We start from the raw sequence: 288358 nt of genomic DNA, 5'->3' as shown, positions 1-288358 counted from the left end.
GTGTGTGTGTGTGTGTGTGTGTGTGTGTGTGTTTGGCTTTTTCCTGCCATGGGGAATTATTACCTCTTCCGCCATTATATAGCATTCATATTGTATACTATTTCATCTGGGTCCGTGTCGATCTGTATGTGGTATGCTGTAGTGTGCCTTTCCCGCAATCTTCTCTCTTTCTTTTTTTCCCTCTCTCTCCTCTCTCACTGTTTTCCCCTCTTTTTTTTCTTTTCCCGATTCCCACACTATTTCGCTCACTTTCCCGCCAGTGTTCCCCGGTTACCCCTCCCCCTCCCCCCTGTCAAGAAGTCGATTCCGCTGTGGAGGCAGCCAAGATTTTCGATGCGGGACAGTGCGGCAAAAATCACTGCTGGTCTGACCTATAGTCCATGCGATTCTCGATAGCAGCTGAGTGCTTTGCTATCTTAGCGATGGTAGTCTCTCCCCGCAAATCCATTCTGTTTCCACAAAGCTCTCCAAACAGCTGATGAATTACGTTGGAATTCTGTGTCGTTAACATGACGGGCGACCCGTCACCCCTGAAGCTTGCGAGATAGAATCCACTAGCATTTCTTCATTTTGGCACACAAAAGTTGTCTACACTTCCCTACCATCTCATACTGTGTGTTGGCAATTGTGATATTCAAACGTGATAACACAAGGTCGATTAGAAAACTCACTGTAAAATACACTGGAAATGGCAACAACAACAAAAAAAGAAACCTCGCCATTTTTTTTCTAACTGCGAATACTATGTGTTGCTTCTGCTTTATCAAGGCCATGAGTGACTCTATTTTCAGAATATTCATCCTCGCTAAGAATTAACTTGACCACATCCCTTGAACGCATCCAATAAAGCCAACTATACGAAATAGACTTATGCAGGACATTATACTAGCTTTCCCTAGGCCGATTGCGTGCATTTATGTCATGTGCGATGGGAGAGGGTCCGAGAATGAACACAATATGATATATCACCCTCAGGCCACTATGTGAAAGGCTATTGCCTTGTCAGGTGACACGGACTCTCTCTTTTTACTTTATTTTCTCTTTCCCTCTCTTTTCTCTCTGTCTGTATCGATTACAGTCCCTTCCTTCGAAAGTCTCCCCACAATCCCACCTCTGGGCGGGACAATATCCCCGGAATCCTCCGAAGCCAGCGAGGCAGTAATGCCAACATTCCTCCCGGACCTATGGAGCAAGTGATGGATGGAGGGGCGGCTGGGAAGGTCTGTCGGACATTCGGAACCTGAGGGTCGCTGTCAGCAGCGTGCGATCCGATCTGATATATCGGCGAATTTTCGGTTGCATTGAATAGCGTGACCGAACTATGCTGTGTTTTGTTTGGTCAGTCATAGAGTTACGTTACAAGACATATGATAGCCCTGCGTTGTAAAGCTAAGCGTAAACTATCAATATTTGTAGGAATATCGCTTGAAAGAGATATGTGAGTCTTTGCTTGCGGCAACAGCAGTCTGCAAAATAAGAAGGAGGTTTGTTCAACCAATGATGAGGTGGAACCTCCTTTAAAACCCAAGAACGAGGCCAAGGAGAATGTGACGCACGATAAGGTCATCACGACCGCTCAATTACCGCCGAAAAGTCTTCATGAAGTGAGGACAGAAAACGAAATGCAAGGAGGAACGGCGTAAGGAGAATTAAGAGGCAAACCTTGCTTCCAACCTCTTTAACCTCGAATGACATCAGCAAAAGGTGCAGCCACACGGATCGTGGTGGGAAAGGGTAGGAAGAAAACCCCTTCCAAATGCCAAGCACTCCTAGGTGCCTCTTTCCCTTAAAAAACAAAACCCAAGAAAGGATGTCTGAGAGGTATCCCACTAGATATCTAAAATCACTGTGCCATATACAGCACCTCCTCACCGGCATTTAGAGCAACCAGCTGCCCCCACTGTAAACTTTATCCTCGCTCCGCCGCTTAAAGATCAATGATGGTCAGGCAGCGATGGACCGCGGATGGTCACGGCTTTGTCCGTTTATCACCGGAGAAGATTAGGCTGAAATCCCGGCTCGATTAAGGGCAAATGCGCTAGTAAGACGTCCTGTCACAAGTCGCTAAGCTGTAGCCAGGGAGATTGGTCTTCACGGGAGCATGCCTTTCTTGCCAGCCACTCCTCAGAGTTACGACTCATCGCAATGCCTACCCGGGCATGTAAAGCTATAAGAAATGGCGTGACGTTAAACAGGATAACCGAGCATGTCAATGATTGGGAAGACAAAATGTCTGCGTACTCCTATGTTTCTTCTTCTCTCTCTCTCTCTCTCTCTCTCTCTCTCTCTCTCTCTCGTCTATCTTTTTTTTCTTTTTGTCGCCAACAGCCCGCACTTCGTGGTAAAAGAACCATCACACTGGTTTATACTGACCAATGTTTACCGCAATGATGTCTCCAACCATATCACATTGTGTTTAGTTGAAGAAATGGACGTTATTTGCTAAAGACATGCAGGGGATTTTCTATATTATGGTCTCTTTCCAAGCAGGCTTCCATTCTCGAAGCATTGCTGGAGAGCACCATACACTTCTTGAAAGTATATGTAGCTTCTATGCATACATTTCTTCAAATTTCACCGGCAATAGACAACGATTTGTTATATTTTGTCCAGAAGGTTTATGAGATGGTTATTGTTTAACCAATTAGGCATAATGGCACATCTTAAATGCATACGCTGCAAGCCGTACGCGAGGTAGATGACGCTGATTCGTTATCTAGACATGCCGTAATCCGTTTCGGTTGGACAGAAACAGATATATTTTTCTCGAATATTAACCCTTTTAGGAAAAAAAGGCCAGTGTTTCTGTTGATTGCATTCATCCCTTGTACTTGGGTTTGTAAGTTTTTGATTTCATGGGGCAATATCCATAAAACTGCTTTGTGGGGTCACTCATTGAGTAAACCCTATACTGAACCAAATACTAAAATGCATTGTGTTTTACAAACGTTCTATTCTAACATTAACAATTAGAGGGTAGTCGTCTGCAGAATTGGACACAAATAAAAAAAAGTCAGTTTACAGTCTTATTGGGTAAAAATTCTTACGGTATAGTACTGGTAGGTTTAACGTATTTACCTATATACCAAAAGAGCTAACAGCACCACGAACAAAGTCAGCGCTTCATGACAAAGTTTAGAGTCTTTCATTGCTCTCCCCTTTCGATTTAAATTTCGTCCGCCGCGCCTACATGCCACTTTGCCCGGGGACAGCCGTCTCACGAAGACCTGAAATTTCGATTTTCCGCTCGGTGAGGCAGAACCCTAACCACTCGGACAGTGACGTGTACTCCTGGATGGAAATTTTCGTCCCTGCTTGAACCGAAACGTCCATCCGAAATCGAAAAAAAAATCCTAAACAGGGTAAACCCCAGGGAAAATAAACATGAAAAAGCAAAACAAAAACAAAAACAGATCTGCTGGAACAGCCGTCCAAAGCACAGGTGACGAAGTTCAAATTTGTCCTTGCCGGCGCATAGGCAAGATGCGAAAGGCCTCAGTCGGAAGGTTACGCCTCGAATAACATTTAAGGGGGTAGTATACTTTTGGTTGAAGTGGGGATTCAGGTTTTAGCTTTTAATGAGATAATTATAAATTTCTTAAATAAAATATAGAATGGCATATGATTCCAAGAGGAATCAAGAGTTTGTTTGGCAAACATCGGTCTTGAAATGGCTAAGATATCCAGAAACAAAAAGTACCTTTTATTAGAACCCATTTGCTTTACTTGTCTTTTTTTGATGTGTCAATCAATTCAAACTGACTTTCATCGAATCAACTCAGAATTCCTCTTCGATTGTTTGCTCTTTTATATTTCATATAAGTGGTTTCTAATTATTGGATGAAAATCAAAAGCTGAAGCCCCTCTCAACTAAAACTATGCAATCTCTTTAAGCTGAAAAACACTCATTTGCCTGACGGGATACAGTAAAATTGGCTGCTAAATCGAGCGAAACTGTATCTAATACTCGAGATTCTACAGTCATTACCCACGGGGATTTATCACGCCACACTAAAGGGGGAAAGTTAGGACAAAATACACAATGACATTAACGTCTTGCACTTTCGCTTGTCTTCCCGAATATACACAATGCAATCTATGCACCGAACCGGATTGATGTTTAGAAAGAGGATATCGTCCATATATACATCATGTGAAATTGTAGAAAATGCTCTTCTGTCGAAGAAAATGAACTCGGTGATGTAATTATGTTAAAAACGGTGTAAGGCAGGCACGGTAAAAAAAAAATGATGTCATTGTCATATAATCTTTGATCCCCAAGGGCAACCGTGTCAAATTATTTGCTGACGTCACAGTCACAACTTTCTTATCTCACTTCGATCTTTTTTGAATGTTTGCCAAAGTGTAATTCTATATTTCGCTGTTGGTTCATGAGTTACACCAACCATATACATGAAACTTTCCATGATGGTTATTCCATACACTGCTGTGATGTGCGTTGCACGAGAAGAAAAGAAGTCGGCTTAAAAGAGCCTATCAGTTATATAATTTATATATATATATATATATATATATATATATATATATATACATATATATATATATATATATATATATATATATATATATATATATATATATATGTATATATCAGGGCTCGACACTAACGGTGGCCCGGGGCCACCAAAAATGAAAGTCGGGCCACCAAATTTCAAAAAAGGGCAAATTTGGTGGCCCGCCTTGGGCCACCACAATTTTTGGAAAAGTGTCATTTATTCATGTTAAGATGTTGCAACCCATGTGCCTGTCAATGAATATTTATACTTAGTCTTACCATTCAGCAGTCAAATTTGTTTAAAGGATGGATGAAAAGGACTGAATGAGTGCCTGAGACTGAGTGTTGCGAGTTTGTTGAGGTTTATTTATGAGTAGATATGTCCACCTTCCAATTCTTACTATGATAAAACTTCAATATTTGACGACTCAAAAAAAAAAATCGAAAGAGAAATCCCAAACAGGGTAAACCCCCCATGAGAGAAAAAACAAAACAAAAACAAAACAAAAAAACAAAAAACAAAACAGACCGGATAGAACAGCCTTCCAAAGCACAGATGACGAAGTTCAAGTTCGTCCTTGCCAGGCAAGGTGCAAAAGGCCTCATTAGGAAGGTTACGCCTGGAACAGCATCTAATATTTATACTTAGTCTTACCATTCAGCAGTCAAATTTGTTTAAAGGATGGATGAAAAGGACTGAATGAGTGCCTGAGACTGAGTGTTGCGAGTTTGTTGAGGTTTATTTATGAGTAGATATGTCCACCTTCCAATTCTTACTATGATAAAACTTCAATATTTGACGACTCAAAAAAAAAAGCAAGCAGGAATTTTAATGTTATTTATTGTTTTTAGGGGGGCCACCAAATTTTTCTCTCGGGCCACCAAAAATTTGAAATTGGTGATTTTGGTGGCCCCATCGGGCCACCAAATAAAAAAGTTAGTGTCGAGCCCTGTATATATATATATATATATATATATATATATATATATATATATGTATATATATATATATATATATATATATATGTATGTATTATATATATATAAATATATACATATGTATATGTATATATATATATATATATCCTAAATATATTGATGAAAAAGAGAAACGAGAAACGAATGACCTACAAATACTGATAGAACTATATTTAAGGGAATACGGACCATGCAAACAAAGAGTAGGTATTTTGTTATGATTTCGACTAAAAAATAAAACCATAGTAAAACCATAATTGAAGAAGTGTTTCATCACGTCTCCTTGTATGTATCAATTTCACATTCAAATAATTCAAGAGGAACACGAGTTGATTTGATAGGCCTATGAGGTGAATTTCCATTTTTTTAAAACAATACAATACATAATTACATCACTTTTCAAGAGGCCTTCGTTTGTAATGCAATATGCATTTTTATCAACCCAACGATTCCATGTATTTCATAGACTGAATTGTCTTGATACTGGCACTTACAAAACATCATGACTGGCCGGGTGCCCACTCAAAACGTTTCAAGGACTGTCACGCACCGTTACATGAAACAATCAAACACGATTCTCTCCTTCAATTACCCTCTGGCTCGGGCATTTTCAATCTCCCCGTCCGCTTGGGGGGAAGTTACATTCACAAAAAGGACCACTCGGGACACGAGACGTGTGCGAAGAAAGACAAAACCCCCGCCATCATCACAAAAACTATCTCCCACCACAAGGGCATGATTATATCAGCCCGTTCTCCACGCTGTAATCATTCGAGAGCATATTGGGAGCTCTCCACAAATACACGGCGTGCACTTTTCCTCCCTTAGTCCCACGTGTGATTCAATTTGCTGGCAATAACATCTGAAAAGTGCTTGTGCCGCTACTGGTTCCCACCATACCATTTGGTTTTTAAATCGGAAGCATTGTAGCGAGATGTCCAAAGAATAAAAGGCCACACTTCTCTCCGTTAAAAAATACAAGAAATCGAGGAGCAGCAGATAGAAAGAATCTGTGATACACATATGCACACACACGCACACACACATACATTGTATATATACATACATCCATATATATTCATATGTGTGTGTGTGTGTATGTGTGTGTGTGTGTGTATGTGTGTGTGTGTTTGTGTGTGTGTGTGTGTGTTTGCATGTATTGGTAGAGTTAGAAAGAGACTGAATTCAAGATGAGATAGATAGATAGATAGATAGATTGATTGATAGATAGATAGAGAGAGTAACATATCTTTTAGCACCAATGGGCCTTTGGCAAAAGTAAGAAACATATAGAAAGCATTAAGAGACAGGAAGAAACAACTGTAGACACAAAAAGTCATTAAGAACAGGGAACTGATAATGACGGCAACACAAATGTGATAATAATGAAAGATTAATGTATAATGTATATCTCAAAGTGTTGACGGCTTGCTGGGCAGAAGACCAAAGACCAGGGATAAATCTTACTTTCTTGGTCTTTCTGTGTTTCTGCTTGATATTTCTATGATTCTTGTTACATCAACAACATCATGTTTGTGTATGAACCACTGTATTCTTAATTATTCTTGATTTATTCAGATTTTCTTTTTACAAAGTATAATCATGATATCCTGCAGTTTTCGAAAAAAAAATCATGTGAAGTCTGACCAAATAGGGATATTGCGACACGTAAAAAGGTGATAATGACTTTTTCAAAGAAAATCTAACGATGTTATTTGATTCTGACATAAACAAGGTTGTTATATAGGGTGAAAAATTTGCTATTCATTGGTATGACCTAGTTTTTAGACACAAAATAACCATGTTAACGAGATTGTGACCATTATATTAGTTGCAAGATCATGTTTTCGAGTTCGCATGCGGCCAACAAATCCAAACTGAGAGCCGCATAGCAGTAATCATCGCATGCAAAGTTCCGATCTACGAGTCGGAGGGCTAACGTGTCAGCTGGGAGCACAATAAATGCAATACGTCCCCTCTTCTTTCCCTTTATTGTCTCCTACGCGGGGTACGAATATTGCATTTTGATTTTTGATACGGTTTCGGCGAGAGACATCATCATAAAACGACTCGTCGCCGAGCCGTTGACAACACGAAACAAACAAAGCGGAGAAATCGTTTGGAAAACGGGAAACATCATTTTACCTTGAAACGTAATTGCCTCTGGAAGAAGCTGGAAATCTCCTGTTGTAACGTGTGTCAATTCTCTTAACCTTTAAGAGCGCCCGCCGCCACCATATTCTCGTCTCTTTAACCCTTTTGTCCCCAAGCTTTACAATTTTTCTATATGTCTTGTTGGGAAACACCTGCCTTCAGCTCAACGTGGCTTAAAAGATGCTTCGCCGGAGAAGTGCATATTGAGAAACTTATTGCAACGGTCCACTTGATAAGCTTTTATTGCGTGCAGTACTCTATGATTTTCTTCGCGCATTTTCCGAAATAGACCAGAATCGGGCACTTTATATACACTCTCCTTTCTTCGACATTTCCGTGGCTATCATCTTGCACCCTTTCGTTTTCGCGAACGGCTGTACGATATTGCTAAAGTATCTAAATTCAAAGAAAAAGAAGACAAAAGCAATTCGGGCATTCATTTTGCAAGCGAAATGAATAAACACCAAATCGCTGCATGCCATGAACCTGTTACCTTTTAGACATGACATTTCATTCGTGAAAATTTTGATGACCCGCTTTTTAATGGAAACTTAAAGGTATTGTTTACCAGTGGGAGCAGTGATTTCAAAAATGTTCAGGATATCACATTTGATGCAAATGTGTAGGTCAGTTGTATCACAAACCATCCTACCATAAAAATTTTGTAATAAAGCCTTTAAAACACAAGGAGATATCATTATTTTCCCCACTTAACCATTACTGTAGACGGTTTAGTCTAGTTTTGAAACATTTTATTGTAGCTATTGTTTACATTTTGTATATCTAACAGTACTAAACATTGACTATACTCATTCAAATTTTTACAATGGTTGTTTCTATCCCTAACACACATTTAAGAACTATTTTGAAGAACTAAAGCTGGGTTTTTGCTTCGTCTGCAAATGGTAGATAATGCTTTTAAATAGCGATGTAACGTCTGTAAAGTCTTTCAATCTCACTAACAGTATGTCTGTAGTTTGTCTCATTCTCCCTGTTTGTCTGTCATTCTGTCTGTCTCTGTCTGTCTGTCTGTCTGTCTCTTTCTCTCTGTCATTGTAAGAAGTAAAAATCAAAACAAAAGGAAGTGGAGCCAGCGGGATCAAACTACGGATCATTCTCCCGATGTTGAGACTATCCATAGAGTAAAGAATATTTGGTTCTGTTAAATTTCAAAATGATTTTGTTGTAATATATTTTTAACATGACTGATCGGTATGAGATAAATGAAGAAAGCTTATCAATTTATCAAGCCCAAGTTCGCTCCAGCCAAAGAAGTTATGGCTCGAGGGCATCCAAGTCTTGAGGTAACCCTGTATCCAACATTAATAACATTTTAGCCTGTGGTCTGTAAACATACGGCAATGAGATACAGAGAAAGAATGGTTATTTTTGTTTCTCCCATACCTACCTTTTCTATAACCGTGCATGTGAAGAAATCAATTTACAAACATGTAATTCAATTGTGAGCTGATTCTGCCTGAAGATGGCTGATAAATCAAGACCTTTAACATGAAGACGAAGAAAAAACCTCAATGAAAGCAACAGTTTTCTTAATCGTGATAGTGTCCGCTTTTTCATGGAACATGGGGACAGAAATAGCATCGCCTTTCATAATGGGCGTAAGACACTGAGAGGGAGAGAGGCATCCACATGGAAGAGTGAAGGGGGGCAAACATTACACCCCTCGGCAGGTGATTGTTGTCTGGTGGTCCTAAGGCAAGTGATGATTCTCACATCGAGCGGGGTGCGCTATTTTGGGGGTTTCGAATTGACTGGCTCTCTCCATTCACGGCTCGAAAACTTGAGACAGCGACCGCCTAAAACCACGACACGTTTGTTATGTTCTATATGCTATTCCACACACATCCGTTAAAAATCATGGCGCCGCGTGTATAGGATAAATAGGGACATTGCGCAGATTCCTGGTTGAGCTCCTAAGATTAGGTGCAAGCCCTACTCTCCGCTAACAAATTGGTTCTGTGAGGCAAAACTTTTACGAAAAGAAAGTGCCACTCTTTCTTCCACTCGCAAGTTTTTCAGAACATGCATATTGCACACCCACGTTTCCATCTACTTTTGTCGATTCCGCCATTTCATGATTGCCAGCTGATATCGAGTTCCCGCTGTATGTATATGCTTGCAAGTGTGATTCTGCGTATGCATGTATGTGTCATAAGTATGTGCCAGCTTCACAGCCTATATGCATAAGATCCGTTATCAAAACGTATGTGTGTGTGTGTGTGTGTGCGTGTGCGTGTATGTGTGCGTTTGCATGTGTGTGTGTGTGTGTGTGTGTGTGTGTTAGTACATGTAATGGATGTACTTATGCATGTATTTGTGCGCGTAGCAGTTTACTACGTTCACATCAGCATTAGATCACCGTTCATTGTGTGACGGCGTCAAGGAGTGTGCCCCTATAGGTCTCGAACCGTTCTGCCTTTGATCCGCTCAAGTCTTACAGTTGGGTTTTGTCACTAATTATCATAACACGATTTGGCAGCTTAGGTTAAGGTTTCAAACTAATGTAGTCTACGTCAATTTAAAGTATATCTTGTTATGTGCCTACTAAAGCTCTCTCATTTCTTTGTGTTGAAATGATATACAATGAAGAAAAGCGTTAAAAAATAAACTCATAAAATTTGTCATAAAGTTTTAAAAAAAGTCTGGAACTTACAAGCCTCGAAGCTTTTTCGCTCATCAGACGTTATAATATGCCACCAATGAATACTAAATAGACAGTTGATGCATTTCCAATTTCCATCGCTAAAATTTGCAGTTTGATTGACCGGTATGGCCTCTTCGCAGCCGTAACCAATTTCGACATAAAGTGCCTTTTTTTTTTTCTTTATCAAGATAACTCCACCTTCCGTCGCTGATATATACTCAAGGATTACACTCATGGTACAAGCCCCCTCCAGCGTAAAATACTCTTAAGTTATTGATTCTTGTGTGCGTGTCCCCGGACTAATCGGCTGGTTGATTGTCATTAAATGACATTTATCGGGTAATTATCACATAGCAGCAATTTCCGGGATACTTTTCCCCGTGGCATCCACCTCACATGCTAGCCTCTTTCAAGCACCGATTCATCTTAAAGTCTAACGCCGATCAATTTTCAGACTCACAACTTTTTAAAGACCCGGTATACGTGGGGATACTATTTATGGAGTTGGAAGGCTGGCCCGGCTGGCCCGGATATATATTCGAGAATCCCCGCAATAAATAGTGTGCATACCTCTATCAATGATTTGTCTGTAAAGTACACACACACACACACACACACACACACACACACAGGCGAAGAATCTCGACTGGGGTCGACAGTTACCGATGAGCTTTCTTTGATGTAAATATTCGCTGACCGGTGCTATAAGTGGTTTTCGAATGTACCCCGGTGAGCAGCGAATCAAATTGGGCTACCCATAATTCCCTATTCTTGCGGGTCTTTAACGTATGCTGCTGAACATACGTTCCTTGTCACTGTTTCGATTCGTTTCTGAGTAGGATATTTTTTCAGCACCAAAAGTAGTGACATTGTGTTGGTTCTTTTGTGCTCTTGCAGTGTTTCTATAACAATCGTATCTACAATGCATTCTATTAAAAAAGAGAGACTGGTTTCACCACTTGACACCACCAAACCTATCAATCTCGTTCTAGAGGAAGAAAAAAAAAGGAAGTAAATTTCATCTCGTTCTTATTCACCGTATGTATTCATCAATCATGCACGGCATTCAACAATCATAGTCGATACTCATTATAAATAGACCACCTCACGTGTTAATCCTGGCATATGATTCTTTTTTATCTTTGTTTTATTGCTCCATGTTTATTTACATTAAACATATTATGATATCTGAAATAATCTTACATGATTTCTCTGAAAGCTACTGCAGACAAACTATGAGATCTTGATGACATTTCTTTTTTTTTTCTAAAATCTTTCTCACTTTCTTATTAACAAACCGATCACTTTGCCATTACTGTTCTGGGGGTAGCTGTAGATTTAAAACGGCTTTTCATTTCCATTTCTAGCCAGCTACACCCCTGAAAATATGAAAGGCAAATAACTAGAGAGTGAGAGAAAGATCACCAGCTATGTAAAGGGAACAAGTGAGAGCCATTATGGGATTAAAACCGTCAAGACACCTCATCTGCTGGCGCGAGAAGAGTTAATTATCCGCGGGGGATTGTCAGCGCGTGAGAGAGATGAGGGATATACCTCTTTCCTATTAACCAATTACCTACATGGACCCATGGGATCCTGTACAGAGTCAATGGGGGATTTCGGAATAGCGTAGAAAATGGATTAAGCTTTACGTACAGACAGGTAAATGCCAATAAAATATCACATCACACATCATGCACATTGTCCAATTAAGAAGAACATCGTGGTTGGATTAGATCAAAACACGTACTATAATCAAACGGGTTTGAACGGGAGATTATACCTGTCGATGAATGATATGCACATCAAAGAAATCCAAACAGGTTCCTTTTTATATGCGTTGCTTTTTCTTTTTCAAAGATAGTATAGGATTCATTCTACTGAATCTGATTCAATAACTTGTGAATAGCTTCCTCAACTCGCTGCCGCTTTAATCCATTCATGTTGTCGTAAAAATGACAAAACCAGTGCGGTGGGGATGGGCAGGTTGTAAAATGTGAGATGATATAATAAATACCTATTGATATCTTATATGATGACGTTTTGGCGTCTCTGTGTCCTCTTTTCTTCTCTGTAGTATACAGGTGATGCTGTAAACATGGTAAAGCACGTTGACTACAATAAATTTGTCACAACTCTCTCAGAAAAAGACCTCAACATAGATAAGCATCAATTTCTTTGACCTGTTGCTGTTGTTGTTTTTCTCTTGAGGATCAATGCCCTCTCCTGAGAATCAAGGAGAGATTAATTTCCGCCAATATTTGTATTTTTCGTGAAACTCCTTTGTAAAGGAATGCATTGTCAATCACGGGAGTATAATGATTTCTAATTCAAATTCATTACGTTCTCCCCATATAGCGGTCCACAACCCCGCTCAGTTACGCCTCTTTGCCCTCGTTTACCCTCCTAACCCACGCACATCACTCGCCATATTCCAGGAAAAAAAAATTACGTGAATAATCTTGAGCGAACCTTAACTATGTCTTCATTTCATTGCCTCATCTCGACTTGACCCGGTTCGCTTACTATGGTATGAGCAAGTTTTAAACCAGTTGCAGTTAATCCAATGCGAAGCGATTCAGAATGCATCGGGTCTTCGGCGTTCCCGCCATTTTCACAGATTCCGTCCGCGCAGACGAGCAGACGCCGTAGACCGAAGGACGCGTTCGGATTGTAAAGTGAAACTCGATTGGGTGCGCGAAGAGTTTAGTCGTTTTAATTGTTTTTAGTCAGGTTCTCAGACAGTCCGGCGATGGAAATGCAATTAGGCTCCGTCTCATTTTTGTACGACCACGTCACGTAGACTCGCTTTGTTTTCTAGGCCAAGTCAGACTTTGGCCTCTTTTCACAGTAGGAAGTTCTCGTCTTTGGAGATCGTATGACGAAACTGGAAAAGCTCTTATTTGCTTGTTTGTTTGTTCCTATTACCAATATACTTTTTGAAGAAGATGCGAAGACTTTAGAGTCTACGTTACGGAAGAATAGATTCTTCTTTTAGAATCACGCAATTTGTAAACTTTAATACTCGCCGACTCCAACCCCCATCCATGTGATTATCATGACACTTAACTGAATTTCGTGACCATGAATAAAATAAATTTCTTCATTAAAGCAACGTTGCAAAAGGTCGATTCTCAATGATAATTTCAGAAGACCTATTGTTTAAACCGCGTATCACTGTAATACCATCGCGCTTTGTTACCAGGGTTGAGGTTTTCCGGGTAAACTCAACGGCGGGTTTCATTTGTGTCACCCTTCGACTGCGAACCATCTACATATTAAAGATTTTTTTCACAATATTAGTCACATTTTATGTATAAACTAACACTTGAACCAAAGGTAATCCTTGATAGCCACAATGTCTAATCGGGACTTGTCAGAACTGACACGTTATAATGAATTTCTTGTGTTGAAACGTATTTAGAAGAGATATCGTAAATCGAAAAACTCATTACTATTAGGTTTACTGCGCATGTTTGTTTGTTTTTTGTTCTTCTTCTTAGATTTCTAAACACTTCTAAAAGCATCGTCGTGTTTTATCCAGGCTAGCTTTTGGGGGTGATGAATATCAAAGCAGGAAAGCATGTTTAATTTTTTTTTACACTTTTGACAGAAATACGTGCATGAATTAATCAACGAGCGATTAACATCCATGCGTAGTATATCCATGCTTACAGTAAGACCGTCATAAATATTTTACTCAGCACTGTTCGGCATTATAGAATTAAAAGGAGAACGTAACCTACGAACAGTCTTAACCAGCTTGTGTGTATCTTTGTTCTTACGGGAAGAACTAAATGTTTCACACCAAAACATCTCTCGACACTGTCATCCCTCATAGGTATATCAAAGTCAGCAACAAGGATATACACATCCTTCCTCTTAATTTCGAAGATGTCCTAAAAATATATCTTGATGTGCATTCTACGAAGAAGAAGCAGGCGTAAGTGTGTCTGCCTAAAGCACTCCTTCAGTACATGTATTACGCGTGAGCTGTGGTGAATAATACGGCTTTGAACTTTAGGACGGTAATGATGGTAATGCTATAATAGCTTTGTTTAATGTAGCACCTTTCCCTGCTCGTCGGGGTTCTCAAAGCTCTTAACAGCATCGCTATTACCCCGATCACTGGATTTCAACCGCACATTAATGGTGCTTCGCTTCACTCTCTTGGGAGATTCTCAGCCAAGTAGGATGCAAATTTCACGGCGCCCAAATGTTTAATCCAGCCAGAATTAAGATTCACCTTCCCAATACGGCACCCATCAATGCAATCGAGAATAACCAGCAGAGATTGTAGTGCAGTGGGTGTCTCTCTTTATGACACACATGATATTGAATTAGGTTTCAAACCTGGTATGTCCCTTTATATCCCTATTCAACACGCTGTAGAAGGGAGTACCTGACACTGCTGAGTTAACAATAATCTGAGAAGCACTGCGGAAAACAGTGTAGAAATATGATGATTATTATTGCATTAGCATTACACTTACCACGTATACCTATCAAGGAGTCTAAAGAAGGACATTCTCTTTCGTTTGTTATTTTTGATTTAGAGATATCTTATATAGGCCTAGAGATAATCGATAGAGATATATTAATAGATTGAATTAAGGCACTGACGTTTACTTTGATTGTTACGACGATCAACTCTATCGTCAACCTATCGTATATGGTATACCTATCAAGGAGTATAAGAAGGACATTCTCATTCATTTGTTATTTTTGATTTAGAGATATCTTATATAGGCCTAGAGATAATCGATAGAGATATATTGATAGATTGAATTAAGGAACTGACGTTTACTTTGATTGTTACGACGATCAACTCTATCGTCAATGGTGCTCATGGACAGAGGACCTGCATATACCATGAAACATTTCATCATCAATACCACAGGCAGCGTGATTCTCTCGAACTCTATTTTGTTTTAAGAAAAATTGATCTCCGTGATTGTTTTTTCTTATCTGAGAAAAGTGGAAATGGGAGCAACAGTACAATTTCTGTTCCCAGTTGACTGTGTGTATAATCTTACCATGCGTGATTATCTCTCGTTTCTTTGAAGTCTAAGATCCCTTGGTAATAGAGTATATCTGGCGACATTTTGGGGGCTTCCCAACAAGCTAGACTCTTAAAGGAACCAAATCGTTAACGAACCATAACCCACAAACCTAAATTTCAAAATGAGATTTGAAACAAGATCATGCCAGAATTACGTTAGCGAACTTATAGACAATCTGAATGAAATAAATCATCGCAAAACAGATGTACAAAAAACAGAGATTTTTTTAAAAATCTTAGATTACAAAATTCTCAATTCATATGATAAGAAAGAGACATGATCTTTTCCTTTCCAAGATGAAAACGTCTTATATTGCATTTTAAAAATTGATATAAACCAGATTTGAAAGTCATTGAAAGTTCGTATACAATACAAGTATTAGTTTAGATACAAGAGAAGATATAGAATGCGACTACACTCCTTTGAAAAGTGAAGATGTAAGATTGTGTGTCCCCGAAGTTGACTGTTGTCCTTTAGGCAACCTTACAACCTCACCCTTGTTCCGTTTTTAAAGCTCTAGGCAGTTCGTTCAATAAATTGACTTGGGCATGTAAACTGTGGGGGCGGGGGCGAAATGTTCGACAATCCTTCCGATCGAACGTCGGACTTTACCGGAACAACACGCCGATCAATCGGACGTGGTTATCGATCCACGATAACATTTATATTGATTGACATTGCAGAAGCTTTTCAAGAACAAGATTTTTATAGCCTTCCAAACAGACGTTTGTTTTCAGAGGCGGCTTATGTCTTGGTGCAAAGAACGAAACACTGTGAGTTGATGAAAAAGAGGCAACAGTAATATAAATCGATAAAGAACCTTGGAAAGAACGAAAAGAAAATGAATTTCTCAGAGAGAAATTTGAGTGAAAATTTTCCAAATTAAGTGACCGAAGATGTATGTCGACAAATGATCTTTCCCCAATAGATTTTGATGATTCATGTACTACAGTAAGCAAAATAATTCTCTGCGGTTGTCCATGGCAATAAGAAATAGAAAAGTATTACATGAACTTGAAGAAAGTGAGTCTGAAAACAGGAAGGGGAGAAAAAAAAGACAAACTAGTAATCTATTGTAGACCAGGATATTTTCTTCGTTAATGTTTTCTCTCTCTCTAAAGTTCGCTCTGTCTTTCTCTCATCTTTCAAGTTAAGATAGGACAAATGTAGAGATGTCGTAGCTGAAAACGAAAGTTTAAATTTCGTACGCTTGACTCTAACTAACGGAAGCAACTGACATCCTGTTTACGTTTTTTTCAGTTGTATTTCAGATTACACATTCGTTGTTTACACCTTGTGTTTGCTTAATGTTTGTTTATCGGTTCGTTTGTTCGTATGTCTATCTAAGTGTAAACATCGATACCCAGGAACATTAGAGAGAGGGGGAAATATGTGTGTGGGTGTTTTTGCGGATAGATAAATGGGCAAATGGATGGATGGATTGAGAGAAGGATAGATAGATAGACTGGTATATAGATAGATAGATAGATAGATAGATAGATAGACAGACTGGTATATAGATAGATAGATAGATAGATAGATAAATAGATAGATAGATAGATAGATAGATAGATAGATAGATAGATAGATAAATAGATAGATATATAGATAGATAGATAGACTGGTATATAGATAGATAGATAGATAGATAGATAGATATACTGGTATATAGATAGATAGATAGATAGATAAATAGATAGATAGATGGGTAGATATATAGGTAGATAGATATATAAATAGATAGATAGATAAATAGATAGACAAATGGGTAGATAGATACCAGTAGATGGATTGAAAATCTGGAAGTTTTTCATAATTGATTACAATTTGATTGACATTGCAGAACTTGACATTTAGACATGTTTGCTGACACTGGTTTCCGTGCATTGGATCTTCAGTCAAACTGTTTGATGATACACATCAGAAGCACTGTTTACAAACAAACCTGTTTGTAATTATCCACATTGCTTATTACTGTAGCCAACCCATCTCAGATAAAAAGAGTTGGGCGGGAAGATGGGTCGATGTTGGATATCGCTCCATTTGATCGGATAAATGCACCCCTGTGGCCTCTGGTGAAAGGATCAACTTCTCCGGATGTGCTCGGTCCATTTTCCTCATCCTCATAATTTGGATTGATGAGCAAAGTCATCACCAAGTTTCCATAGTAATCATAGTATACCTCCTCTGTTTGACGTCAAATCACTTTTCTTAATGTTTCGCTCATCTGCGTCGAAGGATTTAGCTCTCGTCATCTTCAAAATAGCGAGCTTTAGATCTGCGACGCGAACGCTAAGACGACGCTGGCAGCCTCTCGAGTTGAACAACGGAAACAGCTGCTTCGCGCATGTGCAGAACGCTATTTTTAGTCTAATAGCGTCGTCTTCAGTGTTCGCGTCGCAGATCTAACTGATACGAGAAAGAGGACTTTATCTCCTATTATTTATTTTTTTTACTTTGAATGAACAACAATGACATCAGATAGCTGAAAATATAGGATCATGTTGTATATATGAAGAGTTTAAATGCAAAAACAACTATATCCATTTCTATAAAGATTTGAGATATTTCAGACTGATACTTTTGAAAAGCAAATCAAATGATTAAGGTATGTGTGATAATCGCAATTATATCTTCAAAAATATTTCTTGTTTTGCGACGGATGCAAGATCATCGAAAAAAATATAATAGTCTCTATTTAATGATGACCATACTTCAAAACAATTGAAATGAGCGTTTACCTGTTTTGCATTAAAATTCTTCATATTCGATGTATTAAAGCTCATTCGGACACTGGATGTCCATTTGTAGACTTCTATTTCATTGACCTTTCAACAACATGAAGATTTGCTTCAGATTTTTGTCTTGTCTATTAATCTTATATGTATGAAGCTTCAAAAATATACCTTTACACGTTATTCCAGAAGATTTCGACTAATGATAATGGATCTTGCATGCTGTCACCAGATGTGATTAGTATAGCGACCGCGCAAAGCCTTGCGTGCTGCTGTTATTTGGTTATTTGCTATTGTTGCTGTACGCAGTGAAAGGAGGTTGTAAACTGTGAGATGAGTGTCAATCTTTTAATTTTTTTTTAATAATTTAATTCAGATTTTCAATTCAAATAAGATTCTATTTCCAATAGCACATTTTGTTCATACAAGGCCAAGGGAGAAAAGTACAATGTATTACAATATCATAAACTATATAGTATATGATATACATGTGAAACCATAATGTTTAAAATAATTGTGTTATTGGAAAAGAGAGGCTCACGTAAAAGACAAACTTGTAGAAATGTGGGCCACTCAAAAAATCGCACTCGCAAAAAAAAAGAAAATAAACAGGAACAAAAGCACAAAACTCAGGCACAAGACGCTCACAGTAAACAAAAACGTAGGACAAACAACAAGAGACAATGTAAAGGGGAGGTTAGAGGGAGAAGGAAGGGAAGAGAGGGAAGGAAAAGGATGAAAGAAGGAAGGAAGGAAGGAAGGAAAGAAGGAAGGAAAGAATAATGTAATAAACAAAAAATTGTTGCAATCGTTTTATTTTTATTTTTTCTACAATTTTATAATATTATTGTTATTATTGTTGTTGTTGTTGTTGCATTATGATGGAGGTTCATCGAAAAGAAAGCTTACGGAGGTTTTTTTTCCGTAAAAAACTTCCCTCGTGCTTCAAATGAGCTTCGCTGCGATTTTCATTTACCCATCTTATGTATGGAAGACCCTTAGAATACGGAAATTACGGAAAATTTCTGCTCCTTAACGCTTCATGGAAAATTCACGGGAGTCATTACTCCGATAATTACGTTGAAATTGCAAAGTTCCCCTCCCCCTCAACAACTGAATAAAACCGCCTCCTACTAGGACGGTCAGTATACTTTAATGATCATGGGCTGTTGACTCCTAGATTGTCTTTGTTCATGCCGGGACAAATCATTAGCATTCGTAAACACAACAAAGTGGACGTGATTATGTCCTAACGGTCGACAGACGATATATGGGAATTCGCAGAAATTCAATTTTATTTTCCATCGTGTGAATCACTCATTCATTCAATTTTTGTTTTTCTGATTCATCCATTTGTGTTTTTTCCCCATCCATTTACTCATCAATTATACACATTATGCCTTTGACGGACATATCAAAAGCTCGGAAACACTATAATTGCGATCTTAATGAAGCAATCAACAGATTAAGCAATAATTTTTTTCTTTTAATGAGATTAAAAGTTTAGCAATATCTACATCTTAGCATTTTATAAGATGAAAATTATATAGATAATTTATCAGGTGGGTTTTTGCAAGGACTAATCTCTCATATTAAAGCGCGCAGGTTTGAAAACAAATTAATTAATGTCAAAGAAGTACGTATATGATGTAGCATGTTGTTTGGTATTTCATTAAATTCTTGTGCCTGTTGTCAATGATCTTGAGGCAGGATGGTGATTTTACATGAAACAAGCCCAGCAAGTAGGGGAAATCATGTCAGATTGAAATATAAGTCATTTTCTCGATTAGTGCCCAAAAGGACTGCGTATCACACATGGTACTGATTGACCGTAAGCCAGGATGAGATCCAATCTTAAAAAGAAAATTAGCACATTACTTTCTCAAACAATATGGCAATAAGCTGAATCAGGTATAATGATGATAATGAAGAATTTAAAAGGAATACAGATAATAATCATTGAGTAAAGGTGACATTTCTTGCTTTGCCTCCTATATGTCATGAGACTCTTATCTAGCAATATGTTGATAATATTTTTTGCTTTATGCAATACATTAAAAACTTGTCGATAGCTTAAGATATAGTCCCATATCACATTTCTTCTCACGGCTACTTGTGCTTTTATCAGCGAAATCTTATCGTGCCACACGAAGTCAGATTTTACCTCTCAGAATGGCAAACTGCCTCGAAAACTCATTTAATCTCTTTGAAGAATTCATCGACAACTTGATATGCACGCCGTTTGTCCGGAAAAGTATCTTCCATGATTTTGCCGACTCTTGCGACGCGACTTGCGCCATTTGGGAACTTAGTATCATCTCATGTGTAGATTTTGGAGACAAGAGGAAGCACCTCATCCATGGAGGCAGTAACCATGGCAACAAATACACACGGATGCGGGAAACATGACTGCAGGCAATAACGATTATAGCATAAAACATACTTGAATATGGATGAATATGTATTGATATAGTATATGGAGAGAAGATAGCCTTTAAAAACAGACGGAATATATTGTGTAGTTAGATGGACATCCGGAGAGATATAGACAGATTATATAAATTAGATTGCCACGTTAAATGTCAAGTGGACACAAAGATTCAGAAAAAGTAAGTTAATGATGAATTGACGGAACGAAAGATAAAGAAAGATAGGGAGAGTATGGGCTGGAATTATATAGATAGAAAACTTACATCGATTGAGAGAGAGAGAGAGAGAGAGAGAGAGAAAGAGAGAGAGAGAGAGAGAAAGATGTATGTGTGTTGGACGCTACAAACACAAGAGTTATATGAAACCAGTGAATCAATGAAAGTTGACATAAACCCATTCTATCATTGTTGAGAGAAATCGAGAGAGAAAGAGAGAGAGACAGAGAGTGGGGAGAATGGAAGGGTGATTGCGAAAAAGCATCCTTTTAGCAAAGTTGGATGGATCGAATAACACGCACACAACATTTTCCCCGAGGCCTGATAAGGCCTTGCCCTTACCTCCGATAAATGTCATTTCGTCTCGGGCAAAAAAAGAAAAGAAAAGAAAAGAAAAGAAAAGAAAAAAGAAACACAACAGAAAGACAGAGAGACATATGGAGGGGGAATGGGGGGAATGGTCACTTGTGGAGAAACGGCCAATCAAGATAACCGAGTTTGGGTTTGGGCTTGATTTTGTGTTGACATTTTTCCAACACAGTCACTTACTTCAGACAGATATATTAGGCTTTTTTTTCTCCTCGTTAATTCCGTGAGATCAAAATCACAATAACAAAATGCAACGTCTATTCATGGCATAGTATTATTGCAAAATTAGGTAGCAATTTACATACAAGTTACAAACAAATGACAAAACTCCAAAAATAGCACGTATAATAAAAAAAGATGATAAAACTGAAAAAAAAATAAATTCCTACGATTACATAAAGAACTGCTTGTCCGAAGTTAACAGCTAAAGAATATACATATGAATAGAACGGGTCAACTTTTTACCTGTAGTCTTAAATTTTGCCAGAGGAGCGTTGGAACTTATTGTTCTCTAATGTTTGTTAGTCCAACCCACCTTTTTAAAAGTCCTTTTTAAATATTTGTCTGGTTTTAATTCCTTTCTCTTTCCGCTTCTGCAATAACTCTTACTCTCATTCCACTTGCCAAATTTGTCATCAAAACTTGATAATCCATAATATGTATCATCTCTTTCTTGGGGATGCTATCATCATCATTCATTATCGACTCCATGCTGAGTAGCATTTCTTCCTACAAAGTTCTTGCAATATCCTACTTGAAAACTTCATTATTTTCATAGATTTCAGAAAAAACAACTAAAGCGCTGCTTAGAAACAGAATGATTGGAACTAGAGTACTGACATACAAAAGAACGGAACCTAATAATGGTTATCTCATGACTTTGATAATTTGTTCTGATTCTCATGAATGATGAGCGACCGATGGAAATTATTTTCAAGCGGTCTTATTTAATCTTTTTTTTTTAAATGTCGTGGGGCACATAGTGACTGAGATATGAAGAGAGTTTGATTACAAACCGAGTTAACGCCATTATTGTTAATTTGAGATATTTGCAATTAAAGCTGCTAAAAGCAAAAAAAAAAAAAGAAGAAGTTAGGCCTAATAATAAAAGAATATGAGATAATTTTAGTCATAACATAGAGAATATTTTTTCTTGCGTCACAAGTGAGGTATCACTGGACATGTTTCATTTTGCTCTATATTTGACGATAGATCTAATCTGAAATGTTTCAAAATGGTGCTTAACTCGTTTTGCCACCAAACCCTTCATAGATTATACAACCTCTAGCACACATACCCTTACGCGCATGCACACACGGTCACACACACACAACTGCACACGCGCACACACACACACACGCATACACTCTTTCTCTTTCTCTTATGTATACATCACATATACACACGTACACACAGGGGGATTAGCATCTTTCGTTATATTGATCCGCCAGCAGTAAACGAAATGGGTTACTGAATATGGATGGCGAAGGTGATGACATCTTGGCACAATAACGAACAAAATATATTATCAGATTCTTCCAGAAAAGAACAAAAAATAAATGTGCTGGAAGGTTGCATGAGAGAAAATGCCTACAGAGGCAACTGCACTCTGCGGGTTTTTTTTTTTCAGGAACATGAATTCAGGAGTTACATTCTAAAGAAAAACGTGACATCCTTGAAAGCAGATTTGTATGATGCAAGGCGAAGGCGGATATAAACAGAACTATCGAAGCATAGAGAAGATCAACGCAAAACAGAAAGATATATTACAGAGAAAGAGGAAAAATGCAAAGGACAGGGACACGATATACTCACGCAAACACATTATACTGATGAACTCTCTCCCAATACACCAAGGTAAAATCACAAAAAAGAGACAAAGAAGCATATATTAAGATATTTCATTTCATTTCATTTTATTGTTTCTGTATGGTACAAATAATCAACTATGATCACTTTCAGAAATATACACATAGTTCATAATAATTCATGGCTGATTTTGCACATGAAAGGTAAGCAAATCATTGTGACAGAAAACGGAGACATAATAAAAGAAAAAAGTCAAGGTATCATAGAGGAGGATCCCCAGTAAGCCCGAGATTTCGAGAATTATACATTCATATAGGCCTATGTTGAGGAATTCATAGTCCATGTGTGGTACATTAATATATAAAAAAAAAATTGTCAAGTGATTTTGATTCAAGATCACTCGGCAAATGGCAGGGAGCCGGAAAATTTGTGTGCGTTGTTCTTCAAACGTTTGGAAGAACAGCATGATTAATTTCTCGAGTTCTGCTCTATTATCATGTGTGTGTGTGTGTGTGTGTGTGTGTGTGTGTGTGTGTGTACGTGTGTGTCTGTGTGTGTGTGTCATAAAACAACAAAAAGTGTGTGTGCGTATATATATACTTATAAAAAGAGAGAGAAGCACACACAGAGACAGACAGAGAGACAGAAAAGCATATGTTCACGTACACTTTTAAGGAAAAGACACAGAAAGAGAGACACGAATACAGAGACATATACAAGTCGACGAGACACATCAGCATCAGCGACAGGGATCGAGGCATCGTCCATCAGGCTATATCGAAAGATCGCGGCCGGTGGCGTGGGAGGGGGACGATGCCAGGGAATGGTAATCAACGCGACATTCGAGACATGACGGAAGTGCATTTGCACTCCTCCGCTCTGTCTTGCATAAAAAAAACAGAGCTTCCACTCGAGAAGAAACTGCGTCCTGGCCAAGGCACGACATCTTGACTTCTCTCTCGGTCACAAGTCCTTGACTGCAATTGTTCTATCAATATATTTTGTTTGATACGGTGCTCCGAAGCATTGTGTCCGGTTAAGTTTGTTCTGCGTCGTTCAAGATCGCCTTTAATGTAGTCGTTGTGTTTTGTGTGTGTTGCCTCACTCCATAGTACATGGTTACACATAAATGCTGTACCTCGGGAAATTTCGCTGTAACCTTATCATCGTCGAATTTCCTCTGCATTGCAGCTAACAGCGCTTTGTTAGCTTCTTTGATTTCTTGGTCATGATCACAACAATTGCATCTTATCAGTGCCTGACCTTCATCTTTGTTTTGATTTGTATCGCGAAGGAGCAGCACATGATAAATGTTGTGATTCCATTTTTTGTCACTTTTCAATTGGATGACGTAATGGTTAGGAACAACGCGAAAATGAAATTAGAATCATAACATGCTTTTAGAGCATCATTAGCGAGTTTGACCAGGGAAGTGGGACGAGCCCCTCTCGGGTTTGACGTTAGACATCAGTCACCTCGCGCGTCCAAAGTCTCAGTAGCTCCATTGACTGAACATCCTTCAGCTCTGATCTGCAAAAAAAAAAAAAAAAAAAAAAAAAAAAAAAAAAAAAAAAAAAAAAAAAAAGGGGCGGTAGAAAGTCGATAAAAGCGATCTGGAAAAACCGGCGGCTCTGTTACGATTCCGAATCTTTCCGGCACTGCGAGATGACAGAAAATGCTCGGGGGCGAATCCAAAAAAATTGATACGAACGAGCTTTTCGGGTGCGGCCGTGGCAGCGCCACCTTTGCAGTAATGCGACTGCACCTTTTTAGCGGTCGGACGTGAAAGAAGAGGAGGATTATCAAAGACGGGGCAATAGCAAGCCAAGGACATCGTCAGGGAAAAGTGTAGACCGGGATGAAAAGGCGGTAGACGTTGATAGAGAGAGTTTCACGTTGTGTAACAGAAAAAGACGTTTGCACTTGGGTGTAGTGTTACAGAGCCTGAAATCAAAATGAGTTGGCCAGATCGTACTCATCAAGTTAGACTAACATCAACGTGCGAGCTGTTTCTCCTTTTTTTTTTCTTGCTTTTTCTTTACATCCTCAGAAAAACGAAAATGTCCCTATGCACTCTTAAGCCTGATTTCACTAGTTACGTTCAGACGACAAGCCTTAACCACGAGGTGAGGAAACCTCGAGGTTAAGCTTGTAGCTAGGGACCTTGTAGACGCACTCGTAGTTAGCTAACCTCGAGGATAGCTCGATGTTAAGAGCCACGAGATATCTCATGGTTAGCGCTCTAACCTTGAGCCGCGGAGGTCCCACTTATATTTAAGCACCGTGTGGACACAAAAATCAACGTACTCAAGGTGCCTCGAGGTTTCCTAACCTCGAGGTTAAGATTCGTCGTGTGGACGCACGTCGTAGTTAGGGGGCAAGAGCTTAACCTCGAGGTTTCCTAACCTCGAGGTTAGGGCCTGTCGTCTGAACGTAACTACTGCTGACACGGTAAAAAATCCTACCGTAGATAAGGAGAGAAGAGTACACACGGGGACTTAGGGATCTGAATGTCATGGTCTTAACCTTTGGCGTGCTCTAAGCGCTGATCGGCGCAGAAAACTCCATTAAGTTGTACACAGTGTTCAATTTAAAGTCACTCAAAAAGAAGACGAAAAGCACCCAAAAACGACGGACTGCTGGAAATAGTCATATCTCTCCGCTTTAATCTGGGCTGGGGGAACACAGCAACCCTTTGTTTTGATTTGATTTGTTTTGTTTTTGCTCGCTTTTCATGCTGTTTCTGAACTTATGATACCAGGAAACATTGGCATTTTGTTTTTCACACCAATCTAGCTAAAGCGAAAACAAATTTCAGCGATACTTCAAAAGGCAAGAGATTTCCGTTGTCCAGGAAAAAGAGAATATGTCCAGAGTGAGTTTTATTTTCTTACTCAAGCGGTTGCAGTTTCTTCACTGCTAATATACGGACATTTGAGACAGAGACTTTCAGTAGGTATACTTGATTTAATCACATATTCAACGATGATAACTGAGCTTAGTATTTTTTTTTTCTGCGGGAAGAGTGTGTTACGTAATATCACAGATCCTGCTAGTGCGTAGATATTTGTCAAAAAGATTCAGATTTTTATATTATATTATATTATATTAGCATGGTTAACAGCAATGACATGACACTTATCTGTTACTCATAAGAGCCTTGATAACTAAATTATTGCGTCGATAATGAAGATACAAATATCGAGATTTGCATCGCGATCAAGTTCTCGAGATTTTTGCGTGCACGTGGATCAAAAAAACTTTCACTAGATATATAGCACGATCAGCATTGCGATTCCCATCCCAATGTGTGTTTAAACGTGTCTTTACTCGGTAGGGTGCTGAAAGTAGTCTTGCGATTATTTCGACATGATCGCGATCATTTGAGAAATAGCGCGATGATTCGCACCGCGGAGAGTGTGTGAACGCCTGAGCAGAAAGTGTCAAGATTGTTTGTCCCGTCATTCAAAACACACATCATCATGACAGCACACGAACACAAGGGTAAAAGTCTCCAATCCGGGAGATTTCGGGCATGCACAGTATTCCCTACAAAACTATCGCGATCAGCAATTAACAGGATATTTCAGTTCATCTGAACGGGTACAAAATATCTCGGGATATGGATCGCGATCGTTATCTCGCTATTTTGTCTGTGTGAATGGGGCTGATCCTTCGCGTCAGAAATCACAAAATGTCCTTGAGGTGAACCCTCAGTCCGCCCTCTGGGGAATCGCTCTTCGGGGATCACAAGACTCCCGTCAGGTTTCATGCTTTAACGGTGCGCTCGTCATAATCTAACTAGAATGACGTTCAGCATCCTACCGGATACCCATTAACACACCTGGGCGGCCAGGATCGTTAGGGATGAAGCGTCCCGCTTAAAGGGATAGTACAGTTTCGGTTGAGATGGCGCTTCAGGTTTCCAACAATCTTATGATATTTTGTCGAGATAATGAGAAGCCTCTTGGGATACATGAAAGAGCATTTAATTCCAAGAGAAATCTAAAGTTAATTCTGCGAAAATTGGTTTTGAAATGGCTAAGGTATCCAAACCAAAGAAATCACAATAAAAGGTGGGACCCACTTATTCTTTAGGATCGCTTTGTTTTACTTTGTTTTTGGATATCTAAACCATTTCAAAACCAATTTTCATCAGAGAAACTTCGAATTCCTCTCAGAATTGCATGCTCTTTAATATTTGAAACCCTGAAAACTAGATCCCTTTCATATAAGCTGGTATATTGGAATGGTATAGATAATACGAATGTATTGTCCTTGTCATATTTTCCCGGTACACGTGGTTCAATGAACAGTGTCCGGGCACTATAGCATTGGTATTCTATATTTTTTTCCCGACCTGTGTATCTCAAAATAACTACATGTATATTGTTATAGAATAGTATATCATTCACTCATTATTTATCAAGCGATCCACGTCCGACAAGCTTTGCTTTTTAGTGGATCACTATTTTCCATGATCGAATTTATTTTCCGCTCGCCCACGTAGTATTTGTACAGTGTTCCTCTTTATTATTGTACATATATGTTGTTCTATAATTTGTCTCGTATATTACATGAATCTTTTGCAAGCGTTTGAACAATATCATTTAATGACATGTATACATTGTACTATGTTTTTGATTTTCGTTGATTGGAAATAAACTATGATTGAATTGAATTGAATTGAATTGAATTGAATCTATACTTTTCCACAAATTAATACAACTTCTTTATAACGCAGGAGGAAAAATCTCAATTTGCAGTGAATATATTCAGACCCCAACAATTCCAACCGTTATTCTTGGTACAAAAGTGGAGGTTATTTTCGAGTGACATGCTATTAGTTTTCATTTCTTTTTCAAAAAACTTCGAGGCGTTTCACCGTAAAATTTTATACAGGATGTTGGGAGACGTTATTCTTCAACCATGCAAAATTTTGTGACATTTGCAAAATCGATATACGAACTATAGAAATTAAGTACCCGTAGGAAAGGGTCATGTAAAACTGGCAAGACCACAACCTCCAACAAACCAGAAACACAGTCTCTTTGAGGTTTTAATACTTCAAAATATTGTTTGAAAGCCGTAACTGGAAGCAATTATCACATTTCAAGCTGTATCTCGTCTCCCCTTAAGCGTGTAGTAGCGGTTTTCTGTCTATTGTTTTTCAATTGTATTTTGTTCTACAGAAAACTTCCTAATATTTCGATCAGAAACCAGTCAAGAAACCCAACCCTCGCATATCTACCCATGTAAACCTCGTCCCACCTACATGTTTTGCAACCGTATCATTAATTGCATTTTTTGTGTGTGATTAAAGACTTAAGAGTTTCTTTCATAATTTTGCGAGCTTAGGATATTTTTTTTTATGGTGTGTTTGTGTGTTCACATTTTTTTTTTGCCTTAAAAAAAAACACCATCAAGTACCGGAAATATAACAAAACCACCACCTCTCCAATATCCGTCACGCATTTCTAAACTGTTGTGGGGGTTTCCCGCGTCCCAGAGATAATTTGAAAATTAATGCTTAGCTGGGCTGCGATATGCGTCTTACCCAGGAGTACGCTTGTGGATATTGACGACCTTGGTCCAGATTCTGCTGAGATGCTAAGAGGGATATACGAACAAGAGAGAGGTATAAGGGCAGGTAACTATAAGGTAAACAGAATGCACCAAGGAGAGCTAAGAGATTTAGGGAGGAGGGATAGATAGACGGAAGGATACGGAGAGGTTGGGAGGGAGAAAGGTGGAACTTAATGGTGCTTAAGGTAAGAAGGAAGGCAGAGAGAAAAAGAGAGTGGGGTTTACAGTTATACATATGAGCCGAAGTACATACCATTATATACATGTATATATACTCTTCTACCTTCCTGTATGTATAACATATATAATTATATATACATATAATAACAATAACAATATTGATTTATAAAGGCAAAACCTATTTAGGCCTACATGATACGTCTGCGCTGCAAAATCTTCTGGTATAACTTAATGATAATGCAAGTTCAAATGAAAATATATATATATATATATATATATATATATATATATTATATTATATACATAGTGTGTGTGTGTGTATGTATATCATAGATATGAATATAAACGTAAATATGTCAATATATACATAGAGAGAGAGAGGGGGGAATAGAGGTTTTTGGGGAGTAAGAAATAGATAACGAGGGATGTATAAAAAGGGAAGAAATTGAAACATGCTAGACACGTGAAAAATGGAATACTGTATCTCTATTCTTTTTCCAAACAAATCCCATATAATAACCTTCATCTGGTTGTGATGTAATTCACCATGGACCTGTTGCTTCAGTTTATAAATAAATGAATGAATATATATATATATATATATATATATATATATATATAGTGACAACTTTGAGCAAAGAAAATGGGTTTTCATCCCGATGAAAACCCATTTTCTTTGCTCAAAGTTTTCACTATTCATTATTTGTTTCTGGTCAGTTTTCCCTTTCTTGTTTCAATATATGTATATATTATATATATTATATATTATATATATTATATATATATAATATTATATATATATATATATATATATATATATATATGTATTTCATATTCTCTATTTCATCATCCTATCATCATCTCCGATACCAACATTGTCGCCTTTATCGTTTTCTTCCTATCACGTCTGAATCACTCTCACCATTTTTTTCGACACTATGGCCACCGTTCCAACAAGTCATGCTCCCTGCGATAAGACTCATGTTGTTGATGATGGTGATTATGACTATAATGGCAGTAAATGGTAATGATTTGATCAAAGATGATGATGATGATGCCGATGGTATGAATAAAGAAGATAATACCGCTCGTGATAACAGAAACAAAGGCATGGTCTGAAATTGTGACACTGGAGTGCTCTTAAAGATCTAGGGCCTGTTTTATGAAGAGTTATAATTGATTATAAAGTTGATTTCTATGGTAAGTCTACTGCAACCCGTGTGTTAAGGACATCTAAAATCGATTTTATCTTTTGATAAAACAAGGCCCTAGTATCATGAGTATTATGCCATGTCATTGACCTTGATTAGGATTGTCAAACCCAGGTGATCAAATTTACGCGAGATGATAACACGATAATCTTCCAACAAAAGTTTGAAAAGAAAGTATAATCCTCCAGGCGTAAAAGTTAATATCTCCCTACTTTCCTTGGTCAGAAAAGTGTTGGTCAAACAACGTATCTTCCCTAGTGTGAACGATGTGATAATGTGTGAACGCTCTGCCCTCAAAGGCCTGCTGCTCTCGATCAATCACTGCGGTGAACATAAAAATCCATCTGGCCACATTCGGTGTTACACTTTCCAGGAACTCATCAAACTTGCGCATTTAGGAAATTGAAAACGGACTGGTGGAACTCATCGATCAATAACGAATAAGACATATATAAAAAGGAAACCGTTCGATGTCCCTCTGTATAATCCAATTAAATAGTATGTACGTATTCTATTCCATGTTGCTAAAAATGGCATACTTTGGACCACAGAAAACAGTTTATTGTAATTTCAGTTGCCTTATTGTGTATATGCGGTCTGACAGACGTCACGCATACACCCCATTCTAGCCCCCCCCCCCCCCCCCCCCCACCACCACAACATAGAGCCAGCAGGCATTGAATACGGAGACGATGTCGATGACAACAACCAGGTTTTCAGAGGAGCAGGTGCAGTCAAACCTGTCTATAGCGACCATCTGCCGTATGCCACCACTACACACAATTTCCCCCAAGACAAAAAGCCATATTAACGACCCTGTCTATAGCGGTCACCTTCCGACACAGGTCACTTGTTTAGTCTCCCTTTCGGTGGCCGCTGTAGACAGGTTTGACTGTAGTTTGTCTCGCCTGTCGCGTCTGCCTCATCCAGTGGGGCACTGTGGTATAGTGAATAAGACTACTGACTTTCAATCAGAGGTCCTGAGTTCGAATCTCTTCAAGTGCCCATACGTCTTCGGGCAAGATGTTTTTACGCACCATCATGCCCCTTTCGACCCTGGTGTATACAAACAGGTCCCTGGCAACGCTAGATAATGATGACAAGTCGTCTCTCTGGTAGAGTATGCAGTGGCAACGCTGAGAGGGCTACCCTGGATAAAGAAGACGGCATCGTCATTACATGTACATGTATTATTATCAATATTATCATTATCATCATTTGTATCTTCAGCCCTACATTCTGATGGTGACCCTCACTTCACTTCGAGTCTGTTGATTAACGCTCCGTCATTTTCGTCATTTCCTCATACGCGTCATCTCTTACTGTATTCATTACTGCATGCCTTCCAAGGTAACCACGAAGAAACAAACAAACAAAAAGTTCTCGAAAAAATTTGTTAGGCACAACACGTCTTGCGCATGTTGTCCGGTAACATTGGCTTTCGTCTAATTTGTCTGATAGCATGACCAGATCAGATACCGCGACATAAGAGATTGGCAACCCCCGCTGAAGAGTAACAGGTGGGGGTCTCACTAGTGAGAATATTTTGACGGTACCTTCACTCCATTTCGAGATAGGTAAACAGATGTTGCTAAGTATATTGAAAAAGGATATTCTTTTCAGAGAGAGCATCACGACTTCTGCAAACAAATCCCATTTCCCAAAAAGGAAATAGGGGTAGTTTTTCTTTTTCTCGTGTTTTTATTTTTTTTATTTTTCGGTCCTTCGCACGGCCCCCGGGGACTTTCGCTTTCCATTTGGCGTGTCTCTCGGTGAAATGGAAGAATGAGCGACTTGCCTCGCAGGTTGCCCACTCGCGGTCGAAGGAAAAGATGCGCGTATCCCATCTCGCCGTGCACCGGTGTGCCTTTGACGGTCTTTCTCCTCTTTGAGCGAGGGTGTCCTCTTAGGAAATCACGTGATTATTTGAAACATTAGCAGGCATTTTATCATAAAGCCTATTAACAAATTGCCGCTGGAGGCAGGAACGCATAAAACACTTTTTCTCGAGCGAGAGCGTGCGCCCTTTGTTCATACAACATTCAGTTGTCGCGAAGCTATAGCTACACCCGAAGAAACATCTTAATCTTCGATTGGAGTGGGAAAAACAAGCGTGAAGAAGGTTGGATAGAATTCAAGAGGCAACGCCTCGCAAATCGTAAATTGTTCTAGATTTTCCTTTTAAGTCCGCAAAATGCACTCTGAAGCTGGAGTTTGGTTCAGTTGGAGGCCTACCGGAAAACAGAATGATACGCTGCAGCGTAGAAACATTTTGTTCTGTCGGGGCGCGATTTTTTATTTTTTTTGGTGTGACTTCTATCGGCAAAAAGCGTCAAACTACATCCTACAAAAACAACCAAAATATGACCGTGTCACTCTGCCTAAACTGATAAATTCGCAAGGTTAAAACAAAATGATAACTTGGCTGTATGCATGAGATTTTGTCTTTCTCCTTACCTTTCATAAGAAGGGCTTGGTTAAGAATTAATATTTTGATTATTTTGAAAGCAACTTTTTTCGAGGATTATTGAAGAAAATCATTGTAATGGGTAATAAGGCTGCCCCCTTGCGTTTTGCGTTGCAGGTCATGTGCGGTCTTTCGATACGTCTAAGTAATCTCGAGGTGGAAGATAATGGATTTCCATGGTAACGTCAGGAATTAAACATAAGAATGGATATGAATAAAATCTTATATGCAACGTGGTCCTTGCCATGTTTTTTTTTTTTCCTTTTTTTTAATTACTGAAGAACACATGTCGGGGAAAAACAGATCTTAGGTAGCAATAAGAAATACAACAACATAAACAAATAGAATCAATCAGTGAAAACTGGAAGGAAGTTGACGAAATAGTAAAATATTAATGGTCATTTCATTGTCAAAAAGCGGTTTACTAAGATAATTTTTTTCGGACTACAGCACAGCATCCTTGATAATGTGACCTCGACGGCATGTACAATATCACAAGTTTCACACTCTTTCCCCTGCTCCTTTTTTGTTTTTACTTTTTTTGAAGATCAAGATTTAGGGCCTACTTCACAAATACGATTTTCTTTCAAGCTGTGTTTGTGTTGATATTTCACACAAACTCAACAGAAATTCTTTGGAACCGGTTCGTTTGTATTGGCAGCTGCCTTATACTCTTTGAGGTGGCGGTTCTGTGGTCGTCTGAGAAGATACCCAACGAACCTCATGAGTTTCATAAACAAGGCAGCGAAAGCTAAAGAAAATAAAATGAAGCCCGACATAAAAATGCATTTGCTTTTAATTTCATCAAGGTATCTGATGCATATAATGAACAGGTGCAGCAGACAGTGTGTTTCAATATGTTTAATGTATCTTAATCTTTGTTTCGCTTTCGCTTCGTTTTATCTTATTTCATTTTATATCTTTGTCATATACCTCCAAGTCATAGGATTGTCGTTAATTGCGATGATCTCTTTTTCTTCTTCATATTTTTTTCCTCTAGAGCTCAAAATCAGCAGAATTCAGGAGGAAAAAAAAAACCAGCTCAATTCGTTCATATATTAATATGGGGATTAAGAAACTTGAATTCAGACCATGTCCCATGTGCTTTTCCAGGATGCCGTTCATGCACACACGTAATGCTGTATTATAATAGTGCAAACTCACGACATGCATCAGAATGAAAATTCTCTATCGCCCGGCTGGCTATACAGCAGCACGTACTATCTGTGTGCGTGTCCACAGCGTGGCGAGCCATGAATATGACGGACGAAAAATTACTAGGCTCAGTATCATTGTAGGCATTGTTATCATAATGCAGTGTCTTTTCTAACACGTTTTTTTTTTTCTCTCTCTCTGTCTCTCTATCGTTCTCTCTCCGCAGCCTTTGGTTCCAGTTTGGCCACAACGAGCTACTATTTCTCAGACCGGGGATGATGATTTTCCAGACCATTTCGCTTTTCCTCGTCTACTTCAACTGCAGCGCCAACCCCATCGCTCTCTGCTTTCTCAGCCGAACGTACCGCCAGTATTTCGTCCGCTACCTGTGCTGTAAGCACGGCGCTGCTTTCGTCACAGGCAAGAAGGTCACCTTCCCGATGAACCCGAGTCACACCAAGAACTCGGAGATGGACGGATCTATCCGAACGTCTTCGGCGGAGACGAAAACGTGCACCGTTTGATGCCGAAGAGAAACGGAGGCGGCCGAAAGGACTTCGCACTGCTTCTGGTTACCAGGGCGCGCATCGCTACATTCACATTTTACTTGTACCGACATCTCGATTGCCTCTCATCAAAACACTTTGCCAAAGATTATGAATTTCTGTTTGATTTAGTTTCAATTGCTTAGCGTGCAGGCAACTACAGGATTGCAGAAACGAAGACCATTACTTCACATTTTTGATGAACTAACAGCACATTTCTGATGAGAACTCTCGCACACGGTGCTGCCGCGGGCATAGTTTTTTTTTTTCGTTTTGCATTTCAAAGCTTACAGCGACAAACACAGGAAGCTAGAATTCACAAAGTTTTCGAAGTGTGTGTGTGTGTGTGTACGTGTTTGTTTGTGTGTATGTGTGTGTATGTGGTTTTTTTTTTCCATATTTATTTCTTTGTAGCAATATGTTGGCTGGGCTATTAACGAAATGTCTTAAAATTAACGAAAGATTCGGTACTATGTTGATTATACCATTTCTAAGGCTCTTGATTTGCCAATATCAAGTAACAAAAGTTGTAAGCTGTAACTATGTTATAGTTCGGTGTTTTAAAAATATACGCCTATTGTCCAGTTTTTTTTTTTTTTTTTCGAGCGGTAAGTTTCTGGAACGAAAATTGCGATCGCACTGGATAATTATTAGCTCGCTGTAAGAGCTCTTGATGCATCTACATGTAAAACCAGTTGCGTCCAGAAATGGTGCACTTTCTCATCTGAAGCCCATGAACATTTATCTTTAAATGTCAAAAGAACAGAAAAACAACAATTCTCATCGACTGAGTATCGCAGAAAAAAGCACTCCTCTACTGATTGTAACACAGTTTTCTTCGTGCTGCGACAATGAGAATAAATGTACAGGGCACTCCAGTTATAACGAATACGTTTATAACGAAATTCCGGTTACAACGAAGTAAAGATTCCGGCCGCATATTTATCCGCTCTGTTTTTTATTGTTTATTTATATTTCATTTTTTATATATGTTTATTTAATGTGTATAACGACATTTCGATATAACGAAAGAAAACTGCTGGTCCCGAGAACTTCGTTATAACGAGAGTCCACAGTCTGTAGGCCTACGGCTCTGTCACGTTGTGCTTTACAGCACTTGATATTTTGTAGCACCTGACACTTTGTAGCACCTTCCAGCACTTTTGTCCCTTGCCAGGTATCCGTTCCATGCATCTGGGCAATTTCGTGATTCGCACTGGTGCGTCAACATCAACATGACATCGGTTGTAGTTAGTTGTCAACGTTGTTTTTTTTTTTGTGTGTGTGTGTGACTTTGGTCGTGATTGTCACGAAAGGTAGAACTTTCCAAACAAAACGAACTCTCCGTTTTAGAGGGAAGGCGTGTGGTGCGTGTGTGTTATGTGTTTGTATGAAGCACACATCCTGAACGTGTGCAGTTCTGAAAATCTCAACGTGTATGTATGCATGTGTGTGAGTAGGCCCTTCGTATGTGTGCATAGCGAGTGAGTGTCTTGTAACGAGTAAAAGACCAATTTTCGATTATCACAAACACCGATCGCTCCAGCTTGGATCATTGCTAGCTTTCTTTGCCTGAAAGGTCGACCTACAAAAAAAGTCCATAGTTCAGTACTGCACATGGTGTGCTACAAATCCTAAAAACTAGCTTTTCTTGTCGTGGATTTACTTTGAACTTGTAACAATGTTGGTTGTGTTATTGTACATCTTTTCTTTTCTTTTGTTAATCAAAAGTGGTAAAAGTTTAAACAGGTACGTAAAGTATGGATAAGTAACCAGGAATCTAGGTTACTCAGGGTCGATACAAACAACAAAGAGAACAATACTGTTTGATAAGGCTTTTGAACAGTCCTAAATACGGTAGGCTATAAAAGCTGATGTGTCACTTTGACTGACGTGACAATTTTTCATCATCATTATGATTTTTTTTTTGATTTTCAATGATTAGATATCTAGGTCAATATCGCTTGTTTCTGTCAATCTCAAAATCATATAATGATATGAATCCCAAAGAGTTTTCCCCCTCATTGCATAAACGCCAAACCATGCAAAATAACCACGACAACAGCTTGTCCCTATATGCATCGTGGGAGAATTACGAAAATGCCGTTTGGTCCATCGCTATTAAGAAGGTGTTCATTGAATCTGAAAGTCGTGAGTCGTTGATAGTGTATTGATTTGGACGGAGGGCGCTCCCTTAATCACGTTAATCTAATTCAAAGCTCATATTGACCATCATCGTCGAGAGTAGCCGGGGGAACGGGGGGGGGGGGGGGGGGGGGGGAGTCATAAGCTTAAGGACCGTGAAAACTTTTCCTCATAAAACTGTATCGTAATAACAAAGCTTCAAAAACTCTACCTCACTTTTGTTCAATATTCTTACTGGATTGTCCTGAAAAAAAAACACACAGCAAAAACTAAAACTTGGACAATCAAACAACCGAGATGTAATACTTCAGGTTACTTGCAGAAGCCAATCGACTTAATTACACTAACAGACACATGAATATGTGGGATAACGTTAATGCCTTTTCATTTCACTCTCACTATCAATTTCCTGGTTATTATCACTGCCTGGTGTTTATTTATTAAGAGAGCGACATTTCACTTCGTTCAAGCCGCATTTCACTTTCACCTGTAACTCCTTTTTCTCATTCCATGAACTCATGAAACGAATGTGAGATCTTATCATTCATTTGTACAGGTTTCTTTAAAAGAGCATTTGGCCTTTAATGGTGGCGGGGTAGATATTACAGGGCACGTTCCAACTACTCTTAGGGGAATAAAGTAAACGGCCGAGTTCTATACGGTTGTGTATCCCGTGGCTCGGCCGATGTCTACGGCTGAGCTATCCGGTCAAATTACCTCCTCGCCTGGTGCATTAACTCGTAATGAAATGTATGTTAACAAGAAAATGGGAAACTTAACCAATGATGGGTATTATAATGACCAAGTGCTCGAGCTTCCATGAAGCTTACAGTTTCGTAAAAATTCTCCTCGCCTGTGAAACGAAGCATAGAAGCATCTTCTTCATTCTCTCCCTAATAAACAAACCTTGGCCCAGGCGGGTGCAAGGCTTCTATTTTGTCGCCTCTTTTTTGCTGTAGTCCCATCCAATCTAAATTTTGCTAGTTAATTGCAAAGGTCGGTCCCGAGGAATTACTCCAAATTAATGAAGTCGCCCGCGCTTAATGTACGTTGATGTTCCACGAAACAGGGCATCCTGACTGGCTATCTTGCTCACTCCAAAGTTGTGGGGATACATCCTTACACTGGATTACACACTTATTTGCTGCACGTTCTCCCTGCTGAAGATCCGGCACTTTTTTTTTTCTTGATGCCAAGATCGTATGTGGCTCTTTGATGATCCAGTTACCCAAACCTCACGACTTTCTTTTCCCGTCAACTTTGCAATTTGGACAATGAAATGGACGATGTTGACGTGTACTACGGTGGTTTACGTAACTCTCGAAGACAATTCAAAGTTTTATAATTGCAGCTTCTCAGAGTGGATTTTATTTACGCGGGTTTCTCTCGGAGTTTCTCTGACACAGAGCGACTGACAGTGCACGTCTCCTCTGAAAAAAAAAAGAAAAAAAAAAAGATGTGAGCCCACGTTAGATGTACAACGTATGCATGAGATTATTTGATAAAAACATTTGTTTGTTTGTCTGTTTTGTATGTATGTATGTTTGTTTGTTTTTTTCACAAGCAACCCAAAAGGTATCACTTGGGTCGGACTTAAGCTAAGACTGAATGTGATATGAAAGTAGATAATCAAAACATAGAACTTGTGAGGCCATATTGCAGTAGTGTATCTTTATGGGTGGAGTGGCAAGTGTATTTAGATTGCTGTTTTGATGCAACTTTGGAAGGCAACTGTACTTTATTGTCCTTTATCTACTTGTAGTCCCACTAAATCAAACTCTTCCGTGCGTCTCCCAAGAATGTGGTGCAAATTGGACCTACCTAGACCCAGGGCAGATTTAGACCCATTTACACACCCATAAAGGGAACTTGAAGGCCTTCTAGACATATCTGCGAGAACTAAATGTTCGGTCCTCATAAAGATGGAAAAAGGGAGGGACAATATGAAAGCAGTCGGACGTTTAGCTTCTGACAACGCCCATTCTTAGTTCAAACCCTGTCTATCATACTGTTTTTGGAACACAAATCCATGCTGCAATCAATATTATACACTCTAAACACAAAAAGAGTATAGAGTATTCATATGTCGAATGACAGCCGGTGCTAAACTTCATTCTTAAGAAATGGTGATATGGTTTCAAGTAGAATGATTCGCTGAGAGCTATCACGTGACCAGTCTTTTATTCTGCCAAAAGGCCCAAATTACTCTCGGACTATTTCAAAGTTACTACCAGGTGGATATCTGTGGATAGAGTAAAACAAAACGATACTAATGGAAGGTGGGTCCCACCTTTCACTAGGATCGCTTCGTTTTGGATATCTCGGTCATTTCAAAACAAATTTTCATCAAATAAACTTTCAATATTCTTAGAATTATAAGATAGTTCATATTTCATGAGATGTTTCTCATCATTTAAAAAAAAATCATCATAAATGTTGGAAACCTGAAACCCCATCTCAACCGAAACTTTACCATCCCTTTAAGGTCTAGCGACCCCGCTTAAAGTCCTTCAAATCTCCGCCTAGTTGAGTCTCATAGAGACCAGAGTAGATGTCAAATCTTAACTCAGGGTTCAAAAAAGAAAGTATTCTTCTAATGTCGTGTGCATGTGTGTGTGTGTGTGTGTGTGTGTGTGTGTGTGTGCGTGTAGGCGGATTTCGGAGGGGATGGGTTAATGTGATATTTTATCTCATTATTTGATTTTTAGAAATGCAGGATTTCAGCCCCCCATTATCAATTTTTCCCTCTTGTGGGTATTTTTTTTTCTGTTTTTATACACTTGTATCTTATTTTACATGGTTACAGTACCAAAATTCATGATCCCCTCATTGCCACAATTACTTTTATTAGCATCATTTGTTACTGACCATGCTCTACAATCATAAGTTTTACCAGAATCAGCGGCATATTATCACAGCAAGTAGTACTATTACGATTACTATAATTACTACTACTTTGAATGAGACTGTCATTACTACAACTTCTTTTGCTGCTACGAAACTGTTACTATTTCTACTTCGAATAATGCTACTACCATAACTACTACACGGACAACAACAATTTATACCAATAACTGAACTACCATGTATGACTTCTTCATTAATTCTGCTTGACACTTAATACAACTGCTGGTGCTGCTATTACTTCTACTACTACTATTACTACTTTTATTACTACTACTACTACTACTACTACTACTACTATTACTACTACTACTGTACTACCACTTCTCACTACTACGCTACTACTGGTAATGCTATTGCCACAGCTAATATCACTATTACTATACTATTACTATAACTACTGCTGCTGCTACTACTACTACTACCGCTACAACTATTGTACAACTAATAATGATACTATACTAATACTACTTCTAAACGCTAACATCTACTACTACTACTTCTACTGCTACGTTGACTACTACTACTGCTGCTGTTACTACTCCTGCTACTCCTATTACAACAACAACACGAAGAACAACATCAACTACTACTGCTACTACTACTACTACTACTACTACTACTACTGCAGTATACTACTTCTAACTACTGCTACTACTACTACTACTGCTACTACTACTATTACTACCACTATTACTACTACCACCACTACAACTACTGCGATACTGCTCGTTACTGCTAAAACAAAACTGATAATGCTGCTAAATATAATGCCAATGTGTATGATAGTGATTATGGGTTACTCTACAATGTGAACTAAATGTGTCTTGAGTGTGCCCAATTTCACCACAGGTCCAACCAAACACTACCTCTGTTAGACATACATGTCATTGTTGTCTAGAAATTGTTGTTCACACCTTATAGAAAAAGCCATGCTCACTCACCCAGCCTTTGTGCAGTAGACCCCGATTTTTTTAAATTTCTTCTGCTCTCTGTATTAAGTAATAATTTGGAAATAAGGGGATTGTAGATATACATGTATAATACTACCTTAGAGTTACGCCATTTTGCACACGTCGCTTGGTATAAGAGAGTGAATTCGCATGTTGATGAGGAAGAGTGGACGATTTATTTTTTTGTAGTACTCTTGGCCTTTTTGTTCAAGAGAATCCAACAGAATTGTTCTCTAAAGTCAGCAGCTACATTTCGACACTTTTACTCTGAAACACAATGGTTTACCGATGGCTCCTTCATATTTGTCCATCATTGTGCAGTCATTTACAGCAGTGTAGAACATGCCCTAAACATTAAAGAAAGTTATTTTCGTTCAAACATTCAAAATTTTATCTGGACAGACAATCAATCAGTCTGATAATCAGTCAATCAACCAACCAATCAATCAATCAATCTTTCAATCAACCAATTTGATAATTATTTAATCTGATATTCAATGTGATAATCAATCAGTGTATCTAATTGTTATATTAAATCGGTCAGTCTGATAATCAATAAATATATAAATCAACCAACCAGCCATTCAAGCAATCACCCAATCATTGAATAACCAATTTGTTATTTGTTTAATCTGATAGTCAATCAATCGAATATATCAATAAATCAATTAGAATAATGATTCCTTTGTATGTGCATATTCTTCAAGACTGAGACAAGCGCAGTCCCTGATTCATGCAAATACGCGGCCCAATGGAAAATTTCCACAAAACAATGACCTCTACGAGCCTTTTTATCGCTCTAACAATTTGAGATAGAAAGTAATAAAAAAAAAGCTCAAATCCCACAAATCTCCCCACTCTACCCCCCCCCAAAAAAAAAGAAAAGAAAAGAGAGGAAAGGGTATGATATATCAAATTGACATGGCTTTTGGCTGCTGCTGGCGCTGCTTTATCTCTGCTTCGTTAACCTCATCAGGATTAGAAATCTCCTTGCCCCTTTCACTGCGGCCAAGAGTTGAACTTTTTCTCCCCATCAGAGGAAGAGTTATCTCATCAAAGCTCTCATGACGGCACTGACCTCCACTTCTCTTTCTCCGCGCTACCGAGGAGCCCCCGCCGGCTGATTGAGTTTCATCTCACCAAAAATTGACCATTATTGCGGACAAGCGATTATTCATCTCGCTCGTGGCGGGGACTTGAGGGTACAGGCAATCAGGTTCGCAGCACCGACGTAATGACGAATGGATTTCCCGGAAAATAGCAACAGTTCTCTCTGCCATGTTGGCTAACTTTCATTTTTTTCTTCTTTTTATTTGCATTTTGTCCAGTTGCGTTTCGTCGATTCTGTAATTTTTGGGAGTAAGGAAGACTCTTACAAAACAAAACTAGTTCAAAGAAAGATAAAATCCCCAATAGCCGAAGATCCGAGTATTCCAGTAAAGACGTTTATACCTGCTTTTGAACACACCGCGCACACTCGCACTTACTCAAGAACAAGCGCACACACATGAAACAGCTAATGTATACTCCACTTCGAAATGAGATAATACAATGAGTGACAACAACAACAACAACAAATGGCAGCAACTTTAGACTTATATGAAGCTTACATTTTCGCACAATGTGCTATCGATTGTGGCTTAATTTTGAAAGGACGTCGCCCTTTCCACTCACAAAGATTTATTTACGCATTCACGCGAACACACACCTATTATAATCATTCATAGAAACAGTTTACTACCGCAGGCAGTCGAAGAACATTAAAAAAAATGATGTATTGATAGCAGCAAGAATATTGTAGGAAGGATAGTAGAATCGCACTATTATTACTTAACAAGCTTTCCAAGAAACCAATATTATCAATTTGTATTGTAGGGCAATGCATTGGTGTATTTTGCTTCTCGATTTTGTGATCTTCAAGAATCCCATGTCGACCACACATGCTTGCATATTTAACCACGCCTTCTTTTCGCAACCTCCTCGAAAAAAGGAGAAAATAACCAAATAAAAAACAAAAACAAACGCCTACCGACGACAATCAAAACGGAAGACTTAGAATCTGTATAGAAGAAAGACAAAAACAACAATAACCGCAGAAGAGAAAAAAAATAACACGGAACGTTATCTGTAATTTCGTGCATCAACGATATTGACGCTTTACCCGTTACTTGCATATTCACTCCAAGACAACCCCCTCCATTTCCGTTATACCTTGACAAATTACGGGTTTTGAAGCGTATCCAGGGATTTAAAGCGAAGTTATTCTTTATAAGATTTTTACGTGGGCAACAGATTAATGAAACAAAAGTCACTAAAGCAACAAAAGAAACCAGTAATTGTCATCTTGTCACATTGACATTTACATTTTAGACATTATTATTCTAATACACGATAGGACGCATTTAAGTGGACAAAAATTCAAGACCAAGCGCCATTTGTCATACCACTGGGCATCTGACTGAAAAAAAAGCAGAAGTTTTCTGGGAACTTGCCATGGCATGACCCATTTAAATTAGAATGAGTATATCTATCCCCGGGCGGTCCATCTTCCAAAAATCGCATTTAGCAAATGAATACTGTTCTTTAAAACCATTGGTCATCATTACCATTTAAATGACAAAATTGCCTCTTGGTCAAAGTTGGTCGTTTCTTGGTCTTAGTCGTTTGTTGATTTATGCAGCCTGGGGACGTGGGGGGGGGGGTAGAGAATTTGAGGCAGAATGTGTGTTTTTAAATATTTCTTTGTGTTACATATTTTCGTGTGTGCGTGTCCATATAATCTTATAAGTACAGTGAAGCTGTCATTGTGTGTGAAACTAATTTGCTGAAGGTGTGTAGCAGATGATTGGGATCACCCAGACTGCCACACTTGTTTTATTTTCATTATTTAGTATGGTTTCAATGAATGATTTTGGTGTGTTTCCCTGAAGTTTTAAAGCCACTGTTTACCACTTGGAGCATGAAGCGATTGAAATAAAAATGTTCGAGTTATTACATTTGATGCATTATGTACAGTTCAAATATCACAAATTTTCTCAATTTTCCGTAACTGCAAACGTTTTCTTCTGGAAACGATTTTAATTTCTTCTAGAAACAATTGTAATAAAACTATCGTTGAATTTTTGTAAATTTTTACAATGCTTAACATTGATTATACTATTGTAATTAATTTGTTTACATTCTTGGTTGTTTTTATCCCTAACTCACAATTTACAACACTATTTGAAGCACTAAAGCTGTTTTTTTTTTTCAATTGCAGACGGTAAATAGTGGCTTAGATATACAAAGGTATCAGAATGACACGCAAACATAAGGCTTTTGGGACCTAAAGTGTAAAACCCAAAATTTATCTCACATTGATACTGAGAGGTGCTTATCATTCGCCAAGTCTGTAGAGGCATTACTGTATTGTGCAGGCAACTTGTTAACCCTTTCCTTACCAGGGACTTTTCTTTTTAAATCACTGCTCCCAGTGGTAAACAGTGTGCACAAAATTATGGGGTTTTCTGTGTTAAACGACAATCAAAGCACACAAGATGTCAAAAGGTGACACCTTTGAAAGAGAATGCAACCCAGCGTCAACCGAACTTGTAATGGCATCGCTCATTGGGCCGATTATGTTTGTTATACATACAATGTCTACATTTTTTCTCCGTTTAATTGTGGAACACGAGCGTGTTAAAGGTACACTTTCTTTACGTATAATGAACGAAGGCCTGTATGAATGTGCATCTATAGGGGTGTACAGAAAACTAAACTGTGCAGAAGTGCGTTGATTCGTCAGCCTGGTATGATAGGGGACCCAATTCACACCATGTACCGATAACGTCATGCATACCATGTGCCGATTGGGCAATCCACACTCCAATGAATAAACGTATAAATGAGTACGCTATTCCTGGACGGAGATGTAATCACTCGTGAATAGATCAAGTTATTTTAGCAGGGGCGGATCCAGGGAGGAGCGCAACCGGCGCACGCCCCCCCCCCTTTATTTTTTGTTGAAACAAAAGAAATAAAAAGAAAAAAATGGGGGGAGGGGTGCGTGCGCCCCCCCCTTTAATTTTGTAAACACGCCCCCTCTTTACGGAATTCTTGGATCCGCCCCTGTTTTAGTGTCAAGTTGCTTAGCTTAGAGTCTCCTTCAATCACTCATGTCCTGTGGAGAATTTCAAAAAGTTCGAGAGTTTTAACTGCCTTTATTTTTAACAGTCTTTCATCAGTAAAAACGAATGAGGAAAGTCGAAGACTAGAGGATTTATGAAGTTTGTATGTTAACATCTTTGACAATTTTGATTGACTAGCCCAAATCCGTAGGTGAAATATTTTTGCCTCATGTAAATAAGAGTTAATTCATATATATGACATTTTGATGTATAGTGTATTTTGGTGGTGTGGAAATTACATGTTTTATTCGAAATCGTAAATGTACGTGATTTATTGTGCAAATAAGAATAGTAGTGAATTCAGGATTGATACGTAGCAGTATTTGGCACGTAGAGTATAGTTGATAATATGCAATGTCAATGATTCGAAATGGTGTCGTCTAAGATTCTTTTTGATTTCACGGCATATGACTACCAATGCCAATGCTTTATCTTTGTGATTTCGAAATTCACCATTTGTGGTGTGTTAAAGTTCTTATGCGAACCCCTTTATTCAGTTGTATGAAATGAAACTATTTCACCCCGATGGCTGTGCGAGGGCGCTTTTATTGCAATGGCTCTAGTAGGCCCTTTGGAGCTATAGAGACCCGGCTTTCACTTCGAGTTTGTCATCATTAAACAGAATTCACCTGTTGAAATGGTGAAATTTTCAGATTGTTTTTAAAGGTGTTTATAAAGTAAGAAAAACTGTGTACACGATAAGTCTATGTTATCTTAATCCATCGTGGGTCTGCTTATTTGTTCCTCCTTTTTTTTTAAATCAATGTATAAACACTAGAATGTCAATTGCACTTATGTGTTTAGTGTTGGAATGACAGGTGTCAACGCGGGTCACGTGACGCCCACGTGTCACATCTAGAAGATTCCTTCATTCATTTATTTCGAAGAAATCTGTATGGGACTACGCACTGAGTTCGTCGATTCTTTGGTTGTGATCGGTTGTATATTAAAAGAAAGAAAGACAAAGAAAAAAGAAAGAATTATCACGTTAATGATAACTGTGATACTTGCGTTTTTATTTGTGTCTTTGTGACGTATAGAGGCAGTGATTGGAGTAATACCCTGGAACCTCCAAAATATATACTATTCAGTGCAACTCGGGGTTTTGTTGTTGTTGTGGTTGTTGTCTGTGTTTTTCAAAGAGAGTGAAATCAAGCTTATAGATTGTTATCTTTTTATTGTGACGGACATTGAGTAACATTCAATATGGTATCATACACGTAACCTTTTATCTTAAACACACGCATATCAATATAAAAAATATATACATAACATGTATATATACAAGTAAATAATTATATATAATTATAACATATATATATATATATATATATATATATATATATATATATATATATATACATATATATAAAGGCTTAACATTAGCTGCGACCCGGTTGTCCAAGGGCACTAGAAATTGATGTGTGAATGCGTGTGTGTGTTTGTATCTTAGTTATTCATGAAATGTATAGGGACTACACACATCATGATGCCAATAATTACACATCGGGCAAAGATTCGAACTTGGGAGCTCCCGTTCTAATAGTCCACAACTTTATTTTTCTCTCCAGTGCATCGCATTTGCAAATTACGATAAACCAATGAAGGTTAAACGGTCATCGTACAGTATAGTGTAACGGCAGTGGGGACTTAAAATGGTCACTAGATTCGTCGACTGTGACGTCACTTGAGTAGTACTTCTTCTTAGTTTGGGTGCAAGAAATATTACATTTTTCACACGTTGTGTCATTCTAGGCAGCACACTCTCTCTCCTTCACAAAACTACGTTTTCTCATTTTCTTTTCTTTATAAAGAGTAAACTTACGTTCTTTTCTTTTTATAAAGAGTAATATGACACCTGCAATGTGAAAAAGAAATCCTTCAGGTCGTTACAGTTACGAATGATGTCCTTATATTCATACTAACGTAAACATACATTATAGCGTTATTCTTTCTCTGAAATGGGTTAACAAAAATAGCAGTTTGCTCGGTCCGGTTTGGCATTTAAAATAAAAATGAGAATTCTTGGTCGGTTAATGCGCAACCACGAATCGAAGATTTGTGAGGATCAACGGACGGCACATTAAAAGATCCTTTGACATTTAAGTGTGGAGAATTTCTCCATACTTGGATTTTTACATGTTATCCAATATAAAGTAGCCTTTCCTCTTTTCAGATGTATGCTCCCTCACTATGTTCATCCTATATTCATACTATCGTATCAGCTTGCATTATGACGATCATTCCAACACGGATTCTTATGCCTATACCTATTGACCTATACTTAATAAATGCTTAAGATGTCTTAAATGCAAATTGGCATGTTGCTTTTTTTAAATATATATATATATATTTTAAAGATAATCCACAACATAAAAGTTCATCACCCATTATGATGCCAGATTTTTACACTAAATTTTCTCTGGTGTCAGCAACAGAGATGAAATAATTCTAAACAGACGTGGCTCAGTGAAGCTCGAACCTGACATTTACTGTTTAAATGCTGCGTTTACACCATGTTCTCGGCGGTCGCGGCAGCCCCGTTTGCCTGAAACGTAGTATCAGATGAGACATTCTCCTTGTTCCCCTCCCTTGGTATTCTAGTCTTGTTCACCCCAGCCCTTGCTCCGGTGAACATTATTAGACGTTGTACTCATGACGTCTGGTCAGGCTAGACTATCAATCCAAGTTTTGTTACGGCCTATGACGTGCCGTCGGGATTTCGTTGCTTTATAGCACCGGCATTGCTGTGGCATTTTTTTTTCACAGTTTAAAAATCTGACACGGCATCCACGGCAATCACGGCCTGTCACGTTTGCCTATCCTGTCTCACCGCGCTGTCTTACTACGTCCATCCCGTTCTGTCCACGATGGCCTGAAACGTGACAGTGTAAACGCAGCAACATGTGTGTAGAGGGATGAGTGGAATATTTACGTGCGTAAATGTCAGCACGGACAAAAGGAGACCTAGGTGCGCATAAGAATTTGTATCTATACATGCTTAAATGGTACATCGGCAAATCGCCAAATATAGAATTCATATCTTAACACTTTATTACCAAGTGCAAGAGCTGATGTAAGCTTGATGCTATTAATGTGACAAATGGGGATTGGATGGACGTGGAGTGCTTAGCAGAACTCTGGTGATGGAAGACCAAATCAAGAAGTCAATAATGGTTGTGATGAAGAATACAAGGAATAAATCCAACAAACAGCAAAAAACGAAACGAAGCAAGATAAAAACAATAACACAGACAACCCAATGATTAACAACAATCCTCCAAAACCAAGAACAAATCTTTGATAAGAAAATGTTAACAATCCAGAAATCGAGTGAAACAGATGTAACGCTTACAGATACTGAGGTGATGTTGCGGTGAAAAGCAAAATTCATTTAAATTTTGCCAGAGGAATTCTTCTTTCTCTCAAGAAAATCTAATTTTCCTTTAATCGAGATGACCTAGGAAAAAAACAAACAAGCAAACAAACAAAGATGTACTCAGAGTATTCTCGCTTGCTTGGAAATTTACAAGAAAAAAAGAATGAGAAAGAAATTGAAAAGTAATAACATCTTAGCTCGGGAAATATGAACACTTACTTTCGAATTACCAGTGGAAAAACAAATAGATATTTTAAAAAAAAAAACACTTATGCAATAATTGCTGCTAGGAAAAAAATAAACATGTATTAACTTTTCACAATTGCTTATGATCAAGATGCCCGTGTAAATAACATAAAAACCACACACGAACGAACAAACAAACATACAAACAAACAACAAACAAACAAACAAACAAACAAACAAACGGTAGCCGAAGGTTGGCGCCTTTTTACCAAGTCGAGAAGGAAAAAAAAAGACGCCTTCCTTGTTCACCATTAAAAGAAAAAGAACCAACAAACAAACGAAAAGCAGATGTTGTGTTGAATGCTTTTCAACCATATTGCCGAGCGCATCCTTGGGAGATTTTCCCGCGCTTTTTCTTCTCTTCTTGTCTCCTCACAAAAGGATACAATAGGTCTCGCGTCACCCATCCACGTCAAACGTGGCCCAAGGAGCTCAGAGCGAGGGACGAGGGACGGGAGGTTTTGTAAGATGGCGTCCAGGGAACGGACATTTGGGGATTATTCGGAGAAACGAGATCGTTTATATGGAAGGGAAACAGAGGGGTAATCCGAAAGATTGTCAACTGGAAGAAAAAACGCACTGCTGGCACAGAAATAAAGAAGATAGCTAGAGTTTCGCCTTTCCAATTGTTTTGCTGTGGTTCTGTACATTGAAGCACTCTACCAATTCTCAATTTCACTTTCGATTCATTTTTATATTTTCATGAAAATGGCACAGTAAATTACAATACCAAATTATAAAACAAAATTTAGCTGAAACTTCACCTGAATGCACAACGTCAGTCTGTCTCAATACAGAGTATAAATACACAGTTCTGTTTACAGTACAGTAGGTCCCCAAAAAAATTACAACGGGGCCCTCCGCAATGATATCGTTAAAAATGGTGAATCAATCTAAATACAAATTCAGGGTATGAAACTATAATACATTGCCCACATCTTACAGAAAACCCCATTCGATTTACTTCAGTGGTCAAAGAGAAATACGGAATTTTGTAGAGGATGTCGGGAATCTCTTCTGTCCAAGTTCTGTCTATTATTCACACACAAGATCATCGAAATGCTAAACTCGGAAGAATCCGATTCATGACATGCTTTACAACAATCCACATTTCTCTGTGACCGCTTAACTAAATCGAATGGGGATTTCTGCAAAATAGAGCTAAAATGTTATATTTTAAGACCGTGAAGTAGCATTAAAAAAATTTAATCATATTGGGCATTATCAATGCGAAAATCTGATTGTAATTTTTTGGGGGACATACTGCAGTAAGTCGCCCCAAAAATTACAACCAGATTTTTGAATTGATAACACCTATGATCAACCTGTCTAAGTGCTACTTCAGGGTCTTAAAATGTAACATCTTAGCTCTATTTTGCAGAAAACCCCATTCAGTTTGGTTAAGCGGTCACAGAGAAATGTGGATTGTTGTAAAGCATGTCATGAATCGGATTCTTCCAATTTTAGCAATTCGATGATCTTGTGTGTGAACAATAGACAGAACTTGGACAGAAGAGATTCCCGACATCCTCTACAAAATTCCGTATTTCTCTTTGACCACTGAAGCAAATTGAATGGGGTTTTCTGTAAGATGTGGGCAATGAGTTATAGTTTCATACCCTGAATTTGTATTTAGATTGATTCACTATTTTTAAAGATATCATTGCGGAGGGCCCCGTTGTAATTTTTTTGGGGGACATACTGTATAGTGTTGGGTCATGTTTCAAATACATATACGAAAATAGAATGGGGGCTACGCAAAAGCAAACTTGTTCAGTCGCTGGTACTAGGATAAATCAGATATGGGGAAATATTGAACACAGGTATCTTTACAAGAGGAAATCATGAAAAAAGAGAAAAACACTCAAATAAATATTGCTAAAGAAAAGACAGAAAAGTCACGTTAGGCAACAATACCAAATATAGTATAGGTTTTCCCGGCCAATTTCGCACTTGTGTCAGTCCAATTCCTAATTGCTGCATTCAATTTAGCAAAATTTAGCGTAGATGACATGTTCGGTAGTTCAATTTTATGATCTCTCCATTCAAATTCATTTTGGAGCATTCAAATTACCTTTAGCGTCATTCTAATTAACACTTTTTCAATTGAAATTCGTAAAACTAGCACCATTTCGTTATTCGTTCATTCAATTTAGAATGATATAGTCACGTGATCACGGACATGCCACACTCGTTCATTCAAATTCATTTTTGGGCATCCAATTTAACATCTTTTGCAGTCAATTTAGCACGCATGTTTATGCTTTGGTTCTTTCTTTACTTTTTTTTTGTCAACACAGTTACTGTTTTGCAAGCGTCATTACATTTCATATTTTCGTACTTATTTGAAAGATTTTGGCAACAGGTTTTTTTTTTTTCTTCAATGTGCTTAGTGATTCTTCCAGTCCGAAGATTTAGTGCATCATGTGGCCACAACTTATCTGGCCGTTGAGTGCTTTATTCCGAGTGTGTCGGCCAGTTCTAGGAAGTCAAGGTTATGATCATCAAATGTTTCTATAATTCTTTTTCTGTCTTCTTGAGAAATACGTCTGTATCTAATTTGTGCTGTCATGACTGTAAGAAGATGAAGTTAGTATTGGTACATGTAGGCCTAAAATGACATGTATGAAAGAAAAGGGGCGTTACAGAACAACAAACCCGAGTTATGTATGGTAAAAAATATGATACTTTTACTGCTTAACAGTGCGTGGATGAAACAAAAAGTCACATAGAAATACGCGTTTAAATGTTATCACCTTTTCAAAAGAGAAATAACATGACGTTAATTTGAATGAACATGTTAGGAATTTGACTGCCCATACGCGAAATTGAATGACTGAAATACCCCTTTCGGCCAGTGTTGGCGAATTTGAATGACTGAAGAGCACGTGCCAATTTGAATGCTCGTTTTACGAATTCGAATGGCACATGTGCAAATTTCATTGATCGAAATGCTAAATTGAACGACCAACTTGCAATTTTGAATGACAGAATGGGCAGTGACGAGGATTTTCGCTAAATTGAATGAACCTTTTATCAAATGGACTGACAAAAGTGCGAAATTGGCCGGGAAAACCTATATTATACCAGAATAACAGATAAAGGAAACCATTATATACCAGTATAATGATGAATATATATATATATATATATATATATATATATATATATATATATATAAACTTCTCTGTCCACTCAATTTTCAATCCAAGATGAATTCAAATCAAATCAAATCAATTATTTACCACCCATTACTGCCTTCATGTCGTTGTTATTACATAATCAACAACGTCATAATTCGCATCCTCAAGTGTCTCACAGTGGCTATCATAAAATCAAAACAGTAGTGGTTGTTCCAGGGTAAGATCACGCATAAAATGGGTGTGTTGTTGAATATTCATGCACACTGATATAGAATACCAAATTTATAGTTCCTGTTGGATTGACTGTCCAAAATATCTCACTTTCATGATAATGGTATGCATAATCATACGATTTCTGATTTTTTTTTTTTAGAATAGAAAGCAAGTACAGGATTGTACATAAACACTAGTATGCTAAATAACAGGTGAAAAATAAGTACAATGAACTGAATAATCATTTTATAAGAAGATACAGATGACAACTTAAAGAACTATCGCACACACAAACAACAAAACTGCTATATACATGTACTTTTATTTCTTTCTTTATTCATTCATTTATATATTCATATATTTATTTATTTATTTATTTATTTATTTATCTATTTGCACTGTAAGAGGCTGGAGAACTTGAATTGATGAAAAAACCATCTAAGTCTCCACTACTAGTTTTTTTTTTTTTGCTTGTTAATGCTCAGATTAAAGAATTCAATTTAGCACTCATTCACCATAATGACATTATATACGTGTGTTCTCGGAAAGGAATTACTATGAGTTATTCAAACAGGTCGCGAAAGTGGTCTTCATAGCATTGTACAGTGCCTCCTATCGCCATAAAAACACAAATAAAAACAAGAACTCAAACAACCAATAAACAGTCCAGCGACAAAAAAAAAAAAAAAATGCCAGAATAGATAAAACGACATTCTTCACAAACGTTATGAAGCCGTTGTTTGCCTTAGGCTCACAGGACAATGCCAAAAAAAGAAAAGAAAAAAGAAGAAGATATGCATCCATCGGTGTGCTTGTTTTTTAATCAAACTTTGGCCTTGAATCTAAGTAGATAAAATCTGACGGCAAGGGAATAACAGATCCAACGTTTCTCGGCCAAGACTCTTATCCCAGGTCATAATTCTAATCAAACCACCCAAACTTTTCTTTCTCACTTGAATATGAACTCTCTTCCCGAAAATCTCCTTTGTGTTCCATGGACGTTTGCATGCCCAACTCATCAGCAGACGGATTTCTAACTGCGCATATTTCGCTCTATGCTCAACAGCGCTAAAAGAGGTAGATAAAACGTAATAAATTATGTGAAAATACACTGAGAGCGTCAGAGGCAGAAATTTGTCATAAAATGTACATCACAGCAAGATCTGCGATTTTCTCTACGACTTTGTTGTACTACATTTCCAGCATGAACGTTTCTACCTTAAAAAAAAAGTTACGTCGTTTGAAAAAAAACAACAACAACAAGAAACAAACAATGTTTTCCAAAGCGCTCATCCACGCGTTGCCTTCTCGGAGTAATGTAACGCTCACGACTACACCCACAAAACGTTATGTACACACACACACACATACACGCGCACACACATACACGCATACACAAAGTGTTTAATATCTTTGAAGGTGGAAATGATTAAAGTTTTTTCAGCGAATGAATTTGATAAACAAACAACAGGGATTTGTATCATATCGTCGATTTAGAAAGAACATTAGATTAAACAAATTGATAAGAAACCTCTAATTCTTTCTGATTTTTTCTAAGTGGCACATAATACTTTTCAGCACGTAAACATGTGTTTCGTCTTGTGATTCTTTCATGTTAAACATTAAAATTACATGAAATTATAAGTGTAACAATAAGACGAGGAATCCTGTTAATATTTCAATCGAGTATAGCCTGATCTACTATGAATTTTAGGCAAGGAAGACTGTTCACGAAACCAACAAAGGAAACTGCGTCAGAGCTTCCGATTCGTAGAAACCGGCAATTTGGCGGGAAGCGTAATACATAAGTGAAAACAGAGGAGTATAGTATTATAGGAAATCTATTTGCGTGACTCGGTTTTTTGCCATGTTCTCTTATTATCGACTGATATTGATTCTGCTGGATTCCTTGGCGAAAACTAATACTGCAGTGTTCTCAAACTCCATGAAAGTTCGGTCGTTGCTGAACCCAAATTATAAGAAAAAATGACAATGCTTTCAGTAATGAATTATAGGTGCATTATTTGTCCAGAATATCCCATTTAATGTTAGGGCTGTTCAGCGTCACGGCTATTCTCCTGGATCGTGTGGATGGCACTATTGGTACCTTGCGTTACTATAGCAATTATATATATAACTCTCCCTGCGTTCTAAAAGAGGTAAGTTTAGTGTTCTTTCATTATGCTAGAAAAATAAAGACATTTCGAATTCTCTTTCTATTTTCTTTATACTGTTGTTCATAAAGTAAAAGTGACCTTAAAAACAGCAAAATTCTTCTCATCTAGCGATGGCAGCATGCTCCAAACTTTAAAAATTTATAATCATGGATAACTGTAGAACAAAATGAACGTGTTTTCCTGAAACTTTCAGCCGCGTGTTCTGCTACTATCGCTGCATTCACTCAATCCACATGTATATTTTAGTTTCATTCTCCCTTTAAATACCAAAATTTCCTATAGCGATTTCCAGCCGCCAAAAACTGCTTCCGCAGCTGGGGTTGAACGACTTAAGTCTATAAATGCGAGAGTATATACGGCAGAGATCTGGCGAAACCGCCAAGCATTGATTGGCTGCCTCTGTCTGTCGCAGATGTTATACCACAGCGGCAAAAAAAAAGAGGAACAATCAATGTCCGAGGTGCGAAATTCAAGAAGGAAATGGTGAACAGAATATAATAGGATGCATCTTAAATGTGTGATAGCATGTATTTCCAGGGAGTACCATCACTTATTTTTGTTCCCGATTAAGGGTTTAGAGATTATATGTTGTTTACGCAATTTTCTGAATACTTGCTTTGCTCAACCTTACTGTCACTCTCCTTTGGAAATATTTTGAAATTATGCTGTTGAATGTGTTGCCTATGGCAACAATTGGTGCATTATATTTCATGTCATCCATTCATGATTTTATGTTAAGGGTAATTATATTAAATCAAGATCTTAATTTCGATCCTTGTTATTTTGACACAATAATGTATTGACATTTTGTGGGAGGTGCATGCAAACCATTTCGATTTCATACAATTCTAAAATGATATTTTTTTGAAAGCAAATATTTCGAAACTCATAACAGCAACATTACAATAAGAAAACTTTTAACAATGAACAAAGGAAAAGAAAAACGAAAATAAAAATCCAAACAGGCGTCTTCCAGACACGTATATTTCTCTTTCCGTCGCAATTTGGTGATTGTGTATGAAGCGCTCGATTTGCACTCCTTGCACTCTCCCACCGTTAATTGGTCGCCCAAGTTTAGTGGGTGAGTGTGACCACCCGAGGTTGCGAGCGCTGTTTTCCTCTTCTTCACAACACTCTCCTATATCGCAACATGTCCAGTGGCTATTCCGATCGCCGAATAGGATGATCAAATTGTGAAAAGGAAGTACGTATACTTGTTACAGGATGTTTCATTATTCACGCTAACATACAGTCAGAGGTATAGTATGATACCTATCACATTGAATTATCAAATGGAAAAAGATATTGATTATGTGTACTGTGTTAATAACAGGACATCTTGAATACCCATATTGATAAGTTTACTTGTGTTCGGGTTGGGATTGACTGGGGGTGGGGGAAGACAAAAAGGGTGCAAAAAGGGTTCAACCAGGGAGGTGCATCTCACCTCCCTGGTTCAACAAAGGTTAAAATTTCCCTGTTAGCATTATTACGATTTCGAACGTCTTGAAAGTAAATGTTTCGTGGCGATGTTGTCACTTGTAATATTATCGAATTTCATGTATGTAATTATGTAAGTATATGAAAGCTATTAGTCAATATCGAATTATGTACTTGAGTAATTATATTTTTTTTTTTATTTTGGAAATGAAATGAAATGAAATGAAATGAAATGAAAGGAAATGAAATAAGATAAAATAAAATAAAATAAAATAAAATAAAATAAAATAAAATAAAATAAAATAAAATAAAATGAACTAAAATGAAATGGAATGAAATGAAGCTGATCAACAATTATCATACGACTTTTTTATTTCGTTCATATTGTTTGTTCTGTGTTTTCCTATATACATACCCATTTAAGTATTTAAAAAAACCGCTTTTTTATATTCTTCATTTGCTCACTGTATTTTAATCAACCACAAAAACCACTTCGATGAATTAATTACGAGGCAATCAAAACTTCCACGTATACACGTGGGAGGAGGCTGTCTGTTTGTTTGTTGAAAAGATGCGTCGATATTGGCGCGATAATGTGACAGGGTCTTGATTACGTCCAGTGTTCTCGTTTCCGCTGGTTGGCAAAAGGGGAAAGAGCCTCGGGTGATGAAACGGACTCCACGCGGCTGTTATACGTTCGTGGCATCAGAGGAATACGGAATGTGCCTTGTTATTTTAGGCCTTCCCTCCCTGGGGATGTATTATATCGGCCAGCAAACATGTTCTCCCTAAAGTTGATATAACTTATCACTATGTATATAATGTTTTGACATACTTTGAAACCAGACATAACATACGTCATTCTGATCATCAAATCAAACCTATGCAGCAAACATACTTGAGCCACGCAACCTTACAAGTTGATACACTACAACCCGTAAGGTAAAGAATTCTTTAGGATTATTGGTATCATTTATACGCATTAAGATAAACTCAAGAGACACTTAAGCTAGGAAGAAAGATTTGCGGTGACACCATGTGTATGTAGTCCTTAATCGGATCGCTGTTTGGCAGAAGAGCCTAGAAAGAGGAGAAACGAAGAGGGAAGCGACATATGGGGGTTGTGAGGAGGGCAGAAAGTGAAGAGTGGGAGACAGTAATGGGCTAGAGGTTGAAGTTGCACTAGTGGAGACGGTAGAGAAAGGAACACAGAGAGTGGTAAGGAAGAATAGTGTGAGAATCAAGTAGGATGTTCGGACATCGTTAGAAGGGGAAAGATGAAATAGAAGGGAAGAGGAAGAGGAAGGAGTTGAATGTTGGAGAATCATGGAGATAGGGGAGAGCAGTAAAGATTCATGAAACCAAGAGAAGAAAAACGAAGTCGGCGAACAGTGTGGCTATGGAATGCGGAATCAATGGAGAAAGGACGAATAATCCCTCGAAGGAAGGGTAAGTAGAGGAGAGATGAGAATATGTTGATAGAAGGGAATAGAGAGAGAGAGAGAGAGAGGCGGGGGGGGGGGACAAAGAAAAGAAGGTTTCATGAATCTTTACTGCTCTCCCCTATCTCCATGATTCTCCAACATTCAACTCCTTCCTCTTCCTCTTCCCTTCTATTTCATCTTTCCCCTTCTAACGATGTCCGAACATCCTACTTGATTCTCACACTATTCTTCCTTACCACTCTCTGTGTTCCTTTCTCTACCGTCTCCACTAGTGCAACTTCAACCTCTAGCCCATTACTGTCTCCCACTCTTCACTTTCTGCCCTCCTCACAACCCCCATATGTCGCTTCCCTCTTCGTTTCTCCTCTTTCTAGGCTCTTCTGCCAAACAGCGATCCGATTAAGGACTACATACACATGGTGTCACCGCAAATCTTTCTTCCTCATTTACTTCACCATGCAAACCTTCAAACAACACACACTTAAGCTAGTTTCCCTGATATTCTTATTGTTGCTTTTTTGTTTTAGGAAATTACGCAAAAATAATCATGATACCCAAAATCATGGCCTGTAATCCTGTAATCTTTATTAAAGCGAATATCGGTTTATCGATAAACAAAACAACTACAACGATTTACATGACGAAGCGGAGGATGCTGAGTTCATTCCAACTTTTCTCCTTGTTGTTGCTCTCTTTCTTATCTAATTCACTTTGGTCATATTTTCTTTTTCACATAATTCCATCCCGCCCTCCGGCAAAATGCACGGGCAAATGTCGTTCTTGCATTCATACCAGTGGGCAGAATTCATTGTCTAATGGAGCTCTAAGCGGCTGATCCTTGGGGGATTTGTGGCGTTGACGAGTAATGAAGGGATACAGTTTGTTTCTAGCTTTGAAGTGTATATACCTCAGGGCGTGCGGACATCGGTTTACAATGCCATGCGTTAATTGTGGGAGCAACCAACGCAACAGCTCCCATCACAGGTGGATTACAAAACCTCCCTCAACTCATCGAATAACATTTCCCGGTAAGAAGGTCGTCCATCACGTCCGTTATCCACGTAGACGGAGATATAGTATAGAAGAATCGTTAAAACACAGAGGGGGATCTTGAAGGCAAAGTCCTATTTATCTCAACGAACTCAGCATAGATAGTGAGAAAGAGACAGGAAAAATGGATAGACAGGTGATTCAGGATGTATATAATAGTAATAATGATAAGTTATTATGATTGCATTTATATGGCCCTTTATACTGGTGTTTTTAAGCGAGCTGGTGATATTGAAAAAAAAAATAAAACTAAAAGAAAACACAATAAAGGCAATGAAAAACCAAAATAACAGATACAAAATATGAAAAATACATGTGATAGAGTGATAAAATAATTAATAACTGACTGTGTGCGCCTCAAGAAAAATACAACTGAATAAGAAGATGAGTTTTGAGAAGAATTCTGCAGTTTATTATCAATTAATGTTTACATAAATTAACATAAATCAAAAATTTATATAAATTAAAATTCATATAAAAGAAGAAGCAACGAAAATCAAGGAAGACATGACAGAAAGAGAATGATAGTGATCGAGAAATACCAAATAAAGAGAGGTTAAAGAAAAGTACAAATTCACTCGAGTTCATCAATCGCTTATGTGAATTGGGTGTGCCATGTAAGAACCTCGTAAGAATTATACTCATATCGGAGGCACAGAGTGAAAGAAGCAGACAGGCAGATGGAAAAGTATAGGGGACGTCAAGGAAGATTTCAAGGAGGATAATACCGTATGTCCCCCCCCCCCAAAAAAAAAAAAAAAATTACAACGGGACCCTTCGCAATGATATCTTTAAAGATAGTGAATCAATCTAAATACAAATTCAGGGTTTGAAACTATAACTCATTGCTCACATCTTACAGAAAACCCAATTCGATTTACTTCAGTGGTCAAAGAGAAATGACAAGTTTTGCAAAGGATGTTAGAAATCTCTTCCCTCCAAATTCTTTCTATTGTATTCACACACAAGAGCATCGAAGTGCTAAACTTGGAAGAATCAGACTCATGACATGCCTTACAACAATCCACATTTCTCTGTGACCGCTTAACCAAATCGAATGGGGTTTTCTGCAAAATAGAGCTTAGATATTATATTTTAAGACTCTGAAGTAGCATTTAGACAGTTTTATCATATTGGGTGTTATCAATGCGAAAATCTTTTTTTTTTTTTTTTTTTTTTTGGGGGGGGGGGGGGACATACTGTACAGCCACAGTGACCGGGAAAGACAGTGCTCCACTTCATGACGAACTACAAGAAATTTAGAGAGCTCAGCAGACATCAGCCAAGAATCGCCATGAAAAACAAAATTTCCAGCGATCTGTATACGAAAACAACACGTGATGCAAAATGTGTCACTAAAACTATCTATATCTCTATATTTGATATTTGTCTTTGTTATATATATACATATATATATATATATATATATATATATATATATATATATATATGTATATATATATATAATATACATGTATATATAACAACAGATTTCTATCTAAAAAGCGGAGGTGGAAAACTGACCCGAATGAAAATGATACAAGAGCTTCAATACTTCTGTTTGCGTAGGTGTGTAGTTACACAGTGGTGATCAATCGTATTGTGATGGGATGTGTTGGAAATACGAAACTTATTTTCCTTTATTAACAGGATGAATTCTGAGCATCGAATCTAGAATAAATTCGAAACAGCAAGATCACTCAACTGTTTTGTTCCTATCCATCCAAGGTCTCAGTAAAAACCCACCGTCCATATTGTGGTCTTTAAGAGAAAAGAAGTACGAGTTCGATAATTGTATATTATATCGGACGTAATTATCAATATATTTTGCGACATTGCGTATCCAAACAGGCATACTGCTCCGTTAATCACTCTAGAGAATATTACTCCCCTTTGCAGCGGTCGTGAAATGTCAAAGGTCCACTGACAAAAAACAACTAAACAACAAACAAACAAACAAACAAATAAAAAGACCAGCAGAGGACGACTATTGCTTATAGTTACCCATGAAATATGAGGCACATGTGATCCCTTTTCACGAAAGTCTGATGAATTTGCAAGAGGCATTTTTTTTTTTGGGGGGGGGGCGGCTTTCTCATTTTGCACATGTTTGCCAAATTCTCAATGATGCAGTTTTTCAAAATTCTCACAGCATAAATAATTTCCAAAATTATTGCCCCCCCCCCCACAAAAAAGGAAAAAAAACTAGTACAAAAGATATAACGCGTCTGTGTGTGTGTGTGTGTGTGGGGCGGGGGGGGGGGGGGGTGAAGGGGGGGGGGGGGCTGCAGTCCCCCCAGCCCTCCCCCTTTAAGGTTCCGGAGTCCTTGCTCAGAGACAAACTTATTTTTGAGTTGGCATTTTGGAGTTAGTGTCTTTGACGTAATCTTAGTAAGGCGTTGACGGGGCACATTTAGTTTTTGTGGGTGTTTTTTTTTTCGAAAGAAAAGGGGACGTTAAACTTTGTAAGTAACTTTTGCAATGTAGTTTGACTCTACAAGTCAACCTATGCTCCCCTAAATGGGGTTATTGTTAACATCATACCATCATTAGTCCTGGACGTTATTAAGCATGCAGGCTATTGTGTGGAAGGTAACATGTCAAGAAATGATCACGAACACCACTTTCATCGTGTCATGACAAGACGTCGAACAGGGTCTATCGAAGCAGTCATCGTTGTCCACTGAAAAAAAAACCACTTTTTTCTTATGGAATATTCGTATTTTCTTGGCACCTTCACGACGGACACGAAAAAAAAAATCATCATTCATTATCCCATTCGAGTTTTATGCTCAAACTTTCTATATTTCTTTCATGTATAGGCCTACGCTATGTGTATCTTCCTTGTTATTGGATGATACCGAATGATAACGATGACATGATAAAAGCTATTCTAAAATGACGGTAACTATGGTAATGTTGTGATGATTATGACGACAATGATGATGATACCAAGAATAATTGTGATCGATATTAATGAACAGTATGTTACCAAAGACACACATCGCATGACCCGAACTACTCCATTTAGCCATGCATCACCCAATGTGCAGTTCGTGTTGTGTCCTGTTGAGGTGCCACACTCGTACAATGCACCCCGTTTATAACGAGCACGGTTACAACGAAGTTCTCGTTACAGCGAAGTAAAAATTTAGTTCCCAGAATATTGTCATCTTTTTTTATCTTTATATACTTTACTGTTCAGGTTTGACGACATTTTGATATTATGAAGACAAACTGCCCGTCCTGAGGACTTCGTTATAACGGGAGTGGCCTGTGTTTGGCTATAAATGACAAGACAAAGTGATAGCTAACATATAGGGGGTGCAGGGAAAGAATCTTCACCAGCTGGCTAACTCTCTTCTTGTTCAGTACGTACTACATTAACTGTGTACACGCGTTCTATACTCTCAAGTTTTGTTCGATCTGTGCTCGTGCCATAGATTATCCTTTGGTGCATAGAGCCTAATTAATCCTATTTCGTGTGAGAACAAACTAAGCAAGGTTTGATAAGACAAAGCGCTGATTGATCACCTGATCTACGTAGATCGTGGAGAAAACGTCAAGATAAACTCAGTTTAACGAAATAATCAGTCATGAGTTTACAATGCACCCCATTCATCTACGGAAATGGACCAGTTCTAACGGCGACCGCGCAAGGGGGCTGCACCCAACAGCATACCCCCTGAAGCGGACGTTGCAATTCGTGCTTCTTGAGCAAAAGTTCGTCGAGAGACAATGACTTTGCCTGAACAAAAACGCGACGATGAAAATTACCTAGAGTTCCTTATCATTGGATGTCCAAACTGTACACTATTTTGTGTCTAATGTTGCTTTTGAATGTAACTGAGAGCATAGTCGTCTATTCAATATTTTGAGTGCTGAAAATCAGAGCCGGTCGAGAAGAGAAAAATCGACAGAAAATGTCGGTTGCGCACCCCAAGGGGAATATCGTTGGACTATCCCATTCTTAGCACGCGCAGGGAATAGCGTTGGTCCAGCAGTATTAGCCTAGTAAGCCAGTTCCATAATGATCCACTTGCATTCGGTTTTCGCATTGTTTGCGGCACCGAAGCCTAGTTTAACAGCTATCATTTTGTCCTGTTTTTTTCCTCCAATTTTGTCATTTGTCTGTTTTCGCTCTCCAGAAAGACACTAACTGTTCCTTGAGGACATGAGCCTATGCTGCTATGTAACTCCCACACCGCTATGTACGGTCTTACACAGACACGGAACCCACAACCACAACATTCATATCACGTAACATCCATATCAAATAACATATTCATTTCATTCTGTCTGTAATCAAACACGGAATTTGTTACTTTTGCTGGAGAATGAATTAGGTTAATAAAAATGTGTCCTTTCTCCATATTTTGTTACCATCATGTAATAATAGTTATAATATACATTCGTGAGATATACAAAGATAGGGCCCATACCCTTAAAAAATCAAAACATTAACCACTAACGATGAACAACATGGAAATATGTCAAGGATATATAATTGACATTGCTCATGATTTACAAATCGTTGGCAAGAGTATTGCCTACCATCATAGCGTTTCTTGCCATTAATTTTCTCAGAATGTTTCATGCAATAATATAGGGAGCCAAAGATTTCCTATGTAGGAACCACCTGAAGTACAGTGTTCTGTGAGAACACCTTTATTGAAGACTAGGGAGTGACGAACACTACAGTATACAGATACTCAACCCTGAGTGATACACGCCATTAAATCCAAAACAACAGCAACTATAGTACATGTATGCATAATGCAAGACCACCTTTAGATGAACAAATTCCAGCAGTGTAAATTTGTGTGTTGTACGATTATGGACGTCTTGCTACTCTTTTCGTTTAAAGGTAAGATTACTACAACAAAAGGTGTCTACAATTGTGTAGGATATACATGTACATCATACAGCCCCTCCTGAAATGTCGGCAAAGAACACACCATATTATCATAAAGCGTCAGCAATATTCCAAAAATTTATTTTGAAATGGATAAAAGTCCCACGCCACAAAGGATATTCACAGAGAGTTAATCAAACTCTAAAAAAAAAAAAAATCAATTATCACATCTGGATGCATTAAATGCTCTTCATACTATACTAGATTAAAGAATTTCGACTGTGATTCTTACATTGTACATCTTTGTACCTCATGGAAAACCACTAAAATGTAAATCATGGCGGACAGTTGCGTGCAGTTGTACTGCTTAGTTTTCTTAAGAATGCCAGTTAGATAACAGGAAAACCATGCAACAGCTGTAATGATTTCCATCTAGGGTCCACTCGCTTAAAGGAAAAGAAGGCAGTCTGAGGTAAGTGAATCTTATATACCAATATGTGCGCCGATCAAAAAGCAAGGAGTCCGAAAGGACGAAGTACTAGTATTCCGCACGCATGCAATATCAACCCGACCCACATAAGGGCGTAATGCCGTTTGACCCACGCATTCGTCGCCGATAAACTTGACAAATTGATAATAATTGAAAATGACTCCGCCTTTACGTCATTTTCAGATCGCAGATTCGGGACACAAAAGCAAGGAATATTATTATGCAGTCTGCTTCTAACGTGATAGATGTTGTTATAACTTTTCCTGTGTTGCTAATCATGTTGGGTTGACTGCAAGAGGCATGTTATAAAATCATATATTTGAAGCGAGCCACTTGTAGTAAAAATGCTCTAAAAAGGTCAAATTCACATGAAGCAAACACAAACCAATCTCACAGGGGAGTCAAAGATTCATTATTATCGGATAAAAAGAAAGTAAAGTCATTTTAGGGTGTCGCTATGTTTTGCTCTTCATATTGAGGAAGGTTTATAACACGGAGTGGAGTGTCCCTTCAAGTTCCACCAAAATCTAGTTACGTTCACACACTTCACTTCACTGACGTCAAATCATTAAATCCACCTTGACAATACTCACATACACACGGTATCCCCCTCTCTCTCTCAAATAAAACGACACAAGAAGAAGAAAAACACACATACAAACAAAACACACACACATACATGCGCGCACACACACACGCAAACACAAAGCATACACGTTGACGTCCAAGCGCTAGCTCATCCATTCGGCACTTGGTTCAGAAGGACAGTGCTACACTTTCTGTCTGAGATTATGTGACAAGAATATTAAAGGACAAGTTCACCTTTATAGACATGGGTTGAGTGAATGCAGTAATTATATATTAGTAGAACACATCAGTGAGAGTTTGAGGAAAATCGGACAATCCGTTCAAAAGTTATGAATTTTTGAAGTTTCTCCTCACTCAAGGATGGATGAGAAGACTACTATAGTTTGTGATGTCACATGTGTACAACGATATAAAGCAACAATAAAGAAAATTCAACATACAATGTATTTTCACTTTTCTCGCATCACAAAAGAACACTTGACTTCTCTCTTTCAGAAGGCAGGAGGAATAATATTACCCTTAACATATGTCAGTAAAAAGTCGAAGAAATGTGCACTTTATTAAAAAAGTGAAATTTTGTGAAATTCTCTTTTTATTTTCTTTATATCATTTTACGCATATGACATCATACACTGCAGTAAACTTCTCATCCAGCAGTGACTGCGCAGATACTTTAAAAATTCGTAAACTTTTGAACGGATTGTCCAATTTTCCCCAAACTTTCACTGATGTGTTCTACTAATATTGTTGCACTCACTCAATTTACATGAATATGAAGGTGGACTTGTCCTTTAAGATAACTCTCTAAGATGGTGACACGACATAATCTTGCTCCTGCAACAATCGCTCCATACGGTTGTGATAGGGTTTCATATGCTACTTTGATGTGAGGATAAGGATTACGGCTAGGTTTATTGTCTGTGGACTGAATTTATGTTTGGCTGAGCGTGCAGATATTTCATGGAATCAATCGCAGGAGCAAATGTCAAGGAACCCTCTAGATATCAATGGCTTCTGGTATCAATGCCTGTATTTTTTTTTTCAGCAGAAAAGTATAATTCTCCTGAGAATTCGGTTGAAATGCTTGTTTTCTTGCGGCTTTCTTTTGGAATCTTCACGGAATAAATATTTACCATGGAGATCACGTGAAATCCTACTTAATCTATCTTCTGTTTCTTGTCATTCTAACTCTCGTTGAGATATTCTCGAAAAAGAATGAAGAGAAAAAGGAGAGAAAGAAGGAAAAGATAGAACTAGAATGTATATTCTTAAAGACCGCTCGAGAAAGAGGGGAGAACAACAACGAGAGAAGGTTATGAAGATATATGCAGAATCACTCAAACCGATATATTATATATTTGACAAGATGTACGCATATCATTGAGGTTTATATTTCTCCCGATTTATGAGTGCCTATAAACGAAAGGTCACCTGAAAGATTGCTCCACTAAGATGTTTTTTTTTCTTCATTTTTGGAGGATACTGACATATGATTTTCAGCAGTGGATATACGAGGGAGCTGAAATGAAACTTCAATGGACAAGAAGGTTTGATTGGATGAAAATCCGCAACGTTCACTCATAAGTAAAATCCAGTTTTCTGCATTCCACTCTAATTGAATAGGAAGAGTGACGTTGAGTGGCGGACGATTTGATGACAAAACCGATCGAGCTTTAGTTGTCGTTGTAGTATTTTGTGAATATTCTTTCTCTCGTGCATGACCACTATTCACTTCTTTAGTTGCCTCCCTTCTTTCCTACTGGAAAGAAAATAGTGTCCCAGAGTGTGTTCACAGTGTAGTCACAGGGTGTTCATACAATCGACTATGTGACAACGCTCGAATTTCACAGTGTGAACATGATTTCACACTGTGGTGTGGTTTTCAGAGTGTTCACATAGTAATACTTTGTTTCACACTGTAGATTGACGACTCACATTGTGTTCATATTGTTAAAATGCTTGAATTTAACAGAGTGAAGAGATTTCACACTGTGTTCACACTGTGTTCACACTGTGTTTACACTGTGTTTACACTGTGTTCACACTGTGATTCTCACACTGTGAGACACTGTGTTCTTTCCAGTATATGGTTATTTCTACAGGACGATGGATCACGAAAGGGGTTTCCTGTAATACGAAATTGATTTGAATAGCTCTCCTGCAATAATGTGAGAATACTTTGGAACAATGAAATACCTGGATCGTTATGCACTGTTATACGGTATAATCATGTTACATTGTTAGTCCTTTGGACGTGTGTTGCGCCTGTCGGTCTCGCCTGTTGCTTTCCTACAAGAATCAAATGCTTCTGTATACATTGGCATAGCCTGTGTGCAACTCGAAAATAACGTACTGTAATTGTTAGGAAATGAAGTTCAACTGCAGTAAAGATGGCTGAAATGGACGCCATACCTGATTGATAAATGTGCTGTCTTGAAGCGATTCTAGTTTAAAGAACACCTTTTAAAATGAGCTGTTTAACCCCTAAAATGTATGTAATATGAGCTTTAATGATGAATAATTTACTAAAATTCTGTGCAGTTTGCTTCCAATATATTCTTCAATTGTGAATAAAAAAAAAACCAAAGGTCAATTTGCACAAAGCGCATTAATAGCAAGTATTCATTTTCAATAAGACACGCACCAGTGGACCATTGTGTACTAGTATTTGGTACAATCATAGGTTAATTCCAAGAAGACAATGATGGTACATACCCACTTAAAAAAAAAAAATTAAAGTTGACGTTGTCACGGAGCTTATGGTAATCTCTTATCGCTCTGTTGTAGCCGGCTAATGTTTCGCATGTCAAGCGAGTATTTGGAACAGCCATGAAACACTTAAATTTGTCCAATATGGCATAATTTGAAACTTATCCCATGCTTTCGTCACTTCCTCACCGAACTTTTTGTATGGGCGATGTGGTGGGAGTATTATAGATTTATCAGTAGAAGTCAGTCGACATTTGCTCGCTCTCGTTACCTTCTCTCGGGTAAACAACGACCTTGCCCTTAGTCATGTCGTCTGATACTATCATAAGATATACAATAGGAGCAAAGGAAGCCCGCATGACTTTGATAGAAGTCATGAAGAATCGGGGAAAACCCATGTAAGTATTCGAAGCAATTACATACAGGAACAAGAAAACAAAAGCAAGACCTGACCTTAGCAAAGTTTTAGCGATGTACCCGGCGGTAGGAGATGTCCCCTAAAGAGTTTTAGAGAACAATGGAGTGCGCGCTCGTTTAGGCGCGAAATGTAAAGCCTTTTATTCGTGAGTCAGACGATAAGGCAAGGAAACAAAGCTTCAGGCCACGGTACTGTAAATCTCGTGTCTCATAGGCCTCATTTGACACTCTAGCTCTCTCGGCAAAATGGCAGCACCGTCCTGTCCCCATTGTTTGCTGACCGTATAGATCTTAGGATATGAGAACCCATGTAAAGAGATGGCATAACGCCATTATATTAGATAAGGAACGCCTACGAGTGTATTGTGATATTCCTAATTCCAGCCGCATTTCGAAGTAAACACCTTTCGTTCACTGTGATCGCTCACGGTGTCTCCGCGCCGGGCATCACGCTACGCAACCGCTGTCAAAACACCACGAGCCCGCCTGCGGAGAATGTTAAATGGTGTCTTTAGAAGTAACAAACTATTGTGTTCCACTCGTGTTCTCATTCCCTCACTTTCTTTCTTTCTTTCTTACTTTCTTTCTTTCTTTCTTTTTTTTTCTTTTTTTTTTTCTTTCTTTCTTTCTTTCTTTCTTTCTTTCTGTCTCTATGTCTGTATCTTGACTGGGAATACGATCCAGGGAATACGATTAACTCAACTAAAATAATGCTGATTTTTCAACACCCAGTATACTATTCTTCTACGTCATTTAAATTGGCAAATGATTTATTTTTAATTGTAATGTAACAATGTTACATAAAATATTCTCTATTTTTGGGTTATCTGGCGTAGGGCCTATATGTGTACTTTCTTATTGATTGCAAGTTTGTGTATTTGAATATAATAATATGCAGGGTTCCTTGGTAGGGCATTTTTTTTTTAAACCGAAAGGGCTACCCTGCTACCCTGTTGAAATAAATAAACATGACCATAATTCCTGCATGACTCATATGAAAAATCTTCCGACGGAAATTGGACAGATGTCATTAAACACAAAGGCTACTAAATTCATGGCGACTCGTTGTGGTTTACAGAGATCCTTATTATATTCTTCAAAAAATGAAAAAATGAAAAAATAATGTAGTGTGGCCAATGATTATGAGGAGAAGTGCTCTTCTAAAATCTGAATTCAGACGGCCTCTTTTTTCCGCTTTTATCTTCAAACAAACTGTGATGTGCAATTAAAATAAGGACGAAATCATTTATCAAAATAGTTTAGAATACAGCCTATTATAAACATTTACCCACACTGAGTATATCAAATTTTGTCACAGTGCGCAGACCTCTCTATGGGAAAAATATTATGGCGTTTCTGACATTAAAAACAGTCAAAAAACCTCGGAATCAACGATCACTTTCTCCGCTCCGTTTTGATTTGTTAAGACGGTTTCGAAGCAAAAATGTCATAATCTAAGATTTAGTCTGTGCTCGTTACATGATTTGCAACTTGCATATATCCTCTCCGTTCTCCAACAATGGACATTGATATGCCGGTGACTCTCATCACAAATCAGCCAAATCTATGCCTCTCGCAGTATCATCCTCAATTCATCATTCTGATCAATCCACGGAGTATAACGAAAGGCCTCATCTCCGCTTTCCCCCGCTGAGAGTCAGTCCAGTGCAAATTCGCAACGAGCGTCGATGAAGCCTGAAATTTGCCTGATGAATCTAAAATTGTCCGGGAATTCACAGACGCCGTACGAAGTTTTGTATTCTTTCCCTTTCCACCTGAAAACGTACCACTGAAGGCTTTAATACGTACTCATACAGAAAACACACACTCAACTGAACTTTAATTCTGATTTCCCGCACTGATGTGAATAAAATAAACTCGAAATTCAGCAAAACGTCTGTTGGCGAATAAAAATGCGATAAAAACGGCACTCCGGTGAGATCGATTATTGAAGGCTAACATAATACGAATCAAGGCAAAGGAGTTGTTTGCACAATACCTTATTACAAATCAATACAGTATAAATAATGTACGCTTAGTCTATAAAAGTTGCTACCAATTCTAATGTTTTTCTGTAAACATGCTAGACAAAATATGCTAAGGCATACTTACAGACACACACAAACAAGCACATGAACATACTATTTAGGTACGTTCGATTGGTTGATTAGTTTTACTTATTCCAGTTCTCGCAAGTATTCCTTTGCAGTGGCAGTAGAGACGTTGATCAATAATCTTATTTTCAAACCAAACGTGACTGAAAAAAGAAGAACATACCTCTCGAAGACATTCTCATTATTTTATTATATTGTCTTATAACGTATACTGAGATTTCTTTTATCAACTTTGAATGAAAACCTCCATCCAAGGTTGTACAACCTACCAAAACATTCGATATCCCGTGTTATGGAGGGGAGTACAAGAAAATACTTTCAAAGGCAAGGATATATTTTAGACTTTTCGTTTTTTGTATTCTTCCTTTCAGTCACAGACAGGACACAATCACCTATACCCACTGAAAAGGTTACTACTATAAACTCAAATCTAAGGTCAAAATACGGTCCGAGAAACTAACATTATATTAGCAACGCTCGACACATGGCATACAATGGCCTTTCCTCCGCACAGTGGTTTCCTTCAGGTGGCCTAGCACTGCACAGAACTTGGTACAAGATAGCAATGTGAACATTTTCAATTTTGTGCGAAGTTGCCCCCCCCCCCCCCGCGAACTTGGTCAATCAACTGCCGAAGCAAATACGACGCCTACCAGCTTACAGAAAGTCACACGGTGGCGCCCGAACCACACACGAAGGCTAGACGAAGATACGAATCTTTATCATTCTGTTTATTACGATGTTTAACCGAAGGACACACGACGGAATGACGATTGCTAAACGAAGATTTTGCCAACGTTCACGAAGTTGCTGCTGGAGATTGAGAAACTCCGGAGGCGATCATTTACGACTGCTCAAGATGCTTTGACGAATGACCCTATATGTTTACACGAGAGAGCCGAACTTGAACATTTCCTTCATCTTCTGTCCCATCTTTGCTCAATTTCGGGACAAGTGCATGTGACGCCTGCATTCCGCGAGTATACTCACACGAAAGGCTCATTATTGTTAGGCTGTAATCATCGCAATAACCCAGTTAGGGACACAATATTTGGCCATGACTAACAAGCATGAATTGAAAAACAGCTGGCAGATCCCATTTTGTCCCGACAACGCTTTCAGAGAAAATAGTAGCCACTGAACTGCGAGAGCGAATTAATCCGCGCACTGTCTAACCGGCCTCTTGGAGTATAACTCAACACAATTATTAAACGTTTGCAAATCGCTGGAGCAGACGAAGTCAAGAGCCATTTTGGGGCTTGCCGAGAAAATATTTTCGTAGGCCAGCTTTGCGCCATGGTCTTGTTAATCGGAGAAGGAACGGAACTGATCATTCGTAAACTACCTCGCGTGTTACGACGGGAGATGTAAAGAGATGAACAATAGTTTACGAAGCGGCGATACGAACCCTCGTTTTGCAGTTTAAGTATATAAGCTGAAACATGGGCAAACAAAACAGCATTGTAGTTTAATTGGACGATACATGTACAATGACCTGGCAAACGCACATGTTTATTTCATTTACCGGTACATGTTTTAGTAAATAAATCATGCACGTGTTATTTGGAGAGAATATCGTTGTGTAGATTGCGTAGATATGCGATATGCGAGTAATATGAAATCAAACTTGATTCTCAAAACAAAAGTTCGGATCATGAGCAACACGTACGATCTTGGCTCCAATACTCTGTCGCCGATCATAAATCAATACACACCCTAACAGTCATGTCCAACTTTTTTACATTCACAAGATAATCATCAAATAAAAACAACAACAGAAGGGAACAAACAAACAAACAAACAAACAGAAACACAGCATCGATTTAATAATTGTTTTGTTTCTCTCGTGTTTGTATAGAATTTAAACGGAAATTCGTTTCTGTTTTTGTTTGTTTGCTTGTTTGTTTTGTTTTGTTTTTTGCTTTGTCGTCCGAAGTCAATACACAAACACAAATCTAGTTCGAAGTTCGTCCTCTGTTGCCGCCCGTGGAAGTAAGGGCAAAACAATAACGCCTGCGCAGACGAGGATGAAACTGCACTGAAAAAAAATGACTCAAAGGTACAGTATTTTATTCGCTTTAATTGGTATTCCTTTGAGCATGGACCTTGTGCATGTTTTTGTTTTTGTTTCATACTGTCTTTGAAAAAAAGATATCATAAGGCGTCGTGGTCCCATAGGCGGCATTACTCTGCGTGGAAATGTTACGTAGAGATATCAATCTGAATAATCGCATTTGAGCATAATTGGGTATTCGTAATACATTTGTCTTGCTGTCGTTTCTGTTTGTTTTCTATACTGATTATAACATACACACACACACACACACACCCTTATACATATATATATATATATATATATACATGTATATGTTTCTATTAATAGTTTTGATGCAAAACCAGATAAAAGTCATTTTCAAAGTTTCTATTTGAAGTAAGGTCATAATAGAGAAAAATTGAATCTTTTAAGGATACCGAACTCGGTGCATAATGAGAACATTCATTTTTGAAGATATTATTAAAATTGTCACATGCATTCTAATTATTTGATTTGCCTTGTAGAAGATCCAATCTCAGATGTGTGAGGTTGGTACACATGGATTTTTTTTCCCCATCAAATCTCATCATACGGTCATACATAAATTCTACACTCATCGTACATTATAAACAAGTGAAATGGTGCTGAAGGACCGCCTGTCTATCTGTATAGTTCAGCATTTGCAATATTATTCACAAGTCAAGCACGGTCGCAAATTTGCTTCATTGTCCCAATAACAAGAATGATAAGATGACTGCGGGAAGGCAGTTCGGGTCAAAATAAACGTGGCTTCGTGTTGCCGACAGCTCAAGCCCGGAGGCAAAATTCAAACCATGCGATGGAAGAGCCCTTTCTATCTTTACATCTATAATTTTCTCCTCACTCAATACTTTACCTACACTCTAATTAGCAAAGTTCTGCTAAAGCTGACGCAAATAGTACGATATTGGTCAGAATTTATCCTGACAAAAGTTGTAGTCCCAGTGTCCCTGATGTGCAAGTGGACGTATCTTCAGTCTTGAACAGCATTTAATCGAAGTTGCCCCAGGAACATAAACAAAAAACATCAAGACAGTATAGTAAGGTTCGCACTTTGAGAAGAGATTCTTTCAGTTTTCTTTCGAGCGCAAAAAGAAAAGTTCACTTGACTTTAATAAAGCTGCATAACTTGTAAAATGATCGAAAAAAAAATCTCATTTTGAAATTATGTTTACTTCGCTATTTGAAATTTGCGTCACACAAAGATGAATGTAAATAAACTCACAAATTGTACGTGTTTTATGCTCGCTTTCAATAAATGAGAATTGCAACAATTTTTTGATCCGTGTCCTGTTGACGGCCCTGAACTGCCCTCAAATTCATATTTTGTCACGTATTGTCAGTCAAGTTTCCTAACAGCTGGTAGAACGAAAGTTGCCAAATGGATTATGATTATGTTTTCACTCGTTCATAGGTTTGTTAATATAATTGATTTGGGAGGAGCAAGAATTCCGTGCGCGCTACTTCCGCGCACGCATCGGGCGTTTTCTGTTCACTTTATTCGGCTCAGTTGACAGGCGTGCGGATGCAATTGCTGTCTGTTCTCTCTCTCTCTGCACATGTTTGTGTGTGTGTGTGTGTGTGTGTGTGTGTGTGTGTGTGTGTGTGTGTGTGTGTGTGTGTGTGTGTGTGTGTGTGTGACTTATAGAACCTATACGAAAAAGAACGGCGTCTGAGCTGAACAATTGCGGCGCCTGCAGGCGAGGAAGTCTTCTGCTCCAATAGCGATCACGTTCCGTCAACACAGGGCCAAAGTGACTGCGAGAGAACGCAGGTATTGGGTAAGGAGAAGGAGAACGTACGAATAAGGCACCAATTCTGGCCCAAATATTAGTCCTTTTGTAAGGTATCCCGACAACAGATTTGATTAAAACCGCCCAAACGATGTCATGCGCGGAGTCCATTTCACTTGATTATTCTCGATCCTTGTGATTTATTGCTGGAGACGTAAATCATCGGTTCTCCGGTAAATATTTGGAGTGGTGTCGATTTTCTCGCATCATAGAAACGACGTGAGGGACTGCTTGCGTACACCACATCGATCTATGCTTTTTTCACATACCTTTCTTTTATATTCAAATGGAAAAACAGTTTTAATTGGCCAATAGCAATCCAAAATGCCAGTTCCCAATTCCAATTGATGGCTTTATAATCGGTCTGGTAATTTACCCCAGTTTATCCCCCTATTGTGACTGCGAATGGGGTAATACGACTTTTAGTCCTACGGAGGAGCAGCATTTTGATTGACTTCAGATCCCGTCTCCCCTCCCCCATACACACACACACTCTCTCTCTTTCTTTCTTCCGTTGTCTGCGTTTAGAGCTGTCACGTCTGTACCCAGACAACCGGGTTTTTCGGGGAAGTACCATCTTCCGGTAAGTTCCGGGGATGTATAAGCTCCTATCATTCTCCAGTTATGAAGCTCGGCATCCATTCTCTGCCTTTACTTTTGTGTGCCCTGACCCACATGTTGTCACCTGTTCCATGGCATTTGCTCCGGCGACAATTGCTCCCGTGGAATATCTACACGCCAAGCCGAACATAATTTCTACCCACAAACATAACTCTAACCCTAATCTAATTCTCACAGTAAATTAAACCTAAAACCCTTACACTAAGTTCTTGGAGAAAATAAGACCGGAGCAATAATTGTAGCAGGAGCAAATGTCGTGTCACCGTTGTCACCATTTATATCTCTTTTATTTTGTGTTCATAATCACTCTAGATTTTGTTTCTAACGCTTATGATTATTATGTATTCTTTCTTCTTGACCTTGTCAAATAATTGAATATGATAACAATAACAATCCGGAGATAAATGCAGCAATTATTGTGCGGAGGCACAAGAGTATCGCAAAACAAAAGCGCATCACACGCACGCACACACACACATAAACACACACACACACACACACACACACACACACACACACACACACACAGTAAACGCATGCAATTCTTATGAAACTCAAACGAGGGATATAATTACAGCACGTCAATGCTGGCAACACTGTATCAAAACAAAAGCGAAACAACACACATGAAAACCAGATATGAAAACAGTTTGACATCTGCTCTTCGGCAGGACATTTACAATGAATAACGAAAAAGAGCTGAAAAAAAAAAAAAATCCGGCAACCCCGTTTTCTTCAACCACGTGCTCCTCAAATCAATAACAGTTTCAACAGATGGCCGTTTGCCCCTTTTTATTTCGTTCTGATTACGGATGAGACAAATAACTGAGTGACCGCCATGGCGCCACAAAAATAAGAGAAGCTAAAATAAGACAAGATAATGGACAAATCTGATAGTGAATTGGGTCAGACAATGCATGAGGTTTTCAGATTCCCTCCCTCCCTACACGGCGTCACCCCCCCCCCCCCCATCACCCATACGAATACAATTCTTGATCCGCCGTTTGCAATCATCCAAATGCAACAAAGCGAAGTAGTGAAGCCCCGACGAGGGAAGAGGTGAGCAAGTGGGAGAAATGATTTAATAAGAAGTAAGACTAAATTTCCTGTATTTTAAGTGTTTTCCTGTAAACGTGATTTGGGGAAAAATTGCTGAGGTATCTTTTTAAAATCTTTATTATCAAGAAAAGAAATTGCATTAGCAATTGAGGGCATTCTCTATCTAAATCAAATTTCTCAGACACAATGAATCTGCAAAATCATGGACAACGCTATTTTGCCATCTCTCCATACGTGTATCTATATAAATCTCGGATTCCCAGGGGGTAAACAGTTCTTAGGAATGGATGGCCGGGTGATTGCTACCGCTGTCACACCCTAGCTTTGGTCACTGTTTCCATATCTACCGAAGATAATACGTAGTGAGTTATCAGCGTACCTTGATTATCACGCCACACCATACACGGTATTGGACAATTTATACGTTTCGAGGAACATTTCGTTTTAGGTGTTGATGACAATGACCGTTCTTCGGCAGTAGCAGAGAAATAAACTGTTAATTGCATTAGCAGTCCCATTGGTGGCGAGCCAGTTTTGAGGACGAGTTCGTCCACTCTTTCTAATATCAAATATTTCAAATCTGACCGGAAAAAACAGAAGGTCGATGACCAACACTCTCAAAGGTAGAAGCGTATGGTTGCTAATACACGTACCACAAATACTACATTGTACATATGTATTTCAATTTTCAGCTTTTGAAGCCTGGACATTCACAACTAAGAAGCAAGCCCCCCCCCCCCCCCCCCTCCATCCCTCCCGGCCCCACATCCGTTTCAATCTTTCTCTTTTTTTTTGTGACATCTGATTGGTCAATCATTGTCTATTTACACTAAACTGCCATCCAGTCAGGCTGCGAGGGGGTGCAGGATATGATAATATGTGTAGCCAAGAGCTATCATATTAGATACAGTGCACTCCTGTTATAACGAACAAGGTTACAACTACATGTAGATAAAATTCCAGGCTGTAACATTATCTGGCTCTATGTATTTCATTGTTTATTTGTTCGGTTATGATGAAATTTCGATATAAAGAAAGAAAACTGCCGGTCCCAAGGACTTCGTTATAATGGGAGTCCACTGTAGTTACAACGCAGCATTATCACTCCACTATGAACTGGGACGGTCCACACTATACTGCAAGGGGAAAAAAAAATGGTCCTCTCCCCCTTAACTTCTGTAACTTAATTCATTCATTCACACATTTGTCTAGCAACTGATTTACTTCTTCTCTTCCCACACAAACGCACACACATACACAAGCATAATATACAACCACACACACAAACTAGTACACTGAACACTGAATTAAATTGGCAGTGACAAAGACGAGTTAACTTTGGCAACAGTTTTTTTTTAACCAAACTCTTTATGCGGACTTCTTGAATCTTACATTGTCCAGCTGAGAGTATCTCAAATAAATCAATCACAAAATAAATGAACAACATATATAACATAGTTTTTCGATACAAATGTTTAACAAAACATGCTTTGCAAACTGAGCACCACACGAAATACACCATGCCTGTTACTTTGTCAGACAAGATGTTGTATCTCTTTCTGAATAGAACAAGTAAAATGTTTTTTCTCAAAAAAAAAAAAAAAGGTATACAGTAATACCACGTACAGGCAACAACATCTGCAGCCATCTGATAGTCACAAAATGCTCTGTACAGAGGCACTTCCTTCAATCAAACTAGTTTCCAATGATCATATCTCATTCGTGTCTAAATCTTACATTCCTTTCTCACTGATTCTTATTTCAATTCCTTTTAAGTACTTTTTTTAAATTTATGTAAACAACTTTTACACAAATGCAATGAAAGCAGGTAAAATTAGCAGCCACATCCGATTATCCCCTACATAAATTCTGCCAAACTGCAACAGACACCCTCATACGACCCTGGCTTGGGGTCTTACTCTTCAGTTTTTGCGTTATACAAGTTTGTAATCAGAACTTGCCCTCCAAACTCTCAGATGAGCGAGCCGATTTTTCGTTAATTTCAAACGATTACAACGTACAAGAATAGTCAACTCAATGTTACATTGTAAGTTCTGTCAGATATATTGATAATTTTCTGAAGTATTAGATCAGAATCTTCACTGATATCTATAGTTACATGGGATAAGAGGTCCACAATAGCTCAAATGGTATTCTGTGACTACATCATTGGTGTGCAACATTCCTGATCTCAAAACAAACTTCAAAATTGTAGTAGGACCTGTTACTGTAAGTTGACTAAAATAACTTTCCTGGAAACGTGACCTATCGAATCTCTTTGCCCCTTCTCACTATGACTTTCCAACAATTGTAAAAGTGTAACACAGAAATCGAAGTGTAAATGCTTTGCACCAAAAGTGTCCAATAATCAATGAAATCTGCAAGTGAATAATATTTCTTCTTGAAACTGTATAACTCTCCATGGACTGGACTCTTGTTTGAAAAAAAAAGGAAGAAATCACTGGGATTGGTTGAATCACCATAATTCATCAAGAATTATGCTTTACCCCGCTTTATTAAAGCCATAAAATACACACAAAAAAGGGTTAGTTGTGATGCGGATGTATGCCAGTAGAATACACTCAGATTACAATAACCAATGCTACAACCTTTTGTTTGGTATGTAACAAGCATATTATAGCTACATGTATTGAAACAGTAAACTATCATTGTAAACAGTTAAATGGATTACAGTACCCAATGATACAAGCTTGTTTAGTATATAGAAAACATGTTAACCATGTATACAATTTGTTTATTATTTTTGTGATTTTGACACAAGGGCTATCATAGCTGCATTCATGCCTGTCATTTTGATATATTTTTGGGTGTTGTTGGAACTTGTGGTCCAAAAGTGATTTGCGAAATTCACAAAAATCAAACCCTCCCGTTAATAACACCTTATAGAGCAGCTTTTAAAAAACTTAAACTGTGGTCACTGCTAGCACCATGTGGGGTTACAGTTGAGGTGGAGATTTCTCTCGTTAATTTCTATAGGAAGTCAGTGAAAAGGGCTGCAAAATCAGATTGGATACCTGATTGTCTCTATCAGCTCAAACACATTTTCTTCAAGTTTACAGAAACAAACAAGCTACTGGTCCCTGACAAATTGATATTCAAAGACAAGACATAAGTGCAGAAGAGGTGAAGATATTCCTTGTCTTTCAATCATATGAAAACAAAGCATGCTCACAAATAATGAAGAATTCGTACAGATAACCTTGTGAATGTTAGTGGTGAGTGGCAACAATTTAAGATGATGGCTTTTAAAGAAATACCAAAACTCTTCCAAACAAGTCCCAAGTCTTAAATTCTTCACGGCTCATTTCCAAAGTCAGCCTCTCACGGTTTGTCTGCTGCGAGCGCAAACATGTCGAGACCGGGCCAAACATCAATCATACTAAGTAATGCCCTGATCAGCGGCGTATCAGAAGGCGTAAGGCAGAAGGGGCAAGAAGCGAGTCTCGTAATGCGGTTGCAAAGTTGCCGCAGCCAAAGCCCGCTCCATTTCCCAGGGAGATCAAGAGTGGGTCAATGTAACCATTTTTGGCTCTTTAAAAAATTCTGTCGGTCCTGTTCAGAAATTCCCTCTCCTCATCAACAAATGTTTCTTCATTCGTCACAGATTGCCCCACAGCCGCACTCCATAATCCTCCCCTTACTGTCCGTTTTGTGCGCAGAGTCTGTTGAGGAAAACTTATCCAAGGACTGCGAATTGTTGCTTTTTTGACCCCAATCGGCTGCCGGGGAGATACCTGCAAATCAGTAGACGAAAAATGTGACAGGTGACATGTGGGAATTTAAAGGGTAGGTCATGACGCCTATGCGCAAATATTCATAAACGGAACGACATTGAGAAGAAAATCTTTTGCATTTCCTGGAGAAATCTCTGAAGACCAACGGTGTGACATGCAATTATACATTCTCCCTTCCCCTCCTGACTGTTGGCACCAGGATCTACAGTACTGAACATGCCTCGCTAGGAAATGTCATTACTAAATGGGCACGGATCTTGCATTCAAAATGATGCCTTAGGATGGTGTGAGGATTGCTGCCATCTTCGCAGTGAAGATCATCAATGTTAAAGCAGGTTGAACTGTCAATCAAAGAAGATTTTGGGTCAAGGGTGGATTCAGGAATTCCGTAAAAGGGAGGTGCCTTTACGAAATTACAGGGGGGGGGGGGGGCAGGCGCCCCCATTTTTTTTTTTCTTTTGTTTTGTATCTGCCACAGTGGGTGCATATTGTGTGTGCTTGGTTTTGTACCAGTTCAACGGCTGTTCACGAATCACTGTATGAAGCTTAAGTATGGTTTGTGCATGTTGGACTAGACAAATTACAAGTATATAATTATGTAGATCTCATGTAGATCTAGACCTAGTCTTAAACTTGCACAGCAATCTGTCCACTACTATGTACAATGTACATGTCACACATTGACATATTTATATTACACCAAGGTTTCCACAGCTAGCTGGCAAGTACACTTTTGTCTTTAAACTGTTGACGATGGACCGACTTTACTATAATACACATTTCCCATAGACACCTGTCCGAGAATTCTCAGGATTCATCTACAATGGGTTTAAAGACCCGATGTAGTAGGTGGGACCAGTCAAGAACAACAGCAGAATCTAGAGACAAACTCATCAGATTGACATTGTTTGGGGCATTTTCAAAATACCCACTCTAGAGAGTTTGTCTGTCTGCAAAATAACTCAAAAAAGTTGGAAATGCATTTGAATGAAACTTGCTGGAAAAGTTAATAATGACACTAGGAACAGATGACTAACTTTTGGGAGTGATCCAGGATCTTTTATTGATTTTTGAAAGATTTTTGATCTTTTATTTTATACTGTGAGCCACTACATCTAATTACAAAAGCCATGAAAGCAACATTTCCGTCAGTTGATCTATGTTAATGAATACACCAGTATATTTTCATCTTTTGCCATGAAACAAAACTACACATAACAATTTTTCCCCCTGTTGATAGTGCAGACCAAGCACTCTCAGGGTTTTTCACATGCAGCAGAGCAAATCATAATTTCATACTGATACGGCTTATATATTTCTTCTTCGCTCCCAGGAAAAGGAAAACAAATCACAAAACTGGGATGACACCATATCAGCTCTATATTTAGAGATGGAGATATTGCATTGCTCGTGCCATTTCACGATTGCATTACGGGTGAGCTGAAGGACAGACTATGGATTGTAATTAAGGGCTTTCAACCCCTGGTGAAATCCGAGGGCCAGGTGTTTACCACGCCAGTGATATAATCTGATGCTTGCAGTGATATGCTTCATTTAATCTGTGCTTTATTTATAAACATTCCCTTATTGGCAGCAAATGTAATTGCGCATAGCCAGGAATGCGAGAAAGGCATTTTAATATAGTTTTACTGACAGGTTATGAAAGCATCAACTAAAGAGAATCTATTCTTCACTTATTCGTTTCTTTTTTTGTTTTGTTTTGCTTCTTTCTTCTTCTTTTTTTTTGCTAATGACTATCACAGATATTTCTAGTTTGACTATAATCATGCTATATGACTACACTGTAAGAAATATAGTGGAAAGTAGCTAAATTATAATTGCCACCATTACCTTTATAGTTTAAAACCACAAGCATTCACGGCATGAAACTTTTTGTGAATTGGAGCCAACAGCCTTTTTTTGCGACATGAAATGTTCGTGAATTGCCACTGGCATTCAATGCATTGCGTAGACAAAAACTTTTATGAGCATTTTACTTTTGCAAATCTTGGCTCATCACAAAATTCACAACAAGTTTCAGGCACTTTAAACTTTCCCGTTTTACAGTAATTGAAATAGTTGGCAATTCACATCAAGAGTAGGGAGAAAGGAAGAAAAGACAAACGAACGAACAAACAAACAAACAAACAAAATGAATAATGCCTTTGCCTTGTAATTAGTCACAGAGTCTCTGCAGGCAACCAAAAAACAGAAAAGAGTGTAAATTGAGGTGGATTCAAACTTTGCATTGCACCTAGCCAAGAATATCTTTGGAGGTATGTGAAAATGCATTGCTTTTGATGAATTACTTCTGAACCGCACTGTCACATCAAATATATCTCGGATTTTGAGAAGCCTCTGGCGTAGTTGGGTTGTAATGTCACAAGCTCAAAAAATGTTTGATGAGATAGATGTCAATTACATTACTTGGTTTATTCTTTGTGGTGTGCCAATAAATGACATAAAATGAAATGAAGTATATTGTCAGGACAGGTAATCCAACCAAAGTGCTTGAATAATACATGCAATTTCTGCACAGCTATGGGGGAAGAGTGGACATATAGCAAAATACAAACGAGATCTACAGAAAACAATGCTTCCAAGATTTGGCTAGACTACCAAGTAATTTGAGTCATATTACATGATGCTTTTGACATAACATAACATTGACAATGTATCTGATGACTAAATGAGGAAAGCTCATGGAAACATTTCAACATTTCACTGTGATACATGTACATTAAATGAACAAAGTTCATCAGAAACAAGGCCGTGAACTTGCCCTACATCAAGAGATTTACTAAAAACGAAGGAGTGTCTGAGGTACAATGTGATGGGTCACATGGTAGATGGAATACTCACCATCACTCCTCTGTTCCCGACACAGGCGGCGCCATGGAAACCGCCTCCTTGCGTTGGCCGGAGGACACGGTGACCCCACCCCTTGCTGCAGCTTTTCCTGCCCCTGCCTTGGTGGCAGTTTCTTGAAGTTGCACCGCCCTGGCATCGTTCATCGGATCAGCCAAGCCCTCGTCGATGAGGTACTGAGAGACGGGTGTGGCGTCTTCACCTTGGTGGTAGAGACTGATGACTGGGAAGAAACCATCCTCCTGAGGAGAGTTCAAAAGAGGACACCGAATGACGAACTGCTATTTAAACAAAAGGGAAATATCTGAGGAAGATGAAGAATTAGCATACAACAAAAGACCCAGAGGTCTCACGTTCACTTGAGTATCGCAAGTTCACCTTCCATGCATTCTTGCAGGCTTATTAACTCAGTACAACTCTGATATAGCAAACTTGGGGTATAGGGCATCTTTTAGCGCTGAATGATTTCGGTCACTGCGGTCACTTTTTGTCTAGTAAATGCCATGTCAGAAAACAAAATCTGTAATGTAAGTGTGAACAGAGAGAAAACAGCAATCCAAAAGTTATAAATGCATTTTTACAGTTTCGGTGCCATCTTCGCTAGATAAGGAGACTACAACACTTCATTACATCACTGTGGAAGACAATATAAGGAAAAGATATGCAATATTCAACAAATTTTCCCTTTTCTAGGGTAATGAAAGAGTACTTCATCTACCTCTTTCAGAAAGTAGGGGGAATACTATCACCCTTAACAAATGTTAGTAACAAGTTGATGGGCTATGTACTTTTCAAGGAAAATAATATCTTGTGGAATTCAAATATTTTCTTTCTATTGTCCATAATGACATCATTGAGTGTAGTAGTCTCCTTATCCAGCTATGACAGCAGCAAAATCTTAACCATTCATGACTTTTGAACTGATTGTCCGCTTTTCCTTAAACTTTTACTGATGTGTTCTACAAATACTGCTCCTTTCACTCAATCCACATTTATATTTGGGCTTTGGTTTCCATCAAAATATATGCACATCATGGGCAGAAACTTTTCACATCCTAGAGATGGCAAGTCAGGAATAAAATAGTTCGTTTAGAAAAGCATGGCACTCCAGACAAAAACAGCCACTCGAGGACAACTTCAGGAATCGCCTCGAGTTCACATCAAAATGAGCACTCAATCAAAGATGAAAGTTCCCGCCGAGCCATTCTGATGCATGCCGCCTGCGTCACGTGCGCCACTGTCTCTGTTTACAGGAGGCTGATTCTTTTGTTACAGCAAATTCAATTTGCGGTGTTCAACTCCAATTATCAGCAGGTGTCAGTGCGTTCGTACAGTCGAGGTACAACAGCCAATGACAGGAGCTACAAGCTGGTTGCACCAGCCAATGAGTGGCTCCACAAGGGTTCATCGTCAAAGTGGTACAAGCATGTTTACCAGACTGATTCATCACTGATGGTATTCTGAGAAACAAACTTATAGCTGCTGAAAAGGAAGTTCCTGCCAATCCTGACATTATTTGCTTCATAAAGACAAATCTGTTAAGTTTGCATTTTTTTGTTTCTCTCTCACGGTTTCTAAGAAATAAACTCTGGGGGAACATTGGCAAAGTACTACCACAGCATGGATACACTTTTGATTAAAGAAAGTTTGACTGGGTTTAAAGTTTACATATCTGATGGAGTGCCCAAAAGCTGAAGTTATTTCTTGAGCACACTAAGTATTAACTGTACCTCAGAGTTAGTTTAAAGGTTGTTAATAATTATAGTGATGTCAAACATGAGGCTAATATCCTCAACAAACTGATAACATTAAGAAGTTACCAGAACAAGTTTTCAGATATACAAATACATGGAAATTTTCATACATGGTTCAAGTAAAACAAAGAGGCAAGGTACTTGTCAGGATCTTTGTAATCATTGGCAAACACTCAATCTGACCTTTATAGGGGTATTGTGCACACTCAGCCATGAGTTCAAACTTTTGCTTGAAGATTTCTCTGAAAAATATATGATCGTACCTCGGCTCATGGATATTAAGGATGTTTAAAAGTTTCCTTTCATTGATTGGAAAGTCGCTGCCTTTAACAATTCAGGAAATTGATTGATTAAGTATACATGCACACCAGCGGCATTGGGCAAATCTGTATCATTTTCAGTTACAGCAGATGAACATTTCTTGTAAAGAATAGTGTTTTCCCTTTGTTTCATCTCTCTAGGCTGTGTATCACCTGTTACAGTAATTGTCACGATTAGTGCCAACAAAACATTCTGGTTACTGCAACTAATTGTGAATTAGACAGGTGCAAGGTTTCAAATTCTCATTTTCTTGAAAAATTAGCTCTGCAAACATCAAGAAACATGATCAACAACTATCCACACATGTACCATAATGCTGTATCAAGCAATGCTCGGAAGGGATATCTCTGTAGCAACAATGATCATGGCTAAATGAACAAGGCAAGTGCCATAATGTGTCTCGCCCATTCGCGTAAAAAGGGTAAAAATTTATGGCAAAAAAGAAACGTGCCATAAAAATTTAACATTAGGCCCTTAAAGTTTGTTGACCCCTGCCTGTGACCTCTGACCTTGTGGTGACCATCCACTCACCAAGGGACATCTACCATCCAAGTTTGGTCACAAACGGACCTATGGATCAAAAGTTATGACCCATGTATAGAAATGCGCTATAAAAACTTAACATTGGGCTCTAAAAGTTTGTTGACCCCTGCTTGTTACCATTGACCTTGTGGTGACCATCCACTCCCAAAGGGACATCTACCATCCAAGTTTAGTCACAAACAGACCTATGGATCAAAAGCTATGACCCATAATAGAAACGCGCCATAAAAACTTGACATTGGGCTCTAAAATTTCGTTGACCCCTGCTTGTGACCTTTGACCTTGTGGTGATCATCCACTCCCAAAGGGACATTTACCATCCAAGTTTAGTCACAAACGGACCTATGGATCAAAAGTTATGACCCATAATAGAAATGTGCCATAAAAACTTAACATTGGGCTCTAAAAGTTTGTTGACCCTGGCTTGTGACCTTTGACCTTATGGTGATCATCCACTCCCCAAGGGACATCTACCATCCAAGTTTGGTCACAAACGGATCTATGGATCAAAAGTTATGACCCATAATAGAAATGCAGCATAAAAACTTAACATTGGGTTCTAAAAGTTCATTGACCCCTGCCTGTGAGCTTTGACCTTGAGGTGACTTTCATATATAATGGTAAAATGTGAAACTTTGTATGACCCCTCTTCCCTCGAAGTTTGATTGCAATTGAAGCCCAGAGTAGGCCCCCCTAAAGAGTTATTGAAGTTTTTGTAGCGTTACGGACAGACGACGGACGGACGGATGACGGACGGATGACGGACGGACAACGAACGGACAGACGCCACAGGCGATCCCTCAGTCTCCCCTCATCTCCGGTAGGCTTGACAAAAACCAAAAATATTACTACTATAATACTTCTACAAATTTGATTTGAAACGCATTGATAAAAACTGGAGAAGAGGTTCTATCTGCAACACACACCTGTTCCTAATTTGGGGGGGGGGGTGTCATGATGAAATGTTACCATGGCAATGCATTTCAGGTACACTTAAAAATGTGTCCTGAACAACTTTATACCCACTTCACATGTGCCATTATTTCTTCTACACTGCATTAATAGAACCAAGTTTCTGTCTGTCAAGTTTCTACATCTCCCTCTCTATCTCTGCTAAGCTCATACTGTACATATGTCATCAGAACAACACAATTTGCACAGGTATGTATTATCTAAACTTTGGGATATTTTCTTATGATCAAAACTCTAATTATCCACAGAAAGTGTGCACAAATTTGACAAAAAGACTTGAGATCCATCAAGGACATTGCTCATGATGAGTCTACTGCATGTGTCCGATGGGTCATAGCCGAAGTAATATTTGCAAAGTGTACATTTATGCCCTTCAGTATCGGGGGATATCTTAATCTTTGGGTGTTGGTACATGTATATACAACTTCAATAACCACAGTCTCACAAGAACTGAAAAACAAATTTTATCAGTCCATGAAAAAGCATGTTAATCCTCACAATCACAATAATTCAATATCCTGATTCAAACCTTCAAGCAAAAATGGTGATTCATGAAGTGGAATCCATGTAGCTGCATCCAGGAACAAAGGGGAAACTGCATAGATCATACTCATACACACATGATTGTACAGTATACTCACTCGGTCATTCAATAATACTGCCACGTGTGGTTCTAGGAAAATTACCCCCTGGAGAATTACCCAGACCCTTCCCCTGATACCAAACCCTAATTCTTATACTAATCCTGACCCACACCGAAATTCTTACCCTAACCCTAACCCGTACCCTGATCTTCACTCTAACCCTATCACTAAAATGGTAGAGAGGGCAGCAGGGTAATTGATCTGCAGAGTAATTGTCCTGATAAGCACAGATGCATGTTGTATCTGAAAGTGGGCACTTCCAAAACAGAGAGTAATTCTAGAAGGGCACTTTGACATCAATATTTACGAACAAATTTAAATCGTTTGGAAAAAAAAGGCCGTCCGTTCAAATTTGTGAATAATTCATGACGTGAACATTTCCTGCTTTCCAGAAGTTCCTATTCTTGGTGCAATTGACTGTTTGTGAAATCTCACTGGACTCTTTTCTAAGCCTGCCAAGCAACTAACCTCATTCCAAGAAACTATTAGCGGAAAGCGGAAGAAAACAGGAAAGGGGCACACATGTTAAGATCCAGGCCCGGTTTCATAATGCTCTCTTCACAACAATTGCAACCTTGAATTATTCAGCTGATTGCAATTAGCTGCATAGCTCACGCTGCCGGGGACACTGTAATCACTTTGCTGTCGCGGCGACTTCCGGCGCTCCGGCTCTCGTTACAAGGTACGTCCCTTTTCTGACAATACAAGTGGATTCCGCGCATTGCGTTTTGCCGTCACAATGGCAGTTACTGTAATAGCTGAAAAGCTGTCTGCTTCAAAGAGAGCCTTTGCCGGTAAACTTTAACAATTGTAATGCCTAAACAACCAACATATATCCTCTGGATTTCTCGATCCCGCCTCTTCTTTCACTGGGCGTGACAAAAACAAGAGCAAGAAAACAAGCCCCCCCCCCCAAAAAAAAAAAAAAAAGTCTGGGAATGGTCATGGAGCAAACGTTCATGTAGACTGTATGACTGATAACATACCTAAATTTCATGGCAAAATATCAACTACTGTATATTCTACATACTTTGTGGGGGTAGAATTTTTTGTGAATGTCATAAATCACAAATTTGCAAATTGAATGAATTGTGCAAAATTCTTGACTCTGATCCCCACATGAATGAGACATGTATGCTTACAGTGCTTCATCCATCGCTACATTCCATGACAACAAATCAAACCACTTTTGATAAGTCAAGAAGTACCAACTCGCAAAGAATAAGACTTGCTATTAAAATATATGGCATACGTACAGTAAACAGAAACATCATTTCAATGCAGTAAATATTTGCATCATAAGGCAATGGCACTGGTGTTTCTAAATGGAGAGGTACAAAGTAGGGGTGGCATTGGAAAAAATAACCCCTCCCTCAATCTTTGCCATTAGCAAATAAAAACGACAATTCATTCGCTCTTCTGGGTGACTGTCAAAGATGTGTTTCTTTTTCAATCACTGAATTGCATGTTTAATGCAATAGTCGCAGCTAGGTAACAAAATGATGTCTTTATTTGCCCTTGTGGCTGTTTGGTTGTATCCTCATTATTTAAAAGCAGCTTTAAGCACTATAATACACTTTAAATTACAATGCAGTCATACAATGTTGCTGTACTTCTGTGTTCATGATTTTTGTATTTGTTTTGTTTTTGTCTCGTCTGTCCTGTTTTGAGTTACTATATCAATGGCTAATTTTGTTACTTTTGTTATTAACCCGTTCCTTCCGCAATTCTCTAAATACCTTCAATGTCCCCAAACGAGATTCTTTTTGCCCATCGACAGAGAACGGACAAGGTGGTAATCCACCTGAGCGAAAGCAGTGAAGCGGTCCATGTATCCCCTCCCCATGGTCAACTACATGTGCCCTTGAACAATAAAATTACCAATCGGATGCAATGTATGAATAGAGCGTGCAATTATGGGCTCACAGACTCTTTTGTTCTACACAAATCAGGCACCAGAATGCGATGACTGGGGTCAGCAAACACAGATATCCACTGTGATGAGCTTTGATCGCTAATGTACATGTTCATACGACTTTTGTAGCAGAGCAAGGGCAAACTAAATCAGAACAAAGGTAAAAATACTGTGATATACGAATTTTTCCAACAGAAAGAGAACATATTATGCTAATCGAATAAACTCTAACCTTTTTTATCAAACCCATTTTTGGGAACTTTATAACTCAATGAAACATGAATTTAGGCCACGAGAGCAGGCACTCTTGTCTTCATATTGGGAACCCCGTATACCAGGTTCCCGTATATCAGTTTGTGGAGATTGTGAAGACTGAGTAGAGAGGGCAAATCATTGTCACAATTTTATCTTGTTTTGATGCCTACGTGAGAGCTGATACATGATTTTGCATATTTCTGAAATCTGTACATACACCAATTAAAAGGATTTCTATGAATATTTAAAAACACACTTGAACTACTCATATCTATCCAAAATTGATTTTTTTTATTTTTTTTTTATCTGTGTGCACGCAGGCACTTACAAATGTTACAGGAAAAAAACATCAGTGGCAAAAATGCCAAAGGAGCAAAAATGATAGAGGAAAAATTTGCCACAAGAATAAAAAATGACAGAAGTAAAAACTTACTGGGATATCTATATCTCTCCAATTTTACATTTGACATTTTGACCTTTGATATTCTTAAACTTGATGTTTATATTTGTCTCTGACATTTGGACAATTCTACTGTCTGGGTAAATCCTACTTAACAACTTAATCCGCATCTAATGTACAGAAGAAGATATTCAATATCAAGCACTGCTAGAAATTCTGACTTCAAAAGGATGACTTGTTTGAGAAATTATTCATACGTGCAAAATAACGATTCATAAAGCACTGATACACTCCGTCGTCAGCTCTGCAGAGCAAGACATGTGATGGTTGGGTGGCTGTCATTCAAGCCAAACCCCTATCCGTTCGTTCGTTCTTTTTCTCTCTCCCGATCTCTTTCTCCTCCTATCCCTCTATCTTTTTGTCTGTCTGTCCATCTCGCCTCGCCACAAGTCTCCCATAATCCCTTAGAAGCTCGCATCTAGCAATCAGTGGGAGAAACGGTGCAGCCCCATCGGCAAATTCCCAGTATATGCAACTAGTTCTTTACCCTTGGTCTGCCGTCCACATTTGTGGTCTTTTTTCCATTTCCGTCGTGTATGAGCGCTGGGGGAGGGGGGTAGGGGGAAGGAAGTTTTTTTGAGTTCAAACGGTCACTTTGTGAAGAGCCAAAATGCTTCCTTTCTTTCAAAGGAGCTGAGAAAAATATGTAATCATGTGAGGGTGTTTGTCGTTATTTTTGAAGGAGGGCTTCCAAGCCAGGTGACTTTGTGGTCACATGACAAAATGGCCATTTTGAATTCCCCTCAGAATGATGTATATTGGACAGTTCCGTAGATTGCGACTGGAACAATGAAAATTTTTAAAGTTTTCTTGACCTTCCATCCATTCCTACTTTAACTGTTCATTTCTACAATTAAATATCGCATGACTGACAAATCAAGTATCATCTTTTCACCATCCACATACATTTGTTTTTCCCACATGGTTGTAGCCAGGAATGGCGACCTTGTAAACAACTTTGCAGTATTCTCAGGAATGAAATGGCTCATTTTGGGTAAAAAAAGTTTTGTTTGTTTCCTGTAATAGATATGTGCAGCAATATAATTTGGGAAAACAGTATTTTCCATGAAACCTGTGAGTATCTTTTGGGAAAAAAAACCCCAAACAAACCAGTACTAAATACTGCCAAACAATAAAGGTGAAAATTGGTCTGTCTAAACTACCCATAAGGGAAAAGTAAATGAAAGGGAAAGAGTAATATATACCAGTATCAGCAATGAGAAAATAAGAAACAGAATATCACACATTTAGAATGATCCCCGAGGAACATATCCAGTATTCTCAGGAAATCGGTCATTTATATTTTGCTTTGGTTTATTAAGACTTGCAACATTAGAAGGAAGAAAGTGAGGCAGAAACGACATAGTTTCCTTTTCCCCGAAGGAAATTCTGATGTGAAAGCCTTCTCAAATAGGAGTGAGAGGGGCCGGAAAATATCCATTGTGCAATTCTTATCTTGCGGTGAATATCACTGCTCAATTTAAACACTTGCCTCTGGGGCTACTGCACAATTTACATCTGTCAGTCAGCAACTTCTGTTAATGACCTTCCGGAAAACAAAATATATGTGTATATAAACATATATATATTTGTGTGTGTGTGCGTGTGTATTTGTGCTTTTGTTTAAGGCATCGCACAATTTCTGTGAAATCTGCTGAGTGCTGCTTCCACAGGGTATAGGAAGCAGATTTGTGTCCAATGTAAATTTAGCAAGCGAAAAGTGAGGTAGCTTTTTTGTACGTGAGACTCCTATTTGTCGCTCCTCCTGTTAGCTTCTTAAGGAGGGGAGGGGGGAGGTTGGGAGACAATAAGATCCTTTCTCATTATAGGCTCTCACCTCAATTTGAACTGCTTTTTTACAAAACAGGCTAACTGAAGTAATATCAGAAGCTAAGAAATCACCATTTGATATGATGTTGAGAGAATTGGACAGAGAGTTCACTTTTTGTAGTGTCAGTCTGATAATACAAGTATATCGAAGAAAAAAAATATCAGGAACCTACTGTTTTAGAAAGTCATGATTTGATGACTTATTGAGAGAAAACTACATTAGCTGGCCTTTGAACTTCAGCCAGAACTTACACAAAAGTGGAGTGTTGTGTAAGATATGGTCATAATCCCACTGTAAAATCATGCCATTACATGATCATGAATACCCATTTTACAATATTTTTTTTTCCATTAAAGTGCCAAAAATGTTATCTTTCAGAGAGTTGATAGTCGAAATTTGTTGTGAAATGCAGATTGTGTAATTGCATAGTTTTACCTTAAAGTGAAATTTTGAAGATGTTTGGGCAATCGTTTTTTTTTTCTCTCCTCTGTACTGGGAACAGAAAGGACACACACATATGTACTCATGGGACTACACTATGAATGACCACACAATGAGCTTTAGAATTTAACAAGTATGGAGCAGTAATTGAAGGCAAAACATACAGTATCTGAGGCATTTTCATTGTGAAAATTAAAAAAAATTATCTCCCCCACTATAATGCAGGAAAGTACAATATACTTCATACTTCTGAAAATGTCAGCATTAATGATTGTCACTCAAATGAGGTAAAGCTGAACAGAGAGAAAAAAATCTCACAACGATTATCAGGTAATTACCAATGGGACAGGCTTCACGCTTGAATAAGGATTTACTAAGCCATCTTTGACAAACTCTCTCAAATTCAATCAAAGTCCATTACATGAGAGGCTTTAGGTTTAGAGCTTCATGAGCCATCAACGCTTACAATAAAACCCCACTTTCAGCATCTCCCACCTTGACAATGTAGAGCCATAGGCAGCAGAATTCCTAGAAATTTCTCTAATCTTTCTTCTTTTTCTTTCTAAATGTTCTGAGTATATACCAGTCTCAAATGCATCAACAATATGTGAATTTCTCAACCGAGTAATATATGCCATTCTACCACTAAATGTCTAAATGCTTTTAAAAGTGCTCCCTGAACGGGTCCTCTTTTGTGTAGCAGAACTATCACTTCTACCCACATCCCCAGGGAGGATTTGCAGGGAGAGATACTCTCTTAAAGTGGCACTCCAGTCCACATTCCATTATAGTTTGATAAAAGCAAAGTCAAATTAAACAAACAAAATGACACAAGTTTCTTAAATGCCGGATATGAAACCATATATAAACTGCACGGAATTTATAAAGCTACTTGTACATATGTTTTTATAAAAAAGTGAACCAGGTCTCGATCATTGAAGTATCTATGATAAGGAAATGATGTCATCACCACTTCACAAGTCTCTTATACCGACCTACATACAAACAAATCTTTTCTTTTTTTCTGTTCGGAAATTTAATGAAAGCCTACATACAGTCAAACCTGTCTTAGCGACCACCTGTCTATAGCATCCACCTGCTGTGTATATTATGACCACAATTCCCTCTGAGAGAAAAAGCATGTTAAAAAACCTGTCTATAGGGGCGACCTGTCTATAATGGCCACTTTTTTCGTTTCCCTTGGGTGGCCGCTATGGACAGGTTGGACTGTATATCATATCACATAAAGTTGACCGCAAATAATATAAGAAACAACTGTCTTGGGTCTGACTCACAGAGACTAGGTGGGAATACATTTTAAAAATTTAACGAGAAGTGCTTAAAAAGGTGTAAATCCCTCTGATGCCCTTTAGATTTGTGCAACTTATTTCAGTTCTGCGAAAAGAACATTACTCTACTGATCTATTGATGCATGCAATTTAATGGGGATTTTATATTTGGTGAGTAATCAGTCATTTGCAGTCAGCAAAACAAGTCATTTCAAACCAGTAAACAGCATGTGCTCAGAATGTAATTGAGGGCTTAAGGCTAAAGATAAATGGCGTTGTGACAATTGATGATAGTAGTGACAAACAACACTTACTTTGTGGTACGATTTTCTTCAATTTGTCTCCCTCTGTACAAATACAACTTGTAAGATTGCAACTGCTGATTTACATTTTAACAACAACTTAGATCAGGAGCAGCGATCTTACAAATTTTATTTGCATAGAGGGAGATAAAAAGAAGATCATACTACATCTTCACCCCTCTGCTTAACAATCTGTCTTTTAATTTATTCATAATTTACTTTATTTATATGCCATATGCCATTCACAAACGAACCAATTCTTACAAGGATTGCTTTTTTATTGGTTCCACCATATTTCACTGAGACCCCATTTACAGTGCAAGGCTCGGCCGCGGCTGAGCCCACCTTCATTTCAGTGTAAACGCGCAAAAGGCCAAATGCGAGGCCAAAATTGGCCGCGCATTTGGCCACGCTCTGAAGGTGGTGTCGGCCGCGGCCGAGCCCGGCCTTTTCTCAGTGTAAATGCAAACTGGGCCAAATGCGCAGCCACTTTTAGTCTGGCTTCCAAACCCTCTGCCTGTACTATTTCGCTATTCAGGATATTAACCCCCTCAACATCAAAAACTAGTATAGTTTAAGGTGGTTTTGTCCTGCAAAGGATTTTTTCCTTCGACAAAGGCCTTTGCCCGAACAGCGACTTTGTCGCCACGGAATTCAGTTGGCAAAGGGTCTGTAAACTTGACAATACCAAATCGCGTTTGTTTACAAGCAGATCAGCGCCACTACGACAAAATATTGAAAGGTTTGTATCAAAAGCGCGGCCGAGCCCGGCAGTGTAAACGGACAAAGTTGCGGGGCTCGGCCGCGACTCGGCCCAGCCCCGTACTGTAAATGGGGTCATAGTGTATAACAAAAATGAAGCTTTGGTTCTGTCATTTACTCACAGATATCCACGTGTTGTCAATTCACCCTGATATCATTGCATTTAGTTTTGTAGCAACACATCTTTTTATTAATGTTTTAAATTGTAATCGGATGATTTTGATTTTTTTTTAATCTTGTGACATATATTGTATTTGGTTTCATTGTGAAATATGATCAATGACTTCAATTCAATGCTGAGCAAGTGTAATCTATTTTCTTTTCCAAATTGTGACTTCTTAACAATTTCATTAAGTCGTTAAATTCGTGATTATGGAATACAGTAAAGAACAGAAGAATATGCATATGTGCACATCGCACTTATTTTAGGATCAGAGCCAATATTTTTGTGTGTTATTAAATTTGCAAGGAGCACCTGACTTGTGAAATTTACATAAATAAAAACCTAGTAAAATATGTGATGGTTAGTAGAGGCATTTCTAAGTGCATAGCTTCAAAAACTGAAAAATTGCGGAGCTGAAGCCCAGTCAATAATTCAGCATGTTTTCTGCTCTGCAGCCATTCCAGTCATGAATACCAAACAATACAATGAGGGCAGTGTTGAGTTCAGACGTGTGTCGGTCATGCTTCTGCAAAACGGGCCATCCTCATACTTTCATGGAAGGACTGGATGACATCAAGTACAGCATCTTCAAGAGCTTGGTGTGCAGAATCTTCTGGGAGTGCAAAATTCTGTTTCAAAACAATTTTTCCTGGTTTGATCATCCTTTAAAGGGTGTGTACAGTTCTGGTCGAGGTGAGGATTTAGATTCCAACGTTTTGCGAGATGTTCAGAAACCACTCTATAAGATGTCAAAGAGCATGCAATTCTAAAGGGTATCAAAAGTTTATTTGATGAAAATCAGTTTTGAAATGGCTGAGATATCCAAAAACAAGGTGAAACAAATAGATCTTTATAAAGTTATGGCCTGTCGCCTTTTATTATTATCACTTTTTTGGATATTTCAGCCATTTCAAAACCAATTTTCATCAAATAAACGTTGAATCCTTTATAAAATTACATGCTCTTTCATATTTCATAAGAGGCTTCTCATTATCTCACTTAGAAATGTTCAAAACATGAATCACTTACCTCAACTAGTACTGTGCAGTCCCTTTAATCATATTTTTCATCATCTTTAGGCACGACGACGCAGTCATGCACAGCTCACTTGCTGCAGTCATGCTATAGGGTGCACTAATGCAATCAAGAATGGCATGAAACATAGGTGCATACTTATACATACACATTGTAAATGTATGTGAGTGACAACACATGGAATGTCAGAGGACCTGTCAATAGTGGCCACCTCTCTACAATGCCCACTCTTGTCATCTCCCTTGGGTGGCTGCTATAGACAACTTTGACTTTATGGCCTGAATTCACGAAGGTGGTACAAATGAAACCATGGTTTAAACCACGTACAAAAAACATGGAGCGCCCAAGTGTCGCATGGAATATCTTGTTACGAAATCAGTCATTTCGTTTATTTTGTAACGAAATGAACATTTTGTAACTAAATGAACATTTTGTCCACGAAATAATAATTTCGTTAACGAAACGGTCATTTTGATGACGAAATGACCAATTTCGTGGCGCTCCATGGTTTTTGTCCATGGTTTAAACCATGGTTTCATTTGTACCACCTTCGTGAATTTGGGCCTATGTGTGTGTTTGTGTGTGTGCGTTGAGAGAGAGAGAGAGAGAGAGAGAGAGAGAGAGAGAGAGAAGAGATCAGAAGAGAAAGAGAGAAGGAAGACAAAGAAATATCTTGAGGCTGATGACATCAGTTCTTTCTCTCGACACTGACCACAAACTGACAGAGGCTCATATCTCAAGGAAAAGTTTTGCATCACAGACAATTATAGCCCGGAGGACTTCCTTTAATAGTTGATTATTATTTCCTCCTGGCAGTTAGAATACTTGGAGAAACAGTAGCCTTTTGACTTGCGTATTATCTGATGACGACAGAGGTGAGTTGATATCAAGCCGCGTGGGAATCGTGTAACAAACAGAACATCCTCGGCTTCTTGAAAGTGGTACACTGGCCGAATTCTGGTCTTAGGCTTGTCCTATTTCTTGTCATTGTCTTGTGACTCCTCTCCCCCCCCCCCAAAAAAAAAAGATACAAAAAGCCAAAAAAAAAAAAATTGTTGTCCATTTCTGGGAGGCACGACTTTGTCAATTATTGTAGCTTAAACAAACCAACCCACACAGACAAAGAGCAACTTTTAAACAAAGGGAGAAAAAAAAAAAACAAGCCAGAAAACATGGCCAACGTCAAACAATGCACCACAGAGTGGGGCAGCGTGATTGTTTTGATCTCCTCTTGCATCATGGGACTTGACAGTCATCACCGTGGCAACCACAGTCACGTAGGCAGAAGACTATTGAAATGTTTATATATCACAGCCCGGGCCGCAAGATATCAAACCAGAACTATAATTTACATTGTAGCTCTGGAATTATGAAGACCATGGCAAGCAAAAAAAAAAAAGCAGCCAGATACATAACATTTGCTGCAAAAAACAACAACAACAAAAACAAACAACCTGGAAATGAAAGGGACAAAATACCCTTTAAAATATCTCAATATGTGTGACTGACCTCATTTACTGACACATTCAAGTCGTAATTTGAAACCCCGTTTCGTGAAGCTTAAATAATTCACTCAATGCAACTACGATATCATTAAATTATGCTTTGAATACTACAATTATGAGAAAATGTCCTTTTGTTGTGATAAATGATGCTCTTGGGCTGTAACTTCCGATCATAATTCACTCTGTCCAAGCCACGATGCCATTTATTCAAATTGGATTTTAATGTCAGACCACATGCATGTGTTGCTGAGGAAACCACCCATCAAAACTTCTTGATACAGTATAACTCATTTGCATTCTGTGCATCTAAAATTGAACCTGTTGTCTTGCACAGTGTATATTAAACTATATCATAGAAAGGACTGGCCTCGACTAGCCTGCACGCTATTGCCGGTTCTTTTTTTGCCAAAACTGTACTTTTTATTTACTGTTTTGACAATGTTGACGATGTTTGTTTGGTAAAATAAATAGATAAATAAATTCACACATTATGTCACTCTCAACATCCACTGTGTTTAATACAATTGTACTGAAATTTCATAGCACATTAATTTTCAGATTCTAAATCCAAAGATGAAACTAAAAGCTAGTGAAATTTCTATCAATGACATTAAATGCTTGTGTTAAACATAGGAACAGATTCCATGTGTTCACATCTAGCTTAGATAACAGTAATTTTTACAGTTTGTGATGTTACGGCTGTAAATCAAAGCCTATCTGGTAAACCAGCTGATCTCAAAAGCAACATTTACATAAATGGCTATCCCTGTGATGTTAAAGACAATGAAAGCCAATCAAATAATAACTTTGATTACGTGAAGTTCATTTGTAACCAGGAGAAAACAATCAAAATAAATTTGAATTTGATTTGAATGGACTGGTTTTATCAAGTGCTGACAAAAATGTACTGTCACTGAAGAAAGCATAGGTTATGAAAATGACACACAGGTCTGTAACACATTTACTTTTCATATCTAGAAAACCACACACTCTCACTATTTTGGTCCTCGGTTCAAATCACAAGGCATCAGCACAAGCAGTGCCCTAAAGGCAAGGCACCTAATCTAATCTTAATCCTCCTAATCCTCATTGCCCATTTTTGGGGGTGGTCTTTTTTCCTCAAATCCATTGGCCACAAAGAGTTACAAAAAGTGTGTGACAAACAATAATGAGTGTAAATGACTTCTGCTGACATTTCTATCAATGACATTACATGCTTGTGTTAAAAGTGAGAACGTAATTGTTCTGTACATTCACATCTACCTTGGATAACACTGATTTTTACAGTTTGTGATGTTTACAGTTTGTGATGTTTACAGTTTGTGATGTTTGATCATAGCCTGTTGGGTAAACCAGCTGATATCTAAAGCAAACACTAATGGCTACTGTCCCTTTTAAAACAATGAAAGCCAATCGAATGAAAAAGTTCTTTGATAATGTGGAGTTCACTTGTACCAGGAGAAAACGATCAAAATGAATCGAATTTGATTTGAATTGACTGGTTTTATCAAGTGCTGACAAAAACGTACAGTCACTGAAGAAAGCACAATAAGAAGAACACACAGGTCTATAACACACTCATTTTTCATATCTAAATGACCAAACACTCTCACTATTTGGGTCCTCAGTTCAAATCACAAGGCATCAGTACAAGCAGTGCCCTAAAGGCAAGGCACCTAATCTAATCTTAATCCTCCTAATCCTCATTGCCCATTTTTGGGGGTGGTCTTTTTTTCCTCAAATCCATTGGCCACAAAGAGTTACAAAAAGTGTGTGACAAACAATATTGAGTGTGAATAACTCCTGCTGACATTTCTATCAATGACATTACATGCTTATCTTAAATGTGAGGACATATGCTGTATATTCACATCTACCTTGGATAACATTGATTTTTACAGTTTGTGATGTTTAATCATAGCCTGTTTGGTAAACCAACTGATATCTAAAGCAAAATACTAATGGCTACTGTCCCTTTTAAAACAATGAAAGTCAATCAAATAATAAAGTTCTTTGATAATGTGGAGTTCACTTGTACCAGGAGAAAACAATCTATCAAAATAAATCGAATTTGATTTGAATTGACTGGTCTTATCAAGTGCTGACAAAAATGTACTGTCACTGAAGAAAGCACAATATGAAGATGACACACAGGTCAGCGACACACTCATTTTTCACTTCTAAATGACCACAAACTCTCACTATTTGGGTCCCCAGTTCGAGTCCCAAGGCAGCAGCACAAGCAGTGCCCCAAGGCAAGGCACCTAATCCCCGTTGTCCATTCTTTGGGATAGTCTTTTTTCCACAAATCCATCAGCTACAAAAAGTTACAAAAAGTGTGTGATAAACAACATTGAGTGTGAGTGATGCCTGCTAGTATTCTTGGAATGTATGTGGGGACTTTCCCATCTACGTAAATTGCAGAGTTTCCGATGTTATCGACAAGGTCTCAGTGAGACAGTTCCAAGCAGGTGATGTGGTTTCCTGAGCACGATTTTTATCAAAAGCTTTTATTTCCCCTCCAGGTAACCTTGGGTGAACAATAATTCTAGGCAAGAATGCCAAATGGCATTACAAGAACCCACTAACACTCCTTACACTTCTGAGAAATCTCACCAAGCATGTGATCATTTCCTGAGGCTACTTTGAGTGCCTTGGAGCGCTCTTAAGCAAACCAAAGCAAACAGAACTAAAGCGTATTGTACTGAACTGTGCCAGATTTGGAGAGTTCCAGCGCTCTGTTGAGAAAGCGTACCTCTTGAATTGTTTCTAGAGGGGGTAATGCATTTTGTAGCAAGAGGGTCATTCAGCTGGCGCGCTTGAACTTAAGTACTTCAATATGTCCCGAACAAAGAAAGTGAAGTCTTTGCATTATGACATATGGGCATGTTACGCACATTCTTCACATGCGAACTTTTGGCATGCTTTTGGTACCCTTTTGGAGCACATTGGAAAGTCGTCCACTTTTGGCTTGGTACAGTACGGTAGGGTACGCTTTAGGAGTGTTCGAGTGCTCCACTGGTGTAGGTACAGTACGGTAAAAATTGCTGTAGGAGAACGTTTGAACGCACCCTTTAAGAGCTTATCTCATTGGAGGAGACATCCCAGTGACTGCCTCAAATCGTGCGATTCTAAAGAGTGGGAAACGGCTTGCACTCTCACTGAGAAGGCGACTCCAGGGCAACGACCGATATGTCTCCAAACAAGATGACAACTTATTTGCCAAGAAGTTGCGGGAACATCACTGTGATGTCTCCAAAACGTCTTCTCAGTCATGGAGATGTCTCCATATTGTCACTGGTAGGTCGCTATGAGTCTCTGCAAGGTCAAGGAGACGTCTCAGAGATGTTGCAGACTAAAATAGTTTCCACTACTTGGCCACAACTAAGGAGATGTCATAGACATCATAGTGACATCTCCAAGACCAGCTGGATACTTGGAGAGGTCTCCTTAAACACATTCGATTCTCTCGCGACTCCTCAGAAATAAATAAAATGGAATAAACTTCCTCTTCATATTTAGAATGTCTCATCTAATGAATCATTTAAAATCCTTCTCAAAACTTATCTGTTTAATCAGTTATTTTTTTTATGGAGGCGCACACAGTCAGTTTTTAATTATTGTCTCACTGAATCACATGTATTGTTTTTTTTTTTTTCTTCTTCTTCTTTTGGGACTGCAATTTTGGTTTTGCATTGTCCTAATGCTAGTGTTGTTTAGGTTTTAAAAAAAAAAATGAATAGCACCAGTGCACTTAGAAACACCAGTATAAAGTCCCATATACACGCAATTATTATTATTACTTTTATAAGCAATGGCATTTGGATTGATGGGTGCATCTTTGAAATGCTCCTGTGACCATGACCCTGTTGCATGAAAGTCGAGACGAAACATAAGTTGAAAAACCAAACTTAACCCTAACTAGGCCGGGCTATTTAGGTAGATGATAGAGCCGGGGGGGCCTCCCAGGCCCCCCCCCCCCCCCCCGATCTCGGCCGTCGACAGCGCGATTGCGACGTAAATTGGCACACGCATTGCCTATGATGTAATCTAAAGTACCATGAAGTTAATTTTTTTCAAAAATTCTCATTTACACTAAATTATGCTAATTTATGCATAATGATGCATGAAATCAGACAATTTGGTATAAATCATTAAAAAAAGCTCAAAACAGGCACATTTTTGGTGTAAATATACTTTTTAGTGTCCTTAGCAAATGTAAGAGAAAAAAATTGCACAATCAGAAAAAAGTATTTCATTGTTTTTTGAATTTCGTATATACATGTATTTCTTTATTTTTTCGACTTTATGTTTTTCATTGTTTTTTCGATGAAATTTGTCCGTGACATTGTTCCGGACAAGAAAATGTGTCATTAATTGATTTTAATCAATAAACCCCCAAAATAATCATGCTATTATGAAATATGCCTGTAAACACAGTTTGCATTGAAATTGTACACAAATTCACGTTTTTGAGCAATTTTTGGTCTGACATGCACGTGCATATTTATGCGCAACTTCGGAACCGCGCACCCAGGCATCGAAAATTTGGTGTCAAAAGATGCGGGAGACTCAAAATAAAAAAGTCATGAAACGTCGCGGTAATAGCTTCTCGCGATAACGATACATCGCGCGAAACGTCGGGGGGGGGGGGGGAGGGCCTCGGAGGCCCCCCCCCCCCCCCCCCCCCCCGGCCTAGTTAGGGTTAAGTCTGTGAATACTTGATTCTTATTGGCCGATACCTGACCTATGTTTGCTTTTCTGATTAATTTTTGATTGCGTGTTTTTACGCGAAAGGGCCCAGAAAGCACTTCAGCACATATGTCCCAATGCTTGGAATATCTATATAAAAAGTCCTCCACTGGGGATATAATTTCCACGCAAGCTAGTCAAATCTCACTGTGCTGAATTCACTCTGAACTTCTCAACAGATTCTATTCTTACATGTGCATTGTCCAAAAATAGGTGGCTCTTCCTTCATATACAGGGAGAAGGCTTTCACTTTCTGAGCACTACACAGATCACTATCACGGAACTCTGGCAGCCAACGGTAACAATCTTTTTTCTTTCTCTTTTTTTTTTCACCCATGATGTAACGTGGGTTGTTCACCTGTTGTATAAGAAACCCTGACCCCAGCATGTCATGTATATATTGTATGAGTTTTGAGAATCTAAGATGTACGAATCTACGATGGATGTCAACAAAAATATATAGTGGCCATCATTATCTTGCTTGTTGATATACTTATAAATGGCTACTATAAACTACTATTTAAACAGCTAACGCTGATATATCTTCTGCATTAAAGGAAATGGTTGCCATGTTTTTACAATTCTTTAACATCCATCTTACCTCCACACAGGCCACCAGGATCTGATTGGTAACCAGCTCCACTGTGCGTGTGATGGCAGCTGCAGGCCATGCCGTGCCTGGCTGGAGTGGGGTGTCCAAGGGCAGCCTGGCCGGTGCCTTGATCCCTGCCAGACGGCACTTACGGGACTGTGCTTGCAGGTCTAGGAACTTCTGGGGCAGCTGACGGATGCTGCAGACCAAAACACGGTAGAAGAGACAAAGGGTGGTCAGGGACTACTGTAGACACAGAATATTCCTAGGTGTGAAAATTATGTCAAAATTTTGCATTCTGCTGAAGAAGCACATATTGTACATGCTTACTGTAAAAGTGGACTTTTTTTTTGGCACTCATGTGCATCAAATTTCTTCAAGAAGGACATTGCAAAACTACCCTGTCATAATTAATGATTGCGAGCCTCATCTAAACATTCATTTCTAAGCCATGACAAATACTAGTAGTGTTTTCTATCACAGACTTTGACCTTCAATCTTGATCCATCAACATATCTTCAAAGTACATTGTATCTACCTTGAATTTGAGAAGAAACTGCCTAATCATTAAGATCACTTGACTAAGCTGACTTCCCTCTGTCAATTCTCCACTGTTGAATTCTCTCACATGGTCACTGCTCTTGAAGTCTTGACAATATTACCTCACCACCAAAGCCCAATTAGTAAATAATTCTTGTCAAGTCCTGATACTTCATAAATCAAGTTTGGACATACAGAGATGAAAATAGTAGTATACAAATGATGCACAGGATAGAGTGTGTGCGCCTCGTGCATGTCGCACCATTGTCAATACTCTCGAGCGCGCCGCACCTTCACTAACGCCACGAAATAATCCTGTGCATCATTTGTTTTATAAAATGGGTCGAAAACTAACAGCATTATTCACGTACCTTAGTGGGTCAATACCAGTCAGCTACATGTAGCACTCACTCAAAAGTCAAGATGTCCGAAGATGTTCGTCCCAAACATTTACGCACGTTGCACTCGGAAATCCCGCACATAAGGACTGTACGTACGTATAAAAGTATACGTACGCCACGTGTTATGCACAAGAAAGGCCGCCGGCTGTTGTGGCAGCCCGAACTAGAAGTTGTTTACAGGATTGACAGCGCGTATAGTAGCGCGTGACGCACTTGTAACAACTGATTGAGTGCGCACTGCTAGTGTAAACATTGTGACGTACGTCAGGCCCTGGCCGTGCATTTACTAAGAAATTAATGCACGCACACGTGACTCATTTCAGCGCTTCCAATTGGCTACATTCTTGAACCCATTTTATAATACAGTATGTATCCCACAGACACAAACAGGCACACACACACAAAAATACAAACTCATAAAGGTGTCCACACACACACATATGCTGACACACACACACACACACACACAGACAGACAAAAACATATACAGTACTCTCCGCTTAATCGGGTAGTGTCGGGCAGAGCATTTCTTACCCGATTAAGCGGAGTACTTGATAAGCCATTGGGCGTGTTTCTTTGACGTTACAGCTACCACACACTATGCACCTATCTGCACCATATTTCAGCATGCACAGTATGCCACTACAGCTCACAGCTCATTCAAAGTCGCATAGAAGCTTTCGGAGAAACCCCAATATCTCTCAAAATGGTTTCAAGGGAAACAACACACAAACCGACAGAATTATCGAGTCTTACTGAACCTTGTGTATGACGAACTACAAAGGATATCAATACTGTACGAGCTGAAATTTTCGCGGTGGTTTTATTTTCGCGAATTTCGCGAAGCGCCTTTGAACCGCGAAAATAACAACACACGAAAATAGCACTGCGCAAATAGCTAAGTTCAATTAGACCCTCGCAACCGCGAAATTAACAACACGCGAAAATATCCTCCATGTAGCAATTCGCGAAAATATCTGTTAAGCAAAAATTTCAGCTCGTACAGTACTTTGAAAATCGGTATGCCATAATCCATGCCGAGGCACTGCTTGCATGAGTGCAGATTTGCCATTCATGAAAGTATAAAATCTGTTTGTCGGACAGGTCATATCAAATGACATATGTAAATGCACTTTGACTTTGTAAGCTTTGCATGCAGCCATAGTCACCAATAATGGCGATCGTAGGTCCACTTTTCGCAAACATTCCGAACAATGGTTAGAGTCTCAGAGGGACTAGCTCATTCTTCGTTCACATCGAGACCTGGCTAGACACGTATAGTGGTTAGTGTGCTCACTGTGTATGTACATGCAGGTTTGGTAAGAGTACCTGTATACGCCGTTATTTTCGCGTACAGATATTTTCACGAATGACGAGGTCATAGACATTTTCGCGAATTGACGCCGACGCTTACGTTAATGCTCTAACAACAAAGCACAAGGAGACAATTTCGCGTGTTGTTAAATTCGCGATCCAACTGCAATTTGCGAAATTCGCGAAAATTAAACCCTCGCCAAAATAACGGCGTATACAGTAGTATGTGATGCTCACGTAAAGGTTTTTACAGGGCATGTATAAATGTGTCTACTTGTAGTGATACGACAAAGTGATTGCTCTGATGCACACTGAACATGTTTGAACGTAAACCATAGTGCTCCATCCCCTCTAAGAATCTCAAAATTTCTTCAGAATTTACATTTACACACATTGATTTGAATACTTTCTGTGCGAAATAATGTGAATAGATGAGGCTTGTCTGGAAAATTTCTACCCGTTTAAACCGAAATGCTTAAATATGACACACATTGGAACTGTTTGTTCAGTTATAAGCCAGGTACTTGATTATAAAGTGGTACCCAATTATGCGGAGACAACTGTTTACAAGCTTAAATGCAAATACAAGCACAGATACAAATGCAAATACAGACAACAACAAAACACACACACAGAAACAGTAAAAAACAAAGTGAACGACATTAACGGTAAGGTAGAAAACTGGAGACCAATGCTGTGGAAGTCATATGATGCAGTACCCTCATGTTAGCCAAAACTTTGGGATAGATACGGGCCCATGCTCATCACGAGCACTAGAAATCAGTTGTAACTTAGTCAGTGGATCAATCACAAAGATTTTTCTCCGAGGTGTGTGATGATCAATTCCCTTCCAAGGTTTGCTGGCCAACATCAAACACATTGTTCTTGCAAGACACTACTCCTCAGACGAACAGAGAATCAAGCACAATTTGAAGTTTGCTACATCTAGAACTGTAATGTAGCTTTTGAAGATTTTTCTTTTCTTTTTTTTTTGTAACAAACAAACTTCTAATTCCAGAAAATTTTATGTGTGGCTTGTTACGACCAATATCACTCTGAGAATGATCGCACAAAAGAAACAATCAACTGATGTTCAGGCTGTTTATTAACAGTGATATTGTGGGTACAGACTGGTAATCGGCGTCACATCAGTACAATAATGATCACAAGAAACAAATATAAGTCAGTAATGGAATTACTTACGTAGGCATTACACGCAATATATCACTTACATGCATTAAGTAATCCTTTGAAAGTGTCCAAATACGATGTTCAATGCACAAATGAATGATCCGCGATGCACCGATGAATGATTCCTTCGACGTAAATCCAAACGCAGGTTGCGATAATCCTTGGTATTAATCCAGGTATATGTCCATGTGATAGGTCCACGGTATAATGTTCACAGCGAAATGTGCAGAATCCAACGACCACGTCCAGTCGATGCGTTGAAGGATGATTCACTTTATATTGTCCAGCTAGGAATCCAGCCCGTCACAGCTTTGCTGTAGCAATGTCCATTGACATAAAAACATGGAGTCTATCTCCAATGAAGAAATTCTCCGCAGGCAAAACGTCTCCCAGGCCTTATCTCCACAAACATAACAGGTCAGCAGGTAACACAGGACTGACTATAACAAGTCGCTTCAGAGCCAGAAGTGACGTAACTCTCAGAGCAGAGGTGTTGGGTACTCTGCCTACTGCAGAATTTCTCTAGCTTATATACTATCTATTCACCCCTTCTAGCACATTCTATAACTCTCTCCAACCTACTAGCCAGTCTAAGTTCCAGGAAACCTGGATGACTCACTGCCTAACTATGTACAAAACATCACTGCCAAGAATAACTACCAATCACATTGGGCTACAGGGACAGTGCCTCACTCAGCCAAATATGTTAGCACTTCCCAGAACTTTCTGGAATGGGTGAAATCATTCTAGATTGAGTGAGCTATAATGTATTTCCTGTTACATGCATGTACTGTATAGCTACATTGTATACCACCTAGAAAATTCTCCACTTATCTGGTCAGCCTGTATGTACTATATCTATACCATATGGAATGTTCTCCATGAATCTGGTCAACCTGTGTACATACACATTAAAACAGCCATGCATACAGTACATCATACATATGTATATAACTACTAGTGTGTACATTTGTGACACCATCCCCCATGGGAAAAAGAAAGCCTTGCCGTAGCAAGGGTTTCTTTTACCTTCACAATTTCTCATTATTATTTACAATGAATGTGAGGTAAAGTCCAAGTCAAGCAACAATAATCACATACTATCACATGCCTTTTGAATAGCTGCATTAATTCCATGTTCTCTTTTCATGGATACCATTTACAATGATATTGCTTGGATTCTTGGAGCTTATACAATCATATCAAACTGTTTTGCACACATTAATGAATATGCTAAACACATACACTGGAAATGAATTGCGATGAAAACTTTTCACCCTTAAATTCTACTGTGCTATCCTCTACTATGTCACACCAACTGACTTTCTGTCATAGCACTTTCTCAGCATATTGACATGACACATTCTCTGATGCTTGCCTCTATCTGGTGTGCTGATCACATAGTTCACATCACTGAGTTTCTTTTTGACACAGTATGGGCCACTGAACTTGGCTTTCAGTGGTTCACCTTGTATGGGCAGCAGTACAAGAACTTTGTCACCCGGGTTGAAAGTTCGGGCTTTGGCATTTTTGTCTGCCTTTCTCTTCATAGATTCTTGTAACACTTTCAAGTGTTCCCTAGCTACCTCACAAGCCTTTGAAAGCCTTTCACGAAACTTTGACACGTAGTCAAGTAGGTGGACCTCATCATCCTCCGTCATGAATTTCTCTTTGATGAGCTTCAGTGGGCCCCTGACTTCATGACCGTACACCAACTCAAATGGGCTGAAACCCGTCGACTCATTTGGGGAGTCCCTCGTTGCAAACAGCAGGAAAGGGATGCCCTTATCCCAATCCTCGGGATACTCCTCACAAAATGCCCTAATCATTGTCTTTAGGGTCTGGTGGTAGCGCTCCAACGCACCTTGGGATTGGGGATGATCAGCTGACGACTTCAGCTGCTTCACACCCAAATGATACATCACCTCTTGAAATATGCCCGACATGAAATTTGACCCTTGGTCAGACTGCACTTCCTTGGGCAACCCATACCTAGTGAAAAACTGCACTAGAGCATCTACCACAGTCTTAGCAGTGATATTTCTCAATGGGATAGCCTCTGGAAACCGTGTAGACATATCCATGATTGTCAAGAGGTACTTGTGACCCGACCTAGTCCTAGGCAAAGGTCCAACACAGTCGACTAGAACCCGACTGAATGGTTCTTCAAACGCAGGTATCGGAATCAATGGCGCCGGCTTCACTGAATGCTGTGGTTTACCAGCCACCTGACATGTGTGACAAGTCTTGCAAAACTCAGCCACATCCACATTCAACCCTGGCCAATAAAAATGCCTCATGATCCGATCCTTTGTCTTTCTGACGCCTAAATGGCCGCCAACAGGTAACTCGTGAGCAATCCTCAAGATCTCACCGCGGTAACTAGGAGGGACAACAACTTGACGGACCACCGTCCAATCCTCATCAGCTGGCCTATGGGGAGGTCTCCACTTCCTCATCAAAATGCCATCTTTGACATAATAGCACTCAGGGACCTTTTCAGCCTCAGCCTCAGAACACGCCGTCTGAGACAAGCCTTTCAACTCAAAGTCTGCCTGCTGTGCTTCAACCAAGGAAGACTTGCTAAACAGCCCATCACTGTTAGCCTCGGAGCCTAATACAGCAACCCCATCATTCAGATCCTTGAAAAAGGTTTCTGCCAACCAAACACCGGAATTCTCCTCCACATCAACAGAATCCGCATCATCTTGAACAGCTCTACGAGCCTGAGACCTAGTCACAACACAATCTGGGGAAATCCCAGGAAATTCCTCCTGCAACTGCTCAGTTTCAGCAACCACCACTGGTTTATCCGAAACAACTGGAGACGCAACCACCTTGTCCCCAGCCAAGTCATTCCCCAACAAAAAATCAATGCCTGCCATGGGCAACTCAGGAACAACTCCAACAGTAACAGGACCAGAAACTAGGTCACACTTCAAATCCACTCTATACAGTGGCACTGACATATAACTGCCATCAACAGTCTGAATCAAGACTTTTGCATTCACTGCACTATCTGGTGGAAAAGTCATACCACCATCCACCATCAACGACTGAGAGGCCCCCGTATCCCGCAGGATGACCACTGGCTTACCTGCCTCACCAGAAGTACATGGGGTCACCTCACCATCAAACAAAAAGCTACGATAGCTCTCATCCACCTGCTTCAGCCTATCTTTGAATTTGGGAGATTGATTTTCAATGGCCTGTGTTTCACTGAACGGGACACTGTTTTCTGGTAGGACACTTTTTGACATGACAAATCCCAAGTCCTTCTTTGTTTTGTTTTGCAACTTCCAACACTGTGACTTTACATGCCCTGTCTTGTTACAGTGAAAACATTTGATGACATTTGCACTTGTACTGGACCCTTTGTCAGATTGAGGCTTTGGTGCCGATGAAGTTTCAGAACTCGTGCCTTTTTCAGAACCAGCATTCTTTGGATTGCTCGACTGAATTTTGTCTCTCTTGTTTCCAGAGAAATTCCTGAAAGGTGGTCTGTTGTCATTTCTGTGGGTCAGCTCATACTCATCAGCCATCAAGGCTGCTTTATGCAAACTTGTCACTTTGTGATCATCCAAATGTGACCTCACACTGAAAGCAACACTCTTTTTGAATTCTTCCAAGAGAACTACCTCACGTAGGTTATCAAAATCCTGATCCACTTTCAGGGATCTGTACCACCTATCAAACGTCATTTCTTTTTCACGAGCAAACTCAACATGTGTCTGGCCTGGTTTGCGGTACGAATTTCTGAACTTGTGTCTGTACGCCTCTGGCACCAACTCATAAGCATTCAACACTGCCTTCTTGACTGTAGCATAGTCACGTGATTGCTCTTCAGAGAGAGATGAGTACACATCGGCTGCTTTGCCGACAAACACACTTTGAAGGAGCAAGGGCCAAAATTCCTGTGGCCAGTTCAAACTGTTAGCCACCTTCTCAAATGACACAAAATATGCATCAACTCTGTTTTCTTCAAACTTGGGCACCAATCGAATGTTCTTTGCCAAATCAAAATCAGAAGGAGCCCTTTCACGATTTCCAACAGCGTGTGCATGAGTCAATTCCATCTCACGCAATTTCATTTGCTGCTCCATTTCGAATTTCTTCATTTCCATTTCTCTTTGTTTTTCCCTTTCCAGCATTTCCATTTCCCTAGCCCTTTGCTCTCTTTCTGATCTCATCTTCTCTTTCTCTATTTCCAATCTAGCTAGCTCAAGCCGTGTTTGATCTGAAATTTGAGCTCGATCGGAAGTGTCAATTTCTTCTTTGAGCTCCATGTGACCAGCTACTAAGTCAAGAATCTCTGCCTTTCTAGCACCTTGTGGAACATCAACATTTAAATGCTGTGCAACAGCGGTCAAATCACATTTGCGTAACCTTTGCAAATCTTTGAGGGACAAATCTGTCCTCTGAACAAATGCCTGAACATCCATTGTACTGATTGACATTGTCACAATGTATTACACACAATATACAATTGAACAACCAACTCAACTGGTATTATGTCTGTACCAATATTCTGGATTCCGGAATGTTCCAAATTCTAAGTTTTGGCTTAAATTCACTTCTCGGACACAAGCCCCCAATTTTGTTACGACCAATATCACTCTGAGAATGATCGCACAAAAGAAACAATCAACTGATGTTCAGGCTGTTTATTAACAGTGATATTGTGGGTACAGACTGGTAATCGGCGTCACATCAGTACAATAATGATCACAAGAAACAAATATAAGTCAGTAATGGAATTACTTACGTAGGCATTACACGCAATATATCACTTACATGCATTAAGTAATCCTTTGAAAGTGTCCAAATACGATGTTCAATGCACAAATGAATGATCCGCGATGCACCGATGAATGATTCCTTCGACGTAAATCCAAACGCAGGTTGCGATAATCCTTGGTATTAATCCAGGTATATGTCCATGTGATAGGTCCACGGTATAATGTTCACAGCGAAATGTGCAGAATCCAACGACCACGTCCAGTCGATGCGTTGAAGGATGATTCACTTTATATTGTCCAGCTAGGAATCCAGCCCGTCACAGCTTTGCTGTAGCAATGTCCATTGACATAAAAACATGGAGTCTATCTCCAATGAAGAAATTCTCCGCAGGCAAAACGTCTCCCAGGCCTTATCTCCACAAACATAACAGGTCAGCAGGTAACACAGGACTGACTATAACAAGTCGCTTCAGAGCCAGAAGTGACGTAACTCTCAGAGCAGAGGTGTTGGGTACTCTGCCTACTGCAGAATTTCTCTAGCTTATATACTATCTATTCACCCCTTCTAGCACATTCTATAACTCTCTCCAACCTACTAGCCAGTCTAAGTTCCAGGAAACCTGGATGACTCACTGCCTAACTATGTACAAAACATCACTGCCAAGAATAACTACCAATCACATTGGGCTACAGGGACAGTGCCTCACTCAGCCAAATATGTTAGCACTTCCCAGAACTTTCTGGAATGGGTGAAATCATTCTAGATTGAGTGAGCTATAATGTATTTCCTGTTACATGCATGTACTGTATAGCTACATTGTATACCACCTAGAAAATTCTCCACTTATCTGGTCAGCCTGTATGTACTATATCTATACCATATGGAATGTTCTCCATGAATCTGGTCAACCTGTGTACATACACATTAAAACAGCCATGCATACAGTACATCATACATATGTATATAACTACTAGTGTGTACATTTGTGACAGGCTGCAAGCAAAGTAAACAAATCTAGTTGATGACTCTCCAAGTTTCAGCTTGAACACTGAACTTTATTCTTGGTAATATGCGTCTTTGCCAAACACATTGTTGGATGAAAATTGACAGATGCATGGAATTATCATTAATCACATCAACAGAGACAAGTACCGGGTGTAATACATTAATAGTATCTAAAGCTTATTTACCAAGCTTATTGTTTCTTTGCTACCTGATCCAATTCTATCTATTCATTTTTTTTATATTGCAGCAGACATTTCTTTTTTTCTGTGTTGACATTTCTAAGAATAAGACATTATGAGCCATGCATGGATGAAAGTACACGACATACATTTGCACTTGTGGATGAACATATTAAAGCTGAAAATTTATTGGGAAAAAGAAAATCACTGAAATTTTATTGGAAACTTCTGCTGCATCCTATCACTGTAGATGGGACAGTTGTGGGGAAGCAGGGAAGGCTGGTTTGGCAGCAGCTAGACTGGTTTGGCATCGGTCAAACACCATTTGCCTTTACCACCTGTGGCAGGAGTCATACATCAGCCTTAACTCCCTCAACTCCCCTATACAAACACATTTATCAACACCTGCACTCATGTCGGTCCTTCGCGCTGGGAACGAAAGAAAACATAAAGGACGGGGGTAGGGACACCTATACTTCATTAATTGAAAAAACAAACAATACCCGGCAGGTTCTTGATCTAAGGCTACTCCTGCATAAACAACTGGAAATGGATAGTGGGAAGCGGAGGACTTGCCCGGTAGTACGACCAGATTAAGATTGATCATCGATGGTGATGACAGAAAGTAAGAAAGAAAAAAAAAAAAACCGCCAAAATGACGGCACTAAAATGGCCTCTTTCCAAGTTTCAAAACAAACCACAGAAAAGCACTTCATTCACCAGAACTTTTAAAGGGATCGTACAGTTTTGGTTGAGACCTAATTTCAGGTTCTAACATTTTTTGGTGAGATAATGAGAAACTTCTTATGAAATATGAAAGAGCATGTAATTCTATGAGGAATTCAATGTTATTCGATAAAAATTGGTTTTGAAATGGCTGAGATATCCAAAAATGAGCGATTCCAATAAAGTGTGGGACCCACACTTTATTATGATCGCTTTGTTTTAGTTTGTTTTTGGATGTTTGCCTTGTTTTACTTTGTTTTTGGATGTTTCAGTCATTCCAAACCTGATTTTTATCAAATAAACTTTGAACTCCTCTTAAAATGGTATGCTCCGTACCATATCATAAGTGTTTTCTTGATATCTCGCAAAAAGTTAAAAGCCCAATTCTCATCTCCACCAATACTGTACCATCCCTTTCAGTGCGAGTGAAACATTCTGGAGTTGTCTCACTTATAGTATGGCCACTCACAATGACAGTGAAAATCTTATAAAGAAAATGGTGACATTTTTAGTGAAAGCTGCGAGGCACCTGTGCCAAGAGGCACCAAGAATATCACCAGAAAAGGCCCACTGAGGAGAAACGCAACATGACGAGTCACATAAACCTCAGAATTAGAAAAAGGTGGAGTTTTTGCGACAGCAAAGTCCAAGTGCAACTGGCTCAGCAGTCCACTGCCAGCGAGTCTAACTACAGCAGAAGAATAGCACGGCTAGCTATCTGCTTGTGCTGTGTGCCTGGCTAAGCATCACGTGTAATTCAAGTCATGTATTAAGATTATTACATTGTTTCTTGGTTTGTTTGTTTGTTTGTTTTTGTTTTTGTTTTTGTATTTTTGTTTTGTTTTTTTTTTGGGGGGGGGGTATTGTCAATGGATGATATCACAGCAAACTTCATGCCAACATTCTGTGATTCTTTTGTTTTTAGGTTGATATTTTGGGTGCCTCTTAAAACAGATGCTAGGAACAGGTACTGTCCCTTCCATTCCAATTTTGGGATTCTCCACTACCAGTGTTAATGGACCTAGAGTTACACTGAAAGGAATGTGCCATGATTTTCATTGGCCAAATCCCACATACCAACACTATCTATGCTATGGAAAAAAAAACCCCTACCGTACATGAAATAATTTAAAGAATTGACTTTCATATCAAGAAAACATGGAAATTGAAGCAACAAGGGAGAGAAATATAGCTTTAATACCGGTATACTACAGAAAACTATTTTTTAATGGCAATGAATATGCTGTTATTTATTCTCTTTCACTCAAAGCAGAACATTGTGGTGGACCAAAGGCTCAACGTTTACGACACTCAAGTACCAGTAAAGCCTTACAAGGCTTCAAAGGGGAAATCAAGTCCAAAAATAAGTTAGTGTGATAAAAAAGAGGAAAATCTTTCGAGTTCAACAGTAAACATTTGACAGAAATCAGATTAAAAATAAAGAAGTTATGCTAATTTCTGCAAAACAGTTCTTGTACAGTGGATATGAATATGACTATAGTGCAAGTGAGTGAGCTGACCATGTCATAACCTCACAATTTTCCATTGATCATTTACAAAAATGACGAAATTTCAGTGTTTTTGTCATTGAAGTCTGAAACATGATATTCCTGGTTGAATAACTTCAGAATAGTTATCAGTTTTTAGATACACTGTATATCAGGATTTGAGCCTCGGGCATAATTGCGTTTGAATGAAAAGCTGGAAATTTCAAATTTTATGTACAAACTATATGGCAAGTTGTGAGGGGATGACATGCTCACTTTGCCAAGTTCCATACTCATATTGACCGTTCGAGATCTGTTTCCTCAAAAATTAGTGAAACTTCAAAATGTCATAACTTTCTTATTTTTCCCTCGATTTTGATTAAGATTTTTTACTCTTTCTTATCAGACTAACTTATAGTTGGACTGGATTTCCCCTTTAAGTTTGATGGCTTCCTTTCTTATATCAGCAAGCCATTGTGTATGCATTGGGTATTTTACAATAAAATCACTGCTTGCTTGCATCAACTGTAATCATGGAAATTACGTGGTGTGGAAATTTCCATGTATTTTGCTCTCTGCCTGAACTAACAAGAAACCGAGGACCCTTGAATATAATACAACTTCTTTTTTCAAACGCTGAAATATGTATTTATCCAGACATACTCTCTCATCTGTGAAATCGTTAAATTCACTGAAATTGGCAGTGAAATAAATCATGCAAAAGTTTTCACCTTTGAGAGTGGTCCCCATGGCGCATTATGCCTCCCAGTGGAAGTACTGTACTATGCAGCCAAGTCAACTCTGAGAAGCTAAGACCCATAAAATCATAATATTTCAGTCTTTTTTTCCCCCTTCTACTTCTCTGCCGAGGACGTCATGCCAGAATTCAAAATCTGACAGAGTTCTTCTGAACAATTTCATCCAGGAAAGCCTCAACGCGCATGAAATGGTAATGCTGTTCTCTGGATTTTAAGCTCTTTACGGACAGCGTGTGGGTGTAGCAGACCGGTAGCTATACAGCTGCACTCAAGTGGATCTAAAGTGGATGGAGAGGTGGGCTATATTAGGTGATCTTATGTGTTAATAATTAATTCTTTTTAGACGCAAGGGGATTACCAGGGTTCAATTTTGCTTTTCTTATGTACCCATGTCAGTCACCTTGTCAGATCCTCTGCGTTCTAAGCACGAAGAAAAAAATACCACTTCACCGGAAGCGCAATGACAACTCCACTCGAATCAAGAGAATTTTCAGCACCCCTGTCAACTTTGCAATCCTTAGGTAGCCCATTTAGATTTGAAGATGCTTACAAAGCTCACAGCATAGATGCTCACCTCAACACCCACAATCTTTATTTCAAGGAAAGGATAGAAATTATAAAATTTACAACCAAAAATTGAGCATGGAATGGTGCTCAATGACTTGCAACACTATAGCAATGAAAATATAGAAAATGGCTGCAGTAAAGCAAATTTCAGGGCAACCAACAGATGGTAGGATGTAAAGATTCCCTGTTTGTGGTCAGAGACAAGTCTCCATCAATCTTTTTCCTCCTTGATTAATCCTGAGTAGACAGGTGTATCATTCTCTGCCTCTATCTTCTCATCTCTCCTCCTCCTCCTTCTCCTCCTCCTCCTCACTTCCACTACTTCCTCTTCCTCCCATCATCATGCTTCCCCTCTTCCCTCTATCATCTCTCCTTTCTCTCCAAAACCTGTGCACTTAGGCACCATGAATTGTCTGTTGCCTGCTTGCATGCATCACAATATTTATCTACATGTATGATGCACTTCTATTAAAGTTAATCTTCAATCTTTTTGTCATCTTTAACCAGTTGAGGACAAACTGATTTTGTGATAACACATGAACCCCATAGTGGAATTAACTTCAGAACATAATCTGACTGGATTTGGCTCTGTAAACATGAATTTAGATTATTCTAAGCTTTAATATAAAAGAAATTTTCATACCTTCTGAGGTATGCAATAATCTTAAGTTCCTCATTTTCTGTAAATGATGCGGCACGTCCTATTTCCCGTTTAGCTTCTGAACTCAAGGTTCAACACTTTGTTCTATATGTCAAACTTCCGGCATAATCATGGAGCTAAAGTTAGGATGTATTACAAAGATTGCTCTTTCGGAATGCATCTCTCCTTTGTGGGTCACCAGTGAAAGTTATTACCTCCAGTACACTCTTTAACCCTTTGCGCACCTTAAATGTTTCTTAGAACTTTAACCTCTGGTCACTGGAAGAAAGTAGTATGAGTCCCTTATTTTGCTTGGGTTTAGACAAAGTGATGGTTTATCTACAAACTGGGAATAAACTTCAAAAGGGGGTAGAACAGGGATCACAGCATCCAGGAAATGAAACACACAATTTCACACACCCCATCTACCCCCCCTCCCATCAAAACCCCCCCCCCCCCCAACAACAACAACAACAACAACCAACCAACCAACCCAAAAAGCATGTAAGGCAGGCATAGCTAGTGCTGGGATTTTCAAGAGAGGAACTACTGCAGGCTGATCGGGGGTCCAAAGGGTTAGATAGGACATGATTCATGATCCCAATCCAGCCGTGTATATATCAACTTTTTTCTTAGTCCCACACAGAAATGGAAATGACCACAAAGTTAAAACAACTCTCGGCAAATTCCGCCATCCTCAAAGGCAGTATAAACAATTTCATAGGATGGGAGCGCTCACCATCATTCTCTTCTACATCCCCGCCCCGCCCTACACCACACCAAGCGGGGATACCGATGACGATTTCCATACCTTCTGTCAGATACCGGAAAGGGCTATTTATCATCCCTCAGCCGCAAAGTGTCGACCACCGTTTCTTGTGAAAAATCCTTTGCGGCAACGCGAGTCGGTTGCAAGGGCCGAACTTAAAAAACATGCTGGTATTCATTAATGCCCTCCCAACTGTCTGCCTCGACTGTTTACACAAAACGCCCAAATAAGGGGGGATAGTGGAAGTTGGTGTTTACACACATCCCTCTTAACCAGGAAGTAAGAATGATGAGATGGAGGAGGGTGATATGACCGGTCTCCGAGGGCAGGAGGGATTTCTCCGGTCCTCCTGGACAGCTGGCTCCAAGAGTAAACTGACCGCATAACTTTCTGAGAAACCCTTACCACTCCAAAAACAACACGGCAATATTTACCTGTCTCCACGATGAATAATTCATTCAATTTCTCTCTGTAGGCAGAACTATTTGGGAGAAGTTCCCTCATCCATCAGGGCCAGTGGCAATATCCACCTTTGGCAAACCATTATACTTTTCTACCAATCATCACTTTTTGAAGATGGTATTTGGTATCACAACACAAGTGTAATCATCCCTAAACATCTGAATTTATCCAAAAAAAAATCAGACAAACTTTAGAAACGGATAAAAAACCTGTGGCGGTAACTTGCTAAAAATCTTCAGCTAGCTTTTCATGCTGATCTCACTGATTTTCACTTGTGGTACAAGTTCTACACCATGCAGGTGAATGACTCCTTCTAAACTTTACTTAAAAATCCGAACATGAGAGAAGTTGAAAATGTGAAAAAAAAAGAAGTTTGTACATGTTGATCAACAAATGCAGACAACGGACAGTGGCTGATTAATGAGAGAAAGCAATGATAGATGGGCTTGAAAATTATCTCAGCAGCTAATGTGAAATTTCTGCTCAAATGACCTGTAGCCATACTAGTGAAACATTTTAAAAGTGTTACTTAGGGTTACACAACATTGAAAAACTACCCTGTACGCTTGATTTCAATCACAACAACTTAACTTGGATCCAGGTTTACTCCTGTTTATAGGGCTTGAGCAAGATGCCAGAAGTGTTCGACTCCAAACATAGCTTACTAGGCAATATGGCTTGGAAGCATTAAACAAAGAATCTTACAAATCTGTTAGTTGAGTGCACACCGTTAACAAAGTGGCTGTCTAGTTCTGACTTTTATATTCCCTTGCAAATGAAAATAAAAATGTCACATTAAAACAAAGAAAGATGTGGAGTTGTTGGGGAGCAAAAGCGGTTGTTCTTTATGCTCTTCTTGCTACAAAGTATCAACATTCTCATCAAAAGAGTTTGGCCCGCAGATGGATGGTATTCTAATCTGAACATCAGATTTATGGTACCAATATCGTAATTGGCTTGGATATGCTCTAGACATACCCTGCGCATTCTCAACATCCTGACAATAGGCACAGATTTCTTCTTTTCTTTTTTTTTTATTTGGAAAATGCCAAGGGAGCCATGAGTTAAGATGGGTCACTTTTTATAACACTTTTTAAAGAGGCATAGACCCATAAATTAGGGCCTGCAATCTAGACCGAACAAATATTTACACCTGCTTCGGAGACAAAAGCATCACTCTTCCTGATAAAAGAGAAAAGGGGAAAACTGCGGTGCATGTGGTTTATCTCTGCCTCAGAGAATAGTTCCTGTTTTGATAGGAGTCAAAGCATGGATTGTTTACAGTATGTTTCCCCACCAACTTGTCCCCATGAATCGTTCCCAAATATGTGTCACGTCGGAGCACCGAAATGCTCTGGGAATCGGAGATCGCAATCGGGGGGCCATTCACGCTGACAATGAAAGATCGCGACCGAAGAAGAGTCGTGATATGACAGTGAAAGTTGCTAAGCAACTGTGCCTCCAGCCACCAAAATTTTGGACAGAAAGAAATGGGACACCAGTGTGCAATTTTTCTCACTCAGTTTGGAAGTTTGCTGCCACTGTTTGCAGTCGGAACCTTTACAGCGAGAATCTTATGCAAATGACTTTCATTTGATATCTAGATAACACTCACGGCAACATCTATAAAATTACAGCTGGTTAGCTGATGGCCTGATGCTATACCTACCAATCAAAGAACTCTTGATATTACAAATGGCAGACTTGTAGAAAATTATCCATTCTAGTCAATAAAATAGTCCATCTGAATAACAGCATTGGTATATTCTAGGTTATAATTATAGTCATGCTAGAGATAAAATGAGTTATTGTGCTTTTGTGGCAATTTGTAGCTACACGTCATTAGACACCTACGTACTTTTTTCTTATTTTTTCCCTTTTTTCCCTTTTTTTCATACAGAGAGACAGAGAGATTCTAAAGCAATGCCATGAAATCTATTGATTCCTTGGACTGTAAAAGAAATGACATTTGGCACCAGTCCATTTCTATTTTATGGGAAGAGGGAAAAGACAAGGCAAGTGCCAAATTGTGTCTCGCCCATTTGAGTACAAGAAATTAATATTTTTCTAACTCCCAGAAGTTCATTGACCCGCCTATGACCTTTGACCTTGTGGTGACCTTCAACTCTCAAGGGACATTTATCATCCAAGTTTGGTCACAAACGGACAAAGGGATCAAAAGTTATGAGCCATAATCGAAACGCGACATAAAAACTTAATGGGCCCTAAAAATTTGTTGATCCCTCTCTGTGACCGTTGACCTTGTGATGACCTTTAATTCCCCAAGGGACATCTACCGTCCAAGTTTGGTCACAAACGGATATAGGGATCAAAAGTTATGAGCCACAATCGAAACACGCCCTAAAAACTTAACATTGGGCCCTAAAAGTTTGTTGACTCCTGTCTGTGACCTTTGACCTTGTGATGACCTTCACCTCCCCAAGGGACATCTACAATGCAAGTTTGGTCACAAACAAAGGGATCGAAAGTTATGAGCCATAATTAAAACGCACCATAAAAACTTAACATTGGGCCCTAAAAGTTCATTGACCCCTGTCTGTGACCTTTGACCTCGTGGTAACCTTCAACTTCCCAAGGGACATCTACCATCTAAGTTTGGTCACAAACAGATAGATACATCAAAAGTTACGAGCCATAAACGAAACGCGCCCTAAAAACTTAACATTGGGCCTTAAAGTTCATTGACCTCTGCCTGTGACCTTTGACCTTGAGGTGCCCTTCATGTTTGATAAAACGTGTAACCTTGTATAACCACTCTTCCCTCCAAGTTTGATTGAAATTGAAATCCTCAGTAGAGAGCTATTCAAGTTTTTGTAGCGTTACGGACAGACGACGGACGGACGGACGGACAGATGACCGGACAGATGCCGCAGGCAATCCCTTTTAGTCTCCCCACACCTCCGGTGGGCTCGACAAAAATTATAAAGTTTCAATGCCTTGTCACACAAGAGTGAATGCCCAACGAATTTGAAAATTTGAAGATTCAAAATGAGTGTCAAACATAACTTAGGAACTGTTTTAGTGTTTAAAAAAGCGAGGAATGCAAACATATCTTCAAATTTTTGAATTCATTGGGAATTCTTTGGGCACAATATAATTATACAATGACATACTTTGATTACACAATGACAAACAGCGCACCTCTTTTGGATGGCTGAACAAACCTGCCATAACTTTCCTCAAAAATGTTTCCTGCTAACTGAGATATTTCTGTGCATCTCAACGCAAAGTACTGTACATTACATTTTCTCTCTTTTTTTTTTTCAAATTTGTGCTATGATGCTGTCTGAGGTGTTTTCTATCAAATGGATCTTTGCCAGAATCTGGTTGACTATATAATGGGTTTGAACGTTAAGACATGTTTGGGTAGGTGGAGTTTAGCCTGTGATGATGCTTGTATGAACTTTTCTGTCCCACTAAGATGTTGTAATATATGTATAGATATTTTAAAGTACTCTTGCATGTGTGGTATTGTATAGAGAGTTGAGTGTCTGATGCACAAACAATGGAGTTTGCAACACATCTACAATGTATCGTCTGGAACGCCACTTGCAGTTTGCGGTTGGCAACGTGACTTTGTTCAAGGTATATTTCCCTAATGTGATTAGAAGTCCATTTCACAAACGTGATCACTTCAACCATGGAGGTAGAAACCTCCATGCTTAAAACAAAATATTTCAGCTGCGTAAAAGTGGTTTGATATCGGGCAAGATAACCAGGTGGCATGGAAGGATAATATGACAGTGTTGTAACCACAGAGTTTGATGGATGGCTGGGGATACTGACTCTATGTGTGCAGACCTTTATAAGAAAGGTGGGAGCTTCTAGCTCAAGGTAGTACATGTACTGATACAATGATGCGTGGGTGGTGGTGGCAGCAGAGAACGGCCGATGGCTGTATTTGACTTTTTGTTATGCAAGATGTCATGATCCAGCACTGCTCAGAAAAAGCCAGCTCGTAGTATAATGGCTCATGTGCACATTTGGACAAATGACTTCCTTTTTTTTTTCTCTCAGTTGGTTTGAATTACAGGTACTTCACTCAATGTCAAAGCGACACATTGTACCAAACCTTGCGCAACTGAGCAATTTATGATATTCATGTTCAAACAAGGTATGAACCCATGTAAACCAGGTGACTAGAATCAGGGCCGGTGCCACGTTTTTGAAAGTGGGGGCCCAATTTACAATGTACATTTCTGGTGCCACATCTGTGTTTTATTAGCTAAAAAGCCCCTCCCCCAAACAAACACAAAACACACACACACAAACACACACACACACACACAAAAGGCCTTCAGCACAATTTTCTGATGCCACTTCAAGGTTTCATCAACTAACCAGTAAAAAAAAAAAAAAAAGATCTTCAGCAGCTTATCGACATAAAAGCAAAAACAAAACAAAAACAAGGTCTGGTGCCCCTTCTGAGGTATTAAAAAAAAATTGTGTGTACAGTGTAGGGGGGGGGGGGGGGGGGGGCAAGTTGCTACCCCCTATGTGTTACGCGAAAAAAGTTGGAGGGCCCGAAATCAACAATATCTGCTGATCAAACGCTTTACCTCTGAGGGAAGGCAGTGTAAAGGTAGCAGCAATTAGGTGCATTAGCGCCCTCAGCCAGGCGTCTCTTACGCTCTAAATGATCTCATCCGACCAACGAGGGACCCACATCCTTTTTTCTTCTGAAGGTAAACATTCAAAAGGAAGTATAGCGTGCGGGATAGAGATGCGATAGAAAGAATTAGCGTCTCTTCTCTTGTTGCCGTGGGCAACACATGATCACATTGCTGGTCAAGTGTGTTGTCGAATAACCAGACAGCTTACAAAAAAAGTTTAAAACAAAAGTTGCCTTGCAAAGGATAGCCCATCTGTGCAGACCTTAATCTAACGAAACGTTGATGTGCAGAGGTGTGGGCGTGTATCTTTACTTTGACTTTGTATTTTGACTTGCGGGTTTTAAACTCCTACACACACATCTCCGCCAAAGCTTCTGTGGGCAATCAGTTGTGGTTGGATTAATGGCAGAGAGCTTCAGTTATCTGATCAATGTCACAGAATACCTTAAAAACAATCCATCACAACATGATTTCTGGCATTTAATGTGAAATCTTGGTCTAATATAGATGAAAGCACAGCAAAATAAAATATAAGAGATGGATGACAATATTATAAAAAAAGTTCCAAAATTCTGAACACAGAAATAATGGAAAAAAAAATGAAACATGTTTGAAAGTTTGTGGTACAACCCCAAATGTTTTTGCAATTTATTCATTTCTTGAACCAGATTTCATTTGGATGGCTAGATTATCACTTAACCTTTGACTAATGGCCCAAATGTTTACTTACGGAATCATTGTGAAGTCATGCATACATGTATAATATACATGGTTAACAGTAAGATTAGGCACTGAATAGTTTTTCAAGGTATGGAGAAAATAGTGCAATTTCAGAAATTTAGCATAATTTTCATCTGATATTTGACCTTTGACTGTTGACCCCATGACTCAGAACTTCACAGGAAAATTATTGTCAGGCAGAACATGCATTATGATAATACCGAGTTTCATCAAATTAACTTGAAGTGAGGGAAGCTAGATTCTATTCCTATCGTGTGTAACAATATTGTAATGATAGTCTTCTTCGAACAACAAATTCAATTTATCAAATCCATAACACAATATTTTCATGGACTGATACTGTATTTATTTCAGTCATAATATCATTGTCATTGACCGCCAGAATTTCATAAGACAGAATGAAAACTTTTCTTTCATTGGGCCTCATTTTCATCATGCATCATTGTCTAGTTCAATTTCAAAATCACTGAACGTCTCTGAAAGGCTAACCATAAGTAATTTAATCCTAAATTGTTAATGTCTGAACCTAAAATTGGCAACTTGCTGAACTTTTTGATTTTACTATTTAAAACAGTTCTACTGTTTGGTCCTTTTCAAACACTGAGCAATAAATAATGAACCCAATGAGGATGAGCTGATCTTGCTGCAACACGTTTCCCACAGACACCTGCTTGAATACTGTAAAAGTGGATTTTTCATGCTTGGCTGGGTGAGAAGAGTTTTGCATGTTTCAATTTCCGCGGAATCAAGAAACCAAGTACTGGAACATATATGGCAAGCAAAAATATTAGCGTGCTTTTATTTTTCATGCTAGTTTCTGGTTGCGCCAAATGTGCGAATATTTCAACACCGCGAAAATTTCCACTTTTACAGTATACCCGAGACAAATCTTCAGCAGGCTAAAATCGAGGGTTGCCAATTTGATAAATTCTGCAGCAAACCCACGACTTGAAGCATTACATACCTTTAAGAAATGCATTATTACCTTTACAAAGTGTTTTGTGCCATTAACACAGCAAGTACCTCCGACCTATAAATTTGTTTCTCTTATAAGTTCACTTCTATTGATGTCTCCTCCCTTCTCTCATTTCGTCTTGATTGCTCCGCCAATATCTCTGTTGGCTGCCGTCAGTTTAGTACATCGACATTTGACGAGTCTGAGACATTAATGATCAGCAATCATGACATTTATGGAATCTGATCATTAATAACTGCAGGTAAATGTATTTGTTTTGTCTCAAGTATCTTTCACTCCATGCATACCAGACAGTGTCAAAACTCAGGGCTCATCCTATCCTTCATCAAATCACTTCTCAACAGCAACAGTCACACTCAGTCTGGCAAAAGATCGCGATCTTTAAGATCTTGAAGTTTTGCCAGCATGACCACAAACTTCTTTTGAAACTTCCCACTTCATGATTGACTTCCCACTCAAACTAGGTACTGTATACGCTATAATTTTCGCATACATAAATTTTCACGAATTGCCGCTGTCACACATTTTCGCGAGTGGTTAAGTTCGCGATTGGGGGACCAGAGAAAATATGAAGTGGCAAAGAAAGTGTGAATTTTCAACTTACTAGCAAATAAGAATGATACTAGTTATACACTGCATGAAAAAAACTTGTATTACCAAACTCTGCAAACTAGTAAGTTAGAATTCAACATTTTTGAAGTGGTTAAGTCCATCGTGCTAGATTTCTGATGAGTGGTCCCCTTGCGATAATGGATTGGCTCTCTACAGACCGCAGTACAGTATTCGTAAGTAGACGTGGACGAGCGTAAACAAGCTTAGCCAGTATGGTCTGTTCGGTAAGCCGTGACATGGTATACTAGTACTGAAATGTTCTTATCATCAAGGCAAGGGATTCATTTTGGAAGGTAATATTTTCGCGTGTTGTTAATTTCGCGAATAGCTCCCGACTCGCGAAATTCGCGAAAATAAAACCCCCGCGAAATATATAGCGTATACAGTATATTTCTCCGACTCCCGCCAACCTTCTCAATCTTTGGGCAGTGTGAATTTGGTAGCAGCTGAAACTTTGCGAAGTTTGTCAAGTGGCAAGTCCATCATCTGTTTGCAGGCTGTGCTTCCAATGCACGAAGCACGCGATCACTGCGAAGTACAGGTGTGCATTGTTACATCACAATCACCAGCAGTCAGAAGACACGCTCATTCTTCTTCTTTTTTTCGTGTGTGTGTGTACACGTACATACAGTGATCCGAACTCCAAGAATTTTAATAAACATTGAGCAGTTTGGCTTTAAGTGTGGATGGACAAAGCAAACTTCACGAAGACATTGCAATCTTTTGTCAGTGTGACCGCAGCTATCTCATGTCCTGCCAAGAATCAGAATCACAGAACATAAGTCAAAGGACGCAGTCCAAAAATTAAACATCCAAATCAAACGCCCGCATGCAGCACCTTTGATCGACACAGATTTCACCTGCATGAGGTCAGCTGTATTCTACACACTCTGTGATGTCACAGTCATGACTGCAGCTAGACCACTGTGGCTGACCCAAGATGACCGGTGCTAGTGACGAGTGGTTATCAATCAGGCACACTTACACAAATGAATAGAATATTTCAAAGAAACGCTATCAGAATTACCCAAGCACTCTTCACTAATCATTTTGCCCCATCTAAATCTGATATAACTGTGTTAATAATACCAAAGAGAGCTTTTTTCATCTCCCCTTCACACACAAAAAATCACAAATACACACACACACACACACACACAAAACCCCACACACTCATCTTTAAATAATGCTTTGATTTCGGTCACTTCCCTTTCCGTCTGCGCCCCCAATTAATCTCAATCTTTCATATCGCTGCCTTGGTGCCACCATAAATGGCAGCTGACAGAAAGAGTCTGAAATGTCAACCTGTCCTGCCAATGCTTCTGTTCCATTTCCAAGAAGTGCAGACAGGAAGAAATCAGTTTGAGTACTGGCATTAACATGCTTAAAGGGATCGTACAGTTTTGGTTGAGACCTAATTTCAGGTTTCTAACATTTTGGGGTGAGATAATGAGAAACCTCTTATGAAATATGAAAGAGCATGTAATTCTATGAGGAATTCAACCTTTATTTGATGAAAATTGGTTTTGAAATAGCTGAGATATCCAAAAAAGAGCGATTCTAATAAAGTGTGGGACCCACACTTTATTGCGATCGCTTTGTTTTACTTTGTTTTTGGATGTTTCAGTCATTCCAAACCCGATTTTCATCAAATAAACTTTGAATTCCTCTTAAAATGGTATGTTCTGTACTATATCATAAGTGTTTTCTTGGTATCTCGCAAAAAGTTAAAAGCCCAATTCTCATCTTCACCGATACTGTACCATCCCTTTAAGGAACCTCACTGATTCTGTACTTTGTTTTTGTTTTGTTTTTTAAAGTGAAAGCAAACTGACAAATAACAGAGGCAGCGTAGTGTTTATTGTATGTTTACTGCAGAGATGAAACTGACTGTAACCATAAATTGAGATCTTAGCAATGAAGCAACTTTTACTGTGAAGTTTTATTGGCAAATTACATTGTAATTTACTCTTTTCATCCAAGAAGTGGAGTACAATGTAGCTGAGAGGAGTCATGGTACATTTTGCAACAGAGAGCAAACTAAAATGTCACTATGGCGTCTGGTATGGCTCTGCCATAATGCATTGTTCTCCCTATAGGTCTATTGTACCTCTTTACAATGTGTGACTACAGTTTCACATAATTGGCAAAAAACTAACATGACATGTTTGTCACAAATGTGTTGAGTGTTCACTTTCCTTGAACGAGGTTTAATGGGATGAATGACTATATCTTAGGGATTTGAGGAATTTTACTTGTCCATGATGTTTGGCCATTCTATGAATTTAAATGCATTGAGTAATTTTCAAAGTATGGAGGAAAAAGTGTAATTTCACCATTAGAGTAACATTTTTTGCATTTTAGCCTGGCCTTTGACCCTTGACCTTTGACCCCATGACCCTAAATTTCACTTGACCTTTGAGCTCATGGCCAAAGAGAATCACTGTCAGGCAGTACATGCATAAATATGTAGTAAGTTTCATGATGATACCTTGAGCCACTTATGTGCTTTTGAGATATGGAGGAAGAAGTGAAATTATTTAAGCATTTTCACTCGACCTTTGACCTCCTTACAATTTTTAACGTTTGAGTGCATCTACACAGGATGAAACTGCAAGCTAGTCATCAAAGTGTACAAGTTCTTGCTAATCTTTAACCCATTGAGGACGATTTGATTTTGCTACAACAGTGAACACGCATTTCTCATAGATGCTTGCCCGAGTATACTCGGGACTCGTCCTCAACAGGTTAAGATTAGGAACGTCATGTGAACAGGACTTATGGGGGGGGGGGGGAAATAGATGCTACCCAGCATCGGACTCGGGTACATCCAATGCCATGACCGTATCTTGATACTGGTCGAGCTGGGAGTGTATTCCTTGATTGCTGCTTATTGAATCACAATGGCAGGATCCCATACTCTACATTTTCTCTGTCACTTGTCCTTTATAGTAATTAAATGCTACTGCCACTCTCATGTACAGGCCACGTTTGAAAACTAGGTTAAACATCAAGCTGGCTTGCCCCTAAATCTCCATAAAATTTTCTTTCAGTTCAATAAAGAATAACAATTACACTCTACACATCAAATTATGCAGGTGTCGTAGTGCCCCTGTATATTTTTCTTCTCTTTTTTTTTTTACAGGAAGCATAGCATTGATAAGATATCCATTTGCAAATTAAAATTCTTTGAAATTCAACAGTCCCTTTCAAAGTACAATTGAGCTTGAGCTCTGAACCATCAAATGTAGAAATTTTCACAGTTAATTTTTCAGATGGACTTGAAGAGTTTGTCACTGAATATTCCTGCCTTGGTCAAACACTGGCTGCATACACATCCGCGTAGATGTCCACATGTGTCCATTTTTCTCCTTGAAGACTACAAAAGAGTAGTGATGTGAAGTTAATGATTGCCTCGGACAAACCATCCACAAAATGCTCCCCAGGGTAGTTTTTAACCAGAGGGGAGAGATGAAAAAAGACACAACCACGGCAGAACAAGGACCACTTCACACAAGAAAGAAAAGAAAAAGAAAAAGAGCCAGCTGAATTGCCACAGATACACTGGATGACAGTTCTCACTCACAAAAGCTGTATCATTTGCTCCCCAGACTCCGGCAGATTCCCTAAATGTCAATGACATGGGAAGGACGTGCCATCATTACCTTTCGCTCTCGAGGGAGAATGCAATCCCGTGAACCGACAGAAGAGGGGTGGGGGTGGAGGGGGGGGGGGGGGAGGAATGAGACGGGGACAGACTTGACGAATATCTTCTCTACGAACTCATGCCCTCCCTCCTGACTGGGCTGGAGGGGTGAGGAAGGGGGCAATGTCGCTGGCTGACTGGCCAATCGTTCCTCCTCAGCTCACTCCGATTATTCGGGCGCAAAGGCTCAGAATATTGCACGGTGCATTGGACGATATAAAAACTCGCCTGCACCATCGGGACAAGAAGAGTTTGGCCACGAAGGGAGCGAAGTCAAGGCAATCGGGAGAGACTTCCAGAATCCTCACCAGGGGTCTGTTTCATGAAAGTCTTACTAAAGACTTTTTTTTTACTCAAAAGACAAAATTATGAGAGACTTTTTTACTCATAAGACACACTTATGAGACTTTATGAAATGGATTTGAAAGTCTCTCTCTATATAGCTCTAAGTATGAGCAACTTTGGCCATAATGAGATTTATGTATAGACTTTATTCATGTAATGACTTCATGAAACGTCATCAGAGGTCCATTTCTTGAAAGTCATATGAGAGACTTTTTGCTCATTTAAGACAAACTTATGAAAGACTTCATGAGGTGGATTAGAAAAAGTCTTTCATATGAGCGACTTTGGCAATTCTGACATTTATTTTAAGACTTGTACGTGATGACTTCATGAAAATGGCATCAGAGGTCCATTTTATGAGAGTCTTATGAGAGACGTTTTACTCATAAGACACATTCATGAGAGATGTCTTGAAATGGATTTGAAAGTCTCTCTATGTACGAGCAACTTTGGCCATAATGAGATTTATATAAAGACTTTTATGTGATGACTTCATGATATGGATCCCAGATATCCCAGATATCCTACTGATTTGAAAATTTGTTTTATGCTAGCAATGGCTGCTGCCTGATCATCGTTACAATGAAGACTTCTACATGTACGTGGAAGAAAAATAACAAAGGGCATGGATACACTGAATCCAATCATCAAATTGACTGTAGTACAGTGGCCAAGCTTTCATCTGGACTCAGATAAACTGAACATCACCTTCATACCAACATTTAGAAGGGACATTATTTTGATGATTTGCATGGGGATGAATCATTTCTTTTTCATCAGATATTTGTAGAAAATATAAACTCTGTCTGAAAGTTATCGACAGCCTTCAGGAAAAGAATTACAGGAATAATGATAAAAATGAAAATTTGATATAAATATAGCGTTTAAAAAACAGCGAAGACTATGTGGAGGAGAGTTTGCTGAACACCATGTGTACATACATAGTTCTTGCAGACACCATTGCCTTGCAGAAGAAGAGGCTTACAAAGAGGAGGGTTGAGGAGGGTAGCACCATGGGGAGAGTGCTGGGAAGGTGAACAGTACTCTCTAAAAAAAATCGAGTGAAAATATTCACTCCAAAAAGAGTGAATACAAAAAAAGAGTGAATTTAGAGTGAAATTGGAGTGAATTTTGAGTGAAAATGTTCATTTTCACTCGTTTTAGAGCGACCTCAGGGATCACTCCAAAAACTTCGAGTGATCCTTGAGGTCACTCCAAAATGAGTAAAAATGAACATTTTCACTCAAAATTCACTCTAAATTCACTCTTCTTTTAATTCACTCCTTTAAGAGTGAATATTTTCACTCGATTTTTTTAGAGAGTAACAATTGAGGAGCAGCAGTGAGCTGGAATTCTAAGTCACATGAGTGGAGACGGGAAAACAGGGGACAGACTGAGAGAGTTGTGAGGAAGATGAAAGTGAGAATTAGCTTAAAGGTTTGAAAATCGTTGTGGGGAGAAATATAAAATAGAAGGGAGGGGGTGAAGGAGAAGTTGAAGGTTGGAAAAGCATGGAGATAAGAGAGAGAGAAGTGAGGTACGACAGATGTTTGATGAAACAAAGGGGGAGAAACAAAGTTGGTGAGTGATACGGACTATGAAACATGGAATCAATTTGAGAAAAGGAAATAAAACATGAAGGAAAGAGCTAAGTTGAAGAAGAAGAGACTATAGTGTAAGAGAAAGAAAAGAAAATGAGGAACAATAGCTAAGAAAGTGAAAAGGCGGGGGTGAGTGGATGCTAGAAAGGATTGCTGCAGGGGAGAAATCTGTGGGAAAGAGAGAAAGTAATAATTAAAAGTTAAGTCCTGAAAAGGGCACCAGTAGAATAAGAAAATGGGAGAAAATATAGAATTAAACTGAAGTCCTAAAGGGGAATTTTTGAATTTTCATCATTTTTTTTTCCAACAGGGATTATATCTTGACAGTTCTTTTTTCCTGCAGGACTACATGTGGCCACTTGTGGCTTTTTGGTCTGGCCGAGTGTGATTTAAGTTTGTTTTCAGCCTCAAGATTATTACTTCACTATTTGTTAATTCCAAAAAGTCAGTTGAATATAAGATTACAGCAAAAATGGGAATAAGCTCTCATTGCATTACAAGAAATGGTCCATATAATTAGCTTAGGACATTGACAACTGGGTTGTGTTTAGTTTTACTCTCTCAGGGAAACTAAAATGTTTTGTAAATATGTAGCAATGCAGCTGTAGCTGTAGCTGTAGACACGGAGAGATCTATTTATTTATTTACTCATCTAATTATTCATTATTATTCATTTTCTTTCGTTTTACACTGTATTGTTGCATTGGTAGAGTAGAAATTTTTGATTCTCTGTTTTTATATGCAGAGCTTTTGTTCTTTTTCATAAGATTAAGAACAATTATACAAAAGGAAAATTATCACTTCACACACACACACACACAAAATTGTGGTTCTGATCTTGATCTTCTGATCTCCGCCCTAATGACCACAAAGAGTATGCTGAATTTGGTTTCGTTTAATAACCCACCTCCAAGAATTCTTGTCTCGTGTTGTTCTAGAGTTATAGGAATCAAGAAGAAACGATCATCTGCATACCGAAGGCCGGCAGTCAAACCAAACAAATCCAAACTATGATACTCATGTGCACTCATTAACTGCCCACTGTGGACAAAAACGTTGAAAAAGAAAAGATTGCAATTCACGGTGGAATCACACCTTGCTTCATTGCCATTCCAGAAGTGTGTTGTAATCAGTCCAAGGATATTGCCGATTTCGTCTCTCGAGACAATTTCATTATGTAAGATGACTAGACTCTCTGCCGGTGACACTGAGTAAGTTACGGCCACATTAATGACGCCGTGCAGAGTGTCCTGTTACAAATTACGAACCCCTCGCAACATTAAAGGACGGCAGCCGCTATGTAGGGTCGTTGAAGTGAGAATACAGCATTGGAGTCACATCACACAGGTGAAAATATAGACAAAAACATTCCTACAGACCTGTATAACATACAGAGAGAGAGAGAGAGAGTGAGAAAGACCCAAACACAATATGCATATCTTGTATAACATTACAAATTTGTGATAAAATTATAGTTTGGAAAGCTTTAACACAACATCATATAAAGCTCAAATTTCCCAAGGTTTTTTTTTTGGTCATAACTGTACAAAAGAATAATTATGATAAAAAGACAAAATGGTGACGTAAGGCAAGTTGAAAGGTTTACAAGTAAAAACAAAAGCCCAACATAAAAGTGCATTTGAAACTGAGTAAGTCTTTGTGAACAACACTTTGTTGACACAACTTCCTTCTTTTTAAATAAACATACAAATGTGCTGTGGTGACATTAATGTATGTACACAACGTATGTATCTTAATACACCTTACACATGTACAAGCACTCACTGAACCTTTCTCTGCAATTAGTCCATGGAATGTTACATAGTTCTGTACAACTGGTTTGTTTTATCTAAATTTCTTTTATTCTATTCAGTCTACATGTTACCCAAAATAGATGTGGCTTGGTATGAACAGCCATCAAACATATCTCATTTCAGCAAACTCCTCTTTAAAACAAATCACAAATATATACAAAACAAGACAAACAACAACAAACAAGCACACAAAAACACACACACATACAAATATATATACACATACATAATATACAGAAATGCTTTAAAACCATTAATTTGATATCACAATCCCAAAAGCTGTGAACCAAACTCAATATTAATGCGGCACCACAAAGTTCCCAGGGCAAAACACTTTCATTGTCAACGCCGTTCTTTCGCCGGAAATGGACCGGCCAACCACCTGGGAAGCCAAAGAAACAGGCTTGAATCTTAGCAGGAGGCTGTAGCCACGCACACTCCAACCACCAATGGCTGATATCACAGTTTAAAGGACAAATCCACCATCATAAGAATTGAGAGGATGCAGCAATATTAGTAGAACACATCAGTGAAAGTTTGAGGAAATCGGTCGATCCGTTGAAGAGCATGAAATTGGCAACTGACATTAAATACATTGTGTAGACAAAACTTCTGTATGCATTTTACTTTTGCAAATCTTTGCTCCTTGCGAAATTTTCAAAAAGTTTCTGACTGTACAGTATTGCAATAAAAACAAATCTTTGTGTGCATTTTAATTGTGCAAATTTTGTGAGAGCCAAGATTCGCAAAATTAAAATGTACACGAAAGTTCTTGTCTACACTATATGCATTGAATGCCAGCAGCAGTTCACAAAATGTTCATGCCTCAAAAAAAGGTTGTCAGCTCCAATTCATGAAAATTTCATGCTGCAAAAAATAGATTTTTTCACCCCCTCGGCACCACAAGTCACATTTCTCACCCCTATCTTATCAGCTCATAAGTCACCAGTTGGTTTGATCACAAAAATGTCATAGAAATCAGGCTTTTGGTCAGTGATTCCGGAATTACGGCTGTTTCCCCCCACAAATAAAAATCTTCATTGCTAAGCTAATCCAACTCATCAAAGATTTGTATATTATATACTCATATTATATATTTGTATAATATTAAATAGTGTGTATCTCTAACAAAGATTAAAAAACCACACATATCTGAAATGTAATGTTTGGCCTTGAGGCTTGCGACAAGGTGCTGGATGAAAATCTACTGGAAAATTGGACATGTATAACAAATTCTGCTTTAACATTCATTAAACGCAGGGCCAACTCACAAAATTGCATGAAATTGCACTGAACTTCATTTCTTATCCGGACATTAAAATGTCAGAACAGAAAGAGACTTTTAATAAAAAAATGAAGGAATTTGAAAGCCAACGTCCCTTTCAGGCACGTTCTAGCCATTTCCTTCCTCAGTTTCCACTCCTGTTTTTTAGCATTCAACGCTGAACTTTCCATACATGTATCTGAACGTGACCACTCTCTCACTTGGCTTTTAATAGCTGAAGATTATGCATAGCCAGTGACATTTTTGACAGTTGGTCTTGGTACAGTCACATTTCCAAAACAGAGGTCCTATACTCACTGAGTGTGCAGAATATGAAACATTGCACATTCAGATTAAAAACTGTTTCTCAAAGAGATTGAAAATGTTTGCACAAAGGGGAAGGTCATTGACATTTCGGTTGGTACGTGCCATGACACAGGCGATTTCCCCATCTCGTCCATTTTATTTCTCTTCACATGTTTCAAATCTGAATATTTTATAAATGACGGCAGCGTGACTACCTTCCTAATGGACTTGACCGAAAATCAGAAATAAGTGGTGATATCAGGTTTTATACTCTTTTCCTTTTTCACTTGCACTCAAGCAACATATCCAAGATTAATGCATTGTCATATACCAAATGAGGGTGGGGTATAATGGTAGAGAAAGCCATTAGCATTAGGGAAATATCGACTCGATCATGATCATTGCAGGAAGCAATACAGAGACTCAGAGTGTTGAATTCTTTCTGACTGGAAACAATGGGATGGTAAAAGAGGTGATCCTACTTTTTTTTTAAACAACAAATATTTTACAAAAATGAGAAAGACCACTTGAGAAACGGAAGATGCAATCTGAGAAAAATAAAAAGAGAGAAATCCTGCTGTATGGGGCCATCAACTATTTTCTACCAAAAAGAAGGAAAGAAATAGAGGGTGGGAAAGAAAAGAGAGGCAGGGTAAGGGAATGAGTCAGATACATGTTACACACAATCAATATTAAGACAAAGGAGAAACTTTGGAAGGTATCTGGACTTTAACTCTACAAGAACTGCAGAGAATAGAACATCAGCCATCTACAATGTGTATAAACATACACACATACACACAAACACAACACACACACACACACAAACACAAAAACAAAAGCAAACAAACCAAAATTGAGTGGGAGGTAAAAAATGGCAGGGAAACTGTTACATGTTCAAAGAGAAGATGTAGATGATGAAATAAGGTCAAAAGAAAAATCAATTACAGTAAGAGCTTGATATGTCGACAGAATCCAATCACAAAATACACCTGTGAAAATAAGTAATGAGCTTGATGGGCGACAAGGCCACATAATGTAGTATGTGAAACGCAATACACTTTCTTTGCTTGAAGTATAAATGGATTATAACAGGCTTTCCAGTTGATTCCATGTTTATTGACATAAATTTCTCAGTATATACATTAGTCCAATTGGTCATGCCATCATGCCAGTGCTTAAATCTTCCACAGGTGCTGCTGAACCAGTTGAAACAGCCTTGCTATCACTTCATATCAATTCATTTGTCAATCAATCGATCAATCCATCAATCCATCCATCCATCCATCCATCCATCCATCCATCCAGCAATCCACCATCCCTCAATCAATCAATCAATCAATCCATTCATCCATCCATCCATCAATCAATCCAGAAATCCATCATCCACCCACCCATCCATCAATCTATCACTGATGTCAATAAGCTTTCTACTCCCTATAATATATATTCAATTCTTTCCATAATCTTTATTTAGTTGACATTATTAGCCATTTTCAGAAATTGAAAACAAAACAAAAACATTATCATAGGCTCAATCTCACTTTCACTTGTCAGTTATCCATCACAGAACCCTTTCAACAGTCATCTATCAACTCTATGTGCTTCTGTCAATACTGTAATTATGTACATTTTTGTAGTACGCCAATTTTTGCGTATTTCACACTATTTTTGGTAGTGCAAATTCTAAAACCCCAAAAATTGTTTTCAGAATTTTCTCTGCACATTTTGAATGGGCTGACAGTGTGCAGTGCGAAGTCCGGAGCCCACAAATATGTTTTTGAGCGGCTCAGTGTGAAAAATTAATAACGCGAAGATATTGATGTTTACAGTATAGGCCTATCTCTCCTTTAACTTCATTACATTTTTTTCCCAACCATTCCTTCTACCACTCATTCATCACTTCTTCATTCTCTCCATCTAAGAACTCCTCGCAGCTTTCAACTATCCCTTCATCCACCCCTCTTCCATCGTGGCCATTCCAAACTGTTCAGTGAAAATGCCAGACCCACCTGTTGAGTGACAGCCATTCCACCGTTCCGTAGTCCACAAACTGCACGTGACACATGATGATCTCTTTACGGACCACACTGACGATCAGAGCCCGGTACCAACGCTTGTCGGCGCTGTACTGGGCACAGCACGGCATATCTGACAATCAGAGACAGAAATAGATGAAGGTAAAAATCTATCAACCTCTGTGAACATACAAAGTATGTCAAGCAAAGCTTTGAATACTGAATATAGAATTACCAACTTATAGCATTGCATATGTGACCGTGCATCACAAAACGAACAAAAAGTCGCACACACTGATTTTGCGTGAGGACTGAAAATAGGTAAAATGGGTCAACCTAGCCGATCTTGACTTTTTCATATTTTCTGAAAGAGCAAGTCTTCTTCTACATTATGTTAAAATTTGGGATCATAAAATGGTCAGGAAAGTGTGTTTTTTAGCAGTTTATCTCGAACATTTTTGGTAGAATATTGTGATTAGATGTGTCTTTAGAGTCCAATTTCCATTTCTGAGAAACCTTGTACACACTCTTCACTTTCAACTCTTAATAACTTTTGAAAGGATGACGCTATTGCTTTGACAGTTGCCATTAATTATGCACAAAGTATGGTAATAAGGCATGCTTAATTTCAGTTCAATTTGATAATCCCTTCATTGTTGTTACTGCGGTGGTTTACTTCCTGTTTTTTATCCCATTCATCGCACAGGCAGCATGGCTTGGTAAAGATTAAGCGCTTGAATACACACTGTACTTCAGAGCCTCTTTTCTCAGTTCACACTTTTCCTGAGTGTGTTCATGGGAAAGGGCTGATACAAACACTACACTCTACAAAATGACAGTACTTAAAGGATACTGATATTCAAATTATCTTTCTACCCACTGTCAAAAAAGGAAATGGGAATCACTGACAGGGCTGAAAAATTCTGCTGTGTGTTCCTCTTTTATTCTTATATTAATCATTCATGCTAGTATTTTCATAAGCTAGAAGAAGAACTTCTCTGTCACTGAAGACCTGCTCTGATCACACACGGTACAACTGTTTAGTTTACTTGCAGAAAATAACAAAGTTGTGACGTTTATCCCCGATCGGTAATTTGGGAACACAATAAAGAAGAATAAGGTAACTATTTTGGTCTCAAGTTGGACAATTTTTGACATTTCTGTTTTTCAGTAGTGTAGATTTAATGTATTTATAATACCAGTTCCATCATTAGCCATTTTCTATCCTCCAGAAAAAGATTGAAAGTAGAATTCAGAGTTGAATACATTATATTTGATACAAACAAGATGAGGAAGTATGGAGCAAAATTCATCTCATCACTAATTGAATTCTCTGAGTGTTTTTTTTTCCACTTTCAGAGATAAAAAGAGAAAGACAGCGAGCTAGAACGAGAAAAAGAAAGAAGCACCAGCAAAACCTTGACGATACACCGTGTGCACTACTACTAGCTCTCCCTCTCTCTCTCTCTCTCTCCTTCGCTTGCTCTCATACAGTGCATTTCTCATTCCATGATGGATGGAAAGGCAACATCAAAATCACTGTCAGCCCAGCAAAGAGCCCCCCACCCCTCTCCCCCCTCACCCCCCTGAGAGAGATGGGGGAGAAAACCCCTCCCCACTATCCATGCCATCCAACCCTTGCTGGAGGCATGCACCTGTTGCCGTGGCAGCCCTTCTTCCTCTTGCCCTTGGCAGAGGTGATGCATATCGTGGAGCAATTCGAGCGTATTGTGCCTCTCTCCCAGACACAGAGAGCCCATAGTCAGGTCCATTAGCTACTCATAGAGGAGGTAGTGTTGACAGACCAGCTTTCCACACAAAATCTTGAAATTGTCACCTACATGTACGAGCTGAAATTTTTCGCGTTGGTTTTATTTTCGCGAATTTCGCGAATCACCTTTGAACTGCGAAAATAACAGCACGCGAAAATAACAACGCGCAAATAACTACGTTCAGTTAGACCCTCGCAACTGTGAAATTAACAACATGTGAAAATGTCCTCCAAGTAACAATTCGCGAAAATATCTGTACGTGAAAATTTCAGCTCGTACAGTATATATATGTGTATATATTACATATGAAGAAGATATTTGAGATTGAATCTGCTGAAGAAAAAACAAAGGAAATAATTAGAATATACTGTATGTGATGATTTCAATATTTTCAAAAACATTTTGTTGTTGTTGTTGTTGTTATATAGCAGGTGCAGTATCACTGAAAAGATTCTATCTTGCTCTATTTGATGATGACCGGTCTGGTTGTCAGAGGCTTTCTTCCTATCACTACAAAATTAAAGAGCACATGACTGAGACCCTACTTGTACATGTGACCGTGCACCACAAAGAAAAGTCGCACACACTGATTTTCTGCGAGGACTGAAAATAGGTGAAATTAGCCAATCTGGAGTTTTTCATATTTTCTGAAAGAGCAAGTCTTCTTCTACATTACGCTAAGGTATGGGGACATACAAATTTGTAAAACAAGACAGGAAATTGACGTGTTTTTAGCCGGTTTTCTCTAACACTTTTTAGTAGAATAGTGTAATTAGGTGTGTCTTACAGAGTCCCCTTTTTATTTCTTAAAATCCCTGTACATACTCTTCACTTTCAACTCTCATGACTGTAGAAAGGATGATACTACTGCTTTGAAAATTGACAGTAATCATAGACAGAACATGTTAATAAAGCATGCTCAATTTCAGCTTAATCTAATAATCCCTTCATTGTTGTTGCTCCTCTGGCTTACATCGTATTTTTGTCTAATCCATCATACAACTTGCACGGCTTGGTAAAGATCATAAGCACTTGAATAGACACTGTACTTCAGAGTCTCAGTTTTCTGGGTTCACACTTTTCCGGAGTGTGTACTTTCTTTCCAATTTTAGGATAGGTTAGGATAGTCCATTTGAATTGAGTTATACATCACTTTAAAGCTGAAAGACTGCTCTTTCAGAATCTGCTCTTAACTAAAAAATCTATGTCTGGCGACTTTTTGTTGGTTTTGTGATGCAGGGTCACATAATAATCATACAGTATACCTTTTTACTTTAATAGACCAAGAACACTTTGAAAATCAAGTTAAATTGTTTCTGCATTCAAACTCTTTATGATAAGTATATATATATATATATAAGCTTTTAAAACTTATTAGTTTAAATTGTCTCACATGAAAGCTTGACGGCATTTTTTTTGTCTTTTATGAAACAAATATTTCATGAACAAGTGTTTCTGTTTCTCTTTGTGATTAATAAGAGTGGATAATGTGAGACTTCACTAGTAACTCCCCCAATAAAAATAGGAAAAAAAGCAAAGCTGCTTTCATGCCATAGAATAGAGAAGGACTCTACAGCCCTTTTTACACTTGTGTTTCTTAACCCCGTACTTTCTCTGACCCAGGACTATTGCTAGTCCCGTACCAATTTTTTCAGCTTTTTACACTCACCAATTAGTCCCGTACTAAGCTCTTGTCCGGGGCTAAATGGAAAATTGACCTTTTTACACTCGTATTTCTTAGTCCGGTACTTTCCAAACCACATGAATATTCATGATTACGCTCTGTACTGTACACGTACACGCACGCACCGGCAGCACTTGATTACCTCGTTTCTGATTGGTCAGTGAGGGTCGGACTTCGTCTCCGTCGCTTAGCCCAGGATTATTTTTTCGTTCTGTTTACACTCACTTGCTTGGCACCGCAATTGCGGTACTAACCCTGCTATATTGCAGGGCCAGATAGTACGGGATTATCGGTGGGGCTAGCCCACTTTGGCAAAAACAAGTGTAAACAGAAAGTGGGCTAAGGATAGTCCCATACCAACGGTGGAGCTAAGGCCCCCCCTTAGCCCCACCGTTGGTACGGGACTCAGCAAAAATTTACAAGCGTAAAAAGCCCTCGAGAGCGCAGACCTCTGGTATGCAGCTCGTTTCCACCACTGATCTTGTTCTTCCATAGAGATCAGTGATTCCTACCATCCGATGCATGCTGAAAATCGCCCCATTTCTCAATACAGAAGTCTTTTGTTATGTCATCAACTTCCAGCTGCGCGGCGCACCCTCGCCCTAGCTGAAACTAGAGCATGCACTTCAGTGCGTGTATGCAAACCTCAAAAAATGCGCAGCTTGAACTCCCAAGTTCACTGACCCTGCCTGCCCAAAAATATTGGAAATCCTCAATAAAATCCATAAAAATTCCTGAATCACTGCCAAGATTCAATTATCTGTTTCTTGTGCCATTCTAAACCTTTCCTGCAAGTTTCATCCAAATCCTTGAACAACTTTTCGAGTTATTTTGCACACGGACAAACCAACCAACAAATAAACTAATGCTGATGAAAACATAACCTCCTCCCTTGGCGGAGGTAAAAAGGTATTTTGTAATCTCATACAGAAAGTGCCTTTCACAAAAAACATCACTTAGCATGTCTTTGAGGTTTTCCAGCAAGTAAAAGAGTGCAATTTAGTGCTAATACAACCACATCTCTTGATAAACCACAACACCACAATATCAAATCAGAGTGAGTGGGGAAAAGAAAGAATCGAAAATTTCAACATAAAATAGAATGTCAGTGATGGATGAGGTATTAAAAGTACTGTAGATGCATTTACTGAAAAAACAGTAGTTATTCCTTTGTTGCAACACAACCTGTCTACTCCCACAACGGCAGAAGAATAGATGAAAAGGAAAGTTTCAGTAAAGAAATAAAAGGAAATAGGTCTGATGCATTAGATGCCACATATTACCATCCAGGTAAGAAATGACAAAGGAAGCTTTTCAGAGTGTCTCTGAGGTATTATTGTGATTAATGCCACGCCCAATAACAGCTTAAGTTCTGAGAAAACAAAAGCGTGGGGAGGGGGGAGTGTAACATGAAAGAAAAACATATCAGGGGAGCATCATTATGCAGATATCCCCTCAGGCAGACAGCTAAAAGGAAAAGTGTAACTAAATTCCACCGGGCGGAGAAGGACGCTCCCAATTCAACAAGAATTCTTCCTTTTTGTTTGTGTCTTTTTTAATCTTGATCACAAGAGAGTGCTTTCTCCATGCAATTACAAGGAAGACTGAGAGTACTGCACAGGAGGTTTCTGCAGATTAAAAACAGACGCATAGATGTATCCTGTTTACTCACGCAGCTTCGCTGCGACAATAGATCGGTTTACAAATGCATTCAAATTCATGCCTGCTATTGATCCAAATGGCCCTTGATGGCCCATTCATTTTACCTTCTTCGTTCGTGTCTATCTCTACGGCAGAAACTTGCCCCGGATGCATCCGCTGCCATTCAATCGAACAACCCTCCTAAACTTCTTGAGGAAGCCTGTTTTGTTTTCATGGAGGTGTTTTCTGTTTGTTTGTTTTGGTATCCGATTGATTACCGGTGTTAAGGTACACACAGAATATTGAATGCACTTGCTGACTGGCATCATAGGAACAAGCCACATGCATGGACATCTTATAGGAAGTTTCATAAATTGTGGCTATTACCATAATTCAGCAGTTTAATCACATGAATTACTCATGGTGTCTCTGTGGATTGCATGCACACACTTAGTTACCACGGGAAATGGGCAAAATTGGGAGAAACTCGCAGTGGCAACTGCCTTGGAAAACACGCAAAAGATGTAATACATACTATAAATCAAAGTTACTTGTATCTTACCAGTCTAGGAAGAATACATGTATACTCACTTTCTTCATGAATACTGCTCTAGAATCATATTTCGAAAACATACAACACTCCGTCTATTTCAAATGAGTCACGACTGCAGCCATACTGAATATTTTGAATATCTAATGGGGGAATATACATGTATGAAGAGTTTGTTCACAAATAACGATAAGTCCATTTTTAAAGATTTTTAAAGTACAGTCTCTGTCATAAAGTACAAATAATACCTTTTAAATAATATATTGGTCACTACATTTAAAGGTACATTTTTTAAGTTATGGTCAAAAGAAGCAAAAAAAATCTTATTATTCTCTTTATTTTTCTTGACCTTTAATCGCAAATATCTCCACTTGGCAAATATGGACTTATCGGTTTTTGCGAACAAGCTCTTCATATAACTTCAAAATGATCACTACAAAATAGTTATCTAATATGAAACATGAAAGAAGAGAATATATTCCCTGAACATCATCACAGACACTTGTTTCGACTCAATTTCAATTACACAATCACCCTCATTATATTACGTGCCGACAATGGAAGCACAAAATCATAAACAAAATCTAAAAAGCAAGAGAATGTCAAGCAGAGGTGTGAAGGTTGAGATGTGAATTTTCTTCAGTTTGTCTCCCTCTACATATAAAATTTAAAAGATCATAACTGCTGATCTAATATGTCGGGGGGAAAGGAATAACGAGACTCGAGCAGTAGATGACAGGTTTGAGTCCCATGGTGCCTTTTTCTGACATGTTTGTTAAATCATAGATCAGCAGTTGCGATCTTACAAATTTCATTTGTAGAGGGAGACAAATTGAAGAAAATTCACACCTCAACAATCTAAAAATGTGTTATTTTCAGACAAATTTCAGGCAAATTTCCCCACATTCTTTTTTTTTTACTGATTTGTTATAGCACTTTTAATGAATGACATATACTCTTCCTTAATATCTCTTTTTCAGTAACATTATTGATCTTATGAAGAATAACTCATCTGTGTAAAGCGAAAGGACATCATACAATATGGCTGAGAAATAAACTATGAATTTGATACTAAATGGTTTTAATATGAGAGATCGTATCTAATACACATGTTCCCACGCTATATGAACAAAATGAAACAAAAGAACCCCCCCCCCCCCAAAAAAAAAGATTCCGAGGAAACCAGTTGCACATAACAGGATCTGCCAGAGGCAGCTTTTCTGCACTCTTATACATGTATATGTATATTTTTTTCTTTTCTTGTTGAATTGTTAATCTAACACCGACCCTTCCACTCTCGACATGCCAGGTTGGGGTTATAAGATCACTGAACCTACTTGGAACTTGAGCAGGAATCAATGGACCCGGGGGATACTGTTCAAGCAGCAACATTAATTGATGCAAGACCAAGTCATATTAACAGCTCACTATTCTACTTGTACGCGATTATCTCATGAAGTGGGTGCAGAGAGCACCTAACCCGACTTAAAGTGTTCCTCCTGGAGAATATCGGTTATGAAAAATTCACTCCAAGGCCATGAATAATCTATGGGGTATCGGCTGGAAGTTGCAAAATATCCTACGTGTTCCATCGGGGCACATTTCACAAACTTCACAAGAGCGCTGTTGCATTACCCAGGTCCGGTATGCCCGAGGTACCCCGGGTTAACATGACTTTTCATTAATGATTGAACACAAAGCACTGCTAAGGGTGCTGAGAAGAAAAGTGGTTAATCACATGAATAACAGAGATGAATATCGCACACTCCTGGAACAAGAAAAAAGCGGGCGGAGAACAGAGATTGCAAAGAGGGCATGGGAGTCTGAAATTATGAGACATAGGCAGTCAAAGACAGACAGACAGACAGACAGAGAAACAGAGAAGGAGAGACGGACAAATACACTGTATAAGCTGTTATTTTTGCCAGGGTTTAATTTTTGCAAATTTCACAAATCACTGTTGGACCGCGAATTTAACAACGCACGAAAGTGTCGCAATGCGCTGGGATAAGAGTGCACCTGCCATAGCTTCGGTGCCAATTCCCAAAACCAATACAGTTAAACTCGCATAAGTCGATCTTCTCGGGACTGAGCAAAACACATCGACTAAGGCGAGTTTCGACTTGTGCGTAAGTCGAAAAAAATCGACTTAAAGTTACACCACACGTACATATGTATAATGTAAATGTATGTTGTCTACTCTGGAGCCGAGAGCTGGAGCGGTGTGCCCGATATTTGCCCTTCAGCAAGACACTTTATCCACATTGATGCAGGCCAGGGCTCCACACTAACTTTTATTTTGGTGGCCCCAAAATGATTGATTTGTATTTTAGGTGGCCCGAAAAAAAAAACCAAACAAGCAAAACTAAATCGGTCCTACGTTCGGTCCGAAAGTTACCGTTATTTATTTCTGATTGTGAAAGCAATCATCCATCATTTACAAGTATTTTGACACCTTCCGGAGCCAAATGTTACCGTTAATCATTTCAAATGTAAAAACAAGCAACCGACATTCATTCTAGGATCTTACGGAGCTGAATATCATCCTTATTCATTTCCGAACGTGAAAGCAAACATCCGTTTTTTATTTTATCATCTAACTGGGCCGACTGATATTGTTAATCAATTTCCAAATGTAAAAGAAACAATCTGTTACTTATTTTAGCATCGTACGGAGCAGAATATTACCGTTATTCGATCTCCAAATTCAAAAGCAAACACCCGACATCTATTCTATGATCGTAAGGAGCCGAATGTTATTGGTGTCCACTGCCGAAAGTGAAATGAATCATCTGACTATATTTCAGCATCGTAAGGAGACGAATGTTATACTGTTTTTTGATATTCGAACGTCAAGGCAGACATCCGACATTTACTTTACCATCAAACGCAGCTGAATGTTATTGTTATTCATTTTGAAATGTTAAATAGCAAATGTCTGATATTTATTTTAGCATCTTAATTATGGAGCAGAATGTTACTGCTATTCACTTCCGAACGTAAAAGCAATCATCTGACATTTATTTTGGCATCTTCCGGAGCCGAATGTTACATGCTATTTACTTTCGAACGTAAAAGCGAACAGTCGGCATTTATTTCATCATCGTACGGAGTTCAATATTATTGTTATTCATTTCCGAACGTCAAAGGGATCATTCTACATATATTTTAGCATCTTCCGGAGCTGAATGTTATTGCTATTTAGTTTCCAACATTAAAGCAAACATCAGTCATTTATTTTATCATCGGACGGAGTTGAATACTATTGTTATTCATTTCTGAACGTCAAAGCAAATATCAAACATTAACTTTACCATCAAACGCAGCTAAATGTTAACTGTTATTCATTTCGAAATTTAAGAGCAAACATCCGACATTTATTTAGCATCGTATGAGGAAGAATATTACTGCTATTCACTTCTGAACGTAAAAACAATCATCTGACATTTATTTCAGCAATCTTCTGGAGCCGAATGTTATGGCTATTTACTTTCGAAAGTAAAAGCAAACATCCGACATTTATCTCATCGTCGTACGAAGTTCATTATCATTGTTATTCATTTCTGAACGTCAAAGGGATAATTCGACATTTACTTCAGCATCTTCCGGAGCTGAATGTTATTGTTATTTACTTTCGAACGTAAAAGTAAACATCCGGCATTTATTTTATCATCGTATGGAGTTGAATATCATTATTATTCATATCCGAACGTCAAAGCAACCATTCGCCATTTATTTCAGCATGTTCCGGAGCCATATTTTATCCTTATTCATTTCCGAACGCAAAATCAAATATCTGACATTAACTTCAGCCCCGTACGGAACTGAATCTCACCATTATTCATTTCCAAAAGTATAAGCAAACATCCAACATTTATTTTAGCATTAAACGGAGTCGAATATTACCGTTTCATTTCCAAAATTAAAAGAGCAAACATCTGACATCTATTCTAGCATCTTATGGAGCCGATTGATACCGTTGTTCATTTCCAAAACTGAAGGCAAACATCCGGCTTTTTTGGCGGCCCGGCGTGCGTTTTTGGTGACCCCGGTCGCAAATTAACCATTCGCGAAATCGTGATTCGATTCGCGAAAAGACTCCGCTAAATATAAGGCATAGATCACTACACTCGGCAGGGGCTACGCCGTCCTTTCACCAGGTCTCGTTAAAAAACGAAAATCTGGCGTGAGCTCTTGCATTACCTATCGTTAATGTTAGCGAAACATCGTTAATTTGCGCTAGGGATCGTTACTCATCGTTACTACAAACGTTAATTTTCCCGATCGTTAGTTTGCGTTACTAACGATTCAGGTGAAACCGCTTGCGTTAATGAAACGTTAATGTTTATTTACGCAAAGTTTCTTTTGGTATATACTGTATGTAAACTGGCGTCTCGTGATTTTGACAGTGATTTATTACACAATAAAATCTTATTCGACTTAGGCACAGTGAATTCAATGGTTTTTTCGTTAGAGTGTTCTTGGAATTTCATCGACTTAGGCGAGTATTCGACTTACAAAATTCGACTTGTGAGTGAATTAATACACGTTAGTCAATGGGGAAAAATCTGGACTTTTTAAAATCACCGACTTGCGCGATTATTCGACATATGCTATGTCGACTTAGGCGAGTTTAACTGTATCTCACAAAAATGCCTGTGATCACCTCCTTCGCAAAAGTATCTGTATGTGGTAATAACAGCTTATGCAGTAGACAGAATAGATCTATCTATCTAAAGATCATCTCTACTAACGCCCTCTCACCTGTACATCATTTGTATTAACACCACTGTCTTGTCTTATTTGCATATTAACAGCTGAGAACCAGAAGGGTGCTATTGGATTCTAAGATTTTAGCGTAAAATAAAAACAAAACAATCAATTTTCATGAAATATAAGAGTATGATCAAAAGTGGGTAGATTCATAAGCATTGTTTCAAATGTAGGGTAAAAAGCACCCATGTGGTTTTAGTTTTCAATAACTTACTGAAAATGAAAATGAGTTAAAATTAACTCCATCATGTAGAGGAGATCAAGCTCTTCAATATGATACCTATAACTCAATACCCCCCAAAATTGTGGTAACGCCTTTCTGGTTCTCAGCCGACGATATGTGGGTGCGACTGCTATATGAGAAAAATTTTCTAAATCATACGTCAGCTTTTTGTTTTGTGTCTAACCTGGGGGAAATTTCACTGTTTTCTTTGTATTCTCTCTACCAAGTATTCAACTAGAATCAGTTATCACTCAAAACAACACTTAAAAACAACATACATTTATCACAAGGGGAAATGAACATTGCATAGAGCTGTAAAACCAGCAACTTTTGCAAATTTCATGAGGAACCAAGACTCGCAAAAGTGAAATGTACATGAAAATTTTGTCTATATTTTTGGAATATACAGAGAGCACAGCTGATTTGGGTCACAGAAGGACAAAAGATATTATACATGGTAAGGGGAGAGACAAGGAGAGAGAGAGAGAGAGAGAGAGAGAGAGAGAGAGAGATTGTGAGAGAAAGAGAGATGTAGGAGATAAGGAGTAAAAGATGCACTAAACTTATTCTAGTTTGTCAAGGACCTCACTGGTATGACTTATTCAACACTTGAGAGAAGAAAATATCTTCTTTACACTGAGCCTGGGCACACTGTGCATGTCAATTGTACTCAAGGGGCTTTTGACACTGCATGGGTGTCTGAGTTAATATTTGTTATTTCAAGAAATGGCATGTTAAGGATATCAAGATTCCCCAAAGGAGCGATCCATATTACAGGCAGTTCCAGTGCATGAGCAAGTTGTGTGGTACAAGGATTAAAGGGATGGTGTACTTTTTTTTTTTTTTTAGGAGACAGAGGACAAGTACAATTTGTAAAGTTTACTATTAGCATGATTATGTAATGTAGACTTGGTTGAAGATTAGTTCAATACTCAGTAAGGAATACCTGAGGGCTATAGATGTTGTAATACTTTCAAAGTTGTAAAAGACTTGGTTAATTCTATCTGCTGCCCTCTCTAGTTGGAAAATCTACAACACTTTGTGATGTCATAGTGATTAAACAATGTGCAGAAAAGATAGCAGAAGTTGGAGTTACACAAATATTCACCTTTTTTAATACCCGAAGAACACCTGCCATGGAGACCCATACTGTATGACATAGCAAATACCATTCCCAATGCCCTCTGGTCAAGTGCTGAAACTTACATAAAATACTGTTTTTTCCCTCTCTTATGTGCAGTCTTTTTCTTTTAGCTCATCTTCTACTGAAACCTCTCCCCCTCTCTGACCTCCCCCCAGTAACTAAGGCAACTGCAAGCAAAGAGACCATATTATCATCAGTAACTGTATCATCACCTTTGCAAGCATTTGCCACAAATATCAATGCAAATCATTTATGAAATCATCATGACCCCAACTGCAAAAATCAAAATCATTAATTGCTAATGGCATCCATCAGGGGAGGATCCAGGAATTCTGGAAAGGGTGGGGGTGGGAGGGGGCACAAAAAAAAAATGAAGGGGGCACACACTCCCTTTTCATTTTTTCCTTTTTATTTCTTTAATTTTAACAAAAAATAAAGAGGGGGCACGCCCTGTGTGCCCCCCACATGGATCCGCCAGTGTCCATGCTTCTGCATCACCATCATCTCTACAAAGCTCTTCACCAAGGCGACAACCAACACCGTCATCACAATGCTGTAACTATCATCACCAATGAAATCATCAAGCCACCACCTCTGTTCATAACTACCTTTTTTATTGCTTCTTGCTTGACAAATATCATATTATCCTTCAGTTCATTTCTTTGTACAGTACACAATGTGCCTGGTTGATACCGTCTGTTGATACTGTTTCTAGTCATCTGGGGCATCGAGGGGTTGGCATCATTGGCCCATTTTCTGGTGCAGGTATGTGATATTGAGTGACCACTTCACCGGGCAAACCACCCTGCTCTTTGCGATGAATGAATGAAGCAGGATCTCTTACCAGCACGAGTAGTGCCTCCCTCACACATGGGACCTGCATTTAATGTCCCATCAGAGGGACAGAGTGTTTTTGCCTCTTACTAGAGAGGATGACACAGTTACTCACAACATTGCTAAGCTAGACTTGTCAATCAAAGCCAGGTCGACTGATCTTGAGGCAGATGAGAAAACTATTGAGCCACATCACCGCCTTCGCTTGACAACCATAACTGGTATACTTATCACCATAACGCTCACAATCACAATTTACCCTACTTATCATCACTATGCCATTGACACTAAAAAACCCCCATCTATTTACATCAAACAATACATTTATATATGTATATTCCTTCATGAGCATTTATCCTAACATGAGCAGAATCAATATCACTGATATCAGCAACTTCATCCACAAGTTCATCATCTAATCATTCTCGTCATCCCTGCAAAGCATAACTTCATAATAGCCCCACTATCATCACCGACATCACAATAACCACTAAGTTCGTTCATCAAACATCATCACCACAATCATCATTAACATCATCACTTTCTGTGTCATCATTAAACAATTCCTAACCCCAATCTCTCTCCTCCCCTCCCCCACCCTCCCCCTGTCACCAGCAACATAAAAATGATATTGCAGTAAGTATCATCCTAATCATATCTGCACTTTGTCAATCATGACTAATGTCATCATCATCATCATCATCATCATCATCATCATCATCATCATCATCGTCATCATTGATATCATCATCATTGCGGTCGTTGCTATCAAATCACTCCCTTTATCACTGTCCATCCTCCCACTAAACCCCGTCACCTCCCCCTCCCCCACATAAGTCACCAGCAACATTGCAGCAACATTGCAGCAACATCGGCAATCTACACCACAATACCTACCAGGTTGTGGGTTCAGAAGAAACGGCAAGGCAGTGCTGGCGGAGGAGAGCTCTTCGATCTGGGCATTCCACTCGACAAGTTGCCTGGCAGCCATCGCTATGGTTACATCTGGGTCGGCAAGAGAGGCATTAGCATACTGGATGTAGACCTGCAAAAAAAACCCGGTAATATCCACAATGTTGTAAAATGAAAGTCTGTTGGTCTACTGATCTACATTTTCTGAGGACAAGCCACAAAGATATGCATGGCCTTTCTCTTGTGTGTTTTCTTGTGAATTTTTATAGTTAAAAAATATATCATCAGTCTGTGCAAGTACCCGTGTCATCAGTGCAGTTGCACAGACAGCGTACCTACACGAAACACAAAGAAATAATTAAACAGAAATGCTCAGCCATAATTGCTTGTTAAATATCACAAAAGGAAACCAATTCTTGAAGAGTAGAAGACAAGCTTCAGTTCTTACAAAACAGAGACATAGCTTGCTTTATAAAGGGATGACATGGCTTTGGTTGAGATGGGCTTCAGGTTTCCAACTGTTTTGTGAGATTATAAAAAACCTCTTATGAAATATGAAAGAGCATGCAGTTCTAAGGATTCAAAGTTTACTTGATGAAAACTGGTTTTGAAGTGGCTGAGATATCCAGAACAAAGGGATCCTAATGAAAGGTGGGACCCATCTTCTGTTAGGATCGCTTTGTTCTACTTTTGTTTTTGGATTTATATCTCGGCCATTTCAAAACTGATTTTCATTAAATAAATTTTGAATTCCTCTTAGAATTGTATGCTTTGTAAAATTTCATAAGTGTTTTTTTTTAGTATCTTGTAAAAAGTTTACAGCTCAATCATAATCTCAACCAATACTATACCATCCCTTTAAAGGTCTTGCTTACCTTTGGGAACAGTGATTTTAAAGATTTTTAAGATACGACAATTAATACATATTTGAAGGTCTGTTGTACCATAAACATCCTATCATATAAAATTTTCGCGGTAAAGCCTAGAATATAAGGATATATCTGTATTTTTCTCAATAAACCGTTACTGTAGATGGTTTAGTCTGGAAACATTTTTATTATAATTATTTTATTATTTTATTATAATTATTGTTCACATTTTGTATATTTAATAATACTTAACAGGGATTTTACAAATTCAATTTTTTACAGTGGTTGTTTCTATGCCTAACTCACATTTTAGAACTATTTCAAAGCACTAATGCTGGGTTTTTGTTTCATCTGCAAATGGTAAATTATGCCTTTAAGACTTGGCAAAGCATAAAACAGAATACTCAAGAGAATCATACGTGAATGCAGGAGAGAACCCTTTATGTGTCCAAGAACGTAGCTTAACTTGCCAAGCTTTTAAATTCACCCAAAGTTAACCAAATTCCAGCTCAGGCATGAAAATACAAGTGTAAACTAGCCATGACATGAGGCACGCATTACACACTTGGGGAGTTGCAACTGGGTTCTTGTGCAGGGGCTGGCGATATATCGAATTTACGTTGCATGATTGTGTTGAGGGATGTATCATTACAGCACATCCCCCTGTCTACGGACAGCACCAATGTTATCTTTTCTTGGAGTTGGTAGGAAATTTGGAAATGAAAAAGTGAGAAATACGGTTATGAGTAGCGTATCTGTCATACAGCAAAAACAAAGTTAACATTTGCTGGTCGCCTTCACTGCATACTAAATTGTCTTATGATTCGCTGTACTTTAACAGGAGTGTACTGTACTGGTTGAAGTGAGGATTCAGGTTTATAACATTTTTCGGTGAGATGAGAAACCTCTAACGAAATATGAAAGAGCATGTAATTTCAAGAAGGATTCAACATTTATCTGATGAAAATTGGCCTTGAAATGGCTGGGATATCCAAAAAGTGATCCTAATAAAATTGACAGGCCACAACTTACATTAAGATCTCTTTGTTCTCCTTTTGTTTTTAGATATCTCAGTCACTTCAAAACCAATTTTCAACAAATAAACATTTGATTCCCCTTAAAATTGTATGCTCTTTGACATTTCATAGAGTGGTTTCTAAATACCTCCCAAAACCAATTGTCATCAAATAAACTTTTGATTCCCCTTAAAATTGTATGCTCTTTGACATTTCATAGAGTGGTTTCTAAATACCTCCCAAAACGTTACAAGCTGAATCCTCACCTCAACCAATACTGTACAGTCCCTTTAAAATTACTGTATGTCTTTTGTTTCAAATTCATCTTGAAATTTCAGAGAGAGAGAGAAAGTGGCATCTACCTGGTCTGGTTCATCCAGGTGTGTGACAGTCACAAGAAAGTTGACTCCCACATCCGGGAGGATGATGGGTATGTATGGTTGCCCGGCAACGGCCATCATCTGCTCATCCTCCTCCATCTCAGCCACGCCCTGCAGGATGTCCACTGCCCCCGAGATGTCCGGGATTCCGGAAGACCTCTGGAGGGCGTCATCCCCATCCTGATAAAATCGAAGGGGGTGGGGGGGGGGGTGTGTGGAAATAAAGATAGAGTTTGAGGTGAGCCTGACAAGATAATCATTCAGTGGAAGCTACACCCTGTTCAGCCAATCACATGACACGAATTTACACATTGCTGAAAGAATATTTGAATTATTACTTAAATGAGAGAAAGAAGAACGAAAGCCTGACCTATTTTTGGGGATTCCCTTTCTGAACTCAGCAGAAATACATACACATATTAGCACATACAGACAGACATACACACACACACAGAAGCATACATCAGGGATGATGTTGAGATTTGTTGAAAAAATTGTAAATCAAAATTTCCAGGTGATTTAGATACGGAAAAAGCAAAATGTATAGACCTGAGAAAAAGAAAACCTGAAATCAGATTTAAATCTACAGAATATCATGCCTGATACATACATACAAACATATGCCGATACATCCTCCATACATACATTTTCACATAACATTACATACACTCACAATATACAAATACAAGCATATTGTGCACCCTTAATGTCAGGCTCAGAGCATACATAACACACATTATGACAAGATGAAATCAGACATGAAATATTGCAAAATGTCAGACTGAAGTTCACTTTGCTCTGCTCTTATGCCAAGTTTCCTTTAAAGGGGATGGCTAGTAACTGATCAGTGGGAATCAGTGGGAATGCTGGAGGATGATTGTTCCAATCCTTGTGGGATTCATTTCAGAGTACATTATACATCTACTGTTGTGTGAAAATTATTTGCTCCAGAATGGTCTCACATTCAAGTAATGTGCAGTTCGATGTTTCCTGGTTAGCATGCCTGTACAGTGCCGGGGCGATCGTTACTGTACAGGCATGCTAGCCTGGACACATTGAACTGCACATTACTTGAATATGAGACCATTCTGAAGCAAATAATTTTCACAAAACAATAGATGTATAATGTACTCTTAAATGAATCCCACAAGGATTGGAACAATCATCCTCCAGCATTCCCACCGATTCCCACTGATCAGTTACTAGCCATCCCCTTTAAATGATAACATGAAGTGATGTTTTCAGTCGGTCCACACTGATACTGTATTCATGAAAATATTCCCTCAGTGCCATCCAAGCTTGTTATTTATCATTGTGGTCATGTTGACATTTACAACCACAACTTTCATTACGGTGCTAAAATGCACCAGCCCACTCTTCTATTGTACGTGTCATTCACCATCAGACCCAAACTGTGTTACCACACATGACATGCAAATCATTTTCACCACTGATCTTGTTCTTCCATAGAGATATCAGTGATTTCCACCCTTACGTAATTATAGCATTGTGTGCTGAAAGTTGCCTGATTTCCCAATATAGAAGCTTTTGTTACATCATAAACCCGCAGCTGCACGGTGCGCCTTGCCCCAGCAAAAACTAGCGCATGCACTTTAGTGCGCGCAGGCAATCCTCAAATACGCGCAGGCAAACCTCAAATACGCGCAACCTGAACTCCCAAGTTCATTGACCCTACCTGCCATTATATCAAAAATCCTTCATAAATTCCCCCAAAATTCTCGGATCACTACCAAAAGTTAATCGTTTGTTACTTGTGTCATTCTCAACTTTTCCTGCAAGTTTCATCCCAATCCGTTAACTACTTTTTGAGTTATTTTGCACACAGACAAACTAACTAACTAACGAACACACACACAAACCAACGGTAATGAAAACATATTCATAACCTCCTCCCTTGGCGGAGGTAAAAAGACAAAAACTCATCATTGTATTGTCTAGCTGTGCATGGATGGCAGTTATATTTCTTGTGTTACTTTGACTCATGTTAGGCTATTCTAGAAAGTAGGGCAAGAAAATTTTGCCTTACTAAAGCCTCATGGCCCATTGCAGCCAATATCCTGGCTAGGTATATCTGTCACACTCTGGCCCTTCCCTGTGGGAGGAAAATTGTGATTAAAAAAGCTCTTCATCTTTGTTAGGTAAAAGCACATCCACACGATGTTACATGCTCGTGTGCGCAGTCGAAACTGTACCTCACTCATTGCCCGGCTGTAGGCAGGGGTGGACGTGCCGTCTGTGATGGTGCTGGCGTCGTCGGGGCAACCCGCATCGAAATCCTCAAAGTCCGGCTGGAGCTCGGCAAAGCCGTTGTTGAGCAGGACCCTGGTGGCACTCTCCCCAGTGGGCAAGGCTAGCTCAACCTTCAAGGGCTCTCCCTTCACACACATTGCCTGCAGATAGACATCAGCAAAAATAAGAAAGAAGCACACAATTGAGTACATAATGTGTGATAAAAAAGATCTATGTATTTACATTCTTGAGCTGCCTTGGAGAACGCAGAATTCAAATTCTTAACTTGACAGGACATAGTAGAATCAACAGAAAAAATAAAACAGTAGTGATGGCTCATTGCAAATGAAAGATTGAATGTACTCTGTAGACAAGAATAACAACATTGGAGGACAGTGACACATGTCAATTAATCAATCAATCAATCAATCAATCAATCAATCAATCAATCAATCAATCAATCAATCAATCAACCAATCAAGCCATCCATCCATCCATCAAATCCATCAATAAAATAATCAATCAATCAATCAATCAATCAATCGATCAATCAATCAGTTTTTGATCGATCAATCGATCAATCAATTAACTAGATCACCAAAGCGTGAATGAGTGAAGGAATAGTGGTTCCTTTCTTTTTCAATATTTTTGTTCAAGAAAGCAACTCGGCCTAGCACATTTTCTTCAACTTCCAAAAAACTGACTTCACACTACGTAAGTGTTTCAAGAATGGCATCTCTAACTCAAAACACACACAAAGTGTGTGGATGACATTTGTTTCACACAATTCTAGTCTACAATATTTCATAAGAATCCTGCAAAAACTTAAGTATTTCCCTTACACGTGGAAATATTCTGCCCCCCCCCCAATCCTTAGTATAGGACAGAAGTGTTTTGTGTGTGCTTCTTTATTAACCTTGAAAACAGAAGCTGATTACGTCAAACCTAATGTCTTACAAAACAAAGGTACAAATTAGTGTAACTTTTCCTCACATGAAACAATGTCATGATTCGAATGTAAAATCACTGTAACTTCAAAATGATAATGAGGCCTTTGATAACAAGGGAATAATACAACAATGTCCTGAAGGGAATGAATGAGATAATGGCTATTATGAAGTTAATTATGAGGTCCCATCATACAATCAGATTGATGAGAGAAAGACACAAACAAGACATTGAGAGAATGGCAAACAATCTTTAACTAGTTTTTTTTTTCTGTTTTGTTTTGTCTTGTTTTTGTTTCTTGCGGCACAGCATACCTGATGAACAATGAGAAGTAATCACAACCCTGCAATTACTGCTGGATTATGTGGCATCTCCTTGCCAGAGTTGCTAACTATTTTCCGACAACAATGTTCACAGCATTATGGCAAGGCAAAGTTTTTATTACAAACATGGCTGTTATGAAATAATTATGCTATTCACTGCAAAACAATTGGGGGTGCAAATATTCCTTAATGACCCCATATGGGTAAGCATCTCTACTGTTTCATTCAAAAGAAAATGCTATTCAATCAAATGCAGCTATTCTTTAGTGGCACATTTCAAAGCTCATGTGATAGGAAATTACATTTCACTAAGATAAAAGGAGCCAATAGCAGTATACTTGAATCAGGCATGAACAATAGAATATCAAGCATATAATACTTGCAGGAGGGAAAACAAAATGGGGGAAAAAATTGGTACAGCACACTGCTGACTGAAATAAAAGACAAGAGACCCGCGGGTCTAGCGCTCACCTGAGTATCGCAAGTTCACCTTTCACGCAGTCACTAATCTAAATTATTCACAGCTCTACCAAAATTTGACGAGGCATTCTCAAGTGGAAGATGAAAATGTACAATAAGGGCCCAATTTTTTCAAGATTCCTTAATTTGGGGGAATTGGGGCCCCCTGGGGCCCTCTGGGTGGGGCATGGTGCCCAGTTTGATAAATTGAGATCCTGACCACCTAGGGATGCTACCTGCCAAGTTTGACAAAAATCCATCATGAGGTTTTCAGGAAGAAGATGAAAATGTACAATTCAGGCCCCCATTTAGACCCTTCCAACCACCCCCCTCCCCCTACCCCCAAGAGGGGCACCCCTGGATCTCCTATGAACAAACTTGAAACTACAGTCATTAATGTACTCACTCATAGTATTATCTCAGCTCTATAACTTCTGATTCTAGAGAAGATTTTTAAAGATTCCTTCATTTGGGGGGTTTGGGCCCCCTGGGGGCCCCCTGGGCGGGGCATGGTGCCCATTTTAACAAATTGAGATCCTAACCCCCTAGGAATGCTACCTGCCAAGTTTGGTGAAAATGGGTCATGGGGTTCTCAAGAAGAAGATAAAAATGTACAATTTAGGCCCCATTAGGACCCCTCCTCACCCCCACCCCCCCCCCCCCCCCCTGGGTCCCAAGGGGGGCACCCCTGATTCTGCCATGAACAAACTTGAAACTACAGTCATCAATGTGCTAACTCATAGTATTAACCTAGCTCTATCACTTCTGGTTCTAGAGAAGAAGGTTTTTGCGGATTCCTTAATTTTTGGGGGTTTGGGCCCCCTGGGGGCCCCCTGGGTGGGTCATGGTGCCCATTTTAATAAATGGAGTTCCTAACCCCCTAGGGATGCTACCTGCCAAGTTTGGTGAAAATGGGTCATGGAGTTCTCAAGAAGAAGATGAAAATGTACAATTTAGGCCCCATTAGAACCCTTCCCCACCCCCCTCCCCTGGGTCCCAAGGGGGGCACCCCTGATTCTGCCATGAACAAACTTGAAACTACAGTCATCAATGTACTAACTCATAGTATTAACTTCGCTCTATCACTTCTGGTTCTAGAGAAGAAGATTTTTACAGATTCCTTAATTTTGGGGGGTTTGGGCCCCCCTGGGGGCCCCCTGGGTGGGGCATGGTGCCCATTTTAACAAATTGAGTTCCTAACCCCCTAGGGATGCTACCTGCCAAGTTTGATGAAAATCGGTCATGGGGTTTTCAAGAAGAAGATGAAAATGTAAAAAGTTTACGCACGACGCACGACGGACGACGCACGACGGACGACGGACGACGGACGACGGACGACGGACGACGCACGACGCACGACGCACGACGGACGCCGGACGAAGGGCGATCGCAATAGCTCACTTGAGCCTTTGGCTCAGGTGAGCTAAAAATGCAACTTAAAGAGAGAGAAAAAGACATTTGATCTGGGGAGTGTTTCATTAACGTTTGTCAGCACTGACAACTTGAATCACCATAGTAACAGTCAGTGACCAGAGCATCACACCCAATCAAAACCTGGGATTTCGCTGAAATTGGTCAGCACCGACAGTTGTCAGTGCGGACAAGCGCTGATGAAGCACCCCCCAGGTAGGTATATTAAGGATCTCTAGCAAAAGAAACAAACAAAGTGAAAGTGACAAGGTATTTCAATTACAGTGCAGGAATAGACAAGAGCCCATGAAATCAATTGCAGGTCCGGACATTTCTAGCAAAGGAATTAAATCACGGTGTATCTTTACTTCCACTTCAGGTTAGAGAAAAATGTTCTGTCATCTTTAATCAAAATCAATTGTTTGATCTGAATGCCCTTCTAAAACCATATCACTCACTTTACGCTGCATACTACACTACTTCACACAGCTTAAAAACGCCACGACAGTTAAAGGGCATTGGCAGCACATACTACAGTAAATGATAAATGGTCAGCATTATGACAGCAAACTCACTCAGGCTACAGCACTAGCAAACATGAAAAATATAATGCCTTCGGCACCTTTTGGGCTGAGGCATAAAAATACAGATAACATGGTAGTTAAACGTTAGGCAAATATCTACTTTGAAATCAAGAACATTATATAAAATTACATACAACATACAGAGGCACTGAAGTTTCAAATTCTAGCGGTCACACTGGTAAAAGATCGATAAGTTTGGCGGGGGTGGGGGAAATATCCCTAGTTGGAGTGGGAAGTTTTGCGAGAAGTTTGTAGTCACACTGGCAAAACTTTGAGATCTTAAAGACTGTGATCTTAATCTTCTCAATCTTTTGCCAGTGTGAACGCAGCTAATGAGCACAACAGTATGACAAGATTCAGTTTTCAACATTATTTCAACAATTTTATGGAAAGTAAAATATTTTTCTTAATAGACAAGAGTTCAAAATGTTTAATATCTGTAATAGTGATCTTGCAGAGAAGGAGAGAAGACAAAGGGAGAGAAAGAAAGAGAGAGAGAGAGAGAGGAGGGAAGAGAGAGATGGGGATGGAACAAAATCTGACTTGGTCTTACCTTAATGTGAGCAGTACATGTCTGCTCAACAAGCATTTCCAACAGGAATGTTATAGCTTCTGATGGCCAGGTCTTATGGGGAGATTTCTGCAAGGAAAAAAACCACAAAATAAAACAAAACATGTGACAAAAAGTCTTTGTCTTTACCAGCAATGTTTTGTAGCTTTTAATAGGATCTACACACACTCTACATTGACTGAGAAATGAAATTCACACACTGTCTCAGCTTGTCATATACACAGCTATTTTGTATTTCACAGCTTGCACCTGTCAAAAGATGCCACAAAAACTCCTCTTCTCTTAAAAAAAAAAAAAAAAAAAAGCTACGGAAGGAATCAGCTGACTAAGCCAATGAGAAGTTCTAAAAGGGAAAATTCACCCATGTTATTCATATAATGATAGATTACTTGGTGTTCTTACTGTAGTAAAATCTTTATAGTTGATGGATTCCATGAATACTTAAAGCTAAAACACGGTAGTACTTGACAGGACTCAGTGTATCGGAAAGCTCTAACAAGAAACTTGTCTAGCTAGCACAATTTGCTGGGATATCAAGTTTTTGTATCATTTTCAGATCAAAATTTTGAAAAAATAATGAAGTCGGTATATCGACTTCTTTTCCAGGAGAATGCTACTAGTACAGTAATGATTGAACCGTGTCCAAGTGGTATTAATGAATCGCATGGAAAACAAGGTGCCTGCAATTCACTCTTGCCAGGGATGAATACTGTTATGGCAGAATATATTGTAATCAATGTAATCGAATGTAAAATATCATGTAGCAACCATGATCAGGTAAGCTCTGCGACTCAGTACATCTGGCGAAACTTTTTGGTTTTATCATTATTACCCATTATTACCCAAATTGGAATTCTTTCACACATTTCTTTATGTACATAGGCAAACAGAAGTCACACACAATCCTTTCAGGAGGTATCAAACTAGCTGTTCAGAAATACATGTTGTACTTCTATTTGCAAAATTATTCAACAAGTGAGGCTATTTAAGTGATATAAGCCTGGTTTTTTAAAAAAATTGCAAGTTTACACTCTCACAGTGGTAATAAGCTTAACTGGAATAAGTTGACGTTGAGGCACTTTACAGGTTGTATTTCAGCTGCTTAAATCTATCTGTGAACATTTTGCTACTTTGTATGCTTCATCTCTGAAATATAAATTCTAGGAGTAGTACATGAGAAAGATGGCTTATATGATTCAACATTGAATTGAGTGGCACTCGTACGAGCAGACTGTTGACGTCACAGCAATTAATTCCGACCCATCATCTACAGTAGATATGAACATCTTTCAGCTCTGAATGATTATGTCATCTCAGACAAATGAACTTGGGAGTGTTTTGCTGAAGCTTGCTTGCTGTCAAAAGCAATTCGTGGGCAACCTGGGGAAAAATGTTTGGAAGTTTCTTGAAAATTAATGTGAATTTGATGATTTTTTTTTTCAATCATAGACGATAAAGTCTTCTTCTCAAAACTAATGTTTCTTGTCAACATCATTCAAACAAGTCAAGTACAGTGTATGAACTCATAAAGATATATCACATGCCTTAGGCAGTCAACATTGCTCCTTTGGCTACAGCTCCCTCCTGGTTCTCATCACAAAATATCTCACCTGAATCAGTTTCAAAGGTACCTGTACAGTCACCGCCGCTTAATCGGGACAATTTGGGAGCAAGACCTTAGGCAACTCTCCCCATTGAGAGGTCAGAAATTCACATTGTTTTGCAGTGGCCTGAAACTGGGCCTAGGCTTGGCTCACTGTATCACTGGACTATAATTTTTGATAACAATGCTAAAGCTGTGGTTGAATTTGCCTTTGTGTATTTAGTTTCAAGACCTGCTGTACACTGCCTTGTTTTTCTTTCTTGTCTATGATACCTTTGGATATACACTCTATCTTACATCCTCAGAAAAGACAAATTCTATTAAGTGCATTTCTATTTTGCAGAAATGTTTGATGAAACTGTGCACTGTTGGGTCTAGGGCAATTACCCCCTGGGCAATTACCCCGCACCCTTCCCCGACCGTAACCCTAACCCTAATTCTAACTCTGAACCTAATCCTAACCCTAACTGTAACCTTTAACCTAACCCTAACCCTAATCTTTACTTTAACCTTATAACTTACCAGTATTTAGCTGGGGGGGAGGGGGGAGGGTAATTGCCCTCAGGGGGTAATTCCCCTGATATGGTCCTGTTTAATGGCACCTACAATTTTACACAGGTTCGGTATACCTACTCCTCACATTTTAACTCCACTGAATAAAAACTGTGGGTTTGATTCAAATTGTGCTTGTTAATTTGGGCTTGGCAGTCCTATTAAACCTTTCTCGCAGTGGAATTGACATTATCATCTTATGACAATAATTTGTTGGAGTTCTGTACACACATATACACAATCATACAGTCACAAAAATGCACATCGTATGCAAGCACTCGGATGGAACTGTTCAGTAAATATATCACATGGTCGATTCAACAATTAGCAAATTGCTTCAACTAAGAAATCACCCTCCTCTTGCTGCTACCCTATGCAGAAAGTACTTTGACATGTCACATTATCTTTTGAAATGTACTTAGCAGCGGCTGTTAATGGAGAGATTTTAAGAACAGAGCAAGAAAGGTTATTAATGTTTTGAAGGGATAGACGCATAACAAGTGCTTTGTAGGAATTAATATTCATCAGATAATCAACACAAAATCAGATAAGTAGAGGAGTTGTAGGACAAAAACTTGCTTTAACTCAGAGTGTGCCAATCTTTTAATACATCCATTAATTTAATCAATCAGTCAGTCAATCAATTAATCAATCTATCAGTCAAGCAATCTATCTAAGTATCTACAATTGTATCCATCATATCTATTAACCTTATCTATCTACCTGGTAACCTAACTAGATTCATCTTTCTATATCTTTACATCTAGCTGGCTTTGTATTTTTCTACACAGCTTGGTGACATGTATTAAAGATAAGAACAAAAGGACAGAAATACAGATAGACAGACAGTTTAATAAGGAGTAGAAGCTTTGAAAGAGGGTGTGTGGGTATACAGATTGATCATTGACCACAAACGTGGCACTTCACTCAGCTTACAGCATGCTGGACAGTGGGGTTGGGGGTAAGGAAGAAGAATAAAAAGGTGTTTCATAAAACAATCAACGAAAATGTCGTCATTATAACACATGACGAATATGATTTTTTTTTTCTTTTGTGAAAACTGTGAAGAGTGGGTGTTTCACACTATATTGCTGTCAGGAAATAAACAGAAAGGACAAAGGATTGGGGAGGGGAAGGGGGGTGGCAAGAACTGAGACAAGATTCTGAACCCTCTCTGTGCCAGGGACTTAAAGGCATAATCTACCATTTGCAGATGAAACAAAAACCCAGCAGTAGTGCTTCAAAATAGTTATAAAACATGAGTTAGGGATAGAAACAAACAACGTAAACATTTGAACCAGTTTAATCAAATGTTAAGTATTGTTAAATGTACAAAGTGTGAACAATAGTTATAATTAAAATGTTTCCAGACTAAACCATCTACAGTTATGGTTTAATGAGAAAAATAGTGATACATGTATCTCCTTATATTCTAGGCTTTATTGCAAAAATTTTATATGGAAGGATGTTCTGTGATACAACTGACCTGCACATAGGCATCAAAAGTGATATCTTGATATTTTGTAAATCACTGCTCCCAAAGGCAAACTGGAACTTTAAGACAGTGTGTACAATGCCATGGGATTTTCTGTGCCAAAGGCACTCAGAATGCACAAAGGGTTATGCATAGGGCACACTGCGCTCATTTGAGTAGCCAAATTCAGTATTCCAGGCATTTTGAGGTGTACAGAAAATCCACCATTTTTTCTAAGATGTTACACCAAGGCCCTCTCGTATTCAGGGGGCGAACCGAAACAGATGCTGCCCTCCCACCACCGAACTCTCCCCCGAGATGTTGGGGGAGCCACCATTTGGGCTTGTTTGTTGGGTTTGTCTTACATTTAATGTGATTAGGTGACTGCCTCCTGTCAAAGTCACACACACCCACACCCACACACACACACACACACACACACACACACACCCATATTCCTGCAGCTTTGCAAGAACTCTCCTTTTTAATAGTACAATCTGAATTGAAAACTTCCGCGCACCTGTGTACATACACACAGACATGATATTCTCCTGAAGTGGGCACTGAATGAAAGATTTCCCGGCAACCCATGTACGCTTTCCTCTTAGTTTGCACAGAATACAAGATTCCCCAGCACCTGTGTATATAGATACAACATTTTCTACGACTTTCTGCTGCAAGAGAAAGTGAGGGCGGGGGTGGGGGGAGGGGTATTACAAAATTGAAAGTGTACTTGAGTCAGAGTCATTGGCAATTCGCCTATAATATTTTTAAATGGCTATGTTTCGAGGCACATTCATTATTTCTATGATCATGACAGCTTACTTCCTATCATAAAACATCCAGACAAACAAACAAACAAGAAAAAAAAACCAACAAACAAACATGATTGCGAGCAATATCACTGTTCTGAGAAAGACGCTTTGTAACTTTGAAATTACAAAATTCTAACATTTACATGGAACATGCCATGGAAGAAAAAAAAAAGTAACAATTTACTATATTTTATATCTAAATCATTTATTGGATTTCTGTATAAAACCTGATATTGAAATACTTTAAAAATCTTATTTTACCAAAATCTCTTTGTTACTTGTATACTTTCATTTGTGCATTGTATTCTTCAAAAAAAAAAAATGCAAAAATAATGTGAAGTTTAAAAAAAAGGCTCAAAGGTCTTTTTTTACGAGATACCAATTCTCTTTTTTCGGTCCAGGGCTTAATATTGATAATAAGGAGATTTGAAAATTTCACAAAATTCTATTTCTTTTAAAGTACACACTTCCTCGACTTGTCACTGACGTATGTTTAGGGTAATATTATTTCCCCTGCCTTCTGAAAGAGGCAAGTCAAGTGTTCTATTCTTTATGCGAAAAAAGGGAAAATATGTTGCATTTTCTTTATATTTTCTGCAATGTTGTTCTAAACATGTGACATCACAAGGTGTAGTAGTCTTCTCATCCAGCAGTGACTGAGAAGAAACTTCAAAAATTCATAACTTTTGAATGGATTGTCTGATTTTCCTAAAACTCTAACTGATGTATTCTACTAATATTGGTGCACTCACTCAATCTGTATGTACATGTCTATAGAGGTGGAGTTGTCTTTTAAAGATGGGCCATCCCTTTTGCATTCCTTCCCAAATAGCACAGAACATGATATATTCCACCAGAATGACAAGACAATTGTAAAGCTATAACATTTCTGTGATATTTGAAGGTTGTTAGCCGTTACAAATTCAAATAATGTACCAAATGCTCACCATAGCGTATTCTGTGTACGAGGCCAGCTGCATATACTAATCCTCCTGTGGTTGTAATGTGATACTTATACTTCGAACAACAGATATGGATGTTAAAGCTGTCAGAAACAAAGAATTCACTAGCTTCTTTTACTTTGTAATCTATGGCAAATAACAACACACCACTTACATGAACTACATAAGTGCATCACACAGGTCTGTAACTAATCTCCTTGACTAGTAGTTTATATAATTTTTTTGTAATACAAAATAATAATTTGAATCTTAATGGTCAATTTAACTCAACAAATAAAGACCCTTTGGGTTTAAAATTTACAGGAGGTTTCTAAATAGTGTTTTCTTCAATACCTTAGGGGCTTTTTACACTTGCAAATTTTTGCTTAGTCCCGTACCAACAGTGCGGCTAAGGGGGGGGGGGGGGGGGGGGCTTTGGCCCCACCGTTGGTACCAGACTTTCCTTAGCCCACTTTCTGTTTACACTTGTTTTTGCCAAAGTGGGCTAGCCCCACTGATAGTCCGGTACTATCTGGCCCTGCAAAAATAGCAGGGTTAGCACCGCAATTGCGGTGCCAAGCAAGCGAGTATAAACAGAACGAAGAAATAATCCGGGGCTAAGCGACGGAGACGAAGTCCGACCCCCACTGACCAATCAGAAACGAGGTAATCAAGTGCTGCCGGTGCGTGCGTGTACATGTATAGTGCACAGCGTAATAATGAATATTCATGCGGTTTGGAAAGTACCGGACTAAGAAATACGAGTGTAAAAAGGTCAGTTTTCTCCTAAGCCCCGGACAAGAGCTTAGTACGGGACTAACTGGCGAGTGTAAAAAGCTGGCAAAATTGGTACGGGACTAACGATAGTCCTGGGTCAGAGATAGTACGGGGTTAAGAAACACAAGTGTAAAAAGGGCTTTAGTGTTCTCACCAAATTTTCAAAAATTTGCATGCAAAAGGGATGAACTATCTTCCACTTAAAAAACATCTTGTGCATATTTGTGCATATATCTTTTGCCAGGTTTAGCACTTGAATATTAAATCTTTCGGATGAAATAATTAGCTAATGCTTGTTTCTGCAGGTTTAGTAGCATTTTACAATTAAAGAAGTACGATGCTGCACTAATTTTCTTTGCGTGTCCTATATTCTTTGCACACTACACAATTGCTGCCAGAAAAATTGAAGGGGACAGGGAATTGCTGCTGGCCAGGTACATGTACACGTGTATGTTGCGTTTTAGGAATGTTGCATGCCTAAACGCATGTGTTGTCTTTTGTCAAAGCAATTTATTAACACCTACGATAGGGTGCATAACTTCTCGGGGGCAGGGAGCGTGGGTACAAAGGAGAGATTCTTGTTTCTTCTCCTTGTTTAACATCTCCCTGATCTCAGTTTGTCTTTCAGCACAATCTTCTGCTTTTCCCTTCCCCATTTTTCTTTACTCATCCTCATGTTCTATTTTCTAAGCAAATCCTCTCCCCTCCCCCTCTTTCTCCATTTCTTCAAAGGGGTTGTGAATTCCTGGTCACTGACATCATGCTACAGGCAAAGGAGCAACAAACTTGTCCCGCATCTTCCGAATGTCAATAACCACGGAACCAGGTTTAGTCTTCAAATTGCCTTCTTGCGCCACTCCAGGTGTCTGCGAAAAAAAAATAAAAAAATTCGGCGAGGCAGGTTTTTCAGGGGCAGCGATTCCATGCGGTTGAGCACACGGAAAGCCGAGAGCTCCCATGCGGCAGATTCTCGCCACTGATTGGCCGTCGGGTGACGACTGTTTATGCGTCTAATCTAACTCGAGAGACAATGGTGTTCTCAAACTGTAAAGTCTCAAGAGGCTATAGCTGCAGTAGTCAAGACTTTGTAGTGGGGTACAAACCTTCATAAAATTTGGGAGTGTTAGATAAGGGTGGGGAGGGGGTGTGCAGCATTGTTACAATGTATGTACAAACGGCATTAGAAGGGGATACAAGCAAGAAAGAGGAAAAATAAATTATGAAAGAGTATTAAAAGATACAGAATGTTTGATAAATCAAGGGCCCCCATATGCATTACATTGCACAGGATGCATTATGACAGAAAATAAAATACTAATATATTTCAAACAGCATTCTTTCTTTCTCCAATAAGAAAAGCTCATAATATTCAAATTACTATTCTTGTGACTAGTTTTTATTGCAACTGACTGAGAAATTTATGTTGATGTAGCACAATTCATAAATCATTTGCATCCTCAAAATAAAATATGGAGAGCATTTATTTTTCCTAGTTTGATATGGCTATGCAGCTTTAATGAGAGACTAAAAAAGTATTATTTCTGTCAATTTTCAAGCTAACTTTGTAATCAAAATTTTGCAATTCCATCAATTCCAGATGTCTTGCTTGGATTTTGTAAACCTTGCACTTCATTTGATCTTCTTCTACTACAGAAGGTGAAATTGAACATGAAATATTTTCCCTAGCATTTCAACAGCAGCAATACAGCACTGACATCCCAATTCTACCCATTTTTTTTTTTGCTTTTTTTTAAATCTTTGATTTCATTTTATTATAGAGGTCACTCCCTACATTACACTGATATGCACAACAGCAAAATGAGGTGTTTCCACCCTTGTTGTGTTCGCCATTTGGCACAGGTGTCGGGAAACTGATTTTCCACAAATAGAGATTTTTAAACATTTTTATTTCCCCATAATTTTTGTATAAGTATGGTTTTCCTGTTAGACTGAGGCATATTGCTACACCTGAATAAACTTGATAACTTCACAACTACATCAAGTGTGGATTAATTAGTGAATGCTGATGGAATAGCTTGGCAGGGTGAGCTGAGCACCTGGGCACATACATGTATAGGGTCCTGTAGTAAATCTCAATCTGTGTTGCTTCAACCAAATTCTGTCCAAATATCAAAGTTTAAGAGTGTTCAGAAATAACATTTTCATTCTGCCACAAATTTATCTAACAAAAAGACCTGTTGCAACCGTATGCACAATCTTCTGCATGCATGACAATGTCTCAAATTTGTTAACACTGAACTTTTTAGTGGTAGGTGGTTTCATGGGACAGCATGTATCTTTTTTTTTTCTTATTAGTACAGCAAAAAGGAAAGACCTTCTCATTCTCTCAGGACCACACTCACATTCAAGAAAGAATACATGGTGTATCGTTAAACCATCTACCACTAAATGTTCCACTTGCATGGAAACCTTCAAAGAATATAAAATAGAAGTTCTCTTCACTGAACTTTGTGATTGACCGCATCTCCTGCCTCATTTTTTTAAAGGGCATTCATTCCAGATACACTTGGGCCAACTCTGTGCCCTTTGAAGCTTCAAATCTATAATATACTGAAAAATACTGAATCAAAAATCACAAACTTCTGTGATGGTAGGTGGAAAGATTAAAAAAAGAGAGTAAATAATGCATCAGAGTGAGTGAATACACTTTTAATCTGTTGTTCCATCGACTGACTTTTCCCGGCCAAGATTATTCTCTCCAACAATGGGAAAAGGTCTACTCCCTCTTACAAGACCAAATCTGCTCTAAATATTCCATGTTTATTGGGATTTACCCATGAGTCAACTCCCAGTCTACATTGTGTAATTCCTGCAGGGTGTGGAAGGACACTGGAAAGTCGTGGGGGGAGGGGGGGGGGGGGGGGGGGGGGGGAGGGGGGTCTTGTAATGTAAAAGAAAGTTCTCCAACAAGATGAAGGAGGAGGTACATTTGTCATGGGACTTTTGAAACTGTAATTTGGTTTAAAAAAGCAGTCTACCTAATTCTGACATGAAAAATAAAGGTCAGCATTTCTTACAGCGCATTTGATGGACTAACCAACTAGCAAAGACAACACAAAAGCTTGAGGATCACATGAGGTGGCAAGGAAGTCCCCCAAAAGGGCAGCTCCTGTTATGTATCAGGACAAAATAGAACATGTGGGTCACAAGGCTGCAATCCTGCCAGCCTGGGGGCAACCAAAAGTAGATGTCTTGCGAGTTAAAAATCTTCAAGGCACTTGCTGTGCACGGCAACCACTTCCATTCCCACAATGGGGCCGCCGTGATATTGTGAACATACACATCAACAGCAGCAACAACAACAACAAAGTCACTCGGGTTGATCTTCATTAAGGCCTGAAAATGTTTGTCAGTGCCAACAAGAATAATTCTTAACATTTAAGTGTTTTCAAAGATATATTTCTCTCCCCTGCACATAAATCCTAAAAGCCTAGAATCAAGTATCAGCAGTGCTTTGATATTTTTGCACAACCCTATTTTTTTATTTTCTTTTAATGTGTAACTTTGGTTTTCTGTCTACCACCTACAAGGGAAAAAAAAAATCAGTGTGCATGAAAAACAATAAACTGCAGCACTGACATTTTAAAACAATCACTAATGGGATGACTGGTAATTTCTTCACCGCAACCTTTCCGAGAGTTTTAAAAGCTCTAAATTTTCTTGTCCCGGGGGTAGTGGGGAATGAGATCAACAGAACATTAACTACAAAGTTCTTTTTCTTTATCTGCAGATGAACACACACACAAAAAGAATAGAGATGAAGTTGGATATTCAATATGTTATGACACACTTCAGACCAGAAGGAATTGCATGATATAACAAACAATCAAAATTTACTCTTTATGCACCATGGTGCAAACCTCCTGTGTGCCACATTATTCTGCATGAGACAGCAACGTAGTCATGCTTTGGGAAAACATTCTGCTGTTTAAATACATACGTATGTAAGTTTTTACAGATACAAATGCACAAAGTTGCAGATAAAATGCCTAGGTTTGCTTTGATGTCAATTTCCTGACTAATCTATGACTATTTTTCTTTCAAATGACCATAGGCTACATTATTGTAGAGGCATGACTTTTGCACACAGAACAGTGACAGAAGCGTATAGAATTTACTCACAAATCTAGTAGGGAAAACTGCTTGAAAGTCAATCACCACATATAATGCAACGATACGTGACAAGAATGGAATCGCAAGAACGCTTTCATTGTGTACTCTGGCATTTGGCGATTTACCGATCAGTTTGGGCAGGTTTGTGCGTTTGAGCACAATAAACTTGGCACACTGTCGACTGAGTCGGGCATGCAAACATGGCACATAAAGAGTTAATACATGTCTCAACCATGTAGGGTACTTTCTCTTTTCAGAAGAGTCCTGAGCAACCATGTATATTTCAATATTTTCAAAATACAGATTGCGTACAATGATAGATTGTACGCAATCATTGTGAGTCATAGAGTCAATTAATTCTTCATACATTTATAGTATCTTGGTGTATCATAGGCAACTAGCCTAAATTACTTGATTCCGCCAGTTAAAAAGAGGCCAGTTTTGATGAATCATATATCATCTCACTGCGTCAACTCCCATCTCATTTCTTTTTTCCATTTTTTTCCCCAAATCTGATCTCACCTACATTGCAAGTGTGGGCACTCTTTTTTTTTCTCTCTCTCCTTTACGTCCCATCTATTCCAGCATCACCTGGCATTGTTCGTAGAGTAAGTAACTCTGCTGAAGGGTATAGTGCGTATTGGAAGCAGTCTTTCTGTCACACATTGACGCCCCTCAGGCAGAGAATGAGAGTGACAGACATACAGACAAACATACATACATACAGACAGACAGAGAGGGAGAGAAAGCCACACCCCGGGGGTTACCGGTGAAACTTTCACCTGTATCTTCCGCTCATGTTGAGCTAGTCTACCTGGAACATTAGAGCATCATCAATTGATGCTGGAGTGGATTACCGATACACGGTTACGGAAACCCTGCTCCCACAGAGGCAACCTGAAGAACGCATTTTTGCTTTGTTGTTATTGTTTCTTTGCAGTTGTTTTTTGTTGCCTTTTTTGCCTTCATTCTTGTTGTCAAGCAGGGGGAGAGATTAGACGGAGAGATAGAGAAAAGGAGAGATAAAGAAAGAGTGGGAGAGAGTGGGACAGATGCTCATCAGCATGACAAATGTCAGCCTATGAGGATCTGCTGTGGCAACAAACACAGCACGAGAGAGGATGGAATTTAATTCCGCCAAAAATACCCCCTCCCTTGTGGCTCTGGAAAGTGAAGTAATGTGGTACTCCTCACCTCACAACAGGAAGGCCTTGTTACCTACAATGCAGCAATGCCTCAGTGTGTTGCATGATTTACTGGCTTGAGGCATCACACCTCTCTGAAATAGCATTGAATGCCAAAAAAAATCTTAACCTTTTTCAAAATTTGTTCCCCTTCGTTTTGAGAGCCAAGGGCTTTAAAGCCACTATAAAACAAAACACAAACATTCCCCATCAGATGTGAGCCCTCTTGATTTTGTGAAACTTCAATTTATTCTTTAGGCGTAAGTCAGACTGGCAAAAGATCGAGAAGATTAAGTTTGCGATCTTTACGATCTCGAAGTTTTGCCAGTCTAGTGTGACCGCAAACTTCCTGTGAAACTTCCTGTGAAACTTCTCGTGAAACTTCTCACTCCAACTAAGGAAATTTCCCTCACCCCCGACAAACTTCTCGATCTGTTTGTGGGCGGTGTCTCTGAAACGCGAGGCCATTGTCAAGTACAGATGTGCTTTGTTACGTCACAATCACTAGCCATCGGACGGTGCGCCCTTTCTTCTTTCTTGCGCGCGCGTACCACTGACCAAACTTCTTGATCCAAGTTTGGCTGCCGGTGTGACCGCACGACAAAACATCACGAAGACTTCTCGATCTTGAACTTCTCCATCTTTTGCCAGTGTGACCGCACCTTGTCAGCTATTATTTTCACGAATTTCACAAATCACTGTTGGACCTCCAATTTAGCAACATCCGAAAAATGTTGCCATGCCCCAGGGTAATACTGCACTTACAACAGCCCTGAGTAAATTTGCGAAAATAACATCATGCAAAAATATCCATGACGTCCTCATTTGTGAAAATATCTACAGGTGCACAAAAGTAACAGCTTATGTATTTGCTGATTCTCTGAAGTTGAGTTTCTTCAATACTGATAATAACTGATAATACATACAGCACAGCTTCTATAGGAATATAGTCAAAATAAGGGAAAAGGAGAAGCTACATCTATAGCATACAGTTAATGAGATCTAAACTGGAAATCTGACAGTGAAGCATGGATTTAATGCACCATTCACTCTGTTTCCGTACAGTAGTCAACAGGTTAACCTGTTGAGGACGGTCTGATTTTGCTACAACACACATTTCCTATAGACGCTTGCCTGAGTATACTCGGGACTTGTCCTCAACGGGTTAAAGTAACAGGGGAAACAGTTGTAGGCCTATAACATTTTGCAGAAAAAAAAATTGAGTTAGTTTTTAATACAGCACTCCTTGATTTGCTTACTTCATAAGCTCTTTAATTTCCAGGTTTCAAAACAGATTTTAAACATGACACCCTGCTACGCAAAAAAGTGACACAGGGGAATAAGGGGAAAGTTTCTATAGCCTGCATGAAAACATGCCATTTTAACCCTAAAGGGGCCGGGCTTTTTTGGCTATGCTCAGACCGGGGGATGGATTCCGCCCGCCCCCCCCGAGATCTCGGCCATCGGTGGTGCGATCGCGATTAAATTTTGCATGCGCGAGACCCGCGTCATAATCTACAAGATTGTGTCATAAGATTTTTTCAAACAATCAATTTCTAATTTTAATTAATTAATTATGCAAATTAAGTTCAAGATGATATTTTAGCCTAATTAAAAGCAATGAGAATCTAATTTTTGATCTGCAAATCTGTTTTAGCATATTCAACAATTGTACATCACAAAAATTTCCAAAACTCATTTCAATTCTTATGTATTTTATTGTTTTCAGAATGTTTTTTTTTCAATGGAAATTGTCACTGACCACTTTTCTACCATAATTAGCACAAAATTAATCGATGAAAGTGATTAATTGTAAAAATAATCTGGTTTTTATGACTTTCATGACAGAGCACTGTTTTCCATAGGAAATGTACACAAAATCACAAAATTGTGCCCGTTTTGGGGCGACATTCCGTTAGAAAAATGGGCGTGGCTTCACAAAAGTATGCACGGACGTTGCAAATTTGGTTTCAAAAGTTGCGCGAGACTTGAATGAAGAAAGTCAAGAAGCCTCGCGACGAGGCCTTCTCGCGTTACTCGCGTTACAGAATTATAGCGCGAAACGTCGAGGGGGGCATCAATTTAAAGTACATCTGTTCTTTCATTCCTTCAAGGACAAGTTCACCCTCATAAACATAAGGATTGAGAGAATGTAGCAATATTAGGAGAACACGTCAGTGAAAGTTTGAGGAAAATCGGACAATCCGTTCAAAAGTTATGAATTTTTGAAGTTTTTGTGCAGTAACCGCTGGATGAGAAGACTACTGCAGTGTATGAATAACTTAAGATGTCACATGCGTACAACAATATAAGGAAAATATAAAGAGAATTTCACAAAATTCCATCTTTTGAAAAAAGTACACATTCCCCTGACTCGTTACCGACAAATGTTATGGGTAATATTATTCCCCCTGCCTTTTGAAAGAGGCAAGTCAAGTGCTCTTTTATTATGCAAAAAAGTGAAATATTTTGAATTTTCTTTTACATTTTCTCTATATTGTTGTACGCATATGACTCACAAGCTGTAGTAGTCTTCTCCTCCAGCGGTTCCAACACAAAAATTTTTAAAATTCGTAACTTTTGCATCGATTGTCCAATTTTCCTCAAACTTTCACTGATGTGTTCTACTAATATTGTTGCATTTTCTCAATCCTTATATTTATGAAGGTGAACTTGTCCTTTAAAATCAAACCATTTCTTCACCTTAATTATCAGGAGAGTTCTACTATTACAGTAAACTGAAATGTACATTTTTGTGCAGGCTGAAAGGACTTCAGTGGTTTTCATATTTTTCCTTTTCTTTTTTTCTTGTTTTGTTTGATAGTAAAAGGGTTTGGAATAAGGGTAACATTCAACCACTCCTTCCCAAGACAATACCCTACCATATCAAATAAACTGCAAATGAATACTACCTTGAAAATTTGTTAAAATCACCCATCATTCTGAATTCATCAATAAACTGTCCTTGAAATTTGTGCACTTCATGATCAGTTATTTCCTGCCTCCCAGCAGACTTGAGTAGAATATGCTCGTAAATGTCGTACAGGAGGAAAAAGGACTATGGTGCTTTGATTTACACTGAGTGGGTAAACTGTCATTGATTTGAAGCAAACTTTAAAAGTGCATTCGGACCTTCATAGAATGAAGAAAATAACCCAGTGGTGGACAGGGAAGCACACCGGTAACGCGCCCCCTTATTCTATTTTTTTTTTTTTGTTTAAACAAAAGAAATAACAAGAAAAAAATGTGAGGTGCATGCGCCCTCATTTAATTTTGTAAAGCCCCCTTAACGGAATTCCTGGATCAACCCCTGTAACCCCCCCCCCTCAAAAAAAAAAAAAAATGGTATTAGACATGTATTCAAATTCTATGCATTTTCTGTTTAAATAGGTTGCCCTTTGCAACTGCACAGCTTGCCCTACCTAGCAACAACTACATGAAATCCTGCCTCAGAAACTAAATGAAATCCTGCCTTAGAAACATAGGGTGCGTTCGAGTGCTCTAAAGGGAACCAAAGCGAATTGAACCAAAGCGTACCGTACCGAACTGTGCGAGATTTGAAGCGTTCGAGCGCTCTGTCGAGAAAACATACCTCAAAAGAGTTATTTTTAGAAAAGGTCACGCATTTTTGTAGCAAGAATATCATACACCAGGGCCCCGTTGCTAGAAACTTTGCGTTTAAACGCAACTTGCAACTGATTGTCACTGGCCAATCAAAATCATTGTTGCATGCATGTCTTCTTAATAGGGCAGACCCTGAGCCAATCAGAATGGTTGTTTCAATATTAGCAATTATTTGCAATTGATTGCAACTTTCTTGCAACGGGGCCCTGGTGTGTCCCGAACAAAGAAAATGATGTCTTTGCATTGTGACGTATGCGCATGATACGCGCATGCTTTACGACGAACTTTTGGTACGCTTTGGTATGCTTTTGGAGCACATCGGGAAGTGGTCCACTTTTTGCTCGGTACAGTACGGTACGGTACACTTTAGGAGCGTTCGAGCGCTCGTCTGGTGCGGGTATGGTACAGTACAGTTCGCTTTAGGAGAGTGCTCGAACGCACCCTACATGAAATCCTACCTTAGAAACTAAATTGGAGGGAGAAGGTGAATACTGGGCAAGTGGCATGAAAAAAAGTTATGTAGCACCCTGCATGGGGTACTGGCTAATTACGTCTTATACATTCAAATTCACCTGCTTTACATTACTTTGAATGACCTGTACAACAGAAACTACCTTGTAATCTAGTCAGAAAAAAAAAATACAGGAAACAAGGAAACTTTTTTGTAGTAATGTGAACCCCATATCCACCCACGTAATCTTCCCATACACACAGACTTTCTCTGGGTTTCATCCACATTGGCAATGTCTCTGCATCTTGCTAGCAAATCCCGACACCCCGCAGACACCATAAACGCAGGTGAAAACCTCGTTATGAAGAAACGGAATCTTGCGAGTTCAGTTTTCCCTACAACACACATCCACATCAGAGCATCCATACAAAGAGAGAAAAAAAATCTTTTTCAGCTAGCAGGAGCTGTATCAATTCACTGCCGCAAAAGACAGAGTACGGGTGTACGATTACGTGCGGATTCGGGAGAGTGCTGCCGCAATATTTTACCTCTCTTTGTCCCGTGTCAGGGCCAAAACAAGCGGCAGACTTAATCAATCACTGCCTTGACACATGGGGTTACATGTGATGATCAGAGCTGCAGAGAGTGATTTCAAATTTCTCTTCACGCTTTCGCGACAGATAACCGCCATCTGATTTCCAGTGGGATTCCTTGGTTATGCCCGACATCAACCCCCCTTCCCCATCCCCCCAACCACCAACGCACACCTCGACCCCAACAAAATTCACACTTTCTGTTTGCACCATACTTAAGTGTAGTGAAACAAAGACTGCATTGGACGATTTTGCCATTTCCTTTTTGAAGCAGCCAGCTCAGAGAAGAGTAACCGGCCTAGAGTGTTTGTATTGTCCGACCCTGTCTGCATCTGATTGTTTTTTAAAGGCTGCCAAGCTTTCACACTATCCTTTCCTAACTTCTTGCAGTTGGTACATGCTCTCTCGGAAAAGTCATTGTGATTAATCTTACCCACAGGTGTCATATTACAATTAATTAATGCTACATATTGAAGTCTGGCATTGCATACTATGTATGAGGGAAAAGGGGGTCAACTTTTAGCCTTCTGACTTCACAATGAATGATAGCTTTCCAGCTAAAGGTCTTTGCAGCAAGTGTTGATGTTGATATTGCAAGCAACACATTTTAATCGTCATGACACATCATCACTCCTTTTAGACTAAAGAGTTCTCAAATGGATGTAAGGTATAGATTTGAGAGTTTTTCATAAGTCTGAACGGATGTATATTATTAAGACGTATTCACATCTGAATGCTCTCATAGCCTTACGTCTTACAGGTAGGCAGGACTTTTTCTTGAACTCCTGCATATGCCATACATTTAGCGAGTCTAAATTAATGCGAATTGGGACTTCCCCACAATTTCACGAGTGGTTAAATTCGCGATTGTGGAGTTTAGTATCGAACACAGAAATGTATGTGTGCAAATCACATTCATGTTAGGATCGGAGCCAATACTTTTGCATGTCTTTAATTTGCCAATAGCACCTGACTCACGAAATTCACACACACAAAAAATAAAAACAGTGCAAAATATTCGGCGTATACAGTACCCAAGGATTCCAACATAGCATATGGATACGTGATGTATGAATATGAGACTTTTTCATATGTCTGGATGGATGTTTATCATTAACCCATTAAGAAAGGACTAATTTTGCTACAACACACATTTCCCACAGATACTTGCTCGAGTATACTGGGACTTGTCCTCAACAGGTTCAGACATATATTCGTGTCTGAATGCTCTCACAGCCATATGTCTTATAGGTACCAAATGGGACTGTATCGCAAACTATCAAATGAATTCAATGCAATGCAAACACTAAAATGTGCAAAGTCCTGCAAAAATTATGTAATGCGCAAGGGAGAGGCTCATACATATATTCATGAACTTCATATGAAACATGACAGTATGCAAGGTTTGATGCCGCCATATGACTTTTATATAACAGGACATTGTGTTTGCAGGACTGCACACCAACCCATTTTCTCTACTGGTCAAGCCTGTCTGTTGGACCAGTACGTACCCAGTTTTTCCATTTTTGACTGGTCCATTCCTGAAAAAGTTACTGGTCTCACAGTGATTTTTTACTGCTCTGGGATGGTTGGACCAGTGCCAATGTGCAGTGTTGGCATCTATATGGTTTCCATGTCAAATGTCATATCTATGTGTTGTACGACAACATAATGATATGGTGTGTCTGAAAGGGTTATAAGATATGCAACAGCATACAGTAGAATGTGATGAGAACCTAAGCAGTACAATGAAGTTACAAATCATTCAAATGCAAACTACACTCAAACAAACAACCATCAATTTATAATCACTACAACATTGAATAATTAGTGCTTACTAATACATCAATGAAAGGCAATTGTTAATCAGTTGGAACCAAACATTTACTCGGCCTATTTCCCAGAGGATCTCATCTTGAGCTCTTTGATCTTCTTTTCAAGGAAACATGTTTCATGCCTGCATAATTATGTTGTTAAGTTGGGTAAGTCTCAGACTTGCTTTCTGGTTGTTGGAAACTCTTTGTCATTATGTATAATCATAACAAATGAAGTAAATTGGTAAACTGATCGTTTTTGACAGTGACCAATCAGCTAAGTTAATGTAATTTTTCAATTTGTAATTCTTGCTTGAATGCTTCAACCACCAATAGATGAATTCAGAGCACTGTAACTTATGGCGGCCATAATTGAGGGGTTCCAAAAAAGAGCAAAAGTACTATCAATAGGTTCAAATGCAATGAGCCAGGTGCATTGCTGTCGGTGTATAAATTACCATTTGCAAGGCATATTTGAAGTGACCTAGTTAGAAATTACCATAAAAAACAGTACCCAAACTGAATTGGTCTACACGACAACCCCCCCTAAAACAACAACAACAACAACAACAACAAGGAAAAGTAGAAATTACGCAGTGCGTAATATATGTCCCCGCAGGAAGTAGCATTTTGTAGCAAAATGTACAATATAGGTCAAAAATCAAGGTCAAAGGTCAAAATTCTGTGTAGAAGTTTTGAAGCCCTCACCTAGTGCCACCACATAAAGCAAACGGAATCGAAATCGGGTTAGATATGGCGAAGGAGTAGCATTTTGTAGCAAAATGTATAAGGTCACAAAATCAAGGTCTAAGGTCAAAGAAGTCAAAGGTCAAAGTTCTGTGTTGAAGTTTTGAAGCCCTCACCTAGTACCATCACATAAAGCAAACGGAATCAAAATCGGGTTAGAAATGGCGAAGGAGTAGCATTTTGTAGCCAATGTACAATATAGTACAAAAATCAAGGTCAAAGGTCAAAGAAGTCAAAGGTCAATATTCTGTGTAGAGGTTTTGAAGCCCTCACCTAGTGCCATCACTTAAAGCAAACGGAATGGAAATTGGGTTAGAAATGGCGAAGGAGTAGCATTTTGTAGCAAAATGTACAATACAGGTCAAAAATCAAGGTCAAAGGTCAAAGAAGTCAAAGGTCAAAATTCTGTGGAGAAGTTTTGAAGCCCTCACCTAGTGCCATCACATAAAGCAAACGGAATCAAAATCGGGTTAGAAATGGCGAAGGAGTAGCATTTTGTAGCAAAATGTACAATATAGGTCAAAGGTCAAGGTCAAAGGTCACAACTGAAATTCTGTGTAGAAGTTCCAAAGCTCCCATGTAGTGCTATCATATAAAGCAAACAGAATCAAAATTGGCTCATAAATGACAGAGAAGTAGCAAATTGAAGATTTTGATCACACACGGACGCACGGACACATGGACACACGCACGGACGCACGGACACACACACATACGGAGCCCGTTTCATAGCCCCCTGCTCGAACTCGTTCGGCGGGGACAACAACAACATCAACAACAACAACAATAACAACAACAACAAGATGAACAAAAGTATCAGTTAGTTCTATAACAGATCTTTTTATCAATCATCACCTGTTTACAAATGTATTTCATAAGATCTTAACAAATACATTCAAGGGGAGGGTGACAATTGATTTTAAAAAAATCAATCACAGCACATCTTCACCTCTCTGCATAATTGATATTTAATATATTTCTATCATCAGTTTGTTGAGGGCAAACAGGACTAATAACACTCCCAGCAGCAGACATTCAATAATAGATTTATGATTACAGACTTAGTACATAAATACTCACAATTCTGAATTTCAATGTACAGAATCTTAAGAATTATGTGAGGAATCCTACAAGAAGAATGAGTGCAGACTGCAAAATTGAAACACAGACTGTAAAATCACTGTGTGGGTAAGTAAAAGAAAAACTGCCTTGAGGCTTGAGCAAGTTTACCAGACATACTACCTGGAACTAACACCTAGAGAACTTTCTAGGCTTTTTGAGACTATGTAGTTCTAATTCTGGGAATTGAGATGGTGCTAAAACTACATGAATCTGCATTAATCTGCATAAAGAAGATCCTCCTACTTAAAGGGGATGGCTGGTAACTGATCAGTGGGAATCAGTGGGAATGCTTGGGGATGGTTGTTTCAATCCTTGTGGGATTCTTTCAAGAGTACTTTATATATCTATTGTTGTGTGAAAATTATTTGCTTCAGAATAGTCTCATATTCAAGTAATGTGCAGTTTCATGTTTCCAGGTTAGCATGCCTGTACAGTGACAGGGCAATTACAGGCTTCTGTGATGTATAACAGATGGAAATCAATCTTCACAAAGCTGGTTTATATTTGCATATTCGCACCGCTACCATTATCGCAACATCCCATGCACAATCAGTCCGTCCTCAACGGGTTAAGAGACTGTTTAGAGTCCCCTCATCTAGCATGAGTCTAGCACAACTCTTGAAAGTTGAGTTTGACTCAAGGTAGGCAGTCTAGTGCTATCTTTAACTAGGTCACCCCAGACTCACCCCAAACGCTTTGTGCCACGAACGTTTTAGAGTCCCCGTCGTCTTGGGTGAACACGGTACATCTCAGAGGTTGTGTCATGTTTTGAGGGGATTCCAAACAGAGTATTTAGATTAGACTACTTCTGCATCTGGATGTAAGATCTTTGAAATTCACTCCCTTTGGGGTTCTGTCCCTTGCGGCCATCATGAGGGTCACCTGTACCAATACTTGGTATTCCCCGATCTCTCAAAAACTTATTCCTGCTAAGTCTTGTCATTATGTGGCCGAGTGACAAAGATATAAAGAGTTTGAAAATGATGCACAACACACGACATCTAATGGATCAAAACAGCACTCTCAACCGTAAGCAAACAGGGTGGGGTTTCCATCTAGACATTTCAAGAACTCGTGAGATATGGGACTTACCGGCTGCACACCGTAGAGCACACACTCTCTGCTGTGTTGAGGAATATCCAGACGATATGGGGTTGGCAATACCCTATCAAAAGGCACTTCTTCTGTGTTTCCAAAGTCTATGTACTTCACCTGTATAACAGATTATGTACAGGAAAGAACACGGTTATCAATCACTGTTAAATATATGATCGCAACACAAGGAATCTGTCTATCTGACTTTTCAAAATATATTTCCTTTGCCTCTTGCTCCCTCAGAATATTTCTTTACAGCTGCATTTGGTACCTTTGACAGAACATAACGTCATTCTTCAACGGAAATGTGTACTAAGAGACTGCAATGTCATTGTTATGATTGGTGCAGTGTTAAAAGGAAAGCATGCAATGTTTTAGCAGCATAACTGCATTTGGATTCAAACTGCCAAGATGTGTTAATGGGTGAAGTACACAACTGTATAATCTATTGTGTGAATGATCACAGTTAGTTAAAAAATTGATAATTACCACATACCTGGTACTCAAACTTTTTCATTACCACATGAGCAAGCTATAGCCAGTAGGTACTGGCTAGGACTATGCATGGACAATTACTATCACCTTTAACTTCAGCACAACAAAGTAAAAGTTCCATACTAACTGCCAATAAAATAGCTTCGAAGTGAATCTTTTCTTTAGAACATTTCACATCATTGAAATGTCTTGTTGGTGACAGTCATAGAAAAATAGCTCAATTTAGATTTTTTTTTTCTTTTTCACAGGATTGTGAAACTAAGCTCAAACTTTCTGCAGTCCTACTAGGACACTTAACATTTAAAAGGTGGTGCAACACATTTGATCTGATTTCCTGCATTCAAGTCTACAAAGCAGAAGAATGCCAAACAGAAATTTAGCACTGGCTAATTGTGACCAAATCTGTATGAGAATCCCATTAGTCCCATATGTGTAAAACTGTGTAGCCCAGATCCCTCAAATGCTACATAACAGGACTCTCCGAGAATCCCCAAAAGTTTACCATCAAGCCATTTCGGGTTATCACCGTGATGCATTCCTCTGTAATGCCGATGACCCTTGCCCTGTACCACATGTTGTCCAGCGAGAAGCGGGCACACAGGCACTGGCCAATAGACACAGACTCCGCCCCCAGAGGGACCACCGTCTGACCGTTGCAATGCTTCTGCTGGTCCTCCATGAGGAGCTGGAATACTCGGACTGGCAATGAAAGTCGGAACAGGAATTAAGTGACTAGAGAGATGTAAAGGTGGTTATGTCCCTTTTGACACATCACACAATTTTGCATAGTGAAAGGATAATGTCTCCCAACTATGTGTATAAAATCTATGGTATATCCTCAGTGTTTTTAAAAAAGAGAAATGAAGAAAAACCCTCCTCACTCATGAATACGCTTCCCTCTTGTACGGAGAGTTAACAGTTGGAATTATTTTGAGTTTGGACAAATTTACCGGAAATTTCTAGTATGCATTCCCCATTCAACACGAAGAAGTTCCCAGTACTCTTATTCTGAGGAAAGTTCTGAATCACATACCTCTACAGTATATCAGCCTATGAAAGGAATGTGGTTTTCACCCTTGAAAAGGGGACATATTAACTTAAAAGCAACACCAAGTCCTTAAAGTCCTTAGAAGGAATAATAGGCAAGGGGAAAGATAAGAAAAGCTCAAGGTATTCTTCAGCTGAAATTAGTTCTGTTTGGAACTACTTTTCAGGACTTAAAAAAATAAATTAGGAACTCAATTCATGCAACATGGTGCAACCATAAGACTCTCTAATTACTATACACACCATGGAAAGTTTAACATAAATCATATCAGGAACTCAAGTGAGTTTTCCTTTTGTTTTTGTTGTTTTTTATCACACTTTACTGATATATCTGTGACCTCCAAAAACACTTCGATCTTTGATAATCATTAAACACACACCACCTCACAGATATTTTCACACATTATATAAATATCAATAATAAGATCTTTTTCATCATGTGAAACAGTCGAGTAGTTCTAGTGATCATTTTGCATTAAAAAAAAATCATCAAGGGATTGAATTTTTACATTTTTGCAGTTGCAAGTGTAATTTTCACTTGAAGTTATAGTTTCTAACCTAAAGGAAGATCTCTGATATCTACTCACTTCCGGCATTTTATCATTTTTACCCCCTGGGTCCACATGGTGGCTACCAAACCATTTGAAGAAGTTTGGTAGCCACTAACCCTAATAATCTTCCTTCTAGGTTCAGTCGGAATCTAAGGGCTTTCAACAAGGAGACAGAAATTTGAACAAAATTTTGGACAGTGCACGACATATGATGCACGATGAAAAAAAAACCAACAATAACAACAAAAACATTACTCCAGAGCTTACTTGAGCTATCGGTGAGCTAAAAAAAAGCCCTTTAAGGTGCTTAATGGCAGTACACTTACACTTGTCAACCTCCAGGCCGTATATGATGCCTTCTGGGCTCACAAAGGTGATAATCAGCTGGAGCTGTGAGAGGAGGGGGAGGGGCGGGGCCACATACTGGGGTAACGGCTCCAGCCTTGCAGTACCGTTACAGGAGCCAGCGTCATCATCCAAGACTTCGGGGGAAACGGTGGGCGTAGATCGATGGTTGCCATCATCACTGGGCGTGGCATGTCCTTCGGTTGTGGCATTTCCTACACTACTGGGAGATGGGGAGCGAGTCGTGCCAAGGGAGCTGGGGCCACTGCTTTGAGGCTTGACTGAGGAGGGGTACTTGGTAGGGCTTTTAGCAGGTGGAGTCAATTCTTGAGAAGGCGTGGAGGGCACGGTTACGTTCCTTGCCTCAGCTGGCGGTCGCGTCTTCCGCCTTGTGAAAGAAAATTTGTGATATGTTATCACCAGCAGAACAAACTCGCCCCGATCAAGAACATAGCGCCATCCCTTTTAACTATAAATGTCACATTTCATCCCTAGATGAAATTCACAAATGTCTGCTTTTATAAAACCTTTCAGACACATGAATGGGAGCAAAACGACAGAAAATATGCAAGTTATTTTTAATGACAGTGGGAAAAACAAACCGATTAATGGTATTAAACAAACACCACCATCTCATAATCTTCCACTGTCAAGTCAGCTTGTTTCACTTGAAATGGTGTAGCGTATACTGGTTGAGATTTTCCACTCTTCGATTCAGGGTCTTGACTCCATTCAAATCTATTACTTCCATCCTTCCCCAAGACAATTTGTCCGCACTGCTGCTCTTAATCCACACATATGAACAATTAGCCCATGGGATGTAAAAATTGCAACAAACATATTTTCAGGATTATACAAGATTGACTGATAATGTACAATCCCCAACATAGGTTAAGATCCTCAAATCTTTGCTCTTTGAAGTTCCCATTATTATTATCATCATAATCATCATCATCATCATATTCATCATTATTATTATCATTATCGTTATTATCAGTATTATCATTATCATTATTGTTATTACTATTATCATCATTATTGTTATTGAATTTCTATCATTGCTATTATTACAACAATTGTTATCATCATTGTTATTACTATTGTATATTGCTATTATTACTATTGCTATTATTATTATCATCATTATCATCATTATTTCAGTATTATTACTACAGTAATAATTATCATCATTATTATCATCATCATTATCATTATTATTATTATTATCATTATCAATAACATTATCATCATCATCATCATCTTTTTCATTATTATGATTATCACCCTCATCATCTAAAGCCCCTGCCCTATCAGATGGACCAGCCGAGCACCCTCTCACCTCTTGCGCAGGGCCAGTCCCTTCTGGATGAGGAGCTCTGAGATGCTGGCCAGGTCCTCCAGGGATTCCCTGGCGATCTTCTCCTTGTCCGTCAGCTCGTAGAGGAGGTCAATGGGCAGGTTGCCATTCACCACTTCACCCTGGCAGAGAGAGACAAAGGTGGGGGGAGCTTGATGATCCATCATAAGCATCTCAGCTCCATCATATTTCTATCAAGCTTCATACGAACATGATGAGCAGGTGTTATGTTGGGGATTTATTGACATGATCCACACACTTTTCACCACCACTGCTTTCCTTTGCATTTCAAATTCAGAGGCATATTTTCAAATTCAAATTTTTACTCTATTCGTATTATCATTCTTGAAGGAGACTCAAATTACTCTTAGGCAAAGAAAACAAAAACCAAAGAGGAAGAGAGCACTGATGTGGGCAAATATGACCAACGACATGGTTATGCACCTTTAAGGCAAGATAAATATAATCAGAAACTACCAACAATGTAATTGTACCATAATATCAAGCACAAAAATATATTGGTCTAAAAGATCAAAGCATATTTGCAAGAAAAGCATGCTGATGGTGGAAAAGAACTACAGTACAAGTGGAAATTTTCGCAGTGCTGAAACTTCTGTACATTTTGCGCTAACAGAAACCAGGAAAATATAAAAGCACGCAAATATTTTTGCTAGCTGTATGTTTCAGCAGTTCATGTGTTGATTCCGCAGAATTAAAACATACAAAACTTATCTCACCAGGCTGAGCACAAAAAATTATTCACGGGGAAAACGTCCACTTTTACGGTACTGTCTCTGGCAACTCACTTAATCCTCTATGGTACTTAGTGTCCTATATCCTTGATGTTTGCAGTAGCTATACTTTGTAACCATGGCAGGTCTTAAGGTAAATTAAGTAGCTGATTTCTTGGAGGCAAAAGGTCAGAGGGGTCAAATGTCAACGGTCAAGGGTCAGGACATACCTTCTTACAGATGTAACACTCCAGATCATTGAGTCTCTCCTCGAGGAAGTCACATGAGGTCTTGGTCCACTCAGCCGTGCCTCCAGCAGGGAGGATGTCAGCCAGGTGACACTTGGTCGCAAACGGGGCCTCTCGCTGGAAGCGGGGCTCCAGGGGGCGGATGTGGGTCGAAGACACCACCTCGGTATTGCCGTAATCAGTAAAGAGAACCTGACAGAAAAAAAAAAAAATGAAACAAAGGCCATGAGCGCGAAATGTCTAAATTCACGTGATATAAAGTCTGATTTATTAATTTCATAATAGTAAGAGTACATCACACATGAAATTGTACAATGTACATACTTGAAAATACATACATTTCTTGCTTGGAGATTGCAATCTCCTATTGATAGAGGGTATAATAAGGTGGCAGAGAGTAAGGCATGGTAAATATAAGTGAAAATTAATCACAATTAGAGGGAAAGTTGCACAGTCCTACTTCAATGTGTGACCTGAAATAACCTTCCATCTTAGTTTGTGACCTCTTCACATTTAATACCTTAACATGAAGTTTCCGGAAAGGTTTCTCTAGCCAAAGCTTGATCTTGTCTGAAAAGAGTCTGGAAGGTACACAAGGGAGCTTTAGATTTGCATGTGAACAATAGGACGACGGTTGCATTGGCCGTCTTCCTCTCTCCCTGCATTGTATTTCAAAGCACGAAGTTACATTACACGAAGATGCAGCCTAGAACTCCACATGTGTCGTTTGTCATAATGGCATGCATCGAGGAGCTCTCTGCATCATGTATTTGAGCAGATGCTAAAATTGCACAGAACCGTCTTCAAAAAACAAAGACAATGTGAGATCAATTTTGATAAGCAGTCTTGCGCATGCGCAGAACAGGTTTTTCCTCTTAACATCCATGTCACATTAATCTAAAGCTCCCTATCAGCAGTTGCAAGAGATGACGGACAGATGCCGATTGACTCCTGTAGTCCCACATTGATTTGGTAAGACAAGAAAAGAAGAGATCCACTCACCACCACATTACTGTTAGGCAGAAGGCACTGGATCTTTCCCCTGCACCACACCCCTTCCCTCACCAGGAGGGCCCCACAGATGTCCTGCTCAGCCCACTCCTTATCCTTCACCGGTGGCTGCTCCTTGTAGAACACTGTCATTGCCTCCAGCAAGCTGGCCCCAACAGTACAAAAAAAAAGGCAAATAGAACATACATAGAGTACTTCCACATCTGTTCTTTCAAAGAGCCACACTCAATGCACCTGTAAGCTCTAGAACATGAATTCCAAAACATTAATAATCCCCGGCTGTCAGTGACTTTGTTTACAAGCAGCACAAGCAAACTTCCTTGGAGAAAACCACCACAAACTTAGGAAACCTAAATGGTGCCAAGTGAACACATCTGCAGTTATTCTTTCTTCCCTGATGAGTAAAAAAAAAAAAAAAAGAAATGCACAGTTTAAATATGATTATGACAAAAATGTGGATTTTTACAAGTCTAGAGCATCATGCAAAGAAAGAAATCGATAACAAACTGAATGATGACAGAACGTAGAGATTAGGAATTTGGGAAAAGAAGACATGGAAATTAATTTAAAGGTATCTGTAGAAATCAAATCAATCTACGAAGAAGTGATGACAGGTTGAAGAGGCCACAAAACACACCTGTCCAGGCCATCTTTTCCCGCTGTTGAGAGCTGCACGTAAATGCACGCTGGCGACTCCACATGGCTGACGTGGACTGCCGTGTAGGCACTGTACTTTCCGGACAGCTGTGAGGGTGTGGCAGCGCCACCGCTGATCCGCCCCAGCGGCACGGCAGAGTCTCTCTTTGGTGTGGAGTCTACCACAACCTCTGCAGCGGGAGGTGGAGACGAACTTTTGGGCGTGTCAACTTTGGCAACACCGTCTGTCTTTGCATCTGGAATGCTAACGTCTTCCGCGATATGATCCTCTTTCTGGGGCAGAGGTTGCCCGTCCTGAGATTCTGCTGGAGTTGCTGGTGATGAGGTTGCCCCCTCCTCGGCAGTGGGTGGTGATGAGGTTGCCCCCTCCTCGGCATTGGGTGGAGATTTTTCCTGAGTTGCTGCAGACTCTGCAGACTGGTGTGTATTGCTGTCCCCTGGAGGGGGTGTGGGTGTGGGTGTAGATGAGGGTGTGGGTGTAGATGTGGGTGTAGGTGTAGGTGAAGGTGAAGGAGTGGTGGGGACCACAGCCTCTGGCTCAGATGGTGGCTTTGTAGGTGGTGGGCAAGGGCTCCTGAGAAGTTCTGCGCTCATCGAGCTGAAAGCAAGGGAAACAGAGAGAGAGAGATGATCTGTTATTGGCATTGTTTGCAAGTCTCACATGTACAAGGGTCTGTAATGGTGTCCATCCATCTCCACTTACCATCTTCGCTATAAAAAGCTGGCAGCCTAGTTTGAAGATGGGAAAGGGGATATTCCAATTATGGCACACATACGAGGAAAAGGCTGTTTTAAGTTTGTGGGTAACTTTTGCTACCCTGAAAATTAGATTCCTTTTATAGGCTGGTGTATTATGTATTCCTCAAAACAATAAAACTTAAAACATCTCCATGATGGAGGGGGGTAAAAATATTTTAGATTTCCAGTGAATTCATTCAAACTCCGCCAAAATTCCAACTATTATTCTTGATACAAAAAAAGGGAGCATATTCCCCAGTGACATGGGGATAGTTTTTTATTTGTTATTAACTCTTTATATGCCACGTTCGCACATCCGACTCAGTCGACAGCGTGCCAAGTTTGTATATTCTGCTCAAATCCACAAACCCACCCAAAGTGATCCATAAATCGCCAAATGCCGGAGTATGATGAAAGCGTTTCTCGTGATTCAATTCCTGCCATACGTAGCTTGTTTTCATGTGATGATTAAATATCTAGCGGTGTTCCCTGCTGGATTTTACACTAAATTCTAAGTTGCGGTCACTATTTTGTGTGCAAAGGCCATGCTTCTACAATAATCTAGCTATTGATCATTTAAAGAAAAATAATCATAGATTTGTCATATCAATTTACATCAAAGCGGAGTTTGACATTTTCTCAACATCATTGCACACTGCATTTCCAGGGCAACTAAAATCTATGAAAGTTACATAGATTTGAAAGGCATAATGTTTTCACAAAGCAGGACTATGTTAACTGTCTCAGAATTATGTGGTACACAGGGGGTTTAAACCATGGCATATAAAAGAGTTAAACAACTCTGAGGTGTATTACCATAAGATTTCATACATGATGTTGGGAAACATTATTCTTCAACCATGTACATTTTGTGCCATTTGTAAAAGGAATATACTTTCTTGAAGACTGCACTTACCCAGGACCGGTGGTCTCCGCCATGCCCTTCTGTACCATTAGGGCGTTGACACACACCGTCTCATCGTCCTCTCCTTCAAACGCCAACACAGACAGCACGCCTTGATGGACAACTACAAGCGGGTCAACAACATGGCTCATAAATTCCATCCAAACTGCTGTTGAAGTCACACTTTCCACTAGTTTACACAGAATATTTTGGGGCAATAGAATCAAATTGTTCTTTAACAATATCTTGTAATCACATCAATTACATGTGGGGATTCAGGTAGGATGAACATGATGAGATTTCATGTTTGATGGCTCCACTGGACTCAAACTCAAAATGATAGTCCCACTTAAAGGACAAGTTCACCTTCATAAACATAAGGATTGAGAGAATGTACAGTCAGACCATTATGTTATGTTACTCCCGCACGCAGTGCGCACGGGGCTGCTTCGTGCGGCTGCGTGCAGGTTCGTGCGATCTCGCACGGGAGCGTATGGCTCCGTGCGCCCCTGTACGCGCCCGTGCGTAGTCGTGCACCTCCGTGCGGATCTGCACGCCCCCGTGCAGATCCGCACGCCTGCGTGCGAATCTGTACGCCCGCGTGCGGATCCATACTCCCTCGCACGGGCCCGTGCGAGTGTGGCGCACGGACCCGTGCAGCTCTGCCGCACGGACCCGTGCGGCTTTGGGGTGCGATTTCGCACGGCCCCGTGCCGCCAGTGCTTGGTTCCCGCATGATCCCATCCCAACCTCCCTGGTTCCCGCGCAGTGCTTACATGGTACATGTACAGTACGTGTGTGTTATCAGGCGTGTACCGCGTGCGAGTCCATGCGCCATTCCCCTCGGTCGGCATAATTATGAAATGAGACGATTCCCGACAATATGTGCGTACAAGGGTTGTTATTTGCGCATTGCCAGTCAGTTGGCAAGCCGAAAACCCCGTCTAGAATATCCAAGTTCTCGCACGCGTGACCACGAGTTGACCCCGCAGAAGATGATCAGTGAATTACGTTTTCACATGATTTTTTTTTTTTTTTTTGATTTGACAGGTTACGGTTAGAACCTGAATGCAATACTGTTCAAATTTTCCACGAACGACATGAAAGACCATCAACTTCGAGCATGGCAATTACATTGTATTCATTACCGATGTACGGCACCGGAAATTATGGGTTCTCGTACTCGTCTAAAATTCTCCCACAAGTCTTCTTTTTCATCGTAGGGCACCAACGAACGTATATAGTAACATGTAAACGGAAGATTATGTAAGATGATACCTACAAGGTGTGACGTGCGTGATGATTAGATGGGTCAACAGCCAGCTGAAATCATAGGGATATCGGGATATCATGCCTTTACTCTGCACGAAATCGCGAAAATATCGTACTGTCCCACATATAGAAATTGACGTTTTCTGGATGCCCTTGTTTGTGTGTTATGAGCGACCCCAGCGTAACTGACATGGTCAGTTATAAGCGTCTACTAGCTGTGATATACTGTACTTGTGTCTGTGGTTGGGCATTATGTACAAGTAGCCTACTGCCTCTTTCTTGGCCTCTCTCTCTCTCTTTCTCTCTCTCTCTCTTTCTTCGATTGTTTGTCTTCCCTTGATCTTGTAATTCATAATACATTGTATGTTTATTTGGTTTGTTTTTGTCAATCCTGATGATTTCTTCGACTGGAAGTGCTGTCTGATTCTCAGTTTCTTTCTCCACGGTGAAAATCCAATTGAATTCCCACTGAAAATAATGCCACCAATCATTCAGTCCACCCTCTCTCAATTCAAAGCATCCTAGGCATACACTCAATTACCAGTATACTATAACTACTAGTTATACCGTTCACTTCCGTGAACACAGTTACATTACCCGTATATCGAAATTCCGCTTACATTATCCACTCTGTTATTGTTTTTTGTTTTGTTTGTTTTTTCTCGGTGAAAACAACATTTTGACGTAGCAAAAGAAAACTGCTGATCCCAAGGACTGGTACTATGGGAGGCCATTGTATCTATTCTCACTACATTAGTAGGCCTACATATGAAACTAGGCAAAGAACCTTTGATACATCATTACACATACCTTTATCATTATTTAGTAAAATACCAGTACATTCTTTTTCATTATTATTATTAATAACAGAGAAAGGAGCACAATCGACGAGTTGTTTTCCTTTATAAATGTATATACATACACGTGTATCCATATATTTATTACATGTAGGTGTTGAAAGAACTACATTGTAGTAAAGTTTCAAGGTATCCATCAATCTTCATGGCAATGTATCATACCAGTACACATAACAAAAATATGTATAGTATGTTACCAAAAGTAAGAGCTGTATAAGCAGTTTTTCTTACTCTTTAGCAGCATAGTCAAATGTGGTTTATACTATTTTATTCATTAATTGATTTACTCATCTATGTATTCATTCATTCATTTATTTTTGTTGATTAATTTTTTGGTGGTGGCCTTGGTCTCAGTCTCCAGCTAAGTCACATGTAAGACCCTTATGCAATTAAGGTACAACTGTCGGCGATCTTGTGAGTAGGAATGCGAGTAGGAACAGTCTGTCTCGACTACGACAGTGATGTACAGTGAACATAAAAAAAAAAAAAAAAAAAAAAATATATATATATATATATATATATATATATATATACACCGTGTATATATTCGTCTGGTGCAGCTCATGTAAAAGGCAAAGGCATGTACCAGCTAGTTTGAACAATTGCAGAGCTACACTGTGTCAAGCAGATCTATGCAAATAATTTGCCATCAAGTTTTCACACTGGCAATAAACTACACTATATCATGTTACACAAACAGGATTCTGAATATTGCTTGAATATTTGTAAGTGAAAAATAAAGCTAGAATATCACAAATGCTTTTGAGGCAATACCATGTAAATTACAACATTGTACATGCCATCTGCACTTTTGGCAAGGTTTTACTTAATTGAGACAGAGATAACTTCAATAACAGTCCAAACTGCATAAAGGTTTGAGGGGGTAAAAATGCCCTTGAGTACTCTGAAGGCAGGTATGTGTATCTACTAGTACAGTGTATTCACACCCCCAAGGTTACACATATACATCAAATAGAGGGTCACATAAACCAACAGCTGCAAAAGAAATTTGAAGATGTGCATGACTACATATGAAGTGTATTTACTGTAAAAAAAATAAAACATGTTCAAAAAATATGAACTTCATCAACAGTCCAAACAGCAAAGAATTTTTGAAGGTGTTGTCTGTAATATGAAGCATGCTTATTGGAAACAAAACGGATATAACTTTGAATACACTTCAAAACATCGATAATTACTAGAAATCAAAGGAGAAAAATTTCAGTACAAGTGACCCTTATACGTGTAGCACCTGGCAAAATATTTATGTGAAGAGATCTTTCATCCCAACTTTACCATTATACTGTACACAATCTTATCTGAAATGTCCATAGGCAATCTAATCGTCCAAACATCTGTATTAACTGAATACACATGTACTGTTAAAGTGAAAATTTTGTGGTTCGAAATGTACACGCTTTCCGCGCAACCAGAAACTAGCGCGAAAATAAAAGCATGCAAATATTTTTGCTTGCCATATGTTTCTGTGCCTGATGTCCTGATTCCACAGATTTAAAAACACGTGAAGCTCTTCTTATCCGGCCAAATGCGAACAATATGTCGCTAAAAAATATATATCCACTTTTACAGTATCAGTACATGTGGACAAGCAGTATCAGACACATTTAAAATACATGTATACATGTACACAATGAATGTGTGTCATTTTTTCATGGACCTTATGAATAAGTGAATGATATTTGACCCCGTTACCAGTAACAACACTCGACTTGTGGAGTATTAATTGGCCTACATAACTGATAAGAACAAGTTCGTTCATGCGAACATACAGGCAGATTTGGTGGAAACTTTTTGTACACATTTGCACATGTAATGTATTATCATCTGTCTAACTGCTGTGTCAGAATCTTCATTTTCCTTATCCCTTCTTGACCGTTCAATTCCTTTTGGTGACAGACCTTGTGTATTTACCTGTTAAAAAACAGAATTCTTACATCTTTGAAACCTCTTCTGAAATGGGTCAGAACCCAGATATCAACAATACAAGATGAATACTCACTAAACCTCTTATAGTGCTTCATTGGTGATGTACAAACATACCTTCAGCGGCAATTAAGACATGCCCCCTGTTGAGTATTGGCTGGAAGTGCAGCTACTACTTCATATACAGTAATGTACTCGCTTTCATAACGTTTATCAAGGATATCATAGTTCCATGCATTGAATATCTGTAATGGTCGAACTTCACATTTACTACAACACCCTTTTGCTTTTCAAAGGACATAAATGTACCATCGTCTTTACTAAAAATTTGAAAAAAAAAGTAAAATAAATGTTCTTGTAAAGATGAATGAAGAATTAAGTTGATAGAACATATATGTTTTATCAATTTCATTCTTCTTGTTGTATCATACCACATATTTAGCACCTTTGTGAGGTAGATTATCGTGATCACATACTGTTCATGGCCGGTGCAGCCATGGGGGCCGTGGGGGCTCAGTTTTTGTGCACCATACAGAAGGTGTCAGCACTTTGGGCCCCACACTTTTTTCAACCCGGAAATAGGTACCGGTAAGTGGCACTAAGAAAAATATAGATACACCTTGAAGTATGGTGGTGGTAAGGTTATGTTCTTTCTCTGAATAGCTTTTTCTTGCTTGTCAGGCGAAAACACCTGGAAGTGGACTGGTAGAGGTGAGCCGAGGACCTTTTTTTTTTTTTTCGCTTGTCAGCCGAAAAAACCGGAAGTGGATGGTAAGAAAAGATATTGTGTGTTTTTTTTGTCATCTTGTTGTTGGTTGTTTTTTTTTTTTCCTGCTTGCTAGCTCATGAAACCCGGAAGTGGGCCCCCACACTTTTTTGAAAATGCTGTGCCGGCCATGCTGTTCTAGGTTTTTCAATGAACTGACAAAGTCTCTTAATCAATGTTTCTGTTCTTGTTAGAAAGTCATTAAGCGCTTGCAACAACAGTGCTCTACGGTACTTGATAAAATCTGTCAGAGATTGAATGGTGTTCATCCAGGGAAACAAAATATAGCAGTGTGCAATATGATAAGTAGATCTTCTCGTTTATGTCCTGCAGGTTATCCTGGAGGCCATAAAGAGGAGAATCATCATAAATATGCACGGTCAGGTACCGGTACTGTACTGTGGTAACCGCAGCAGCGACCCCAACGCTACTGGTTACGACGCCCCGCGCCGGGGTTAGTACTGGGGATACCTACATGCAAGTGTACAATGCGACACAAATAGAGAAAGGATTAGAAAATGCATAACAATTTTTCCAACCATTACTCAAAATTAATCATAATTAGATGATATTCTAAACCATTATTCATAATAACATGTCCCTAACATTATGTTGGAGTAAACCCCAATTCAAGCAGAGGCAACTACAGACAGACATTGTACAATGTACATGTACTAAACATGTACACGTACTATACACACATTTACCTACAAGGAGTGTGATCTGAGAATTATCAATCATAACATTTTTTTTTTTTTTATCTCAGTGTCATTGACAGCAAAAAAACAATCAAACAAACAAAAGTAATAATTGATAACTCAGCTCACACGCCTTGTAATTGAAACCTCTACCAGAATAATTCAGACTACACTCTCTTAAACCTAATTGTCACAAGTGTGGAAGACTCTACATCTCTATGATTTACTGCAAATATACCGGGTACTTAAAAATTAAAATATGAAAAATTAAAAAAGCCCACCCAGTTCTCAGTCACTATACGTCCATTGCAACAGGGACAGCACTCGATGATTTCCTGAAAATTATCTATACCGTTAGTCAGGGCACCAGCTTGCCACATCTACAGGTAGGACCCAGGTTTCGACGCCCAGCAGATAATTCTTATTAAATTTTATACTCAATACAAACGTCTGACTTCAACAATCAACAAAGTTATCAATCACATTTCTAGTTTTTATAAACCCTGTTTGTCACTTGTCATCCTAATCTGATGGTGGAATATTTAGGGGAAAAGCAACACAGTGTCAGCAGAAATGCTGATATCAGCCATTTTTAGGGGTTCAAAACAATATGATGCATTTTGTATGACAACGCCGTAAAATGAAATTCACTCATGACCATTATTTTACTTTAGTATCAATTTGTTTGCCATATCCTGATGTTTGATTTCTGTAATCGCCTTAAGCAATTGCATGACTGAAATTCGTAATTAATGAGCAAACTTGTAGAAGGCGTTGGCTTTGAGAATGTGGCACCAGATTTCGACAATGAAACAACAAGTTCTTGCGCTGGTGTGATTGCTGGTTTGCGTTTACAATGTAGTGTATGCGTACTGTATGCACCATGTGTTTTATGTGTGATGCGTGCTGCATGATTGTGCGAAAAATCGCTTAAAATTGAACAGGAGCGCATTCAAATGGGAATTTGTTTAAGGCATATCATTATTGGCCTTTTAAATAGCTCAATTTCATATCGAAATTCTCAGGTAAAACGGTGCAGTTTTGATGGTAAACAAGGAAATGTGCTAAAGTGTCGAAAACTAACTACGACAAGCAGCCCCATACGCATCTACGCTGTGCATGATAGAATGGGCTGCCGGTTGCAGTTACGAAAACTGGCACCCTAGCTGTATACTAGTATACAGCGGCAGCGTAATTCTGATCATTCTTTCTTAGTATAGGTGATCCCGATGAGCCGTAAAATCCAATCCATAATCTCAGGGCCGCCAACATTGGAAACTAGTAGTAGATCTAGTTGTAGTTCAGTGTTAGACTCCCATGCTATAATTTGGGTGTCAAAATGAGTGAGATCAATAGAAATGCATGCAAATGAAATGAAGCTTTAGACGTGTAAACTGAGCAGTCAGTCTGAGGATGATGAGGTGAGTGAGCTGTGAGAAAGGACCAAAATGAGCAGAGTTGAGCGAGTCTCACTCTCAATGTGAGTGAGAGTTGCAGTTGGCATGAAATCTAACCTACTACTACTAGTACTAGATTCTAGTACATCTTTGCACACTGTACGGCTAATGAGCAGCGCTAAAGTAATTGTAAATTAGATGTTCGGTCATGCCATCGCCACATAGATTACACATGTATGCAAATATCACACATGATGTCCCCTGTCCCCCTATTCCCACATCCTCTCCCCCTATTCCCAATACTGGCAATAGTCAATTCTGATGTCTGGATGTGGGATGAGCAGTAATTAGGCGTACCAGCCTGTCTGCCTTGCCTTTTTTTTTTTTTTTTTTTTTGAACTGACGATACAGTGTAGATGAGGATAGACCTGGAAGCTCGACTGCTGCTATACAGCAATCTTCCAGTATCTTCGGTAAAGGTTTAGTAGGTAAATGATCACGGGCATGGCACCACGGGCCACGGCCATCGCCGGCCACGGAGTTTCATTTGACGAATTAGCAACGCTAATTTCAATGTATGGGACTACCTCCGCACAAATCGTCATCATCAGCAGCAGCACGGATAACTACAATACACAGCAACAGAACGAAAGTTCCATTACGCTGTGGTCAGGTGGAGATTTGACTTACAACTTATTTTAAGCGGCTTTGAATTTATCTGTGGATGGCATTGATGTATCATAGCAAAGGGCAGATCTGATCCAGAGTCCCGTATGGTTTGCTAACGGTGCATTTGCGGTCAGTCCTAAAGTCGACCCGCCTTTTGTTTTAGACGGTACAGATTGGGGACCCTAACTCTAAACCTAACCCTAACCATCAAACCCTAACCCTAACCCTTATCCTAACCCTGGCCATAACCCTAACCCTAACACTCAGACTCTTAGGCCCTAACCCTTAACCCTAAACGCTAACCATAACCCAACGTATTTCCCATAGGTCTAATATGCGCCATGCCCCAATCTGTGCCGTCTAGGGGAAAAAAAAAAAAAAAAAAAGCAGGCGGGACACAGAAAAAATGCCTTCGTTCGATCCAACCCGGTACCCGCAGAAATGGTTTGACTGCATGGGGTGGTCGGTTGGACCCTCTGGAACACCCGTAGGCAGTATGTGATTCCAAATTATGGTGTTCATGAAATTTTACAGTCCACTTAGAAGCGACAAGATCAAGATCTTATTGTTCGAAAAAAAGGTCTGCGCATTATAAGACTACTACTGTACACACAACAGTGGTACCCAGTGAACCGTTTTTTTTCTTTTTTTTTTCTCTTTTTTTTTTTTGTCCTTGTCGCAATCACTGGCTAGCTATGCGCCCTCACTCGGCTTAGAGCAGTTGATGTAAGAACAGAAAACTGTTGATCCCAACATGGACCTACAGGTCCATGATCCGAAGGACTCCTTTACAAGGTTACAGCTTGTTATTCCAAAGGCTCTTTATTCCTAAAATTCGTTATTCCAAAGGTTCATTGTTCCGAATTTCATTTTCGGATTAACCAATCTTCAGAATAACGAACCTTCGGAATAACGAACAGCACCCCTTTACAATGGGAGGCCATTGTACACTTTAGAGTCTATCCATCAATCTTCATGGCAATGTATCACACACATAACAAGAATAATACGTACACTACTGAAAGTAAGAGCTGTATAAGCATTCCACAGTTTTATCTATTTTTTTTTTTAGCAGTATAACCAAGTGTGGTTTAAACTGTTTTTATTGATTGATTGATTGATTGATAGATGATTGATTGATTGGTGATTGATTCATTGATTCATTGATTGATTGATTGATTGATTCATTCATTCATTCATTCATTCTCATTTACTCATTTATGTTTGGTGGTGGTTTGGGGCTCAGTCTCTGGTCAAGGGACATGTAAAAGACCTATGAAAGGTACAACTGTCAGCGGTCTGGTCTGGTGAATAGGACAGTGTGTCTCAACTACAATAGTACTGAGTAATGTATAGTAAACATTTCAAAAGATAGTTCTTCTAGTGCAAACTCTCACTGATGTGTTCTACTATTATTGCTGCATTGTTCACTCAATCCACATGCCTATGAAGGTGAACTTGTCCTTTAACTTTTGTACCTGCTATAATGGGAGCTGCTTTTGTTCCTCGAAGCGAGAGGGTCAGCTTTCTTCTGGTGGTCAAGTCTTTTATGCTTTTTCATCTTGATGAATTTCACTAATCGTCCCCGATGCTATAACACAAAAGAAGAAAACGTTTTGTTCTTGTCTATGCGTGCCACGCGTACATTGAACAGAGCAGAAAAGGACCCTTGAACTATGCCGCCAGTGAGGTGGTACCACACGCACAATGTATATTCCCCAGCTGTGTGTTCGTGTGTTGTTGTCGTCAGTGTTCGTCTCCTAAGTTCGAAGAATAACTGAAGTCATTTAGACATGTAATCGATCAAGGTAACATAATATTATGGCATTAGTATAGAGAGTTGAAGATTGTAGGCCTAGTTATTTCGCTAGAGGCTAAGTATCAGAATAAGGCCATAGGCAGTGTTCGCACCAGCAATAAGTGTATGCACTATTAAAAATCAACGCTGGTTTTCACCCAAAGCCGATTTGGCTCACACTTACTATAAAGCACTTGAAATAATGTATGTGTATGTACTCGTATATGCATATGTATTACTATACATGTATGTGTACATCGTCCATTGTGTTGGACTTGGAATAGCTTTATAAGAAGAGGAAATCTCGAGTAAGGCATTAATTTTGTAGTTCCAGAAAAGTTTCCAATAACAAAACTTTCTAGAAGGCTGGACGCGAATGACGGCTTTCAGAGGCGTAAACCCGCCTTCATACAATGTATCGCACAGGGCGTTCTTTTAGTGAGGGTTAGGTAATATCATTAAGATTGTGTCATTTATTTATTTATTTATTCATTTATTAAGTCTTCTTTAAAAGCAGGTCAAGTAGTCCCATTCAGTGCCACAAAGGCCTGCTTTACAAGGGAGTCCTGTGTCGCTGTACATCGCAACATTACATGTGCACACACGTGGGTAAATTTAACAAAACGAACACACTATAGTAAATGGGATACGGCTAAATAGCAATCGGTTTGTAAGAACATAAAACACATAGGAAAGAACATAAAACGAGCAGAGGAAAAAGATGTATTCAAAGTTCATACACTTTGCTAGTGCAAAGGGTTCATATCAAATGAGACTTGAGAGATTGATGTTGGCGTACACGATTCATAAATGTTTGCAATGAGGAGGCTTTTTGAATACAAATGGGTAACTCATTGAATAATTGTTACTTGCAGCACGTGATAGAACATTTCTTTATTCATATTCATGATTAAGTTTGGGTATATGTAATTGGCAAAAAAGGTATAAAAATATCAAGATTAGTGGCAGAGTCAAGTCAAGAGAATAAGATGAGATCCAGTCTCACGAAAAGCGAACAAAGTAAAGAAGGTTTCAAAGAAAAATAATTTGCGTATATAATGTATGCCCCCCTTTTTTTCATTTGTGCACACTGAACATTGTCATATCTGTCGAAATCATTGATGAATACTTGTGCTGGCTAGGCATATTGTATTTCAAGAAGGATTCATGTTCAAATGGAAGTATTGTCTTGGACAAAGCGCACGTATACATTGGACTGTACATGTAACTTCTCGACGGAACGGAGTGTATAAGAGAGATTCTTGTTTCCTCTCATTTTTTAGAGGGGCAATCCTGACAATTTTTTCAATTTCACATCATGTATGTACATAAATGAACAGATCAATGTGATCCTTGAGCAGATGAGCCTATACTTGGAAAAACAAAAACAAAACAAACCCTAACAAATTACAATGAACAATGTGGGTGACGTATAGACTATAGGCAGATAGGGATGTCTACGCGCAATTCCGAAATGAGAACGCTTGTTCTGTGTGTGATTATGATATGCATAAGAAACTGAAAAACTCGGTTCCTAGCTGAAGTGTCATGTATCCAAAACTAAAAACTAAAACTGCAGTTAATATTTGTATGCCATTACCTTATTGAATGAGCTTATGAAAGAGTGTGGAACACTGACAGACGTGAACAGCGTCATCTCCGCATATAATGGCAAATGCATGTGTTGCGTTGTTGTTGTGTTGGTGTTTTCTTATTCTTGTTTTACCAATTTTGACACTTTTGGGTTTGCCGTTCCGCGTTCCACTGTACAGGATTACATCGTTTTGTAGTGTGCCATAAAGCTTGCTCTTTCATTTTAAAATTTGTGAATGTGCTTGTGTGTGTGTGTGTGTGTATGTGTGTGTGTGTGTGTGTGTATGTGTATGTGTGTGTGTGTGTATGTGTGTTTTTTCGACTGGAAATACAGGTCCTACACAATTATTCGTCATACTTTTAAAGCTTGAAAATCATTCTCAATGATTTTAGAACGCTAAACAGTATCAACTGGTGCGCTATACCGCTAGCGGGAAAATTTCCCAAGTCAGAAAATAGCGCGCTATCTCGAAACATCGGGCTGATGTGAAAACGCCTAGTGTTATCTGATATATAGTTTATGAATTATTAAGAATCACGAGTGGAAGATGTTTTCTGAAACACCTAGTACAAGTTTCCAATGTATTACAGGCACGACAGGCGCACTAGGCAGAAACCCTTGTGTGTAGTAAAGTCTGTGTGCGCCAAGACTATTACACGCTCCACTGCACTGCAGCCGCTCCCAACAAGAAAGAGATAAGATACAATGCACGGTAAACATGATAATAGGCATGAATGTTTATTGATTCATTGAGCTATTAAACATTTTGAATAAAAGTGCACATTTTCCAGAACGACTGAAATCTAAATCTTGCGTAAGCTAATTTTTAATTGAATTCATCGACCCTTGCAGGTTATAGTTGATCATGTGTCTAAGCTCCTTGATGGGCCCATTTGCAAGTATTTTGCTGACATTTTAAAAACTTCAAGTTTGAATCAATCTGTATAATGATGAAAGTGCTAATAACCTACATACGTACGTCTGTAGGATAAGGATGTAGGCTTGTAAGGTGATCTTTGTTTGATTGTTTGATATAATACTATTTATTTTCTGCAAATCAGCATACCTAACTTACATAAGCAGTAACATATTGGAAATAAATGATTATACAAAGTAAATTTAATACAGAGTCGTTTGACTTGCATAAACAATGGTAATAAAAGAAAATTAATGATTTGATTTACTATACAGTATGCAATCCTATGTAGCGGTGATTACAATAACAATGTAGCTAGGAAGCGGTTATGCAGAGGGCCGTCATTCCTTCCGCAATTCTCTGGGTGCTTACATGAAACAGGGAGGCGATTTCCTCTCACCTCCCTGCATGAAACGAGACCTTTTTGCCCGTCGATAAGAGGCAGACAGGTTGGTAATCCAGCTGTGAAGGTAGTCAAGCGGTACATGGCATCCCCCTATCCACGGTCAACTATAACATGTGCCAATGAACGATGGAAATATCGACCGGGTGCGAGGTATGAATAGAGCGTGCGCTGATGAGCCCACAGAATCTTTTGTTCTACACAAAACCAGGTACCTGAAAGAGGTGACTGGGGAACTAAAAGCGAACCCACATATCTAACTGATCTCAGCCTTGATCGCTATGTGCATGTTCGTACGAGTTCACATCAGAACAAGCAAAAAACTAAATCAGGAAAAGGCACATAATACTGTGAAACACGCAATTTTCAAACAGAAAGAGAACAAATGCTAATAGAATTAACTCTAATTTTTTTTATTAAACCCACTTTTCTGAGCATTAAAACACAAAGAAACATGACTTTAGGCCACTAAAGCAGGCACCCTTGTCTTCATTTTGGGAACCTGGTATCAGTTGCTCCCTCGGGAACCTGCCTTACCAGGTTCCAGTTATTCTTCCCTGAAAAGATGACCTGCCCGAGGAAAAAAAAAAAAGTTACGTATACTAGATTCATTCAGCAGAAGGATGGATGAAAAGGACTGAATGAGTGCCTGAGAGCAGGGAGGTGAGAGTGAGTGTTGCGAGTTTGTTAAGGTTTATTTATGAGTAGATATGTCCAGCTTCCAATTCTTACTATGATAAAACTCAATATTCTACACATCAAAAAAAAAAAAAAAAAAAAAAAGGGGGGGGGCAGGAATTTTAATGTTTTTCATTGTTTTTTGGGGGCTACCAAATTTTCTCTCTGTCCACCAAAAATTTGACATTGATGATTTTGGTGGCCCCATCGGGCCACCAAATAAAAAAAAAGTTAGTGTGGAGCCCTGTGTTAGGGCTCTGATCATGGAGTTACCACTGAATAAAAGATGGACGGTGGTTCGAACCCCAGTTTGGGTTTTGCACAACATCTTGTTTTCGTTTTTGCTAAGTTTGTAACGCTGTATTCCGTCAGGCTTAGAGAGAGTAATAAAGTCAAAGACTTGATAGTTATTCTCTATCCAAGTCACCAAGACTAATAAATTCTTTTCCCATACTGGGGAAAACAAAAATCGCGACCCGCACAGTAGCGTGCCAGCTAGAACCTCTTTGGCCAGCACCTAGCGTGTTGACAAGGTCTCGTGGCTGAAGATCGAGTCTAATTCGGCACACCGAGAACTGCGAGAAAACGGATGAACGCAAGAGAGAGTAGCGCTCGGTCTCACCAGGGAGGTGGGTTCCACCTCCCTGGTCTCACGTTCATCCGTTGTCTCGCTGTTATTCACAGCCACAAGGCCTTGCCAAAAAGTCTCGCATTCACCGGTTCTCTCGCAACTAGTCTCTTTCACAGCCACGAGGCCTTGCCAAAAGGCTAGCCAGCACCACGCACGGTAGCCTTTTGTCAAGGCCCTCTCGCTGTATGGTGTAGCGAGCCCAGCCGAGTGGGTTATAGTGGCTATTGATATCATTCAATCATGAAAGAATTTTATTTTTGCGGATAGCCTGTAGTCACCCTAATCATGACTGCAGTGCATACATCGCCGGCAGGTAAGTTGGATAAGTGGATAAGCAACCCACAAGAAGATTGGGAACATCAAGGAGAAAAAATGAAGAACAAAGAACAGGCATACACAAATATAAAAAAAGGACAAATGAGAAGAAAAAGACAGACGGGCTGAGTAGTCCAGTGTTATTGTTCCATTACTCATAGCAGTGGTGGATCTAGAGTAAGTGCGCACACAGAACTCAGTGCTGTGGGTGCACCGGGCGGACACTCCTCTTATTTTTGGTTTAAACAAAAGAAATAAACACGAAGGACCGATGCGACCGCGCCCCTTTAATTTTGCAAAGGCGTGATCCCCTGTATGAAATTCCTGGATCCGCCCCTGAATAGAATTAGTATTTCGAGTGGAAATTCTCATCACGTGTAACTTTAACACTTATCCATTCATGACTTTGATAAACGTTAACGAACATTTTGTTTCTCTTTATAATAGTATATCAAAAGTGTTCATTAGGCAGTATGAACGTACATTAGCGAACAAAATTTGTAGTTCGAATCATTCAATTATTAAATGGTACATGTTCCCAAGATTCAGTCCTCTATGTTTGTTTGTTTGTTTTGTTCTATTTTGTTTGTTCGTTTGTTTGTTTTTCTTTTGCTTTTGGCGTCCGGACATAAGTACCGATTATATAAATAAGCAGTTGAATTGCCGGACGCTGTAGATACACGTGTACGTTCACCTCCATTGTGAGGACGGTAAAGCGTGCTACCTTCTCGCGAGTACACGTAAGACGCGATAATTGATTTATTTTTGTTTTACTCGCTTAGGCTCTTATACTGATGTCGGACACCGAAGAACGTATTCCGAATCACTTACCATTTCAGTGTATTAAAGGGAGAAATAAAGGTGCAGCATCTTAAGTACAGCGCTAATTGACCAGCTTTGGGACCGACTTAAACTAAGACGCTTTTGACTTTTTTTTTTTTTGCTTTGTTTCACCAACCACTCACCAATGAACTTTTATAGTGATGTCGGACACCTAAGAGCGTATTCAAAATCAATGGCCCATTCAGTGTATTAGTATGACGGAGTATAAAAAGTGGAGCTTCAAAGCGCTCATTGTCCAGCTAATTGTTGGCCGTCTTACACGTAAGACGCTATTGATTCTTCATCTCTGCTTTATCCACCTTTTAACAATGGATTTTTCTCGTGATCTCGCACACCTTATAAACAGCGTTTTCAAAGTCAATTGCCCTTTTACTGTATTCGAGGGACAGCGCTAATTGGCCAGCTTGTAAAAGCCAGTGTGACTATAATATGTGTCATTTTCTCAGCTTGTTTAAGCCAGCGTGACAAGTGTATAATTACCGGGATTTTGCTCAGCTTGTAAAAGCCATCGTGACTCGTTTATTATTTACTCAGCTTGCTTAAGCCAGAGTGACTCGTGTATCATTTTCTCAGCTTGTCGCCCAAAGTGACTCGTGTATCATTTTCTCAGCTTGTCGCCCAAAGTGACTCGTGTATCTTGTTTAAGCCAGCGTAACACGTGTATCATTTGCTCAGCTTGTAAAAACCATCGTGACTCTTTTATTATTGGCTCAGCTTGTTTAAGCCAGCGTGACTCGTGTATTATTTTCTCAGCTTGTTTAAGCCAACGTGACTCGTGTATCATTTTCTCAGCTTGTTTCAGCCAGCGTGACACGTGTTTCATTTTCTCAGCTTGTAAAAGCTAACGCGACTCGTGTATAATTTTCTCAACTTGTAAAGAAAAAGCCGGCGTGACTCTTTTTTATTATCTGGAAGTCAGCGTGCCTCGTGGATTATTTTTCCTTGCTCATCGAAAAACGCAGGGCGAGTGACGTGTACTCTGTCGTTTCTATGTTATAAACATACTCTACTTTTATACGTGGCACCGCCATGCCACGTCTGAACAATGCCGACCGTGAGAAGGTCATACACTGGTGGCACGAAGGATTGACGGCCAAAGAGATTTTTCAAAAACTAAGAGAATCCCTGGTCGAAGTGAGCTCAATGACAGTGCGGAGAACCATCAAGAGGTACCTCGCGACCGGGTCAACTGGTGACCGTCCAAAATCCGGTGCACCCTCAAAGTTGACGGAGGTGCACAGGATGCTCATCGACGAAATGATGGGAAAAGATCACGAAACTTCCGCTAAGGAAATTCAGCGTAAGTTGGAAGTTGATTTCGGGGTTCGTGTCGCTGAACAGACAATTAACGAGGCCAGAAAGAAACTTGGCTGGAAGAGGACCCGCCCATGTTATGGTCAATTGATCCGCCAGAAGAACAAGGCTGCGAGATTGTCATACTGCCTGAGAATGGTGGAGACGCAGGAAACTTTCAGCAACGTTGTGTTTACAGACGAATGTACTGTGTACATTGAGAGGAATCGCCCCGGGTCGGGATTTTACTGGCGCAGGGGTACAGAGGCCCCAAGGAAATTTGATCGTCCAAAGCACATGGGCAAGGTGAACATATGGGCAGGAATATCGTACCATGGGGCGACGCGACTGGCAATCTTCACAGGGATAATGAGGAAGGAATTTCTCATCGAGAAGTTATATAGTGAGTACCTGCTGCCATTCACCGAGGCAACATTCCCTGACGGGAATTTCCGTCTCGTCCAGGACAACGATCCGAAACATCGGAGCAAAAAGTCCGTCGAATTTCTCCGCACAAACCACATTTCATGGTTCCCTACCCCACCCGAATCTCCTGACCTCAATCCAATTGAGCATGTTTGGGCCCACATGAAGTGGTTTGTGCGGAGACACGTCAAGGCGACAACAGAGGAGGAACTGAAAGTTGGCCTGGAGAGGTACTGGCAGCAGGTACTCACCCAAGAACTCATCGATCGGCAGATCGGGAATTTACGTCATGTAATTCCCGAGGTAATACGATGTGGTGGGGATTCCACCCACTACTAGGAGTGTTTTTTCCTTCATTGTTCCTTGAGAATATTGACGGGGGAGGGGGTGTCCTCATTTTCAATTCTAAGGGACAATTCGCGTAGTTAAACGCATCTACACAATTGTACTTTGCACACATTAACTGACGTGAATCATTTATACTTTTCGTGAATTTTTCTTGTGGAATGTATGATTTTTTGCATACACTTTGTCATGACGTGTTACCGCATTGTAACTTTGTACGCAGTCAAAAGGCTGATGTGAGAAAACTCCGTCGAGTTGCAAGGAATCTTCTAGTTTTTTTCTTTATTATAATTGTTATTGTTGAAATTGATGTCAGTAGTTATGACATTGTGATTTTATGCAATTTTTATCATCAAATTATTAGTATTCTTATCACGTTTATGGTAATTTTGATTCTAATCTTTATTATTCTTATTATTGCCATTGAAAGACGATGTGTATCTTACGAGTTTTCATTACTGTTCTCCTGTACTTTTAATGAACTGTAATATACTTTTATGACGTGATTCAAACTTCATTCGCAGTATGCATTACATGTACGATACCAGCAACGAAGGGTGCGTCCAACAGTGTTTGTAGACGTATATTGTTATACAGTGTAATGAAACATATTTGTTGTTGTAGGGAGGTGGCTCCATAGATGGATAGATAGAAAGACATAATGTATAGACAGATACACATGTAGCTGTATGTCTTGAACCTGATTAGGAAATTCATGTACACGTGTAGTGCAATATGAATTTCAAGTGTACTTTACAATGTACATGTAGGCCTACGATATACTTCTGCTTTCGAACCTGTTGACTGACCAGGAAAAGCGTTTTGTTGAGTTGTAAACTAAACTACGACGTATGACGTGCAGTGTAAGCCTGTACTATAGTGTACAATAAGATGTTCATTGTGGATTGTTGACTTTATACAGCTTACGATGAGTAAAATGTAGTATACTGTGTACATGAACGTGTTATCATTTATGTAGCATTCTTCCATCACTCCTCGAAAATTTGGCATAATTGTCTGTTGAATTTTACAATGCTGCTTTTGCACTTTCGAATCTGTTATGAACGTAATTTTCAGTGAAACATAATGAAACTTTGATACAATTTATTTCGCATGCGATTGATGAATGTGTGGATTGTTTACATTTCTGTACGTTCATGCCCGGGAAACTCAGTATCAGGCTGACCAGGGTAGCTGTGTTTGCATGAGTACCCAACGTTTAGTCCATCAAAATACAGAACATTTCTGTCGGCATGTTACAAGACTTTAGCCATTGACAGGCGGAAGTACTGTACATGTAGAAGTTTCACAACTGCAAACTGTTATGTTTACGTATACATGCAATGAATGACAAGAAATTGCTAAGGTAAACATCAATGCACAAACTACTGCAAAGACTCATCGCATTATACACAAGTACATTCACAATAGTAAAGGTGCACATGAGTTAAGAAGAAGTACCTTTGTGTACATGGAAAAGCCAACGAAATTGCTTTCACGAAATCAAGTTATTTAGCATTAGTCTTGTGTGTTTCTACATTGTACACTGTTCATCTGCGCACGAGCACTGAGGCTACACATGACATGTATATAACAAAACTACTGTACATTTATCGTGGATATCTGTTCGCTATGACACTGAAATTCACATGTATTATTAGATAAAGTAGCACGTGCGGGTTTGAGAGACGAGGTTGGGATGTTGCCCGTACTTGTATTTACTTGTGATAAGTATTGGAATTGCCTATGTCACTTAAATCATATCCTTCATTACGAAACTTTTTCTTACTTTGGATGAGAGACCTGTGCTGCATATTGTATATAATTATGTATCCTCACTTTGAAAATGAAGCAAACCTTTCTTTAACAATATCGATATAAATTTGAGATATAATTCGAAACCTCTTTCGTATAAAGTAACCTGTGAATCGCAATGGTTGTTCCTGAGTTAATGTTTGTGTACATGTAGATACTCACAATTCTTACTAGTGGGTGACTTAGACAGAAGTCCTTTGAAAACATGTTCTATATACTTTTCTTTATTACACTGTAGTTGTTTAATGGACGTTTTATGAAGAAAACATGAACAGAAAATTAACATGCAAGTACATACATGTATGTAGCCTACATGTACAAGTCGAAATGATAATATGTGCATTTGAGATTTCAGGCACATTTCGAATTCATTATGAAATGATATGAGAAAAATAAATACCAATCAACTAAATTGGTGGAGCCAAGAAGAAGGTTTAATAATTACGAGTATACATCTCTGAGTCTGTTGGGTGTAAGGTCGCATGCACTGAATGTCTGATGTGTTGTGTGTGTGTGTGTGTGTGTGTGTTGAGGCAAGATGGGGGAATGCTTCATCTATGGTTAACAATGAAGGTTAACATACCGCTGAACGTTATATATATATATATATATATATATGTATATATATATATATATATGAATATATATATATATACATATATATATCGATACATATATATATAAAGCAGAGTATACGCATACACAGTCATATATGAATACACTATAGGTATTTACATACAAAATTCTCACCCAAATATATATATATATATATATATATATATATATATATATATATAAAAGATGAGTAACAAAATTGCAACAAAGTTCATGCTATATTCCCCTACGGTTTATTTCTTGACACAAATTTTCGAGCGTCTCGCCGCCCTTTCTCAAGTGTTGATACTTGAGTGCTAGAAAGGTCAAAATTTGTGTCAAAAAATAAACCATCGGTGAATACAGCATGAACTCTGTTGCAATTTTATTAATTATCTTTTCATCTTCATTTCATTTCATTTCATTTTTATTTCATTTCCGGCCAAAGCATATTATATGACAATTTCATATAAACAAATTTAAAAATTTTGCCAACACGTGGAGTATATATAGTATATATATATATATATATATATATATATATATATTGTATATATATATGTATGTATACATATATATACATATATGCATACATGTACACATATTGTTGCATACGTATATATATATATATATATATATATATATATATATATATATATATATATTTGCAGTATCGTCTTCTCGCGATCGCTTGCAGGCAAACAGGCATGGGCACGGAGCCACACGCAGGCGCACACATACTAGTAATGCAGATGCAGATGCAGATGCATTCTTACTCCAAACACCCAGAGTAAAACATGGGTATGGTGATCGTGCTTTTTCCGTTATGGGACCAAAATTGTGGAATCAGTTACCTCTTCAGTTAAGGGAACTGTCATCGACAGAGTCATTCAAATCCAAACTTAAAACTTATCTGTTCCTTTCATACTGAGGACTATAATTGCTGTATGTCATTAATATTGGATCAATATTGTATTTTTAATTGGTATATGTTGTATTCTTTATTTGGTATATATGGGATTGTTTTTGTTTACCATTTTCTTATTTGTTGAAATGTTTGAATATGTATATGCATGTAAATATATGATATCTTTTCATTTTTGAAGCGCCATGAGCACTGAAAAGTGGACCTGTGCGCTATACAAGTAGCCACTATTATTATTATTATTAGTAGTAGTAGTCATGATCATGAGCACACACTTACAAAGGGGATATTTATGTACAATGCATGCACGCACGGCCCCCAATGGATTCGCACGCAGGATGCTAGTCCACTACCAGTACCTGGACTGCCTTCGTATACGGTGTGTACTAGTATGGTGTGTATGGTATGAGCAATATCGCACACGGAAATACCGTCGTTGAGGGCGTGTAGTATAAGGAGAGACCCCGTGCAGATCTTTTTTTTTTCGAGGGCAGCAATTAGGCCCCCCCCCCCCCAAAAAAAAAAAAAAAAAAAAAATTGTTGTATTGGCGTAACACACCCGACCCTACTTTCTTTATTATTATTTTTTTTTTGCTATCGATATCAAGTATCTTGTTGATTGCGATCACGATCGCAAAAACCCGGAAGTGGAAAAGGCTCTGGGGACATCGGATGTACGAGGAAGAGATCTAGCTTGCGACTCGACTCGCATAGCCTCGCTTGATCAGTACTAAGTACTAGTATGTCATCTGTTTCCCACACGGACGCGTATCTATATATATAATACGCGAAGTTGTTGTTGTTGTCGCGACCTTATGTACATTGTATTTCCTGTTTTATTCCGGCGTTGCTGGTTTGTCTATCTCCTCCCGAGCCGTCGGCTCCGGGCAGCTGCGACAGGTGCCGTCGGCCGCAGGAGAGTATCCTGCATCGAATGGCGCGGGTTTCGTCCCCTCTCAGCCTCCGTGTCGACGTCGAGGATGAAAAAGAAAAATTAATCAGATAGATGCATAATGCATTTTTGTGCGTGACGAAAGAGCCGAATGTTTTAATATTCACCAATCCTGCGCTGGACTCCTACTTTCTCGATACACAGTAGTGCATCTTTTAGCTTGCAGAGACAGTGGGATACTAAAGATAATGGGTGCAGCGAAATTTCTGACATCTTCCGGCGGACACGCAGGCATGCACACAATGTACTCTCGGGTGGGTACGGTATGCCAGTGTGTGGCCTGCGCCTGTGTATGTATTGACGATGGTCACACGAAACACTATCTGGGTGCGCGTGATATGTACACTCATTATGGTATAATACACGGCGCGGTCATACAAGTACAAGGGCATTTACGTACAGCGACGTTCGCCATTATTGGCGTGCCCAAATGAAAACAACGAACGCTGTTATTTTATTGTATTTTGCACAACTGCAGGATACTATGCAGCTCAGGTATGTCATTTTGTTCACTCTCAAGTCGGGTATCATTGTACTCAGACTGTTCAGGACGGCTAAATATCCACTTAAATTTTGTCCTTGCCGATCGTACCCTTCCATATCAGAGTACACGCGCCGCTGTTCTTTCGTTTACTGCATGCATGCATGGCTGCTGTAAACATGAATATTCATGAGACAAGCGGACGCGGGGGAAACCCTCGCTTTGCTGACCGCCAATTTTTGAAGTTACAAGTGGACATCAAATGTGTGGTTCTATGGTGCATCAAACCAAGTTTTGGTGACAAAAATAAAAAAGAGGGAGCAAATGACGACAAAAATATTCTTCTTTCTCCCATAACGTGGGAAAAGAAATATTAAAGAAAAAATATGAGGCCCTGAGACCCACGGATTCCAATGACAATGATCTCTCCCTCCTCAAATATAACAATGATGATTATAATGATGATAATTATCATAATAATAAAAAAAAAATGATAATAGTGATAGTTATAATACTAATAATAACAATAATGATGATAATAATGATGATAATGTACAGTCTGAAGCAGAAGAAGAAGGACATTCATGATTATGATAATAATGATAACAAAAATGTACAGTCTGAAGCAGATACGCGGGTGGTTCTATGATCCATCAAACAAAGGTTTGGTGATAAAAACAAAAAGAAGAGAGCAAACGAAGACGAAAATATTTCATTTCTCTCAGCACAATAGTAACAAAAACACTAGGGGTCTATATATGAAGTAGTCCTCAGCACAAGATTACGTATGTTAGTGCAGTGAGCAGTTTTGGACAGTTTGCGCAGGACTGTCTTCAGAAAAGCTTTTTATCAAGAGCAGAAAAATGGGGGATACAGATTTTTACAATTCTTAACAAATTAACATTTCCGCCTCCTTTGGTTGATCATTCCTATGTTATGACTCTACCATCTGTCTACTCTCTCCTCTCCCCTAAATAATATTAATAATTTTAGTAATAATAATGATAATAACAATGACAATAATACACTGAAATAATGATGATAAAACAATAGGCCAATGCAAATGAATGGGGAGGGGATGCTATGATCTATAACTTAAGAGTGGGCGGAAGAGACACAAACAGGTACAGGATTGTTTTGATGTTTAAAATGAATTTGCAATGATAATGAAGCTATTTGAAATGTATATCAGTCGTAGAGTAACCTTGACATGACGGAAAAAAAGATATTCACTATCCTTGACCGATAAACTTTTTTCCTTAATTCCCTTGATTCATCCCCATGTCAATGAATAATATAAAATGATAAAACCGAATGACTATGATCTCCCCTCCCACAAAATAACAATAGCAATAACAAGAACAATAATAATAATAATGATAACTATGATAATGATGGCGGGAACGATCCCAACCAATGGACTGGATCGCAGGGCACGTACTACAAATGTAATATTAAATTTTTGGGAAGGGTGGTCATTTAGCGGACAGCGCGTCACAATTAACGAAATGAGAAAACTTTCCTTTTTCAATTTCTTCAATAAAAATGTACAAAATCGTATCATGAGAAAAAAGAATAAAACCACTCAGACCCGAGGATTTCCACGGGTGCTGCTATAATAATAATAATAATAATAATAATAATAATAATAACAATAATAATAATAATAACAATAATGATAATAATAACAACAATAATAATAATATAAATCGTAACAATAATAATAATAATTACAGTAATGATAATGTACAGGGTGAAGGAGATAAACGGGTTAGAATATGTAGACATACATATTCATAAGACATGTGCGGACGTGGGGAAAAAAGGGGGGTGTTCTATGATCTATTAAACCAAGGTTTGGTGATAAAAACAAAAAGAAGAGAGCAAATGAAGACGAATATATTTTATTTCTCTCAGTACAATAGCAACAAAAACACTAGGGGTCTATATATGAGGTCCTGCTCAGCTCAGCTATACCGTTTTGCTTTTGTCGTTTTGGTTATTTTTCTCTGAATATTTGTTTTTGTATTTTGTTCGGGGGGGGGGTGGAAATGTGTGTGTGGGGGTGGTGGTCATGGGTAGAAGAGAGCACACTTTACCAACGAAAGGATGAGAAAACTTTTCTTTTATTTCATCAATAGAAATGTCCAAAATCGTATATAATCCTTATTATGAGGGGAAAAAATAATAAAACCCCTAAGACCCGTGGTTTTCCACGGGTGCTGCTAGTTCTATCAAGATTTATACAGTGTATACTTTGCATTCAGACTGCAATGTACTAGTATTGTGCAGCGTTTCGCCATAGGTTCTTCTGTGGAGAACTTACGCGCATCTCTATATGTGGGACTGTATAGAGATCGCCGTGTGCGATGAAAAGATCGTACACATGAGGTCAATTTGCACCTATCTTATCTCATTCAAAATAGTAAAATATGAAGTGATAACATTCAGGATAGGGATTTCAACATCTTTTAATTCTGTGAAGGGGTATAATTCCAGTAAAATCGGCCCCATAAATGATTTGTAGAATAGAGGAACGCAGCACATTCGGTGCGGCAGTTGTGACTGTTTACTGAGCACGAGTTGTACACGTAAAATGCACGTAAAAAAAAAATCAGCCCGCCCGACCCTATTTGAAAATCTCATGTTACGCCAATACAACTTTTCTCTCTCTCTCTCTCTCTCTCTCTCTCTCTCTCTCTCTTTTTTTTTTTTTGGGGGGGGGGGGGCCTTAGTGGACTCGCGCGATGCGAGGACTGTCGCGATCGAGAAGACCTCGCGCTACCGCCAATGATGGCGTATGAGAGAATGAGAAAAAAGAAAAGAGTCCCGCATCGGGACTAGCAGGATGCTGGATTCGCACGGATTCGCACGGTAGCGTGCCAACACCACGCACGGTACCGTGCCAACACCTCGCACGGTACCGTGCCACGCACTCGACGGTGGCACGCAGCTGCACGGAGGCGCACTGACTGGCACGCAGCCGCACGGAGGCGCACGAGGGCGCACGAAGGCGCACGAGGTCGCACGGGGTCGCACGGGGGCGTACAGAAGCGCACGCACCCGCACGAGGCCGTACGAAATGGCACGGAGCCGCACGCACCCGTGCGAAACCGCACGAAGCAGCCCCGTGCGCACTGCGTGCGGGAGTAACATAACATAATGGTCTGACTGTAGCAATATTAGTAGAACACATCATTGAAAGTTTGAGGAAAATCAGACAATCCGTTCAAAAATTATGAATTTGTGAAATTTTTGTACAGTACCCGCTGGATGAGAAGACTACTGCAGTGTATGAATAACTTAGATGTCACATGCGTACAACAATATAAGGAAAATATAAAGAGAATTTCACAAAATTCCATCTTTTGAAAAAAGTACACATTCCCCTGACTCGTTACCGACAAATGTGATGGGTAATATTATTCCCCCTGCCTTTAGAAAGAGGCAAGTCAAGTGCTCTTTTATTATGCGAAAAAAGTGAAAATATGTTGAATTTTCTTTTACATTTTCTTTATACTGTTGTACGCATATGACTCACAAGCTGTAGTAGTCTCCTCATCCAGCAGTTCCAACACAAAAATTTAAAAAATTCATAACTTTTGCATCGATTGTCCAATTTTTCTCAAACTTTCACTGATGTGTTCTACTAATATTGTTGCATTTTCTCAATCCATATGTTTATGAAGGTGAACTTGTCCTTTAAAAGGGAATAGTTATAGTATGCTAATTTGCATGTATACATCATTTGCTGTGAAATAAAAAGTCACATTGCAAGAAATGATATTAAACTGATTCAATGCCCTTCTGAGATTTAACTCATGAGTCATCATATATTCAGGATTTCACATTTTTGTGTTATGTGGCTGTGATGAGTAGTTCATTTTATGCAAAATACTGTTTGTGCCAAATATTTGATGAATTGGGATTAGTAAAACAATTTTGGGAGTGATTCAATTTGCGATCAAGATTCATTCTTACAGGATGAGAAAGAAGTATACCGTAAAGTTCCGTGTATAAGACGCACTATTTTTTCGTCGGAAAACATTGAAAATCGGGGGTGCGTCGTATACACGGGTACAGTCGAATCACGGAAAAAAATCCTTCATGTACACCCAATTTTATAAGGCCAACTTGGGGCCATGTATGCCCATCGACGTTTGGAAGGTAAGCAATCACTAAAACTTACGGATAAATGAGTGATCTTTCAATCTGGACACACACAAAAGCTGCAAGTACGAGATAAACTTACATCGGCCTTGTGTAGTAACGATGTATCAATCTGGCCATAGACAACAGCTGTAACAGCACTGCTGTATGCTACCGATGTCAGTCTACCAAGCTACCAACAGCCAACCTAGTAGCTGGAATACGCGATGTATAGGTATCATTACCCGTACTAAGTTACCGATACCGTAAAACTTATCAATGTACTAGTATCAATATGGCCATAGACAAAAGCTACAAAATACGGAGTAGGATCGACACTATGTCACCGTAAGTATGTGTGAAGCATGCATGCATATCCATGTCGTTCGTTTGCTCTTCATTTCACGAGGGCAGCTAGGATAGCATACATTGTAGCTGCACTGTACTGTAGCTAGCTAGCTAGTTAGCAAGCCTTTGGCAAAGGCAGCATGGCAGCTGCAGAGAGGCTTTTGCAATGGACTCGCGTGCACACAGCGATCGGATTGAAGCGCGCTTGCCCGTTACGCGCTGTGTGTGCAAGTCCATTGCTCTCTGTGTGCGTGTGCTGAAATTATGGCGAGCTGCCTTTTGCAAAAGGCTAGCACTGTGCGTATAAGCATGGTACAAGAGACACACATGTTACTGGTAACCCAAACAACAGTGAGTGTAATTACCGTACGCACCGTACGTCTTGCCGTATGATCCCTCTGCTACACTTGTTGATGTTTTTCTTATTTTTCGTAATGAACCTTCCAGTCTGACATGCGTCACTATGCGAGACACCCTCTGCTATGTATGACAGCAAAGATCGTACTGTACACTCATGAGTACGATATGCATGACACATGTACCACAATTAAAAGGCGAAACAATAGCAAGTGAGTACCGAGACAAGCCTCGCATTTTGCGTCTTCCATATTTTGCTGATGTCCGATGAATACCGTTAAAAGAAAGTATAAAAGGAAACAAAAAATAGAGCAAATACGTGCTGTATTCTAGGGAAATTTTGAGCTGAAATGATATGTATGACACACGCAATATTTGTGTTGAAATTTTCGCGTTTTTTTTTTTTTTTTAATTTTAGGTCCGAAAGTAGGGGTGCGTCTTATACACGGAACTTTATGGTAATTAGCTTTCATGAGAAACATAAGCAATTTCCCATCTTATGTGAAGTATACAAACACACTGTGTTGAAGGAGGCAGTACTTTTGAGAGTGAATATCGGTTGACTTGTGAAAAAATGCCGCATAATATACAAGATATACATTATGCACACTCTGATTTTTCAAGAATCAAAAACACCACAGGTGAAGTAATCCTTAGCTCACCCATGACATTGATGACAGTTGGCTTGAAGCTCACACACTTTGAGAAGAACAGCTTGGATTCGTCCGTCCAGCCCTGTTTGTTGTCCTTGGGGGCGACATCAGCAAGCCTGCAGGGCAGTGCCTGGAATTCAGAAGGTTAAAGGTCTCAGAGATTGCATTTACCACATATACCACTGAACAGACTTGAAACATGTTCATAGGCCAGTACTTTGTAAGCAATGATATAAAATTTAGTAGAAGTAGTAGCAGCAGGATTGGTAGAAGTAGCAAAAGTAGCAATTATGACACTACATATTGTCTTTGGATGTAATTATGATCCTGTCATTTCGTAATGAAAGCACATATTAATAGTCGCCTTGCACGTAATACTGAAGTGATTATGAGGATAAGTCAATACACTGAAGAAAGCAATAAGAATGTTGCATTAAAGGCACTCAATCGTGGCGAGTGGTTTGTGCGGAACGGAGACAAACGCAACATGCTGCCTCCCCCATTCTGTATCAAATGTAGTGACCCCGAATGAGAATAGCGCTGGCTCAATGAGTCAGCGAACAACACGCTAACCTACAAGAGCTCTATGCTACAAATCTTCTAACCCAAAATGGCTGTCCGAGCGAGCCACGAGAGCTTCCGAATGGACGCACACTCTCAGTGCGCATGCGCATGAAGAGAGGCCAAAAGAGCCACGCGTCTTCTGGCCTCTCTCCTCCAATCACCGCAGCTCGCGGTGACAATGTTTGTGTATGATGCGTACACACACACACACACACACACACACACACGTGTCTCAGTGGCAGCATTGTCCCACACGTTTATGGATACAGCACCGAGTCTGGCATTGCGCAATTGCATGCACAAACTTCGGTCGTTCGGAGTTTACGTACCATAAGGGATGGCGATCGGCTGCCTTTAAATACACCAAATATAAACACTACCTGATTGCTTTCATACCTATGGTCATAATCATTATTCTTATCACTGTCATCATCATCATCATCACCAATATAATAATAAAAAACATAAAATCTAATGCAAAAGGCTGACCTGGAAGAGAATACAGTGTTAATTGAAAGTTTTCATCACGATGACAGATGCAGAAAAAATCAGAGGGATAGATCTCACCAGCCTGGAGAGTTTGAGAAACTCGTCTGTCATCTTGCGTAGGTAGGTGTAGTGAACGGTGGCCTTGTTGCCGTAGTCTACGTACAAGACTTCCACCACTTGGGAGCCAGCCACTCCTGCAAATAAGTTTGTCATTATACACATGCCATGTGATATAATCAGGAAGAAAACAAAGTTCTTAATTTTAAAAGGATGTTACCAGGAAATGTTCCCATATCGTATCATTTGCCTTCCGAAAACAAAACAAGAACAGGGATGATATTGAGGTTTGCTGAAGAAGTGGTCCATTGCTCAGAAGTTTTGACATTTCTGAGATTTCCATGACTAGATTAAGTTCTTTATTTTCAGCAAAACATTAACAGGACACTTTGAACATAGAACTATTCGTCAGTTTGGAGCAGGATAATGTAAAAACACAATATTTTCGAGACATGAAATTTTTGCGAATGGGAGCCGACGGTCTTATTCGCCGGATGAAATTTTTGCGAGTTGCCTCTAACATTCAATGCATATAGTGTAGACAAGATCTTTAGCGTGCATCTTAATTTTGTGAAACCCGGCTCTCGCGAAATTAACGATATTATAATGCACACAAACATTCCTTGTTTTACAGTATGGCTTCATATCCATCTAAACAATAGCTGTTACAAAAAAGTTCCCTTCTCAGAGAAGATAGATTGAAGACTTCCATGCAATCATCAAATTTATCATACAATGGATGGAAACATTTCCTCGTGTGTCATTTTATCAGGTTGGGGAGAGAAATCTTTGTAACTCCCCTGCACAAGAATTTGTCATGGTAAGTAAGACAGCAAGTCTTAATTCAAAGAAGATATTGCAAAGGAGAGTATGTCATGTGGCAGCAATCCAGGTTGGGCCAAGAAAAGATCCACTACAATGGAAGAACTACACTACACACAATCTGGATGCATCAGTGTTTGTTCTGATCATTATATGTTACCATCAATAAAAATGCCTGCATGAATCCAAGAACAAGCGAATTACTAGTTCTTTTGACAGCAAACGTGAATAGCTATTAAAGACGTAGTAAGAAAACTTAAATTGGTTGACTTTAAAGAAACACACCTGATTTTTTTTTCTGAAGATTCCATGAAGATACAAAAACTTCTTATGTGAAACATCTGCAAAACCACCTTTCGAAGTTGACTCTGCTGTCAATGGCTGAGATGAAACAAAATTCATATGTGTATGGCAGGTGGGTTTGAAGTGCATACATGTATATATGAGATATCTGGCACAGGTATGTGATAAATAACATGTGTTTAGACCCAGTACTCACTCAGGAATTCAGCCCTGTACCACCTTTTGTCCTCCTCAAAGAAGGCCATGCACACCTGGCCGTGATGCGGGCACAGAACATGCCAGTCGGGCCCCGCCGTGTTCTGATAAACCTTCTGTATCTTCTCCATCATTTCATCTATGTATTCCACCATCTCCAACTGCAGAGGAATGCGAGAAAGAGAAGTAATCAAGTTTGCTAAACTTCTGCAAAGCATGACACACACCCACAGAAATGGCTGTAAAGTTGAAGCAGCATTTCAGAAATTGATTTTCCTATTCAACCAAAAAGTAGTCAAGAGGTGTGACTTTCATTCAAGGTAAAAAATCTTTGAGCAGTCTGAGAATGATGTGCCAAGAAATCGACAAGTATACCTTGAGGTTGTGATTAATATGTAGGCAAGTCTTGCAGACCAGGGCCATTATTTTCAAACCACACATCACTATCATTCATTTCATGTTGATGGATCTTGACAATATATCAAATCTGCAGGTGTGAAAGGCTACCTCATACTACAAAGGTCTTAAAATGCCTAATATAAGTCAAAGAGTTCAGAATAAGACTCTGAAATCTGGGCACTAAGTACAATGTAGTTACAAAAGCACTCCTGTAAATTTTTGCCAAGTGGGTAAAATACTGTATTTTTCAGCTAATTCACCTTCTTTTGATGTTTAGTTGGCTTCAATATCTGCATTCATAATAGTGTATTACAAATCCAAGGAATATTTCAGACTGGACTAAGACAGCAAACAAATTGACTGATTGACTGATAAACACAGTACATTTCTCAAATTTCTCACATCTGCTGAATTACGGAAAATTTAACATCTCACGGAAAATATCATCTCCTAGTTACACAAATGTGCTCGCTATCATCTTCAATGGCTGGATATCACTAACTCTTCTCCTGAAAAGGGATAATAATTGTATCTCATTCCGTCCCTGTGGTTCTCAGTCGCAAATTCAACCACTTGCAAAAATTATCTTACAAGTTTCTGTCAATGACATATCATACTAATCTTGCAATGTATATGGTACATAAAAGAGCGTTCACAGTAAACTTACATCTTGAACTGAGAAGTCCTGTGGGTCAGTGATGTGGCTGACTTGGACCGTCAACTCATCTCCCTTCTTTGGAATGTCTGGTGGAAGATACTTCTTGGGAGGCAAGACGGTTTGGGCTGTACCATTTTGAGTGAAGGTGAAACGAGGTAAAAACATAGGGAGGTACCATGGCTTGCTGAAAGAAGTGTGCCTTGGTATAAACTCTCACTCGTAGAGCACTGAGCAACAAGGGGCAAGGGTCTCATTGTAAACAGGCAAATTAAAATAACATATATCAAATATGTTCCAGTACACTTATAGAAAAAGCCAGAATGTAATTCAGATTTACCCTCACAAAAATTAGTACCATAATAGTTGTCTCAGGCAAATTTTAGGACAGAGTAAGGGCTGTAATTTGAATTTAAGTTTATAGATCTTATTCATAATTCATTAGCCTCCACTGACATGAGTTATAAGAAAGAAGGATCTTTTTCTCTTTTCCTTTTTTGACTGGCCAGCTAACTCATATTGTTTTTTAATGAAATTTGAAGTCTAAGATTTTTTCTTTTTGATAACATATTTCTTGTGTGTACAAGTACGAATTTTTAATCTTCAGCTTCATGATACTGGCATGCGACTGTGGTCATTATGCCTTTACCAACACACAAAACTACTTTGACCAGTTTTCATTTTTGATAAGTTTCATACCAGCCAACTCTGCCTCTCAACAAACCTGGAACTAACTGGAGTACAATTTTACAAAATTACACAGGGATTCTCATCAGTTTTCATTTCTGTGTTAATACAAAATGGTCATGAAACAGGAACAAAACATTTCATAAAGCTCCTTCTTTCCAGCACCCCCCCCCCCCCCCAAAAAAAAAGAAGAAGCAAGAATAGTGTTCAGGAGTGGTATTTTCATAGACATCACAGAAAATATTGAAGCATGTGAACCACTGACTACTTTAAAGAACGTGACAAGCAGTTTAAAGGGATCGTATAGTTTGGTTGGGACCTAATTTCACGTTTCTAACATTTTTTGGTTAGATAATGAGAAACCTCTTATGAAATATGAAAAAGCATGTAATTCCATGAGGAATTAAACATTTATTTGATGAAAATTGGTTTTGAAATGGCTGAAATATCCAAATCAGAGCGATTCTAATAAAGTGTGGGACCCTCCTTTTATTACGATCGCTTTGTTTTACTTTGTTTTTGGATGTTTTAGTCAGTCCAAACCCGATTTTCATCAAATCTGTACTATTTCAGAAGTGTTTTCTTGGTATCTCACAAAAAGTTAAAAGCCCAATTCTCATCTCCACCAATACTGTACCATCCCTTTAACCCTTTGTGTATCTTGAGAGCCGAGTGACGCAGAAAACCCTATAGCATTTTACGCACCATACAAAGTCCCTAACACAGACAGGGTTAAAAAGGGGGGGGGGGGGGGTCAAGAAACCCACCTTTTGGGATGGATTCGGGCGATATGAAGCAGGCTAGTTCCAGGAAGACCAAAGCATCCCTAAGGGAGACGGGCATGTCATCCTTCACACAGTTGTTGGGCTGCTGGTGGAGGTCAACGTACAGCATGTTTCCCACCTGCCCGCTCACCTGCAAAGAGAGCGAGGATTGTGTAAAGCATGCTCAACACTCACTCCATTTCCTGATACAGTGAAACCTCACTACATCGAGGTCATACATGAGAAGGTATCTGATTTAAAAATGTAATTTTGCAGGCCCATTTCTTTTATACTCTTCCGTTTTTCGTCACTGATATAACAAGGAAAAGAAGAATTTACGCGGTGCGTAATATATGTCCCCGCCGGAAGTAGCATTTTGTAGCAAAATGTACAATACAGGTCACAAATCAAGGTCAAAGGTCAAAGAAATCAAAGGTCAAAATTCTGTGTAAAAGTTTTGAAGCCCTCACCTGCTGCCATCACATGAAGCAAACGGAATCGAAATCGGGTTAGAAATGGCGAAGGAGTAGCATTTTGTAGCCATTGTACAATATAGGTCAAAAATCAAGGTCAAAGGTCAAAGAAGTCAAAGGTCAAAATTCTGTGTAGAAGTTTTGAAGCCCTCACCTAGTGTCATCACATAAAGCAAACGGAATCGAAATCGGGTTAGAAATGGCGAAGGAGTAGCATTTTGTAGCAAAATGTACAATATAGGTCAAAGGTCAAGGTCAAAGGTCACAACTGAAATTCTGTGTAGGAGTTTCAAAGCTCCCACATAGTGCTATCATATAAAGCAAACAGAATCAAAATTGGCTCATAAATGACAGAGAAGTAGCAAATTGAAGATTTTTATCACACACGGACACACGGACACACGGACGGACACACACACGGACACACACACGTACGGAGCCCGTTTCATAGTCCCCTGCTCGAACTCGTTCGGCGGGGACAACAAATACTAGATAAAGTTAACGTTTCAGCGGTCCTAAGCAGCTTGCTATAACGAGGTTCTCCTGTAAAGCTGCTAATGACGTTCATTACCCAGAGTTTGGGTTTATTCAAAACTATCTTTCATACTAGCATTAAAGTCATTATCTCATGGCATCACAGCAATGTATATCTAAATACAATTTGGTGGCTTTATTTGATGTTTACATACCATCTCTCTTTTTTTAATCTTTAATTATTAATTTTTTAGAAGACAGATTAGCTGTCAATCATTCTAGTTTTATATTGTACTGAAAAAAAAGTAAATAAATGCAAAAATGTCCATATTTCCTGTAACAGAATATAAGGGTTTACTTACTGTCATTAGAATTGCTTCCTGCCCCTGAACCATTGCCTGGAAAGCTTCCGATGCTTCACGGGACCACCTCCCATCCTGGTTTCAAGGGGGAAATATAGGAAAAGTCACAGATGAGATGTCACAAATGAATACAGCAAATCTCAACAGCAAAGTCTCTACATGACTTTTTGCTATGACATACACAGCTATACACTTTAACCGCTTGAGGACAAGTTAATTTATCTCAAACAAGCATTTCCCATGGACACCTGCCCAAGCATACTCTGGTATGACTGGTGTTAACAGTTTAAGAAGAAGTAGACCGGTCTTGTAGAATGCAGCACTGGAGGTCTCAATCTGAGTGCAACTGGAATTTGTGTGTACAGGGTAGAGCTACACTGGGTAGCTTCTTAAATTAAACCATTAAGCAATGACAAAACAATGATTTGAGGTTGAGACAGACAGACAGACAGACAGACAGAAGTACCACATATCATAAATGACATGAAGGAAGAATAGAGGAATCACTTTTGAATGGTAGAATGTCAAAATGGCCTAGGGTACTTTAGACAGATATAAGATATGTTTTTACTGAAAAAAATATGTCATTAATATGCAATGTTTTCAGATATTTTGAGCCCCTCCATCATCTTTTCAACTAGCATATTGATTAATCGACTATTTGACAACTACAATGACAACCATCTCAAGACCAGTCTATGCCTTACCTCTGAAAACTAATCAACTTACTAAAGAGTCATCTTTGTAACACTTGAGAACTACAAGGGTGGAGGAGAGCATACTAGCAAGGCGTGCATGTTCCTCACCAACAGACTTGAATGCCAAACTTCAGCTACTGTAGAACCAGACATTTTTGTGCACATTTTAATTTCACAAGAGCTAAGAATCGCAAAACTAGAAATGCACGCTAGTAGTTTCTGTCTACACTACGTATATGCAGTGAATGCCAGCGGCAGTTTTCGAAATTTTCAGGCCACAAAAAAGGGCTGTGAACTCCAATTCGCAAAAAGGTCTCACTTCACAAAATTTACCTGCTGGGTAGACACAATGTCCACCAGTGAGCAGCACTGAGCCAGATCCGGCTGCCTCTCATACTTGGGACGCATCTTGCATAGTCTGTAGGCGAAAAGAGAGAAGGAACAAAGCGTACAATGTGTAGGTCATCAGGTTTTGAGAGTAAAGATCATCTACTGTTTTGCCCCTTGCATTTTGAAATACAAGCTCTAACTTTTCAGACACATCATGAGAAGGATTTATGTGGAAAAGACTCTCAGTCAAGTGAAAGGGGAAAGCACAAGAAGGCAGGGGATACCAATAACAACTTTGACTGAAGCCATGAAGAAATACGTAGGACTTATTTAGCTGCTAGACTGTGTCTCATCAGGCAACAGATAAATAAGGTGGCCATGAGCTCATTCGTGTCTCAAAAGCACATATTTGTGCCAACTGACATGATGATGATGATGATAATTCATACCTCAGGGGTGTGCCAGTATGCTTGCCTACAATACAATTTACACTAGCACAGGCAATACTTGTCCTTTTAACCCATTGAGGATGGACTGATTTTGCTACAACACACATTTCCCATAGACACCTGCCCGAGTAAACTTGGGACTCGTCCTCAGTGGATTAATACTATCGTCAAATTTGTTTGAGAGTTACAAAAGAGTGATAAAAGCAGGGCCTGGGCTCACCCAGGATTGCCAATCCATTACACAATGTTGCAGTGTTCTGAGGGCTGAAAGGGCATATTATTTTTCGTAATCTCCGTTGTTCGTTAATATGAGATCCCACTCGTACGCATGCGCAGTCGATTCATTCGTAGCGTGTGTTTCTTAGCGGTCAAGTCGCCATTTTGAGCTCTAAATTTCGCCGATTTTCTTTCACTTTGCGATCTGTCGCGTTCAAGTTTTCGGGGTTTCATTGGTTATTTTACCTCCCCGATCGTTTGGTAGTATTTTTGGAGAGTGATGGAAGCGAATTCGGGTTCTTCCACGAAGCCGAATTTCCCGCACGAGAAGCTGGTTCGCGATGCGGTTTCCACCAGCATCGCCAGCGGACCGCGAGCGGGTCCCTCCCCCAGCAGCGATCCGGGGGTAAAGGGTAAGACGGCAGCGGCGAGCTCGGCTAGCTGCGGTGGTAAAGGCACGGGGAAAGCCAAAGGCAAAGCACCGGCGAAGATTACGTCTCCTCCTCCCGTGATTGCACGGAAGTTCGCCAAGTCGGCTGCTTCCTCTGAGGTCTCAGACCTTTTGATTATTACAGAAGCCCTCGATCATGAATGACTCTGAGATAATAGCCAAAGATTCTCGGGCTGTCCAGGACTGCATTCATGCAGATCCTATTTCAAAGAAGGACAGTCAGGCCTGCATTCATGCAGAGCCTCCACAGACCACGACCTCGAAGTCGGGACCAAGCACTAGTGTTGGTGGCTCAAATTTTGAACATCGTCTGAATAAACTGGAAGAGATGCTGGGAAAATTGGTGGATCATTTGCCACTTTCTCATCCACAGACTCGTAGTAGTCATGACACAAGAAGTCTCGGAGATGAGGATGATAATCTCCTTTTATCTGACTATGAGTATGACTGCGATCAAGATGATGGGCCTTTTGGCTGTAAACTTACACCAGCGTCTGACTCACAGACTTCTGATTTCAGTGCTGAAACAAACACTGAAGATAGTAATGCTACTCCTGCCTCTGGCAAGAATGTAGCCATCCCAGCTATCGCAGCTAAATTCGCAGTGCCTCTCAGCGTGGGGAAACCCTTAGATGAGGAAATTGCTGGGTCGGTATCCTACCTTGTCAGCCACACTCTTGAACAGGCTGCCCTAGAGGAGACTGGTAAGAAGTACACTAGCCCAGAAAACTGTCCACTACTTGACGTGCCCAAAGTCAACTTGACAATTTGGGAGAATCTAAACCCTACTACCCGGGCTAGGGACCTGAAGCTACAGCGTATTCAGAGCGCTCTTGTGAAAGGCATCACTGCTTTTGCGCAGACCCTTTCTGCTTCGGAGCTGTCAGAAAAACAGCAGGACGCTCTCGGACTCCTGTGTAGCTCTGATTTTGAGCTGAACGCCTTGAGGAAAGACCTCATTAAACCTGGCTTGAATGCAAAATTTGCTCACTTGTGCAAGCCTCAGAACCCTGTGACCAAACAGCTGTTTGGGGACGACTTAGGAAAGAAAGTCAAAGACATCCAGGAAGAACAAAGAGCAGCAGCCGGTGTTGTGAAAGGCTCAAAACCTTTCTCAACAGGTAACTCCCATCAGCGTCCATATTCGCAGTCACAGTCTCACTATCACCCTTACCGCCGACAGACGGAAGCAAATTACCGTAGAATGAGATCAGTGGGGTGGACCACGCCAACTGTACAGGCTGGGTCGGTACAGCGGCCTTTTTTAGGCCAGCGTTCGTGGAAGCCACACACTGCCACCCCGATGACCAGACCCAACAAGGGCAGCGGCCGACAGAGCCCTCAATACCGGGGGTTTGCGGGGGCCCGCAAGTAACTGAGCATGTTAAACCAACAGTCTCCTCATCCTCTGCAGAGGTGAGTACATGCCCTCTCATAAATCTTGCTTGTTCGATGGTGGGTGGACGACTGAAAAATTTCAATGACAAATGGAGAAGCCTGACTTCAGATCCATACATTTTGAATAATGTCAAAGGATACAAACTCGAATTTGATCCTAATGAATTCCCTACTGTAAGAGGGAAAGAGTTGTATAACTTATCTCGCAGTTCAGAGCTTAACAGTCAAATAGAGGAAGAGATTTCTCGCCTCTTAGCTAAAAATGTGATTGAACTTTGCGAACATGAGAATGGAGAATTCATCTCCAATGTTTTCACGAGACCCAAAAAGAATGGTTCCTTACGAGTTATCCTTGATCTTTCTGATCTTAATACAGGCATCCTTTATCAGCATTTCAAAATGGACAACATACATACAGCCTTGTCACTGCTCAGCCCAAATTGCTACATCGCATCTATTGATTTACAAGATGCATACTATTCAGTTCCCGTCCATCCATCATCGAGAAAGTACTAATACTTGCGTTTCTATTGGCAAAGTAAACTGTACCAATACAAGGCCCTACCTAATGGTCTCAGCTCGGCTCCCAGACTGTTTACAAAAATGCTGAAGCCAGTGTTTGCCCAGCTTAGAACAGAAGGACATGTAGTTATGGGTTATCTTGATGACACTTTGATAATTGGGAGATCTAAGGATGCTACCCAAAGGGCTGTTTCAGCTACCACTAAGCTTCTAACAGAGCTGGGGTTCTTCATTCATCCTGAGAAGTCAGTACTTAGCCCAGGCCAAGACCTAGAGTTCCTTGGGTTTCATTTGAATACTAGGTCAATGCACATTACTTTGCCAAGGGAAAAACAAGATGACATTTATGAGGTTTGCACCTCCCTCTTATCCCATGCCACCCCATCCATTCGAAAGGTTGCTAGGGTCATAGGGAAAATAGTTGCCACGTTCCCTGCAGTACAGTATGGCCCATTGCATTACAGATATCTAGAGAGAGACAAGGTACAGGCCCTTAAGGCAGCTCGTGGTCATTTTGATAGGCCCATGACTCTTTCCATGGAGGCACAACATGAATTGATATGGTGGAAAGAACGTATTCATGAGTCATTTAATCATGTTGTCAGACAAAAGGTTGATTGGGAGCTACGTACAGATGCCAGTGCAGAGGGGTGGGGTGCTACAGACTTAACCTTTCACACAGGTGGCAGATGGACCACAGAGGAAGTACATTCAGCTCAAACATCGGGTATTAATTACCTAGAAACACTGGCAGCTGGACTGGCTCTGAAATCCTTCTGTGCAGATAAGAGAAATGTACATGTCCTATTGAGGATTGAGAACACTACGGCTGTTGCCTACCTTAATAACATGGGAGGGCTGAAATCAGAAACGTGCAATCAGGTAGTGTTAGACATCTGGCATTGGTGTATAGAACGCAATATATGGCTGTCAGCAGCTCACTTACCTGGGTGCCAGAACAACGAGGCAGACTTCATGTCTAGACACTTTAATGACAGAACAGAGTGGATGCTAGATAAGAATAGCTTTGAGAAGATTGTGGCGAAGTATGGTACACCAGTAATTGATTTGTTTGCATCCAGACTAAATGCTCAGCTACCTAGGTACGTTTCATGGTTGCCAGATCCCAATGCAGAGTCAGTTGATGCTTTCACACTAGACTGGGGAAAATTTGCACTCTTTTATGCCTTCCCTCCTTTCAGTTTGGTAGCAAAATGCCTACAGAAAATACAAGAAGACAATGCACATGGCCTGCTTGTGGTACCAAATTGGCCTACACAGGCCTGGTTCCCTCTCTTGACGAGTATGATGAGTGAAGAACCTTTGATCTTGAAAAGAAGCAAATCCTTGCTGACACAACCAGTATCTAAGGCTACCCACCCACTCTGCACTAAATTCGATCTTCTTTGTTGCAGGATTGGCGTTCACAGTTCGAGATAAAGGGACTACAGGACAGGACTGTGGACGTGTTGTGTGCATCTTGGAGACTGTCTACACGCACACAATATGGAACCTACATTAGGAAATGGCAAGAGTATTGCAGACAGGAAACTTTGAACAGTCAGTGCACTGCTGTAGAAAGTGTTATAGAATTTTTGAGTTATCTGTTTCATGTACATAAGTTGAGTTACAGTGCTATTAACTGTGCCAGAAGTGCTTTGGCCTCAGTGGTGCTGTTGGAGAACAGCAACTGTACAATTAGTACACATCCTTTGGTGACAAGATTCATGAAAGGTGTATTTCATTTTACGAACTCCGCTGCCACGGTACAACCATATCTGGGACGTTAAAATCGTGTTAGATCATCTCCGCAAAATGTCACCAGCCAGTAAGCTATCTTTGTGTGAACTTACTCATAAGCTGTGTATGTTGCTCGCACTCACTTCGGCACAAAGGGCACAGACTTTGTTCTACATTCATATTGATGGCCTGGTTTGGAAGGATAATAGCGTAGAGATTCATGTCAGTGACTTGGTAAAACAGAACAAGACCTCCGACAGAGTAGGGAGTACAACTACAATTAAAGAGTATCCTTCAGAGAAGAGACTCTGTGTGGTACGCTACCTGAAAAAGTACATTGAGCGTACAAAAGCGATGAGGGATACGGAAAGGCACCTGTTCATATGTTATAGGAAACCTCACAAACGAGCCAGTAAGCAAACCATCTCCAGGTGGATAAAGGAGACAATGAGTGCGGCGGGTATCGACACTAGAATTTTCAAACCGCATTCTACAAGGGCTGCAGCAGTCTCTACTGCAAAGACAGCAGATGTGCCCATAGCGGACATTCTGAAACAGGCCGGATGGTCTAATGAGGAAACCTTCAACAGGTTCTATGATAAGCAGTCGATCAGGGCAGGACCTACATGTAGGTTCTCCATGGCGGTACTGGATAATCATTGAAGAGAAAGGGTATTATTGGTGAGCTACTATGTCATTCTTATCACCATACATTGCTTGGTTTTTGTAGAAATGCGACCACTTGCTTCAAAATCTCATATTCACGAACAACGGAGATTAAGAAAAATAATAAATAAATTAAACGAGAACTTACCTGTTTGAAGTTTGATTTTTATTATTTGAGTAATAGGAGTGTGAGTTAATATGCCCTCTACTCCCACCCTCAATTCAAACTTCAAGGTAATGTTCTTATACTCCGTCAATTTATTTCCAGATTGTGGGATTGTGACAGTGGTGGCATTTCCTCATGGATCAGGCAAATCTCACTTGACCCAGTTGGGTCTTCGGTTCAGTTCTCTCACCTAAGTTGACATTATGTATTAGACGTCGGAAGACAGTCCGATTTCTTAGGTGGAGATATGCCTGGGCGACGAATATTGACTGCGCATGCGTACGAGTGGGATCTCATATTAACTCACACTCCTATTACTCAAATAATAAAAATCAAACTTCAAACAGGTAAGTTCTCGTTTAATTTATTTATTTTATTTATTTATTTATTTTCTTTTTTGGTGGAAAAGCATTATGTTGTAACACCTCTCCTGCAACAGACATTATGGGAAAAACAGTATTTTCCATGAAACCTGCAGTATTTTTGGAGAAAAGAAAGAAAAGCAACAAAATACTTCAAAAACTTCGCAGATGGCATCACCTCTTCTGAAAACTCTCTCTGTGACCGAGACTCACCTTGAGATTGGAACCCATTCTGAATTGCCATAGTCAATGTAGACGACCTCGACCTGATGTTCCTCCTCTTCCCCATCATCTCCTCCTCCTCCCCCATGGAGTGCCATGCCCCCATTCTGCAGCGATGCAGGGATGGTCTTAATTATGGCCCGGTACCACTGGTCGTCCACGGAGAACTTGCTGCAGCAACGCAAGCCTGATCACAAACCACACAAGATGAAACAAGCCCACATGCTATTAACCCGTTGAGGACGGGTTGATTTTGTTATCTAAACATGCATTTCCAATAGACACCTGCCTAAGTATACTCGGGACTCATCTTCAATGGGTTAAGAGGGAAACACTACTATTCCATGTCCAAGATGGCATGAATTGAAATGGCTATTAAGTCAAACACTAAAATGATGAACATTTTATAAAACCTTGACAGAGAATCCAAAGATAAAGAAAGATTGGAGTGACACATGTTTTAATGACACAGAGATAGGAGTAGCAATCATATACCATACAAACAAGATGAGGTGAGCCTCAATTCAAATGAGTGTATCACTGGATTGCATACAAAATTGCAACTGGCTGTAAGTCCATGAAATCTTATTTGTTTCTTGACATGTCAAGGCTTGAGAATATATATTCCATGAAAGGACAACTAATATCAGCATTTTCATTTTCACTTCAATCTTCAAGACATTACTAGAAATGTTTGAAGGACGGTTTTTCACATTTCAATTACATCCTCACACAAGGTATCCTCAGACAAATTGTTCTTCTACATCCCCAATACCATAAAAGCTCTTTGATAAACAACTGATTCTTCAAACAAACTTAGAAATGTACTGGTAGTATACCAGTATACACCAGTCGGTCATTTACAACTCTGTAAACTAGAAAGCACTCTGAGAGCTCAGACCTCCGCCAAGCATGCAGCTCATTTCCACCACTGATCTTGTTCTTCCACAGAGATATCAGTGATTTCCACCCATATAGATACGTACCGCCCGATTTCCTAATATAGAAGCCTTTGTTACGTCACAAACCCTCAGCTGCACGGCGCGCCTCGCCCTAGCAGAAACTAGAGCACGCACTTTAGTGTGCACATGCAAACCTCAAATATGCGCAGCCTAAACTCCCAAGTTCATTGACCCTACTTGCCAAAATATCAAAAATCCTTCATAAATTCCCCAAAAATTCTCGGATCACTACCAAAAGTTAATCGTTTGTTATTTGTGTCATTCTCAACCTTTCCTGCAAGTTTCATCCCAATCCGTTCTCTACCTTTTGAGTTATTTTGCACACGGACAAACGAACTAACGAAATAACGAACAAACCAACGGTAACGAAAACATAACCTCCTCCCTTGGCGGAGGTAATTGACAAAAGCTAGGAGTAACAATCTGCAAAAAGACTACTTTATTCCCCGAACATTTTGGGAGGTGCTATTCGCAAAATTTATTAAAGACACAAAAAAATATTGACTCTGATCCCGATGTGGATGTGATGTACGCGTGTACATTTCTCCTTTCAGTACAGCACTCTACGATCCCGAATTTAACCACTCGCAATATCGTTGTGAATGCCTGATTCGCGAAAATCTAGACTTGCAAAACATATGGTGTATAAAGTATACATGTACATCACTAGCTCATTTATAACTGTAAATTGACAAAAGCTAGAAGTAACAATCTGTACAGAGAGAACCTGATGAAGACTGCATTTTTTTTTTCTTTGTGATCAGAACTAACCTGGGACTAGAGGATCTGGCATTCGCTTCTTCTTGTCCTCGCTCTCACACAGCTTGTTCAGCACCTTCATCACCTTGGCAAGTTGGGCTCTTTCTGACTTCCGCTGAACGTAGAAACAGGCTGGCGACTTTATGTGCACTACATATACAAGCTCTTTAGTGGCTGAAATCAAGATCACATGACAGAAATGTTCCGAGCTGACAGAAATGTTCAGAGTTAGACAGAAAATGAGAACAGCAGTCTTGTTTTTAGTGATTTCTAAGTAATTGAAATGTCTGATCAACATAATGCAATTCTACCCAATAATCCAGAGGGATGTAAGAATGGTTCTTCAAATCCTTTCCTTCAACAGGCACTTCAGCGAAACTTATTCTCTAAGTCACTGCAGACAGTCAAAATGTGTACTTAATGTGTGAAATCAAACATCACAGATTATCAAACTGGAAATATTTCCTTATGACACTGGAAATAAATGAAATAATGATCATATTTCCAGACCGGTATGATCCAACCTTACGGTTGAGGAGGAAAAATAGGAATGGAGTGTAACAATGGAGCAACTGTCTTGCTTGCTTCTATAAGGCAAATAAATAAGATTTTCCTCAACTGAAATCTACAGTCCACTTTCTGTATACGCTGAATATTTTGTGAGGTTTTTATTTTTAGCGAATTTTGAGAGTCACGTTTTATTCAAGAAATTAAAGACACACAAAAATATTGACTCTGATCTCTTTATGAATGTGACGTATGCATATACATTTCTCTATTTGGTACTCCACAATCGCGAATCTAACCACTCGCAAAATCGTTGGGACGTTCCGATTTGCGAAAATTTAGACTCGCTATACAGTACTACACTTACCAGTTGAGGGTAATTTTACAGCTTTGAGGGGTGGGGCTCTGGCTGAAGGAGAGTTGTTGGATTTCTTGGCTGTCTGCTGAGTGGGAGCTGGCGTGTGGTTGCTAAGAGCGGTCTTCGGTTCAGCTGCGTCTCTGCGTTTTGGACCTGTGACAGATTCAAACAGAAGTGAAAGAAAAGCATGTTTAAACCCAGACATTAAACAAACAAACAGACAAAGAACAATGCATATTCACTTCACACAGGCTTCTCATAAAACATTGTCAAATAGTCAAATACTTCATTGCATATAGCTTTTGAGGATTAGAGGATTAGACCAAGGACTGTAAATCACAAGGCTCCTGGTTTGAATCCCCTAGCTGCAGTGGTTGTGTCACTTAGTCAAGACACTTTATCCTCATTGCTTAAACCTTCATAGGGAACATCTAGGTGCTAGGTTCTATGATTGCTTGCCTGCAAATGTTCAATGCGTAATGAACAGTCCCTTTAGAAAATACATTCATATGAAATCAATAATGGCAATATACGAACGTAGAGTTTTTAGAGACGACCAGCACTTGAAATTCAACATGACAGCGCAAACTCATTTCGACCTGTACAATCTGCTTGTTTACAATTTTCTGAACCACACCAGTAGGTTTATGTCAAATACATCTACATAAATAACCATATAGGTCATAAGCTACAAATCTAAGCAAAAGCATTTAAAAGTTTAATTTTATTTCCTATTTATTTGTACATTTCCTACTATGAAATACTTGGAAAAAATGAGTTATATGGCTTACCACGTCCATCTAGAATCAATAGCATAATTTGACTCTACACATTACATCCTTGAAAAAGTTTGTCAAAAAGAATCAACCACTCTTTTGGAAGTAGGTGGTTTCACAGTACACCATGAATTCTCTCTTAGATCCACAAGTGATCCTGAAAAGGACCTACTTGGGACCACACTCAAATTCAAGAAAAAAAAATCAAACATAGTGTTCCATGAAACCACCTACTACCAAATGTTCCAACCACTATGGAAACCTTCAAAGAAAATCCTTTCAATCCATCATCATCATGAAGACAACATACCTTTGATTTCTGTTTTCCCACTTCCCGAGACGGTGAAAAGCTTGGAGTTGTTCAGAATTGTGTCGGGAATGTCCTTGAGCTCGAACCCTTCCGGTAACTCCTCTGCAGTCTTTAAGTCCCAACTTGCCAGATTAGAGGAGACATTAAGAAAAAAATGAAAACATTTTCTTTACAATTGTCAAGAAGTTAATCACAAGCACAATGGAAACTAACTTTTTAATGCTTCTTTGAATTCTCCAAAATCATATGATTGCTCTTGGATGGAACTGAATCAATGTCATGAGTAGGTCTTAATCAGTTGACAGTAAAATTTGTCTACGCACTCGTAACAGCAGATTTTCTCACTTGATTTTCAATACCACACACCACCTGCAGCCATGATACTGACCTAGGGTACACTATACCGCTAGCATTCTTGGTGAGCCAGGTCACAAGTGCACAGTTCTAATAATTGGTCAGCAGTGTAAATAATACTTTCTAGCTGTGTTCATCTTAATGTACAGAGTGATGCTGTTTTCTATATATATATTCTATATTTTTCCACAATGTTAAACCGAACGTAAGTGATGTACACAGTAATAGTAAATAGGTAGAGTGAAATTTGCGTTGTGATTGGTTGGATAGTATCACGTGATTGTGCAAAAATTCCGGTATAGTGGCACGACTGTGCCACTATACCGAACGCTTACAGTGCGTGCCTACGCTTTATGTACGCAGAGATTCGCGCAGGGCCTAGGGAGGGACGTAGTAGGACAAGGCCAAGCATTTCAACTTATGCGCGCGTAGAGCACTGGACACAAAATGTAGGAGTTTATACGCGAGTCTGCACTGTGATGTGCAATACGCATATGCGGCTGTATTAGCGTCGCGCGCTAGCTGTGTACGTAAACTACAGTAGGTTGCGGTTAACTCTGCGTGCAACAAGTGCAGTGTCGGCGGTACGGTGAGTCTTGTTAGATCTAAATTAGGGCCTAGACCTACGGAAAATACATTTAGATCGAGGGACCTATTTACTATAACAATTAGTGCATGTTCTATTGATGCACCAGTACTGGACTATAGAACTCCAAATACTAAATTATCGCGAGTGCTGTTTTGTTTCACCGAGGCCACAGGCCGAGGTGAATAGAACTGCACGAGGGATAATTTAGTATTTGTCGTTCTCTAATTCAGTATAGTGCATCATTGAGCATGCACTATCTGTATATTAGTACCCTTACCAGACATCTAAGCTGGAGTTCTACAAAAATTGTATTCTCCTCATATTATGCGCAGGATTACGGGCCAGCAGGGAGAAGAGTGGTTGATTTCTCATATTCCCATCTTTGGTAAATGGCTATTGGACTTGCGTGTTAAAAACCAGGGGAATATAGCATCCAGGCACTTGAGCTCCCAGTAAGGAAAATTTACTGTTGATGAGTCATGTGCTTCTAATTCTAAAGAGAGCACTAATGATGGACAGGCATTTAAATGGGAGCCACCTACCTGAGCGTGTTTCCAGTCTCAATGGCACCCAGTGTCTTCAAGCTCTCTGTAATGTCGTCAGGAGGCGAGAACGAGATTTCTTTCTCCGACCCACCCTTACTGACCACATGGCAGGGGAGCTCAGCGGAGGAGTTCAGGATGTCGATCATCTCTGTTAGGTTCGGTTCTGGCCCCGAATTATCCTTGAAGGCACTGGCCACATCTGGATCAGAGACAGATTAAAGAGAACCTTATCTTAAAAAAACAGTAGCCTTGAAGTGAAAGTTCACTTTTGAACGGGAACATTTTTATCTCAAAGACAATAGCTCTAAATTGCAATTTCACTTTGAGGACATTTTCAAAAGGTCCCTTTCAGAGATTCTCATGGATTGGGCCACATCCAATACACATGTAGATAGGCCAGACAAGTTTCTCTTAACGCTTTGTGTGTCAATTTGACCCCCCCCCCCACCCCCCCCCCCCCCCCCCCCCCTTCAGATCTCGGCCGCCGATCATGCGATCGCCGCGAAATTTTGCCTAAAGATAGAACTAGATGTCAACTACAAGATTACATGGTCATACAATAGAAAAATATCGCCTTTCTATTTTTAAAAAATCAATTATGCAAATTTATGCATGAAATCATATTTTCACCTATAACTCCATTAAAAAGACTAAAGGATTGCTAAATTTTTGTGTCAGAATTCCTCAAGACACATCAAACAATTTTGTTGTAAAAAAAAGCACAATCAAAACCAATTTCTTTTGTTTTTTTATTGTTTTGTTAATTTCTTATGTATTTTATTGTTTTTTCGACCTTTTGTTTTTCTATTGTGTTTTTGCCAAAATTTGTTGCAGGCACTTTTTCAAGCTTATCTACACTAGAATTGATTAATTTCTATGGTTAAAAGTTGAAATAATCTAATTTATATCAATTTAACCAAAAAACGTAATTTGCATTGGATTTGCACACGATATCATGAATTTGAGCCGTTTTCGGGTTGACATGCATATGCAAAACATTACATAACTTCAGAATGGTGTACCCGGACGTCGCAAATTTGGTCTCAAAATATGCGGGAGACTTCAATGAAAAAAGTCATGAAACGACGCGGCAAAATCTTTGCGCGTTGGGGAATTGTGGTGCGAAACGTCGAGGGGGGTCGATTTGACCCCCCCCCCCAAGTTAAAATAGGGTTAAAGCACTACTGCTAGGATTTTGTTTCATCTGCAAATGGTAAATTATGCCTTTAACCTTTTGTCACAATGGCCTTCTTGTTAGACCAAGAAATTTTGTTATAGCTGAGTGGGGCTGGCTGACTTACATTCGGTCCAGTTTGGAGGAATCATCTGAATGCTTACGAAAAAGCATGGCAAGTACTGGCTATGAGCCAGGGCACGCCAAGGATCGAGCGGGCTGTTTGATATCGAAAGATGTGTGCTGGTAATGGCAAATTTCACTACATCCATTTTAATACAGCACATTGTTTATCACAGTGGTGAAATAACTAGAATAGCGCCCTCTACCTGACATGACGGTCTCTAGTCTGCTGATGTTGTTCTTCACGCTCCGCCCCATCTGTTGGAGCAGATCTAGCCGATTCGACTCCAGGGAATCGAGCTCGTGCAAGAGCAGGCTCTCCCTGAATGTATTTAAGGGTGTGTGTGTGATGGGGAAGGGGGGTTCAGAAACAGATCAGAGAAGGTTGTAATTAATAATAACAGGTTCCAGCAATGTGCGAGGCAAGAATGAAATCTTAAAAATGCAATACCACAACATTTGTGCAAAAGTCTGCCAAAGACACAAAATTAAACATGATACCCTCCATGTGCCACAGTCACAAATCTCTTTCAACAACAACAACAACAACAACAACAACAACAGCATGGTCAGCAGAACTGAAAAAAAAAATCACAGGCATATTTTTAAAAATATAATAATGTTTATCACCTTCAAGATGTTTCTGGAAAACTAAATTGAATAAGATGAGAATCAGCTGATGTTGACTAGCTACATTTAAGATCATATCGGCTGAATAAGGTGATTAAGTCACTTGTACACAGAAGTCATTACTTATCACATATACAGAGTATGACCAAAACAATCTAAAATGTCACACAAACAGGAAGGGCTTAGCTACCATACAGCTACACAAGGATTTTCACATATACAGTACATTTACACAGATCTTGTGGCTAAAGTGACCTGAACGGATTTCATGTACTTGCTCGCAAAAAAGAATGGATATGTCTCCTGATTTTTGGTCATTTTGTATCACATAACAAGAACAACACAGTGATGAACATTCAGTTACTTAATAGATGAAGTCCAAAACTAGCATCATGAAGTCAATAAGATGAGGGCACACTTTGTTTTTTAACTTGAGAAAGTGGGGGCAATGCACAGATTTGTGAACAATTCATACAAATTTTGACAGATTTGGCAAAGAAACTGCAGTCACAAACTTTATATCTGCTCTCAAGATGTCCTGTCAGATATGTTTAGTGATTTTTAACTTGTTGAAGGCGTAACTAGTCCCCAAGTATTCTTGGGCTGGGATAAAAGTGATATGTGTGTTATAGGAAAAACAGTCCATCTTCCATGGGTTGAAGTTTGCAGCATACATCTTCCCTCCATAATCTGTTCATATTTGGTGATGTTTGTGTCTATGTTGATTTTCTTTTGTTGTTGTTGTTGTTGTTTAATACTGCAGCTTGCTCCTGGCCTAGCATGAAAACTGGGTGATTCCCTTTAATTACTTTCTGAGCCACTGACACGATACAGGATAAAATTTCCAATGGCTTCTGGTTGAGGTAAAAATGCCTCAAGATTTACCGCCATTATAATCAGGAGAAGGGAATAAGGTTGTCAAGATTCTTTGATATAGGACCAACCTGCACTGCAGGACAGAATGAAAGGAAATTACTGTATATGCCAAATATTTCGCGAGGTTTTTATTTCTGCGAATTTCGTGAGTCAGGTGCTATTCACAAAATTAAAGACATGTGAAAATATTGGTTCTGATCCCGATGTGGATGTGATGTACGCATGTATACTTCTCCGTTCAGTACAAGACTCACGATTGCGAATTTAACCACTCGCGAAATTGTTGGGAATTCCCAATTCGCGAAATATATGGTGTATACAGTAGCTTGTCAAGATCAGATTCTTGGATATGTTACCAACCTGCACTGCAGGATGGAATGCAGAACCTGGAAGCTGGATCTGACGGCTTCGGCTGCTGGTGCAGATTCTCTCTTCACTTTCTGGGAGGCTTTTTCCAGGTCCTTTACAATGGAGAGGGTCATAGAGAAAAGAAGAAAGGAAAAATTACTTCAGATCGCAATAGAAGCCTTTTATTAGGGATAGTGCCGGTGGCAGGGGCAAAAGGCAATGCTCTACCCCCTCCTCCCTCCCTTCCCCCCCCCTTTTTTTTTTGGTAGAAGTCTCAGGGCGGAACCCTCACTAGTCAACAGTAACAACAACAACAGCAAAAGACTTGCACACTGCTTAACCCGTTGAGGATGAGTCCCGAGCATATTCGTGCAAGCGTCTACGGGAAATGCGTGTTGTAGCAAAATCAAACCGTTCTCAACGGTTAAAAGGGCAGCAGTGCACTTTTGTAGATTTTCATTTTAGGTATCAAAGACTTTTGGCCAGGCATTTCGGAAGCAGAGTAAAACAAAGCATCAAGCAAAACTTGGCTGGTGACTTATATCTAGGGACTTGCATGATGAATTTATTACATGTTTGGCTGATTGCCCACCTTGCCAAGAGAACTTTTACTTTCATAACAATAAGACTTGTGTTTCTAGCCAGCAGCAGGAAGTGTGGGCTGTTGTTTTTTACTCAAGGCACATGCTTGTGATTAGGTGTGAGCAAATGACAACAAATGTTCTAAAATATTAAATGGTTAAGGTGTCCAGAAAGTTTCTGCAAAATTGAGGGAAAGAAATCGATCCAATTTGGCATAGTTACAGGCTTTTAATACTGAAAGAGAGTTTCACAACAATCCTTAAAGAAATCACAATAACCCAATTCATTCTGAGTAGGAAATACAGTATTGAAGGTCAAGGTGATACTTCAGAAGTTTCTATGTGTGTTTGAAAATAAATTTGATTCTATATATCATGGACATTTGCATTATTACATAATCATATCAAAAGCAGTGGTAAATACTCATTATTGATGCTAAACCTCTATTTTGTGTTGTTTTACAATCTGTACTTCCCTCAGGAGTATTTCACAAACAATACAATGATGGATTCTGACATAACACACTGACTTTAAACATTACACCGATTTCTAAATATTAAGTGAAAAAGGCAAATGGAACAGTGACAATGATATGATTTTTAACTGTTCTTCCATAAGGAGTATTTCACAAAAAACATGGAAATCGATTCTGACATAACACACCGACTTTAAACATTAGACTGATTTCTAAATATTGCATGACTAAGGCAAGCTGTTGGAACAGTGACAACGATGTCACAGAGTTGCGAGTTGCAATTAGGCCTACCAGCTTTGAGTAGTACAGTCGCTTCAGGACCCCCTTGGCCGTCTCAAAGGCTGGCCTAAGCCGATCCTGCACAAGTGCATTCTGTCAAATAAGAACAAAGAAACAAAGAAAGATTAATCAAAACACAGGGTGAGTTGTTCAGATGGATGGCAGACATATCAAAACAACTTTGGATCTCTGTGTGGTGGAGGGTACATTCAATTACCTTTGATGGCATGAATGAAACCCCATCTTGGTAAAACACTGCATTTCTTAACTAGAAATGTCGCTATGGCGACTGATGCCTCCGCCATAATGCATGATTCTCCCAATAGGCGTATAGTACAATGTCTTCACATGTGTGATCCATGACAGTTTCACATAACTGGCAAAATATTGATATGACAGGTTTGTCAGAAATGACTTGAATATTCACTTTCCTTGAACTGGGTTTGCTATAATTGTCAAAAAGTGCAGGTGCACATATTTGGGGAATTGAGAATTTTTACTTGAATTCTGACAGACCCTTAAGTTTATGCATTGAGTAATTTCCAAGGTATGAAGAAAGAGTTAATTACAGTACAAAATAGATTTTTTTTTTTTTTTTTTTTTTTTGGGGGGACGCATGGAAACCTGGCCTTTGACCCTTAACCTCTGACCTTTGACATTCTGGCTGGAAATTTCCTGGAGAATCTCCATGTAATGCATGTATATATTAAGTTTGAAAACTAATAATGCAAGCATTTCATATATTAGTGTATGAGGGAAACAGTAAAATATTGAGGAGTTGACCTTGACCTTTGACCCCATGACTATTGACCTACGACCCCTAAATTCCCTAGATAATCTCTGCCAGTCAGTACATGTGTATGTACCAAGTTCTATGAAGATACATTGAACCATTTGTGAGAAAAGTGATATTACAACATTTTCACCTAACCTTTGACCTTTTGACCTTTGACCTTATGACATGAAACTCTCTCTGGAGAATCTATATGCAGTAGTACATGTCTGCACCAAGTTTCAAGAAAATACCTTAGGGCATTGCATAGATATTGGGGAAATAGCAACATTTTTAGCATTTGACCTTGACCTTTTGACCTTTGACCTCTTGCCAATGTCACTAAAATCTACTCAACTAATTGTCCCATCATACATCATCCTTGGACCAAGTTTGGTGAAAGCTGCTTCATCCAGTTTTGAGTTATCACGTAAACAGATAAATTTCAGGATTTCACCTTGATCTTTGACCTTTGACCTCAGTCCGATTTCACTAAAAAACTAATCAAGTAATTGTCCCATCATACATCATCCTCTGACAAAGTTTGGTGAAATTTGCTCGATCCAGTCTTGAGTTATCGCGTAAACAGATACAATTTCATGATTTGACCTTGACCTTTGACCTTTGACCTTTGGCGGATTTCACCCAAAATCTAATCAACTAATTGCCCCATCATACTTTATACTTGGACCAAGTTTGGTAGAATTCAAGTCAATATTACTCAAGTTATCGCGTAAACAAAAGCGGACGGACGTACGGACGTACGGACGTACGGACGTACAGACGTACGGACGGACGGACAACCCGAAAACATAATGCCTCCGGTACCACTTCGTGGCGGAGGCATAAAAATAAATCTACTTTGAAATTTCAATTTGTTTACCATCAAATCTAGCTCAGAAGGCATCAAAAAATGTAGTACTAGGAGCATACATTAGGGCATTGATTCTACTTTTAATGATTTCACTGTAGGCGTGAATACCAATAGAAACAAATTGACACATATAAAACATCGCAAAAGAATGACTACATGGCTACTTGATACAGGATTACCCCTTATTACAGCACTGTGAAATTGTGTGTACAGGTCACGTGGTGTGGGCAGCAGGGAGAACATGTCAGGAGTCATACAGTCTGCAAAATCTGTCCCCCTACAAAGTAGGGGGCCATTTCACTTTTACACAGGTGTTAAAGGGATCGTACAGTTTTGGTTGAGACCTAATTTCAGGTTTCTAACATTTTTGTGTGAAATAATGAGAAACCTCTTGTGAAATATAAAAGAGTATGTTATTCCATGAGGAATTCAAGGTTTATTTTATGAAAATTGATTTTGAAATGGCTGAGATATCCAAAAAGAGCGATTCTAATAAAGTGTGGGACCCACACTTTATCACGATCACTTTGTTTTACTTTGTTTTTGGATGTTTCAGTCATTCCAAGCCCGATTTTCATCAAATAAACTTTGAATTCCTCTTAAAATGGTATGCTCTGTACTTTGTCATATTATAGTGTTTTCTTGGTTTCTCGCAAAAAGTTAAAAGCCCAATTCTCATCTCCACCAATACTGTACCTTCCCTTTAACAGGAAATGGGCAGACACATGCTTCCCCCCCCCCCCCCAACACACACATACAAACATACCTGGTCCTGTATTGGTGTAACTTGATGTCCCCGGTGGCTGCCAGTCAGGCCACAGTAGGCACAGATCGGCACATTGTCCTCTGTGCAGTAGAAGTCCTTGGGCATATTGTCATGCTCTTCACATCCGTACACTCCTCTGATTAAAAGGTAAAAGATTGCAGCGATTGTAAACCATTACACTGTGTGCCTTGTTGATCAAATTATTGATTGGATGCAAAAAAAATATCCTTCACACATAGCATGACAAAGTGAGTAGTAGATTTGCCTGCTGGTTAAAGTTTCATCGAATTTAGCCCTTGTCTGAGACTTTGGTACTAATTCACAACTAGACAGTCACGACAAAACAAGCACAAGAAGTAAAATCATAATTATGCATTTCAGAGGCAATCGAAGCCTGCTGCAAACTTTCAAATCTGATGTTTTTCAAAACTTGATTACAAAATCATTTTGCCTATCAACAAGTGACTGAAATAACATCTCAGTGAGACTGAGTGTAATCAGAACTTAGATCGGTACTGTCAAGCACTCCTGACCCCACTTCAATCTAGAAAAGCACTTGGAGAGCACAGACATCCGCCATGCAGCTGATATCTACCCATGCACACATGCTGAAAATTGCCCTATAAGTTAATATTTCCCAATGATACAGATGCTTTTTTAGTGCCCCACACTTTACCTCATCAGCTTACTGCATGCTGTGCCTCAAGCACATGCTCTAGTGCATGTATGCACACCTCTGAGTAATCTGTATAATTACCCAAATTTAATCATCTGTTCCTTGTGTCATCACCAACTTTTCCTGTTAGTTGCATCCAAATTTGTTCACAATCTTTTGATTAATTTTACAAACAGGCAGACAGACCAACACCATCAAAAACATAACATTTTTGGTGGAGTTAATACATACCATTAATACCAATCAGTATGTACAATACCATAAACTTCACTGTTCACATATAAAATGAATTCTCCTTCGTTCATCAAACTCTCATATCACACTTTTTTTTTTTTTTTTTTTGGGGGGGGGGGGGGATCTTCCCCTTCAATCCATATCATTACTACATCCCTGGTCAAGTGTTCCTACAGCTATAGCAATAGTACTGTAATCAAATCCATAACTTTGGTCTAGCAGTCTGCTGATGAATTAAAGGGATGGTATAGTATTGGTTGAGATGACGATCCAGCTTTAACTTTTAGCAAGACACTTATAAATCACTTTATGAAATGTTAAAGAGCGTACAATTCTCAGAGCAATATAATGTTTACTTGATGAAAATCGGTTCTGAAATGACTTTGATATCCAAAAACAAAGTAAAATAAAGCAATCCTAATAAAAGGTGGGTCCCACCATTTATTAGGATTGCTTAGTTTTGGATATCTCAGCTATTTAAAAACCAAATTTCCTCATATAAACTTTGAATTCCTCTTAGAATTGTATGCTCAAAACTTATATTTCATAAGAGGTTTCTCTTTATCAAAAAAAAAAAATTATCATCAAAAGAAGAACTTTGGAAACCTAAAGCCCCATCTCAACCGAAACTGTACCAGTCCTTTTAAATCACCATTGACAGCATCAACTTACATTTGGATTTGGATGCGCTTATGAGGGCTCTTGCTCTTGGAGTTGCCATGGTGGAGCTTGGACCAGCACTTCTCACAGAACTCCTGGTCACATTGTTCACATTTACATGTGGCCGACTCCTGGGAGCACTCTTCACACAGTGGTCTACCACCTGTGCAGAAAGAAGGGAAATAATGCACAATGTAACATGAATGGGACTAAGGCATTGGTAACATAATGACATAAACATACACTAACACCTACACCACGTTGTAGCAGTGGGACTGTCCACCAGAATATCACTAGCCTTGGGCAACATCACGTCATATGTTTATATATGTAGTTTCCGATGCTTTTTTGTTTTCCATCTAACCTGTTATTCAATTGACTTTATAAAAGGATTTCAGTCAGCGCCACAGTATCTCTTCCACCATGCACACACACACACACAGAAACATACATACACAGGATTGTCAATGTGATTGGTAGTATTGAAAGCCGACTGGTTGTTTCTGAAAAATGCTTTGATTATTAGCATAAATCTAATTTTGAGTATTCATGGTTAGCCTAAGGAACATCACACATTTGCAGTCACATATACCCCTTATGAACAGATACTGTAAACGGTGTGTAAAATTGGCAAATGATGTTTTTCTGAGATCTCCAAACAGTTTCCTCACAAGCTTTTGCATCTAAAAGTAAGAGGGCTGACAGTCAATATCATCACCAGTCTCCATACTGTACAACAAAAATAACTAAGAGACAGGCAGAATTACATGTACCTTTCAGCGATTTCCCTTCAAACTTTTCTGGACTTGGTCTGGCCTGGAATTCCACTCTATGGGTACTAAAGTAAAAAGCAAAGCATACTCACAGAATGGTCATCAGACAGCTTGACAGACAGAAAAAATAGTGGAAAACAATGTGACTTTGCATTCATTATATCAGTGCAGCATATTTTTGTGAATTTCCCATTTGAAAAATCATAGAATTTTCTCCTGTGTTACCATCTTAGTTCTGTTTTAAAGCTCTCAAACGTTTTCCCACGTGTTCATTGCTATATCATAATAAATTGCTAAAAATTTCACAAACCTTTGAAAAAAAATCGTTAACTTTGATTTTTTTTAAAAATCAAGTCAATTATGTAATAAATAGTTCAGCCTTTGCAAACTTTTTGCTATAAAGTAGATTGAATTTAAAAGAAAAAAAATCTTTGAGGGACAAAAAGCAAAATTCTACATTACTCATACCTGATCATCCTAACTGAAATTCGACTGTTGGCTGTTAAACTAGCCTGCAGTCAACTGTAACATGGAAAGGAGCACTTTTCTTTTATGTGATGGAATTTTGAATGAAATGTGCATTCTTACAAAGGATCTGGTGCCTTGTTGAATGCCCATGTTGCGAGTCCAAGGGCGTAGAAATCTGTCAAGAGATCCTTCAAACTGGCATCTCCCATTGGCACAGGTGTTGAGGACTGCAAGACACAATCAAAGTTCAATTTGGCATCAAGTCCCAGTTGTTAATAAATGAAGAGAGTAGATCACTGCCAAGTTTTCAAGATCAGACCCAAAACAAGAAATCTATGAATGGAATATTGATACTTCCACTGTTGTCACAAAAAAAAACAGCAACTAAATATCTATATGCAAATTAAGAGGTGACAACATAGAATAACCCAACAAGTCTCTTGTTGACTAAACACAAATCTTTAATCAATTCACTTTTGTGACATGAAATCAACAAGGAACTCTCTTGTTTAGTTGTCTCCTTCAAATCAATTTCATAATTCTCAAAGAAAACCTAGCAGTTACAAGTGGTGGTATTTTGGTAAAGTTTCAACTCTGAAATCAGATGCTTGCATTTCATAATCAATTCCTATTTTGCTTTTAGGAGTAGTGAATGAAAATGACGGTATGTCACATGTTTAAAGAGGAGCAAAGACAAAAGGAGAACATTCATGAGGTGATCCTAAGCTTTCTCACCTTACACTGGGGACAGACCAACTCATGTTTTAGTAGCTTCTGGATCCTGGACAGGCAAGCTCTGCAGAACGTGTGGCCACATTGCAGGATCAGGGGTTGTAATGCACCACCTAGAAAGAATTAAACAAAAAAAATGTATAGATAAAACTAACAGCAGTGGACATATTACATATGGTAGAGAACACCAAGTAATGATTCATCATGGTAATTGTTATTCTGACAATACAAGACGGCATTGCACTCAGTTCAGAATATTCCCATATCATGTCAAACTAGAAATGTCGCTATGGCGACTGGTATGCCTCCGCCATAATGCATGATTCTCCTAATAGGTCTATACTCAGTAGTACATGTGGACAATGTGTGATTACATTTTCACAAAATTGGCAAATTATTAAAATGACATGTTTGTCACAAATGTATTGAATGTTTACCTTCCTTGACCTATGTTTAATTGGATGAATAGGAGAGCATGTATTTGGGGATTTAAGAACTTTAACTTGACTTTGACCATTTCATAAGTTTATGCACTGAGTAATTTTCAAGGTATGGAGAAAAAGCGCAATTTCTGTATTGAACAGTAAATTGTTATCATTTTCATCTGGCCTTTGATTTATAAGAGAAGCACTGTCAGGCAGAACATACATAAATTCAGCATGTACTAAGTTTCAAGATAACTTGAGCCACTTCCGAGATATGGAGAAAAAAGTAAGTTCAGCACTTTCACTTGATCTTTGACCTTTTGACCTTTGACCTTCTTGGCAAAAAAAAATCCCAGAGAATCTCTATTGGGTTAGACATGCATACATCAAGTTTTTAAAAAAATATATCCTGCTGGCATTGCATAAATATAAGGAAAATAGTACGATTTTGAAGTATTGCCCTTGACCTTTGACCCCTGACCTTTGACCCCATGAACCCTAAATTCCCTAGATAACCACTGCCAGTCAGTAGATGCATATACACTATGTTCCATGAAGATACCTTGAACAATTTCCAAGATACAGAGAAAAAAGTGAAATTTTAACATTTTACTTGACCTTTTGACCTTTGACCTTTTGACCTCATGACCCCAAACTTTCACCAGAGAATCTTAATTGGGTAGTACATGTATACACTAAGTTTCAAGAAAATATCTTCAGGCATTGCATAGATATGGGGGAAATAGTAAAATTTTAAGCATTTGACCTTGACCTTTTGACCTTTGACCTTGAGCATGTGCACCCAAAAGTTGATAGGCACAACTTCACCCCCTAATACACATACATGCCAAGTTTCATTAGGATACCTCAAAAGGTTTTGGTAGTTACCCTGTCCACAAAATTCATTACGGACGGACGGAAGGACGGACGGACGGACGGAAGGACGGACGGACGGACGGACGGACGGACGGACGGACGGACGGACAACCCGAAAACATAATGCCTCCGGCACCACTTCGTGGCGGAGGCATAAAAATGATAAATTTACTTCATACATTTCAATAAAAGCCTAGACCCCTACTCAATAATTGACAATATCTTGTAAAAGCCCTCTCTTATGACAATGTGTATGAGCAGTTCTGTCAGTCTGAAAGAAGCCACATGCGCAGTGCAATGGGCGCAGACACAGCACACTCAGGTACCCTGCCCCACCAATCATTTCGTACAAAAGGTTGAGGTAACCCCTAGGCCCTGAAGTTACAGATGCACACCTCTCTCAATACACCACAAGAACCGATCAATTGGACTTGAACTTCATGCACAATGAATAACTCAATAAGTTCTAAAATTATTTCAGAATGAGAGTCGACACCAGGCGGGCACTGGTTAAATGTAAATTTTTAGACAGGCACAACTGCCACAAGTAAGGCAAGGGCCAGTACAAGTAAAGCCAAGCAAGGAATACGTTTACAAATACAATGTAAATTATGATGAAGCTTTTCTCGCGCCAATTTCTCATTTTCTGGAATAAAAAAAAAGAACAGCCAATCAATATGATCTAACGTTTGGGGCCTGTCATGATTATTATTAACACACAGAAAGACACATATAATTTACAAGCACTGCACTCGACAAGTACAACTGATACAAAGATGAGTGAGATGGAGTCACCAAGTCACATGGTGTACCTTGATATCGCTGTCCAGCGTATTCACGGCGGCAATTTGGGCATCTCGGCGCTCGAAACATCCTTGCTGTTGTGTTGTCACATGTGTTTCAAGCTCAATAAACAACGTTGTTAGGTCGTTTAGTACTAGTAGTGCACTACCATACCAGCTCGATGGATATGGAACTGGTGATATGGATGGAGTTTGTAGTCACTCGTCACGCAGCTTCATTAGTTCACTGAGCTAACTTAGATGTCTGTAACGATGCAGCAGTAACGCCAACGAAAATTATTAGCTTTAATGCGAGTTGTTGAGTTCAACTTCAGAGTCAGGAATCGTATCCGGGCGCTAGTCTACTTTGTAACCGTGATAGCAAAACGTCTGTAAACGTCCTAGTTTCGCTGTTATTCGTTAGTGTTTATACTCAGGACATTGCACCAGTGCAATCCTGGCCATCCAGGCCACCACAGAATACAGACGTGACACAACATTACACACATTGTGCAGTGGGGCATACACGGGAAATACGTGACGTACATGTACCCTCAGTGCTTTAGCTGGCTCAAAGCTCTTGCTTACGGAAATCCCCGGGACGCGCGGGCGGCGGTTGTCAGCGCACGAGGGCAATCAACTCCATACATTCAGTGCCTGCATCTTCAACACCACATAATTTTATCACAGCGCAGCTAGCATGCAGTAGAGAAACTTGCACGAGGCGACCACACACTGCACTGGGTCATTGAGGACTTTCACGTGTCATGATATCGATCATATGTTTACAACGCGTTTGCAATCGGTTTGGCCAATCGACGTGTACGTAGTCGAAGATTTAGTGGAGTTTTGGAGTTTTGGAGTTTTACTGGTAACAGAGTTGTCTTGAGTTTGAAATTGACTTTGCGTTACATTCATTTTGACTTTCTTTCTCTCTTTTTTTTTTCTCAGCCAGAGAAATACGTATCTCACAACCATAGACATGAAACAATTGTATTTACTGTATTAAAAAAGAATCCCTTTGTGAATGAATCGCACAAATATATACGCAATAATGGAACAAATATAATAGTGATGAACGTTCATCTGTATTCTAAAGATTAAATAACAAAACTGAGGGGGTCCGTTCATTTAGCCTGTTTAACACTAATGTACAATGTGTAAGACTTTTAATCCAGACTAGTGAGATGAAATTTGTGTTGAATTTTTTTTTCTTTTTAGATTCTTCCTTTCTGTATAAAATTGCAATTAACAAATTGGCATAATGATAGTACGATGAATATATTAGATAAGATTCAATATCGAAAGAAAAAAAAATGTCCCTTACCTTATTGATGAGATACAGAGTGTATGGATCTTGAGAGGATAAAAAATTGACTCTGATAGAAATAAGTGTCATCATTATAAATGCTTACTGGAGGCTATAAAAAAATCCCATGAGATAATAATCTGCAACATAAAACGTGATGCTAATACACTATTAAACATATCATCAAAATGTCAATTTTCAGCATTACTTAGTAAATATCATGTAAATTTAGCAACAGTAACTTGTGTGATTGTGCTACATTTTGATATTAAAAACATACATACACTCAGCAAAAAATAAGAAGAAAGTACAATTTTCAAGTTCATATTTCATATTTCATACTCTTGCTGTGGCATGTACTTTTTTATGTTACTTTGCAATGTACGGTATGCTGGTATGTATGTACACTGTTATGTCATCTTCTGTACATACGTTTTGCTATCTAATGTACATATGTTCATCAATATTATTCAGGGCTCCATGGAAGACCACTATTTATTGGTGAACGGACTACCTTGACAAAAGATTAGAAATAAATAAATAAATAAATAAATATTTCTCATAGAAGATTTGGCTAGATATTAATGTTTTATATAATTATCATGTTAAAGGAAATCTAATTGGCTATCAACCAGGTAGGTCAATAAAAAGGCAAACTCTACGCATGAGTGAACACTTTCGTTTTTCTCTTCCAAAGCACGAAAGTAAAAATTGCAAAAATAGACAAGTTGTCTGCCATGCGTATGTGCTCTTCCATTTAACAATCACAACAAAAGTTGATTCAAAACAATAAAAAATACTAATCAAGTTTCAAAAAACATCCTATGATGTCTATAATGACTATATAGCCGCAATGTTAAAAAAAGGTGAAAAATAATAGAAAAAATAAGAATCTTCCGTAAAATCCAAATTCAAATGGCATGAAAGCATGAGGCAATATAAAATGGTAGAAGTTTCCATTTGTTATTTCATATCAAGAACTTTGAGAATGATTTTTTTTGTCTCATGAATTCTTAAATTCCTAAATCAAAAGAATAAAATAAAGAAAGTCTGTCCATTTTGTCATCTTTGCGGCTCACTCCCTAGCTGTGTCATGTGGAGTTATACAGATTCGGCAGAAAAATCTTATCCCCCCCCCCTTTAGTTTCCCACTCTGTTAGTGTTTGAGGATATAAAGAGCCTGCACAAAGCCCGGGTCAAAATTATTTTTGCTGATTCATTCAAATGTCTCTCATTGTGTTAGATTAGTCTTTTATTATCATTGTCATCTTGAAGGGCATTTGCAAATGAACGACAAAATGTCAATTTTTGCAATTTTTACATTTGTGCCTTGAAGCACAAAAATCAGTGTGTTCACTCATGCGTGAAATTTCCCTTTGTATTTACCTTCCAGGTTGATAGCCAATTAAATAACCTTTAATATGGTATATGATATAATGATTTTGACCAAAATCTGCAATGAAAAATGTGTGCTGGAAAAAGTGTTTACTTTCTTTTCTTTCTTTTTTCTTTTTTTGCTGAGTATATATGTTGATATAATTATACATGCTTCTTTTAGCTTATGTTTTGAGCACTTTCTTTGTTGAAAATGAGAATGAACAAATAAACGAAATGTCTTTTTTTTTAATCATTGATCGATATGCAATAAAGTAATCCCGACGTGGTCAGCAGACATGAAGCTTCATTTCCCTGCAATGACCTTCTGTAACTTAAAATGGATGTATATAATTATGCTGACTTCCTTGCCCTCTTTGAATGTTACTTTCGAGGAATATAGCGGAGCAGACCAGAACTTATTGAGGAAAGGGAAATTTAGACTCAGTGCAAGCTACAGACTAGCTGTTTTCAGTAACGACTGTACATGTTAAATGGCTAGGACCGGACTATTTTCTTTTCAAGACGTCATTCAGTGTCATTGATTCAAAACTTCTTCTTTTTTTATTTAGGCCCTATTCAAATCAATTTCAATTAGGCATTTATTGTTACTCTTCAAAAGTCCGAAGGACTGACAGTGTGAGCTTTAGAACATAAAGTGTGACATAAAAAATGAGAATCAAGAAGTGAAATTCTTTCAATCTCGTCTAGTCAATCTGCCCTTCAGTTATCCAGTTCTTGTTGTGATTAAGAGATGTGAAAATAACGAGGAAACAGTAAGAACTTGTTTGCCTTCATTTTCATCAATTCTTCGACGTACTACCTTACGTGTTTCTACTATTTCTTTTAAATATGTTGCTTCTGCCATATAGAAATTTATTAATTCTACTATCGCACTAGCATACTATTTGTGCAGTAGCAATTACCGCAGCTTAACATGGCATTAATAAAGAAAATGTGGGAATTTTACAATTTAGCACTACAAAGTATCCCGATTAGACACCGATACTTCCACCGAAAAACATCGATACAAACACGATTTTGTGGTCCTTCGTGTTCGGAGCTGATCTCACCACGCTGTTTCAGTAAATATTGTATTAATGTTATCTTTAAAAATCATTATAAAGGCATTGTTGGTTTTTTATTGGTTTTTAATAGTATATAAAATATTTTTTTAAGTAAGTAATTTGGGTAAATGATGCATTTTAGTAAAGAATAATACACCACAATGTATAAAGCGACTGGTCAACACTTCTAATGAATATTCATGTTTTGCGGCTGGGAGACTGAGCGACCATGGTAACGCTGTATTGTTGCAGCTACAGACAGGTGTGTGTTAGCAGACAAGCTTTGTGTGTGTTGTCTATGACGGCGGCCGGGGGATCGTGCTATGCTGCTTTCGGTATAACGTAACTAACATTGCAACGCGCTGAAGTGGAAACCAACTTACTGAGCAAACAACATTTGGGATTTACCACTCCAGTCCAATGGATATGTCCATGAATTGAGAAGGAAACGCTAAGAAATATACAAAAATGACTGAAGTTTTGCAGGAACTCGTTTCGGACGCGAAACGACATAAGTTTTCAACAATTCCAAAACTTTCAGACGAAGGTAAGTCAGCGTTTGAAACCGAGGACTTAATTTGCTCCGGCCCGCCCAGCGCAGCCCGTGACTCTCTGCGCTGCACTGTCTATTGCCCGGCTGTTGTGCTCTGTTTAGGCGGGGTACATCGTTGTATGCCGATTTGACATGACTTTGAAAAGAGATGTGTTTGTCCCTGACATTCAGCCACTATTGCAGTCAACTGAAACAGTTCAGTTTCAACAATGAATATAGAACTTGTCTATGATTGTACAGAGTTTATATTTTCTTTAAAACGCCATATAAATAGCCCCTTGCCCTAGATCTTCTATACTAGCTAACCAGTTGGGTTAATGCTGACTGAGTGCAGTGTGGAACGTGACCTTTTTCGTAGGCTTGAAATTTACCATCCACACCATCCATCCCTGTGGCGACAGTTTTTTGTGAACATGGTGAATATGATATGAATGATCACACTCAGTCAATGATAGATTTGAAACAAACGTCCACTCTTTCAAGAACTCATCTTAAAAGTTAAATTTTGTTTCCTTTTCAGTTGCCAGACAAGGGTCTGAATTGCGAATGCGAGCTGCACATGGAATCAAAAGTTTAGGCATCTAAATTAACTTGAAGTTGCACTCACTGGTGCAGTCCACATGGCACATCCTTTTTTCTTTTTTCTTTTTTTGTAGCATTGCTTAACAACAACAAAAAAGATGAAATGGATCGATAAACAGTTAATTGCCTGAATTTCATTGTAAACTAAGTTGTGTAGATTGGTGATAGTTATAGAATCCCTTTCCTGGCAATAAAAAAAAAAAGAAAAATCCTAACACTTAGTGTAGAGTGTTAGTGTTAATTGTCACTTGCATGGTACTTCTGCTTCAGAAAAGAAATCTTGCATTCCTTGTATTAACATGCTGTGCTTTTTTTATTCCGTTTGTATTTGCAGATATTGTCAGCGTTTGGGAAAATGTTGCAAACTTTGTGGAACGTCACATGTCTCTTCAAAAGGTAACTGTTCATCTTACTTGTATTTCAAACTGACAGTTGATTGCTTAAGATATTGCTCTTAAAATTTGCGGTCAAGCTCACTGAAAGACAAAAAAACTAGAATATCTTGTCCAAAGTATTCATTTTTTTTTTTTGGGGGGGGGGAATCTATTTTCAAATGTGTCATACCAATATTAAAGGTAAGAAAAAAAATCAGAAATGTAGTCATACTCTGTTCACATGATTATGGACCATGTAGAGACCTACATGTATGATATATGCAAACATTGTTATGTTTGGTCTTGATAACACATGAATTTGTATTTTTGTGTACAATTCAATGAAAATGTTTAACCAATTTGTCATTTTAACCTGTAGTGTAGACTAATCTGTATTTTCTTTGCATTATTTCTCTCTTTTACAGGGCGTTCAAATTCATGGACTAGGAACCTTCACATTTACACAGAAGAAAATAGACGTAGGAAACAACAAATTTATCCTCATCCAGAGGCCTGTATTTGTATTATCAGAAAAATTTGCCCAAACTCATGGATTAAGCTACACCAAACACTTTACCTCAGGTGAGTTTATTCATTGTTATTAACATGATTGCACTAATGTCAGGTATCAAACTACTGATGTTCTTACCAAGCAGGGAATAATGATATAACTACAAAAGATTAACATAGTTAACCTCATCTGTATTGTTTCCTTCAAAATATGAATGACTTATATTTATATAATTCTAAACCATGTGTCATGCACTGAATGAAAATGGCATAAAAGGGGGAAAAACAACTGGTGTTTATATACAGTTTATGCCGAAAAGCATATTGATAATCCGATTGTCCTTGAATGTTTCTACAAATGTATTCTACTGTCACTACTGCACTAGTGCTCAATAATGCATTTGTGCGTGTATATCAATTAAGCTAATTGAAAATGGAAATGCGCTGAAATATACATAATTGAAGCAAAGAGGGAAAAAAAAGTTTATCTGGGGCCTGTTTCAGAAAACTTGTCATCAGTGACAAGTTGTTATAGATGTGACAAGCTACATTGTACTAAAATCCTTGCATCTGATTGGCTGAGAGCAAATTTGTCATAGATAATGGCAGTTGTCACTGATGACAAGTTTTATGAAACGGGCCCCTGATTGTAACTTCTTGGTTTGACAGGTCAAGTTCCCATTGTCCAACTCAACTTTGCGATGCTGTCCAACGAGACCCCTTTTGATAGGGACACAGTGGAAGGATGCGTCCGGGAGGTGCTCCAAGCGCTGTCCAGGGCCGTCCAGGCCAAACGCAACGTCGAGTTCACCTTTGTTGGGATCGGCCGACTGACCATCCGGGACGGAAAGGTCAAGATGAAGTTCTACAAGGACTTTCTGAATATGATGGATGGATCGGGCCACCTGATTGATGCATTGAGAAATGTAAGTACAATCTTCTCATCATTTTGCTGTTATTGCTGTTTGGTCACCTGTTCATTCCGTTGTTCAGCACATACTGTAGTCTTTAATACAGCTGTCTCCTGTTATAACGAAGTCCTCAAGACCAGCAGTTTCTTTGTTGCATTAAGATTTTTTTTATGCCTCCGCAACGAAGTGGCCGGAGGCATTATGTTTTCGGGTCGTCCGTCCGTCCGTACGTCCGTACGTCCGTCCGTACGTCCGTCCGTACGTCCGTCCGTCCCGTTTTGTTTTTGTCGATATCTCAAGAACCGTGTGGTGGTTTTACATCAAACTTGGTATGAGGGTATATCCTCGGGTGATAATACTTTGTGTGGATTTTAGGGTCACAGGGTCAAAGGTCAAAGGTCACAGGTTATTTTGTGAAAAAAAAAATTGAAATTTCATGTTTTTCTCCATATCTCGCAAATGGTTCAAGGTATCTTCATGGAACTTAGTATATATGCTTGTACCGATGGGCAGTGATTATCTAGGGAAGTTGGGGGTCATGGGTCAAAGGTCAGGGGGTCAAAGGTCAAGGTCAACTCCTCAAAATATCACTACTTAGCAATATGCCTGAAGGTTTTTTTTTTTTAAACTTGATGTATGGCATGTATTATACCCAATATATATTTTTGGGGAAGTTTCTTGCCAAAAGGTCAAAGGTCAAAAGGTAAAAGGTCAAGTGAAAGTGCTAAATAGCACTTTTTCTTCCATATCTCGGAAGTAACTCAAGGTATCATCATGAAACTTACATATTTATGCATGTTCAACCCAACAGTGATTCTCTTTGGAACTGTGAGGTCAAAAGTCAAAGGCCAGGTTTAGATAATGCTATTTTACCATTTGAAACTGAAATTACAAATACTTTTTCTCAGTACCTTGAAAATTACTCAATGCATAAACTTATAAAAGGGTCAAAAGTCAAGTAAAAATCATCAGTTCCCCAAATACCTGCACTCTGACATTTTAATCATTCATCCAATTGAACCTAGTTCTAGGAAAGTGAACATTCAGCACATTTGTGTCAAACCTGTCATTCTAATAATTTGCCAATTGTGTGAAACTGTCATCACACATTGTCAAGACATTGTACTATAGACCTATTAGGAGAACCATGCATTATGGCGGAGGCATATCAGTAGCCGTAGCGATATATCTAGTTTATTTTTTTTTTTTTATAATAGCGGAACAGTGAACTATATAAAGGTGTAATTTGTGGACCTAACCTTGTGTGCTATGCATGGAGTGCACTGTAATGTGCAATATTTTGTGTGTAATGGTACAGTACATGACTTTGTTATACTACTCAGAGGCATAAAGGCCTTTACTTTATTTCCCCTGGGTAATGAACCATATTTGTGATGGTAACAATGTGCATGCATTCATTCAATTAGTAGGTGTATGCAGCTGCCACTTTTTCATTTCTTTTTAAAGATCTTTTTTTTTAATCATGCAGGGCTTCTATTTGCCAAGCTGTTACAGACCTCAAGATATATTTGGACCCGTCAATTAGATATAACGCATAAAAATTTCACTCTCATAGCATGAATCATTTTCTAAATCTCCACTCTATAAAAAGAGAGACAGAAAGAGATAGAGAGAAAGCGAGCAAGATTGGGAAACTGCTGAGATGATAGCCATCCACATGTACACTGTACATGTTGTAGATAAGATATACAGCTGTACAGAAGAATGACAGGAATGTTTGTGGTAAAAGAGGAGTTAAAAAAAAATCTAATGCATTTTATAGACAACACAGTCATGAGATCAGTCTTTATCATGTCAATGATAAATGTCCCCATGGCTCCAATTGATGTATCAAGGCCAAAGCAGCCACACACACACACACACACACACAATGCAGCAATTACCAAATAACCTTCTCTTTAGTGCAACCAGCTAATGAAAAATTCATTAGTGGAGTGCGGTTGTCAGAGCAACAAGGTTGGCCGTGTTTCAATTTCATTGCCATCCTCCTGGGCTATTGATTACCTACATCTCAAATTACATCGCAGTGCAGCACATACATCATTCTGTGTAATCAATCTGTCACAGACGTGATGTCATTGTGTATTGTCACAACTTTCCACAAAGCTTCTGACTAATGAGATGTTATAAGAAATTGATAAAAATTAGATCTTAGTTTGATAGTTTTCTTCTTCTTTTTTGTATGATGGGAGTAAAGGTGCAAGTTATATGTCAATCCAAAAATAAATGTTTGGATTTTTAGAACAAACATGATTTATTAGCATATAATTTGACAGATGCAACCTACAGTTGTATACCCTATCATGTGTAGATACTGATTGTTTGCTCTGAGTATGGCTTTGAATATTTTGTGATGCAAATGCCATTTTAACAACATTTTGTTTACTTCTGTTACAGCAATTAAATATGTAGTGAAATATGTCTAGGATTACTTTGAATTTGAAACTGCAGATTTATGCTTTGCAGACATGACAGAAAACAATGTGAAATATGAGTTAACATGTCATGTATAGATCATTTTTGTTGTTATGAGTGTCATATTCAATTCCTCAATACTTCTTCAGAGAAATCATGAATCTTTGTTCATTGGACTAGCAGGCTTTCAGAAAAAAAATGCTCTTTATTCTCTTAATCCTTTAAATAACATTTGTAAAGACTAGTGTTAGCAAATATTTATTTGCATGGCAATTTACATGGTTTCATGTAATATATTCCTAGAAGTGTATATTTTCAAAGTAAATTTGCACTCTAAATTGATAAGTTACAGTGTAACAAACTACAGCTATACATGTCAACCTGTATAACATTTTGCATATCTTCCTGCAGCGCCCGGATACAGCAGATTCAGTCATGTCTCGAGCCTCTGTCTTCAGACCCATGACTGGTGGTACTCTTGTTTTACCCAGGTAGGTTTGCAATGCAAAGAAGTGTATTCAGTTGCCCTGTGTAGCTATTGTATCAGTCCGATATTTCATTGTTGCCACCATGGCAAGATTAAACACATAAATTTTGTTTCTTAATTGGTTAATTTCTTGAATTTCCCAGAAGTCTCCAGCATGTTGCTGAATGGAATATTTGTGAAATAACATATTGCAAATGTAGAGTTTTGATCATTTTCCTTTTTTTGAATTTGTTTTGAATGTGGATTCATGAGTTCAAGCTTCAATGAGCATTTTTTTTTTCTCTCTCTCTCCAGCCTTCTCTTAGATTCAGCAGTTGCTATTAACATGTTCAAAACTTTGAAGTGGAAAGTGTTGGCGAGAAAGTTTTACAAATTAAAATATCCAGACAGTGGCCATTATGTATCACCAATACTGTTTCAATAAAATTATGCCTTAAAGACGAATGTTAGCAGCAATTTACAGACTATATGTGTAATTCTGCTGTAACTTAAAAGATAACAATTCTTCATGGTTGGACATCTGGGTACTTTACAGTGGCTGGAGCAAAAACAATCCCACAGTTTGGTATACTTTTTAAACAAAAATTGTCCCCATTTCTTCCATAATTGGCCATGAAATTCCGTGACACTATCAGATATGGTCCATGTTAAACATTTCTAATAGTCACAAGAAATGTTATTGATTAATTACATAAAAGAATTATAGGTCAAGGATTTCGAACACCGAGTCGCTGTCATCTAAATCACCACTCAGATTCATACACTGTATGCTTGAGCATGCGCAGCATTTATTCACATCAATTCGTACTCCAGTTATACTGGAAGTGACATGTACCCAACCATGAGAATACATGTATGGCTCATGAAAAAGGTAGAATTTCTTTTCAGAATGTGTATGTTTCTCTCTGCTTGCCACATTCAGAATCACTCAAGGGGCCGGTAAAGACGGGTTCGGATTTGAGAATGAGGAGAAACCAATGCCTGCTATCCAGGAAGGGGAGGAACCGTCAGACATCGTCGTAGAGGACATCGTCCAGCTGGAGGAAGAAGCGGAGAAGGACGCCGAAGAGGGTGAGAAAATTAAATATTGTTGTTCAAATTGCATAAATTAACAATATATTGCGAGCAGACGTTGCAAATTAGGGCAGGAAGATGTTCTAGCTCAAGTGGACGCATTTGTCCAACATCTGTATTTACTGTACACTATGGCATTCCTCTGCCTGATGTAACAGTGTGATTTTTCCGATGCATTTTCCCAAAAACTTGATATTTCATCACTTGTTTGTTAAAGGTCGGATGAATACAGGAATAAACTAACAAGTTTGACTATATCAAGCAAGCATTTTATCCCCTTTGCCACTCATGTTTTTTGATGTGTGTGGATGTATTTTTTCAAAAACTTGTTATTTCATTGCTTGTTTGTTAAAGATCGGATGAATGCAGGAATAAACTAACAAGTTTGACTGTATCAAGCAAGCATTCCATACCCTGTGCCACTCATGTTTGTTGTTGTGTGTGGATGTATTTTATATTGTACTGGTGTACTGACTCGTTTGGTGCATTGATCCCACTTTCAGAATCAGCCAAAAAGCCTGTCACTCCTCTCCGGGCCCCATCACGCCAGGTCATCCCAACAGCAAAGGTCACCAGCATGAGCCTCCTGGATGACATCGCCCCATCTCCGCCCCCATCCAGGGGCGTCAAGGGCACACGCATCTCCCCATCTCCGCCCCCAGGCAAACCCCCTTCCCCGAAGGGCGAACTACCTCCTCCTCGCACTCCGGCCGAAATCCGAGAGTCGCTCTCCGCGGAGATGGTTGCAAAGGAGAGGGGCCACTCTGCACCGTGTGCCCACTCCCACGAGAAAGCGGGGCAAGAGCTGTGCTACCTCTGCCACCAGAGGGCAGTGCGCAATGTGCCGGTATCGTTTGAGGCGGAGCGCCGGCGGAAGGAGCAGGAGCAAGACCGTCTGCTTCAGCAGTTCCAGCACATGAAAGACACAGAGGCAATTCTCAGGGAACAGGTATAGTCCTTAAAAACTACTTAAAAATACCATCCAAGGGAGACAGAAAAAGCGATTTTCATTTGAAGTTGGTCTTTATAGATACATTGGATAACAAAAACTGTAAAAGGGGAAACAGATCAAGCAGTTTTAAAAGTCAGGTAGTCTTTATCAGGCCTCGAATTAACCGACGGCCACCGACGGCCATGGCCGTCGGTGCCCCTCTCGTTGGCCGCAATGCCTTTTGTTTTTTGATCAAAGTTACGGCCAAAAAAAAATGTGCCCTTTTTCTTGGGGCCGTGGTGCCCTTTTAGAATGAAAGTTATTATTTATGACGTATGATATGCCCTTTCTCAAAGTCTCTTTAATAAGCTTGAACAACTTTCCTGATCTCAAATATCATACCTTCAGTTCACTCGCGTCCCAATATATCTGATTCAAACTCAAAGTATCTTTCCGAGATACGAGACGACGTGTACGTACATGTACGCCCGACCGGCTTTTACCGTCCCGACTGCCTCCGCAGCGCAGCGGCCGCGAGAGTTTATTAATACGCACTAGCTAGGCAGCGCATATTCAGATAGAGTAGTAAAGAGTGAACACCAAGTTCACCAAGAAAAAAGAAAAATCCCACGATGCCAAGGTGTGCCAGACTGGGGAATGGGGAGGGGTGGAGAGAGAGAGACCAATCAACAGAAGAAACCGCACGTACTGGCGCATTCTTGGAGGTCATGAACTGTCTGTCACAGACTAATCAATTCACACGCGCGCTCAAATTCCTTTGCCATGTGGTTTTGCCAGCCAGCTGTCGGAATGTGCTTTGAAGTTTCATGGCAGCCTGGCCTGGCTCAGTGGCCTGAAAGGGTGTCGAGTTTCAATCAATACCTACTGTTGTTTTATTTCTGTTTTAAAAAATGTCGTTTCACCTGATAGAAACGCGGAGATCGGGAATGTGTTACAGCTGTAGGGAAGAGGTTTTTGTTGTGTGTTGCACTTTGTGTGTGTGTGTGTGTTTGTTTGTTTTTCTCGGTTTGTTTTTCTTCTTTCTTTTTTCATAAACACCAAACATGCCCTTTCCAATGTGGCCTTGGTGCCCCTCTGACTGACCTAAGTGCCCTGGCCTCTTGGAAAAAGTGCCCTTTTCTAAATGGCCTTGCCCCTCCAAAATCCTATTTCGAGGCCTGCTTTATACATAGGTTTGTACTAATGCAGGGTAAACCATGGTTGCTTGATCCCTCATCGCCCTTTGCCTGTCAAATACGGGTTATGTTTCAAAAGGTTCATTTTACAAAGAAATGTATAGTATGATTGATTTTATGTGTAGCAACTACAGTGTCAGCAGCCAACTCTTGCACAAATGAGAGTCTATATCATTGATATAAACTTGATACATTATCAAGATATCACTGTTTACTTCAGGAGTAACGGTAGGCTTTGTGTGCTATTAGCCAGTCAGACAAGTGAAGCATGACATAAGCTGGCTCTGCCAGTAATCATATTTCAGTTATGAATATTCTTCCATAACTGCCAGCCATCTAGCTATTATTCAACGTGCTAGTTGTGAGCTTACGATTCTTCCTCAACATTTGTGTTCTTTTGTAGTCATATGACTGGCACACTTTGAATGATTAGATTATGCATGTATTCCTTTATCTGTGCTCTGATTTCCAGGGACAAAACATGTCTAACAAGCACCATTCCCAGAAAATTGCAGCTTTCAACTTGGGTGTGAGCGAAGCTATCAAGAACAAACAAAAGGAGCGTTCCACAGACTTTCATGTAAGTAGTCATATTTTGTTACATAATAATCGTCTCGATGATGAAGGTAGCCCCCAACATTTTGTTTTCCAACCACGAGCGCTGATGTAATCTCTCTACCAGTGCAGTATGAACAACACAGACACATGCTTGAGCTCGTTTTCATATGAGGTTAAGAGAAATTCTGCATCAGATTACCTCCATTCTGGTTCAGTTGATAAAGATCCCATGTTAGTGTCATGATACAAATACCTTTTTTGTGTACACTTATCAATACATGGAAGAAAAAGAACTTAGTAACCAGCATCTCTTGCGTATGGTTAGGTCTGTAAAGTAATATCATGATGCAGGTTCTATGTAAGCTTTGAAAACTATGAATACCAAATTCACCTTAATCTTATATTTCCCATACAGAGATCTTACATCTTCCAGAGCCGCGCCCGCACGCCACCTCGCTTCTTGAGACAAGAAGAGTACGCCGGTCATCTGGCTGGTCAAGTGGAGTCTAAGGCAGCGGAGAAGGTCAAGCGGAGACAGGACACTGATTTTCTTGAGAGGCTAGAGCAGGTCCAACTGGCTGAGGAGTAAGTGTTTAACCAATGGGTGTCTTGTGCCACAAAAGATTATTGCAGCCAATAAGTCACATAACATTATCTCTGAAAAGTTTAAAGGGTTATTTTGGGTTCATTTCTGACTACCATAAGTCTCTACTCCAAGTAGTATCCTGGTGGATTTTGTTCCTTTTGTCCAATCCTCCTAGTAAAAGAAACAAAAACAAACAAATAAAAGAAACCCACGGTGAGTTCTCGTGATGTCTTTGCATTCTCATTGTGTGCCGTCATGCAGATTTTAGTGGTATATTATGTGTTTCTTGCTGCTTTCATGCCTTTCTGAACCCATCAAATTGAATCCCAGAATCTACATTTTTTTCGTTTGGTAGTGCATCTTTTTATTTTTCAGTTTTTCCTGAGGATGAGTAAAGAATTTCCTTTGTGTGAACCCTTGGTGATTTACTTGTATAATTGTTTGCCTTGGTTGCATTTTCAAAAGCCTCTTCATAGTTACAATCACTGGTTCTTCAGTTGGCAAGATTCTAGATTTGATTGCCCTCTGTTCATTTCATTTATTCTGTCTTCTTTCTTTCTTTTTAAAAAAAATCAGACTTGCAGCGCAAAGAGAGCAGTATTTACGAGACAAGATCCAGCAGACCGACATGTACAGGAAGGCTCTCTCAGCCCAGGTATGTAACAAAACATTACCCAGACAGTCCCAGCAGTGTGATCCTGATGTTGTTACTGCCTTGTTTCTTGTATCTTCCAATCAATGTAGGTTTTCATCGTGTAGATTTTGAGTGTCATGTACTTCTCTGTACTGTCATCTGGTCTGCTCACTATCCAAGGCTGCAATAAGTCGAAGAGACTACCTGTAATATCCATCGTGATTTAATGGCTAGTGGTATATTGACAAAGAACGTGAACAGTAGAAAAGAAATGCAGTCGATGCACAAATACAAGGCATAGAACCCTAAGGCATGTGTGCCAACAAACTCTGAATACTTCGTTCTATGTCTGCAAGAAGCTGATGGCTCGAAATTCATTTTCCATCATGCATACTTCATGAGTTGAAGTCAGTGAAAATAGCATCTCAGCTTGTATGTCCTTTATCTCATGAACTTTCTTCCAAGCAAATTTACATTTCAAAAGTGTGTAGTTTCACTCATTTTGCTGTGCATTATTAACTTTGCAATGTAGCATTTCACTCTCTCTTACTTTCTATTTCTCTCATTGCACCTTCATTTTCATCTCCACCCCAATGCTTCTACACTTCCCTGCTTGCGTGCTGTGTTTCCTTGAAATTTATATACCTTGCAATTCAACTTTTTTCCCCTTAATCTTGTTCACCAATATACTTTAAACACTTAAAATGCACTCATTCCATAACTTTGCCTAACTCATTGATCAAAACCATTCTTTCATGGGTTGTTAATCTTCATCTCATTCCTGAAAACGAAAATATCCCACTTCCTCACTCACCACTTTTTTTCTTGCCTAACATGGCTTGCTCAATCTGTGCTGCATCTTCACAAATCTTTGGTTATGTGTTTGTCTATCAATCCAACCATCAAAAAATGTGACTCAAATGAATAAATGATTTCAACATCTGGATACTAGATTAAAATCAAAGAAGCCCTGACTACCCTAGAAGAGGCCAATTGTAGCCTCGTGCTTGAGGCAATCCCGAGGGAAGATGATAGGTTAGCCGTAGATGGGCTGATGGCCAAGGGGGACATGGGAGGGGGGGACCTGGACGAAGAGACCGAATGCTGCAGTCCGTCCGGACGCCCGCGACTGCCGGCCCGCAAGATGAGCCCACTCTCGCTCCCGGTGCCGAAGATCATCCTGCCGTTTTCAAAGACGGAACCGCTGCGTCTCAAGATGCCAAACCATCGCATGGTACTCCACATTGCAGCAGAAAATAGTTGTCCCTCCCTTCGTCTTAGTTTCCTTTTAACAAGCACACAATATGTCATACAATATGATGTCTTTAAAATAATTGATATTCTCAGAATGCTCAATACACGTAACATGGTCAAAATGCCATTTTCAAAACACATGATTTCTCACTGTGAATCTGTGAAGAACACATTCAACAATATTGTAAACAATCATGTATTGCATGGTATGTAGCAGCCAAGTGCAATTGTATCAGGGTATTGATATGTCCAACTGAAAAAAAGTTCTGCATTAAATTGCTCTGTCCCATAACTGCTGAGTGGTATGACGTTGACTGTTGTACCACGTAGGGGGAAAAAAATCCACTGTTTGATACTTCAGGTCTTGGAAAGACAGAGAATGCACAAGTAGTGTGTATATGGGATGGGACTTGCTCTCTTCTATTGTGTGTGCTTGCATAGAACTAACACATTTACTGGTCCGATGTCATGAATAGCACTTATTTAACATACTCTAGCAAACTAATACTCATCTTTTTCATTTCATATCTTGTGACATAACTCGTCCTTGACAGTTTTAACCTGTAGAAGTACCATGAAGTCATCATAGAAGGATATCTCTGGATGTACTGTTGATATGTTCTGACACGCCTTGATTCTTCAATACAGTACTTACGCCCAGCATATTGTGCAAAGCATAGCATATTGCACAAATACAAGTGTATGAGCCTCCACTGACAAAGCATCAGTTTTATATCATCCTTTTTGCTGTTATGTCTTACTCATTCTTGCCACCTTCCTTTGTTTGAACCTCTCAGGTGCGCTTCAAGCCCCTTCCGATTCCGGGGGCTGTTCCTGACTCCAAGGAGCCCATTTTTGGAAAGTTTGACGCCACCAATGAGCAGCTGGCTGAGCGGAGGCGGAGGGCCATTGAGGTCTTCCAGGAGCAGATCTCCACAGTGGAAAACCGACGGAGGGACAACGTGCTGAACCACGTCAAGCAGCAAACGGATGAGACGGACATGTTGGAAAAGACACGAAGAGAGTGAGTATCAGTCATTACATCAAGCTCATCTTGATGCCCCAGGGATATCATATCTAACATCCTTTCAATATAATGTATTACATATATTACAGTCTGAAGATTTTTGAAAATTCTCTCTTTTTGAAACCTAGTGTTAATCCATTCACTTCTTATATGTAGCCCTTAGAGACCAGTCATATAGATAGGTCAGGTGCACAGAGTGTGCTAAAGCCAACAGGTGTGTTTATTGTTCTATTTTTGTGACTGTAGATAATCTTGTCATCAAATCTTGCATAGATTTTGTAAATTCTTGGAAATGAGTTATATTCATTTCTGGTCAGTTTCCTTCTGTTTGCATTTCTTGGAAATATGATAAAAACTTCGTGGAACTATGGTGAACTAAGTTCTTGGAAATATGATAAAAACTTCTTGGAACCATGGGGAACCAACTTCTTGTAAATATGTTAAAAAGTGTGAATAGGTCACCAGAGAAACAAAAAGTCTGAAGACTGTAGTACAATTCTTTTACACTCTTTAAAATGAATAGTTTTCTGCTTCCGTTGCACTTTGGAATATTATGAGAATTTTTTTTTTCTCATGACTCTTTAGTCGTAATCTCTAACCAGCCCCACCTTGCTATTTCCTTGTTGTGGTCTTTCCTCCAGGCTGATTGCCGACCGTGCTGCCCGCTTTGAGCAGGCCTTCCAGACGAGGAAGTCCCTGGAGGACACGTGGAAGGAGGCAGCCGCCCTGAAGAAGAGCAGGGAGGAGGACCATAAGCTGAGGGTGCAGAGTCCGGGCATCCTCCTGCACGAGCAGTGCGACCGCTACAACCGTTGCCAGCAGTGCCTGCGCGTGTTGAAGAACTGCGGGGAGTCCAATATCTGGAGCGAGTCGAGATACATCCCTGGCTCCCGGCTCATTATATAAACGAGTGTTGCACTCACCACACATGCAATTTGGAGATTTTTTTTTTAAACTCTATCCACAACTTTGTTCTGAACTTTTAAATTTACCCAAGATTTACCGTGAGGAATGATGTTCATTGCTTGACGACAAACACACAAATGGAATCATGCCACAATTACATCGCTTGCAATTAGGTACATAGTTCATAAAGAGCACTTTTAAGCACAACTGATTTGATCTGATTGATTGTAATTGGTTGTATCATATTGGCTCAGAATTGGACAAGTATAAGTTTAATCATGCATGAGCAAGTTAATTTTTTGACATTTGCACCTGTGATGGTTTTCATATGAACTCATCATCTTGATAGGAAATACACTTTTACTGAAGCGTGACACCTTGGACTTATCAATTCTGTAGCATTGAAAATTTTGTTCTGACACCCCTCCCTGTGCAAAATCATAAATTCAAACAAACCCTCCTGTCAAAGTGCATTCAGTCTTATGGTAAGACTTTGGCAAGAATGGACTGTTGTATGAATTGACAAAAAATCATGAATATTCACTAAATCATGTACAACGGCAATCTATCAGATCATGTTTACATTTTTTTTTTCATGCAACTAAGTGTTAGCAATAATAAAGATGACTTTCAAGCACAAACCAAACTGGTCTTTTTGTATCTATGCACTGCTGAAATAATGGTAGCAATAATTGATGGGAGGTTACTGCTATAAAGTTTTGACTACCATTCTTGTTATTAGTAATTAAAGTTGTATGTAGTGAGATGACTGACAGTGATATGTTCAACTATGGTTACTGTACAATTAGTCGGTTAGCGTTGAAGCGAATGTGAAAATCTGCTACAGCAATAAAACAATGTCAGAGTGTGGTCTCAATGTCATTTCATAGTGAATACTTTGGATATAAAGTGCCTCTAATTACCTTTTGTTGCAGCACAGTGTTTGTAAAATGTGTGGTAGATCTTGTGTAAAGTCTTAACAACATGTGATTTGCACAAGAGGTCAATGAAGAACTTATGTCTGTATATCTGTCGAGCAGTCTAGTACAGTATTTATGACTGGGCATACAGAAAATAGATTATTTTTCTCATCAGTGTGATATGCATATTTCTTGGCAATGTGTCACATAGATGTGTAATCTCTCTTGTACTAGTAAGTTAAAGAAGTAATGGTAATTAGGTGTGGCACAACCCATGAAATTGCTCTGGTGAAAAATGGAGAAGTAGAATGGTTGAAGTTGGAAAGACTAGAGAATTATGAGCTAAGATAACTTTAGGACTATAATTTATGATTTGATATCATAGCATCGTGAGCATTGATTCATTCAAAGAGCTACATCATTAATACCCTTATGGGTATCAGCTGGCAATTTTTGAGAATGTTTTTTTTTTTTTTCTTTTAATTGGATATCTCTCTACTCGTCAAGTTGGACACACTTTGTGAAGCAGAGTAAAACTGCAGGTAGTATTTTTTTTTTAACCAACAGAAAATGTATTTGAAGATTTTTTTATTTAATGTATTGTTTGCAATTTGTTCTTGTAGGAGGATGTTACTTTGCCCATTGAGATTTTGGACACTAGATATGACTTGTGTACTCACTCCCCTCTGCCTTAAACAGCAAAATGGCTTTCCAATGTATGTTACTATTGCACTTTCAGAGGTGTTCCCATGGTGTTGGTGAGAGTTTTATGGGTTAACCTCCCCCCCCCCCCCCCCACACACACACACACACGCACACACAAATTAAGTGTGCTCTTTAAGTATTGAAAAAGGGGAGAAATCTGTAGGACTTTACACATTTATGTCCGACTAGGAGGAAAGTTGTTACAGTACCAAAACTCATATAGATTTAAAACAATTTTTATTTCTCTGTAGTATTGATAGTTGCTCTTCAGCTCACATTTTGTCTCCCTTTTTCACTTACATCTGGTTCCATTTTCAATCAATCAGTTGTAATTTTTGCAGTAATTATTTTTACATGTTAGTATTAGTATGCACAGGAAACACAAATGACAACAACAAAAAAAGGAAAGGAAAAAGTACCGAGTCTTAAGCTGTATTATATAAGAATTATGTGTGCTTGTAAAGCATATCAAATATTCTGCATGCCTTGTTATTTAAGTAACCTATGTTTTTCTTCTCTTTCAATCTTATGTCTGATGCTCCTGTGAAGACAACTCATTGATTCAAACTTTTCCAAAAATAATTTCGCTGTCATTGGAAACCCATTATTACCAAGAGGCTGTAGGATAGACTGCTTGTAGTCTGTTAGTAATCAATGAATTATGCTTGACAAGTTATTTATCTGCCATTCAATCAAAGCAAAGAGTGAAGTGTTGATGTGTAGGCACCTTAAAATTCTCATTTCGAATGTTCTTAGCCTGTTGAAGACTAGTCCCAAATGTACTCGGGCAGTTTTGTATGGAAAATGCATGTTGTAGCAATATCAGCTCATTTTCAATGGGTCTTTTTTCTCCCCCCCCCCTCCCCCTCTCAGTTTCTCTATGTCTTTTTGTATGAATGACATGATATATGTAATGTCATATACAAAAATAATGGGTGTTCAGCTAAGCAACCCACTCATAGACATCTTTGTCTTGTAATGTTGATATCTTTCCTTGTTCCACAAAGGTTCATGGGTGTCACAAATGTACAAGATGGCTAGTGGCAAAAGAGGGAGACTTTTCTTATAAATTTCAGTGGTTCATGTATGAGATTACAGTGACATAGATGAGAATGTTTATTGTAAGGCAAGTACAATCATGAGAGTTGTATTCCAAGGTTATTTAATTATTTCTTTCCATTACCAATATTTATCAGAATGCCAGATTGAGAAAGCTAATCAAGTTTTAGAATATAAAAAGTTATATTGAGATCACTTCAAAAATTTAGGCCAAATTTTCCTCTGAATTATGATATAGTAAAGTTATGTGTTATTCTTGAACATGGGCATTCTTCTTGAAGTAGAATAATACATTATATATATAAAACGAAAGTAATACATAGAATTTGAGAAAATCATTTCAGTAGATATGCAGGACTAGTAAGGTCATTATCACAGAATGCATTTCCATTTTTTTTTTCGATAAAAAGTACATGTATTACCTTTTGAATTCAATAGCCAAAATATTCATCTGAATGCATTTGATTTCAAACACGCATGTTCATAATATCTTTTCATAAATACCCCTTTGTCACTCTGTTGATCCTACAAACTATACGCCCCACTGTGCCACTGGATCATTTACATTGCAGTCGAACCTGACATTGTGGACACCTGTCTGTAATGTTTACCTCTCTTCAGTGGCCATCGTAGATTTTACCTCAGAAGTCTTGTGTACATAGCGATAGACCGCTTATGTAATGTATCCAGATTTTTTGCCTGCTTTGTTCACAAAAGTTGCCCTCAATAACCACAAAGCTTGGAGGAGGCTTGCCAGATGTAGCAATAACAAGGCGAATTCCTGCCTGTGGAACTTAATGGAAGGGAGCAGGTGAATGAAATGCTGCGTTCCTATAGGCTGTCTGAAAAGAAACATCCTTTACCGAAATGGTCTATTGCCAATTAGATTCTAGCTCTCAGAGTTATCAACCCTTTTTCCTCAGCTGCTATGTTCACAATGACTGTGAGAATTAATTTTGCACATTTTTTTTTCTCACCACTGAAGCAAATGTAGAAATGTAAAAACATGATTGTCAATATTTTATAAATTGTTCTATCAGTGTGGAATTTTTATTTTGTAACACATACTCCATTTTCGGGAAAGTTCATTTTGCTTTTCAATGTCATTCTCATTTATCTTGAAGGTCACTAAGTTGTTGATGTCAAATGATTCGAATGAAGTGTAAATAACAGAAAAGAAATATTATTACGACACCAGTATGTATTTTTTTTTTTCAAACTTCAGTTACGGAGGTTTCTTTCCGAATATGTGTGAAATAAAGCATCATATTATAGTCTGTGTCACCTACGCAATCTGTCTTTCTTTTCCTGCCTTACAGTCCTTTGCAGCTTATTAAAAAAAGTAATGATTTCAGGGATGATTCATTTTAAACTGAATAGATCAGGATTGATATGCAGCTAGATGTGACATTTTGGCATGTGCTGTAGGCCTACATGCTGTAAATCACTGGAGAGAAAGATGGAGACAGAGAGATTACGATGATCGATTGGAAATTGTGATTGTGATGATGATGGTGATGGTGGTATGATCTGATGATTGATGATATGTATGATCCGTGATGGTGGTGGTGATGGTGATGGCAATTAATGATCCTGATGATGATGGTGATGATGGTGATGATGAGGATGATGGTGCTGATAATGATGATGGTGATGATGATGATGATGATGGTGATGATGGTGATGATGGTGATGATAATGGTGATGATAATGGTGATGATGATGATGATGATGAGGGAAGCATTTCTAGAGATTTGCCCATGCAGCCAGTCCCGGTATATAAAAGAGCAACTATTTCTAATTATTTTATCATGCAGTTGCATAGACTCCAACCCCAAGCACCTTCTGATCGGGAGATTCTCCCGCCTGAAACCCCTAGCAAACGGGAGACTCCAATTTGATGTGCGCGAAGTTCCTGCTCTAAGGTTCTAGATGCTCTCTCGTGCTGTCTAAGGCTTATTTTTTCAACATACAATGATATTAAGTAAGAAATCATTTCAAGCGGGAGACACAGAGCCAGGGCGGGAGACATTAAATCTCAAGCGGGAGAACGGGAGATTTTGCAAAAAAGCGATTTCGGCGGGGAGATCTCCCGTCGAAAACGGGAGAGTTGGAGTCTCTGCTTGAGTTGTTGCTCGATCAGTACCGGTATGCAATTTTCATTCACCGACAGAAAAATAACAGTGTTAATTTTCATATCCTGAAATGGAACATTGCATCGCAAACTGAAATACTGGTCTCTTTATTTTACTTTCTTATCATCATGGAAAAATGCCAAGCACACATGCAAGCAATACTCGGCCGAAGAGATTGTTCTTAAAATAATTGCTATATAATGAGTACCAGTATAATTACAATTGTATGCACTCGGCTCTCTGCCAGCGCCACACCTTTCGCACTCAAAACGGCCAACAAGGAGATAATGCGTTGTAGCATACATTACGCACGATATGTGTACTAAACGGTGCGTAGGTCGTGGTAATACACAAAGGCCGTATATGCTGTCTTTGCCCGAAAGTACAAAATCAGCGTTATTTCCCGTTGAGGTACTCGATTTTGTAAGTAAACAGCTTGTGCCATAATTTACATATGTCTATGTATATTACCATTTTTCATAAAATGTGTTTCCTGAACTCTTCATATTTCAAAAGTTTGTCAGGTTTGTCAGAAGTCGTCGGTCGTCGGTATCGCCGGTCTTTGTACAGTCCAATGTATTCAGTTTCATGTCTGTGCCAGTGGCAGTAGCGTAGGTCGTAAGTAGCGGTCTGGATATACAACCTTTATTGTCGTTTTGACGAGACCTAAACGTTTCAATAGGCCTAGATGATTGTAAATCCAGTAGTTTAAGCAAATATACCTAATCAGTAGTTCACTTTCTTCAGCCATTCTTGAAACTTACAATAGATCTCGCGTTAACCCCAAACCTCTCCAGCTTTTATGTTTTGACGTGGGCGACTGGTGGGTCCTTGGCGGCCGGACGGGGGTGGGCCCCTGCCCCTGACCTGGACACTCGGGCGAGAGGGCCTAAGCCAGGACTGGCTTGGCCTTGGACTGGCCTAGCTGGACTCGACTGGTCTGGCATAGATGGGATGGGTTGTGTTTATGGGGAGAGTCTGCCATTTATAGTTTATCCCTTATGTCATTTTTTTTTTTTTTTTTTTCAGCTACCAGGTACCGGTATATGACCTAGACGGTAGACCCTATGTACCGGTAATTGTGTAATCAGTTTATACTTGACTACTAGGTATCAAATTTTACTCTGCAGTCTGTCTAGGAAAGGGAACCATGGCATGGCATTTATCGATAATTAACTATACACAGCCATGTCGCTGCACGTGCACCGTAGTCAGTACAGTGTAGTGTAAAATTACACAAGTGTCGTGAGCAGCCACCTGCACCTGATACACGCAGGCCTACATTTATATACTGGTACATGTATACCGTAATCAGACCGTAATGTACTGTACCTGTCATGGTGGTCAGATGATAGATGGCAATGGCAATCACTTGTGACTCGTGTAGTTATGAGTCATGTTGAGGATTTCCTAGACTGTCTATCATGAAGTAACCACACTTGGTTGCCAGATCTTATCACACCTTGTTTTGAATTTGAGAAGCTAATGTGAAGCATGCTAATTACTAAATAAGTGCCAAAGACCAAGTGCTGTGTAATTTAACTTCATCCTCAGTTCGCCATGGTTTACTGAATGGACCACTAAAAAAAAAAAAAGGGGGGGATGTGGATTCTTGTCATTGCTGTTCACTTGTTATTTTTCTTCTCTTTATTTGTCCAGGTGAGGTTATCAGAAGCTTGGGCCCATTTCTTTTCGTTTTGCATCACGCTGAAACATCAATGTACCAAGGAGTCACCTGGATGACTGTTTTGGTGTCCATGACAGGTGAGATGTCAGGTTTTGCATTCATTTGTTTCATATTCATAATAAAGTATACATATTTGTAATTATTCACTATGATATTTCATACTTCCTTCAAATTCACTAAGCATTTGAAAATAAAAAGACCTAATGAAGATGGAAATCTGCAAATTACATCTTAGCCTTTATTATTCATATGTACATGGGCATTTCCATAGTAAAAGGGTGCAAAGATGCGACTGTTTTGTCTGTCTGTGTAACATACATTCACCTCTATTAGTCTGTGGGGTAGAAATAGTATAAAACATGTGTTCTGAACAGAATTTGAGTGCAGTTATTACTTTTTCTAATCAGTGTTAGGCTGTTCAGTTGAAAAACAAATTCTCAATGAGCATTAATTACTATGTCAGTACATGAAGTGGATGGCGAGTTTTGAGAGTATTGGGGCATAAAATATGTTCACCGAAAATGTTTCATTTCAGCATAAATTCTGATACATTGCTTTTTTTGAAGCAATGTGGAGGCATAGTTATCTCATTAAACTTTTCTAAAATGTTGTATTGTTTTAGGGAAGATGCACATTAGAAACAGGAAATGAAGCAAAATCCCAGAAATGTACCTTTTACTGTGGAAATGCCCACATTGTATGCATGTAATTCGAATATCAGACACATCGCTGTGTTTTTCTCTGTCCCATCAACTATACATTTACACTGAAACTTTATGATTTATGTGCAAATCAGGGCTTACTACATAAAATGTACCCCTGAAAGTATTTTTTAGCGTAATAATGGTGCTTAACCCAGCAGTAGCATTGTTATGTTTCATTGTTTTCATGCCCACAGAACCAGAATGAACCCTCAGCACATCCCTCACAACATGGGATACCTGCCACTCCTGGCAGAAGAAGGCTTAAAAATTGTCAACAGCTACCAGGGCAATGTCCAAACCCACAGTCTGGCGGAATACCACCAGGGTGGTGCACATCAGGGTGCCTTTGGGACCCACTATGAGGTTCCAGATGATGGCTTTAATCACCAGGAAAGGATGCAACAGATTTACATGGGAGCTGGAGAGCACGACTTGGACATGAGTGTGTACAATGAGCAGGGCAGTAGTATTGGTCAGTTCAACCAACCCCACTACTTGGACAAGCATGCCATGTCCCTGGCAACAGAGCCACGACAGAGAGGCAGGGGTAAGAAAAATAGGGAAGGGAAGCAACCCAGGAAGCGTGGACGAGATCCAACCACCTGGAAGAGAAATGCAAGCAAGATGAAACGGAACAGTGGCCAGTCATATGTGAATTCAACAGGAAGCTTGATCCCTGCAAGGCAGATGAGGGAGCCATGCAAAAACTGTCGGCAGAAATGTCCTGAAAGAATTTCTGAGGAGGAGCGGAAGGAGATCTTCCAAGACTTCTGGGACCCCAAGAAAGATTGGACAGCCAGGAGGATCTACTGCATCGACCACGTCGTGCCCCAGCCCATCCAGCGTCGCAGGATCAAGACGGGAACGGATAAAAAGGCTCGGAGATTGAGCTTCAATTACCATCTGAGCGTGAAGGGAGAACAGGTCAAAGTGTGCAAGAAATTCTTTCTCAGCACTCTTGCTGTTGGTGAAAAGTTTGTGATCATATCCCTACACAAGAAGACTGTTGATGGCAATGTCATGCCGGACAGGCGGGGCAGGCATCCAGCTGCCAACCAAATTCCTCTTTCTGTTAAGCAAGATGCGCGGAGACACATCCAAGCTGCCCTTCAGAACCGAGAGATCAGTGCAGACGCAGAGCAACAGGAACAGGTGAATCTGACTAAGATGTATGAGACCTATGTCGCTGAATGTGAGATGCAGCAGAAAGAGGTTGTCAAGAAGCACTTCTATCGCAAACTGATGAATGAGGAGTTGAGGATCACCCAGCAGAGGCTAGAGGGACCAGGCACCCAGCGAACTGAGGAGAGACCCCTAGACTACGCCCCAACCCCTCAGGTCAGTGCCCTTGAGTGCCTGATTAAGGAACTGCGGCAGCAAGAGGAGGAGCGATGCAAAAAGTTAAAGCAGAAATCCAACACAAGAGAAAAACTAAAGAAATATCATGCGTTAAGGTATGCTGGAAAGGAGTATGTGAATTTCAAGGGCCAGTTGAGGCCTTCCAGGAAGATGAAAGAGCCATGCGAAAACTGTCAGAAAGAATGTTCTCAGCGCATAAGTGATACTCAGCGACAGAAGCTCTTTGAGAATTTCTGGGACTCTAGCAAGGACTGGAATGACAAGAGGAGGTATGTCCTCAGCTGCATGGATTCTCAGCCCGCGAAGGTGTTGCAGTTCAGTTACAGACGTACAAGACTGCGTACACGGCCCGGCAGACCCCTTCGGTTCTCATTCTTCTTCGAGGTGGACGGGACAAGACAGCAAGTTTGTCGGAAGTTTTTCATCAACACGTTGGGATTAAGTCACAACTTCATTGCCTCATGCATTGCCAAAAAAGATGAGAATGGAGAGTTCAACCCTGACAAAGGGAAGACTTACCGGACACTTACCAAAATACCACCAGCGGTGGCAAAAGAGGTCAGGGAGCACATCATCTACAACTGCTGGGCAGATCCAGATAAAGGTCGCGAGTACCAAACACACTCCTCCACCAAAGGATGGTCATGGAACGTATCAAAGATGTACAGTGCCTATCGGGAGGTCTGTTGGATGCGTGGAACAAAGCCTGCAAGCACGTACATGTACAGGAGGGTATTCAGTGAGGAGATGAGGGTTGTTCAAGAGCACAAAGTGGTGGTTCCTAGTACCCCAAGCTTAGGCACAAGATCACATAAGAAGTCACAGTCAGGGGGCAACACTGACAGGCGAAACTCCACAGCAACGATAGCAACTGAGAAACCAGCAGGAGAATCTGCTGAGCAAGACTTTCCAAACATTAGTGTGGAAGGAACAGAACTGAGCGAAGGAGAGGAAGAGGAGAAGGTAGCCAAAAATACTGCCCATTCTAGCCGTGAAGATGATGAGGATTATGTTCCATCCAGTGAAGAGGAAGAGGACGATTCAGAGATTGATGGTGATGATGATAGTGATGGCGATGCCAATTATGTTTGTGAGCCAACAGCGAAGAAGGGCGCTGAGCTGTCAACAGCTGCAGAGCCAATGGACTCTGCACTTAAAGAAGAGACAATGCAGGATGATCTCGCAGGCAGGTCCTCGCCAACTCAGGCTACACCCAAACCAATTGGCTCCAAGCCGAAGAGGAGACGAATGTGGGACACAGCAGATATGAGGTGTGCCGGGCAAACATACATCAACGACAAGGGCAATGTCATTCCTGCGCGAACCATGAAGGAACCATGCCAGAACTGCAGGAAGCGATGCTCGGAGCATGTCAGTCCCGAGATGAGACAGAAGATTTTCAACATGTTTTGGAGCAAGGAGATGTCGTGGGAAAAGAAACGCCAATACGTGGAGAGCTGCATAGAGGAGATTGCTGTCAAGACCCGAACACTCCCAGCATCACAGATGAAACTCAACCGCAAAGTGCACATGAAGTATACGCTGAGGCTTGGTGACTGGGAGCAGAACGTGTGTAAGGTGTTTTTTGTGAACACTCTCGGAGTCAGCCAGAAGTTTGCCATCGTCTCCTTGAGGAAGCAGAAGGAGAGGCTTCAGCGTTGCGGACAGCTGCCTTCTGCCCCCCAGCAGCAACATCCACTACCTCCCGTGACCCGGCTACAGGCTCCCATCTTGGCACAACCAGCTCCCCAACATGAGCAGCCAAGTGATCCAAGCCTGCGAGATGTCCTGTCCCACCTCTTACTCATTCCTACCTCCAACTCATCAGAGTAATGTGTCTTGCCTGCTTCTATACTCGCAGATGTCAGTACATCTCAAATTTTACCTATTACCAACAGGTGAGCCATGTCTGAATGCTCAGCACTATCAGAAGTTAGTAGCATAACTTTATTGTCAGAACAATTGTCTAGTCTTCATTGTTCTCATCATTGATTTTAAGAAGCATAAGTACATAACATTTTGTTTCATGTCTAAATTAAAAGAGGCATTCCAAGTAAGGACACCTCAGGAAATTTTTATGAAAGCAAATCAAATTTAAAAGAAACTTTAATGCAACAAGTGGAATCCATAAAGTCCCATGTTGATTTTGTCCTTAATCACATTGACTGTGCTGAGAGGGGGAGAAACAGGGAATAAAAAAAAAAAACTATGCAGACTTACCAGAGAGTGTTCATGCTGTATAGAATAGACATGGGTGTAGATATTGAGGTTTTAATGAGTGGGTTCTTTTCCCAAATGCAGAAATACTAGTTCATTACAAAATTTTAGACCACAAAATGTTGTCATGTTTTCTCTCATCCATATTTCATTTGCAGTGTGGGCTGTCAAGTTTACGATCACAAAAGTCAAATCAAGTAGTGTGAATCATTGTACACTTTCTTTTCTTCCAGTATATCACTCCTAGTTCAAGTCCTTGATATAGTCTAATAGCAAGACAGGCTCATCCCAGACAGGCAAAAAAAAAAAAGACATTGGCACCATGCCCAATGTTTGTGCTTACAACTTTGCAAATTGATGAAAGATAAAATCATTGACAAAGATAAAGTGCTGCTAGTCTTGCATGACAGCATACTGTTGGCATTGAAAAGAAAAAAAAAAAGAATGAGACACAAGTGATGTTTTACACATTCATGAACAGCATCTAGAGAGAGATCATTCAGGTTGGCAAAACAATAAGGAAAATGCTGTGTTCATAGGATTTTGCTACACCTAGGGCTCTGTTGCATAAAACTGTGGTAACTTCACAGTTGATGGTAACTCTGCAATCAATGCCAACCATCAATCATTTCTTTGCTTTGATTGGCTAAGAGGTGGTCATGCTATGATTGCAGAGTTACCATTATTGAAAATAATTACCTTAGTTTGTATGCAATATGAACCAAGGTTTGATATTTCTGTCCATGTCACATTTCTCCCAAATTACATGCAGGGATGGAAAAATATCATTAGTTTGTACTTTGCTTTCTGCTTCACATTCAGGAACTGCCTCGAATGTCACAGTGCTGTTTTGTGAAATGAGACTTTGTTAAGTACAAATACACTGTAGATGTGGGGGGGGGGGGGGGGGGGGACTTTGATGATTTTTTAAACATGCATCCAAAGATTTCATTGTCATTTGCCGAAGATGTCAAACTGGATCCAAAAAGCTCTCCTCAGTGAGGCATCAGATCCCTTATCAGGTATTTTCACATTTGAGTTTGACAAACATGCATGTAACCTGGGAAAGTCAACATCAGCTCTCTACAATCTCATCCTTCTTCCAAAAAACAAGGTGACCCCTGATGATATCTTTGGCACTCCTTTAATAACAGTATTAGGGAATAATCTTTCATACTATGTTAGACTTGCACAGTCTCTACTTTGAGTCAGGCTTCCAAGAGGAGCTCTTCCGTTAAAAAAAAAAGCATTTGGGTGCTGTGCATAGAATTCTTTGAAAAGCTGTGTATATTGTATACATGTGAGTATTAGAATTTTAAATTACAGGCCTGTATTTAAAATTTAACATTATTAAAATTCCTTCGCCCCCTTGACTAGCAGTTTTGTTGTACGGTACCGGTATACATTGTATACATTTTTAGATCATTAAGTATGTTCTGTAAGCATTCAGAGAGAGAACAGTTTATTCTGGTGAAGACATGCTGTTCCTATACAATTGTGTTAATGTCAGTAATTGAAATTAAACCATGAATTTACTTTGTCTACTACAGGCTATAAATGTTTAGACTTATATTTCAATTAACATTGATTGATTAAGGAAGGTTTATGGGAATTCTTTGGAGTTGTTGGCAAGTTGGCAAGTGATTATGCCTTCACACACTACACATACCTCACAATGTGGATGGTAACTGCTTTGTTTCACAGATATTTACATACATAGTACATATATCGTTAATGTACGATTGCTTTTATAACCATTGCTAGTACAAGTATATACAGTGTACCATAATTCGAGGTTTTTTGGGAGTTTTCCCTGCTAGGAGAGATGTGTATGTCATTGTATTCATCAAAATGTGGTGATTGATGAGATGATTTTAGATATCTTTTAAAAGTTGGAATTACTGGAATAGCTGTGTGTTGCGATGCATCTTCAAGCCTTCAATAAGTGAGTGTGTGCAGTTTAAGTTGCTTTTTAACGTTGGCTTCTTTGAAGTTTGTAAGATTAGATGGTCTCTACTCTCAGTGTAAGATCATAAGGGCACCAAAAGAATACTTTTTAGCCAGTCAGAAAAATTTTGATTACCGATATACATTTGATATACGGTGCAACAGATACCTAGCCAAATAATAAGTACAATCTACATGTTTCAGACGTTTTACCTGACTGAACAATGGCAGCTGTCATGACGTTTGTAAAGTAACCTAGTACAATAATGTACGCTGTATTCAAATTGTATATGTTGTCTTTTGCCTGCATTCTTTATTCATTGCATTGACTCTGGTTGTTTGATAGTGGATATGTTCAGCAATAGAATGAGACACAATAATTGTCTCATCAGGATAAAATCTTCTACAGTGCATTCCCATTTTAACGAACACGGTTATAACGAAATTCTGGTTACAACGAAGTCAAAATTCAGGCCGCAACATAGTCCACTCCATGTGTCTTTATTGTTTATTTAAGTGTTCGATTTTAACGAAATTTAGATATAATGTAAGAAAATTGCCGGTCCAGAGGACTTCGTTAAAACGGGAGTCCACTGTAGTATCCTCAACCCCCACTGTGTATTCACGAGGCTCTGATGAGAGCAGGCGAGGAACCCTGCCTATATAGGGAGTCATAATGGTGCGTAGTGTACGCTGATGACTTTCAATGTACACCACCCAGAGCCTCTGGGGTTAGGCGTGATGTTTTGGTCAGCAAGCAAAACGAGGATTACCGGTGTTAATAACCATATACAGTCATGTCCACTTTATGTTTATATGAAGTTATGTACCTCTGTCTTCGTTTTTTTTTTTCTCCGAGACTTGCCATAATTCTTGAATGCTCTGCTTCAAAATGTTCGTACGGCGTGATGTTGTACATTGTCGCTAAGCATTCGGTTTATGTGTGTGTGTGTGTTTGTGTGTTATTGTTTTTCCTGCATCCAGATTTTACAGTAAATATGTTTACATTAATTTCGAGCTTCCTTCATAGAAATTTAATGAATCCCAGGTTTATACGTACAAGTACCATGTAATTCCCTTTGAAATAGCCAATCAGTCCGAGGTAATTCTGTTTGATGAAATGTGTATACAGAAGCCTACCATGTCACATGTTATTCTCAGAAGTCACTTAAATTGCTCGTGTTTTGTTGTTGTTGTTCTTGTTGTTGTTCTTGTTTTTTTACTGTGGGAAACTCTGTTATAAACTACTGAAATAGGTAGTTTAATCACTTCAGTGATTAGACTACTTACTTAGAGTATGAATGACTGTCTTTGGTGGCGAAGAGCTATTGTAGAATGTTGTACCGTCATTTCCTAAGTCGCCATCACACAAAAAGATTGGCTAAATCGAAGAGAAATTCTACCAAGATGGACTAAAACATATATATATTTTTTTTAATTTCATTTTATTTTGAAAGGCGAAATTCATGTAAAGTCGAACTTTTTCCCTATCCCTGTGGATTCGACTTAGTCGAGGTTGACTGTAGATTGTTTGACTACAGAAAGTTGGAAGTTCATCTAAGATATTTGTCATTGTACAAAGTTTTATGTTGTGACATATGTTATCTTGTGTGTCTTGTATTTCATGAAATCATTCGTCCATTGAAAATGAGTATTATGTCATTTGATCTAAGCTGGCTTTATGCGTCACTTTTGTTGTTATACATTGTATGTATGAAATATTAATACACGTCTCATACTTGTGTTCTATTTCATGTTCCATTCTACGTGTTCATTTAGCACAGAAATTGTTGCCAAGCTATAGTTCGTGAACTTGAACCAGACTAATGAAATAAGAAAACAAAAAACAGTCAATTGAAGGCATAAGCTTGAATCTTATGATGTGCATTAAAAAATTCAATTTGAGTTTTGAGTGGAGCTCATCTCTCTATTTTCTGTCTGGAGTGTTCTGACTTTTCTTGCCAAGCGTGACTTGTACGTTTCCAAGGGACGATTTGTATTCGAATTTATGTGCACCGAGGAATTTATAGTGAGCTACGACACGCATTGTGTACGAGTTAAATGCTCGAGACTTGAAAAATACAGTCGAATACCTATAGTTCGATGATTGGCCGAGAGTGGATTCAAAACCGGTAACATATCTTCCCTAACGATCACAGATTACTGATGATCGGTTACTGAATAGTATTGTAGTTGTTGTTTGCAATTGGCCACTCATTACTTTGGGTAAATCATAATGACCACCGTTAATAAACGTACAAAATTGATGATCACAAGTCTTATATTGTTTCCGTGTATATCATTCTGAAACAGTCAGAATCCGGAGGAGTGTACAAAGTGATAGGGGCCTAGGTGTGACATCTGAACATACACGTATAATGCAAACCAAATGCAGTACACACAATCACAATGCTCTATCTGGAAGAATTTTATTCCTTTGGACTAGGTGAAATACAGGAGTTTGTATTTTAGCGCTTTTATCTCGGGATCGGAGAGATGATTATAGAATTGAAAGTACTTTGTACATTGTGTAACCTTTCAAAGAGTTTGAATCGAAAAAAAAAAATATGCTGTGTTCCCATCTTTTTTCCCTCTCCCGCAGATTGTCAGTAATTACCAATTATGCAAACGCTCTGTCACAAGTTCGATTGTTTAAATGTTTAGTGTAGACACGTTGAAACTTACAAGCAAAGTTCGAATTTGGATGGGATGTGGTATTGTGCTGATTTAAAAGCTGTCCAGAGCGATGTTCTTATACGTGTAATATACAGTGTAGAAACTTTTTGTGCAAGCCTATTTATTCCGCATGATTGCTAGTACATTTACATGTACATGTACATGAATACAACAGCTATGCCAGTTCCCCGCAAGTATTCGGTGATTTCTATCAAACTCGGGACGAAATCGGCAGGTTGCTCTTATGAATGGAGATAACGCCATCACCGACAGCCAAATAACATCGACGTCACTGGTGTGTTTGTCACTTTTCGTTTTCATTACGCCTCGCGGAAATTGATCATCTATCTGGGTCATCTATAAAGATTAATGGTAATTGCAGACCGGTAATCCCTGATGTACAAATAGTTGTATGTTGGTAATGTCCTTGTACAGTGTATTCCCATCAAATCGGGTTGTTGTTTGAGGATGGCACGTACATTGTACTTGTATATTTTGGATGATTTAGTTAACCAAAGAATGATTACGGGAGAGTTTTGTTTGAAATCAAGCAGGGAATCATTTGGCAAGTGTAAATCATAGTGAATTAATTAGAATTCATTCAAACTGAATGAATTAAGAAGGGAAGCCATGATGGATTTGATTTAACATATTGCACTGTCTCTTTGTATCATCGTTTGATAATAATATTGGTGTACGTAGGCACTTTGGTCACATAGAGTAATCACACGTTTTAGTCTTTGTTTGGGTTCTTTTTGATACACGTATAGAAAGAAGTTTAGAAAAGTCTCGAAAAAAGTAACCACAAAGAAACATTTCTATCTCTTTCGAGGCCAAAGATGACATCTTTTGCGAAGATCAGAAAGCGAACCGCAAATTGCGTGAGAGCGCCTTCTTCATGCCCGGTTTATCCGATGACTTTCGCAAAAACTTTGCACCAATGTCTTTCTCCTTGCTTGTCACGTGTAGTACTATTTTCACATAGGTATCGCATTTTCCTTAGCTCTCCCTTAGAGAATAATCTCAATTCACGAGCGAGAGATCTTATTTATCATGAATGAAATTGATTTAAAATAGTAATTTTGATTCCATCGCAGCGCAGCTTATTCAACCTACATTGTATTTACATTCTGCAGCAATATTTGTGATAATATTGCCGAAGTCCCGAACCAAGACTACCATTCCACCCGTTCTGCCCCAGATCGGCGCTGGGGACATCGGACTTTGCGCCCTTTTTCTATTGTTTGCCGTAGGACACATTGTTTGCTCAATGTTTTGAACCCCCGTCACATGAATAATCGGCGTCTCCAGCTTTTATCTGTGCGGAGTCCACATTATTGCCACAAGTGCAGCGGAAGAAGTTGTTCGTAAACACAAAGTCGGCCACGTTTCCTCCAGCTCGTGAATGCACGCTAATCGTGTCATTGACCTTGAAAAAAACACTTCCCGTGATAGGCTTGAGAGTAGGCTACGTTGGAACCGTTTATGAGGATACAGGTACATGTATATGTTTAGAAGAACACAATGTAAACACATCGCGTTATCTCGTGTGTGATACCGTGTATTCATAACACGAGTGTAATGGATGTTGACTCAAATATAGTTCGATGCATATGTTTAGATATCAATGCATGCAAAATTACTTATTGCACATCTCCCAGGTCCGTGTCAATCTGTGCAACTCGACGCATCGAACGCTTAGTTTCTTGAGTTGTACAGACTCCGTAAAAGCACGAGTTAAAGTGATAAGGGGGAAATCGAAACGAGGGTCTCAATAGGGCCTAATTATCGAAATCAAAGAATGTCTTAAAAATATTCACTCAATGCTTACTTCCTGATCTAACTATTCTGTACTTCAAGTGTAGACACAACATGGTATCGCGTTAGATACAACTTCGTCTGGATTGATCCCCTATAGCTCCAAACAGGGAGGTGGCCACCTCCCTGCTCTAAATGAAATTGCATGCATTACTACATTTCCCAGCTATACAGTACCAGGACATTAGGGTCTGTATATTGCGGCATTTCACACCACTGATAATTTTAGCAGTCATTTATGGCTTACATAATGGCTTTGGTGTTATTTTAACTCAAACCATAATTATATGGTAGAGAAGATTCATAAATAAAAATTGTCCGATATTTCCTACAGCGTTTTCTTCCATCGGGTTCATGCATGTCACAAGTTCGACATCTATGAAACATACAGCTCACGAGTTAGACACTAAACGAACAAGGCCCACGATACAGACACACAAAAAACCCGTGTTTGAATGTCGAACCCTTTGGCTGTATTTGACCTAATGTCGGACTAATGGGCCTGATTTGCCTGTAGTGTTGAACTCATGTGCTGTATGACTCATGGTCTTTTTTTCAATGTCGAACTCGTGGGCCATAACTATGACTCGTGGGCTTCGGTCTCTTTGTATGACCCATTCCATCGGGTGCTTGTTGACGTTCTCAAGATTTCTTGCTTTTAATATTAGCCAGGCAAATTCTTATTTTGTTTTATAGATGTATGCTCACGAGGGCAAGGACCATTATTATTTGAATAGACTATTTGAATACTAATGCCTTTTTATCGTCTAGGCCTCCATCGTACTTGATTATTATTGATTATTACATCAGAAGCTCTGATTGTCCGTGTGTTTACTCATTTGTCAATCTATGTTCGTCAACCACTGATGAAGGTAGACATTACTCGAATTTATCGTATTAAGCGCCATCGTTATATATGATATCATATCATAACATAGAGAGCTTCAAATAGTGATAGTTATAGTTAGAAGAGTTTCTATACGCGAACGAGGCTGAGTCATAGAACAATCATTATAGCCAACCTTTCGTTTTGCTGCCATCGTCTCCATGCTCAGAGTCGATGTGCTATCGATGTGCTCTCAAAAATAATAAGGCTCAGTCGGACGACTACGAGTGAGCAGTGCTTTCAATAATTATGACGTCGTCCTTTATCCCAATAAGAACGACCCATAACGTCCAAAAACGATGTTTACTGCATGGTGTGTACTGATTAAAGCTAACACATTGCCGGGATAATGAGTCATTATTATATTTGGTGGTATATTTTGAGTTCAAAAGTGTGAAATGATATACCGACTCTTATTATTTCACACTTTTAATTGAATGTAAAACATCACAATACATGTATTTGTAATATTATGTCATAGCAACCGCGATCGGGTAAACTCTTATACTCAGTACTTCCGGCGTATCTTTCTGGTTAGTACTATATTTTGCATTTTCGTCATTTAACCCGTCAGTAATCGACTCATCGTAGTGTACACAGATATTTCTGATACATTATCATGATTTGTTCTATTGGAGCAAAAATTGACAGATCTGTACAGGCACACAATAACTATAGGGTAAAACCGATCTTTGTTTGAGGGACTCGCATTTCTCCGTACATGCAACTGTACTCTCAATTGTTTTCAGCGATCTCTTTTAACACGGTTGTGTGATTACCAGTGACCTTTGACCTATGCTGACATGAAAAAGTGACACCAGATGAAACATGAGCGGAAGTTCCGTGCACTATGATACTAGTCCAGGTGCTGTAATCACTCTTTTGTTTTTAATGCTGATATTTGATCTAAGTCGTCATGACCTCGTTGTCGTTATTGTTTTTCCTCACGAAATTGATACATGCAGAGACAATCGACAATAGTACGAAATATTGCTCTGCTGGTTTTAATAAAATCATTAATATAAAGGAAAGGATGTACGCTGCATGCACAAGCATCTTCCAAATCAGAAAAAGGAAGTTATGGGATTTTTTTTGTATTAACCAAATTGCGAATGCAAAGCAGAAGAAAAAAAAAATAATGCAAGTCATAATTTTTCATTTCTCGCATTTTCGGGTTCACGCACACCCGCTTGCGCACATAGTCATAAACACATGCACAAACACACGCACGCACACACACACACACACACATACACACACACACACACACACATACACACACACACGCAATCAATTACTAGTTTATCCGCAGATACATGAACTCATGTTTGTTGTTGTTTTTTGTAAAGTCTATGAACTCCGTTGTTAGATTAATCATGATTATGAAGTCGTTTAATAAAAAAAGAGGGTTTTGTCAAGTTTTTCTTGTAATCTTTATTTAACTCCAAGCCTTTTTTTGGGGGGGGGGGGGTTAGTACTGCTTGAGTAAGTTCTCGTCTTTGTTTTTAAGCTCATTAGCACTTCTCAAAGAACATATTTTGAATTATTGTCTGTTAGATAAACCCGGTGTCTAGGGGTTATTATCATTTTCGTTATTAAACCCCTAGAAAAAGTCAGTATCCTCCAATTCGGTCTAGAGGAATATGAGTCTCAAGCGTGACACTCGAAGAAAAAAAAAATACAGAATTTCAAACAGAAATTTAGAACTTAGACGTGATGAGTTACCGTGATACTGATGAGAGAGTTGTTCGAGAAATGCACGAGCCTGGGAATGGCATGTTTTGACGGACAAAATGGTCACGAACGACTGCGGAACAGAATAATTTGCCGCGTCCTTTGCACCGTGACCCTGGTGCTGGGGTCATTGCCCTTTAAAAGTGCAAGACCTTTAAAGGAAAGATCGTCATTTTACATCCATTAAAGGTTAAGGGTAAAAGCATTAAGGGAATGGTGTAATATTGGAGGAGCCATGTGGATTGGGCTTTCAACTTTTTGCGAGATAAGAAACCACTTCTGAAATAATACAGAGCGTATACCATTGTTAGAGGAATATAAAGTTTATCAGATGGAAATCGATTTTGGAATGGCTGAGACATCCAAAAACAAAGTAAAACAAGCGACCCTAATAATAGATAGGTCCCGTCTAATTCTATTATTGCTCTGTTTTGGATATCTCGGCCATTTCAAAACTACAGTGTAATTTTCGTAAAAATTGAATCTCTGGGAATTACATATTTTATATTTCAAAAGAGGTTTCTTGATATCTCGCCAAAAATGTTAGAATTTAGGTTTCAACCAAAACTATACAGTCCATTTGATTTGTTTAGAGATGGCATGAACATGCAGTGGTTTTATAGTGACTATAAGCCTAAATTATTGGTAATGAAGATGTTATTTCCGAATATAAAATTTGTAATTTCATTGATAGCAAACGTAGATGTCCTATTTCTTTAGTCTAACAATATTATACCATTATCTTTTTTCTCTCTCTTTTTTTTTTTTTTGGGGGGGGGGGGGGGGGGAGGTGGCATATCATGACATATCATAGTTATTGAGCCCTAATCACACTTGGGTAAAGCAACAACACTTATACTAGTAGTGATCAAATGAGCTTGGTTATGAATATTTATCCACTTTAAACAAGCCCTCTTTACACCCCATCCCCTCCCCATCCTCCAACTCCAACCCGCGAGAGTTCATCGAATGTGACAGCGTGTTAGTTTATAACGACCATCAAACCTTGCAGTGCACCTTTAATCAGTTTAGCGAGGAAGACAAAAAAAAATCACTTAAGTCCATCATGGCTAAATTGGGACAAATGCCGGGTCAATGTCATCCGATGACATATATGTGTCAGAAATAGCTTGAAAGAATACCAAGAGGTGTGATATTTATTTAATTGGGTAATTGAGTCGACGAAGAAACCGGCTGTTGTCAGAACGGTGTACGTGACCGAGTTGATTTTGGCGTCCTGTGTTGTAAGCGACATTTTAGAACTATGTGTATGCAGTCCATTATACATATTACATACACATACACACACACGCGCGCATTACCATGTGTGTGTGTGTGTATCTAAATTTCCAAAGTATATTTGAATTGCTTCAAGATTTGTCAGTGTGAATGTGTGTTTTCTAAATGATTGAATGTGTCTGTCTGTCTGTCTGTGTGTGTGTGTGAGAGAGAGAGAGAGAGAATCTAGCAACATATCAATATTACCTATTGAATAAAGAAAGAGCAAACAAAAATTTGTATTATTATATAACACAACAACGGTATCAATGACAATAAAGGTGATGATAGTAATCACTATTTTAAAGGTATTTATATTTTTTCAATAATCTCTATTATATGTATATCATGGCTCGACACTAACTTTTTTGTTTGGTGAAAAGTGCAAAGAGTACATATGTATATATATATATATATATATATATATATATATATATATATATATATATATATATATATATATTATATGCAATGACTGGCGTATACACCACACAGTACAGAGTTTCGTGGAAAACTTCATTGAGATAAACACGGAGAAGATGTAACATCAAGGCGAAACACAGTTCATTACACTCAGAACGAGAGAATTAAATCCGCGTGTTATTTCCATGCTAATCATTAAAAAGTTAGCCCTGGAGTGTCATGCCACGTTATGTCGAGTTTCTCGGAATCTGACCACTGACAAAAGAGAGAAAACAAAAATAGGCTCAACTTGAGAGATATACTGGACCACAAGTTCGAACTGATTGTACACTTCGCAGAAATGGAGGATATAGGCCCCTGGGACGTCCTCCGCCAAACCCGCTGAGCGTCCTTACATTCTTTTTTTTTAAGTTTGGGCTCGTGAATTGTGTTTGCTGCGATGCGCTTTGTAGACATACACGTTATTAATTTGCTCTTCTGGTGATCTCCTCATGGACCGATGCCAGTTGAACTATAGATTCTTCCCTTCTTAAACGAACACACCACAATCATTCTTTCGGTACACTGTTATGCTTCTCGACGCTGTGCTGTAACGGGATATCGCCTATTGTTGAAGCCTTTCCCTGCAGCAACGGTGATACATTAAACAGACTTTACTGAATCTCATAAAATGGACAAGTTTCCCCCAACTTTACGGATGTGTTGTCATATAATGTTTTCAGTACAATATATCGTGTATTGCCATTCTTGTTGATCCTCGGTTATTCCGTAAACCCCAAAATGCAGTGTGAATTCATTTATAGAAAGACAACAGTCCGTGCCTTTACAATGTACCTTCATTGTGAAATGAAAATGTAAGTTTGTACAAGACCAGTGCCCAAGGTTCGTTGATGACACATTTTTGGTGTAAATATGAAATACTAGAGACACTTTATCATTGGTGTATCGCTTTGGGAGATTCGAACTCATGCAAAGCATGCTGCGGCTATACGCAGGCCCCATGACCAGTGTGTACACTGTATTACAAAATTTGACGAAGAAAATATCATGTCACATATTATAATTTACATCAATCTGTAACCGCAATGACCTCACCATGCTTGCTTTTCCATCGCACCGACTCACACACACGCACACACACACCACAAACAAACAAACAAACACAAATTTACATAATCTTCACTCTCTCTCTCCTTCCCTCTCTATCTCTCCTTCCTCTCCCCTTCTTCCCATTATTCTTCAGCACATACACATGTACTACCAATTCAGACGCACAGTGACACTAAAGTCACGGCTCAATATATACACGGAGATATAATCAGGTTCACATGCATAAACTTTTCAATTATCATCATTTATTTACATGAAATAAAAGAATATACATAATTTACATCAATAATTACAGTTCTGGATCCATTCGTTTCTTACGCAGGAAGTATTTGAACTAAATGGTATAGACTGTGAGAAATGTATAATGTTCCGTAGTGGCTACGATGGATGTCGTCATGATCCAAGAAAGAAAGGAAAATGTTACCATATTTTTTTTTAAAGATCTACAAGAAAGAAAGAAAGAAGACATACACAATCTTTGAGGCCATTTTCGCATACCCTTCTCAGTAGAGGCATGACAGTCAGAACCGTTTCCGACAAGCCGACAGGTTTTCGTCAACAACGAGATCTATCTTTGTCTAACTTTTTTTTTCTTCAACAAACTCAAAGAAGGTGAAAGTGAACGCTGATAAGAATCTACAGAACAGGTGCATAACGGTATGTCGGATTGACTTAACTGACTGTCACGCACACCTAAAATCACAGCTGATCTTCTCCGTGCAGTTCAACCTGGGAAAGATTTGAATCTGCACTCGTCCAAAATTCTAGTGGTGACAGGTATAAACACAAGAATAATCACCTATGCGAGTATCGCCACTTGTGTTTTCCCAAAACTTCTTCTGAATTTGCCCGATACACGCACTTTTCAGACAGCGTAATGTCTTGGGGTGTACAGAGTAAACACATCACACGTTTATACGGCCACTGAAAAGTTCAGTACACTTTTCACTTCAAACAACTTATTTCACACTGCAAACATCGAAACACACCAATAGGAAAATGCATGATCAAAGTATACAGTGTAGTTTACACGATACACTACAGTTTTCCTGAGTTTGAAATTAACTTACTCATGTGTGATAAAACATCACTAAAAACACTTGTTATGGGTGTCAGTAAAATGTCAAAAAATAAATGTAAAATCAACAGAGAAAATGGTCATTACGTAAACTTGAATGTTGTTCGATGAACCTTTTAATACACATGCGAACGAGAAGGGAACAACATTGCAGTGTATAATCTACTATTACTACAGTCATTTATAATGGCACATTTCACATTCAGGCTACTAGCCGAGGTCGTTTTCAACTAGAAACACAAGAGATAATGACATTATGCTTGGCACATATACATTTGCCACCATCTGTTTGCACTAAGAATAAGTGTTACTGTAGATAGGCGGTACAAAAGTGGCGTTCCATTTCGTTGTTTTCCGAACAAATTACCCTGTTTAAAAGTATTCTAAAATCACGAGTTATTCAAGCTTTCGTATCAATACGCTTCGTCGTCCAATATATCACTTCCGCGTGTCTTCCAAACGAAAATCACAAACACAGATATGGCTGGGTTACCATAATACATACGACCTTTCGTCATTATTCTGCACCTTATCTCATGCCTTTTTTTGCATCTATTTATTTACAATGAAGACGGACAATCTGGGGGCTAGTAAAAAATACCCTGAATATGTATTGAAATGAAAGAAATGTCACACACACACAATGACACGATTTCCAGAGATTTTTTTCTCTCTCTCTGTTGCGCTGTTTTATCTGCACTTGTAAAACTTCTGAGGTATGCGTTACTATGAAACTCATGGCAGTCCTAAAGTTACACGCACGGTGTTATTGGTTAGGTCTTTACTGTTTATTTCGCAGAGAGAAAAGTTGGTTGCATCAATATCTCAGTTATGAATAATCAAAACTACTATGAATATCTGACAAAGATATGTATACTCCACCTCGAATCATGTACAAGGCTTGACTTTAGGTTTCATTGAGCAAACTTCATGTTTTACAATCAACTTGCCTACATTACTCAATGACATCGACTCTTTATATCCCTATATCACATTATAACTATACGTGGATATAACAGGAAGGAGATAGCGCTGTCTATATTTTCATTTACACACTCACATGCGGATATTATCATCCTCTTTTTCACGAAAGAAAAGAAACATATATCCGTGTTTAAAATGCGGGAATGCAAATGATGATTCAAGCGTAAATGTTGCATTGCTATGATTTATAATGTACACTTTTTTTTTTGCGGGTATGAAAGTACAAAGTGAGATTGGAATTACGTAAGATGTGAGGTTGATAAGATAGGATATATACACTGGGTTTGCATACAATTCTAGAAAAGGCAAACCAACATGCAAAATGCTTGAAACTACACAATATTTCAGCCGATTACTATACATAAACTGTGCTCCAGAAGAAGTCGAGTCCAACAATAACGTGCAAGAGAGAGCGAGTAGGACAACACACAGATAATGAAATTCTAGCCCCTTAACGAACGATAAAAGTGCATAATGATGGACAACTATGTGGATTTGTAATCTGCAGGTACAATACATGCGTCAATACCTACACTACCAAACTACTAGAAAAGAAAAAAGAAAGAAATAAGGATTACATGATTGTAAGAACGTGAATACAAACTAGATAGACTCTCACGACAGTCGTTAATACTAGAGTAATTCAGGGTGACGCTTATGATATAGGTCTCGTCCACTATACGTTTTTCCTACGGTCTTTTTTGTTCAGTTTGCAGCAACTTCTAGTGGTGCGGCTCGTCCTATACAAAGTGTGTATAAACACAACTTTATGGACGGCCATAGTTTAATGCAGCAATGTTGTAGATTCCATGTAGCTAATGTACAATTGAAATACCTCTTGCCATCACTGTTCTCATCGGAGATTCCTCCGAAACTTTTCACGGCGTCTCCTACAGACCCTTCTCCTACCAGCTACAATGTTGAATGAACACTATATTCAATGAAATCTGTGAATAAATATGCAGCCATTTCATGTGGTGTATCTCGTTTTACTTCATGCCGGCCAGACCGGAGACTAGCTCGTGTTTGTTTCAGACGAGTTATTTCAAAATATACCGAGTGCAGCATTTTCCGTGAAAAAGAAAGAAAGAAAGATAACTATTATCAAGCTCTTAAATATGACCCTTTTCAGGCAGCAATTCACTATTGATCTTTGATCTAAACATCACACCTAAAAGCAGCATTTTCTTGCCAAATTTTGTTAGGGCTGTTATGAGATTTATGATGTGAGGGAATGGAAGGAGTATAGCCGTGCAATGTGAATACCATTACGCAACAAAGTACCGTCTCTACATCCTCACTCTATATAGCGAGTAGAACATATTGTTTTAACCACTGTGGAATACCAAATGAAAGCGGTAACTAATGCGATGAAATGACAAAAACCGTGCAGAGTATAAACATGCAGAAAAATGGGGGAAAGAACCGGCGAGACGCGGTGCCAGTTCTCGTTCATAACTCTTTGTGACAGTTAATGAGAAAAGTTGGAGCAATGCATCAGTACATAAATGCTATGAAGAATTCAGCCACCCCCTCGTGAGTCAGTGCGGCGTTACGTGAAGTTGCAGCGACTCCAATCTATTCATGCTGCAACTCAACACAGAAGGGTGGCTGAAAACAGAAGAAATGAACTACTAGTTTTATTCACACATCAGCACCATTTGTCAACAGTTGTTTTCTAGACGCTTTAGACATGCGTCGAAGAATCGAATTCAAAAAGAGCATAACAATTCAAGAAGAAGCCAATCAAAATCAAAACAAAACACATCAGTGTTGACTGTACAAGAATCAAAGCCTGTACATTTAAGTTAATAAAATTCACGCGTATTGAAATTTTCGAGAATATTTCAGCTTTGTGTATACGTTGGACACAATCAGGCAAGCAACATGCCTTTGTATTCTCTACATTTTTTTTACTAGTTTATTTTTCTTTTAAATACAAAACTATATGCTATAGTGTACATGTTTATCGCAGTCGCTTAAGTGTTCATCTATTTACAGCTCAATCAGGAATACAATCGCTCACTCAATAACGCGCATGCGTCGAAGACGCGCTTTGCACGCAGTACGCATCACTCATTCGCATCCACCACATAACTTCACTTGGTCTAATCCACTAAACTAAATCTACGACAGGTTTTGCAGCAATTTCGTGTGGCTTTTACGTCACGGCTTAAAACGACCGTTACTTTATAAGGACAGGTGCCCTTGTAACCACCTACCCACATCTCTTCACACCTGACATACATGATAGGCATTATTCATTTTATAACAAGTAATAAAGTATGCAACAATCGTGACGAATCGAACATTACAAAATATTTCAGTTGCAGTATTTTCTCGCTATTCTACGTTCTACCTGTCTAAACTACTTTATCGTTCGTACGAACCTACTCTTGCACGTTGATACTACGTATATCCAACTGCAATGCTTGACTTGCATTTGCAAAATTGGAGGACGCAGTTTTGAGAGCCAGAAGGGCGTTACCGTCCGATGACTTCAACGGCCTTAAGGCTCTCTTGGATACCAACGCTAGGCTCTACACTCTACTAGTATCCTAAAACTAACCAGCTACTGACTGACAGCTTGCGCATGCGCTGTACCAATTCACGCTGAGTGAACCGACAATGCGTTTTCCCAGATTTTTCAGCTCAACGCAGGTCAATATGAAACTTGCAATTCAGCATACCCAATTTGAAAATGAACGAGCAATAAAATTGTCGCCAAAATATATCACTACACTCAGGGTTTGAAGCTTCGTCCGGAAAACAAAATAATTTTGGGGAGCACTTGCGTACGATGGGCCCGCGATGCGCGCATAACTAAAATTACCAAGGAGGGTGGTGAAGGGATTTCTTTACCAGCTTCACACCACTTGGCCGTCAGCGCCTTCAATCTCTACAAACAGATATACCTGAGATGTCCTTTTGCAATTTGGCAGCGAGATAATCGTTCGATGCGCAAATATCATCCAACGGAAAATCTCCCTATAGAGGAAAAGAAAAAGAAGTTAGCAAAAATCAGCAGCAGGATTTAGAAAAAAAAAAGCAAAAACAAAAACGGGAGATCAACATCGCTGTGCGATCTCCTGAACACGCGATCATTTATTTCAGACTTTTTGCAGTGTCACGCAACACTCAACATCATGATCCAGAAGATAAGAGAAAAGTCCTGCAGAAACCTAAGCATTTTTTAATGACAGCCCCCTTAGCTATTTATACTATACTGCTGTG

The 288358-nt window shown here is 39.1% G+C and overlaps 3 protein-coding genes across 3 annotated transcripts; 2 read left to right on the top strand and 1 right to left on the bottom strand.

Moving 5' to 3' along the window:
* Window positions 1–76877: 76877 nt before the first annotated feature.
* Window positions 76878–242726, bottom strand: LOC139731721 (RING finger protein 17-like). The gene is made up of 37 exons (XM_071642603.1): window positions 242666–242726; window positions 240556–240665; window positions 239941–240047; window positions 239353–239417; window positions 238592–238742; window positions 237010–237145; window positions 234610–234690; window positions 233274–233374; window positions 231614–231729; window positions 230108–230309; window positions 228623–228744; window positions 227546–227689; window positions 226684–226845; window positions 224942–225137; window positions 218762–218846; window positions 217731–217805; window positions 216425–216572; window positions 214983–215098; window positions 213918–214077; window positions 212618–212733; window positions 211496–211616; window positions 184380–184491; window positions 182706–183323; window positions 182060–182213; window positions 181040–181249; window positions 180061–180200; window positions 178703–179109; window positions 177305–177477; window positions 176281–176400; window positions 155340–155426; window positions 151026–151223; window positions 148795–148992; window positions 146533–146680; window positions 133009–133147; window positions 100228–100417; window positions 80677–80924; window positions 76878–77814 (listed from the first exon to the last, which is right to left on the bottom strand). Exons 1-36 carry the CDS (start codon window positions 242724–242726, stop codon window positions 80679–80681), a joined length of 5715 nt encoding a protein of 1904 aa, XP_071498704.1. The 3' UTR covers window positions 76878–77814; window positions 80677–80678.
* Window positions 242727–246849: 4123 nt separating this feature from the next.
* On the top strand, window positions 246850–260649 carry LOC139730642 (coiled-coil domain-containing protein 81-like). Its single transcript, XM_071641504.1, has 12 exons — window positions 246850–246932; window positions 247855–247916; window positions 248320–248476; window positions 249074–249330; window positions 252163–252242; window positions 253161–253309; window positions 253816–254261; window positions 255912–256019; window positions 256413–256582; window positions 257160–257238; window positions 259269–259495; window positions 260140–260649. Exons 1-12 carry the CDS (start codon window positions 246854–246856, stop codon window positions 260402–260404), a joined length of 2079 nt encoding a protein of 692 aa, XP_071497605.1. The 5' UTR covers window positions 246850–246853; the 3' UTR covers window positions 260405–260649.
* Window positions 260650–265566: 4917 nt separating this feature from the next.
* On the top strand, window positions 265567–271475 carry LOC139730636 (uncharacterized). Its single transcript, XM_071641496.1, has 3 exons — window positions 265567–265646; window positions 266883–266987; window positions 267809–271475. Exon 3 carries the CDS (start codon window positions 267816–267818, stop codon window positions 270804–270806), a length of 2991 nt encoding a protein of 996 aa, XP_071497597.1. The 5' UTR covers window positions 265567–265646; window positions 266883–266987; window positions 267809–267815; the 3' UTR covers window positions 270807–271475.
* The last annotated feature ends 16883 nt before the right edge of the window (window positions 271476–288358 follow it).

This window comes from Diadema antillarum, unplaced genomic scaffold (assembly GCF_040938485.1).
Source record: "Diadema antillarum isolate AM-2024a unplaced genomic scaffold, OU_Dant_1.0 scf00000022, whole genome shotgun sequence".
Lineage (NCBI taxonomy): Eukaryota > Metazoa > Echinodermata > Echinoidea > Diadematoida > Diadematidae > Diadema > Diadema antillarum.
This window is presented reverse-complemented; position numbering and strand designations above follow the sequence as displayed.

Coding starts and splice junctions, on each gene's coding strand:
- LOC139731721 (XM_071642603.1), bottom strand. CDS start 242,726: ATGTTTCGAGCGCCGAGATGCCCAAATTGCCGCCGTGAATACGCTGGA. Junction 234,691..237,009: donor TTACACCAATACAGGACCAG/GTATGTTTGTAT, acceptor CTTATTTGACAG/AATGCACTTGTGCAGGATCG. Junction 211,617..212,617: donor TTCTCAAACTCTCCAGGCTG/GTGAGATCTATC, acceptor TCTGAATTCCAG/GCACTGCCCTGCAGGCTTGC.
- LOC139730642 (XM_071641504.1), top strand. CDS start 246,854: ATGACTGAAGTTTTGCAGGAACTCGTTTCGGACGCGAAACGACATAAG. Junction 247,917..248,319: donor GTCACATGTCTCTTCAAAAG/GTAACTGTTCAT, acceptor TCTCTTTTACAG/GGCGTTCAAATTCATGGACT. Junction 253,310..253,815: donor GGAGAAGGACGCCGAAGAGG/GTGAGAAAATTA, acceptor TCCCACTTTCAG/AATCAGCCAAAAAGCCTGTC.
- LOC139730636 (XM_071641496.1), top strand. CDS start 267,816: ATGAACCCTCAGCACATCCCTCACAACATGGGATACCTGCCACTCCTG.